This window comes from Anomaloglossus baeobatrachus, chromosome 5 (genome assembly GCF_048569485.1).
Source record: "Anomaloglossus baeobatrachus isolate aAnoBae1 chromosome 5, aAnoBae1.hap1, whole genome shotgun sequence".
NCBI classification, from domain to species: Eukaryota; Metazoa; Chordata; class Amphibia; order Anura; family Aromobatidae; genus Anomaloglossus; species Anomaloglossus baeobatrachus.
Window position 1 is genome coordinate 326,656,626 of NC_134357.1, and position 288,358 is coordinate 326,944,983.

At 48.3% G+C, this 288,358-nt stretch overlaps 2 protein-coding genes across 5 annotated transcripts; both read left to right on the forward strand.

Moving 5' to 3' along the window:
• The first annotated feature begins 17,239 nt into the window (after positions 1-17,239).
• LOC142311406 (uncharacterized) lies at positions 17,240-72,923 on the forward strand. The gene is made up of 9 exons (XM_075349795.1): positions 17,240-17,388; positions 19,170-19,205; positions 24,559-24,693; positions 35,382-35,518; positions 45,225-45,423; positions 47,036-47,167; positions 52,743-52,886; positions 56,342-56,475; positions 72,541-72,923. Exons 2-9 carry the CDS (start codon positions 19,181-19,183, stop codon positions 72,763-72,765), a joined length of 1,131 nt encoding a protein of 376 aa, XP_075205910.1. The 5' UTR covers positions 17,240-17,388; positions 19,170-19,180; the 3' UTR covers positions 72,766-72,923.
• Positions 72,924-94,336: 21,413 nt separating this feature from the next.
• CDK5RAP1 (CDK5RAP1 mitochondrial tRNA methylthiotransferase) lies at positions 94,337-242,099 on the forward strand. Of its 4 annotated transcripts, none has more exons than XM_075349796.1 (14): positions 94,337-94,398; positions 105,193-105,470; positions 105,719-105,822; positions 110,049-110,083; positions 129,173-129,273; positions 129,391-129,601; positions 137,903-138,023; positions 177,085-177,315; positions 186,608-186,705; positions 201,049-201,104; positions 232,551-232,681; positions 232,764-232,913; positions 241,476-241,613; positions 241,896-242,098. In XM_075349796.1, the coding sequence occupies exons 1-14, from the start codon at positions 94,343-94,345 to the stop codon at positions 241,974-241,976; spliced, it is 1,791 nt and encodes a 596-aa protein (XP_075205911.1). In that variant the 5' UTR covers positions 94,337-94,342; the 3' UTR covers positions 241,977-242,098. The 4 variants fall into 4 exon arrangements, with proteins under 4 accessions (XP_075205911.1, XP_075205914.1, XP_075205912.1 ...); XM_075349797.1 differs by having other exon boundaries at positions 94,366-94,444; positions 241,896-242,097; XM_075349798.1 differs by lacking the exon at positions 94,337-94,398 and adding an exon at positions 98,907-99,120 and having other exon boundaries at positions 241,896-242,097.
• The last annotated feature ends 46,259 nt before the right edge of the window (positions 242,100-288,358 follow it).

The window sequence follows — 288,358 nt, forward strand, 5'->3', positions numbered from 1 at the left end:
ACAGGGGTAGTAAATTCCTTGTGGATCCATGACTTGTTCATTTTGATGAACGTTAATCTGTCCATATTGTCACTGGACAGACGCGTGCGCTTATCTGTCAGCACACACCCAGCAGCACTGAAGACACGTTCAGAGACAACGCTGGCAGCTGGACACGACAAAATCTCCAAGGCGTAAGAGGAGAGCACTGGCGATTTTTCAAGATTTGAAGCCCAAAATGAGCAAGGCTCCATTTGCAAAGTCATGGCATCGATGTTCATTTGGAGATACTCCTGTATCATCCTCTCCAGCCGTTGACTATGTGTCAGACTTGTTGTCTCTGGTGGCCTTGCAAAGGAGGGTCTAAAAAAATTATGAAAAGATTCAATAAAATTGCTGTTACCAGCACCAGATACGGTCCTACTGGTACGGGTAGACTTTTGAAGATGACGAGACCGTCCCATGTTTGTCAAGTTACAACTGGGAGATTCACTCCCTGCACCTGCACGGTTGTTTGGTGGAAAAGCCGAGCTAAGATCGAGTAACAGCTTCTGCTGATACTCCTGCATACGTGCGTCCCTTTCTATGGCTGGAATTATGTCACAAAATTTGGACTTGTACCGGGGATCTAATAGTGTGGCAAGCCAGTAGTCATCATCACTTCTAATTTTGACAATACGAGGGTCATGTTGGAGGTAGTGCAGTAAGAAGGCGCTCATGTGTCTTGCGCAGCCATGCGGACCAAGTCCACGCTGTGTTTGTGGCATAAAGGTGCTAACCGTTCATTCTTCCTCTGACATCTCCCCCCAACCTCTTTCAACTGAAATTTGACCAAGGTCTCCCTCATCCGCTGAGTCTTCCATGTCCATGGACAGTTCGTCCTCCATTTCTTCATGTTCTCCTGTACCTTCCTCAACATTTCGCCTGCTACCATGCGCCCTTGTTGATCCCTGTCCCCCATGGTCCCATGCCTGCCGCGTTGGTGATGATGAACGTCTGGACCTTGGTGATGTTGTTGTGTCTTGCGCATATGAATCCTCCTGTAGTTCCTCCCCTTCCTGTTGTCTCACCCCCTGACTCCGAATAGTGTTTAGCGTGTGCTCCAGCAAGTAAATGACTGGAATTGTCATGCTGATAATGGCATTGTCAGCACTAAACATATTCGTCGCCATGTCGAAACTGTGCAGAAGGGTGCATAGGTCCTTGATCTGAAACCACTGTATCAGGGTGATCTGCCCCACCTATGCATCTCGTTGGCCCAGGCTATACGTCATGACGTATTGCACCAGGGCTCGGCGGTGCTGCCACAGTCGCTGTAACATGTGGAGAGTCGAATTCCAGCGTGTCGCCACATCGCATTTCAGGCAATGAACCGGCAGGCCGAAAGACTTCTGGAGCGATGCAAGTCGCTCAGCTGCGGCGGTTGAACGGAGGAAGTGAGCAGACAGTTTTCGTGCCCTGGTCAGAAGGCCATCTAGGCCGGGATAGTGTGTTAAAAATTGCTGGACAACAAGGTTCAACACGTGAGCCATACAAGGCACGTGTGTCACCTTGCCCAGGCGAAGGGCCGCACCCAGGTTTGCAGCATTGTCGCACACGGCCTTACCAGGCTGCAGGTTGAGTGGAGACAACCATTTATTAAACTCAGTCTCCAGAGCTGCCCACAACTCAGCCGCTGTGTGACTCTTATTTCCAAGACATGTCAAGCTAAAGACCGCCTGATGCCGTTGCTCTCTGGTGCCAGCATAGTAATGAGGGGTGCGTGATTGCTTCTGCGCAGTGAGAACGCTGGTGGCCTGACCAGGCAGGCTTGGGGCGGAGGTGGAGGACCCAGATGAGGTGGAGGAGGCAGAAGCAGTGGCGGAACTTGGACAGACAGAGAATTGACACACAAGTCGGTGGGACGGCAAGACTTGTGCAGCAGACCCTTCACCATCTATCACCATAGTTACCCAGTGCCCAGTCAGCGACATGTAACGTCCCTGTCCATGCTTACTGGTCCAAGTATCGGTGGTGAAATGCACCCATTGACACACAGAGTTTCTCAAGGAAGCGGTGATGTTGTGTGCGACATGCTGGTGTAGCGCGGGCACACCTTTCTTAGAGAAGTAGTGGCGACTGGGCATCTGGTACTGGGGCACAGCGACAGACATAAGGTCTCTAAAATCCTGTGTGTCCACCAGGCGGAAAGGCAGCATTTCGGTAGCCAAGAGCTTACAGAGGGATAAAGTCAACCTCTTAGCTTTGTCATGGGTCGCAGGAAATTGCCTTTTATTTGTCCACATCTGAGGGACAGAGATCTGGCTGCTGTGTGTAGATGGTGTTGAGTAGGGTGTCCCTGGAAAAATGCAGCTTTGTGAGGAAAGTGCAGGCGTAGACATAATGTTGCCTTCATCCAACGTTGGTGCTATCGATGTATGAGAGAGCTGTACACACGTACTTGTTTCCCCTTCCAAACCAACTGACGACCTACCAAGCAAACTGCCTGTTGCGGTTACAGTGGTGGAAGTTGTGCGTGGAAAACCAGGTGTGACAGCTGTCCCCACAGTCGTAGAAGATGAAAAGCGCGCGGATGCACTGGAAGGGGCAGGCGGTGGATGGTTCGCTCCGCTAGGCCGCATTGCAGCACGTTGAGCTTCCCACTGGGACATATGATATTTATTCATGTGACGATTCATGGAAGAAGTTGTCAAACTGCTGAGGTTTTGCCCTCTACTAACAGAATCACGACAAATTTTACAGATCACATAATTTGGACGATCTTTTGCTATGTCAGAAAAGGAGCAGGCTAGGCAAGGCTTAGAGGGCATACAACCTGCTGAGCCCCCCCGAATAGTGCTCAGAGGCAGAGTGGTGGCTGAGGATGCAGTTGTAGACGTGCTGCCAGTGCTCCGACTCTGTCCAGGAAGGCGCAAGGTAACTTCGTCGTCGGTTGCATCCTCCTCCACCGCCTCTGTTGACCTCCTCGAGTGCCTGACTGTGGGTTGACAGTAGGTGGGATCTAGAACTTCATCATCAATTGTTGTGTTTGCACTTCCCTCACCCTCAGACCGAGCCTCTTCTTGCCCTGACCGAATATTTAAGTTGTCATCCCAATCTGGTATCTGCGTCTCATCGTCATCAGTATGTTCCTCATTGTCTATAACAACAGGTGTTACAGTTTGTGAAAAAGGGTCAACATTATGCTCAGAAACTTGGCCCTCACGGCCTGAATCAGAGTCACAAAGGTTCTGGGCATCACTGTAGACCATTTCCTGGTCTGTACTCACTGTAGCTTGGGAGCAGACTTCTGATTCCCAGGCTATAGTGTGACTGAACAGCTCTGCAGACTCAGCCATCTAAGTTCCACCATACTGTGCAGGGCGGATGGAGACTTCAGAGCTGGGAGAAAGCAAGTGTGATTGGGCTGACAACTCAGAGGACTGGTGTTTTTTGGATGCGGTAGTTGAGGTGGCGGAGAGGGCACTTGTTGGACCACTTGAGATCCAAGGGAGCATTTTCCTTTTTTGGCCATCATCTACCTTTGTTCCAGTTGTTCGTGTCCGTAAAAAAAGGAGCACATCGGATTGTCCACGGTAAGTAGTAGACATTTTACTTTTGCTGGAAGATGGTCGATCTTCAGCAGATGTTAATGGAGCTTTGCCACATTCCCCACGGACAAACCCTTTTTTTCCTTTTCCAACACGCCTCTTCCCCTTTCCACCAGCATCTGTCATTTTGCCACTCATTTTGATTGCGACAAGATTGTGCACTTAAAATGTGGTAGTAAAAATTGAGAGGTGGTGTAGATTTCAGCGGTGGTCTAGCTTTATTAACAGCAGAATAAACAACAATAATTATCCCTGACAATGCAATTACGGCCCTTAAACTGGCAGCATAGTTTGCTAGTATAATGGCTTAGTAACAATGAGTTTGAGTGTGCAATGCAGGCAGACGTGCTGCAAATATCTTTGCACTACTGGGACAATACAGAAGTCCAACAGCCACTTTTAGGATGCCACTAAGTTTCCTCAGTGTTTGTGTGTTGCCCTGGGCAAGCCAGGGGACACAGGTCACAACACCACACACACCCCACATTCCCTGCAGGTACACCAGCTAACCCACAAATCCTTGTTGCCTTCCTCCAGAGGCTGATGATTCACACCAGGGGGTGGGCCAGGCGGTTGGCTCCGCCCACCGAGGAGTTCACAGCTCTGGAGGCGGGAAGAAACCAGGCAGTTTAGCCCAGGCAGGGCGTGAGTGAGGAGCTAAGTGGAGGAGCAAACAAGTGAAAGTAGAGAGAGTGAAGTGAAACATCAGTGGAAGTGAGAGAAAGCCTGAAGTGAGTCTGTGGCTGTGTGCCCAGACGGAGTCAGCAAGGTCAGCAGACGGTGGTATAGGTCTGCAGTGGGACTGTCTGGAGGTTGCTGGAAGGACTACGGAGGCTGTGTGCCCGGGGGTCTGGAGCAGTATACAAAGGGCAGTCAGCACCAGGGCAGGGGCTTTTCGGATCCCGGCAAGGCTTGGAGTCGCCGTAAGTTGCCAAATCCGTTAGTGAAGGGGACGTAGATCCCCCAACAAGCAAGTCCTGATTGACGGCAAAGGTCCAACCACAAAGGGGAAACACCGCCACCGCCAAGGCACCAGTTTCCCAGGGCCGGCGCCTGCGGGCAAAGTGTGGAGCTCCTCCGGCACAGATTGTAGTCGGGGAGCGGGTAACCGGTGACAATCCATCGCTACCAAACAGACATTTCAAAGGTGCAGGGAAGAGACCGTCACCGCTAACTGCAGGGAACCGCAGCACCGTGGACCGTCCGAGGGACCCGTCCAACCAGCCGTTTGTTTACCGAGAACTGTATCGTGTTTACTGGCTGAGTGAGTACCACAGTGCCGCAAGGCACAGCGCTGCCCCCGCGTCCCTGCACCCACCAGGCCCTGCATCTCCCAAACCATCACCGGGCCCCGGGATCACCAACCCCTACCCACGGAGGGGCAACACAACACCTGGCTGTTCCGCATCACCATCCCCGGGAACCCCGTATAGAGCAGCGGTGGTGAAATCACCACAACCGTGGGTGGCGTCACGGACAATAAACAATTCCCACACCCAACAATCCCCTTTCACTCACGGGCGAGGAGCGCCGCTCGAGAAACCCCCGGGATCCAGCCCACCGCTCGAGCCACCACTGAGCAGCAGCCGCCGGACCCGAGCAGAAGGGGTGAGCGTAGTGTGCTGACACCCTCCTCCCCGCCCGTGACAACTTGGCGTCACGAACAGGATCTTACCGCTCTGCCGTTTGGTAGAGGTGCGCCTTGTTACCGCCGGAGGTATCCGGCAGAAAAATTTCAGAAGCCGCCATCTTTGGCGTGAAAAGTTCCCGCTCGAGCGTCTTCTCGAGTAGTAGAGGCGCGAAGGCCAAAACCCCGCCCCGAAAGAGGAGGGGCCGGAAAGAGCTAAGGGGGACGCGATGGCGGCTGGACGCATGTAGCTGCAGCTATAAAAGCAGGAACGCCAGGACTCTGCAAACATACCGTTCCTGGAAGTAAAGCAGAAGCCATCATGTGGATGCCGTCCCGCAACACCGTAGCCCCCGCGCCTGGAGCCGCGGCGTGGGTGGAAATCCGAACCGCGCAGCTCTACCAAAGGCTGCAGGTCAGGATGCAGCTCCTCATGGAGGAGTGGGAGGCCGACATGGCGGACGTTATAGCCACCGTGCGGAGACGCGAGGAGGAAGCGGAGAAAGGGAGGGTGAGTGACCCACGTCCCGATGCCCTTGAAGGGCCGGTCATCGCGGCTGTGGGGCCCGGTCCAAGCCCTCTCCCCCCGTTGCCTCCCTCGCCACCCGTCCCGGAGGCCGTGACCCCGCCACTAGGCCTGCTACCACCGCAACCGGTAGCAGTACCCAGCGTCCCCGCCCAAGCAGGCCGACCTGTAGCCGGAGCCCGCGGCACACCGGAGGTGTTACCGTGGAAGATCCCGAAGGTTGAACCGGAGGCATCCCCTGAGAAGTTCCCCGAGCCGGAGCCGATGACCCGCTCCGAGCCGAAGGCCCAGCAGCGGAAAGCCCCTACGCCCATCCCCCACACCTCGGCTGAGGTAGCGCCGGGTTGTTGCTGCAAGGCAGCGCCCAAGGCCAAGACACCGCGGGACATGCCGCTCAGATTCCTGACAGTGGGCAACGTCCAGGATGTCCCGCGGGGCCCGACCCGTGCGCCGGCGCTGGCGGCAGCGCCGTATTGGGATAGGGAGCCGGTACCGCTGGGCCTGGAGATCGCCGAGAGGGAGCGGGAGAAGGCCGAGCTGGTGGCCCGAGCTATTAGAGAAAAAGAAAATCTCCGCCAGGCCACGTTCCGTGTCCGGGGACCGTTGTACGTAGGGCAGGTGAGGCGGTTTGATGTCCGCCGGGGCTACGGGTTCATTTACGAGCCGGGCCTGGAGTCCGAAGTGTTTATAGCCCGGCGGGATGTAAATGCCCACCTGCCTGAAGAGCATCCCGGCCGCAACCTGATGCCGGGCGACATTGTGCAATACACCCGGCACTTTGGGGAGCGGGGGTGGTTCGCGCTGGACGCTAAATTGAAGGGCAGCCCAGAGGCCCGAGCGAGCGCCGCGCCCCCTCCCTTGGAAGGCGCACTGGAGCCTGAAGGCCTGGAGTAGGGCAGCGGATGCCCGTTGCACCGTCCCCGTTGGGACCACCACTCTATTTGTTGTTTGAAAAGTTTTGAAAAGAATGATAAGAAATGATTACCGAGTACCTCACCTGATTTACCGTGATTTGCAACCGGCTGGAGCCGGCACCGTTGTCCCTGTGGGGACCGTTTGAAAGTTTAGCATGGGAACTATCCATGGACAAGCCCGTGAACTTGCAGGGCAACCACAAACGTTAAGTGGCTTGTAAATAAGTTGTTTGCCGTTACCGTTTTCCGCAATGCCGCCTCCGGAGAGGCAGGTTGGAGGGAGGGCCCTCAGCAGAGCAGGCTGGGGCCCAGCCACCAAAGGAACCGGTGGCTACCCTCTGGAGGAAAGGACAGATCCCGCTCGGGTAACTTGTGCTGGACTGTGGGTCAAGGGGTGCTGCCTGGGTTTTAGGGGCAGCATCAGGGCCAGGTTGCTTGGGTGGGAGAGAGCGGAAACCGTAGCCGCAAACCGTTTGCAACGTTTAAGAAAATGTGCCTCCCGTCTTGGGAAGAGTTATTATTAAAAATGTACATAATTTACCGTTTATCATGTTATACCCTTTTTACATTCACAGAACACAAAAAGGAAAATAAAACCGGTGTTGGACGGGTAGCCCGAGGACGGTCTGCGTTTTGCTAAGGGGGAATGTGTCGCCCTGGGCAAGCCAGGGGACACAGGTCACAACACCACACACACCCCACATTCCCTGCAGGTACACCAGCTAACCCACAAATCCTTGTTGCCTTCCTCCAGAGGCTGATGATTCACACCAGGGGGTGGGCCAGGCGGTTGGCTCCGCCCACCGAGGAGTTCACAGCTCTGGAGGCGGGAAGAAACCAGGCAGTTTAGCCCAGGCAGGGCGTGAGTGAGGAGCTAAGTGGAGGAGCAAACAAGTGAAAGTAGAGAGAGTGAAGTGAAACATCAGTGGAAGTGACAGAAAGCCTGAAGTGAGTCTGTGGCTGTGTGCCCAGACGGAGTCAGCAAGGTTAGCAGACGGTGGTAAAGGTCTGCAGTGGGACTGTCTGGAGGTTGCTGGAAGGACCACGGAGGCTGTGTGCCCGGTGGTCTGGAGCAGTATACAAAGGGCAGTCAGCACCAGGGCAGGGGCTTTTCGGATCCCGGCAAGGCTTGGAGTCGCCGTAAGTTGCCAAATCCGTTAGTGAAGGGGACGTAGATCCCCCAACAAGCAAGTCCTGATTGACGGCAAAGGTCCAACCACAAAGGGGAAACACCGCCACCGCCAAGGCACCAGTTTCCCAGGGCCGGCGCCTGCGGGCAAAGTGTGGAGCTCCTCCGGCACAGATTGTAGTCGGGGAGCGGGTAACCGGTGGGAATCCATCGCTACCAAACAGACATTTCAAAGGTGCAGGGAAGAGACCGTCACCGCTAACTGCAGGGAACCGCAGCACCGTGGACCGTCCGAGGGACCCGTCCAACCAGCCGTTTGTTTACCGAGAACTGTGTCGTGTTTACTGGCTGAGTGAGTACCACAGTGCCGCAAGGCACAGCGCTGCCCCCGCGTCCCTGCACCCACCAGGCCCTGCATCTCCCAAACCATCACCGGGCCCCGGGATCACCAACCCCTACCCACGGAGGGGCAGCACAACACCTGGCTGTTCCGCATCACCATCCCCGGGAACCCCGTATAGAGCAGCGGTGGTGAAATCACCACAACCGTGGGTGGCGTCACGGACAATAAACAATTCCCACACCCAACAATCCCCTTTCACTCACGGGCGAGGAGCGCCGCTCAAGAAACCCCCGGGATCCGGCCCACCGCTCGAGCCACCACTGAGCAGCAGCCGCCGGACCCGAGCAGAAGGGGTGAGTGTAGTGTGCTGACACCCTCCTCCCCGCCCGCGACATTTGCTAGTATAATGGCTTAGTAACAATGAGTTTGAGTGTGCAATGCAGGCAGACGTGCTGCAAATATTTTTGCATTAGTGGGACAATACCGAAGTCCAACAGCCACGTTTAGGATGCCACTAAGTTTCCTCAGTGTTTGCTAGGATAATGGCTTAGTAGCAATGAGTTTGAGTGTGCAATGCAGGCAGACGTGCTGCAAATATCTTTGCACTAGTGGGACAATACAGAAGTCCAACAGCCACTTTTAGGATGCCACTAAGTTTCCTCAGTGTTTGCTAGTATAATGGCTTAGTAGCAATGAGTTTGAGTGTGCAATGCAGGCAGACGTGCTGCAAATATCTTTGCACTAGTGGGACAATGCAGAAGTCCAACAGCCACTTTTAGGATGCCACTAAGTTCACTCAGTGTTTGCTAGTATAATGGCTTAGTAACAAATGAGTTTGAGTGTGCAATGCAGGCAGACGTGCTGCAAATATCTTTGCACTAGTGGGACAATAGAGAAGTCCAACAGCCACTTTTAGGATGCCTCTAAGTTTCCTCAGTGTTTGCTAGTATAATGGCTTAGTAACAATGAGTTTGAGTGTGCAATGCAGGCAGACGTGCTGCAAATATCTTTGCACTAGTGGGACAATACAGAAGTCCAACAGCCACTTTTAGGATGCCACTAAGTTTCCTCAGTGTTTGCTAGTATAATGGCTTAGTAACAAATGAGTTTGAGTGTGCAATGCAGGCAGACGTGCTGCAAATATCTTTGCACTAGTGGGACAATAGAGAAGTCCAACAGCCACTTTTAGGATGCCACTAAGTTTCCTCAGTGTTTGCTAGTATAATGGCTTAGTAACAATGAGTTTGAGTGTGCAAAGGGCAGGAGGGTACAGTGGCAGGGTTGTGGGTCTGGGTACAGGAAAGGAAGCCTCCCTTTCTATCCCTCCTAATGGGGAAATGCAGTGAGGAAATCCCTGACCTTAGCTACACAGACGCTGTCATCTTGTGTAGCTGTTAAAATCTGTTTTCACGGACCTGACTGTCATCTATGGCTCTGACCCTGCCGGTATTAGCCCTTAAAAGGACTTTTAGAAACTGCTATCCCTATTCTGTATAGCGCTGTGTATAGAGCGTACACAGCAGTATCGGAGACAGGAGCTACGCCAGCGGTGACTGACACCCAGACGCAGAAGAGATAATGGCATCCGGACAGGCAGATACTCGTTTTTATAATGCAGGGACATGTGACATGGACATCCTATCACACATGCCGTTGCTTCTCTGGCTAAAAGTCCACTTAGCTGTGTGTGTGTCTGGGATTGGCTGACATGCTGGCCCTCCCCACTACACGCGCGCGCTTAGGGAAGGAAGACAAGGAAAAAAAAAAATTGCGAACAGCCCCCAAAATCACTCGAGCCGCGAACTGGAGAACCTCGAACCCGCGAACCGCGCTCAACTCTAGTTACTACCGCAAATCCGGTGTGAAATTTGCCTGTTTCGTTGGCAAATCTGCTACCATCCACAAAAAGTTCAAAGTCTGGTTTGCAAGTAGTGTTGTTTGAATATTGTGCAGTGGCTTTGCCTCATGCTGGATGAGTTCTTGACAATCATGGTCAAATGGTGTGGTGGTACGTTTGTCACTCTTTTCCTCTGACCCCCCTTCTAAACTTGTGAATATCAAAAGATCAGCAAGGTTTAGACTTGTAACTCGAGCAAATGAGATGTTTGGGGGTAGCATCAGCGCACATTGAAGCCTGACTTGTCTTGCCATGGAGAGGTGTTTCAGCTGCACTTGATTGAGAACAGCATAGATGTCATGGCTGGTAAGGATGGGGGTCGGAAAATCAAGTGAGATTTCGGATGCTTTCTGCAGTATGTTTGAAACTGCTGTGACAGCACAGACACAGGTAGGTGCTGCTTGGTGACGTTGTCGAGTTGAGAGGAGTAGTACCCGATTATATGATGTTTTTCTGTCTTCTGGATGAGTACTCCTACGGCAAATCCTTTCAGCTCTGCTACGAACAGATAGAAGGTGAGATCATAGTTTGGTAGTGCCAAAGCCGGAGCATCGATCACTAGTTCCTTGAGGCGCTGGAAGCTTTGTAGAGCTTCTTCTGTAAGGAAGAATGGAACATTCTTGGTGCAATGATACAATGGTGTCATGAGTAGTGACGCATTAGGAATCCATTGTCTGCAGAATGAGATTAGTCCTAAAAATCCTCTGAGTTGCTTGAGGTTCCTAGGGACATTTGCTTTCCTGTGTAGCATCAAATTCTGGTCGATCTTCGATCATTTGGATAGTGCACAGGACTTCTTCGGGAATATCTTCCGGTATTCGTAGGACAGCGGTACCGTCTTCATTGTAGACAATCTGAGCTTGTAAACTTGATAGTACATCTGCTCCCATTAGGGCATCTCCACCCAGGGGGGACACTAAGAATTTGGACATGAATATGTGTGGTCCCAATTTTACTTTTAATGGATGTGTTATTGGGATTATCTGGGCTTGTCCAGCAAAACCGGATACTATAGTAGACTCGGATGAGATGGATCCTTCCGGTACCAGGTCCCTGGGGAGTACAGAGCGTGAGGCTCCTGAGTCCACCAGAGCCCTTATTTCCTTGTTGCCAATTTGAAGAGGGACGTGTATAAATGGACCTCTGGCATCCCTATCCCGTACTGTCGCAAGTCAGGCAGTCTTTTTTTCCTGACTGTCGGGTTGGTTTTGACCTTCCCTCTTTTTCTTTCTGCAGTCTCTGATCACGTGTCCTCTGATCCCACAATAGTAGCAGGTCGGTCCCTTTTTTCCTGTGACTTCTGGCTGACCGTCCACTGCCGCTATGATGACTTTCTTCGTCCTTTTATCCTTTGCGACGGTTTCTAAGCCACTTTCTTTGTTGACTAGAAGATTTATGTCTTCCATGTTTCTCCATTCGGGGCAGCACTCTTTCAACCTATCTGCCAGAGGTGCATGTATTTCATCCATGAAGGATCTTACCATCAGGCGACGTATTGCATCTGCTTGTAAGTCCAGCCCTTCATCTGCGAATAACTGCATCAATCTGTAGTAAAAGGACCTGACATTTTCCACAGGACCTTGATGCACTGGTCCCATTGTGCCCTTAGTTCTTTGCTCCTGGGCGCAGAAAAGATTGAGTGTTGTCATGAAGTCTTCGCCAGATGCCACAGTCCTGGTATCGTCTGGAACATGCCCTGTCAGATGGGCAGTAAGTTTGGCATACAGTTCAGGGGACATTTTGACTCTACATAAACCCTCCATGTCCACATGTCCAGCCAGGTGCTCCGGTAAGAGACCTGTATTTGGTCCAAGTAACGTGAAAAACTGACTGGGTTTCGAGTCGGTCAGGAGCATTTTGTAGGAAAGCCATCTGCTCAGCAGGAGTCAAGGGTACATACACCTCATACCCACGGGCGATCGGATCTCTGGGAGCATCTGGGTTTTGTGGATCAATAGGTGGTGTTATGAAGGCTCATCTTTCTACCACGGGATAGAGAGGCGCTGGTGCTGTGGCTTGTTTATATCATGGGGCTCCACAGGCCAGGCATGTTTCTCCCCAATCCGGGTTTTGTTGGCCACAGTTGGTGCAGGTCCATCCCTGGGCTCCTGCTGTTTGTGGGGACGGTACAGGAGTAGTTGACAAGTACGGGGGAGGTTCAGAATCCTTATTAAATCTCTTCTCAGTTTCTTCCCATGTGTCTGATTCTTCATGGTATATCCAACCTTGATCGTGGGCTGTCCTTGCCATGTCCGAAAGACTTATGAGCACTTCAGTCCATGATTTATCTGCTATCTCTCCTGCTCTGGTAGTTCTTATTTTGTCCCATTTGTTGGGGTCCAATTGGTCCTTCCCCTTCAATCCAAATGTCTTAGAAACTTCCTTGGACTGACTGGCGGTTCTTTTTCCATGGTAACACGTAATGAAGTGCTGCAAGGTGCATCCAGCTCTGTCCTTTGATATTCCTTGTCCCATTCTTCGTCTATTTTCTTCAGCTTTTAGACCCTTGAACGTCCCTTGGACTAGCCTCACCTATCCTGGAAGTACCTGGAGACTGACTCCTTATCTGTATTCCTACCTAAGGTGAGGTCTAGAACCACCTATCTTGGAAGTACCCGGAGACTGACTCCTTATCTGTATTCCTACTTTAAGGTGGTGTCCTAACTTTGTTCAGAGGGGGCTGAGTATGGAGAATGGTGGTGGGTTACCCTTCTTATACCAGAGGTATATTCTGTATCCAAGAAAAATCGCAAACAGGGCTATTCCCACTAACACTAGGGCAGTGAATATCACATCCATTTAGACAGGACAGAAGCACAGAGGCAAAACGCAGAAAAGCAGACACACAGACTGAACACAGAAAAACAGACACACAGAGACTGAGCACAGAAAAAACATCTACTGGCAAAAGTTCTTTCAGAGTTCAGTAGTGACCCGCCAATTACCTAGTATCTACTCACAGTGTCCCTCTTGCAGCGGGGAGGAAAAAGGAGGACAGAGATGGGGAGCAAAAGAGCAGAAGAAGGTTCAACTATTACCTGGCCAAGTGTTTTTGGTCCCCACGTCTGGTCCACTCCTCCTCAGATTGGCAAGATGGTCCACTGGGTCCTGGGTTAGACACGGGTACCTGTTTCGGGCGCCAGAAATGTTAAGTTGACCAATAGGTCACAACTGTTGCCAGCGATGACCAAATGCGGACGGAGTCCCGGGCCCCCCCTCAGCTTCCCTCGGCCCTAATGAGATTCAGACAGACGCTGATATCTGCACATAAGGTAAGAAGGAGTGTGTGCTCCAAAGACGACTGCTAATTTATTTTTACATACAGGGTTTATCAACCTAATAGGGGCGTAGCTATGTCGTGTACAAAGGCATATTAATTTCTGGATAAACGAAAGTCTTATTCCTCGGCAAAGCATAAATGAGTTTTGACTCTTGGTGTAAACGTAACTTTCCATTTCTCAGTGAAAACACAACCGTCATTGTCTTAGACTAGGCGCAGGTCTTATCTTTGTCCTTGGGTCTCAGCGTCTAGAGTCCTGGAATCCGCTCTCAGCGTCATAGTGCAGCTGGGTAAAGAGACAGACAGGGAAAGAGACAGAAAGACAGAGACAGACAGACAAAGACAGAGGCAGACAGTGAGAGAGACAGACAGGAAAAGAGACAGACAAGGAAAGATACAGACAGAGTAAGACAAACAGGGAAAGAGGCAAACAGTCAGGGAAAGAGGCAGACAGACATAAGCAGACAGGGAAAGAGACAGACAAACAGGGAAATAGACAGACAAAGACAGACAAACAGGGAGACAGACAGACAGAAAGAAAGAGGCAGACACAGAGAGACAGAAAAACAGAAAGAGACAGACAGGGAAAGAGACAGACAAGGAAAGATACAGACAGAAGCAGACAGGAAAAGAGACAGAGACAGACGGGAAAGAGACAGAAAGAGACAGACAAACGGAAAGAGAAAGACAGGCAGGGAAAGAGACAAAGACAGACAAACAGGGAGACAGACAAAGAGAAAGAGGCAGACACAGAGAGGCAGAGACAGAGAAACAGAGAAAGAGACAGACAGGGAAAGAGACAGACAAGGAAAGATACAGACAGATACAGACAGACAGGAAAAGAGACAGACAGAGACAGACAAACGGAAAGAGAAAGACAGACAGAAAGAGGCAGACAGAGACAGAAAAACAGGTATAGAGACAGACAGGGAAAGAGACAGACAGGGAAAGATAGATACAGACAAAGAGACAGATAGACAAAGAGACAAATTGACAGACATACATGGAAAGAGAAAGACAGAGAGAGACAGACAGAGAGATATACAAACAGAGACAGACAGAGAGAGAGTGAAATAGACAGACAGAGACAGACACAGTGACAGACAGCGAGAGACAGACAAAGAAAGACAGACAGGAAAAGAGACAGAAAGAGACAGACGAGGAAAGCGAAAAACAGACAGACAGAGAGAGACAAAGAAAGACAGACTGAGAGATAGAGAAATAGAGACAGACAGGGAAAGAGACAGAGAAACAGACAGACAAAAACACAAACACAGACACAGAGACAGACAGAGAGATAGAGAGGCAAATAGACAGAGATAGAGACAGATAGACAGACACAGATAGAGACAGAGACACAGACAGACAGACAGAGACAGACAAACAGACATACACACAGATAGACAGACAGAGAGAGAGACAGGCAGACAGAGAGATACAGACAGAGAGACAGATAGAGAGAGACAGACAGGTACAGAGAGCTAGAGAGACAGACAGGGAAAGAGACAGACAGAGAGAGACAGACAGGGACAGAGAGACAGATAGACAAATAGAGATGGACAGAGACAGACAGAGATAGAGATAGAGAGATAGACAGACAAACAGAGAGGGAGACAAAGACTGGGAGAGAGGGAGAGTGGGAGAGAGACAATTACTGTCCTGGGCAACGCTGGGTACTACAGCTAGTCAGTATATAATTCTGAAAAAAATAATCTGATACTAATTGTTTAAAAGGGGGCTAAAGTAGTCTAATTCAGAAATCTGTTAAAAAAAGGGGGATTCAACAAGGTATAAGTATAGATAATTATTTCAAATACCAAATAATAAACAATTTTTTTAGAAAAAGTGCTAGTGCATTAATATAAACAGATCTAATAAATATATTAACTGAATCAATATAATAGTACATATAAATAAATACTGGCCTGCCAATTTTTATCATTATTTATTTATTTTTTTAAATAGGGTATCCATTTATAAATAAATGTAATGGCTATATTCACAGTATTAAATGAATATATCAGTTACAAATCAAAAAGTAGGTGCTTGTGCAATAAATACCATTAATTAAATACCTAAGACCTAAATCTTGCTTAATTCACAAAGCACCTATGTGTACCAAAGCACAATCAAAATTAGTAGAACAAATTGACTAATACTGTCCCAGTCACAATTAGTAGAATACAATCACTAATACCATCCCAGTCACAGTTTGTAGAATACATTGCCTAATGCCATCCCAGTCACAATTTGGAGAACCCAGTGACTAATACCATCCCAGTCACAGTTTGTAGACGTCAATGACAGGTACCATCCCAGTAGAAAGTATATACACACAAGAATTAAACATGTGAAAGCTAAATGAGGAAACATGAAAAATGGACATACCAAAAGTAATACCTACTCTGACCCTTGGAGAGTCCCCTGACGCGCGTTTCGCGATTCCTTCTTCCTGCGAGGCATACCATGATTGAATGGATGCTGCTTTAAATAGCAGATCACTCATGTGTAGCTGTGTATTTGGCGCTGCCACCATTGCCTGGGCAGGTGGAAGTTCATGTCTCGGCATTACATGTCACACCTCCCCGCCTCTCCCCGGGTTGGAGATGGGAGGTGAGGATGCGTCGCAATGATGTTACTTTTGTATATACATTTTTCATATTTGCTCATTTATCTTTAGCATGTTTAGTTCTTGTGTGTACATACTTTTTTCTGGGATGGTATCTGTCATTGAGTTCTAGAAACTGTGACTGGGATGGTATTAGTCACTGGATTCTCCAAATTGTGACTGGGATTGTATTAGGCAATGTCTTCTACTAATTTTGACTGGGATGGTATTAGTCGTGTTCTACTAATTGTGACTGGGACGGTATTAGTCATTGTGTTCTATTAATTTTGATTGTGCTTTGGTACACATAGGTGCTATTTTGTGAATTAAGCAAGATTTAGGTCTGCTGTTATTTATTTATTGGTATTTATTGCACAAGCACGAACTTTTGGATTTCTAACTGATATATTTATTCAATACTGTGAATATATCCATTATATTTAGTTATAAACTGATACCCTATTTTTTTTTAAAGAAAAAGATTTTGTGGGACAGTATTTATTTATATGTAGTAATATATTGATTCAGTTAATATATTTATTAGATCTGTTCCTATTAATGCACCAGCACTTTTTCTAAAGAATTTGTGGTATTTTACAGTAAATAATGATCTATACTTATACCTTGTTGAATCCCCATTCTTTTTAACACATTTCTGTGTTAGGGCCGTTTCACACTTGCGTTGTTTTGACGGCAACGGAATCCGTCACACATACAGTACAGTTCATTTATTTACAGTGGAAGCGGGACACCATGCGGGTAGTGTGTTTCATGCAATACCTGCATGTGTCCACATGATGTCGCGCTTCCACTGTAAATAAATGAACTGTACTGTATGTGTGACGGATTCCGTTGCCGTCAAAATAACGCAAGTGTGAATGGGCCCTTAGACTATTTTAACCCCCTTTTGAACAATTATCAGTATCAGATTATTTTCTTCAGAATTATATACTGATTATAAGTATATGTATCACTTGCCTATCCATTGCGGCATTGTACTGTATTATCCAAATCCTTTCTTTTAATCTTATGTGATGAGTTTTTAGATTTATTCGATAAAATATTTTTTATTCTCCATAATTGTGTTTTTGGATTTTTCTTTTGACCATTTATAGTCAAGATTTTCCCAAGATATTATGTTTTCACTTTACGTATAAGTGACACAATCATGTTCACATACCAGCAGCTTCCATACTAACATATTCCCCGAGGCTTAGCAATTACCGTACTATTTTTTAAAAGATTGATGTGGGTGGAGATGTTCCCCATCATTGCTCAGTAAGAAAGAAGAAAATCAGGTTTAGGTGTCTCTCCAAAAATACAATGACATAATCACTGCGCAATGTAGGAAAGCCCATAGCTAGATGCAAAAGAAGGTGTCCATCCCACGGACTGATATAGCTCTGCGCAGGGAAGACGACTTTCCAGAAAGGGTCATCGCGAGCTGTAGAACAAGATCATCATTCCAGCTTCTCCGTTCAATCTACGCTTTAAGGTAAGAAAAGATCTATTAATATTATGAGATCAAACCACTATCAGAAGTGGATTACACCGGGCTATAATGCTGCCTGTTTAGGGTAGAAGGTGTTGGCCAGCATGTGAACAATTATTTCTTAAAGTGGACGAGTTAGAATCTGGAAAATTGGTTAAGGATAAATATCTGAGCAATTTTGACCAGGGCCAAATTGTGTAAGGGTCAGAACATTGCTATATTTAAGGATCTTCAGGAGTTCTTTTGGTATCCAGTGATTAGTACCTATGGTCCAATGAATGCAACCAGTGACAAGTCATTGGTCCCCAAAGCTTACAATATGGGGAGCAAATAAAATAAATCTTTAATAGATAGAGACAATTAAGTTTCATCCAGATATCTATGAGCAGCTTACTCTGGGGGAATGGATGGGCCATATTTTTGCTCTGGACAGGTGCCATCTGTACTTTGACTGTTATCTAATGTATATGTTTGTGCTTCTGATCCAACCAGTGTTCAATCCCTTTACATCAAATGAGTTTTCGTTTCGTTTTTCGTTACTTTAGTTCTTTGATTGATTCAACATTTTTATACCCTTCAAACCTGTGTGTCCCCTGACCCCAGTTCTGTATACCCTCAGAACTGTCTGCCCCCCACCATAGTACTGTACACCCCCAGAACTGTCTGCCCCCCCACCACAGTGCTGTATACCCCCAGAACTGTCTGTCCCCTGACCACAGTGCTGCTTCCCCCCAAAACTGCCCTCCACCACAGTGCTGTATACACCCCACAACTGTATATTCCCCCACCCCAGTACTGTATACCCTTCAGAGCTGTATGTCACTCCACCTCAGTGCTGTATACCTCCAGAGCTGTATCTGCCCCCACCCGAATGCGGTATACTCCCCCAAAGCTGTGTGTCCTCACAACCCAGTGCTGTATACTCCCCAAAGCTGTTTGTCCTCTAACTTCAATGCTCTATACCCCCTTCTAGAGCTATATGTCCCCCCACCCCAGTGCTGTACACCTCCCTCTGGAGCTATATGCCCCCCATCCCAGTGCTGTATACCCCCAGAGCTGTATGTCCCCACACCACAGTGCTCTATACCCCCTCTAGAGCTATATGTCCCCCCACCCCAATGCTGTATACCCACCAGAGCTGTATCTCCCCCCACCCCAGTGCTCTATACCCCCAGAGCTATATGTCCCCCCACCCCAGTACTGTATACCACCACAGAGCTGTATGACTCCTCCACCCCAGTGCTATATACCCCCCAGAGCTGAATGTCCCCCTGTAGAGCTTTTTGTCCCCCTTTTGCTTATACCTCAGCATTTCCTGTACTGTATATGCAGCAGTGTCTGTGTGCACCATTCGTGGCCTGTCTGTTAGTCATGGCCACCAATAATCGCAGCACAGCCACATGCCCGGGAGGAGCTGGATGGGTGACAAGCGGGGGAGGTGAGTGAGGCTGCTGCCGGCTTCCCCATTTTAATACCTCTAATGCATCTGTGTCTGTATGTATGATGTGTATCTATGTATGACTGTGTATAGATTTATGTCTGTTTATATGTATTTTTGTGAATTTGTCTTTAAACATGTATATGTATGCATGCCTGTATGTGTTTGCATCTGTGTATGTGTGTATCTACGTGCAGATGGGACCCACTGAGACTCTTTCGCCCGGGGCCTACAAAAAACTGGAGCCGGCCCTGGACTATGGTCTAATCTGTTTGTGAGTTTTACAAAAGTGAAATATCCTGTAGAGCAGACGGTAGCATCTAATTCATTCTGTTATCTCTTTTAGGCTTTTACAAGATGGCTGAATTTGAACTTATTGAAGGTAAGATGATGGGATAAATTATGTTTCTCAAAGTAAGGAAAGAGGTTAAAAAATATATCAATAAGTGGAGGTTGTCCATCCTTGAGGATATTTTCTTTATTTTCTTAAAGGGTTATTCCCATCTTCAAGATCCTATCCCAATATATAGTAAGTGTAATAATAATAATATTAGCAAATACCTCCAATTAGAAATGTAGTATAACTCTTCTGATATACCCATGTCTCTTACCTCATGTGCATGGCATTGCAGCTTAGGTATCCATGGTTATGGCCACGAGCAACTAACTAACTGACTATATTGAAACATGCAGGACACACAGGTAAATCACAAAATAATTCAAGCAACAACTCATGAATGATGAGAACAGAATAGACAGAGTCTTTAAATTTGCTTAATAAGAAAAGCCCATACAAGCCAAAGTTTAGAAAGATATTAAATATTTTATTAATGTGCTGTTGGGTACAAAAATGCATAAATATAGATAAGGACCAGAGGGAAAGGTGCTGAAGGGGAAAGAACCCCATGTGTCCCGGAAAATAGAAAGGGAGGATTATTCCTCAGCCGTGATCATAGAGAGATTATTATGGGCAATTGCACAAGGCCATAAGAAGAGCTGCATCATAACAGAATGAAAAGAAAAACCACATGGAGTAAAAAGGCCTTCCATGTGCCGTGTAGTAAAAGGCAGAGCTACTCACCTACTCAGATCACTAAATACCGGCATAGACACGCGGGGACCGGCGTCCCAACACGTGTTTCGCGTTCAGGTATGCTTCGTCGGGGGACGGATGACTATATACATAGTCGGAAACATTGATACCTAAGGTCCTGCAATGCCCTGAACATGAGGAAAGCGACATAGTGAATTAGAAAAACTATACTACATTTCTAATTGGAGGCATTTGCTATAATTATTATTACTCCTAATACATATTGGGATAGGATGTAGGAGATAGGAATAACTCTTTAAATGCATGTATTTAGACATAAAAAACTTTATTTTAAGTGGGTATTACTGAAAATGTATTGTTTCACTCTTACAGGCCCTAGTCATAAACCAGTTGAGAGGAGCTCAGAAATGAAAACCAGATAAGAGCTACAAACTCTCCCATAGAAACAAGCTCACGGACAGATTCTCAGTTAACTCATTCTGCAGTCAGCATTGCAATAGACAGCGGAGCACAGAGGCTATAGAAGGCAAATGACACCCAATTGAAAAAAATATTTTTAGCCCCAAATACATGCATTTAATTAAAAAAAATTGTCTTGAAAGGTGGACAACCCCTTTTAAATCTGGCAAATGAAAAAAACAAGACTAGTAAAATGCATGGCCCAAACAGACCTAAAGGCTGAATTCTAGGTCCCGAATGAACTAGGTCAACATTCAGTAAAGGAAATATTTAGTCTTATTCTCATAGTATTATTTTTGGATAGATTACAAGTGTCAGGAACTCAAACAGAAGCATTATTTTTTGAGTGTCCAGAATTCAATATTATTTTTCCCTGTTTCTCCACGTTTAGCTGTAATGTTTCCTCCCTCTTTCATTTCTCTGCTACCACTGAGATCGTTCTTCTCAAGTCACTGCATCCTCTTGTGTGGAACCTGATTTTGGGAGGGGGGAGATGCAGCTGCACACACCATAGTAGAGATTTGCCTTTGGAACCTGACCATACAAGAAAAAACAGTTTGAAGTCTTAAGGGGGTGTTACACGCAGCGATATTGCTTGCGATATCACTGGTAAAAGCACCCGCCCCCGTCGTTTGTGCGTCACAGGCAAATCGCTGCCCGTGGCGCACAAAATCGTTTGGAGCCGTCACACGTACTTACCTGTCTAGCGACGTCGCTGTTGCCGGTGAACTGCCTCCTTTCTAAGGGGGGCGGTTCGTGTGTGTGAGGGCCGGGGAGGACTGGTAGGCCCAGGAGGTGGATCCACTGGACCGAGCACCCCACCTGGAGGGCAGGGTACACGGTAGCTGGAGCACTAACGTGGCAGGAACGGGTGCAGGTATCAGGAAGCAAAGACAGGGCCAGGTCACTAAGGTCACAGTGTACTTTAAGGCAGTAATAGGAAACAGGAACAAAGACCTGAGCACCTAGCTCACAAGACAAAGCATAGAAACACAAGCGATGATCAGGCCCCGCCCACATGGAAAGGCCAGTCTTATATATCCAGCACAGCCTCAGGTCATTTCCTGGTAGTATACCGGACAGGTTCGTAGAGCGGTTTGCCGTCTACAGAGGCAAACCAGAGAGGCTTCTTCAGCGGAGTGACAGGGACCTGGTATTTGTCTACCGTGGCCTGGTGGATAAAGTTGCCTGCTGCCCCAGAATCGATGTGGGCCTCAGCTGAAAACCGGGTCCCCTCTGTCGTCACCTGAACCATCTGTTTAACTGGGACTGAAGGGATTCCGGTGGCAAGGGTGGCGGTTCCCACCATCCCTTGGACCTGGGGTCTACCTGGTTTCACCGGGCAAGAACGGAGCATATGGGAACCGTCTCCGCAGTAGAAGAACAGGCCCCGGACGAGCCGTTCTGCACGGCGTTGCTTGGCTTGGGTCAGACGGTCCACTTGCATGGGTTCCGGTGATAAGTCGCGGAAAGGCAGGGACGAGGGAGCGATAGATCTCTGTGGGGGCAAGATGTGGCGAGGTGGTCGCTTCTCCCGGACTACCTCCTGGGCACGCTCCTGAAAACGTAGGTCAATTCGAGTGACCAGGGAAATCAAAGCGTCCAAGGTGCGGGGAACGTCACGGCCGGCGAGTTCGTCTTTGATGCGTCCAGAGAGACCCTCCCAAAAGGCCGCCGTTAAGGCCTCATTGTTCCAGCCCAGCTCCAAAGCGAGCGTGCGGAACTGTATGGCATACTGGCCGACTGTTTGGGTCCCTTGGCATAGCCGGAGGAGCGTAGAGGTCACTGCGGTAGTTCGTCCGGGTTCGTCGAAGGTGCCCCTGAAGGCTTGCAGGAACTCCTGGATGTCGGTGATCATCGGGTCCTTATTTTCCCACAGGGGGTTAATCCAGGCCAGGGCTTCACCTTCCAGGTGTGACATAAGGAATGCCACCTTGGCCTGGTCTGAAGCGAACAAGTGCAGGAGCAACTGGAAGTGCAAGGAGCACTGGTTCAGGAAGCCTCGGCAGGACTTAGGATCCCCTGCGTAGCGAGGCGGAGCAGCAAGGCGAAGTTGCGAGGCTGTAGAGGAACCTGGTTCAGACTTGGAGACTGGTTGCTGCGTGGACGAGGCGGCGGTCTGCAGCGTATACAACCGGTGGTCCACGGACGCCAAGAATTTCAGCATCCGGTTCAGGGTTTCACGCTGTTGTGCCAGCTCCTGGCGCAGCTCAGCCAGCTCTGATTTCTGTGCTTCAGCGGGATCCATGGCCTGTGCTCCAGCGGGATCCATGGCCTGATCATACTGTGAGGGCCGGGGAGGACTGGTAGGCCCAGGAGGTGGATCCACTGGACCTAGCACCCCACCTGGAGGGCAGGGTACACGGTAGCTGGAGCACTAACGTGGCAGGAACGGGTGCAGGTATCAGGAAGCAAAGACAGGGCCAGGTCACTAAGGTCACAGCGTATTTTAAGGCAGTAATAGGAAACAGGAACAAAGACCTGAGCACCTAGCTCACAAGACAAGGCATAGAAACACAAGCGATGATCAGGCCCCGCCCACATGGAAAGGCCAGTCTTATATACCCAGCACAGCCTCAGGTCATTTCCTGTTGCAGCAGTGCTGGGCCTATAAGACCAGGTGAGTGGGCGCGGCCCGGTCCTATACAGAACATTAGTCAGAATCAGACTCCTGAGACCAGGAACAGGAATCTGGGGAGCATGAGCGGGAATGGCAGGCGTGACCGGTGGACGCATGGACTGGACCAGTGAGGAAGGAGCGGTGGTATGCTGGCGAGGCTGGATCAGTGGGTACAGAGCGGTGGCGTGACGCAGGTGTGACTGGCTCAGTGGTTAAAGAGCGGTGCCTGGATGGTGAGACCGGCTCAGTAGGTAAGGAGCGCTGCTGGGACACTGGGAGCGTGACAGTGTGGTGTCACTAAGCGGGCGCCCAATAGAAGTGGAGGGGCGGAGATGAGCGGGACGTAACATCCCGCCCACCTCCTTCCTTCTGCATTGCCAGCGGCCGCAGGTAAGCTGTAGCTTGTCGTTCCCGAGGTGTCACACGTAGCGATGTGTGCTGCCTCAGGAACGACGAACAACCTGCGACCTCTACAATCAACGATTTTGTTAAAAGGAACGACGTGTCAACGATGGACGATAAGGTGAGTATTTTCCATCGTTAACGGTAGTTCCTTGCTGTCACACGCAACGACATCGCTAACGATGCTGGATATGGCAATATATTGTTAGATCCGTTGTTGCGTGTAACGGAGCCTTTAGGCTATGTGCGCACATTGCGTCGTGTCCATGCTGAAAAATCTGCAGTGATTTGGCAGTGCATGTGCGCTTCAAATCGCTGCAGAAACACTGCATAATGGATGCAGTGTGTCTGCAGAATGGATGCCCATTTCATGCACTCGGGATGCTGCCTCTCCCGTAGACAGAGTCGGAGCTGCATCCAAAGCGCACAAAATAAGTGACATGTTACTTTTTTAAGCACAGCGATTTGGATCAAAATTTCAGCATGCATATCGCTGCGCTCTCAAACGCAACGTGCGGATGGATTATGCACAATCTACATAGATTGTGCAGGGGACGCAGGACGCATGCGTTTATGTTGCAGTGCAATACGCAGCGTAAATGCATGAAATTACGTAACGTGCGCACATAGCCTTACTCCTCTCCTTACCCATTAAAGTGCATACACTGGTAAAATTACAGTGTGTGCAGAAGTAAGAAGGGAAAATAGGACATTAAAATATACTACAACCTGGCAGATTTTCTCATCCACCTGCAGTGCAAAAACCCTGTAGAGCAAATTAGGAAACTGCACTATATTTTGCAGATTTTCACTATGGATCCCACTTGTATACAGTATATGCATGGGGTGAAAATTTGCAATTTTGAATTGTCAGAAAGAGAACATATCTTTGGAAAAACAAGGCCACTTTCTTTTAAAAATTTAGCATATTTGATTGGTGTTGTGTCAGCAATCTCCTGCGGCTGAGCTGCACTTCCACACTTCACCAGAAGACAGGTGTGGCGCTGATTTTAAAAAGTAATGGTCATCTTTTAACATCTATCATGAATAAGACTGGATCAGATGCTGCGATGGGCTTTGGAATCGACACCTAAATAGACAAGGGATATGGGGATTTCCTTCTAGTGATCAACTTCTCATCTTAAAGACACCATTGTAGTAAGCTATTTCTAATCAATATGTTTTGTTACCTCATTTCAGATCCTTTCACAGAGGAAGAAGGGTTTGTACAGATTGTGAAACTGCAAATGAACATCAAGAATTTCGAGTTCCGTTTTCTCGTCGCTGACCCAGAAACATCAAGCGCCACTTTTGTGCCTCATGCGAACGCTAAAGGTAAACTACAGGTGCCTGGTGCTTCCAAAAAATGGGAGAGAAAAATAAAAAGCCAAGCAAATTGCAAATAAAGTCAATTTTAACATTTGCATTTCAATAGGAAATAACTGGTAAAATCATTTGATTTCTTTTTGCGCTGTTTCGCTTCTTCGATCCTTGTGGCGCAGAGCGAGCTCCAAGCTGTCAGTGAAAGCTGTGACCCCTTAAGGGTAGACATAAGTGGTTTAGACTGTTTTCTCTCTTCTAGTGTACACGACACTTAAAGGGGTTGTCCACTGCTAGGACAATCCCTTCTGACTTGACATTTCTCTTAGGTAAAATAAAAAAACTATACTCGCCTCCTGTATTGGCAGCATTCCAGCGGTGTCTGGACTCGTTGTACCAGGGCTCATGTGATGTATCGCGAGTCCTGCATCCAATCAGTGCCGGCTTGTCTCCCTGCCTTCAGACCAAACAAGTTAATTAACAGGAAATGAGCCCTGCGGCTGAGCTCACTTCCTGTTGATTGAGAGTGTGGTCTGAAGGCAGGGAGACAAGCCGGCGCTGATTGGACTTTGGGCTCGCGTGACGTCATAACCCCACGTGAGCCGCAGCACAGCTTGAGCGGCGCCAATATGGGAGTATAGTATAGGCTTTATTATTTTACTTGGTGAAAAATAAATGTAGAGTTCAGCTCACCCTCTGCAAGATGTATCCAAAATCCTTCTACTTCTCGGACATTGAGGCGCAGCCACCTGATACTATTGAAGTGAAAAAGAAAAGAAGCTTGTCCAGCACTATGGATAAGGATTATTCAGCCATGTAAAGTTTCCAAGTTTTATTACCGCATGGTTTCCATTAAAAAAGGCATTATAGCCAGGTCAAACAAAACTCACAGTTTCACAGTTTTTTAAGGTTGAAGGGAGACTCTAAGTCTATCTAGTTCAACCTGTAGCCTAACATGTTGATCCAGAGGAAGGCAAAAAAACCCCAATGTGTCAAATAAGCTCCAATGGGGAAAAAAATTCCTTCCTGACTCCACATACGGCAATCAGACTAGTTCCCTGGATCAACACCCTGTCATAAAATCTAATATACATAACTGGTAATATTATATTTTTCAAGAAATGCGTTCAGGCTCTGCTTAAATTTTACTAGTGAATCCCTCATTACAACATCATACGGCAGAGAGCTCCATAGTCTCACTGCTCGTACAGTAAAGAATCCTCATCTGTGATTATGATTAAACATTCTTTCCTCAAGACTTAGCGGATGCCCCCTGTTCCAGTCGCAGGCCTAGGTGTAAAGAGATCTTTGGAAAGGTCTCTGTACTGTCCCCTCATATATTTATACATTGTGATTAGATCCCCCTAAGCCTTTGTTTTTCCTAACTAACTAACCCCAAGTTTAATAACCTGTCTTGGTATTGCAGCCCCCCCCATTCCTCTAATAATCTAGGTCGCTCTTCTATCTACCTGTAAGATTATGCTATTTATAACCTTCTATACTTTTGCTAACAAGAAATGCATCCATTCCTCTCTTAAATTCATTCAGTGAGTTGGCCATCACCACTTCCTCAGGAAGAGAGTTCCAGAGCCTCACTGCTCTTACCGTGAAGAACCCTCTTCTATGCTGATGTAGGAATTTTCTTTCCTCCAATCGAAAAGAATGCCCCCTTGTTCTTGTCATAGTCCTTGGTACAAACAGATCATGGGAGAGATCTCTATATGGCCCTCTGATATATTTGTACATATTTATTAGGTCTCCCCTAAGTCTTCTCTTTTCTAGAGTAAATAGACCTAATTTTGATAACCTTTCCGTGTATTGTAATGCACCCATTCCATTTATTATTTTAGTAGCCCGCCTCTGAACCCTTTCAAGTTCAGTAATGTCTTTCTTCAGCACCGGCGCCCAAAATTGCACACAATACTCCAAGTGTGGTCTGACTAGTGATTTGTACAGAGGGAGAATGATGTTTTCATCTCGTGCCCCCAGACCTCTTCTAATGCATCCCATCACCCTATTTGCTTTGGTGGCTGCTGCCTGACACTGGGCACTCCAATTTAGATTCTTATTCACTAAGATGCCTAAGTCTTTTTCCATGTCTGATGTCCCCAGCAGTTTCCCATTTAGTAAGTAATCGTAGCATCTGTTTCTCCTTCCCATGTGCATAACCTTACACTTATCTGTGTTAAACCTCATTTGCCATTTTTCAGCCCAATTCTCCAATTTACTCAAATCCATCTGTAGTTGCAAACTGTCCTCCTTTGTGTTAACTACCTTACATAGTTTTGTATCATCTGCAAATACTGATATTTTACTCTGTAAACCATCCACCAGATCATTAATAAATATATTAAATAGTAGGGGGCCCAATACAGACCCCTGTGGCACCCCACTAGTAACCCTGGCCCAATCTGAGTATGCACCATTAATAACCACTCTTTGTTTTCTACCACTAAGCCAGCTACCTACCCATCTACACACATTTTCCCCGAGCCCAAGCTTTCTCATTTTACTTAGCAGTCTTTTATGTGGGACAGTGTCAAATGCTTTACCGAAGTCGAGATAAATGACATCCAATGATTCTCCTCGGTCCATGTGAGAGCTTACATCCTCATAGAAGCTGATCAGGTTAGTTTGACAGGAGCGATCCTTCATAAATCCATGTTGATATGGAGTTAAACAGTTATTAACATTGAGACATTCCATAATAGTATCCCTTAAAAACCCTTCAAACATTTTACCCACAACAGATGTTAAGCTTACCGGCCTATAGTTTCCAGGTTCCCTTTTGCACCCTTTTTTGAATATTGGTACCACATTTGCTAGCCGCCAATCCAGTGGAACAGACCCAGTTTCTATAGAGTCTTTAAATAAAAGGAATAGAGGCCTGTCTATCACATTACTTAACTCCCTTAATACCCGAGGGTGAATGCCATCAGGGCCTGGTGATTTGTCAATTTTAATGTTACTAAGTCGGTTCTGCACTTCTTCCTGGGTTAGGCAGGTCATACTTAATGGGGCATTTACATGATCACTCTGCATTTCCCCTGGCATATGCTTTTCCTGTGTGAACACAGTTGAGAAAAAAGTATTTAAAACATTTGCTTTTCCCACATCGCTTTCTATGATTTTACCCTCATTATTCTTTAAAGGGCCAACACCATCAATTTTAATCTTTTTTCTGTTTATATAATTAAAGAATAGTTTGGGATTTGCTTTGCTTTCCTTAGCAATGAGTCTCTCAGTTTCTACTTTTGCTAAATGTATTTGTTTTTTACACATTTTATTTTTTTCTCTATATCTTTTTAATGCTTCTTCGCTGCCTTCTTGTTTTAGCTTTTTAAATGCCTTTTTCTTATTATTCATTGCCCCTTTTACATCCTATTTAGCCACATTGGTTTTCTCCTGTTCCTAGCCCTTTTATTTCTGTATGGTATGGCTCGCTCGCAGTGGGTGTTTAATACCGATTTAAAAATTTCCCACTTATTTTCTGTGCTCCCATTTTTGAGGACATTGTCCCAATCAATTTGGCGAAGGTCTTCTCTAAGCTGATCAAACTTTGCTTTGCTGAAATTCAGCGTTTTTGTAACCCCCCTCCAAGGCACCTTACTAAAGGACAAATGGAATTGTATTATATTGTGGTCACTATTCCCTAGGTGCCCATCCACTCGTACGTCTGTTATTCTATCTGGCCTGTTGCTTAAAATTAAGTCCAGAAGGGCTGCCCCTCTAGTTGGGCCCGGCACAAGTTGGGACAGATAATTATCCTTAGTTACTGACAGAAACCGGTTTCCTTTCTGAGATACGCAGGTTTCAGTTTCCCAGTCTATATCGGGGTAATTGAAGTCCCCCATAATAATCACCTCATTGTGATTTGCTGCTTTGTCTATTTGTTTCAATAATATATTTTCAGTAGTTTCTGTTATATTTGGTGGCTTATAACAAACCCCTATGAGGATTTTATTAGTTTTCCCTCCTTGTATCTCCACCCATAGAGACTCCACCTCTTCATTTCCCTCTTGAATATCTTCTCTTAGTCTGGGCTTTAAACTGGACTTTATATATAAACAGACTCCACCCCCTTTCCTTTTTTTACGATCCCTCCTAAACAATTCATATCCTTGCAGGTTAGCCGCCCAGTCATAACTATCATCTAACCATGTCTCAGTTATTCCTACTATGTCGTATTTCTCCTCATACATTACCAGCTCCAGTTCCTCCATCTTATTGGTCAGGCTTCTTGCATTGGTCAGCATGCAGGAAAGAAGTTTTGCTCCCCTTTTCTTAGCTTCCTTCTGATTACCCTGTCTTGGGTCCTCTTTACGGCATCTAGTATCCTTGATTAGTTTGTCCTTCTGTTGCATGTTCTTGTCTGCTGTTTTTTCTCCCATCCCCTCTTCTTCTAGTTTAAAGCCCTCCTGATGAGTGTGGCAAGCCTTCTGGCGAACGTGTGTTTCCCAGGTTTTGTGAGGTGTATCCCGTCTCTTGCGAGAAGTCCATCGTAGAGGTAATTCACTCCATGGTCCAAGAATCTAAATCCTTGCTGCCTGCACCACCGTCGTAGCCAGTTGTTCAAATCTAGTATCCTATTCCATCTTCTGACACCATGGCCATCGACTGGGAGGATTGATGAGAAAACAACCTGTACGTTCCGTTCCTTAATTTTCTTCCCCAGAATTTCAAAGTCTTCACAAATAGTTGGTAGATCATTTCTTGCCGTGTCGTTTGTTCCTACATGTATCAATAGGAACGGGTATTCGTCCTTGGATCCGAGGATAGTTGGTATCCTGTTGGCCACATCCTTGATTTTTGCTCCCGGTAGGCAGCATACTTCTCGTGCGGTTATGTCCGGCCTGCAGATAGTTGCCTCCGTGCCTCTTAGTAGTGAGTCGCCCATAACTACCACTCTTCTTTTCTTTCTGGATGCACTGCATTTTGCTCCTGAGTATTTTTGAGTGTCTTTTGTTTCTGCTTTTGTTGACAAAGTAACTTCTTTTGATGATACTGTGTCTTCTCCTGTAGAGACGGTATCATCCTGAGCTGTGCCATTTTCGTTCTCCAGCATGAGGGCTTCATATTGGTTGCTAAGCTGTGTGGGTGGTGCCGACCACTTTATCCGCTGGCTTCTTTTGGTCACATGTGTCCACTTTTCAGCCTCTGTATGTGTTCTGAAGCTTTTCTCACTTTCCATATCCTGAATTGTTGCTTCTGCCTCGTCCAAGAAGTCCTCATGTTCTTTAATTAGCTTCAAAGTTGCTATTCTTTCTTCCAGTCCCTGCACCTTTTCCTCTAAGAGGGCAACAAGTTTGCACTTTTGACAGGTGAAGTTGGATTTTTTGTGCGGCAGATCCGTAAACATGTAGCATGTGTTGCAGGTGACCATGTGGATTTTCTTCTCTTCCATAATGCTGATGTAGCGTATGACAGGCGATGTCCTCAAACAGCGAGACCCGGCAAGTCCCAGCAATCGATCAGCTTACGGCGACTCTTCTCTTCTTAAACAGCTACAGTTATCACCACTATGAGATTGTGTTAAAACTATGCCACACTTATCTTCAGTCGCCTCCCTTTACTTCAGTACCTCGCACTCTCAGCACCTTGCTTGCTCTGGCTGGTTTATATAGTTCTACAAGGACTACTAGAAGCTGCTAGAAGCTTCTAGAAACAGGTGTGGCTAATACTACTGACTAAATCACTAGACACACTTTTTTTTTTTTTTTTTTTTGCTTTTTCACAGTACCCCAGACAAACACAGACAACAAATCCCTAATGAAATTAAACAGTTACAGTTATCACCACTATGAGATTGTGTTAAAACTATGCCACACTTATCTTCAGTCGCCTCCCTTTACTTCAGTACCTCGCATTCTCCATGTGGAGAAATATGACAAAACGACGACGCGTTTCAGCTACTAAATGTAGCCTTTGTTAAGTAATGTTCTTTAACCCTCAACTGGTGAGGTGGAATTTTTGTCACGCAACTGGTGATGTGGGGCTTCCTATACCCGTGTTTAAAATATGTACCATATACAGGCTCATATTCATTAAAAATATATCAGTAAAAAAAAAACAAGAAAAACTTTATACATCATAAGATGTTTAAACCGTTGCATGTGAATGATTACATACAAAAATATATTTTTATGGCGGTTAATGATGTTTTAATATGATCTATCATAGTCCATCAAGTATAAAGTCATGTACCGTATAATAGTTTGTATAAATACTTTTCATTGTCCGAAATCCTATTCCACAATTAAGATATTGACCATCAAACAAACACCATCATAGAATGGAAAGCCTATGGCAAAGGATTTAATCAACAAGCTGATTAACAACTTCATTAAAGGCAGACATTCCCCAGTTATAAATTGGTTCATACATATTTTAGTTGATGTCTATATTTCATAAATTTTGGTGTCAGTGCCTGTATTTTACATACATATCACAAAGTTGCAAAATAATCACATAAAAATAGCGCTTGTATTTATATATAACTACTAGCTGTAGTACCCGGGCATTGCCCACAATAGTAACTGTCTCTCTGTCTCTCTCCCAGTCTCTCTCTGTCTGTATCTCTGTCTGTCTCTTTCCCTGTCTGTCTCTGTGTGTCTGTCTGTATCTATCTCTCTGTCTGTCTCTGTATCAGTCTCTCTTTCTCTCTCTCTGTGTCTGCCTCTCTCTATCTCTGTGTCTGACTCTTTCCCCGTCTGTGTCTTTCCAGGTGTGTGTCTTTCCAGGTGTGTATCTTTCCCAGTCTGTCTCTCTCCCCGTCTGTCTTTTTCCCCATCTGTCTCTTTCCCCATCTGTCTCTTTCCAGGTGTCTCTTTCCAGGTGTGTCTCTTTCCCCATCTGTCTTTTTCCCCGTCTGTCTCTTTCCTCGTCTTTCCCTGTCTGTCTTTGTCTGTCTCTTTCACTGTCTATCTCTTTCAAGGTCTGTCTCTTTCCAGGTCTGTCTTTTTCCAGGTGTGTCTCTTTCCCCGTCTGTCTCTTTCCCCATCTGTCTCTTTCCCCGTCTTTCCCTGTCTGTCTTTGTCTGTCTCTCTGTCTCTTTCCAGGTCTGTCTCTTTCCCCATCTGTCTCTTTCCAGGTGTGTCTCTTTCCAGGTGTGTATCTTTGCCAGTCTGTCTCTTTCTCCGTCTGTCTTTTTCCCCATCTGTCTCTGTCCCCATCTGTCTCTTTCCAAGTGTCTCTTTCTAGGTGTGTCTCTTTCCCCGACTGTCATTTTCCCCATCTGTCTCTTTCTCCGTCTTTCCCTGTCTGTCTTTGTCTGTCTCTTTCGCTGTCTGTCTCTTTCAAGGTCTGTCTCTTTCCAGGTCTGTCTCTTTCCAGGTCTGTCTCTTTCCAGGTCTGTCTTTTTACAGGTGTGTCTCTTTCCCTGTCTGTCTCTTTCCCCATCTGTCTCTTTCCCTGTCTTTCCCTGCCTGTCTTTGTCTGTCTCTCTGTCTGTCTCTTCTGCTGTCTGTCTCTTTCCAGGTCTGTCTCTTTCCCCATCTGTCTCTTTCCCCGTCTGTCTTTGTCTGTCTCTCTCTGTCTCTCTCCCTGTCTGCCTCTGTCTGTCTTTCCCCGTGTGTCTGTCTGTCTGTCTCTGTCTGTCTGGCTTTTTTTCTGATCTGTCTCTGTCTGTCTTTGTTTGTCTCTGTCTCTTTCCCTGTGTGCCTCTTTCTCTGTCTGTGCCTGTCTGTCTGTCTTTGTCTGTCTGTCTCAGTCTGTCTGTCTCTCCACCGATATCATATTACCTCACACATAAGCTTGTTATATATATGAATGTCCTTTGTTCCTATAGCAACCAATCACAGCTCTTATTAATAGCCTGTAGCTCGCAGCTCCATTCAGTTTAATGGAGGCAAATTTTTTGGAGAGTAACTGTAAAGTGATTTTGTGATTGTACATGCGACGGTACGGATTCCTTTAGCGGACATACACACACACACATACATGCACACATACACACACATACATACACACACACACACACACACACATACACACACACACACATACATACACACATACATACACACACACACACATACATACATACACACACACATACATACACACACACACATACATACACACACATATACACACACATACATACACACAGCATTATATATTAGATAGCGTTAATCTGTGTTGAAACATATACTGTAATATGAGATCCATATATGAGAATATACAAATCATGTTACTCTGTTGATGTCAGGAAAGTGTGTATTTATATTTCATAGCTAACCTTAAATGATTATTGGCAATAGCACACCTTGAAGACGTGAACAGAATACTGGTATAACATCCAATCTCAATATATAGATTAAGTACAACATTATGTGCTGGAATAAAAATTTGTATATGGACATTAATAGTTATCTATATAACATAGACATCGACACATCACTCAAAAATCCTTTTTTGAAAATGAGAGAAAAAAAGAAAAAAAAAGGCCAACAATAAGGACCTAGGCTCGCTAGCCAGTATAATATAGATTTTCCTAAAATGCAGATATACTATGGGGGTAGATCACTTCATCCTAGTTCTTTTAGACTTTCCATATTTGAATTATGCTTATATTGTGTTCAAAATTTATATTGCAATGAAAGTAATTGAGGTTATGTGTCACAATCCTTACTTAAATTACAATTAATAATACAATCACATGATGTGAACAGATCTTTCTGACTATATGCGATTATAATATATTTCCATGGTGGGACATAGAATACAATAAATGCAAGTTAGTAAGTCATGTAATCCAAACGTAGCAGTATAATACATTGTGTAAGAAGAAAAAAAGGAAAAAAAATCCACATGGAGTTTTGTTTGACCTGGCTATAATACCTTTTTTAATGGAAACCATGCGGTAATAAAACTTGGAAACTTTACCTGGCTGAATAATCCTTAGGCCTCTTTCTCAAGTCCATATCTCCGATACGTGTTTGGTCCGTTTCCTCCCGTACCGGAGACACGGGCACACGTAGACCCATTTAAATCAATGGGTCTGCGCTCACATGCGTATTCTGCCATGGACCGTGTGTACGTGTGGAGCATACGTGTGTCCGTGTGCTCCACACTTAGACATCTCCGTTTTTCTCCAGCATCACGGGTGTCACACGGAACGCAAACGGACCACATGGAGGTGTTACATGTGACACGCGCCGGAGAAAACACACGTGTCTGAGAAAATAAAAAAACATTACTCACCTTCTCCAGCCCTGCTGTCTCTGCTGCTGCTGTCACTTGCTTCCGACCGCCGCTCATTATGCTCATTGCAAATTCACTTCACTGCGGCCGGAAGCAGCAGCAGCGGGGAGTCAGCAGGATCGGAGACCGAAGATTAGCACCACGGACAGCGACGCCATGGACAGGTGAGCAGAAAGTTCCCGTTCTCTGTGTGTTATCACGGATAACACACGGAGAACACACGTGTGCCATAAACACGGCTCACGGACGGCAAAATGCACCTTTGACACGTCCGTGAAAAACGTGCGTGGTTTTTCACGGACGTGTGAAAGAGGCCTTATCCATAGCGCTGGATAAGCTTCTTTTCTTTTTCACTATTATTTTAAGGAGCCCTATATAGCAAAGACAAGGTGCGTTAAGGCTTCCGTTGGATCCAGCAATCACCTGATTGTTGGATGTCCTCTGGTCTTGCAAAGCGGCTTGAAATTAGCAGAAGCATATCGGCTCTAAGGGTAGAATCACTCTGGTGTATGACTCGCACGAGTGCAATGCAAAACAAATTCACATTACACTCGACCTCATTTAAGACAATGCGGCAGCTCAGATCTATAAGTTTTTCCTCAGCCCTAATCGGACTGAGGAAAAATACACAGCATGCTGCAATTTTCTGTGAGTCTCGCATCACTCGCACCCATACAAGTCTATCGGTGCGAGTGAAAGATCGGACTGCACTCGGAGGGCATCCAAGTGCAGTGCAATATACACGCAGGCTGGCAATGGAGCAGATGCTGAGAATAATCTTGCACTCACCTTCGCAGCTGTGATCTGATCGCAGGATCGGATCACAGTCGCATGACACTTGGCTCACACTCGCAGCAGAGCCTGAGCCGAGGGTCATTAGCATATCACATCCGATGCTCTCGCATCATATGCCATGTGCTAATGTGACCCCAGCCCTAACAGTGATTAGTGTCACCACAGGTGGCTTTTCTCCCTCTGGCTAGGTCTCTATTTAATGTTACAATGTAAAAAAATGAAAAATACAAAATACCCAAAAATGGTTCTATAAAGAAAAACTTTGTAAAAAAATATGTATTATGAAATGGGGCAATGGAAAAAAATATCAAACTAGGGTATAAAAGTCCATTTTCAGTTTTTTATGTTATTTCTCAGTGGACTTATATTGGCTTTATAGGTGGATCGTCACCGTACTTTGGGGCATATGACTTCTTGCACTGAGCAAGTCCATCAACAGTAATTTTGCTGCTATTTTGCTGTTTAGCAATTTTCCTATTTTTGCACTGTATTTCCTCCATATTAGACCACAAAGGCTGAAATGAAATGTTTATATCCTGATTTCAGCCTCTATTTACTTATATAATACTAATACAAATATTAATAATAGAAGATTTATCCATCTCCAAAACAACAGCAAGGCAACTTCTCAGATTTGTTCACCTATTTAGTCCCTGTGTTCATTATCTTGATCCTTTCTACCAATCATTTATCTTCTGTTTTAGATGAAAAAACAACATTTTACCTAGTCCTATACAAAATGCTTAGTGGCCAAGAGAGTGGACAACCAGTGGCCGTCGGCTGCACAGTGGACAACAATGATTACCTTCTGTCTGTAGAAAATAGCTCCGTTATTCTAAAGGTAAGATCCAACGTCAAATACAATTGTAACCTATACTAGATAGAGAAAAGTAGGTGCTCCCATATTCACCTCCAGGAGCTTTTTTGACCTCCGATTCTACATCCACAGACATTTCTGGAGAGGGACTAAAGGACGCTTTACACGCTGCGACATCGCTCAAGCGATCTCGTTAAGGGCACGGATTTTGTGACGCACATCTGGTCGCTTTAGCGATGTCTTTGCGTGTGACACCTATGAGCGATTTTAAATTGTCGCAAAAACTGTCAAAATCGCTCATCGGTGACATGCCCCCCTGTTCTCGAATATCGCTGCAGCTGGTGTACGATGTAGTTTGTCGCTCCTGCGGCAGGACACATCGCTATGTGTGACGCCGCAGGAACGAGGAACCTCACCTTACCTGCGGCCGCCGGCAATGCGGAAGTAAGGAGGTGGGCGGGATGTTACATCCCACTCATCTCCGCCCCTCCGCTTCTATTGGGCGGCAGTTCAGTGACGCTGCTGTGACCTCGCTGTGACGCTGAACGAACCGCCCCCTTAGAAAGGAGGCGGTTCGCTGGTCACAGCGACGTCGCAGAGCAGGTAAGTGCATGTGACATTGCCGTAGCGATAATGTTCGCTGCGGCAGCGATCAAACGATGTCGCATGTACGATGGAGGCGGGTGCTTTCGTGCTCGACATCGCTAGCAATTGCTAGCGATGTCGTAGCGTGTAAAGCGGCCTTTACTCAGAAAATAATAACAGCTCCCGCTCTTGATGGGTTTTTTACAAAATTTCAGAGATGTGTATGGGAACTCTTGCACCTTCATCCAGAAAAGCATTTGTGAGGTCAGCTATTGATGTTGAAGGAGAGGACTGAGCTCACAATCTACGATCTACTTCATCCCAAAGGTGTTGGATGGGGTTCATCAGATGCCAGATAGAGATATGCAATCCATCACCGCACAGAACACATTTCCTCTAGAGTCCAGTGATGGCAGCTTCACACTGCTCCATCCAACGCTCGACATTGTGCTTGGTGATATAAGGCTGAATGTAGCTGCTCGGCCACGAAGTTCCCGTCTGGGCACGGTGTGTTTGCTGATCGTAATACCAGAGGAGGTCCGGGCTCTGCAGTTATGGAGTCAGAAAGATTCACTAAAAGGAAAAAGAAATGATATGAGGTCTAATATGAGAGAAAAAAAATATATATATATTTTATTAATGCTAATACCCAAGTCAAGAAAGAATGCATGAACATGATGTGACATGTACAGGAATGAAGGTGAGGCACAAAATAAATATTCCACTGGGCAAATGTCCAAAAATGGCTGCAATAGGTACAATTTTATATCAATATGGATACATATAGTAGCAAATAAAAAAAGTATACTACTGCTGGCATGAAGGAAAAGCACACATGAAGTGACTGGAAAAAATAGCACAGCCAACAATATCAAACAAAAAAACAAAAATGTATGACAACATCATTGTGGTAGGTGTCCATTAAAGTGACAAATGCAGGGAAAAAACATAATGATCTGTCCAATAAAGTGGCAAAATACAGGGCAAAAACTAGTTCCTAATATACAGTATTCATCATAATGCGATAAGTGCAGAGCAGAAACATTATGGTAAGTGTCCAATAAAGTGACAAATGCAGGGCAGGAACAGATTCCTAATGTATAACAGCAATGATAGTATTCATCATAATAATACAATGCCAAGCAGCCATAGATTACATGGCGTATGTCCTTCAGACATGTGCATCACCTACCCCAACGCGCGTTTCGGACTCACCTTGATGAAGGCACGGAAATGGCTTTATTTATTTTACCTGGGGAAAACATATGGAATCAGAAGGGGTTGTCCTAGTAGTGGATGAACTCTTTAAGATACACTACACATTATTAGTATCAACAGATAGGACAGCGCTATCTACTAATACTGAAATGTAACTTTTCCGTAATTAGTCTGTAGGTTGTTGCATGTATTTTAACAGTGTTACCATTACTCTAATCAGTAGATTATGTCCCTACATACATTGATGCCATCAGTACTGACCAATTCATTATAATCAATCTTGACAATCCCTTTATTCAGAGGGTCATTTATTATTCAACCCCTCAAACCACAAGAATTCTGTTTGGTTCCCCTAAAGTATTAAGAAGTATTTCAGGCACAAAGAACAATGAGCTTCACATGTTTGGATTAATTATCTCTTTTTCCAGCCTTTTCTGACTAATTAAGACCCTCCCCAAACTTGTGAACAGCACTCATACTTGGTCAACATGGGAAAGACAAAGGTGCATTCCAAGGCCATCAGAGACAAGATCGTGGAGGGTCACAAGGCTGGCAAGGGGTACAAAACCCTTTCCAAGGAGTTGGGCCTACCTGTCTCCACTGTTGGGAGCATCATCCAGAAGTGGAAGGCTTATGGAACTACAGTTAGCCTTCCACGGCCTGGACAGCCTTTGAAAGTTTCCACCCGTGCTGAGGCCAGGCTTGTCCGAAGAGTCAAGGCTAACCTAAGGACAACAAGGAAGGAGCTCCGGGAAGATCTCATGGCAGTGGGGACATTGGTTTCAGTCAATACCATAAGTAACGTACTCCACCGCAATGGTCTCCGTTCCAGACGAGCCCGTGAGGTACCTTTACTTTCAAAGCGTCATGTCAAGGCTCGTCTACAGTTTGCTCATGATCACTTGGAGGACTCTGAGACAGACTGGTTCAAGGTTCTCTGGTCTGATGAGACCAAGATCGAGATCTTTGGTGCCAACCACACACGTGACGTTTGGAGACTGGATGGCACTGCATACGACCCCAAGAATACCATCCCTACAGTCAAGCATGGTGGTGGCAGCATCATGCTGTGGGGCTGTTTCTCAGCCAAGGGGCCTGGCCATCTGGTCTGCATCCATGGGAAGATGGATAGCACGGCCTACCTGGAGATTTTGGCCAAGAACCTCCGCTCCTCCATCAAGGATCTTAAGATTGGTCGTCATTTCATCTTCCAACAAGACAATGACCCAAAGCACACAGCCAAGAAAACCAAGGCCTGGTTCAAGAGGGAAAAAATCAAGGTGTTGCAGTGGCCTAGTCAGTCTCCTGACCTTAACCCAATTGAAAACTTGTGAAAGGAGCTCAAGATTAAAGTCCACATGAGACACCCAAAGAACCTAGATAACTTGGAGAAGATCTGCATGGAGGAGTGGGCCAAGATAACTCCAGAGACCTGTGCCGGCCTGATCAGGTGTTATAAAAGACGATTATTAGCTGTAATTGCAAACAAGGGTTATTCCACAAAATATTAAACCTAGGGGTTGAATAATAATTGACCCACACTTTTATGTTGAAAATTTATTAAAATTTAACTGAGCAACATAACTTGTTGGTTTGTAAGATTTATGCATCTGTTAATAAATCCTGCTCTTGTTTGAAGTTTGCAGGCTCTAACTTATTTGCATCTTATCAAACCTGCTAAATCTGCATGGGGTTGAATACTACTTGTAGGCACTGTATATATAAAAAAAAATATTAAATTTATATTCATTTGTCAAAACTACAATGTCTGTATAAGTAAAAAAAAAAAATGGTCTCCAATGTATATCAATACCTAAATAATGCTCTAAAATAACATTTCTTCGGCGCTCCATTGGGAGACCCAGACGATTGGGTGTATAGCACTGCCTCCGGAGGCCACACAAAGCAATTACACTAAAAAGTGTAAGGCCCCTCCCCTTCTGGCTATACACCCCCAGTGGGATCACTGGCTCACCAGTTTTCTGCTTTGTGCGAAGGAGGTCAGACATCCACGCATAGCTCCACTGTTTAGTCAGCAGTAGCTGCTGACTATATCGGATGGAAGAAAAGAGGGCCCATATGGGGCCCCCAGCATGCTCCCTTCTTACCCCACTTGTGGTTTGTAAGGTTGAGGTACCCATTGCGGGTACGGAGGCTGGAGCCCACATGCTGTTTTCCTTCCCCATCCCCCTGAGGGGCTCTGAGGAAGTGGGATCTTACCGGCCACCAAGCCCTGAGGCCGGGCTCCATCCACAGACCCATAGAACCTGCTGGATGTGGAGCGGGAGTGCCGTTCAGGGACAAGGCCCTGCAACTTTCAGGTACTCTGTGTCCCCGTATGACAGGCCACGCACACCCCAGACTTGCTGGGTGTGCTAGTGCGCCGGGGACTGTAGCGCTGTGCGCTGGGCTTATAGTCCCCGCAGATTACTGGGGGACTTTATGTGTGTGGATCGCCGCGCCGACCGCCCCTGGAGCGGCGGCGCAGCTGCGACTTGTAGTGCGCCGGGGACGCGCCGACCGCGCTTTTACGGCGGCGGCGCTTCTAACTTTAGTTCCCGGTTTTTCTGCGGCCTAGCTCCGCTTCGTTAACGCCCCCCACCCTGTCAATCAGGGTAGGGGAGAGACGTTGTTCAATCGGCAGCGCCGAGGGCTGGAGCACGATTTACATGCTCCAGCCCTCTCACTGAGCACAGTAGGACACAGGCTTCGCGCTTTTTCTCTGTGCACACCCTAGGCCCGCCCCCAGGCTTGCAGCTCCCCAGGACGCCGGCAGCCATTATACACATGCAGTCTGGCTGGAGAACGGACGCAGGCTCTGGGGGACCCAGGCTAGGGATTTCTGGCGACCACACACCCGCGCTAAGCGGGCGGTAAGCAGCACATACGTGCGGCCCCACTAGTGCCACAGTGTTATATTTGTGTACTGTTTTTCGCTGTACCAGATATATTTATATATATTTATATATACTGCACTGTTTGGTCGCTTCTTGGCTGTATACCCTATATTACTCTGGGGAGACAACAACATGTCATCCACAAAACGCAAGGGTGCCAAGGCAAGGGCTGCTTACACTGCTTGTACAGCATGTGGGGCTAATCTACCAGCAGGCTCCAAAGACTCTCATTGTGTGCAATGTACAGTCCCAGTGGCACTTCGTCAGCCAGAGCCTATGGTGGTGGTAGCCCAGGCAGAGTCGCCTGCGACCCCTGCCCCGGTGACGGGGTCAGAATTTGCAGTTTTTGCTGATAAAATGTCTGTGACTATGGCAAAAATCCTGGAAACCTTGCAGTCCAGGCCAGTTGCTCAGACCATGGACACCGCTGTGTCTATGTTCCCCGGCCCCCCTCAGCTGGAATTAATCCGTAAGTCAAGGGGGTCCCAGGCATCACAGGCTGAGGGCTCTGACTCCGATGACAGTCCCAGTCCGCCTAAGCGAGCTCGCTGGGAGAGACCCTCCACGTCATCACGCGGATCAGGGTCTCAGCGAGAAGGGTCTCTATATGATGACTTAGAGGTGGGTGATCAGGAGTCTTGTCCTGACGCCGCACTCAATTTGGATACGCCAGATGGTGACGCCATGGTAAATGACCTTATAGCGGCCATCAATAGGCTGTTGGATATTTCTCCCCCAGCCCCTTCTGCAGAGGAGGCAGCTGCATAGCAGGAGAAATTCCATTTCCTGTATCCCAAGCGTAAATTGAGTACTTTTCTGGACCACTCTGACTTCAGAGAATCCATCCAGAAACTTATCCGGACAAGCGTTTTTTTCTAAACGCCTTAAGGATACACGTTATCCTTTTCCCCCTGACGTGGTCAAACGCTGGACCCAGTGTCCAAAAGTGGACCCTCCAATATCCAGGCTGGCAGCTAGATCCATAGTTGCAGTGGAGGATGGGGCTTCACTTAAAGATGCCAATGACAGACAGATGGACCTTTGGTTGAAATCTGTCTATGAAGCTATCGGCGCGTCGTTTGCTCCAGCATTCGCCGCCGTGTGGGCGCTCCAAGCTATTTCAGCTGGTCTGGCACAGGTGGACTCTCTCATACGTCCAGCAGTGCCGCAAGTGGCGTCCCTAACTACACAAATGTCTGCGTTTGCGACCTACGCTATCAATGCGGTACTGGACTCTATGAGCCGTACCTCAATGGCATCCGCCAACTCTGTAGTTTTGCGCAGAGCCTTGTGGTTAAAAGAATGGAAAGCAGATTCTGCTTCTAAAAAATGTTTAACCAGCTTGCCATTATCTGGAGACAGACTGTTTGGTGAGCAATTGGCTGATATCATTAAACAGTCCAAAGGTAAGGACTCCTCCTTACCCCAGCCCAGATCAAGCAAACCTCCACAGAGGAAGTGGCAGTCAAAGTTTCGGTCCTTTTGAGGCTCGGGAAAGCCCCAATTCTCCTCGTCCAAAGGGACTCAGAAAGAGCAAAGAAGCTCTGATTCCTGGCGGGCTCACTCACGCCCCAAGAAAGCAACCGGAGGTACCGCTTCCAAGGCGGCTGCCTCATGACTTTCGGCCGCCTCCCTCCGCATCCTCGGTCGGTGGCAGGCTCTCCCGCTTTTGCGACATTTGGCTGCCACAGGTCAAAGACCGGTGGGTATCAGACATTTTGTCTCACGGGTACAGGATAGAGTTCAGTTCTCGTCCTCCGCCTCGGTTCTTCAGAACTTCCCCACATCCCGACCGAGCAGATGCCCTTCTGCAAGCGGTGAATTCTCTAAGAGCAGAAGGAGTGGTGGTCCCTGTTCCTCTTCAGGAACGAGGTCAAGGTTTTTACTCCAATCTCTTTGTGGTGCCAAAAAAGGACGGCTCATTCCGTCCTGTTCTGGACCTAAACCTGCTCAACAAGCATGTGAACGCCAGGCGGTTCCGGATGGAATCCCTCCGCTCAGTCATTGCCTCAATGTCTCAAGGAGATTTCCTAGCATCAATAGACATCAAAGATGCTTATCTCCACGTGCCGATTGCTACAGAGCACCAACGCTTTCTACGCTTCGTGATGGGAGACGACCATCTTCAGTTCGTAGCTCTGCCATTTGGTCTGGCGACAGCCCCACGGGTGTTCACCAAGATCATGGCGGCAGTGGTAGCAGTCTTGCACTCTCAGGGACACTCTGTGATCCCTTACTTGGACGATCTACTGGTCAAGGCACCCTCTCAAGAGGCATGCCAACTCAGCTTGACTGTTGCACTGGAGACTCTCCAGACGTTCGGGTGGATCATCAACTTCTCAAAGTCAAATCTGTCACCGACCCAATCACTAACGTATCTTGGCATGGAGTTTCATACTCTCTCAGCGATAGTGAAGCTTCCGCTGGACAAGCAGCGGTCTCTACAGACTGGGGTGCAGGCTCTCCTTCAAAGTCAGTCGCACTCCTTAAGACGCTTCATGCACTTCCTCGGGAAGATGGTGGCGGCAATAGAGGCGGTTCTGTTTGCGCAGTTTCATCTGCGCCCACTTCAATGGGACATTCTCCGCCAATGGGACGGGAAGTCAACATCCCTGGACAGGAAAGTCTCCCTTTCCCAGACGGCCAAGGACTCTCTGCAGTGGTGGCTTCTTCCCACCTCATTATCACAGGGAAGATCCTTCCTACCACCGTCTTGGGCGGTGGTCACGACAGACGCGAGTCTGTCAGGGTGGGGAGCAGTTTTTCTCCACCACAGGGCTCAGGGTACGTGGACTCAGCAGGAGTCCACCCTTCAGATCAATGTTCTGGAAATCAGAGCAGTGTATCTTGCCCTACTAGCCTTCCAGCAGTGGCTGGAAGGAAGGCAGATCCGAATTCAGTCGGACAACTCCACAGCGGTGGCATACATCAACCACCAAAGGGGGGACACGCAGTCGGCAAGCCTTCCAGGAAGTCCGGCGGATTCTGATGTGGGTGGAAGCCACGGCCTCCACCATATCCGCAGTTCACATCCCCGGCGTAGAAAACTGGGAAGCAGACTTCCTCAGTCGCCAGGGCATGGACGCAGGGGAATGGTCCCTTCACCCAGACGTGCTTCAGGAAATCTGTCGCCGATGGGGAAGGCCGGACGTCGACCTAATGGCGTCCCGGCACAACAACAAGGTCCCAGCCTTCATGGCACGGTCTCGCGATCAAAGAGCGCTGGCGGCAGACGCCCTAGTGCAAGATTGGTCGCAGTTCCGGCTCCCTTATGTGTTTCCACCTCTGGCACTCTTGCCCAGAGTGCTACGCAAGATCAGATCCGATTGCAGCCGCGTCATACTCGTCGCCCCAGACTGGCCGAGGAGGGCGTGGTATCCGGATCTGTGGCAGCTCACGGTCGGCCAACCGTGGGCACTACCAGACCGACCAGACTTACTGTCCCAAGGGCCGTTTTTCCATCGGAATTCTGCGGCCCTGAACCTGACTGTGTGGCCATTGAGTCCTGGATCCTAGCGTCTTCAGGATTATCCCAAGGGGTCGTTGCCACCATGAGACAGGCTAGGAAGCCCACGTCCGCTAAGATCTACCACAGAACGTGGAGGATATTCTTATCCTGGTGCTCTGCTCAGGGAGTGTCTCCCTGGCCATTTGCATTGCCTACCTTTCTTTCTTTCCTGCAATCTGGGTTAGAAAAAGGTTTGTCGCTCGGCTCCCTTAAAGGTCAGGTCTCGGCGCTATCCGTCTTTTTTTCAGAGGCGTTTGGCACGCCTTCCTAAGGTGCGCACGTTCCTACAGGGGGTTTGCCATATCGTACCCCCGTACAAGCGGCCGTTAGATCCATGGGATCTGAACAGGGTACTAGTTGCCCTCCAGAAGCCGCCCTTCGAGCCTCTGAGGGAGGTTTCACTTTCTAGACTATCACAGAAAGTGGTTTTTCTGGTAGCGATCACATCTCTTCGGAGAGTGTCTGAGCTGGCAGCGCTGTCATCCAAGGCTCCCTTCCTGGTCTTCCACCAGGACAAGGTAGTGCTGCGCCCCATTCAGGAGTTTCTCCCGAAGGTGGTATCCTCTTTTCATCTGAATCAGGATATCTCTTTGCCTTCGTTTTGTCCTCATGCAGTTCATCAGTATGGGAAGGATTTACATTTGTTAGATCTGGTGAGAGCACTCAGAATCTACATTTCCCGCACGGCGCCCTTGCGCCGTTCGGATGCACTCTTTGTCCTTGTCGCTGGTAAGCGCAAAGGGTCGCAGGCTTCTAAGGCCACCCTGGCTCGATGGATCAAAGAACCAATTCTTGAAGCCTACCGTTCTGCTGGGCTTCCGGTTCCATCAGGGCTGAAGGCCCATTCTACCAGAGCCGTGGGTGCGTCCTGGGCATTGCGACACCAGGCTACGGCTCACCAGGTGTGCCAGGCAGCTACCTGGTCGAGTCTGCACACTTTCACCAAACATTATCAGGTGCATACCTATGCTTCGGCGGACGCCAGCCTAGGTAGAAGAGTCCTGCAGGCGGCAGTTGCCTCCCTATAGGGGAGGGCTGTCTTGCAGCTCTAACATGAGGTATTCTTTACCCACCCAGGGACAGCTTTTGGACGTCCCAATCGTCTGGGTCTCCCAATGGAGCGCCGAAGAAGAAGGGAATTTTGTTACTTACCGTAAATTCCTTTTCTTCTAGCTCCTATTGGGAGACCCAGCCCCCGCCCTGTTGTCCTTCGGGATTTTTGGGTGTTTTTCGGGTACACATGTTGTTCATGTTGAACGGTTTTCAGTTCTCCGACGTTACTTCGGAGTGAATTTGTTTAAACCAGTTATTGGCTTTCCTCCTTCTTGCTTTTGCACTAAAACTGGTGAGCCAGTGATCCCACTGGGGGTGTATAGCCAGAAGGGGAGGGGCCTTACACTTTTTAGTGTAATTGCTTTGTGTGGCCTCCGGAGGCAGTGCTATACACCCAATCGTCTGGGTCTCCCAATAGGAGCTAGAAGAAAAGGAATTTACGGTAAGTAACAAAATTCCCTTCTTTTAGGAAAGTGAAGCGCCAGATGTAATCACATCGGAGGCCAGTGAATTCATCTTCTACCTAAGAGGTGCAGCTACATCATACATAAGTTTCGAGTCATCGGAGGAGCCCGGATTTTTCCTTGCATGCAGCGAAGAAGACTCCAGTCTGATATTAAAGCCCTACTCCAAAGAGGAACTGGAAGAAAGGGCAATATTTCTCCTAGGTAAGAAAAAAAACCATTAAGAAAATGTTTATTATTAGTTATGTGATGATGCAAAATTACAGCACAAATATAACATTTTTATAGAGAAGGGAGTGTAGGGAATTAGATCTGGTAGGCAATGGCAGGGACACAGTAGAGAGGCACACACAGGTTTTCAGTCCTTGTACAGGAGGTAGAGGTGAGCTGTAACATCACCTATTGTGAATGGTGGATCCTGTCTTATCTACTGTATATACAGGTGTTATCAGTCACTGCACAGGAGGTGGTGGAAGTGAGCTGTGAGATCATCTATTGTGGATGATGTATCCTGTGTTATCTACTGCATATACAGGAGTTATCAGTAATTGTACAGGAGGAGGTGGAGGTGAGTTGTGACATTACTTATTGTGAATGGTGAATCTTGTCTTATCTACTGTATACAGAGGTGTTATCAGTCATAGTACAGGAAGAGGCAGAGGTGACCTGTGACATCACCTATTTTTATGGTAGATTCTATGTTATCTACTGTATATAGTGGTGTTAGTCATTGTACAGGAGGAGGTGGAGGTGAGTTATGATATCACCTATTGTGTATGGCAGATCCTGTGTTATCTACTGTATATAGAGGAGTTATCAGTCATTGTACAGGAGAAGGCGAAGGTGAGCTGTGACATCACCTATTGTGTATGGTAGATTCTGTGTTATCTACTGTATATAGAGGTGTTATCAGTTATTTTACAGGAGATAGAGGAGGTGAGCTGTTTCATCACCTAATGTGTATGGTGCATCCTCTTTTATCAGTCATTGTACTGGAGGAAGCGGAAGTGAGCTGTGACATCACCTATTGTGTATGGTGGATCCTGTGTTATCTACTGTATATAGAGATGTTATCAGTGATTGTTGAGGAGGAGACAGAGGTGAGCTGTGACATCACCTATTGTGAATGGTGGATCCTATGTTATCTACTGTGTATAGAGGTGTTATCAGTCATCGTACAGGAGGAAGCGGAGGTGAGCTGAGACATCACCTATAGTGTATGCTGGATCCTGTGTTATCTACTTTATGTGGGGGTGTTATCAGTCATTGTACAGGAGAAGGCAGAGATGAGCTGTGACATCACCTATTTTGAATGATAGATTCTGTGTTATCTACTGTATATAGAGGTGTTATCAGTTATTGTACTGGTGGAGGCGGAGGTTAGCTGTGACATCACCTATAGTGTATGGTGGATCCTGTGTTTTCAGTCATTGTACAGGAGGAGGTAGAGGTGAGTTGTGACATCACATATTGTGAATGATGGATCCTATGTTTTCTACTGTATATAAATAATTAATTAACAATTAAAGGAGTACACAAAGTGATTTCTACAGAGGAGGTATCAGCCTAATATGAGTTTTTGCTGACAAAGTAAAAATGTCAGCATATTTTTTTAATACAGATTTCAATTTGTAAAACAAAAAAAAACAAGATCACCAATATTTAGAAAGGATTTATAAGAAAGATATCATTTAAAAACAATGTATCATTTTCTGATTACACAGTCATGTTATTACATATAGTAGTAGTGGAGGATATTGAGTTTTTAATATTAAATATATACTAATTCTGATCCGGTTTTATTTGTTTGTTACAGAATCTGTGAGGTATACAGAGACTGCTCCATCACAAAAAATTCAGAAAAAAATCCAATATAATTATTGGAATATCCATATAGACCTACATTCTCCCCCAGAGGGGCCAAGTTTCGAGTCAACTGAAAGTATAGGTAGATTTTATGATTTTCCTCTCTGTATTTGGTTTGTTTACAGTACTGTTCAGTTTTCCAAAATGTAGCATCTTTACTTGGTGCAGATCCATAGATATTTCAGATCTTTTGGCACTTTTTTGTTTTCCTCCTAAGGCTAGGTTCACATTTCCGTTAAAATGTATCAGTCACAATCCGCGGCTATGGTAAAAAACGCAATCCGTTTAGCGGATTCCGTTGTGTCCCATAGACTTGTATTAGTGGTGGATTGCGACTGATGACCTTGTGTTGCATCTGCTGCGCCGCGGTCAGTCATTTTTGGACTGACCACCGAGTGGGAGCAACGCAGAATGTAATGTTTTTCTGGCCGTCAAAATTAACGCGCCGCGCAGGAATCCGTCGCCATCCGTCACGCTTGTAATGTATGTCTATGGTGCTGAATTCCGTCGTAATCCGTCTTACGACGGAATCCAGCACTGGATCCCGTCATGCTGTACTGAGCATGCCCAGCATGTTTGGCACACCCACTAGGCTGTCCCAAACACAAACGGATCATGACTGATCCGTCAGAAAACGGACGCATAGTGGATGTAACGGACGCAACGGATCCGTTTTTTCACAGGATTCCTGTGAAAGCAATCCTGTGAAAACACTATTTGCCCGAAGGGCAACAAGAGGTACCCTAACTAAAGACCTAATCAAATAAACTTTATTAAATTATATAAATGGACAAAAGTTAAAATTGGCAAGTGGGAAGCCAATTCCATATAAGATAAGTGCGGCCGTGGACCGACACTACTCTGGATAAATTCCTAACGTAATATGGCTGTCTATCACCTACACTACCTGTTAAAAACTAACAGCTAATAGCCTCCCCGACATGTTTCACCATGAGTGGCTTCATCAGGGGTCTGAGGCTCAGGCAATCAGAGGTTAGTGTTTGTGTTAGGAATCCTGTGAAAAATACATCCGTTGTGTCAGTTGACATCTAAAAAATGACTGATCCGTTGCTGACGGACATGACGGATTTAAAACAACGGAAATGTGAACCTAGTCTTAGGCTATGTGCCCACGCTGCGGAAAATGCGCGGATTTTGCCGCGGATTTCTCGTGGAAAAGCCGCGGATTTCCCGAAAATCTGCAGCACAGCTACTCCCCAGCCATTTCTATGGCATTTTGGAAATGCTGTGTCCACGCTGCGGATTTTTCCGCAGCGGAAATCGTGCGGATTTTCAGCCGGAAAAATCTGCAACATGTCAATTATTGTTGCAGATTTTCATCCGGATTTTGGCTTTAAAATTGGGAAAAAAAAAATCCGCATCAAATCCGCGGCAATTCCGCGGTAAATCCGCACCTTTGAAAAGGTGCGGATTTTGCGGGAAAGCTGCGGATTTTGATGCAGAAAAATCCGCAGCTACATTCTCCCGTGGACACATAGCCTAAGGCTGACATTTTACCTGTATAGCCTACAGGGTACCCTGAGTGCAGTGGGGTCCTTGGCTTCTGTACTCCTTTACCTAATCTGACCAAGGTCCACACGTATTCCAATCACTGTAAGAGTCAGGCAGGGAATCTCTTGAGTGTCACGTACCATCATGACAATAGCTCCTCTGGCTGTTGTGATCTGTTGCCTCAATGGCTGTTATGACCTGGTGCACACGTGATACACAGCCAGACACCAATGTTTTGCAGCATTCCTGAAGAATATTCATCCATTCCTCGTGGGCATTGGCCTCCAGGCCATTAATGTTCTTGGATTTGCTACTTCAACTGTCATCTTCAAAACAAACCAAAAATGTTCTATATATACTGTACAGACCAAAAGTTTGGACACACCATCTCATTCAAAGAGTTTTCTTTATTTTCAGGACCCTGAAAATTGTAGATTCACATTGAAGGCTTCAACACTATGACTTAACACATGCGGAATGAAATACTTGACAAAAAATTGTGAAACAACTGAAAATATGTTTTATATTCTAGGCTCTTCAAAGTAGCCACCTTTTGCTTTGATTACTGCTTTGCACACTCTTAGCATTCTCTTGATGAACTTCAAGAGGTAGTTACCGGAAATCATTTTCACTTCACAGGTGTGCCCTGTCAGGTTTAATAAGTGGGATTTCTTGCCTTATAAATGGGGTTGGGACCATCAGTTGTGTTGTGCAGAAGTCTGGTGGATACACAGCTTATAGTCCTACTGAATAGACTTTTAGAATTTGTATTATGGCAAGAAAAAAGCAGCTAAGTAAAGAAAAATGAGTGGCCATCATTACTTTAAGAAATGAAGGTCAGTCAGTCTGAAAAATTGGGAAAACTTTGAAAGTGTCCCCAAGTGCAGTGGCAAAAACCATCAAACGCTACAAAGAAACTGGCTCACATGAGGACCGTCCCAGGAAAGGAAGACCAAGAGTCACCTCTGCTGCAGAGGATAAGTTTATCCGAGTCACCTGTCTCAGAAATCGCAGGTTAACAGCAGCTCAGATTAGAGACCAGGTCAATGCCACACAGAGTTCTAGCAGCAGACACATCTCTAGACTAAAGGGTGATTTACATGCTGCGACATCGCTAACGATATATCGTCGGGGTCACGTCATTAGTGCCGCACATCCGGCGCCGTTAGCGACATCGCAGCATGTGACACCAAGATGCGACGATCAAGGAGCAAAAAAACGTGAAAAATCGTTGCTCGTTGACACGTCGCTCCTTTTCCAAATATCGTTGCTGCTGTAGGTACGATGTTGTTTGTCGTTCCTGCGGCAGCACACATCGCTATGTGTGACACCACAGGAACAACGAACAGCTCCTTACCTGTGTCCACCGGCAATGAGGAAGGAAGGAGGTAGGCGGCATGTTCCGGCCGCTCATCTCCGCCCCTCCTCTGCTATGGAATGGCTGCCGTGTGACATTGCTGTGACGCCGCACAAACCGCCCCCTTAGAAAGGAGGCGGATCGCCGGCCAAAGCGACGTCGCAGGGAAGATAAGTCCATGTGAAGGGTGTTAGCGATGTTGTGCGTCATGGGCAGCGATTTGCCCGCGACACACAACTGACAGGGGTGGGTCCGCTCGCTTGCGATATCGGTACCGATATTTCAGCGTGTAAAGTACCCTTAACTGTTAAGAGGAGACTTTGTGCAGCAGGCCTTCATGGTAAAATAGCTAGGAAACACTGCTAAGGACAGGCAACAAGCAGAAGAGACTTGTTTTGCGCTAAAGAACACAAGGAATGGACATTAGACCAGTGGAAATCTGTGCTTTGGTCTGATGAGTCCAAATTTGAGATCTTTGGATCCAACCACCGTGTCTTTGTGCGACGCAGAAAAGGTGAACGGATGGATTCTACATGCCTGGTTCCCACCGTGAAGAATGGAGGAGGAGGTGTGATGGTGTGGGGGTGCTTTGCTGGTGACACTATTGGGAATTTATTCAAAATTGAAGGCATACTGAACCAGCATGGCCACCACAGCATCTTGCAGCGGCATGCTATTCCATCCGGTTTGCGTTTAGTTGGACCATCATTTATTTTTCAACAGGACCATGACCCCAAACACACCTCCAGGCTGTGTAAGGGCTATTTGACTAAGAAGGAGAGTGATGGGGTATTACGCCGGATGACCTGTCCTCAACAGTCACCAGACCTGAACCTAATCGAGATGGTTTGGAGTGAGCTGGCCCGCAGAGTGAATGCAAAAGGGCCAACAAGTGCTAAGCATCTCTGGGAACTCCTTCAAGTCTGTTGGAAAACAATTTCCGGTGACTACCTATTGAACGTCATCAAGAAAATGCCAAGAGTGTGTAAAGCAGTAAAAAAAGCAAAAGGTGGCTACTTTGAAGAACCTAGAATATAAGACATATTTTCAGTTGTTTCACACTTTTTTGTTAAGTATGTCATTCCACATGTGTTAATTCATAGTTTTGATGCCTTCAATGTGAATCTACAATTTTCAGAGTCATGAAAATAAAGAAAACTCTTTGAATGATGAGGTGTGTCCAAACTTTTGGTCTGTCCTGTATATTGTGAGGGCACTCTGAAATCAAGCCTTGATGGACTTTGAGTAGTAAAAGAATATGTCTGGCTCACTGTGTATAAACTAGGTGCCCAGAAAGAATGAGAGTCAATCAGAAAAAGAATGTTTCTGGCACACTAAGATGAATAAGAGCATGAAAAAAATGTTTTCTTGAATGCAGAATCAGTTTTATTAGTGCAAAAAACGATAAATTCATCCGACGTTTCGACTATCGTAGTCGTTATCAAGGATAGAATTATCTACCAAAGAAAATCATAAAAAATACATCATCATATGATATTACAAAAATTACATCATTACATGATATTACAAAGAATACAAAAGAGTACAAAAAGTACAAAGAGGATTTATCACAATAAGCATCATAAAGTGTCTGATGCCACGAACAAACCAATTATTTCAAGTAGCACATGATTCCTGGTGGTATATAATACAATTATTGCGACGTGTACATAACCTATTGGGTCAAAAAATGCACGGAATTAATCTTTTGAGTACAGCAAGCAAAAACCCACCTATGTCAAAAATGGGGGAACGTGAATTCAGTAGAAACTGGTCATCACCAGAAGGTGTAAGTGATCAGGAGGTTACGATCATATGTCTAAAAAGGAGAATACATGTTACGTGACACATCACAAGACTAGAAAACTAATACAACACACTCATTTCGCATATGTGGTGTACAGAGAGTTAGTGGACTAGACTGTATATGTACCTCCCACGCTGGCCTGGGGTAGCGAGCAAAACCAAGAAAGAGGTAATCTGTGGTTGTAGTTGTTACTAGATGGGAATTAACATGGATAAGAGTATCACTCAAGTATGCAGTATAGTGAACATACACGTTGGGACATATAGTATATATATAAGATAAAAATACTACCTGGGATACTGCGTAATGTCTGGTAGTAGATGAGAGGGAAATAAGGACCCCTCACTGAATGGTTCACTTGTTACTTTCACTATATGCATACGCTGAAACAACATGTACAAAAAGGAGGTTTCATATAAGGACGGGTAACACCAATATCAAATATATTTATGCGGGTCTCTACCTCATGTGTTGGTACGCGATAACCGAAAACCAGAGCTGAAGGCAACCTGTGTTATTGGATGTGTCTAAAAGAGGGCCAACATGAATATAAACATCACATAGGTGTACGTCAAGCAGCGTGACTGGGAGAATAACATACATGCAAGTATATAGAAAAGAAGTACTACCTGTAATACAGTGTGAGAATAGATGGCAGCACAATAAGACTCTCTCACTGACTGGTTCTCAGTTATCTCAAAGACATACATATGCTGAAAATGACATACATAGAAACAAGGGTTCATACATAGGCAGAATAACACCAGTATAAGGTACATATCTTCAGGATTGCATTGAGCTAATAGTATAAACTACCTTTAACAGGCTATCAGGGACTTTGAGACTTGCTTGGAATCATTGTCCCATTGGAAGATCTGATGGTGCCCAAGCTTTAGGTCCCTTTAAATGGTGGCACTGTCTAAACATACATTATCACAAGTTTATTTTTCTAGAACATTTACATTTTTTTTGCATTTACAGAAATTCCTGATCTACTCAACATGTTCAAGCCAAATATATCTGCCAAGAGCATCCCTTATCATATACACAATCACATGAAGGACTTCCTTGTTGCCGACCCCGAAAACGCGATTGTTACGTTTGAGTCAAATGGAAACGAAAAAGGTATTTTGTTGGTTTACACATTGATTACATTGAGAACTCTTGGAAGCAGGCCATACACTAGGTCATCAAAATCAGATTGGTGGGGGAGGGAGGCGACACCACTCAGCACCTGTGCACCCCAAGGCGGGAGTCATATGCAAACAGTAAATCAAAGGTCCCCAAGGGTTGTGAGCCACATCGAGCTCCCATCCCCTTCACAGTAATGACACCCAGAGACCTCATTACCAGTACAATAACAGCCAAATCTTTTCCGCAGAAATCACATAGGCAATATACCAATATCCAGGGGTTCCTTCCTTACCCCCATTCAGATCTGCTCTTCTGTGTGGGGCTACTTACAAAAGTCACCATCTGGAGACATGTTCTTCATAGCTGTTTGCTAGATCTGATGTTTATTCACCAAGCTGGAAGAAAGTCGCGAGCCACATATCATGGGCCCGCTAGCCACACATCACCGGCCCTCGAGCCACATGTGGATCCTGAGCCAAAGGTTGGGGAGCCCTACAGTAAGGGAAGGAGAACTCAATAAATTCATACACTGTGTAGGGGCCATTCTCAGTACTGCAGCATGTATTCACCTCAATAGGAAGCGAGCTATAGTACGACTTCCACACAGTGTATGAAGGTGTCCCATCTTTGTACATTTAACCCTAGGAGATGTTAAACAGCCGAGTGTAGCAGTGATGGGTTTTAAAACCCCTCTAATTAGATGTAAGTCATGAACAACCCATTTAGGAATTTCATGCAGTGTATTCTCTTAAAGGGAGCCTGTCACCAGATTTGGTGACTATAAGCTGCGGCCACCACCACTGAGCTCTTATATACAGCATTCCTGAATACTGTATATAAGAGCCCAGGCCGCGCTGTAGAACGTAAAAATCACTTTTATAATACTCACCTAGGGGGTTTCCTTGCGCCTGCGCATTACAGTACTTTGATCTGCCCTGAGCATGGCAGATCAAAGCACACCTACGTAGGACCGCAATGCCGGCTTGTGTGGATGACATAGGACATGTCATCCACTCTAGGTATAGTCAAAGGAGGACCATGATCACCTTAGAGAGAAGGTGGCGGGACCGGACAGAGGCGGCACCGGACTGGAGAGCAGCGACACCCATTGGACCGGACTGCCCCCTATATACAGTATTCTGGTGTTGGACACAGGTTATGTTCGCCAAATCAGGTGACAGGCTCCCTTTAAAACATCAAAGAAAGAAACAGCCATTACCAACACAAGACCAAATTACCAATGCACTAGTAGGATGCAGCAGCACCCCATGATAAAGGTGTGGGCAGCGCAGGTGCAAAATACCAGTGAAACAACGACTCACAATCTACCATTTCATTGATCGGGTGGTTACAGGTATTAAACATGCACACAGATAAGACTTGCTAAGGGTGCCAGTCACACAGGTACGTGTGATACATAGTGTCTGGCTTATTGATGACACCCATACTACCGTATTAGATCAGGAGGGCTGCCCAGCACTCCATAAGTGCACCCTACTTGATAGACACTCCAGTTCTCCCAACCAATATTATAAGTCCTGATTGCATCCTACCTAAAGATGGAAAAAATGTTTTTTTCCAATTAAAAAAAACAGCAGTCCTCAAATAGAGGGAGGCCACTTATATATAGTTATGTACAAAGCAAATAATAAGAGGCTAAAATGTAACTTTTAATCCTAATACTCATAAAAACCTAGATTAGGTAACACGTAACCAAAAACTCCTTAGTGTACTGACACATCAGACTATGCCATATGTTGTAGAAAACATTGGGACGAGGCTAGGAACGGTATAGGGGTTACAAGTGAGGGTTAGGTGTGGACTGCCCTTGTTAGGGCAGAAGTCTTTGGGGTAACAGGTAAAGGTAGTCTCTCTAGGGATGTGTAGGGTCAGTGACAACATGAAAATGGAAGGACCCACACAGAGGAAACCTTGATGTACCCCAATCTACATATTATGGGTTAGATTGTTCCTTTTATTCTCATCTAGAGTACTTCTACATATTGTAAGCTCCTCCTCTGAGGACCAATATATAGTACCTTGGTTGTTTATATTGCGTTTTTTTTATTATTTTTTAGTGCTTATCTTGTGGACCACTGTCCCTTTTGGCCAAATAATCACAATTTTTGCTTGTTTTTGTTTTCTTTTTTTGCTAATTTGGTTATGTACTCCTTGGCTCCTTGGTTACCTACCATATTCTACATCATATGGCATAGTCTGATGTGTCAGTACACTAAGGAGTTTTTGGTTACGTGTTACCTAATCTAGGTTTTTAAGAGTATTAGGAATAAAAGTTCCATTTTAACCTCTTATTATTTGCTTTCTACATTTTCCAATTAAAGGATGAAAATAGGGGCACTGTGAATATGGCTAACATAGGGGCACTGTGAATATGGCTAACATAGGGGCACTGTGAATATGGCTAACATAGGGGCACTGTGAATATGGCTAACATAGGGGCACTGTGAATATGGCTAACATAGGGGCACTGTGTATATGGCTAACATAGGGGCACTGTGTATATGAGTGACATAAGAGCACTGTGTATATGTCTGACATAGGGGCACTGTGTATATGAGTGACATAAGAGCACTGTGTATATGTCTGACATAGGGGCACTGTGTATATGGCTAACATAGGGGCACTGTGTATATGGCTAACATAGGGGCACTGTGTATATGGCTAACATAGGGGCACTGTGTATATGGCTAAGGCTGGAGTCACACTTGCAAGTGACTCGGTGAGTCTTGCATCGCCATCACTGACACGGCTGCACACTCTCTGGACAGGAGCATCTCAGTTACATAGAAATACATGCAGCCGACCTGCTCCTGTCAAGAGAGTGTGCGGCCATGCCGGGTGATGCGATGCAAGACTCGCCAAGTCACTTGCAAGTGTGAAGCCGGCTTAACATATGGGCACTGTGTATATTGCTGACATAGGGGCACTAAGTATATGCTTGACATATGGGCACTGTGTATATGACAGTTATAGGGGCTCTGTATATATGTCTGGCATAGGAGCACTGAGTATATGGCTGGCATAGGAGCATTGTGTATATGTCTGTTATGGGGGCATTGTGTCTATGGCTGTCATAGTGGCACTGTGTATATGGCTGACATAGGGACACTGTGTATGTGTCTAACATAGGGGCGCTGTGTACATGGCTGACCTAGGGCACTGTGGTGTTTAAGAGAAGTCCATTCATATGAAGAAGAGATTGGTTAATCCATGTGAGCTGGGAGGGGAGACGTCGGTAGGGACTGCCCCCTTGACTGTACCGCTACATACCTGACTCCTTGTTGAATTGTTTTCTCTGAGACACTGCAATGTAAAACATAAATGTCTGTAGTGAGGGATCCTGTCCCTGATTTATGCTGGCTGCCTGTAGAATCGAGCAAGATGTATCACCCAATAAAGGCTATTTTTTTTTTAATTTTAAATAGATGAACAAGCAACGTTTTATGTAAACAAGTACAGAACGAGCACCGTCAGTGATGGATTACCGGTGGCCCTCAGCTGTAAAGTCCATAATAACAATTACCTGTTATGTGCGGCCAGTGAGTCCATTATCCTTAAGGTAAGATACGCCCTACGGACTCTCCGTTTTAGCCCTTATCTCTGATCAGCGAGCTCTGATCTATTCCTTGTTCAGTGCATGTCTGAGAAGTCTTGGATGCTGTTCACACTCAGTGTATTGTAAGGGATCATGCCGGGCGAAGATGCAGCAGATTTTGTGTCCAGATTATTCATGCTGATATTGCAGAGATTATCCACAGTGTTTATTGACTCGGGCTCAGGAGATGAAATCCATATAAATTTACGCTGTGGTCACCCAAGATGTGTGTGTGGATTAACTCATGATTTACACAAGAAAATCTGCAGCAGCGAAATGCCCCATGTGTACAGACCTCAAAAGGGGTGTTCAAGTGTAAAGCTGAGTAGGTGGTCAGTCTTAGGTCAATGCGAGTCCCACTAGTAACCGTAATGGAGTATTTATGTTCCGCATTTGGGAATCAGTGGAGTTCAAAGCGATAGGTCCCACAATGATTCAAAACTTATCACCTATATAGTTAACAGGTGATCATTGGTGATATATAGTTAACAGGTGACCCCAAAGACTGCGGCATCCGGAGTAGGTATACACTCAGTGGCAGTGGCGTAACTAGAGTTTGATGGGCCCTGGTGCAAAATTTGGACCGGGGTCCCCCCTCCACGTACACCGACACTTAGGGTACGGGATAATGACACTGACACTCGGGGTACAGGATAATGATGCTGACACTTGTCTCTTACCCACAGAACCCAGGTTTCCCATGATCTGAAATCCCTCTATCAGCAGCCAGCTTTCCCATGTTCTGATATACATAATTCCCTCAGCACTCAGCTTTCCCATATCAGAGCATGGGAAAGCTGGGTGCTGAGGGAAAGAGCCTTTTTCCCTCAGCACAAAACATTCCCATCCCATGCTTGTATCTTTGTCCCCCCTTGTATAGAGTTCTCTAAATACAATAATGGCCCCAACATAGGCTTCCATATAGTATAAATAGTATAAATTGTCCCACATACCCTTCATATATTAGAATGCACCTCCATAGTCCTCTATGTATTATAATACATTTCCCATAGTCCTCCATGTATTATAATTCACCCCATAGTTCTCCATATATTATACTGCACCACAGTCCTCCATGTTTTATAACGCACCCCCATAGTCCTCCATGTATAAAGTAGCCTCCATAGTTCTCCATATATTATAACGTAGCCCCAATAGTCCTATATATATTACAATGCAGCCCCATAAACCTTCATATTGTATAAGGCAGCCCCATACTCCTCCATGTATAATGCACCCTTATGATCCATGTATAAGGTGTCCTTCATGTTTATTATGCATCCCCATAGACTCCATGTATAATGCAGCCCCATAGACCTCCATGTAGCATGCAGCCAGCCCCCCCCAGGGCCTCCATGTGTCATGCAGCCAGGCCCCCCCAAGGACTCCATGTGTCATGCAGCCAGCCCCCCCAGGGCCTCCATGTGTCATGCAGCCAGCCCTACCCTTAGGGCTTCCATGTGTCATGCAGCCAGCCCCCTCAGGGCCTCCATGTGTCATGCAGCCAGCCCCCAAGGGCCACCATGTGTCATGCAATCAGTCCCTCCAGGCATCCATGTGTCATGCAGCCAGCTCCCCCCAGGGCCTCCATGTGTCATGCAGCCAGCTCTCCCAGGGCCTCCATGTGTCATGCAACCAGCCCCCCCCCAAGGCCTCCATGTGTCTTGCAGCCAGGCCCCCCCCCAAGGACTCCATGTGTCCTGCAGCCAGCCTCCCTGTGTACTGATTTATAAAAAAAAACCAAAAAACAAGTACTCACCTCTCTTCTCCTTCCACTGCAGCTCTGTCCTCACCTCTACTTGTTTCACCGCTGCTCGTCCTCACTTCTGTCCTCATTCCCCGTGGCTCCGGTCGGCGTCCTCCTGCGCTCTGTGCTCTCACCACACACAGCAGTCACAGAGGAGTGACATCACCGCGTAGGCACGGGGGAAGACTGATGATGCATATGTCGTGGACGGGGGGTGCGCTGCTCGACCGCGCTTGCGGCTCAGGTCCGGCGGCTGCTGTTGCTGCTGCTTGGTGGCTCGAGCAATGGGCCGGGTCCGAGGACTCGAGCGGCGCTCCTCGCCCGCGAGTGAAAGGGGTGGTTTGGGTTTGGGGATGTAGTCCGTGACGCCACCCACGGTTTGTGGTGAGGTTGGAACACCACCGCTGCTCTGGACGGGGATCCCGGGAGCGATGACAGGGAGCAGCTGAGATGGTTCTCTCCCCTCCGTGGGTAGGGGGATTTGGTGGTCCCGTGGCCCGGTGATGTGGATTGGAAGGTGGACGGTGGGAGCTGGGGAGGTGCAGGGTCGCGGGGCAGCGCAGTGCCAGGCGGCACAGTGGTACTCACTCAGCCAGTAATGCACACGGAGTCTTTGGTGAAACAAACGGCTGGATAGACGGGTCCCACAGACGGCTGCAGCTATCACTCCCGGTAGGTTGGCGGTGACTGTCTCTCCCTGCACCTTGTTGTGTAGTTGGCCCCGATGGCTTCCCACTGGTAGCCCGCTCCCCAGCGGTGTATGTTACCGGAGGAGCCCCTTTGTGCCCGCAGGCGCTAGCCCTGGGAACTCTAGCTGTGGCGGTAGCTGTATTTCCCGTTCATGGTTGAGCGGTTGCCTTCTGTCGGGTCTTGGTTGCTGAGGAACCCCGAAGGTCCCCGTCGCTGACGGATTTGACCGGTTTTCCGGTGACTCCAAGCCTGGTCGGGGTCCGTAGGCCCTGCCGAATGGTGCTGGCTTTTCTTCGCTCCCCGATACGGTACCGGCGGGCCACCGCCCGACCCCGGTCCTCACGGTTGTGCGTCAATCGGCCTCCACTGTAGACGGTCACCACCGTCTGCCGACCTTGCTGTCAGTGCCCGGGCCACGTACCCGGACACGGTCAGTCAGTGGCTCCTTTACCACTCTCCTCTCTCAACTAAAACTGACTTCCTTTTTCCGCCTCCAGGACTGTGAATTCCTCGATGGGCGGGGCCAACCGCCTGGCTCCGCCCCACCTGGTGTGGACATCAGCCCCTGGAGGGAGGCAACAAGGATTTTCCTGTGTGACTGGTGTGCCTAACCGGGGTGTGGGGTGTGATGTTGCAGTACCTGTGACGTCCTGGCTTGTCCAGGGCGCCACATTCCCCCTTGGTTAAATGCAGACCGTCCGCGGGCTGCCCGTCCATCATCGGTTTTATTTTTCTTTTTGTAGAAACTGTAAAAAGGGTAAAACATATAAAACATAAGCATTCTTTATAAAACTTCCCTTACGGGAGGCACGGTTCTTTTAACGTTACAAACGGCATAACTTTTTTTTCAACGGTACGGCTTCCACTCTTCCCCCCGCCCAAACAACCTGGCCCTGATGCTGCCCCTAAGCAAATGGGCAGCACCCCTTGCCCCAGTCCCGAACCAAATTGCCCGAGCGGGTACGGTCTCTTTCAGGGGACCCACGTCCATGGGGAACCCCTGAACCCCCGGAGGATCGCCACCGGTTACGGTAGTGGCGGGCCTGGGCCATCACTTTCCTCCAGGCCCATCCTCCAAATCTGCCTCTCCGGAGGCGGTACGGTAAAGCCAACAAATTTTTATATACATTCCACTAAGTTTGTGGTTGCCCTGCAAGTTCTCGGGCTTGTCCGTAAGAAGTTCCTTACGCAACGGTTGCAGAAAGTCCCCTCGGGGACAACATGCCGGCAACGGCCGGGTCAATCACGGTGTTAATCTGGTCACAGTTCGGTTGATTCATTTTTCTTATCATTCATTCACATATGTACACAATCAATAACCTGCACCTCTAAATGTCGGTTTCCCTGTACCTAAGCGGGGGCCTGCCTAGGTTGGACCGTGTGGACCTACGGGGCCCAATGTCAGTGGTAACATGCGAGGGGACAGAGGAGACAACCAGTTCCTCTTCCCGTACATCGTGTGGGACAGGCGGCGGCATAGGGGAGCTGGGTATAGGTTCATCCTTGGGCACTGGTTCGCTAACGGCTACTTCCATCTCTTTCTCCTCCACAGGTTGTGGGAACAGTATCACTGGAAGAATCACGGCGCCGTTCTGCGTAGGCCAGTCTGCCGGGAAATCACCCATCATGGTGTGGATTGCTTCTTTTTCCTTCTCCTCCGTCGGTCTAGGATTTCAGTTGCCACCCTTAACGGTGGTGGGCACCTCTTCAGGTGGTCCCTGGAGACCGTTGCTAGAGTCTTCCCCTGGTCGCGGCTGATCTGGTAGGCCTTCCCATTCTCCCATTCAGTGGGTTGTATGACATACGGTGTCTTCTCCCATTGATCATCCAGCTTATGGGTTCTCCTCTTTCGATTCAGTACCACGTCACCAGGCTGGAAGGGACCAGCAGGGGCCTTCTTGTTGAAGTACTGCTCCTGCTGCCCTCGACTCCGGCACAAGTTCTTTTCTACGTATTCTTGAACCTGTCGGTACTGCGCCATTCGCCGACCGTCCCATCCAGCAGTCGAAGGGTCGGCTTCTGGGGCTTCCAGACCCATGTCCAGGTCCACTGGCAGCCGACCGGGCCGAGCTCTCATCAGGTACGCCGGTGTACATTTGGTGGAGCTGGAAGGGATGTTATTGTACATGTCGACCAGGTCGGGTAGCTTTTCAGGCCACAGGTTCGGCTCTTCCAGCGGTAATGTCTTGAGGAGACCCAGGACCAGATGGTTCATCTTCTCACACATGCCGTTGGTCTGGGCGTGGTAAGGTGTGGTCCGAATCTTCTTGCAGCCGTATAACTGGCAGAATTCTTGAAATACTTCTGCTTCAAAAGCCGGATCCGGTCGGTAAGCACCCTGTCCGTGTACCCGTGTGGCCGACAGAAATAGGCTTTGAATGCCCTGGCGGCAGTACGGCCGGTCAGATCCTTGACTGGAACAACCACCATGAATCTCGAATAGTGGTCGACAATGGTAAGGGCGTAGGTGTACCCACTTCGGCTGGGGGTATGCTTCACGTGGTCGAGGGCGACCAGCTCCAACGGCTCATGCGTAATGATGGGGCGCAGAGGGGCCTTCTGGCTGGCTTCGTCCCTCCTCAATGCACAGGGACCACACTCTCGACACCAGGCCTCCACAGACTCCCGCATTCCGCTCCAATAGAATCGCTCCCTCAACATCATCTCCAGCTTCTTCCATCCAAAGTGCCCGGCACCGTCATGGTACTCTTGCAGAACGGTAGGCACGTTAGCCTGGGGAATCACCAGCTGGCGGACCTTCTCGTGAGTTTTCGAGTTGATCAATTCTCGATACAGCTTCCCTTGGTTCAGATACAGCCGGCCACGTTCCTTCCACAGTCGTTGAGCCTCGGCTGGGGTGGCAGGGTCTATTCCCGTGGAGCCCTGTTCCACCAGAGTCTTGACCAGGCGGACAGCAGGTGCCTGATCTTGGGCTTCTTGCCACCCTTGGCTGGGCAGCGGATCAAAGTTCACTTGTTGTTGATAAACATGCACCGTTTTGGTTGGCAGCCGGTGGAACGCAGGCAACTCGATCTCTTCGAGGTCATCATCATCCGGTCCTTATCCCAACAAGTGGGGCATCCGGGAGAGTGCGTCTCCGTTAGCATTTGTACGGCCGGCTCGGTATTTGATGGTGAAATCATAGTTGACCAACCTTGCCACCCATCGCTGCTCCAAGGCACCCAGTTTAGCTGTATCCAGGAGGGTTAGCGGGTTGTTGTCCGTATACGCGGTGAACTTAGCCGCGGCCAGGTAATGGTGGAATCGCTCGGTGATAGCTCATACCAGCGCTAGGAGCTCAAGCTTGAAAGAGCTGTAGTTCTCAGGATTCCGTTCTGTAGGTCGGAGTTTCCTTCTAGCATAAGCGATCACCTTCTCTCTCCCGTCCTGGATCTGGGATAAGACCGTTCCCAAACCCACATTACTGGCATCGGTGTAGAGGATGAATGGGAGACTGTAGTCCGGGTACGCCAGGATCTCTTCCCCAGTCAAAGCCGACTTCAGCTGACAGAAGGACTCTTCATGCTTCTCTTCCCACATCAACGGGGTTCCAGGGGATCGGCCACCCTTGGTCAGGTCCCACGAGGAGGTCTTGCATAGGGGCAGCCATTTTCGTGTACCCTTTAATGAAGCGGCGATAGTAGCCCACCAGACCCAGGAACTGTCTCACCTCTCTCACTGTGGTCGGCCTCGGCCAGTCTTGAATGGCAGTGATCTTTTCGGGGTCTGGGGCAACGCCTTCCGCACCCAACACATGTCCGAGGTACTGCACCCTGGGCTTCAGTAGATGACACTTTGAGGGCTTCAATTTCATCCCATACTTGGCAAGGGACACGAACACCTCAGCGAGGTGTTCCAGGTGGGCTTCGTACGTCTGTGAGTACACAATCACATCGTCCAGGTACAACAAGACGGTTTCAAAATTCAGATGTCCCAGACAGCATTCCATCAGCCGTTGGAAGGTTCCAGGGGCGTTGCACAGCCCAAACGGCATACTGTTGAACTCACAGAGACCCATGGGGGTCGCGAAGTCGGTTTTCTCACGATCTTAGAGACCCATGGGGGTCGCGAAGTCGGTTTTCTCACGATCTTCAGGCGCCACGGCCACCTGCCAGTACCCACTGGTGAGGTCAAGGGTAGAGAAGTAGTTAGCGGTTCTCAGCGCGGCCAGGGACTCTTCAATTCGGGGCAGAGGGTAAGCATCCTTATGGGTTATCTGGTTAATCTTCCGGTAGTCCACACACATCCTCATGGTTCCATCCTTCTTCTTGACTAGCACCAAAAGGGCGGCCCAGGGACTACAGCTATCCCTAATAAACCCTGCCTCCTTCATGTTCCTCAACATGTCCTTGGCGCATTGGTACTGTGCAGGTGGTATAGGTCTATACCTCTCTTTAATGGGGGGATGTTCACCAGTGGGGATGTGCTGTTGGACCCCTTTAATACGCCCAAAATCTAATGAATGCTTGCTGAAAACTTGTTCATACTCCTGTACCACCCTGTATACCCCTTCTTTGTGATGTCTGGGAGTGTCATCAGTGCCCACGTGTAACTCTTGGCACCACTTGTCTAGCTGCTCCGGGGATGGGTGATGACTGGCAGTAGGCGGTGAGGGCGAGGGAACAGTCTCCTGGATGGAGTGGGGATCTAGAGTGAGCAACTTGGTGAGGGTAGCGTATCGGGGAAGCCTAACCTCTTCCTCCCCACAGTTTAACACCCTTACGGGCACTCTCCCTTTCTTAACGTCTACCACCCCTCGGGCGGCCATTACCGTGGGCCAGTGTTCGGAGGGCATGGGCTCTATCATGGCTGGGTAGTCCCGCCCCTGGGGACCTATCGCTGACCTGCACCAAATCATCATCTCACTCCGGGGAGGCACAATCAAGGGGGCTACATCCATCACTCTCACTCCTCCAATCTCCCCTCCTGTCGTGTTCACCTGCTGCCGATACATCAAGGCCCGGATCTCACGCTGCACAGCTCTGTCGGCTCCCCGTTGCGGTAGCGGCCAGCTGTCGCAGTAGGGTCAGCACCTCACTCATGCAGTGTTCCATTACATTAGTCCCTAGCACCACCTTCGGGTTATGATCACTGGGTTCATTCATTATCACAATCAGTCCATGGTGCTGCAGTTCGGCCTGCCCTACGGTCATGGCCACTTGTTTGTACCCCACTTGGGTTAAGGGGAGTCCATCAGCTGCGATCAGTGTCATGCTACCGTCTGGAGGGGCAAGGTCACCATTCCCCCAATACCGCTGATACAGTGTGTATGGTATCGTGGTTACCTGGGATCCAGTGTCCAGGAGTGCCATCAGTGGGATGCCGTCCACTGCCAGGGGGATGATGGGCCGGGCTCCGATGTACCGATCCCGCCAGTCTGGGGGGCCACTGGGTTCTACTCCTGAGGATTGGCCCGTGGCCCCAGGGGTTGCTCGTTTAACGGGCACCGTCGAGAGTAGTGGCCGGGCTTGCTGCACCTGTAACAAATTGGAGGCCCATACCGTGAGTCATTGGCCCTTCTCTGCTGCGTCCAGGGGACGTCCTCTGGGCTATCGGCGAGCTGCATCCTTCCCGGGGGCTTGGGCCTCGGCGGAGGCTGGAGTGCGGCGAGGATCTTGGCAAGGTCTCCATCCATGCGACGGACCTGGGCAGCCAGCTCTTCCATCATTTCCCCAGGGGCTGCAGACGCCGAAGGGGCTGCGGGGGAAGGGGCTACCACGATGGGAGCCGTCTCAGCCGGCCATGGGGCCGCTTCAGGGATGTCGGATGCTGGAGGCTGCAGAGCTTTGATGGCCCGCTCCTTCAGCACGGCAAAGTCCACATTGGGGTGTTCTAGGGCCCACAGCCGGAGCTGCTTGCGGTCTTCCGGGGACCCCATGCCCTGCACGAACTGCTCGACTAACATCTTATTGCTATCCGCATCACTAATGGTGTTCACCCGCTTCAGTGTACGGAGGGACTTTTGCCGGCGCAAGCCATAGTCTCTGATGCTGTCTGCTGGCTGTTGTCGACATTGATAGAACTGCATCCGTAGCTCGGCCTCGGTGCGGGTCTCGAAGGCAATCTGTAGTTTTTCAAAGATGGTGGCCACAGAGGACCGGTCCCCCCTCGGTCCAGGTCTCCGTCTCCTGCTCAGCCGCATCGGTTAGCTGCCCCAGCACTACTGCTGCACGCTGCTTATCGGTCAGGGGATACAATTCTAGGACCGGGTTAAGCTTCTTCCGGAAGCCCTGTAGGGCGTCTGGTTTCCCGTCGTACTGCGGTAGCCAGGTAGCTCCGGGCACATAGGGCAAGGAGAACGGCATCACCTGAGCAATGGCGGGGGCCGCGGCCTCCCCTGCTCGTGCAGCCGGAGCACGGGCTGGCCCATTTCCATCCACGGGTGCCACTGCGGCTGCGACCGCCGCATCTCCAGCGGCTCCGTCAGGTGCCGACATCTTGTTTTCGTCCCCCCTTGGTTTTCTCTGGGTACCTCCTCTTTAGGGGCGGGGCTTCGGCCTTCGCGCCTCCACTGCTCGGGAAGACGCTCGAGCGGGGACAATCTTCGCGCCCAAAATGGCGGCTTCTGAAATTTTTCGTCCGGGCGGGGGGTGCGCTGCTCGACCGCGCTTGCGGTTCGGGTCCGGCGGCTGCTGCTGCTGCTGCTGCTCGGTGGCTCGAGCGGTGGGCCGGATCCGAGGACTCGAGCGGCGCTCCTCGCCCGTGAGTGAAAGGGGTGTTTTGGGTTTGGGGATGTAGTCCGTGATGCCACCCACGGTTTGTGGTGAGGTTGGAACACCACCGCTGCTCTGGACGGGGATCCCGGGAGCGATGACAAGGAGCAGCTGAGATGTTTCTCTCCCCTCCGTGGGTAGGGGGATTTCGTGGTCCCGGGGCACGGGGATGTGGATTGGAAGGTGGACGGTGGGAGCTGGGGAGGTGCAGGGTCGCGGGGCAGCGCAGTGCCAGGTGGCACAGTGGTACTCACTCAGCCAGTAATGCACACGGAGTCTTTGGTGAAACAAACGGCTGGATGGACGGGTCCCACAGATGGCTGCGGCTATCACTCCCGGTAGGTTGGCGGTGACTGTCTCTCCCTGCACCTTGTTGTGTAGTTGGCCCCGATGGCTTCCCACCGGTAGCCCGCTCCCCAGCGGTGTATGCTGCCGGAGGAGCCCCTTTGTGCCCGCAGGCGCTGGCCCTGGGAACTCTAGCTGTGGCGGTAGCTGTATTTCCCGTTCACGGGTCTTGGTTGCAGAGGAACCTCGAAGGTCCCCATCACTGACGGATTTGACCAGTATTCCGGTGACTCCAAGCCTGGTCGGGGTCCGTAGGCCCTGCCGAATGGTGCTGGCTTTTCTTCGCTCCCCGATACGGTACCAGCGGGCCACCGTCCGACCCCGGTCCTCACGGTTGTGCGTCAATCGGCCTCAACTGTAGACGGTCACCACCGTCTGCCGACCTTGCTGTCAGTGCCCGGGCCATGTACCCGGACACGGTCAGTCAGTGGCTCCTTTACCACTCTCCTCTCTCAACTAAAACTGACTTCCTTTTTCCGCCTCCAGGACTGTGAACTCCTTGATGGGCAGGGCCAACCGCCTGGCTCCACCCCACCTGGTGTGGACATCAGCCCCTGGAGGGAGGCAACAAGGATTTTCCTGTGTGACTGGTGTGCCTAACCGGGGTGTGGGGTGTGATGTTGCAGTACCTGTGACGTCCTGGCTTGTCCAGGGCGCCACACATAGAGCGGCGCTGGCCGCTCTATGTACAATCAAAGCAGAGTGCGGTGACGGGAGCATGCTGACGGGAATGCGGGGACGCCACCGCTAACACCAGGCAGGGGGGCCCGGTGTCAGCGGCGGTGACCGGGTCATATAGCGGCCGCCACAGCGCGTGGTCTGCAGCAGAACAGCGCAGCTCCTCTCTCACAGAAAGGAGCTGGCTGCTGATCTGCCGGGGGGGCGCGGGCCTCTAATCTCCCGGGCCCGGTCGCAATGGCGACCGCTGCGATCGTGGTCGTTACGCCCCTGCTCAGTGGCCACAGTCTGGCCATCGAATCTGTCCACCAAAGACAGAACTACAAGTCAAAAGAAGGACACACTGTGCACACACTGTGACATGGATGATCAGACCCATTCCCTGATACATTCATACCTCCCAACTTTTCAAGAAAGGAAAGAGGGACAAAGTATGTGTCGCGCGCAGCGCGCCGCGGCAAATTTTGACCACGCCCCTAGCCACACCCATTTGGCAGTAAGGGTCATTCAGCAGATGCCCCGGACTGTTCATTCATATTTATAGCAGTCATAATTTTTTTATATTTCTATGTGTCACTATATGACATGTTGCTTATTTGTGCCTATCAATCCGTGTTCACACGTTGCATAAATTCTGTTTCTTTTTGTTTCTGTCTGCACCAAACTACACAATAACAATCTTCTCTGTTTTTTCCGTTTTTGCTGCATTTTTTCTGCCTTTTCTCCATTATTTAATGCGTTTTTGGTTCAGATGTGAATCTGCATTTTTAAGTGTTTTTATTGTACAGAGAAGCTTTTTCCTGCATTTTTTTAAGCTCCACATAGAAACCTCCAGAGAAACCCCCTCCCCCCGAAAACCGCAGAATTCAGTGGCGTCTTTTCATGGAATCACATCCACTTTACTTGGACAATTAAACACAGCAGAATAAATGTACAAAGAAACAGCAGAAAAAAAATGCAGCATTTACACTACATGTGAATATGGACTAATTGTCCAAGCAAAGTGGATGAGACGTCCTGAAATCTCCGCTCCTGGTGCGTCGAAAGACGCCGCTGAACTGTGCGGATTTGGTGTTTCTTTCTTTATAAGCTTCAGGATTCACATCAGCAACAAATATGTATCAAATAAGGGGGACAATGTATAAAAAATACCGCAAACACGCAATAATCAGAGAACATTGTTATTGCACTCGTGGCGCGGACACCTGCAGAAAAAATGCAGCATTTACGCTACGTGTGAACACGGCCTCAGTGATCCATTTTTATTACATTTTTTATGGGTTTTAATAAAAAAAATAATAAATTGCGCCTTTTTTTCCCCGCCATTTACTGATCCCCATAAATAATCTGATCGCTGTGTTGTTCAGGTCATTACGATTACAGGGACACCAAATATGTCCATGTTATTTGCTGATTTGTGATGTTTATTATTTTATAAAAAAGTGTAATAAAATTACATTATTCTATTTTTTTTTATTATTTTTAGTAACTTTATTAGAAGAAGAAAAAAATCCTCTTTTCCTCTCCCTCTAGAATACAGGACATAGACATGCTGCTCTGTACAATGTAGCTGTGTCCTGTGTAATCTGCTGTGTAAGAGGCTGCATTGTAGGTTCATTTATGTTAAATCCCCCCACTGACATCATCAATCCTAGTGGCTCAACAGCTAGAGCAGCTAGGAAAGCTAGGAGGCTGCTGGACACAAGTTTTGAACGTTGCTGGTTTGAATCCAAGGTGGTGAAGATAAAAAAAAAATTGTTTTTGTATTTTTTTCCTCATTTCTTTATAGTAGTTTTATGGGAACCAATGAATCTGACTCTTTTGCCTACATTGAGATACAGTATTTCTCTATCTATCTATCTATCTATCTATCTATATCTATCCCTCTATCTATCTATCTATCTATTTCTATCCCTCTATCTATCTATCTCTATCCCTCTATCTATCTATCTATCTATGATTCTATCTCTCTATCTATCTATCTATCTATGATTCTATCTATCTAACTATGATTCTATCTCTCTATCTATGATTCTATCTATCCATCTATCTATGATTCTATCTATCTATCTATGATTCTATCTATCTATGATTCTATCTATATATCTATCTATGATTCTATCTATGATTCTATCTATCTAACTATAATTCTATCTCTCTATCTATGATTCTATTTATCCATCTATCTATCTATGATTCTATCTATCTATCTATCTATGATTCTATCTATGATTCTATCTATCTATGATTCTATGTATCTATGATTCTATCTCTCTATGTATGATTCTATCTATGATTCTATCTCTATCTATCTATTATCTGTCGTGTATCTATATATCCCTCTATCATCCATCCCTCTATCATCCATCCATACCACTATCATCCATCCATCCCTCCCTCTATCCCTCCCTCTATCTCTCCATTCATCCCTCCATTCATCCCTCTATCCCTCCCTCTATCCCTCCATTCATCCCTCCATTCATCCATCCCTCCCTCTATCCCTCCATTCATCCCTCCATTCATCCCTCTATCATCCATCCATCCCTCCTTCTATCCCTCCATTCATCCCTCCATTCATCCCTCCCTCTATCCCTCCATTCATCCCTCCATTCATCCCTCTATCATCCATCCATCCCTCCCTCTATCTCTCCCTCTATCCCTCCATTCATCCCTCCATTCATCCCTCTATCATCCATCCATTCCTCCCTCTATCCCTCCATTCATCCCTCCATCATCCATCCCTCCCTCTATCCCTCCATTCATCCCTCTATCATCCATGCATCCATCCCTCCCTCTATCCCTCCATTCATCCCTCTATCATCCATCCCTCCCTCTATCCCTCCATTCATCCCTCCATTCATCCCTCTATCATCCATCCATCCCTCCCTCTATCTCTTCATTCATCCCTCCATTCATCCCTCTATCATCCATCCATCCCTCTATCCCTCCCTCTATCCCTCCATTTATCCCTCCATTCATCCATCCATCCCTCCCTCTATCCCTCCCTCTATCCCTCCATTCATCCCTCTATCCCTCCATTCATCCCTCCTTCTATCCCTCCATTCATCCCTCTATTATCTATCCATCCATCCATCCCTGCCTCTATCCCTCCATTCATCCCTCTATCCCTCCATTCATCCCTCCCTATATCCCTCCATTTATCCCTCCATTCATCCCTCCATTCATCCCTCTATCATCCATCCCTCCATTCATCCCTCCATTCATCCCTCTATCCCTCCATTCATCCCTCCATTCATCCCCCTATCCCTCCATTCATCCCTCCATCATCCATCCCTCTCTCTATCCCTCCATTCATCCCTCTATCATCCATGCATCCATCCCTCCCTCTATCCCTCCATTCATCCCTCTATCATCCATCCCTCCCTCTATCCCTCCATTCATCCCTCTATCATCCATCCCTCCCTCTATCCCTCCATTCATCCCTCCATTCATCCCTCTATCATCCATCCATCCCTCCATTCATCCCTCTATCCCTCCATTCATCCCTCTATCATCCATCCATCCATCCCTCTATCCCTCCCTCTATCCCTCCATTTATCCCTCCATTCATCCCTCTATCATCCATCCATCCCTCCCTCTATCCCTCCATTCATCCCTCTATCCCTCCATTCATCCCTCCTTCTATCTCTCCATTCATCCCTCTATTATCTATCCATCCATCCATCCCTGCCTCTATCCCTCCATTCATCCCTCTATCCCTCCATTCATCCCTCCCTCTATCCCTCCATTCATCCCTCCATTCATCCCTCCATTCATCCCTCTATCATCCATCCCTCCATTCATCCCTCCATTCATCCCTCTATCCCTCCATTCATCCCTCTATCCCTCCATTCATCCCTCCCTCTATCCCTCCATTCATCCCTCCATTCATCCCTCTATCCCTCCATTCATCCCTCTATCATCCATCCCTCCCTCTATCTCTTCATTCATCCCTCCATTCATCCCTCCATTCATCCCTCTATCCCTCCATTCATCCCTCTATCATCCATCCATCCCTCTATCCCTCCCTCTATCCCTCCATTTATCCCTCCATTCATCCCTCTATCATCCATCCATCCCTCCCTCTATCCCTCCCTCTATCCCTCCATTCATCCCTCTATCCCTCCATTCATCCCTCCTTCTATCCCTCCATTCATCCCTCTATTATCTATCCATCCATCCCTGCCTCTATCCCTCCATTCATCCCTCTATCCCTCCATTCATCCCTCCCTCTATCCCTCCATTCATCCCTCCATTCATCCCTCCATTCATCCCTCTATCATCCATCCTTCCATTCATCCCTCCATTCATCCCTCTATCCCTCCATTCATCCCTCCATTCATCCCTCTATCCCTCCATTCATCCCTCCCTCTATCCCTCCATTCATCCCTCTATCCCTCCATTCATCCCTCCCTCTATCCCTCCTTTCATCCCTCTATCCCTCCATTCATCCCTCCTTCTATCCCTCCATTCATCCCTCTATCATCCATCCATCCCTCCCTCTATCCCTCCATTCATACCTCCATTCATCCCTCTATCATCCATCCATCCCTGCCTCTATCCCTCCATTCATCCCTCTATCCCTCCATTCATCCCTCCCTCTATCCCTCCATTCATCCCTCTATCTCCATCCATCCCTCCCTCTATCCCTCCATTCATCCATCCATTCATCCATCCCTCCATCCATCTTTGCAGCTGAATAATCTGCTTCTGGTGTCTCACCTGCAGTATAGAGGTCAAGATAACAAAATCTTCCTATTGCTTTCAATACAGGCAGTAGCTCAGTGGTAAAGCTGCTGTCTTTGAAACAATGAACTCACAGTTCCACAAGTTTGAGTCCCGGCCGCCCTGAAAATCCAGAGCCGATGATAATTTAATTTAATTTATTCACTCCATTGAGGGGAGGAGCCGGGACATCAGCTGTGAGCCGCGGGAGTGCGGGACAGCCCTCTAAAATTGTGGCAGTCCCGCAGAATCCGGGACGGTTGGGAGGGATGTACATTACACCAAATACTCAGCAGTGAAGGGCGCTCACTTCTGAAGACTCTGATATCCTTCCTTACTTCAGCTACATGGTAATGAAAATGACATGCCATTGACTGTAGCCCCCCACCACCATCGTAGATGTGCCCCCTATCCCGCATCCAAAAAGTCTTTCCCCGAGTTTTCTACTTTGAACTTGCTTTGGCAATGCTAATCAATTTTTGTCGCGGTCAATGGCTCACTGATGGTTTTACTAAGTCATTCTGTAACCTGCCATGTACAGTGATACATAAAGGCTGTAGAAGGCAAAGGTTCCATATACTTGAACTTTGGAGTCCAGTGGGTGGTTCTATTTTGTGATTGATAACCTTTTGTGTACGAGCATGCTTACTGTCAATCATTAAATCAGACCTCCCACTGGACTTGTAAGCCCTAAATGAGCAGAGATTTTGATCAATAAGTTATCTTGCATTTTTCTATTCAAAGCTATAGAGCAATGTTCCTCCTGCTCCGGTTTTTCCATGGTGCGGGTCAATGATCCACTCCTTGCATTGCTCCCGATCCTGTGCTTGACACCTGAGTGAGGGGGCTCATCTCAATAGCTCAGCCAGCCCCCTTCTCTCATGCATACACACAGAAGTGGGATGTCTTGGGTACTGAAATAAGCAGTCAGCGAGCCCCATCACCCTCTGCTGTGATCATGTGGACAGGAGCGACAGGGCCTGGAGTAATCGGTGGAATAACGAGGCACCGGAACTAAAAAGACTATATTGTCAGTGACATCACTTACTGCTATCCGAACCTTCAGCCATCATTGTGAGGACAGACCACAACTGAATCCTTAATAAACTTTTCTTTTTTTTTTTTACACAGTTGAGTGAATTGCCGACAGAAATCCAAGGACAGAGCGATTTAATTTTCTACCTCAAAGAGTTTTCTGAGGGACATTCCTCCGCCCGCCTCGAGCCATTGTTAGATCGGAAACTTTCCATCGCATGCAACTTATCTGAAAAAAAGCTGATACTAAAGCAATATAAGAACGAGGAAATCGATGAAACCATGGAATTTATACTGGAAGACAAGACAAAAAGCACATAAGCCTGCAATATGGGGCAACTACGCCCATCATCCATGATACGGACATATCTAATTCCAAGGGGTTCATTTGGGGGATTTTTTTTATCTAATATTCCCACCACATCCTTTTTTTTTTTTTAGGGAAATATTTGGTTTTGACATTAAAAAAAAAAACATGACTGGAGCATTTTTTTTTAACAGTTGTGTTGTCCTCTGTTGGTCCTCCTGGAAATGTATAAATGGTCACCAATACTCTTGTTAAATACGTAAAGGGAATGCTCACCCCTAGTACTGATTCTACGCCGCCGCTGCAGCCAAACAGAGATCGAAGCAGTGGTGGAGACACAGTTCTAAAAAATAAAGGGGGGTAAAAATGAAATTGGAAAACTGGAGGATAGGAGCATAGTACTGGGGGTAGCGTGACTTGTCTTCTCCTTTAGCAGCGAAACTAAAAAAATGAAGGATTTCAGAATAAAGAGATGCAAAAATTATTTTTTTTTCATAAAAATGCTTTTTATTGAGTAAAAGCGGCAAAGCATAGAAAAAACTACATAAATGTGGTATCACTGTAATCGTTCTAATCCGAAGAATAAAGCTGCCTTATTAATTTTACTACACGGTGAATGGCATAAAAACAAAACAATCCTGAATAGTTTGCTTTCTGGCCAAAAATGATACAAAAAAATATTCGATTTGTCCAGCAAAAAAACAAGCCCCCACAAGACTCTGTTGACAGCAATGTAGAAAAATGATAGCTGTTAAAATATGGCACTGCAAAAACTTTTTTTTTTGTAAAAAGCTTTTCAGTGTGTTATAGAAGCAAAATCTAAAAAATATCTGTAGCGCCCCATGGGGCAGGTGTTTTGAAGCTACTTGTAGCCGTGCCAGGGGTGCAAATCCTCTGCGCTGTCACAGGGTGGCTTGGCCCGTTTCCATTGCCCCGAGGCGTACAGGAAGGTAAAAAAGGCGGTGGACGGGAGGCAGGAATGGAGGATGAGGGTGGTAGTCGGAGGTGGAGGATGGGGGTGAAGGTTAGGATAGTTTATTAGGATGATCATGACACCACCTGTGGTATACGGCCAGGTATGCGGCTGCCACTGCAGGGTCTCTAGCCGGGGCAGATGTTGGGGTGCAGCCGGGATGGTGTCGCTCCCCACAGGCGGATCTGCATTACCCCAGGGAGGATGATGGAGGATGGGGGTTGGTGGTAGTCTCTGTTGGCGCCTCAGCGCTGGCCGTTGGCGCCGGTTAAAGGAGAGGAAGAGGTAGGGGCTGCAATTCCAGGTCTTTTTACTCACAGGTTGTTCAGGCGCTGCCCCAGAGTACCGATCTCTGCCACGATGGGCTTCAACCGATCCCAGATAGTCCGTGGTCACTGCCGGTGCCCGTGAAAATCTTTTAGTGAAGTGTCCCCCGGTTGCTATCCAGAACCTGGGCCGAGCCTCCTGCTCCAAGCTTCGGGCCAACGAAGAGTTAGAAACACTAAAGGGTACTTTACACGCTGCGATATCGGTAACGATATATTGTCGGAGTCACGTCGTTAGTGACGCACATCCGGCGCCGTTACCGACATCGCAGCGTGTGACACAAGTGAGCGACGATCAATAAGAACAAAATCGTTCAAAAACGGTCATCGTTGACATGTCGCTCATTTCCTTAATATCGCTGCAGCCACCGGTACGATTTTGTTCGTCGTCCCTGCAGCAGCACACATTGCTATGTGTGACACCCCAGGAGCAATGAACATCTCCTTACCTGCCTCCACCGGCAATGCGGATGGAAGGAGGTGGACGGGATGTTAGGTTCCGCTCATCTCCGCCCCTCCGCTTCTATTGGCCGGCCGCTTAGTGACGCTGCAGTGACGTCGCTATGACGCCGAACGCACCTCCCCCTTGAGGGAGGGATTGTTCGGCCGTCACAGCGACGTCGCGGACAAGGTATGTGCGTGTGATGCTGCCGTAGTGATCAGCAAATGTCGCAATAGCGACGGGGGCGGGTGCTATCGCACTCGACATCGCTAGCAATCGCTAGCGATGTTGCAGTGTGTAAAGTACCCTTAACTCCAGTTGTCAGTGCTAGGTCTTGTCCCAAGCTGTGCCCAGCAAGGTTCTGCTCTAAGTGTGATGGTTGCGCCTACTTCTACCCCATGTGGTGCCCGCCCCCAGTGGTTGTCCTAGACACTGGGAAAATCCCATGCGTCGTGATAGCTAATTATGCTGTCTGCCCTAGTCCAACCCCCTGTGAGTCAGCACCTTACTGTTGTATGTGTGTTTTGTTAAGGCACCAACAGGTTAACCCCCTCCTGACCCGGGATAGATATTACCCCTGACAAGTGGTGTAATACCTTGTGGCACCTGAAGCCCAGGGGTGCCACATATATAAATCACTGTAATCGCACTGACCCAAACAATAAAGCCATCTAATCACTTATACTGCACGATGAATAGCATAAAAAATAAATAAAACCGATTCTTTACCTGCTGTTGATTTGTCCATTCTTCCTTACAAAGATCACAGCAAGGCCTCTTTCACACATCAGTGATTCTGTTACGTATGTGTTAGTTTTTAGGCCTGTTTCAGACGTCAGTGATTCTGGTACGTTTGTGCTTTTTTTATACGTACCAGAATCATGGACATACGCAGACCCATTATAATCAATGGGTCTGCTCACACATCAGTGATTTTTAACTGACCGTGCTCCATGTGGCATACACGTGTGTCCGTGTGATCTGCACGGAGACATGTCCGTTTTTCTCTGGCATCACTGATGTCCCACAGACCACACAATGGTGTGATCCGTGAAACACGTACCAGAAAAACAAAGGCATTGAAAATAAAAAAAACATTTTTAACTCACCTTCTCCAGCGCTGCTTGTCTCCGGCCTCTGCTGTCAGCTATCTCCTGGCCGGCTCGTTACTGCATGCATATTCATGTATGCAGCCACAGCCGACCCGGAAGTAGCTGCAGCGGGGGTGGAAACACAGCAGAGCTGAAGAGTTCAGCACCACAGACAGCAGGAGCAGGGACAGGTGAGTTTATCGCCTTGTGCAATCATGGATGATGGATAACGTCTCACGGATTGCACATGGACAACCCATAGAATTAAGGTCCTTAAGTGGATTTAATTGTTTGGTATCTGGCAGGAGAGGAGGCAAATAAATGTTAGATTTCTAAAGCCTGCTTTACACCTTATGATTTTGCATACCATATCGTATGCGATCGTACCCGCCCCCATCGTATGTACTTACCCTTCCATACGACCTCGATGTGGGAAGCGAAAATCCATTTCCTGGAGTGGGAGGGATGTTCAGCGTCACAGCGACGTCACGCGGCAGCCAGCCAATAGAAGCGGAGGGGCGGAGATGAGCGAGACGTAAACATCCCGCCCACCTCCTTCCTTTCGCATTGTCAGCCGGGAGCTGCAGGATGCAGGTAAGCTGCTGTTCATCGTTCCCGGGGTGTCACACACTGCGATGTGTGCTGCCTCGGGAACGTTGAACAACCTCACGTTCAATTTTTAGGAATTGAACGACGTGTATGCGAGCATCGTTTTAATGTTCAATCGCAATCGCACGTAGCTGTCACACGTTACAATATAACTTACGATGCCGGATGTGCGTCACTTATGACGTGACCCCACCGACACATTGTGAGATACTCGTATAGTAGCGTGTAAAGCCCGCTTAACTCTCATTAATTTCTGTTGTTGCTGTCTGTATTGGGAAGTCATAAAAAGTGCGCTAAGGCCTACAAAAGCTCTGCACAGTTCTAGGAATATCTCAAATAACTGTACAGAGAATAAAAAGTCTACACTGAGTGTTAAAGACATAGCCCTACCTGACATGACAGCGTTTAACCCACTGGTGGACACAGACAGAAAAGGGCTCATAATTCACAATTCCATCTTCTTTGGAGGTAAAATAGCCTCCCTTGCCTCTTGGGCCCCTGTGGCTGCACAGGTTGCACCAATGGTCACCCATGGTTTAACCCCTTAAGCACCGTGCAATTCTTTGTGTTTTATTTTCATGCATTCATGCTTCCCTCTCCTTTATCTAAGAACTTTTTTGGGACTAGTTGTACTTTTGAATGGCAGCATCCATTTTATCATACGAAAACCTATATGGACACTTAATTAGAGAATTGGCTCTAATCCAAATATAAGAACCTACACAAAAAAAAGTATTGAGCCAAAAAAGAATGAAAAAAAAATTGAATGCATAAAATACAACTTTATTGGAATTGAATAAAATAAAAAAGGGGAATTAAAGAAGAGACGTCACTCAAAACAGATCAGAATGGTTGTTCAAAATAGATAGTAATATATGCACAAAATTGCAATAAAGTTAATTGCAGAAATACATAAATGGCTTACAAAAAAAGATACAAAAAGGAAAGAGCTGTGCAAACCAATATGACATGCAATGCTGGAAAGGGTCCACAAGGTAGCAATCATGTACAAAAAAAGTTATTTAAGAATGAAGAAATACAAAAAATGCATGTAGATGTGAATAAATAAGATGGAATGTAATGTATGTACAGATATCAAGGATATGCTGACAAAATGTAGGAGGAAAATGAAATGGTAATGACCACAAAACATAGTATCCCCACATATTGAATGTTGTAGAAAAAATTAAGTACTGCATTGAAATGATAGTGATATATACAGGTGAACACTGAGGTGTAAAGAAATGAGTGAAGATAATGAAAGCAAAATTATCATCCATAGTGGATGTCAGTAAAGGAAGCCTCAAGATGATAGGAGGAACAACCTGGATCAGTAGGCCCCCCGACTCTCGTTTCGCACAGTGCTTCCTCCTGGGATTTTTGTTTTGTTTTATTTTTATTTTGCGCTTTCATCTCTCCCTCCCCTTTTTCTAAGAACCTGATTTTTGTGAGACTAGTTGTTCTTTTGAATGGCACCATCCTTTTTATCATACGGTATACTGTAAAATGTGGTAAAAAATCCAAAAGAAGTGACCGCAGCTCTGCTCACTGATGACGCTTAGTTTGACTATCCCACCATGAACTGGGATTCTTAAGCAAAGCATCATTAGAAGGGAAGTGAAAAAAAATAGTGTTGTGAGGGAATTTTTAATTCAAGTATACTATAAAATAGTTTAGATAATGGCATCAAAAAATAGGGATTTAGGATGAAAATTAACTTGGATTTCAGACCACTTCTTTAAAACAGTACTTTAGCATCTTTTTCCCGCAGGAGTAGAGCTTTAAATCCCCTAGCCCCCTTCATATACTCCAGTTGGTCTAAGGCAATTTGTGATCTGCAGCTCCAGTGTTTCATGCAACATGCCGAAGGTCACACCTCAATACAAGTCTATGGCTATGTGCGCACTTTCCGTTTTCACCTGCGTTTCAGGTGCATTTAGGGTCAGTTTTGAACTGCAGCGTTTTTGTGCCCAAATGCATGCGTTTTGGTTTTCTATTAAAGACAATGAGAATTCATGATTTCTTGTCCGCACTTTGCATTTCAAAACGCATCTCAAAATTTGCATAAGTTTGGTCAAAAACCATGCGTTCAGAAAAGGACCCTGTCAATTGTTTTTGCCATTTGTGGTGCATTTTGTTAACATTGAAGTCAATGAGAAGTAGCAAAAAGCAAGAAATATCCAAATTCCTGCGTTTTACCTGCTTTTTCATTGCAGAAAACATGCGTTTTGGACTACCAAAACGCATGCTTTTTGGACATCAAACTAATGATTTGATATGTCCCTTTACACACACATATAATCCGACAATTAAATTTAAGAATAATATGCATTTATTGCTATTTTACCGATAAAATGTATATTAACGCTATAATTTTATTAAATATATCTTTTTCGATTAGTTTTCCCATTAATATAGATTTGTCCCTTTTTTTTCCCACATTTTCATTCCGTTTGAATGTTTAAACTTTATTTACCAGTGTCTTAATGTTCAAAACGCATCTGTCAAAACGCAGGTGAAAAAGCATGCAAAAAGCGCTGAAAACGCATCTAAAACGCGGTAAATACGCATGCGTTTTCAGCGCTAAATTTCTGAAAAAGGCAACTTTGGCTAAATCAATTAAGGCTAAAACGTGCGTTTACAACTGCATGTAGGACGACGGAAAGTGCGCACATAGCCTAAGAGAGCATTGTTCTGGCTCTCATAGAGTTGCATTGAGCACTTGTGATGCAACTTTTGACTTCCAGCCAATCAAAAATTACAGGAAAAAGATGGCGCCGTGGGACCAGAGCGGCACCGAATTAGGATCAAAATGTTGTAGGGTGAGTATGTGACAGGGGGCTTAGATTTTTTTCCCATAACCCCCAGCCTGGTTTTCACCTTCATGACCCGGCCATTTTTTTCAATTCTGACGATTGTCACTTTACGATGTAATTATAACTCTGTAAGGCCCGTTTCACACGTTAGTGAAAAACAGTGACGTTTTTCACTGGCGTGTAAAACACGCACATGTCCCTGCGTGTGCCGTGATTCACGGCACACGTGGGTTGTCTAAGTGCAATCCCGGCTCCGTTCTCCGTGGCCCGTGATTGCACTTAGAAACAACTCACCTGTGCGCGCTCCCGCTGTCCATGGTGCTGATCGCTCCCGCGGTGCAGCATCCGGCCGGCGGTGACCCCCGCAACAGCTGCTTCCGGGTCGGCTGTGTTGCACATAATGAATATGCGCGACAATAATGAGCCGGCTCAGAAGCAGCAGGGAGAACGGGCTGCAGAGGACATCGCTGGTCGCCGGGTGAGTTAAAATGTTTTTTATTTTAAAAGCACGTTTTTTTCTGGCACGTGTTTCACGGACCACACCACTGCGTGGTCCGTGGGACATCAGTGATGCCAGAAAAAAATGGACATGTCTCCGTGCGGCAATCACGCACACGCGGGTACGCCGCACGGAGACACGTGCAGTGAACAATCACTGACGTGTGAGCAGACCCATTCATTATACTGACGTGTGAGCAGACCCATTCACTATAATGGGTCTGCGTATGTCAGTGATTCTGGTACGTTTTAAAAAAAGCACAAACGTCCCAGAATCACTGACGTGTGAAAGGGGCCTAACGCTTTGACGGATCCCAGTGATTCTGTGTGTGTTTTTTGTTTGTGACATATTATACTTCATGATAGTGGTAAATTTAGAATTACATTTTTGTATTTATTTGTAAAAGTATCAGAAATTTGCTCAAAATGTCACAATTTTCAAACTTTGAAAGTGCATTTTTATGCACTTAAACCAGAGAGTTATATCAAACAAAATAGTTAATAAATAACATTTCCCACTTGTCTACTTTACATTAGCGTAATTTTTGAAACATTATTTTTTCTTGTTCGGAAGGTAGAAGGGTTTAAAGTTCATCAGCAATTTCTCATTTTTCCAACAAAATTTACTTTGACCTAGGTGACAGAAAATACCCAAAAGTGACACCATTCTAAAACCTGCACCCCTCACACTGCTCAACACCCCATCCAAGAAGTTTATTAACCCTTTAAGTGCTTCACAGAAACTAAAGCAATGTGGAAAAAAAAAAAAAGGAAAATGTCTGTGATGAGCGGTGAAACTTCGCTCACAGCCCAGTGACTCACGGAGACTGGGCCCACCTCGGTGATGTCAGGTGAGCAGGAAGTTGACGTGACATCACCGGATCCCTGAGTTCACGGAGCCTGGGGGTCATGTGATGGGGAAGAGCGGACTGCGATAGCGCCGCTCACAGGCACGATGGGCAACACAAGGTATTTGAAAGAAACCTTGTTTCTCAAAATTATATCATTGTAGCCAGTAATAAATATGGGTGAACCACTTCTTTAAGCAGGCTCTACTCACTAGGATGCTCATTATGGTTTAGGTACTTTGTTGTCCTTAGGAGTGAGGGGGCATTTTGATTTTGGAGTGCAAATTTTGCTGGATTTTTTTTGAGGGGGGTTATAGCATTTTTCCAGAGTCTTTGTGTGGCCAGTAACATGGAAGCCCCCTATATTTTCATTAACAGATGAGGGACATTCGTGGAGACTTGTGTTTTTGTGGGTTGAGTTCAATGGTATTTGGTGGCGATTTGGGTACCAAACATTTTGGATCAGTCCACATTTATCCTGTGCTCTATTCTGAACACTTACACAGAGGTTTCCATCTATATCTCCTATTTATTTTTTTATGCTGTTCACTGCCAGTATAAATGATAAGGCGCCTTTATTTCTCTGGCCAGTACTTTTGCTCCCAAAAATTTGAGAGGAAAGTGAGGTGTGCGTCTTATAATCCGAATGTAGCTTGCTGGAGGGGGTGGAGAGGAGTAGCAGGAGGCAGGGGAAATGTTGCGTTAGCTGTGCAGGGACAGCTGGGTTGTGCACAGTCTGCGGCGGCTGTGCAGGGTCTGCGGCGGCTGAGGCTGTGGGCTGTGAGGGCTTCAAATAATGGCACCTGGAGTCGGAGCGTACGCAGTTGGATCTCTTGGCTCAAGAACTCATCTGTGCATGGACTTAAGGAAAATGGCGCCCGTAGGTGGCGCATGTGCAGATGAGATCTTGGCTTGTCATTGAGCCGAGATGTGAATTTTTGCATACACCGACTTCCGGTGCCATTATTTGAAGCTCTCACAGCCCCAGCCCCAGCACAGCTACCCCAGCACAACGGCCAGCGTCAACAGTTTCTGGGATAGTATCTGGGATGCCCACAGCAACGCCCGCAGCATCGCTCTGCTCCAACACCACTGCCACCCCCCTCTGGTAAGACACCACCGGATTATAAGACGGACCCTATTTTTTCACCCTTTTTTTCTCTAAATTTGGGGTGTGTCTTATAATCTGTTGCATCTTATAAACTAAAAAATATAGTATATAGGGGTTTTTTTTAGGTTTGGCCACTATCACACAAAAACGCTTTTTTACAAAATAAAGATTTTTTACATCACTGAATTTTGAAGGCTATAGTTTTTTTTATTTCTCTGCTGACAATCATCTGAGGCATCATTTTTTTGCAGGATGAGTTGGAGTTTTTATTGGTACCATTTTGAGCCACATAATATTTTTTCATCGCTTTCTGTTCTCCTTTTTGTTGGGCACAATCAAGAAGAAACAATAATCCATGAATTGTTTTTTCTTGTTTTATTTTTTTTCACGTCGTTCACCGTATTGTACAATTGATGAGATAGCTTTATTCTTCGGGTTAGTACGATTACAGTGATACCCCATTTATATTTTTTATGTTTTGCTTTTACACCATAAAAAACTATTTTATAAAAACAAAAACAGTTTTTCATTGCTGTATTCTGAGAGCTATAGCTTTTTTATTTTTTGTCTCATAGAGCTGTATGGTGGCTTGATTTTTCTGGGACAAGATGACGTTTTCAGAGGTACCATTTTTATTTCTACATGACTTTTTGATTGTGTTTTACTCCACTTTTATTCGGCTGAATAATGAAAGACAGTTCTTGCTACTTTTTTTTATTTTCTTTTACGGTGTTCACTAAAGGGGTTAAATACTATGACAGTTTTATAGATTGGTTTGGGGTTACAGATGCGGCGATACCAAATATGTATATTTTTTTACGTAAATATAAATATTTATTGTAATATTTATTTTTCGCCTCTTTATTTTCTGATTTTTTAAAAATATATTTTTACAATTTTTTTTTAACTTTTTTAAAACTTTTTTACTTTCCCTTTATAGGACATTACCTTTTACTGCTCTTATTGCCTCTGTACTCTATTGCAATGTGTACAATTAGTGTAATACAGTGTAATACGATTAGTGTAATACAGTATTTCCCTAGCTCACTGACCCGATCGCCATGACGACCTCTGTTCACCATGGCAACGATCAGGCCCTAGCGATCACATCGAGGGGGCACCGATTGGTGGAGAAAGGGAGCGAAATCCCTCTCCCAGACTCCTAAATGCTGCAATTGATATCGATCACAGCGAACAGAGGGTTAAACAGTCAGGGGCAGTGCTGGGACAGTCCCTGACTGTGAGAGCTGGGGCTCAGCTGTCGGGAAAGGCGAGTTCTCAGCAGCGATTGCATGATCACAATTTCTCTACCCCTGTAATCGCCAGGACGTACTGGTTACATCCAAAGATGGGAAGTCCCCGACAAGTAGGACATACCCAGTACGTCTAAGGTCAAGAAGGGGTTAAGAATGGTCAGGTCATTTCTTTTAGCAGCTTCACCACATAAGGCTACATTCCCACTTTGAGCTTTTGCTGAGTTTTAAATGTTTCAGAATATCTGCACCTTTTATGTAAATTAAGGTTCATGTGTATTTATCACATTTTTGACTGTTTTTTTTTCTCTTGTTGTTATGTCATATTTTAAACAAAATCTCCTTTTTTATATTTTCTAGTATTTGGCTTTAAGAAAACTTTATTGATACACTCATGTGTGGAGAACATGCGGTTTTGATGCATTTCCACAATGGAAACGGTCTAAAATGCATGTGCAAAATTTTTACATGCAGATTTTCCGCATCTAATGCAATTTTATGGGAGAAATTTGTACATAAACCCCAGTGTACTCACAAGAGAAATTGACATGTTGTGGATTTGAAATAGCGGCACACCACTGATCAGTTTACACTGAGTATAAAAGAAGCCCAGTGGGCAGTCGATTTTTATAAATGCCGTCCACTACGCTGGAACTCAAAGACGTTGCGTTCTTGATGCAGTGAAAATACACAGCTTCAAAAACTCACCAAAAGCTCATTGTGGGTACACAGCGCAAGGCCCCCTTCACATGTCAGTGTAAAACCATATGTGTTGCACGGTCCGTTTTGTACATCTGTTTGGTCATCTGTGTGCTGTGCATACGACCGATACTGGAAAAAACCCCGCATGATACTGAAATGAATGGGTTTTTATGTGTAAAAGATATGCCAACCAGAAAAATTATAGATAGGTGTTTCACCTCTATCTAGCATTTATCTATCTATTCTATCTTTTTACCTATCTAATATCCCTCCCCTATATATTCTAAGCTTGCATGCTTTTTTGCCTTTTATGTCAAACTAAAGGGTCTTTAGCCTTGTATTTAGCCCCCAAAAACATAATTAAAACAAAAAACGATGTGGGGTCCCCCTTTGGGTAGCCAGCTAAGGTAAAGCAGACAGCTGCAGTCTGCAGCTGACAGCTTTACCTTGGCTGGTAATCCAAAACAGAGGTCACTCCACGCTGTTTTTTAAAATGATTTATTTAAAATTAAATTATTTAAATAAGAAAAAAACGTGGGGTCGCCTTAAATTGGATCACAGCCAAGGTAAAGCAGACAGCTGGGGTCTGGTATTCTCAGAGTATAAAGGGCCATGTTTATTGGTCTCTTTCCAGCCTAAAAATAGCAGGCCGCACAGAAGTGGCACATCCATTAGATGTGCCAATCCTGGCGCTTCGCCTCGGCTCATACTGCTGCCCTGGTGTGGTGGCAAACGGGATAATATATGGAGTTGATGCCAGCTGTGAATTGACACTTGGCATCAAGCCTTGGTATTAGTAATGGGTGGGCGTCTAGCAGACACCTCCATTACTAATCCAGTAGTTGTAAACAGAAAAAAATAAATTTTATTTCAAAAAACACCCCCTCCGGCTAGAGCCCTTGGTCACCAATTTATTTAAAAAATAAATAATAATAATAATAAAGATAGGTCTGCTGTAATCCATATGGAGGTCCCATGACATTACACAAAAGCGAACCTGAAAGACATAAAAAGATATAATTAGTAAAGAAATAAAGACAATAGACGCCCTCATTCACCAATTTATTTCACAGCAAAATCCCAATCTGGTCTGCTGTAATCCATATGGAGGTCCCATGACATTCCCATACTCATTGTCCCAGCCTATAAAGAACAGAACGTTCCCCATTGGTTGGAAGAGAAGCCACTGCCAGGTCTTACACTGCAGTGTGAGAACCACTGCAGTGATCTGCAATGACCTTATGAGGTCATCAAAGGTCACAGCAGCAGGGTCACACAGTATCAAGTGAGCCACCTCAAGTAGTGATGAGCGGTGACATCATGAGTTCACAGCAGTTCACACAAAGTTACCTGAGAGCTGGCGCCTGTGATGTCATATTTGGACAGTGCAGGCTTCAAGTCCCCTAAGGGGACGAGTAAAATCAATAAATAAAAGTTCAAATCACCCCCCCCCTTTTGCCCCATTGAAAATAACACAATAATAAAAAAAATACACATATATGGTATTGCTGAGTTCAAACATGTCCAAGCTATCATAATATAAAATCAATTAAAGGGAACCTTTCACCAGTTTTTTGCCCTATAAGCTGAGGCCACCACCAGTGGGCTCTTATATACAGCATTCTAACTTGCTGTATATAAGAGCCCAGGCCGCTGTGTGCAACATAAAAAACACTTTATAATACTTACCTAAACCGGTCGCTGCGTTGGATGTGGATCAGATGGGTGTCTTCGTCCTCCGGTGTCGGCGCCTCCTTTTTCGGCCATCTTCGTCCTTCTTCTGAAGCCTGTTTGCATGACTCATCTACGTCATACACACTCGCTGGTCCTGCGCAGGCGCACTACAATACTTTGATCTGCCCTGCTCAGGACCTGAATACCGGCGAGTGTGGATGACATAGGATGTGTCATGCCCCGCGGCTTCAGAAGGACGACAGAGGTGGCGACAAAGATAGTCGAAAGAGGTGGTGCCGGCACTGGAGGACGAAGACGCCCATCTGAGCCACTTCCACCGCAGCGACCGGTTTTAGTTTTAGTAAGTATTATAAAGTGGGTTTTTTTATGTTTTACACAGCGTCTTGGGCTTTTATATACAGCATGTTAGAATGCTGTATATAAGAGCCCACTGGTGGTGGCCGCAGCTTATAGGGCAAAAAACTGGTAACAGGTTCCCTTTAACCTGATCAGTAGAAGGCGTACTGAGACAAAAAAAATCCAAAAGCCAGAATTGCCTTTGTTTCGTTGCCGCAAGATTGCAATAAAATGCAATAACAGGTGATCAGAACATCGCATCTACAGTAAAATGGTATAACAATGGCAGCGCAGGACACAATAACATTGGTCCTAGTGCGATTCCATGTTTCGTCAGATCATACTCGGAATAAAAATACAGTCATCTGCAGGAGCCCCAAGAGTCAGTTAGGCTATGTGCGCACGTTGCGTACTGTGAGTGCAGAAATTTCTGCAGCGATTTAAAGCACACACGTGCGCTTTAAATTGCTGCAGAAAGAGTCCGTAATGAAAAAAAAAAAGCCGATTTCATGCTCTCTGCCTGCAGCTCCTGCCATAGACAGAGCGGGGGCTGCAGGCAAAGCGCACGGAAGAAGTGACATGTCACTTCTTAGAACGCGCGCTTCGGGCAGCAGCCGAAGCGCTGCGCTCTAATACGCCACGTGCGCACGGCTCCTGCACAATCTCCATAGGTTGTGCAGGGGATGCAGGACACATGCAGTTACGCTGTGCTGCAGATTGCAGCGTAACTGCATGTAATTACGCAACGTGCGCACATAGCCTCAGGCTGCTTTCACACATCCGGTTTTTCCTGTGCGGCACAATCCGGCACTTTGCAGAAAAAACGCAATCGTTTTTTTTGCCGCCGGTTGCGTTTTTTTCATAGACTTACATTAGTGCCGTATTGTGCCGCATGGGCTTGCGTTCCGTCCGTTTTTTGTCGCATGTGACAGATTTAGCCGATGCGGCGGCCGGATGGAACGTTGCCTGGCACGTTTTTTTTGTCCGGCAAAAAAAATTGCATCGCAATGCATGATTATGGACACTGGATGCAGCACAATGCGGCAAAAAACGCATCCGGCCGCCGCATGCGTTTTTTTCCACTGCGCATGCTCAGTAGCCTGCCGCAAGCGGCAAAAACCAGACGGGCCGCATGTAAAAAACGTATGCAAAGGATGCGGTTTTGTGGCCGCATCCGTTGCATAGGTTTTAGAGCCGGATTGGCCGGCTCTACTAAAACCAGAGGTGTAATTTAGGTTTGGTGTGAATTGTTGCATTTTTAAGCTGCGCTTACATCAGCAATATTTTGCCTCAAAAACGGATCCGTCACAAATGCATTTCAGTTCCATTCACAATGGAATCGCGGCAAGATGCGGTCACATGCGGTTGTATACAGGTGAAAAGCATTCACATTTCACCTGTTAAGGCTACTTTCACACATCAGTTTTTTTCCATCAGGTACAATCCGGAAAAAAACGGGTTAAACGGATCCGGTACCGCATCCGTTTTATCCCCATAGATTTGCATTGTTACCGGATTGTACCTGATGGCTTTGCGTTGCATATGGTTTTTTCCGGATGCGGCAAAATTAATGAAAGCGGCGGCCGGAGGCAACGTGTTTTTGCAACTTTTTTGCTCCGGCAAAAAAAACGCATCGCGCCGCATCCGACCGCTGCGGCGCATTTTTCAATGCATGCCTATGGACGCCGGATGCGGCGCGATGCGGAAAAAAACGCATCCGGCCGCCGCATGCGGTTTCTTCCACTGCACATGCTCAGTAGCCTGCCGCAACCGGAAAAAAACGGACAGGCCGCATGCAAAAACGTATGCAAAGGATGCGGTGTTTTCGCTGCATCCGTTGCATAGGTTTCACAGCCGGATTGAGCCGCACTGCTCAAACCGGATGTGTGAAAGTAGTCTATGCAAAAAAACCGCAACCGGCGGCAAAAAAAAAAGGTTGCAGTTTTTTCTGCAAAGAGCCGGATTGTGCCGCACAGGAAAAACCAGATGTGTGAAAGCAGCCTTAGGCTACTTTCACACATCCGGTTTGAGCACTGCGTCTCAATCCGGCTGTGAAAACTATGCAACGGATGCGGCGAAAACACCGCATCCTTTGCATAAGTTTTTACATGCGGCCGGTCCGTTTTTTTCCGGTTGCGGCATGCTACTGAGCATGCGCAGTGGAAAAAAACGCATGCGGCGACCGGATGCGTTTTTTTCCGCATCGCGCCGCATCCGGCCTCCATAGGTATGCATTGAAAAATGCGCCGCAGCGGCCGGATGCGGCGTGATGCGGTGTTTTTTGCCGGAGCAAAAAACGTTGCAGGGAACGTTCGATCCGGCCGCGGCATCGGCTAAATCTGCCGCATGCGGCAAAAACCGGACCGAATGCAAGCCCCTGCGGCACAATACGGCACTAATGTAAGTCTATGCAAAAAAACCCGCAACCGGCGTTACAAAAGCGATTTTCCTGCAAAGTGCCGGATTGTGCCGCAGAAGAAAAACCGGAGGTGTGAAAGTACCCTTATGCAAAGGATCATCCGTTGCATAGGTTTCACAGCCGGATTGAGCGCACTTTCACACCTCCGGTTTTTCTTCTGCGGCACAATCCGGCACTTTGCAGGAAAATCGCAACCGTTTTTTTTTTGCTGCCGGTTGCAATTTTCCTGCATAGACTTTAATTAGTGCCGCATGGCCTTGCGTTCCATCCGGTTTTTGCCGCATGCGGCAGATTTAGGCTACTTTCACACATCCGGTTTGAGCCCTGCGGCTCAATCCGGCTGTGAAAACTATGCAACGGATGCGGTGAAAACACCGCATCCTTTGCATAAGTTTTTACATGCGGCCGGTCCGTTTTTTTCCGGTTGCGGCATGCTACTGAGTATGCGCAGTGGAAAATACCGCATGCGGCGACCGGATGCGTTTTTTTCCGCATCGCGCCGCATCCGGCCTCCATAGGGATGCATTGAAAAATGCGCCGCAGCGGCCGGATGCGGCGCAATGCGGTGTTTTTTGCCGGAGCAAAAAACGTTGCAGGGTACGTTCGATCCGGCCGCCGCATCGGCTAAATCTGCTGCATGCGGCAAAAACCGGACCGAACGCAAGCCCCTACGGCACAATGCGGCACTAATGTAAGTCAATGCAAAAAAAAACCGCAATCGGCGTTACAAAAGCCGGTTGCGGTTTTTCTGCAGAACGCCGTATTGTGCCGCAGAGCAAAAATCCGGATGTGTGAAAGTACCCTTAGCCGATGCGGCGGCCGGATGGAACGTTGCCTGGCACGTTTTTTCGTGCGGCAAAAAAAACCGCATCGCGCCGCATTCGGCCGATGTGGCGCATCTCTCAATGCATGCCTATGGCGGCCGGATGCGGCGCGATGCGGCAAATACCGCATTCGGCCGCCGCATGCGGTTTTTGCCACTGCGCATGCTCAGTAGCATGCCGCAAGCGGCAAAAACCGGGCGGGCCGCAAAGGAAAAACTTAGGCTACTTTCACACATCAGTTTTCTGCATTCAGGCACAATCCTTTTTTTTCCTGATGCAAAGGATCCGGCAAAAACGGATGCAAACTGTATCCACCGGATCCGGTTTTTAACGGATCCGTTATGCCGGATGCGTACAAAACCGGATCCGGTGGATACGGTTTGCATCCGTTTTTGCATCCGGTTTGTCCTTTTTTTTGAAGGATCAGCTTTTTTAATTAATTTGGTGCATGCGCAGTTTACGAAAACGGATCCGGTAGCCGCATCCATTTTTTACCGCATTGCGCCGGATCCGGCGTCCATAGGCTTTCATTGTAAAACACGCCGTATCGCGCCGGATCCGGCGCGATGCGGTTTTTTTGCCGGACAAAAAAACGTTGCAAGATACGTTGCCTCCGGCCGCCGCTTTGATAAATTTTGCCGCATCCGGAAAAAAACGGATGCACCGCAAAGCCATCCGGTACAATCCGGTACCAATGCAAGTCTATGGGGAAAAAACGGATGCGGTACCGGATCCGTTTTACCCGTTTTTTTCCGGATTGAACCTGATGGCAAAAAACTGATGTGTGAAAGTAGCCTTATGCAAAGGATGCGGTGTTTTCACCGCATCCGTTGCATAGCTTGCACAGCCGGATTGAGCCGCAGGGCTCAAGCCGGATGTGTGAAAGTAGCACATGCTAGCAAAAACCGCAGTGCAAAACTGCCATTTAGGCTACATGCGCACGCTGCTTTTTTTCCTGCTTTTTTGCTACTTTTTTGGCTGCAGTTTTGTCAGCAGAACTTTCTGACATTTGACTTCCCAGCAAAGTCTATGAGAAGTCAGATTTGTCATGCGCACACTGCAGTTTATTTGTCAGCGTTTTTTTTGTCAAAAGTTTGTGACAAAAAAAATGCAGCATGTTCATTCTTCCTGCGTTTTTGTCAACATTTGTCACCCATTGAAATCAATGAGGGCATCAAAAACGCAGGAAAAATGCATGCTAATCAAAAGTGGTGCATTTTACCTGCCTTTTACCTGCGTTTTTGCTAGCAAAAACGCAGGTGATTTGTCAGGAAGTGAGGTCAGGCAAGTGGTCCCGTCCCGTCCCGTCCTCCACGTGTTCCCCGAAGTACCGGTGTCCCCAGGGGAGATGATGTGGAGGACGGGACTATCAGCAGCGGCAGCAGAGAGAGGGATGGACATTGGCAGCTGAAAACATTGATTTTTCCCTCTTGCTGCTGCCGCCGCCGCTGGTAGTCCCGTCCTCCACGTGTTCCCCGAAGTACCACTGTCCCCAGCATGCACGCACAGGGGAGATGATGTGGAGGACGGGACTATCAGCGGCGGCAGCAGCGAGAGGGAAAAATCAATGTTTTCAGCTGCCAACGTCCATCCCCCTCTCGCTGCCGCCGCCGCTGATAGTCCCGTCCTCCCCGTGTTCCCCGAAGTACCGCGGTCCCCGCACAGGGGAGATGATATACCCCTCTCACCGCCGCCGCCGCCGCTGAAAGTACCGGGCTCCACGCTCCTGCCGGCTCCACGCTCCTGCCGCCGGCCGGCTCCACGCTCCTGCCGCCGGCCGGCTCCACGCTCCTGCCGCCGGCCGGCTCCACGCTCCTGCCGCCGGCCGGCTCCACGCTCCTGCCGCCGGTCGGCTCCACGCTCCTGCCGCCGGCTCCAGGCTCCTGCCGTCGGCTCCAAGCTGTAGCGCGATCAGCTGAGCTGTCAGAGGTTACTCGCGGCCACCGCTGGATTCGGCGGTGGCCGTGGGTAACCTCGGTGACAGCTCAGCTGATCGCGCGGCTGTCTTCATTAGCTGCATGGAGGTGACCGGAGCGGCGGTGTCTGCTGCTCCGGTCACCTCCATGCAGCACTGCTGGAAGCGACGCTGGAGCATGCTGGATTACGCCGGACATGGAGCGCTTTGTCGGGGTTAATAAATTGGTAATGAGGGAATGTGTTTGTGTTTTTTATTTCTAATAAATGATTTTTTCGGGTGTGTGTGTTTATTTACTGTAATTTACAGATTAATCATGGAGGGTGTCTCATAGACGCCTGACATGATTAATCTAGGACTTAGTGGCAGCTATGGGCTGCCAATAACTCCTTATTACCCCGATTTGCCAACGCACCAGGGTAAATCGGGAAGAGCCGGGTACAGCCCCAGAACTGTCGCATCTAATGTATGCGGCAATTCTGGGCGGCTGCTGACTGATATTGTTAGGCTGGGGGGCTCCCCATAACGTGGGGCTCCCCATCCTGAGAATACCAGCCTTCAGCCGTATGGCTTTATCTGGCTGGCATTAAAATAGGGGGGGGACCGCACGCCGTTTTTTTTAATTATTTATTTATTTCTAATTTTTTTTTTTTCCAATTCAACAAGCTTTATGGGCTTGTTTGAACTGAAAAATACATGAAACAATTGTTGACAAAACTGCAGCCAAAAACGCACCAAAAAAGCAGCAAAAATGCACCAAAAAAGCACCTACATTTTTTGTGACATTTCCAGGCTCTCTCTGACAAGGTGCAGTTTTGGCTGCAGTTTTGGCTGCAGTTTGTGAACACGAAAAAGAAGCAGCGTGCGCATGTAGCCTAAGGCTAAGTTCACATTTCCGCTAAAATCTATCAGTCACAATCCGCTGCTCTTGTAAACAGCGGAATCCGTTTAGCGGATTCCGCTGCTCCCATAGACTTGTATGAGCAGCGGATTGTGACTGATGATGCTGCGTTGCACCCTCCGCCCGACTGATCAGTCGTGGAACGACTGACCGCCGGGCGGGAGGAACGCAGCATGTAAGGGTACTTTCACACTTGCGTTATTTTCCTTCCGTTACAATCCGCCCTTTTGGGAAACAGCGGAATCCGTTAACGGATTCCGCTGTTTCCCATAGACTTGTATGGGTGACGGATTGTACCAAAAGGAGCTGCGTTGCTTCCGCTGGGCGACGCTCCGTTGCTTCCGCCCAGCGGGAGCAACGCAGCATGTAACGTTATTTTGAGCAGCGGAATCCTCTGGATTTCACTGCGCATGCTCTTTTTTTTTTTTTTTTTTTTTTTTAAATCAAACTTTATTTTGGCTCGCGGTGGCCGAACGTTCAGCTGAGCGCCCGGCTGCCGGCAAGCGACAGCGCTCAGCTGAATGACCGGCCACCAGCATGCCCGGCCGCCGGCAAGTCACAGCGCTCAGCTGAGCGCCCGCCCGCCGGCATGCCCGGGCGCCGGCAAGTGACAGCGATCAGCTGATCACCCGGCGGCCGGCTGCAGGGAGCGATCAGCTGATCACCCGGCGGCCGGCTGCAGGGAGCGATCAGCTGATCACCCGGCGGCCGGCTGCAGGGAGCGATCAGCTGATCACCCGGCGGCCGGGAGCGATCAGCTGATCACCCGGCGGCCGGCTACAGGGAGCGATCAGCTGATCACCCGGCAGCCGGGAGCGATCAGCTGATCACCCGGCGGCCGGCTACTGGGAGCAATCAGCTGATCACCCAGCGGCCGGCTGCAGGGAACGATCAGCTGATCGTTCACTATAGTCTGCCGCTGGTAAAACCGGGAAAAAAAAAAAAAAAAAATCAAAACGAATTGCGTTGTTTTGCAGCATCCGTTGCATCCGTTGTGTCACTATATGCAACACATCCGTTGCATCCGTTACACAACGCAATGCAACGGATACCGTTCAACGCAAGTGTGAAAGTAGCCTAACGTTTTTTGAGCAGCGCGATCCGTCGGATTTCGCTGCGCATGCTCTCTGGCTCCCTGCACACGTCACCAGCTTTGGTTGGTTACCCGATATTTACCCTGGTTACGGTGCAAGGAGCCAGCGCTAAGCGGTGTAGGCCCGTAACCAAGGTAAATATCGGGTAACCAAGGTAAACATCGGGTGCTTTGCTGTACCCGATATTTAGGCTGGTTACGTGTGCAGGGAGGCCGACACTTCCCCGCTCGGCCCCGCCCCCTCCCGCACTCCGCACATGTATGTACACACACACACACACCTGTCCCCAGCCATGCAGACAAGCACTGACACCCTCGTCTGGCCCCGCCCCCTGCTCGGCTCCGCCCCCTCCCGCACTTTGCATGTGCACACACACACATACATACATACATGCACATACACACTCACTCACACATACACTCACCTGTCCCCAGCCATGCAGACCGCAGCACTTCCACTGACATCCTCAGCGCCTGGCCCCGCCCCCCGCTCGGCTCCGCCCCCTCCCGCACTTTGCATGTGCACACACATACATACATACATACATACATACATGCACATACACACACTCACACATACACTCACCTGTCCCCAGCCATGCAGACCGCAGCACTTCTACTGACATCCTCAGCGCCTGGCCCCGCCCCCCGCTCGGCTCCGCCCCCTCCCGCACTTTGCATGTGCACACACACACATACATACATACATGCACATACACACACTCATTCACTCACACATACACTCACCTGTCCCCAGCCATGCAGACCGCAGCACTTCCACTGACATCCTCAGCGCCTGGCCCCGCCCCCCGCTCGGCTCCGCCCCCTCCCGCACTTTGCATGTGCACACACATACATACATACATACATACATGCACATACACACACTCATTCACTCACACATACACTCACCTGTCCCCAGCCATGCAGACCGCAGCACTTCCACTGACATCCTCAGCGCCTGGCCCCGCCCCCGCTTGGCTCCGCCCCCTCCCGCACTTTGCATGTGCACACACATACATACATACATACATACATGCACATACACACACTCACTCACTCACAGATACACTCACCTGTCCCCAGCCATGCAGACCGCAGCACTTCCACTGACATCCTCAGCGCCTGGCCCCGCCCCCGCTTGGCTCCGCCCCCTCCCGCACTTTGCATGTGCACACACATACATACATACATACATACATGCACATACACACACTCACTCACTCACAGATACACTCACCTGTCCCCAGCCATGCAGACCGCAGCACTTCCACTGACATCCTCAGCGCCTGGCCCCGCCCCCCGCTCGGCTCTGCCCCCGAACTCCGCCCCCCGCACACAACGGAATCCGACAAAGAATTCTGTTCTTTGTCATCCGTTGTACAGCGTTGAACAGCGCATCAGTCACATGCGTCAAGCGACGCATGTGACTGATACAAAACAACGGAAATGTGAACTTAGCCTAATCCGTAGTAAATGGTATAATGTGCCCAGAGACACGTGCATATAGCTCTATAGAGCTGTTCTATCGCTGCTGACGGCAGTGTACTATAGAACAGCACGCTTTCCGCTCGCTGCAGAACTTTCAGCCTATCTTCTGGACGAGGTAAATCTCACACTGTCACCCCGTGCACGGAGGACGTCATTACACATCGCGTGCACTCCTCCCCAGCACCTCCCCTTCTGTCTGCCGCGGGTCACGTGATTACGTCATACTTCCGCTGCACGCTGTCTGTAGTATGCGCATGTCAGTGCCGGAGTTTGTCATTGACTGTAGTTGCCGCCGCCGCTCAAGGTACCGTGCAGTGCCGTGTTCGGTAATAAAGGCAGCTCCGCTATGGGTAACTCTGGCCTTACAGGGGAACTCCATTTGGAGGGGTAGTGTTCTTGTAGTATAGTGCAGCGTTCTGTGAATGGTCTCCTGTTACTGCCAGATATTACAATAGACCGGGGGGGGGGGTACAAACTTGATGTGAGGACCCCATTGCGATAGATTAAATGAGTGGAAAGAGCAGAAATATGATAATGCAGTACTGTATTCCCAGCTGAGACATTTAGGGGATTTGGGGTCCCCTTCTCCCCACATTTATACTCCTACTAAAGGAAGTGCTTCTGTCACCATTGTCTGTGACTGGCTGAACCATCCGAGTGTTAAAGGGGATCTGTCCGTGAGATCGGCCTCCTGAGCCGCCTATACAGGCGTGTAGGGCATAGACAGGTGAATAGCGCGATACCCTGATAGTGGGGGTCTGATGGTTACGCCAGAGAAATCCACATTTTTCTAAATATGTAAATGAGCGGTTAGGATCTTTGGGCCAGACACAGATCTCCCTGAGAATCTGCCTCCAGAGCTTATATTAATCCTTTCACAACCAATGACGTACTATTATGTCATTAGTGGTGAGCCTGCGGTATTCCCCGCATATGTCTGCTGATCTGATCTGCAGACATGTTAGGCTAACAGGCCTGCGTAGGTGGATCAAAGATCCACACCCACCTGTTAACCCTTTAGATTGCGCTGTCAAACACTGAAAGCGCGATTTACCTAGCCACGGCAGGGATCACGATCGCGGGGCGCCAATGTGTTGCCATGGTAGTGCGGGGTCAGCTGATGTCCCTGACGCTGCCATGATTCACTTCTTGTGAGAGCCGATAGAGTGCTAGCATTCACAGGAGATGAGCATTTATGCTGATCTGATCAGCAGAAATGCACAGGTGATTGGACTGTGCAGTGATAAAGGCCCTTAGGCCCAGTGCCCACACTGTGTAGCTTTGATGTAGATTTTTTCAAATCTGCAGCAAAATCTGCATGTCCATTGTGAAGCCAGCAAAGTCTATGAGATTTCAGAAGTGTTGTGCACACGTTAAATATTTTTCCCTTGCGTATTTAGTGTAGAAAAAAAGAAATCTGCATAAAATACGCAAGGGAAAAATACTCAACACAGCGCTTCTGAATTCTCATAGACTTTGCTGGCATCACAATGGACATGGAGATTTTGCTGCAGATTTCTGAAAATCTGCATCAAAATACGCAGCGTTGGCACAGGGCCTAAGGGGACTAGTAAAATAAGTAAATGTAAAAAAATGTAAAAAAAGAAAAAAACACCTAAAAGTTAAAAGCACCCCCCTTTCGCTGAAAATAAAACTGTTAAAAAAGTAAAAAAATATACACATATTTGGTATTACCGCATTCAGAAATGCCCGATCTATCAAAATATAACCTCAATTAAACTGATCGGTACACGGCGTGGTGAGAAAAAAAAAATCCAAATGCTAAAATTATGTTTTTTGGTCGTTGCAATTTTTTTTCAAACTCGCGATCAAAACATTGCATCTGTACAAAAATGATATACCGGTAATAAAAAAACGTCATCTCGAGACACAAATAAGCCATCACTGAGCCCCAGATCCTGAAAAATGAGAACGCTAGGGGTCTTGGAAAATGGCAACAAAAGCGCTACTGTTTTTTTGGACGAACGTCTGAATTTTTTTCACCCCTTAGATAAAAACCTATACGTGTTTGGTGTCTATGAACTCTTACCAACGTGAGGCATTATATTGACAAGTCAGATTTACAATATAGTGAAGTTGGTGAATAGAAGACCCCAAAAACAATCGTGCAATTGCACTTTTTTTTTCTTTTCCAATTTCACCACAATTGGATTTTGTTTCCCGTTTTCTAGTACACTATATGGTAAAACTAATGGATTCACTCAAAAGAACAACTCGTCTCGCAAAAAACAAGCCCTCATATGGCAATATTTATGGGAAAATAAAAGTTATGGCTCTTGGAAGAAAGAGAGGAAAAAATGAAATAAACGGAAAATTGCCTGAGTGTGAAGGAGTTAAATGAAAGGGAAGTTACCAGTGTGAGACATGTACTCACTAGTGATGACTGAGCACTACCATGCTCGATATTACCGTAGTGGTGAGCGGGCACTACCATGCTCGGGTGCTCGTAACGAGCAATTGGACTCTCAGATGGCATCAAATTGATTAACCAAGTATGATGGACGTTAATGGGTAACTCGACCATTGTTTTGGAAAATCCTGTGGAAAAATGCTCAACTTCTCCATTGACTTCCATTATACTCTGGTACTTGAGTGACATCCATCAGAGCAGCCAACTGCCCGTAACGAGCACTGAGCATGGTAGTGCTCGCTCAGCACAAGTGATGACTGACAGTCTGCTCTCCTGATATACGTGCCTCACACTGGTAATGTGCCCTTTGATTTAAAATACAAATAGCTGGGTCCATAGACATGTTAAGGATTTGCAAATCATGAAAAATGGAAACAAGATGTTGAAAACTTCTCCTTATTCAGTATCTATTATGACTGCCATGCTCAGAAATATGCACATTTATACATCAGTTTACTTGGGTACGCAAATCATGAAGTTCTGTTGATGTGCCCGATAGGAGACAAGTCTGGAGATGGTGCAGGCCATGTTAGGCTGCTTTCACACTACGTTTTTTTAACATGTCATGAACTTTTTTTGCTGTAAAAGCGGATTCTGCTTTTACAGCAAAAAAACGCATGCAAACGCATGTGTTATTTTGCAGGATCCTGTCACTTGAAGTTTATTAGCGGGCATTGGAGTCATGTGATCGGGAGTGAGGGGAACTGAACGTGATAGACTGGGAGCCGGCATCTGACAGCTGCGGAGGCTTGTAACCAAGGTAAACATCGGGTAACTTGCTTGGATACCTGATATTTACCTTGGTTACAAGTGTCTGCACACGTAACCAACGTAAACAATGGGTAACTAAGCGAAGCGCTTTGCTTGGTTACCCGATATTTACCTGGTTACGAGTGTCCGCAGCTCTCAGGCGGGGGAGGGGGAGAGAGAGAGGGACTGGGAGAGAGACAGGGACTGGGAGAGAGACAGAGGGAGGGGGAGAGAGACTGATCACCCGAGGCTGGTTTCTGTGCATGCTCAGTAGAGCAAGCAGGATCCTGTCTATCAGCATGCCAGCGTTCACATGCGTTTGCGTGCAGTATAGTCAGGATCCAGCAATTTGCAGTATTTGGACGCAGCTCAAAAACGCTACAAGTAGCGCTTTTGAAAAATGTTAAACTGCAAGGCGCTGGATCCTCACTATAACGCACGCAAACGCATGTGAACGCATATTGACGCGAGTCCATTGCAAATACATTGAAATGAAAACGCATTTGCACTGGATCCGTTTTTGCATTAAAAAAAACGTTCAGGACGCATGTTAAAAAAACGTAGTGTGAAAGCAGCCTAAGCATGTTTAGACTAATCCGGCTCCTCACAGTAGCACAAGCAAAATGCAGCCTGGTATTGTGGAGTTGAAAAACTGCTTCTGGGACATTGGAGAAATGTCCGTACCACTGGTTCCACCACCAAATCAATGTGATGCTGAGCTGTTAGTGTAGCTGGAATAATGACTAGAATTGTCTATCGGCAATGCTGCCACCCCACACTGTAATGCCAGCATTTACACCAGTGAAGGCCTCCTCGTGGTGCTGGCCACGTGGTCTTCAGACCAATCTCTGGCTATGATTGCATTCCAGCCAACATTGCCATCTTTCTCTGCACTATGATAGCCTTTTAGGGGCACTTTGCACACTACAACATCGCAAGCCGATGCTGTGATGCCATGCGCAATAGTCCCTGACCCCGTCGCAGGTACGATATCCTTGTGATAGCTGCTGTAGCGAACATTATCACTAAGCCAGCTTCACATGCACTCACCTGCCCTGCTACGACGCTCTGGCCGGCGAGCCGCCTCCTTATTAAGGGGGCGGGTTGTGCGGCGTCATAGCGACATCACACGGCAGCGGCCAATAGAAGCGGAGGGGCGGAGATGAGCGGGACGTAAACATCCCACCCACCTCCTTCCTTCCGCATAGCCGGCGTGAGCCGCAGGACGCAGGTAGGAGATGTTCCTTGCTCCGACTTCACACACAGCGATGTGTGATGCCGCTGGAACGAGGAACAACATCGTAACATCGGTCATTTCCAAATTATGGAAATGACCGACGCTACCCCGATGATACGATTACGACAATTTTGCGCTCGTTAATCGTATCAAAAAGGCTTTACACACTACGATATCTCCTGTGACACCGGATGTGCGTCACTTTCAATTTGACCCCACCGACATCGCACCTGCGATGTCGTAGTGTGCAAAGTGCCCCTTAGAGTGGTGACATGAGGTGAATGAAGAGGCCTCTCTGAGGGAACATCACCCTGGTCCTACTCCCCGGCGTATTTCTGCGTGAAGCTTTTATACTCAATACTGAATAAATTGCAATGTTTTTACAATTTTGTGTCAATTTTTTCATCATTTGCGTATCAGTAACACATCTATCCATCCTGTGATTTACATATTGCCAAGACTTTAATTTCTTGATGTTATATCTTCCATGTTGGAGTGTAGAAAACAGTGACTGCTACAAATGGCTCCCGCAGATGCAGGACCCCTCATGGTGACCTCTCCATTTCCACTTTTGGGGCTGCCAGCGACTGATTAAACTTGCAAAAAGGGTGTGTTGGGGCATTCCGCTTTTTTGTGTAGATACTCTTGTATATTCCCTATCAGCAATACATAAAATTAAAAAGCTTCATAAAAATGTCATACATGGTGACATCAAAAGAATGCATTGGTAACATGTCTGACAGCACAGTAGAAATTATTCGCTTTCTGGTAACCAGCAGATTATACATTTACTAGAAGGTGTCCCGATTCTAACGTATCAGGTAGTCTAGAATGTGTATATAGGTTAGCAGATTGAATAATAAGGTGATGAATGGACTGGATGGGTTAGGTTTAATTTAGTATTCTTATAATTGTTTATTGGTTTTAAAATGACAAACAACAGAAGGAACAGTTTTAATTGATGAGTCTAATGTTTAATGATGTCCATGGCTTGTAATGAAAGAGGGCCATGAACAGTGTAAAGTTAAGTAAAAATATTTTTGTACACCAAATTTTGTGTGAAGACCTTTTCACTATCTGTAAGTAACTTTTCTTGTAAAGGGGAGTCTACAACTTGCACTTTGACATTGGAATAATGTATGTAGGTTACCCCATCGTGATGCAGTCACCATCCTACGGGGTAATATGTGCGGGGGGCGGAGTCCGGGGGGGTGGAGCCGAGTGGGGTCATGGCGCTGAGGACGTCAGTGCTGGGGACTGCATGGCTGGGGACAGGTGACTATTCGTGTGTGTTCAGTGTATACATGCAGAGGGCGGGGGGTGCGAAGCTGAGCGGGGTAATGTGTGCGGAGGGTGGAGTGTGGGGGGTGCGGAGCTGAGCCGGGTAATGTGTGCTGGGGGCAGAGCCGAGTGGGGCCATGGCGCTGAGGACGTCAGTGCTGAAGACTGCATGGCTGGAGACAGGTGACTATTCCTGTGTGTTCAGTGTATACATGCTGAGGGCGGGGGGTGTGGAGCCGAGCAGGGTAATGTGTGTGGAGTGCGGGGGGTGTAGAGCTGAGTGGGGTAATGTGTGCTGGGGGCAGAGTGCGGGGGGGGGGTGGAGCCGAGCAGGGCCATGGCACTGAGGACGTCAGTGCTGGGGATGGGTGACTATCCGTGTGTGTGTGTGTGTTCAGTGTATACATGCGGAGTGCAGGGGGGGTGGAGCCGAGTGCGGTAATGTGTGCGGGGGGGGCGGAGGCGAGTGGTGGGTATGTGTCGGCTGGGTAGCTGGTGTGGGCTCCCGGGGGTGCAGCACTCACCGGGGAGTCGGGGATCCGTGTGGGTGCGGGGAAAGTGTCGGGCGTCGTCCTGTCGGCCCGTAGTTCGGGCTGTTCAGTTAGCTAAGCCGTTGGTCGCAGGCTCTTTAGCGCGCACGGTGTGACAACGGTTGTCACTGTAATGAACAGTAATGAACTGAACCTGTCAAAAACTGAACTTCTGTTTCATCCCTCTCCTAACCTTCCGAAACCCAATATTACCATTTCTGTGTGTGGTTCTAGCATTACGCCCCAGCAGCACGCCCGCTGTCTTGGGGTTATATTTGACTCCGATCTCTCCTTCACTCCCCACATTCGTTCACTTGCTCGTTCTTGTCAATTCCACCTCAAAAACATTTCGAGAATTCGACCTTTTCTTACCGTTGACTCTGCAAAAACCCTTACTGTCGCTCTCATTCATTCTCACCTGGATTATTGTAACTCTTTACTAATTGGTCTCCCTGTTACTAAACTCTCCCCTCTCCAATCCATTCTGAATGCCGCAGCCAGGATCATTTTCCTCTGCAACCGCTTCACTGATGCCTCTGCTCTTTGCCAGTCATTGCACTAGTTGCCTATCTGCTACAGAATCCAACATAAACTTATCACTCTCACTCACAAAGCTCTCCACAGTTCCGCACCCACCTACATCTCCTCCCTCATCGCTGTCTATCACTAGTGTTGAGCGGACCCGAACTGTAAAAATCCGGATCTGTGCGGTTTCAGCGTCCGATCTGGGTCCGACCCGGACGCGGGAATCCGGATTCAGGAAATAATTCTCTCTGTCTATCTGTCTCTCTCTCTCTGGATTCCGCTCCCCATTGACATATATGGGGCCAGATATCGGATCCGGACTTCTTTGGCAACCCGCCGCGGATCCGCCGGACCCGGATTATTAGCAATGCGCTCAACTCTATCTATCACCCCTCCCGTGCCCTCCGCTCTGCTAATGACTTAAGACTGACATCCTCAACAATTCGAACCTCCCACTCCCGTCTTCAAGATTTCTCACGAGCTGCGCCTATGCTCTGGAACACACTGCCAAGAGCAATCCGATTAATTCCCAACATCCACACCTTTAAGCGGGCCCTAAAAACGCATTTCTTTAGACTAGCCTATCACCTCACTGCCCTGATCTAATCTAGTCTTTTTCTGCCCTTCCTAAAAAATTTACTTCCAATTCTTGAACCCTGTACCTGTATAAATTCTGGCCAATGACAGGTTCATGCAGCTGGTTTTTAATCCCCTATTAAATCAATGGCCGGACTATATATGACAAGCTTTTCTCCCCCCATTCACCTTTTGTGTCTCCCCTATTTCCTCATAGACTGTAAGCTTACGAGCAGGGCCCTCACTCCTCCTGGTATCTTAATTTTGTATTGTCTCATATTGTCTGTACATGTCCCCTCTGAATTGTAAAGTGCTGCGGAATATGTTGGCGCTATAGAAATAAAACTTATTATAAATAAAACTTATTAATGACAGAATAAGGTAATTATATATATATAGATTTTTACAGAAATATATTCATGAATTTAATAAAAAAAAATTGCAACCCAATTGTAGTTGTTGAGCTCCGAAATTACTGCATGTACAGTAGGAGGAGCGGTTTGCAGATTCTCAGGACCCTGGCATATCAGTAGTTGTGGGCAGCACCCTGGGAACCTTCTGCTTGCATCCCTGGTGTTTGTTATGTGTTGGAGGGTCCAGAACGTTATGTAATAGTGATGATATCTTGTCAGGCCTGCTGATTTGAATAGGCATCAGAATTACAGTTAGGATTGGGTTGTCTGGTCTCTGGTCTGGTGACCAAGTACTACTGATGCGGCTACTTGACCAGAGTCCTGAGAATCTTTTTCCCCAACTATGTTTTTTACCATAGAAGTTTATGATATAATGCTTAGATCAGTACCATAATTTCCTCAGCTATGGTGGTCCCACTACCAAGAATCCTATCGGGCACCTTCATAGTATTTCTCTGCATTTGGTCAATCTGCATAAAGAAAGCTACAAGCACCTCTATAATCTTTGTACTCCTTTAAAGGGAATCTCTCCGCAGGTATTTCCTATGTAAGCTGAAGTCGGCATACTGCATGGGTTAACAAAGAAAGTCAAGGCTGCCTGTTTTGTCACAGTCCATATGTTGTTTATTTATGTTTGTTTAAGCAGCATGACCCTTATCATTCCTGGGACCGCAAAGTCACTGTGGCAGTGTGGCATGCCCCCTCCTTTGATTGACACTTCACTGTCAATGTACAATCTCTTCTGAGAGCCTGGTGTGGGTGGGGACAGCTCTCTGGATTCTGCTAGATGAGTAAAGCTATGTGCCCACGTTGCATTCTGTCCCTGCAGAAATTTCTGCAGCGATTTGAACAGCACACGTGCGCTTCAAATCGCTGCAGAAACCAGTGCATACTGAAAAGCCGATTTCATGCGCTCTGGATGCAGCCCCTCCTATAGACAGAGCGGGGGCTGCATGCAGAGTGCATGAAAGACGTGACATGTCACTTCTTAGAATGTAGCCAAAGCGCTGCGTTCTAATACGCCACGTGGGCATGGATTAGGCACAATCTTCATAGATTGTGCTGGGGACGCAGGACGCATGCAGTTACGCTGCGGTGCAGAACGCAGCGTAACTGCATGAAAATACGCTACGTGGGCACATAGCCTAAGGCTGTGTGCGCACGTTGCATTTTTTTGATGCATTTACGCAGCATTTTCAACGTAAATGCATGTGTTGTGCGTCCCCAGCAAAGTCTATGACAATTAAGCAAATTCCATGCGCACGTTGTTTTTTAAAGGCAGCGTTTTGGATGCCAAATATTTGACAAAATCGATGTGTTTAAAAAAGCAACATGTCACTTCTTTTGTGCGTTTTGGTTGCATTTTCCACCCATTGAAATGAATGAGGCGTGCCAAAACGCAGCCAAAATGTTTAGCTGTGCGCTTGCACTGCATTTTTGTTGCGTTCTGCATTTTTTTTTTACAAACAAAACGCATATCTTTCGGTCTCTCTGTCAGTCTGTCTCTGTCGGTCTCCCTCTCTCTGTCGGTCTCCCTCTCTCTGTCGGTCTCCCTCTCTCTGTCAGTCTGTCTCTGTCGGTCTCCCTCTCTCTGTCGGTCTCCCTCTCTCTGTCGGTCTCCCTCTCTCTGTCGGTCTCCCTCTCTCTGTCGGTCTCCCTCTCTCTGTCGGTCTCCCTCTCTCTGTCGGTCTCCCTCTCTCTGTCGGTCTCCCTCTCTCTGTCGGTCTCCCTCTCTCTGTCGATCTCCCTCTCTCTGTCGGTCTCCCTCTCTCTGTCGGTCTCCCTCTCTCTGTCGGTCTCCCTCTCTCTGTCGGTCTCCCTCTCTCTGTCGGTCTCCCTCTCTCTGTCGGTCTCCCTCTCTCTGTCGGTCTCCCTCTCTCTGTCGGTCTCCCTCTCTCTGTCGGGGTCTCCCTCTCTCTGTCGGGGTCTCCCTCTCTCTGTCGGGGTCTCCCTCTCTCTGTCGGGGTCTCCCTCTCTCTGTCGGGGTCTCCCTCTCTCTGTCGGGGTCTCTCTCTCTCTGTCGGGGTCTCTCTCTCTCTGTCGGGGTCTCTCTCTCTCTGTCGGGGTCTCTCTCTCTCTGTCGGGGTCTCTCTCTCTCTGTCGGGGTCTCTCTCTCTCTGTCGGTCTCTCTCTCTCTCTGTCGGTCTCTCTCTCTCTCTGTCGGTCTCTCTCTCTCTCTGTCGGTCTCTCTCTCTCTCTGTCGGTCTCTCTCTCTCTCTGTCGGTCTCTCTCTCTCTCTGTCGGTCTCCCTCTCTCTGTCGGTTGGTCTCCCTCTCTCTCCCTCCTTCATACTCACCGATCACTGGCACAGTGCTGCACAGCTGTCACACTGCTCCGGTGGCTTCTCCTGCTTTTGAAAATGCCGGCCGCTCATTATTCCATCTCATATTCACTGCTTCCCCCGACGTCTATGATTGGTTGCATTCAGACACGCCCCCACGCTGAGTGAAAGCTGTCTTACTGCAACCAATCACAGCCGCCGGTGGGCGGGTCTATAGCGTACAGTAAAATAAATAAGCTGCGTGATCAGCGGTGCACTCACTCAGGAGATTTGCGGTCTCAGGTGGAGGACTCCAGCTGTCCATGGGTAACCTTAGTGACGGCACTGCTGATTGCGCAGCTCACTTCAGTCACTCAGGGGATTTGCGGTCACCGGTGACCGCAAATCAGGCCGCTGTACACAGACAGAGCCGCGCGATGACAATGAAGTCGGGTGAAGTTCGTCCGAGTTTATTCTCATCGCGCGGCTCTGTCTCTCAGCCAGCCATGCTCTATGGGGATGTAGCAGAGCCAAGTGGGACCACACTGTCAAAAATGCATTCAAAATGCGTCCAAAATGCAGTGTTTACAGTTGTCAAAACGCTACAGTTTATTTGTCAAGCAAGAACGCAGCGGGCACACATACCCTTAAGCTAAAAATGTAGATTTTGTCAGAACAGCTGCACCCAATAATCTAAGTGATACATCACTGGATTCAGGATCTTTTTGCCTACAACATGCTGCTCTCAGTTGAGATAGCGAAAACCTGCAGATAGATTCCCTTTAAGTGACTGCAGATAATTAAAGCCTGATCAGTAACGTCTGATCCCTGGGACCCCAGATAATACTGAGAACTTGTGGTCACTGATTGTTAGCGTGATGTCTCGTTTAAACCATAGAACGCGCAACCATAGAAATCTACCATAGAAAAAAGTAACCTAGCAGGCCTGCGAGGCCCCAGGTATGCGTTGTAGGGTTAATGATTGGAAACTACTGTGACAGCAGCTCCATGAATGTCTCTTACATCAGGTTACTAATATGGGTTCTGCTGAACAGTAAATATACATCTTTGTAATATTACTTTCTTTTATTAAAGGTTTAACTCCTCATCCTCCATGGAGCCTATCAAATTATCTCGCCTCCTGTATCGGGCCAACATTTGGTTTTGCTGCCGCAGTTTGAGTTCCAGCAGCTCGCGCATTCAGCGAGCCCCGGTGAGGAAGGACGAGTTCAGATCCAGGGTGGCCACAGGCCCGCAGCTTAAAGACTTTGTTAACCCCATCCCTGCAAGTTCTGTTACTTCATCTGTTGAAGAAGATGATGATGATGTTCCTCATTATATCACAGAAAGCCCCTCACCGACGTACAATAAAGGTTTGGATTGTGATCTCACACATCTTTCCTTCTTTGATATTACATTCTGCATAGTGGTTGTGCGGCAGCAAATCTGGGGAAAAATGCATGACTTGTCTGAGACCAGAAGTGACATGAACAAAGTGACCAGTGTGGAATATCCTCAACAGCATAAATGTCTTCAGTAGTTAACATTGGCATTCTAAATCATAATTAGTGTAATCCATACGTAGTAGAGTAATTAATTCCCTTTCACTTTTATGTTGTAGTTTATTTTGAGACCTATGGATGTCAGATGAACGTAAATGACACAGAAATTGCCTGGTCTATATTACAGAAGAATGGATATGTCAGGACAAATTCCGCTACGGAGGTAACATAACCATGAAATGATGAGCTTATTATGGAGAGTCCTTTTTTGCTGCATTCACACATTGCGCTCATGGTGCAATATTTGGCTGTAGTTTTAAAAAATCACAGCAAAAAGGCTGAGAACCTGTCACATCAGAAAACATTGTAGATATAGGGTTAATATGTAGATAAATAGCGGTATAATGTTGCCCAGACACCTTACTAAAAGTGCGGCGAAAGGGAGAAAAATAACTTACTTCCTCCTTGTGAGTCACAGCCTTTCTGTTATGTAGGTGGGCAAACAGCGGCTACAGTCATGACTCGTTATACTATTAGAGGTGGTTGGAAGTATGCCCTGGCACTTTGGCTGTCACTCAAAGTGCTGGGGTTTTCTTACACCTGCTGTTCATAGTATAGCGAGTCGTGACTGTAGCCTCTCTGTGCACGTCCCCATGATAGAAAGAAAAGCAATGACTCGCAAGGAGGAAATAAGTTAATTTTCTCCCACTAGCCGCACTTTTAGTAAGGCCTCTTTCACATATCAGTTTTTTGCCATCAGGCACAATCCGGCTTGTGCCTGATGCGACAGATCCGTCGCAGATTGTGGCAAAACTGATGCGACTGATCTAGCAAAAAAACAGATCCGTCTCATTTTTTCCCTTCAGGCCAGTTATTTGCTTTGGAGGACAGAGAGAGAGAACTTTTTTTGTGACCAGAAGTGAATTTACACAACATCTGGGCATGCCCAGAAACAAAAAACAGATCATCGCCTGATTCCGTCATTTGATGGATGACAACAGATCTGGCGCCCATAGGCCTCCATTGTAAAAAAATAGTAACTATAAAATGCATACAGCTGCACACTGAAAAGCCAAAAATGTATAAGGGAAAATATGGTACTACATTACTGCAAAAGACAGATATTTAGTTTATGTATTGGCCAATGCTTGTAAGCCCAGACACCAATGGCAAGGTAATCTCTGTAATCTGGGAACCTAATTTAAATGCCACTATCTAGGTTAAAAACATCCGTATCTGGGCAAAATGCCACTATTTGGACTACAAACCTCCATGTATGGGCAGCTAGGCCCTGCTATAAGGGCTATGAACACAGCCAGGTCTTAGGGCGGAGTGCTCAGTCAGAAAGAGACTCTCTACAAATATCCAAAAAACTGACCCGCACATCCAACAAATGTGAACAGGTGCTAGCTGAAAAAACACTGATTATAAAATGCCTACAGCTGCACACTGAAAAGCCAACAATGTATAAGGGAAAATATGGTACTGCATTACTGCAAAAGAGAGATATTTAGTTTGTTTTGGCCAATGCATGTAAAAACAGACATGGATGTTTTTAACCTAGATAGTGGCATTTAAGTTAGGTTCCTGGATTACAGAGATTACTTTGCCGTTGGTTCCGGGCTTACATGCTATATGCATTTTATAGTTACTATATTTTTTCGGCTAGCACCTGTTCACATTTGTTGGATGTGCGGGTCAGTTTTTTGGATATCCATTGTAAAAAAAGACGTACGGCGCTAAATCGCCTTCCGTTTTTTCGCCTTTCCCAAAAAAAGTTCCTTTGGACGTTGCTTCCGGCAGCCGCACAGGCAATTTCTCCCAGACCCGTTGTACGACGGATGAAACGTGAGGCCAGCGTCTCAATCCGGCGCTAATACAAGTCAATGAGAAAAAATCTGATCAGGTGCCGGATCCGTTTTTTCCAAATTCGCCGGATTGCGTCTGATGGCAAAAAACTGATGTGTGAAAGAGGCCTAAGGCGTCCAAGCAGCAATGTATCGTTATTTACCTGCATATTAACCCCATATCTGCAGGTAAAGAACATTTTCCGATGTTAGATTCTCAAACTATACCGTAAGTCAGTTTAAAGGGAACCTGCCACCTCAGAGAACCCTATTTAGCTGCATATGTGCGGTTAAGCTGCAAGTAAATAAAGTTTTCCGAGGTGACTTTTTCCTTTTTACTGAAGGAGACACTTTGCAAGACAAAAAAACTGGCTTTTAATGGATCAAATTTAAAAAACACAGCACAGACTAAACCATGTATTGAACAACAAATAAGACTTATGCCTTATTTATGGTTGTATCCAAATACTGTATAGAAATATTACTGTATAGTCTGAGAATCTAACATGTTAGCTGATTTGATATTTGGCTTACTTCCCCATACAAGACACAGCTTATAAAGTCATGCCCGAAAGTGCTGGCACCCTTGAAATTGTTCTAGAAAATTAAGCATTTCTCCCAAAAAATTACTGTAATTACACATGTTTATTTCCTTTGTGTAGTGGAAAAAAAAAAACTGAAAAAAAGGCAAATTGGACATAATTTCACACCAAACCTCCAAAATGGGCTGGACAAAATTGTTGGCACCTTTTACAAAATTGTAGGTAAAACACTTTGTTTCAAGCATGTGATGCTCGATCAAACTCCCCGGTGGCAAGTAACAGGTGTGGGCAAAATGAAAATCACACCTGAAACTAGATAAAAAGGGGAGAAGTTGACTCAATCTTTGCATTTTGTGTCTTTGTGGGAGAAATGATTTTTTTTTCTGGAACAATTTCAAGGGTGCCAACATTTTCAGCCATGACTGTATAAGCTGTGTCTTGTATGGAAAAGTAAGCCAAACATCAAATCAGCTAACATGTTAGATTCTCAGACAACAGTTAATTTAGTTTTAAAGGGAAAATGTCACTTTAGAAAATGGTATTTACCTGCAGCTTAACCCCACATATGCAGCTAAATAGCATTTTCTGAGGTAGCAAGTTCCCTTTAAACTGATTTATGGTAGAATTTGAGAATCTAACATAAAAAAATGCTATTTACCTGCAAATTTGGCGTTAATATGCAGGTCACTAAGGTTATAATGGTGCCTGGCTTCCTAATAGTAGGGGCGTCGTCAATAGGGTGCAAGCTAGACACTGTGCATCACACGTACCTGTATGACTGGCGCCCTTAGTAAGTCTTATCTGTGTGCATGTTTAATACCAGTAACCACCCGCTCCATGAAATGGTAGCTTGTGACTGGTTGTCTCATCGGTATTCTGCACCTGTGTTGCCGCCACCTTTATCATAGGGGGCCTGCTGCATCCTGCTAGTATATTTGCTATTTGACCCTTGTTGGCTCATGGCTGTTGTTTTTTTTTTGACAATTTTAAGGGTGCCAACACTTTCGGCCATGACTGTATCAGCTGTGCATCTGTGAGATGATCAGATTTCTAGGACTGATCCATTTCAGCTTCACTTTTCTGGGATATAATTGACAGGTCTCTCAATATTTGTGTATAGGGCCAGCCATTCCTAGGGGCCTGTCAATCTTAGTGACTGCACGCTGCAAGGAAACACATTTCCTCAAGTTCGGCACATAACACTAGCCAAAAAACAGTGTTTAAAAAGCTGACTCACTCCTTTTCATTAGCCACATCGATATTATGTTGAGAAACAAGGTTCTCTCAAACACCTTGTGTTGCCAATAGTGCCTGTGAGCTACGCTATTGCGTTCCACTCATCTCCTTCACGTGATCCTTGGGCTCCGTGACCTCTGATGTCCGGTGATGTCACGTCAACTGAGGCGGGCCCCAGTCTTCCTGGGTGACTGGGCTGTGGGCGGCTTTTCATGGCTGATCACAGCCCAGCGTCACGAAGGAGAGAGCAGGCGAGATGCTGGGCTGTGATGAGCGGTGAAACGGCGCCCACAGCCCATTCACTCAGGAAGACTGCGGCCCATCTCAGTTGATGTGGCATCACCAGACATCAGAGGTGACCTCTGAAGCCCGGTGGTCACGTGAAGGGGGTGAGCGGACCGTAATAGCGCCGCGCACAGGCATTATTGGCAACAGAAGGTGTTTGAGAGAAACCTTGTTTCTCAACATATTGATTTGGCTAGTAATGAAAAGGGGTGAACCACCCCTTTAAGGGGCTATCCATATTTTTAAAATTGATAGCTTATTCTTAAAACAAGCCATAAATATTATTAGTGGAAATTGGTCTTTCTGAAATTCATTAACTCTTTGAATTAAAACATAGGGTCCAATTTTTGAAAGCTTTTATGCCGGTGTTCTGGTGTAAACAGATTTAAAAAGTTGCATAATTTTCGCGCAACTTGATGTTGCGCTAAAATTTTGCGGTTTTGGTAAATCGGGCCCTTAGTCTGATATGATTGTAGGATAGTATAGTTGACTTTTCTGATTTCAGTTTCACTTGTTAATTGCATTTTGTTTTCTTTTAGGCAGATGTCATACTTTTGGTCACATGTTCTATCAGGTATTTTTATTCTCTATGTGCCTGTGTACACTGACATGCCAGATCAGTTGGCATCATCTGTATTAGTTAGTAGTTTAGCTGAGATGGGGGCTGACGACATGAGGAAGTGTAATGATGACATACTAATCTCTGCTATGTTTGAGCATGACCATGCATGAAGATGATGCACACACTTTTTTTTACAGCTGTTGGACCACTATATCACCATGTAGGGATTTTACCTCCATTGCACAATTTGGTTAGAAGAAATTAACTGAATTCATTGTGGACAGAGACGGGTCATAGAGAGTTGTAAATTGATGGTGATTGTTTCTGGCATTTGGGCTATGATGTTGCCGTAAGGGTACTTTCACACTTGCGTTATTTTCCTTCCGTTACAATCCGCCCTTTTGGGAAACAGCGGAATCCGTTAACGGATTCCGCTGTTTCCCATAGACTTGTATGGTTGACGGATTGTACCAAAAGGAGCTGCGTTGCTTCCGCTGGGCGACGCTCCGTTGCTTCCGCCCAGCGGGAGCAACGCAGCATGTAACGTTATTTTGAGCAGCGGAATCCTCTGGATTTCACTGCGCATGCTCTTTTTTTTTTTTTTTTTTTTTTTTTTTTTTTTAAATCAAACTTTATTTTGGCTCGCGGTGGCCGAACGTTCAGCTGAGCGCCCGGCTGCCGGCAAGCGACAGCGCTCAGCTGAATGACCGGCCACCAGCATGCCCGGCCGCCGGCAAGTCACAGCGCTCAGCTGAGCGCCCGCCCGCCGGCATGCCCGGGCGCCGGCAAGTGACAGCGATCAGCTGATCACCCGGCGGCCGGCTGCAGGGAGCGATCAGCTGATCACCCGGCGGCCGGGAGCGATCAGCTGATCACCCGGCAGCCGGCTGCAGGGAGCGATCAGCTGATCACCCGGCGGCCGGGAGCGATCAGCTGATCACCCGGCGGCCGGCTGCAGGGAGCGATCAGCTGATCACCCGGCGGCCGGCTGCAGGGAGCGATCAGCTGATCACCCGGCGGCCGGCTGCAGGGAGCGATCAGCTGATCACCCGGCGGCCGGGAGCGATCAGCTGATCACCCGGCGGCCGGCTGCAGGGAGCGATCAGCTGATCACCCGGCGGCCGGCTACTGGGAGCAATCAGCTGATCACCCAGCGGCCGGCTGCAGGGAACGATCAGCTGATCGTTCACTATAGTCTGCCGCTGGTAAAACCGGGAAAAAAAAAAAAAAAAAAATCAAAACGAATTGCGTTGTTTTGCAGCATCCGTTGCATCCGTTGTGTCACTATATGCAACACATCCGTTGCATCCGTTACACAACGCAATGCAACGGATACCGTTCAACGCAAGTCTGAAAGTAGCCTAACACACATGAATCTATTAATCCTTTAACAACATTTGATGTAATTGTACGTAATGATTGGGGTCCTACGAAATGCCATACAGTTACGTCATGGCAATCATGCAGGCACATAAGCTGTGCCCACACAATCATCGCTGGGAGCTCAGCTTAAGTGATAGCTGAGATCTGACTGTTACTGCCAGGGCCAGTGCCCGTGCTGCCCTCGGCTGTTAAGTCCAGTGTCGAATCCAATGGAAACACAAAGGTGCGAAACAGCTCTCCGGCGTTGTGACTCAGTCCTCACCCTCCCCCACCACCTGTACACCTTGGTATGAAATTTGAATAAATTCTTCATTTGGATGCCGCTGAGTGCTGCCTGATTTTGTCTCCTTCTGGATTTACACATGGTCTATGCTCTAGGATGTGCACCCGGCTCCTCTCCCATGCTCTCTAGGAACGAACAGCATTTTCTCTGGATTAGCGGTGCCCGGTTTTTCTCACTTTGGTATTCCAAAGTATGTTTGCCTGCCTCATAACAGTGAATAACTCTGGCGGGTGGTTCATCTAAATCATGTCATTTGTAGATTTAAATGTAAATTGCAGTGTAAGTGCTCAGCATTGAGCACAGGATAAATGTAATCCAAAATGTAAAATGTTCTCAATAAAACCTTGAACTCATTCAACAGAAATAAAAAAAGTTACAATACTATTAGCACAAAGACTATGGAAGATTGCAGTGGCTCCTTTTTGTTTAACACCCAAAAGAAATCCAGCCAAATCTGCACTCCCGCATCCAAAGTGCCCCACCTTCAATTTGGAGCCCCACAGTGTGCCTAAGGCTTTATTCACACATCACTATTTTTGATTAGCATTTCATCAGTATATGTATGCCAAACCCAGGAGTGTCTCCAAAACATAAAATATTGGGTCAATTGTTTAATTATAGTTTTTCTCTGTAAGTTCTACTCCTAATTTTGGCACACAAAAACAGATACAAAATGCTGACCAAATACTGACGTGTGAATTAGACTTAAAATTCAGTTAGCGTCAACGTGATTCTAAGTACAGTAGCGAGGAGAGAACACTTAATTACTGAGTGCGTGACTCCAGAAGCACAAGCTGGCCACAATTTACGGGAACTACAATGTACAGGCACTACAATGTATTGGGCAATACAATGGCTTATTTGCAATTTTCATTCTGCAGCATCGCCTTCTTGTTTCTGGAAATCAAACATGGAGTGAGAATTGTCATTAAAGGGAAGGTGTCGTCCAAAAAAAAAAAAAATCAATAACTGAAAAAATGTAAATTATTAATGTTTTAATGTTTTAAGTATTATTATTTGTTTTTAATTGAGCAAAATATATAAAAAATTTAAAAGTTTGATATTTTCCACTGTTAAACACTAGGGGGGCAGCTTCTGAAATCCTACAAAAATCCCACTTTAGAAGTAGCTCACATTACAGCTGCAGTAAAGTGGGCACAATCTGCTCTCCTGTGTGTGATGTCACCTCCCCCTCCCAATCTGAGTGTTTCCAAAAGGATGAGGGAAGATGAAGTTTAGGATCAAAGTGCAGAGCCATTTTGTTGGTGACCACAAATGTCTATAGTGTCACCAAGGACAGCAGGAGTATCACACAGGATAGGGTTAGATACACAACTCAGCAGGCATAGTGTAGAAAAATATCCAGCATCCAGATCAGTAGATTGGTTAAAAATCAAATTTCCTTTATTCCAAACTTCATAAAAACATAAAATTCTCCATCATGATGAAGAACGCATCACAAGGCGTGTGAGGTGGACGCGTTTCGGACAAAAAACTAGTCCTTAATCTAAGACAACACATAATACATCTGAACACATACTTATAAAAGGAACCACAGGAAGTCATGGAACAATCAAAGCTGAACAAGGCCACCTGATATGCTGAGTAATGAATCGCAGTAACCCTTACAAGACACTCAAAATTTCGTTTCTAACATTCATGCCTGTTGGAGTTCTACTTTGTAACATTAACATCCATTTTGCTTCACGGCGCAATAATAAATCATTTAAATCTCCACCTCCCCTCAGTGTCTGCACTTTCTCTATTGCATTAACTCTAAAGTGGCTCAAATCACCTCTATGTATATGCAAAAAATGACGGGAGGCGGCTGATAAACTGCGTGTGGTGGTGTGACCTACGTCATAAACGTGCTCCGATATGCGGCGTCTTAAAGTTCGTGAAGTATTCCCCACATACTGGATATTGCAATCCATACACGTTATGACATAGATCACACCAGCAGAACCGCAGTTCATCAGAGACTGAATTTTAAATTCCTTTTTTGTAACAGAGGAAACAGTTTTGTCTGTATTCCACATGAATCTGCACAGCCCACAGTTTTTCTGGCCGCATTTGAAAGACCCACAAGTGGGTAGCCAATTCCTTGCAGTTATTTTATTGCCCAGAGTGTTTTTATTTTTATTCTTTTTGGAGTGATCACTAGGGGACACCCAATTAGCGATAGTTTTATTCCTCCTAGACACGAATTTAACTCCGTTTTTTAATATGTTTTTTAACGTGTCATCTACATATAAGATCGGCAAGAATTTTTTAATGATATTAACAATCCGATAAAAATCGGTACTGTAGCTTGTTGAAAAAACAATAGGCATATGACCTTCAGCAAGAGCAAGGGTTTTTTTGGTATTATTTCTGCTTATTTTTAAATAATCCTCTCTAGTTTTCTCATCCGTTTTTTGTTTAGCTCTCTCTATATTTTTATTGGAATAGCCCCTCTTCTTAAAGCGCTCACCAATAATCTCACATTGTTTCTTATATATATGGGGTGCAGTACATGTTCTCTTCGCCCTTATAAACTCCCCCGTGGGGATGTTAACTATTACATGGCGCGGATGACAACTGGTTGCATGTAATAACGAATTCCCTGCTATTGTTTTCCTGAAAATATCACAGTCAATTTTCCCTTCCTCCAGGTTTGCTGTCAGTAGAATGTCCAAAAAGGGGATTGTTTGAACACTATACTGATATGTAAACCGTATATTGCATGGATTATTGTTTACATATTTTTTATTTTAAAAAAATTTTGGTTCAAACAAAACAAATTGTTCACACAGTAAAACTTAACAACAATTAGTCAAATTACAATCTAAAGTTAAATTAACATTCAATTTTTGAAATAGAAAAAGTGGAGCACGGGAAAGGGGGAAAACAAAAAAAAAAAGAGGGGGGGGGGGAAAGTGAAAGGTTATATGATTAAAGAAAAAAAAAAAAAAAAAAAAAAAAAAAAAAAAAAAAAAAAAAAGTAAACTAGAGTTATAGTAGAGTTTTGGCTGAAAATTTAAACTGAATCTCTTAACACATAAATTGCTAAACGTAACTATTAGAATAAAAAGACGGAGAATATAATTAAATCATTTTTACAGCTAGTAGCTACACTAACTCAAGGATTTAATATAATAAGATTGGGATTGAACTTCTTTGACCAAAGATTCCATCTCACCGAGTACTTATCATATAATCTATCTTTCAAAGCAAACTTAAATTCGTAAAGATTGTGAGAGGAAATTCTTTCTATTACTTCATGTATAGATGGAATATTAGTATTTCTCCAGTTGGCAGCGAGGAGATTTTTAATCACTTGTATGATATGACAGGTAATATGTCTATAATTTAAGTTAAGTTCATCTATCCCGATTGATAGCAGAACTAATTCCGCAGAGAGACTAATTTCAGATGAGGTTACATTATGGAGGAGAATTTCTGTATCTCTCCACAATTCCTTTAGTTTTGGACAACTCCAAAAAATATGACTGGTAGTACCTCTCTCTCCACATTCTCTCCAACACAAATCAGAATTTTGAGAAGAGAATCTATGTAGTTTTTGTGGGGTATAATACCACTCAACCAGAATCTTATAATAAGATTCTTGTATGGATATACAGGTAGACATCGAGTATGTATAGGTTAATGCAGATTTCCATTTGTTAGATTGAAATGTTGTATTCAATTGTTTTTCCCAAGATTCCATATATTTCAATTTCTTAAATGTATAGTCATCATTAAAAATTGAATATATGTTTCTGGTATTCCATAAACCTATGTTTAATGGGTTGTTTAGTAAGTCTATGATGATGGTGGGTAATTTTTTTGATAAAAGATGTGTTTCTTGCAGAAACTCCCATATACGAGTCCATTTATATTTCTCTGATATTGGTAGATTGTATTTTATAAGTAATATGTCAAAAGGAATAATATCTTTATTACTTACAATATCGTCAAGGAAAAGTATACCACATCTTTTCCAATTTAATAATTTAATTCTTGGTATCATCAGTTCCACAGTATCTATCGAGATGTTTTTTAAACTTGTCATCGAGACCTTTTGTGCTAATAAACAGTTTAGCAGAGTTCTCCAAGCTTTTATCTCTGCATTATTAGTTGGGTTTCTTGGCAATTTTTTATTTGTTCTAAGCAGATAAGCTAAGAGTAAGTCTTTTTTATTTTTATTCCAGGTGGTGGATTTTTCAAGAGACATCCAACTGTTGTCAAGGTTCTCTAATAGTGTAAACTGAGTTTGTTTTACTAGGTTGCTTAGGTAATAGGATTGTATATTAGGCACACCCAGGCCACCTTTCAGTTTGTGTTTAAATAGTATGGTTTTAGAGGTTCTAGGCTTTTTGCTTTGCCAGACAAACTTTTGTAATTGAGATTGAATTTTTCCTAACCACTTATTGGGGATATTAAGGGGTAAACATCTAAAGGTATATAGAATTTTTGGCAAAATAATACTTTTGTATGATGATATTTTCCCAAACCATGAGGTCTTTTCTATTTTTAAAGCTTTCAGGACATTGTCCAGAGCAGCAAGAAGGTGTTTCATGTTAGAGGGTATAATTTTATTTAAATTATCAGAAAGCAATATACCTAAATAAGGTACACTACCTTCCCCCCAGGAATAGTTAAATTCTTTATTGATAGCATCTTTTAGGCTGTCATCTAAATTGAAACTAAGAATTTGTGACTTAAGTTTATTAATTTTGTAGTAGGAGATATTATTAAATTCCTGTAAGGCCTTTTCAATATTTCTTAGAGATTCTAACGGATCTGTGATTGATAAAATAATATCATCCGCATAAAGGGTCAGTTTATACTGTTTCCAATTAGTATTAATTCCCTTAATTCTATTTTCCATTCTAATATACTCTGCTAGAGGCTCCATAAGTAAGGCGAACAGAAGTGGCGATAGTGGGCAGCCCTGTCTTGTACCATTAGTAATAGGAAATTTTCTCGAAATATAATTATTAACGTAAATTTGAGCTGAGGGTTTGGAGTAAAGAAGGGATATGAGATTTTTAATTTGCCCTATGAATCCAAATTTTTCCAAAGTTGCATCCAATCTAATCTATGTCGGACTCACCTCCCGTGAGCTCCGCATTAGGGTTAGGGAGCACGTGAGAGATATCCTTGCGGCAGCCTCAGTGGAGGACATCACTCTCCTGAAAACACTGCCCCGCCACTTCAGAGCTGTTCATAATTGCAGCCCGAAATCTCTACAGATCAGGGGCATTGATGTCATTCATGGGGGTGTTCGGGGCGGCAATCTACGCAAGATTCTCGCTCAGCGGGAGTCGAGGTGGATTGTCTCCCTGAACACCCTCGTGCCCTTTGGTTTAAATGAAGTGGTCAGCTATGCTCCATTTTTGTGAAGCTTCCCCTTTTCCTTACTTCCATCTCTGTTTATCTTAATTGATTGACTGTGAAGTGGAGTTTTTATACTCCACTCTCTTAGGATATACTTTCGGGTCATTGTGCCTCACAGTATGTGTGTGGCACTAGTTATATTGAATGAGTGGTGTAATGTGGGCTCCTTTATTTTAACGTGTTGTTTTTATCTGTTATTTAATCTTTCTGTATTATGTCTGTTTTTCTTTTTTAGGTCCCTTTCATGCTTCTTCTTTTTGGACAAGATTACCTTGCTATTAGATATTGTTTCCATTGCGTCACCGGTGGTCTTAATATATGCAATTCTGGTTCTATTTAATGCATTGTATACTCATATAGTGTCTGACCGCTAGTGTACGCCTTCTGTGATCACCTGTTGTGGTGTTGCGCGTCCCCCGGCGCGCTGACTGCGGGCGACGGTGGGGAGCGAGCCTGGCTGGTGCGCATGCCCGGGTACCATAGCGACGCGTCCTGTGGTCCCGCGCATGCGCCCTATACAGCGGGCTTCTTGTTCCCTGCCGCCCTCCGTACTCCGGCGCCGGCGCACGCGCAGTATGTACATCACAGTCAGTTTGATCACATACACCTGGTGGTTCCTAAATAAAATGGTGCAATACGTAGTATCCACACCTCCTTTCGATAAAGCCATAGGCGAAACAGCTGTCAAGGAGGCTTTTCATCCCCACAACCTGCCCTGCTACACTTCAGGTATCGTTCACGCTCCCTGTGTTGCTCTGATAGCTGGGTCACCCATGCTGGGACATATCCTTTTGCGTACACTTATGCTGGGATACTTATTCCCTTATGTCCTAGCCTGAGTGCCCCTGCGACGTGGTGCCATTACTGTTTGGATGTGCCTATATGGAGATAATATATCTTAACATTAGTCTTTTACACTCAAGACTTTAACACATAGCTCGCCACTGTATGCCTGCTATTGTTTTCTCTCCATGAGCCCGTCACTTTATTACTTTATCACCACGCCATATAACTGTGGAGTGTGACGCCCTCTTATATATCTACCCCTGTACAGCATATGGGCAGGCTGTGTGGCATTGATCTGCCCACTTATTTTTACCACTTTTTCCAATTGTTCCTCATCCTGGTATGACTTGTCTTTTTATATGTCTTTTGTACTAGTTGTCTTTACATGATCTTATCTAATAAAATTGAATTTTTTATGTGCACGTCGTTGCCCGATCTCCTTTGTCCTCCTATCTTGTATGCTATATGGAGTAGGCTCTTGCCCTAGGGGGTACCCATTTGTGGCCTCCATGGAGTTATAAGTATCATGGCGATATTGTTATATCTAGATAAGATGGAAGCAGAGAGATTCAAAACCGTAAACTCTTCAGTTGAATCTAGAAGTGTTTGTTCCGCGCCGATCTTCTGAATTCCCTTATTATGGGGGTGTTTTCTTCCTGATCTCCTTTGGCGTTTTTTCTTCCAGGACCGTTTTTTGAACGATTATTACTGTGGCAATTCTGTTGATCCACACCCTGTGCGTTATTATAGCTGGTGGAAGACAGATTCTCAGTATCAGAGCTGCAGAGAGATCCTGCTTTTTTTTCCGTGCACCGATCTAACAATTAGCCGTCTCCATTGGGTGAGCTGGACTTTCTCTATATACTGCACAACTCAGCAGGCAGTATTACACAGGAGAGGATTAAATACCCAGCTCAGGAGACAGTATCACACAGGAGAGGATTAGATACAGCTCAGCAGACAGTATCACACAGGAGAAGATTAGATACACAACTCAGCAGACAGTATCACACAGGAGAGGATTAGATACACAGCGGCAGGGGGAGGGGCGCCGGTACTCACGCACTGCTCTGCATGCACGCCCGCAGCGGCTGCAGCAAGGAGAGCGGGGGGGTGTCATTGGAGACTGTAGCAGCGGCGGTGGGGGTGGGGAGGCGCCGATACTCACATGCACTGCATGCACACAAACACACACACAGCTCTACTGCATGCACGCCGGCAGTGGGGTTGGGTAGAGCGGGGGAAAGGGGATGTCATTGGAGACGGTAACGGCGGGGGGCGGGCGCCCCGTACTCAAACATCCTGGCGGTTGACTAGTAAAGTGGAGAAAACAGCATACTCTGTGAAGTCCACAAACATGGCGCCGATCTCCTCCCTCTGCTGTGATCTGGACAGCCCAGGGGGCGCGTTCAGGTTACAGCAGACGCCTTGTTTATGTACAGTATAGAGTCTGAGCCCAACCACGGTCTTCTATGCCCTGGGCGCTGCCATAAAGGAGGTGTGTAACTGTCGTTACTCACAGCAAATCCAAGATGGCAGCGCCCAGGGCTTCAATAAAACTAGAATTAAATAAAAACTTAATAAAAAGTGAATTTAATTTTGTATTAAAAATACTTGATTTCATAATCACTAATATTAACCCCTTCACGACCATGGACGGATCTTTCCGTCATGGATCGTGTCCCGGTAATCCCCGCCCCCTGCCGCGGGCAGGCGGCGTGGATCGGCACACATATCAGCTGTTTTCAACAGCTGACATGTGTGCCTACATGTTCCGAGTGGAATCGCATTCCACCCGGAACATTAACCCCTTAGATCTCGCTGCCAAAGTCTGGCAGCGAGATCTATATGCGCGCGGCCATCTTTTTTTCTTACCGCCGCCCCCTCCGGACGTCACGTGAGTGATCACGTGACGTTCGGTGGTTGCCATCGTAGCACAGGGTCATGTGATGACGCCTGGTGCTAAGAAGTTTCACTTTCATTCTTCCTCGGCACGGAGCAGAGGAAGAAAGAAAGTGACTGAATCTGCTGATTACAGCGGTATAGCTGTGATCAGCAGATAGCGATCAGCAATCGGATTGCTGATCGCTATAGCCCCATAGGGGGACTAGTAAAATAAAATAAAAAAAGTAAAAAAAAAGTTTTAAAAAATTAAAAAAAAAACAAAAAACCTAAAAGTTCAAATCACCCCCCTTTCCCCCCATTGAAAATTAAAGGGTTAAAAAATAAATAAATATACACATATTTGGTATCGCCGCGTTCAGAAATGCCCGATCTATCAAAATATAAAATCAATTAATCTGATTGGTAAACGGCGTAGTGGCAAAAAAATTCCAAACGCCAAAATTACGTTTTTTGGTCGCCGCAAGTTTTACGCAAAATGCAATAACAGGCGATCAAAACGTAGCATCTGCGCAAAAATGCTACCATTAGAAACATCAGCTCGAGACGCAAAAAATAAGCCGTCACTGAGCCATAGATCCCAAAAAATAAGAACGCTACGTGTTTTGGAAAATGGCGCAAAACGTGCGCCACTTTTATTGGACAAACTTGTGAATTTTTTTTAACCCCTTAGATACAAGTAAACCTATACATGTTTGGTGTCTACAAACTCGCACCGACCTCAGGTATCATACCCACACATCAGTTTTACCATATAGTGAACACCGTGAATAAAACATCCCAAAAACTATTGTGCCATCACACTTTTTTTGCAATTTTTCCACACTTGGAATTTTTTTGCTGCTTTCCAGTACACCATATGGTAAAACTTAAGGTTTCATTTAAAAGTACAACTTGTCCCGCAAAAAACAAGCCCTCATATGGCAAGATTGACGGAAAAATAAAAAAGTTACGGCTCTCGGAAGAAGGGGAGCAAAAAACAAAAACGCAAAAACGGAAAGTGCCCCGGGGCTGAAGGGGTTAATAAAAAATAAAAAAATGCGACACCTTACGTTTAAATAGCGGTCCTTCCCACCCTAGCCATACCGTGTGACCAAACAGTACTATACATCGTGTGCAGAATTATTAGACAAATGAGTATTTTGATCACATGATACTTTTTATACACGTTGTCCTACTCCAAGCTGTATAAACTTGAGAGCCAACTACCAATTAAGTAAATCAGGTAATCTCTGTAATGAGGAGGGGTGTGGTGTAATGACATCAACACCCTATATAAGGTGTGCTTAATTATTAGGCAACTTCCTTTCCTTTGGCAAAATGGGTCAGAAGAGAGATTTGACGGGCTCTGAAAAGTCCAAAATTGTGAGACGCCTTGCAGACGGATGCAGCAGTCTTGAAATTGCCAAACTTTTGAAGCGTGATCACCGAATAATCAAGCGTTTAATGGCAAATAGCCAACAGGGTCGCAAGAAGTGTGTTGGGCAAAAAAGGCGCAAAATAACTGCCCATGAATTGAAATCAAGCGTGAAGCTGCCAAGATGCCATTTGCCACTAGTTTGGTCATATTTAAGAGCTGCAATGTTACTGGAGTATCAAAAAGCACAAGGTGTGCCATACTCGGGGACATGGCCAAGGGAAGGAAGGCTGAAAAACAACAACCTTTGAACAAGAAACATAAGAAAAAACGTCAAGACTGGGCCAAGAAATATCTTAAGACTGATTTTTCAAAGGTTTTATGGACTGATGAAATGAGAGTGACTCTTGATGGGCCAGATGGATGGGCCAGAGGCTGGATCAGTAAAGGGCAGAGAGCTCCACTCTGATTCAGACGCTAGCAAGGTGGAGGTAGGGTACTGGTATGGGCTGGTATCATCAAAGATGAACTTGTGGGACCTTTTTGGGTTGAGGATGGAGTGAAGCTCAACTCCCAGACCTACTGCCAGTTTTTGGAAGACAACTTCTTCAAGCAGTGGTACAGGAAGAAGTCGGTATCGTTCAAGAAAAACATGATTTTCATGCAGGACAATGCTCCATCACATGCATCCAACTACTCCACAGCGTGGCTGGCCAGTAAAGGTCTAAAAGATGAAAAAATAATGACATTGCCCCCTGTTCATCTGATCTGAACCCCATAGAGAACCTGTGGTCCTTCATAAAATGTGAGATTTACAGGGAGGGAAAACAGTATACCTCTCGGGACAGTGTCTGGGAGGCTGTGGTGGCTGCTGCACGCAATGTTGATCGTAAACAGATCAAGCAACTGAAGAGAATCTATGGATGGTAGGCTGCTGAGTGTCATCATAAAGAAAGGTGGCTATATTGGTCACTAATTGTTTTGGGTTTTGCTTTTGCATGTCAGAAATGTTTATTTCTAAATTTTGTGCAGTTATATTGGTTTACCTGGTGAAAATAAACAAGTGAGATGGGAATATATTTTGTTTTTATTAAGTTGAATAATAATTCTGCACAGTAATAGTTACCTGCACAAACAGATATCCTCCTAAGATAGCCAAATCTAAAAACACCCACTCCAACTTCCAAAAATATTAAGCTTTGATATTTGAGTCTTTTGGGTTGTTTGAGAACATAGTTGTTGATCAATAATAAAAAACAATCCTCTAAAATACAACTTGCCTAATAATTCTGTACACGGTGTAGTGTCACAAATGGGGTATTACCATATTGAGCAGAAACTGTAAAAAAAAAAAATGAATGCCATTTTTACGTATTGCCTCTTGTGAAAATGTAAAAACTGGGGTAAAACAAAATTTTAGCGGTAAAAATATAAATTTTTTTTTATAAAATTCGGTGAATCACCTGTGATGTTAATATCTTCACCAACCCTAGATCATTTAACCCCTTCACGACCGGCCGATTTTTCGCTTTCCGTTTTGTTCGCAATTCTTCCAAGAGACATAACTTTTTTATTTTTCTGTCAACATAGTCATGTGTGGGCTCGTTTTTTTGCAGAATGAGCTGTACTCTTAAATGAAACAATGAGTTTTACCATATAGTGTACTGAAAAACGGCAAAAAAATTCCAAATTCTGAAAAATTGCAAAAAAGTGTGATAACACTAATGCTTTTGAGATTTTATTCAGTGTTCACTGTATGGTAAAATTGATGTGTGGGTGTGATGCCTGGGGTCGTTGTGAGCTCGTAAACACCAAACATGTATATGTTTACTTTTATCTAAGGGGTTAAAAAAATTCTGAAGTTTTTCCGAAAAAAAGTGGCGTACGTTTTATGCCATTTTCCGTAACCCGTAGCGTTCTTAATTTTCGGGATCTATGGCTCGGTGATTGCTTAATTTTTGCGTCTCAAGCTGACATTTTTGGTACCATTTTTGCGCAGATGCTACGTGTTGAAAGCCTGTTATTGCATTTAGCGCAAAATTTGTGGCGACCAAAAAACGTAATTTTGGCGTTTGAATTTTTTTTTGCCGCTACGCTGTTTACCAATCAGAATAATTGATTCTATATTTTGATAGATCGGGCATTTCTGAATGCAGCGATACCAAATATATGTATATTTTTTATTTTTTTAACCCTTTAATTTTCAATGAGGCGAAAGGGGGGTGATTTGAACTTTAAGGTTTTTTTATATTTTTTTTAAAACTTTTTTTAAACTTCTTTTTTTTTATTTACTAGGTCCCCTAGGGGGCTATATGGATCAGCAGTCTGATCGCTCTTCCATATCTGCTGATCACAGAAACACAGCTGTGAACAGCAGATATACTCATTTCCTGACTCACCCAGCTCTGGGCCGGGTGAAACAGTAAGTGAGTCATGGGAGCTACAAGAGTCATCACATGACCCTGTGCTACCATGACAACCACAGGAAGTCACGTAATCACGTCACGTGACTTCCGGTTTCGGCGGTAGGTATACATTTACAGCGCTTGCGTTTATAATGGTTCTGTCATTTATTGACAGCGCCATTTAAGGGTTTAATCGGCACTGGCGTTTAAACCCTTAAATTCCGCTCGTTCCTAGCAGGCACACATCTCACCTGTATAAATCAGCTGCTGCCCGGAGATTAACCCTATGACCGCTAAGACAGAATTTTAACGCCCGCGGTCTTTAAGGGCTTAATTGAAAGGTTTACTTTGTAAAATAGGGTCACTTATTGGAGGATTTTGCTGTTCTGGCACCTCGGGGGCTCTGCCAATGCGACATGGCACATGAAAACCTTAACAGCAAAATATACACTATAATATGGCGCTCGTTCCCCTCTGAGCTTTGCACTCTGCCTAAAAAGTAGTTTCACCACATATGGGGTACTGGTGTACTCAGGACAAATTGCACAACAAAATTTGCAGTCCATGTTCTCCTGTTACCCCTGTGAAAATGAAAAAAATTGGCGCTAAAGCAACATTTTTGTGGGAAAAATTGACCCCCTTCATGACATGTGACGTCTCTTTACATTTTATGTTGTGTGTCTGCCTTTAATGTGGGCTCGAACCATTCCCTGCACATGATGGCTGATTTAATCAGCCGTCACGTGCCTCTAAAGGGGGCTTTAAACGTTGCGACATCGGTAACGATATATCTTCGGGGTCATGTCGTTATTGATGCACATCCGTCGACGTTACATACATCGCAGCGTGTAAACCCTAGGAGCGACGATCACTGATCGCAAAAACGTCAAAAATCGTTGGTCGATGACACGTCGCTCCTTTCCATAATATCGTTACTGCTGCAGGTACGATGTTGTTTGTCGTTCCTGTAGCACCACACATCGCTATGTGTGACACCACAGGAACGACAAACAACACCTTACCTGCGTCCACCGGCAATGCGGAAGGAACGAGGTGGGCGGGATGTTATGTCCCGCTCATCTCCGCCCCTCCACTTCTATTGGCCGGCCGCTTAGTGACATCGCGGTGACGTCGCTGTGACGCCGAACGCACCTCCCCCTTGAAGGAGGGATTGTTCGGCGGTCACAGCGACGTCGCCGACCAGGTATGTGCGTGTGAAGCTGCCGTAGCGATAATTTTCGCTATGGAAGCGATCACCAGATATCGCATGTACAACGGGGGCGGGTGCTATCGCACGCGACATCGCTGGCAATTGCTAGCGATGTCGCAGCGTGTAAAGCCCGCTTAACGGCCGCGGGTGGATTGAAGATCTGTCCATGGCTGTTAACCAGTTAAATACCACTGATAATCTCTGACAGTGGGATTTCATGCACATTGGCAGGATTGCGAGTCATTCCCCGCCACCATGGGTGCCCTGTCACATCATTGCAGGTGGTGATGAGTTGTCATCACAGCCAGGAGTCAAGTGATGACCCTGTGTGTGTTATCACAATTCTCCTGTGAACATTGGCTGGGAGCGACCAAAAAACCCTATAATTCTGGTGGGGTTTTTTTCCCTCACTACGCCGTGTTCCAATCAGATTAATTGATTTTATATTGATAGGGTATTTGAACGCAGCAATACCAAATATGTAGTGGTAGGTATTGCTTTATTTCAATGGGGCATAAAGGGGGTGATTTGAACTTTAAGGTTTCTTTTTTTTAATAGTTTTAAAAAAGTTTTTTTTGTTTTTATTGATTTTACTAGTTCCCTTAGAGGACTTTATGCCTGCACTGTTTGATCGCTTCTGCTGATCAGAGCGATGCTTCAGTACCACTCTGATCAGCAGAAATGCTGATGTCCTGTGAATGCCACTGTGAAGTGAGTCATGACAGCAACAGGAGTCATCATCTGACCCTGCGGTGTCATGGCAATGTCACGTGATCGCATGACAGGGCTGCTGGTGGCGCAGAGGAACAGCGCACCACCACCGGAGCCCGTGTCAGTTTGACAGTGCGATCTAAGGGGTTAACAGGCGCGGCTAGATCTCAGATCCACCAGCACCTGTTAGCTGCACATGCCGGCTGATTAGATCACCTGACATGTGCAGGGAGAGATGTAGGCTCACGTGAGCCCACATCAAAGGGAGGGGAGGTGACCTAGAACTATATATACACATCTTGGGTCGTTAAAAAAAAATAAAAAATATGAACTCTTCTTTTTTTGTTAGTTTGGCATTAACAGTTGCCTATTATGCCTTTCAGACGTGACCTATAATCCTGAATTAGGTTTAGTGAAACGCTTCCTAACTAAAGTCAGCCTGCCTACGTCTTTCAATAAGCTGCATATGGTGTTTCGGTCATTATGACGACATTCATCATTTTGTTCAGATGTTTCAGCTTTCCTTGATTCAGCCTGTCTCATCCAATTCTCCTGAAGACGACATTTCCGGTGCTCAGATGTTTCAGCCACCTTTGATTCAGCCTCTCTCATTTGTTTCCTTTCAAGGCGGGACTCGTGTTGTTCACTTGTCTCCGCTGTTTGAGATAATTTTGTTTTATTTTTTGCTTTTAGATTATCTTGCCCAATAAATGGTGTTTTTTTGGGCAGCACTTAACAGAACAGTCCTTAGTATTATGACCCTTAGTAATCCCCTCACACTGATCAGAAATGTAATAGGTGAATCTATATATACAGTGCTGGCCAAAAGTATTGGCACCCCTGCAATTCTGTCAGAGAATACTCAGTTGCTTCTTGAAAATGATTGCAATCACAAATTCTTTGGTATTATTATCTTCATTTATTTTGCTTGCAATGGAAAAACACAAAAGAGAATGAAACAAAAATCAAATCATTGATCATTTCACACAAAACTTCAAAAATGGGCCAGACAAAAGTATTGGCACCCTTAGCCTAATACTTGGTTGCACAACCTTTAGCCAAAATAACTGCGAACAACCACTTCCGGTAACATCAATGAGTTTCTTACAATGCTCTGCTGGAATTTTAGACCATTCTTCTTTGGCAAACTGCTGCAGGTCCCTGAGATTTGAAGGGTGCCTTCTCCAAACTACCATTTTGAGATCTTTCCACAGGTGTTCTATGGAATTCAGGTCTGGACTCATTGTTGGCCACTTTAGTAGTCTCCAGTGCTTTCTCTCAAACCATTTTATAGTGCTTTTTGAAGTGTGTTTTGGGTCATTGTCCTGCTGGAAGACCCATGACCTCTGAGGGAGACCCAGCTTTCTCACACTGGGCCCTACTTTATGTTGCAAAATTTGTTGGTAGTCTTCAGACTTCAGAATGCCATGTACACGGTCAAGCAGTCCAGTGTCAGAGGCAGCAAAGCAACCCCAAAACATCAGGGAACCTCCGCCATGTTTGACTGTACGGACCGTGTTCTTTTCTTTGAATGCCTCTTTTTTTTTTTTTTTCTGTAAACTCTATGTTGATGGCTTTTCCCATTCTTCCAAAACGTTTAAGGCTTTCTCAGGTAAGTTTTGGCAAACTCCAGCCTGGTTTTTTATGTCTCTGGGTAAGAAGTGGGGTCTTCCTGGGTATCCTACCATACAGTCCCTTTTCATTTAGACGCCGACGGATAGTATGGGTTGACACTGTTGTACCCTCGGCTGCAGGGCAACTTGAACTTGTTTGGATGTTAGTCAAGGTTCTTTATCCACCATCCGCACAATCTTGCGTTGAAATCTCTTGTCAATTTTTTTTTTCCTTCCACATCTACGGAGGTTAGCCACAGTGCCATGGGCTTTAAACTTCTTGGTGACACTGCGCACCGTAGACACAGGAACTTTCAGGTCTTTGGAGATGGACTTGTAGCCTTGAGATTGCTCATGCTTCCTCACAATTTGGATTCTCAAGTCCTCAGACAGTTCTTTGGTCGTCTTTCTTTTCTCCATGCTCAATGTGGTACACACAAGGACACAAGACAGAGGTTGAGTCAACTTTAATCCATGTCAACTGGCTGCAAGTGGGATTTAGTTATTGCCAACACCTGTTAGGTGCCACAGGTAAGTTACAGGTGCTGTTAATTACACAAATTAGAGAAGCATCACATGATTTTTCAAACAGTGCCAATACTTTTGTCCACCCCCTTTTTTATGTTTGGTGTGGAATTATATCCAATTTGGCTTTATGACAATTTTTTTTTTTTTTTCATTGAAGTCAAATTAAATGAAGATAATAATACCAAAGAATTTGTGATTGCAATCATTTTCAAGAAGAAACTGAGTATTCTCTGACAGAATTGCAGGGGTGCCAATACTTTTGGCCAGCACTGTATAAAGCAGAAAATGTGTGTCCTGAAGGATCTCACATCTCAGTTATGAAAACTGCCTCACTGTCAGATTTTTCTAGCTGTCCATGGCAGCCAATCAGAGCTCAGCTTTCACTTTACCTCAGCACCTTCAATGCTGAAAGCTGCAGTCTGGTTATTAAAGGCAACCAGAACGGTCGTGGTGTGAGGCAATTCTCATAAATGAGGCCACAGTTACTTCTGCACTGGTTGTTGACAGCAGTTGCTATAATTACAGACTTTAGAGCCAGTTATCAGGTTGCCCCACCACCTTAGCAACCATATGGTTGCTGCCCCTTGAAGAGCGACTCTGAGCTCCGTGGATTTAGTTCTTTAACATCCTCTGGGCAAAAACTGTGCCAGCAGCTTCAATGCTGAAAGCTGCACTCTAGTTTCTATAGGCAACCAGAATAATCTTACTGTGAGGCAATCTTCATAAATGAGGCCCCAATTACTTCTGCACTGGCTACAGGCACCCAGAACGATCTCACTGTGAGGAGAGGCTCAAAAATGAGGCCCCGGTTACGTGTGCACTTGTTATGTATAGTTACAGACATTAGGGCGAGATATTTGGTTGCCTCACCTAAGCGACTATATGGTTGCTGCCCCTTTAAGAGCGACTGTTTGGGACCCTCGGTTTAATTCTTTAAGACCCTTCGGGTAAAAACTGCAGCTTAGCATTCAACACACAGCACCCATTTTCTCCTTTATTTCTATAGAGCCTAAATATGGGTTGCAAATCTCGTAGGGGGGAAAGATTTCGAGTTTTAACACCTTTATGACCAAGGACGTACTGGTACCTCCTTACTCACCTCCCTCCGGTTACCGCGGGCTCCGGCGGAGAATCTGTGGTATTCCCCGCACATGTCTGCTCATCTGATCAGTAACATTTGGCATACTTGGGAAGGCTTCGGGGGTGAAGGATTAAGTACATCATTAATGTATGCAATTTGTATATGAAATCTGGTGACAGATGTGCTTTAAACACAAAATTAAATTTAGAATAGAGTTGATATGAATTGATTTGCAGGTCCTGGCCATCAGCCACGTCAGTCGTCTGTGAACTTCCTCCTACCTTCCAGCATCCGCAGCGCAGTGTCATGGATGCTGAGTAACGCATTTATGGTATCACACCAGACCAACTAATAATTCGGATGCTAGAAGGTAGGAGGCCAGTTCTCAGATCGGCCACAGATTATTGGCACCAAATCTAGTACTAGAATACATAAGTGAACAAACACTATTCAATTGCAGAGAGAAGGCAGAACAGACTATTTGGAACCGTCTAAAACAACTGGGGTCCATGAAGCGGAAGCGGTGCAAATCCCAAGGTCCATTGAGGATTGGCCTATTGGGTAGGTCATACTATACCATTGCTTAATAGACATTACAAGAGAGAAATGTTTATAATATGAATATATTAAGAGTAGAGCAAATAACACTTTTGTTTTCAATACTTTCCTTTCACAAAGGTTGTATGGCAGAGAGATTGAAAGAGGAGATCCTACAGAGGGAGAAGCTGGTGGATGTATTGGCCGGACCTGATGCATATCGGGATCTTCCAAGACTTCTTTCTGTAGCAGAGACTGGTCAACAAGCTGCTAACGTGCTTCTTTCCATAGACGAGACCTACGCTGATGTCATGCCAGTTCATACATCATCCAACAATGTTTCATCCTTTGTGTAAGTTTGTACTTCGGGGACTGAATCTCAGGAATAATATGGAGGAGTCAGCTACACTTCTGTTATCAATTGTGTTGGGGACATGAATTGGTGGTACTTATTAATATATAAGATTTCAGGTTCATCCACCTGCTTGTTAATGGAGCTGTCCTCATAGATTGTGCAGCTTTACTGTTCTCAAAATGACAGCAGATGGAGGAACATGTGAGCAGACCTGTCGATCAGTTGCCTCTAATTGAGCCCTCTGTGTATGGTTAAGCTGTTCTTTAATTAGAGAAGGCTAATGGACAGGTCTGGTCACATGCTCATTAAGTGTAAAATCAGTATTGAAGGAATAAGAGTAAAAAACACAAGGCGCTCCATAGGCAGAAATGTTGCATAAGGTTTAGGTAGCTGTCAGGCATAAACAGGTTCATAAAGTAGTATGCTCAGCTTTGAGATGTGTAACTACCACCCACAGCTGTGTTTTGGGGCATTGAATCTCAGCTATGGCTATACTCATACATAAAGATCAGGCAGGGCACCACTAATCTCCAACACTGTTTTTTTGTACACTATTATTGTAACTTGTATATGTATTTTGTATGTAACCCCCTTCTCATGTACAGCACCATGGAATCAATGGTGCTTTATAAATAAATATTAATAATAATAATATTATCAACATGGAGTGTATTCTCCATACACAGAAACAAAGGCAATCCACATCCATTAGTCTCATCAAAGTGCCCATTCAACATACAAAGGGCTATTCCCATTTCACACATTTATTAAGGAGTTGGACCAATGGCCATGGGGGGGCCTTACATCTCCACCATTCTATGATTCTATGATGCTTTATGAGCCCCACATAATATCCTATATACTTTGAGCCCCACGTAGCCTCCTATATACTCTGAGCCCTTATATAGCCTCCTATACCCAATATGAGCCATCATATAGTCTCCTATACACATTGTGAACCCCACATAGTCTCCCATATTCTTCATTAGCCCCACATAGCCTCCTATATACTTTGAGCCCTCATATAGCCTCCTATACTCATTATGAGCCATCATATAGCCTATACACATTATGAACCCCCACATAGTCTCCCATATTCTTCATGAGCCCCACATAGCATCCTATATAGTTTGTGCTTTCACTTAGCCTCCTATACATATAATAAACCCAACATAGCCTCCTATACACATTTTGAGCCCCATATAGCCTCCTATACACTTTATGAGGCTCACATAACCTCTTACATACTTTGATCCCTCACATAACCTCGTATACTATTATGAATATTATGAACCCCACACAGCATCCTGTATACATTATGAGCCCCACATCACCTCCCATATTCTTCATGAGCCCCACATAGCATCCTATTTAGTTTGTGCCTTCACTTAGCCTCCTATACACATAATAAGCCCAACATAGCATCCTATACACATTATGAGCCTCATATAGCCTCCTATATACTTTGAGCTTCATATAGCCTCCTATATACTTTGAGCCCTACATAGCCCTCTATATACAGTAAGCCATACACTTATGAAAAACCCCACCACATACTCACCTCGCTCCCATTCCCCCAGCGCTCTGCTGCACTGATCCTCTGTACAACAGACACTCTTATGTGATGTAGTCATGTCTGCTGCCTCACATGCTGATTGGTAGAAGGAGGAAAGGCGCCCCTTCTACACCAATGTATTCACTGCTCATCGGGCATCGGCAGGCATGATGTGTACCAGACTGGCACAACCAGAGGTCCGGATGTGCCTCGCGGGCTGCACTTTGCCCATCCCTGACTTAGGGGAAATCACTTTGTTGAACCTGTTACTATTGCTTAGGGTTGGTTCACATGAGTGTATAAAACAAAAAAATCATTCAGCGTTTCATCTAGAAAAGTGGGATTTTTCTTTCTTTGTCGCTCCATTGGGAGACCCAGACAATTGGGTGTATAGCTTCTGCCTCCGGAGGCCACACAAAGTATTACACTTTAAGAAGTGTAACCCCTCCCCTCTGCCTATACACCCTCCCGTGGATCACGGGCTCCTCAGTTTTATGCTTTGTGTGGAAGGAGGCACACATCCACTCATGCATTTTCATATTAGTTATGTCGGTTGGAAGAAAAGAGGGCCCCCACGGGGCCCCCGGCATGTTCCCTTCTCACCCCACTACGTCGGCGGTGTTGTTAAGGTTGAGGTACCCATTGCGGGTACAAAGGCCGGAGCCTCATGCCGTCTCCTTCACCATCCCTTAGCGGCTCTGGGAGAAGTGGGATCCTGAACAGTCAGCCATTTGCTGGGACCGTGCTCCCTCCGCAGCCCCTGTGGGAATCTGCCGGACCGGAGTCTATTCAACCTCAGGGACCGGGCCCTGCAACTCTAAGGTACTCTGTGTCCCCATTGGGGAATATGCAGGAGCGCACCTTCTTCCCGGACGCTGCGGCAGCTGCTGAATTGAGAAGGCCGGCGGACTTCCGCGCCGACCGTGCCTGCTTGTCGGGCGCGGTCTCAAATTTAGTCCCCGGCTTCATCGCGGCCTAGTCGCAAAAATCCCGCCCCCGGGCCTGCCTGTCAGGGGTAAGGGCGGGACTGCCGACCTGACGTCGGATGTGAGGGCTGGAGCATCCTGCATGTTTCCTCCCCCCTCACTGATCACTGTGGGGACCCCAGATTCCCGCACTTTCCTGGCGCCGCCCACGGCTCCACTCCTCCCCTGAGATCTCCGGCAGCCATTTTTTGGGCATTCTGCCGGTGGAGGATTCTCAGGAACAGCTCTACAGCTCCAGGGGACCTAAAGCTGGGAATCTGGAGGCACACACTCCGCTTGTTAGCGGTCGGTAAGCCACACCGGTCACCCGGTGCTGGTCCCCCTCCAGGGTGCCGGAATAGATACGTATTTATATATATATTTCTGTTCGGTCGGGCTGTATACCCTATTTTTTGCCCATATACCCTCAGTGATCATTCTCCTAGGAGACAACAGCATGTCGTCCACAAGGAGCAAAGCTGTTAAGGCACAGGGTTTTTTTCCGGCCTGTACCTCTTGTGGGGCTATGTTACCTGCGGGTTCCACCTACCCTCACTGTGAGCAATGCTCGGCCCCTGTTTCACTTGCTCAGCCGGAGCCTCGGTCACTAGTGGACCCCTCGGCTCATGTAGACCCCCCTGCTCCCCCTGTCCAGGCGCCAGGGACAGAGTTCTCCTCTTTTGCTGAGAAACTCTCTGAGTCACTTTCACAATCCATGGCTCAGTCTATGGACAAATGGTCTGCCAAGCTGCTAGAAGCTTTGCAGTCCAGACCGGTCCTTACACAGGCCCCGGCCCCTGTTGGATCATCACCTCCAGGCCCCTCTCGGTCTGAGCCGCAGCGCGCTCCCAGGTTGGGCCCTAGGTCCCACGTGGAGGACTCCTGCCAGGACCACAGTCCTAGACAGGCTAAGCGGGCTCGCTGGGAATCTTCCCCGACTTCTTCACGCTGCTCGGGTTCCCAGCTTGAGGACTCTCTGGAGGACGAGGCGGACGTCGCAGCTCAGGGTTCTGACCCTGACGTCGCCCTTAACCTTGATACACCTGAGGGGGACGCATTAGTGAATGATCTTATCTCGTCCATCAACCAGGTGTTGGATCTCTCTCCCCCGCCTCCTACTGTGGAGGAGTCGGCGTCTCAGCAGGAGAAACACCAGTTTCGGTTCCCCAAACGTACACGTAGTGCGTTCTTCGATCACTCTAACTTCAGAGACGCTGTCCAGAAGCCCAGAGCGGTTCCGGACAAGCGCTTTACTAAGCGCCTCACTGACACGCGTTACCCCTTCCCCGCTGAATTCGTTAAGGGGTGGGCTCAATGCCCCAAGGTGGATCCTCCAGTCTCTAGATTGGCGGCTAGATCTGTGGTATCAGTGGCAGATGGCTCATCGCTAAAGGATGCCACTGACAGGCAGATAGAGCTCCTGGTGAAGTCCATCTTTGAGGCCATGGGCGCGTCCTTTGCCCCGGCCTTTGCAGCCGTGTGGGCACTCCAAGCTATCTCGGCTTGTCTGACTGAGATTAATGCGGTCACATGTAATTCTGCTCCGCAAGTTGCGTCTTTGACTTCGCAAGCGTCAGCTTTTTCTTCCTACGCCATGAACGCAGTTCTAGACTTGGCTAGCCGTACAGCTGTGGCATCCGCTAACTCTGTGGCAGTCCGCAGGGCCATGTGGCTGCGCGAATGGAAGGCAGACTCGGCCTCCAAGAGGTTCTTAACCGGTTTGCCGTTTTCTGGCGAACGCTTGTTTGGCGAACGATTGGATGAGATTATTAAGGAATCCAAGGGAAAGGACTCCTCCTTACCCCAGTCCAGACCTCAGAGACCTCAACAACGGAAAATACAATCGAGGTTTCGGTCCTTTCGTCCCTCCGCCAAGCCCCAATCCTCTTCGTCCAGCAGGCAGGAGAAAGGCCAGAGGAACTCCTATGCGTGGCGGTCCAAGTCACGCCCCCAAGAGGCAGCAGGAGGCACTGCCTCCAAGGCGGCCTCCTCATGACTCTCGGCATCCCCTAACCGCATCCTCGGTCGGTGGCAGGCTCTCCCGCTTTGGCGACGCCTGGTGGCCACATGTTCAAGACCGATGGGTGAGAGACATTCTGTCTCACGGTTACAGAATAGAGTTCAGCTCCCATCCTGCGGCTCGTTTCTTCAGAACCTCTCCGCCCCCCGCTCAGGCCGACGCACTCTTTCAGGCGGTGGACGCTCTGAAGACACAAGGAGTTGTGACCCCCGTTCCACTTCAGGAACGTGGTCGCGGCTTTTACTCCAACTTGTTCGTGGTGCCAAAAAAGGACGGATCATTCCGTCCCGTTCTGGACCTCAAACTGCTCAACAGACACGTGAGAACCAGACGGTTTCGGATGGAATCTCTCCGCTCGGTCATCGCCTCGATGTCACAAGGAGACTTCCTAGCATCGATCGACATCAAAGATGCTTATCTCCACGTGCCGATCGCACCCGAACATCAACGCTTCTTGCGTTTCGCCATCAGGGACGAACACCTTCAGTTCGTGGCATTGCCTTTCGGCCTGGCGACAGCCCCACGAGTTTTCACCAAAGTCATGGCATCCGTCGTGGCGGTCCTACACTCTCAGGGCCACTCGGTGATTCCCTACCTAGACGATCTCCTAGTCAGGGCCCCTTCTCGGGTGGCGTGTCAACACAGCCTTACAGTCGCTCTGACGACTCTCCAGCAGTTCGGGTGGATCATCAACTTCCCAAAATCCAAGTTGACACCGACCCAATCACTGACTTACCTCGGGATGGAGTTTCATACACAGTCAGCGGTAGTCAAGCTACCGCGAGACAAACAGCTTTCTCTGCAGGCAGGGGTGCAATCACTTCTTCGGAGTCAGTCACACCCCTTAAGGCGCCTCATGCACTTCCTGGGGAAGATGGTGGCAGCAATGGAGGCAGTGCCGTTCGCGCAATTCCATCTACGGCAGCTCCAATGGGACATTCTCCGCAAATGGGACAGGAGGTCGGCTTCCCTCGACAGGAACGTCTCTCTTTCCCTTGCAACCAAGACGTCACTTCAGTGGTGGCTCCTTCCCAATTCTCTATCGCAGGGAAAATCCTTCCTACCCCCAACCTGGGCTGTGGTCACCACGTACGCGAGCCTGTCAGGGTGGGGAGCGGTTTTTCTCCACCACAGGGCTCAGGGAACCTGGACTCCGATAGAGTCTTCCCTTCAGATCAATGTTCTGGAAATAAGGGCAGTGTATCTAGCCCTATTGGCTTTTCAGCGGTGGCTGGAGGGCAGGCAGATCCATATCCAGTCGGACAACGCCACTGCCGTCGCTTACATCAACCACCAAGGCGGCACTCGCAGTCGTCAAGCCTTCCAGGAAGTCCGGCGGATTCTGCAGTGGGTGGAAGCCACAGCCTCCACCATCTCCGCAGTTCACATCCCGGGCGTAGAAAACTGGGAAGCAGATTTTCTCAGTCGTCAGGGCATGGATGCGGGGGAATGGTCTCTGCACCCAGAAGTGTTTCGAGAGATCTGTCGCCGCTGGGGAACGCCGGACGTCGATCTCATGGCGTCACGGCACAACAACAAAGTCCCGGCATTCATGGCACGGTCTCAGGATCACAGAGCTCTGGCGGCGGATGCGTTAGTTCAGGACTGGTCGCAGTTCCGACTCCCTTATGTGTTTCCTCCTCTGGCGATGCTGCCCAGAGTGTTACGCAAGATCAGGTCCGACTGCCGTCGCGCCATTCTCGTCGCTCCAGACTGGCCGAGGCGGTCGTGGTACCCGGATCTGTGGCATCTCACGGTGGGTCAGCCGTGGGCGCTTCCAGACCACCCAGACTTGCTGTCACAAGGACCATTTTTCCATCTGAATTCTGTGGCCCTCAACCTGACTGTGTGGCCATTGAGTCCTGGCTCCTAGCGTCTTCAGGGTTATCTCAGGATGTCATTGCCACCATGGGACAAGCCAGGAAGCCAACGTCCGCCAAGATCTATTACAGGTCTTGGCAAATCTTCTTATCCTGGTGCTCTGATAATGGTTTCTCTCCATGGCCGTTTGCCTTACCCACTTTTCTTTCATTCCTCCAATCCGGAATGGACAAGGGTTTGTCACTCGGCTCTCTCAAGGGCCAAGTATCGGCGCTCTCCGTATTTTTTCAAAAGCGTCTAGCCAGGCTTCCGCAGGTCCGAACGTTCCTGCAGGGAGTTTGCCACATAGTCCCACCTTACAAGCGTCCGCTGGAACCCTGGGATCTTAACAGGGTACTAACGGCTCTTCAGAAACCACCTTTCGAGCCGCTGCGGGACGTCTCTTTATCACGTCTTTCGCAAAAGGTGGCCTTTCTAGTGGCAATTACATCACTCCGGAGAGTGTCTGAGCTTGCAGCGCTATCATGCAAAGCCCCCTTCCTGGTGTTTCACCAGGATAAGGTGGTTCTGCGTCCGTTTCCGGAATTTCTCCCTAAGGTGGTATCTACTTTTCATCTCAATCAGGATATCTCCTTACCTTCATTTTGCCCTAATCCAATTCACCAATGTGAAAAGGATTTGCACTCTTTGGATCTGGTGAAAGCACTCCGGCTCTACGTGTCTCGCACGGCGCCCCTGCGTCGTTCAGATGCGCTCTTTGTCCTTGTCGCTGGCCAGCGTAAGGGTTCGCAGGCTTCCAAGTCAACCTTGGCTCGGTGGATCAAGGAACCGATTCTCGAAGCCTACCGTTCTTCTGGGCTTCCGCTTCCTTCGGGGCTGAAAGCCCATTCTACCAGAGCCGTGGGTGCGTCCTGGGCGTTGCGGCACCGGGCTACGGCTCAGCAGGTGTGTCAGTCAGCGACGTGGTCTAGTCTGCACACTTTCACGAAACACTATCAAGTGCATACCTATGCTTCGGCAGATGCCATTCTAGGTAGGCGAGTCCTTCAGGCGGCGGTTGCCCACCTGTAAGAAGAGGGCCGTTTCGGCTCTTTTTATTGAGGTATTCTTTTACCCACCCAGGGACTGCTTTTGGACGTCCCAATTGTCTGGGTCTCCCAATGGAGCGACAAAGAAGAAGGGAATTTTGTTTACTTACCGTAAATTCCTTTTCTTCTAGCTCCTATTGGGAGACCCAGCACCCGCCCCTGTTCCCTTCGGGCTGGTTGTTCTTTTGTGTACACATGTTGTTCATGTTGAATTGTTCTTTTGGTTCATGGTTCAGTTCTCCGAACATCCTTCGGATTGAATTTACCCTATACCAATTCATAAGTCTTCTCCTTCCTGCTTTTGCACCAAAACTGAGGAGCCCGTGATCCACGGGAGGGTGTATAGGCAGAGGGGAGGGGTTACACTTCTTAAAGTGTAATACTTTGTGTGGCCTCCGGAGGCAGAAGCTATACACCCAATTGTCTGGGTCTCCCAATAGGAGCTAGAAGAAAAGAAAGGAATTTACGGTAAGTAAACAAAATTCCCTTCTTTTCACTTGTCAGTGCAGTTTGTACGCAATCCGTTTTTTATAGCAGCAGCTTTTAATAATTCACAGGCCATTTACAGATACCTACAGAATATTACAGAATTGCAATGTATTCGTAAAAATCAGATACTTTATTATGTTTCCATATGGCATCCAATTCTTTTTCATACACCCGTAGACTTGAATAAGTGAGTCTCATACAGTTTACAAAATAATCTAGTGCATGCTGTGATTTTTTTCAAATGCAGATTGTTAGTCATTGAATAACATTGGTCTGAATCCAGTCCGTTTGTTTCACAAATAGCACTCGGACTGAAAATACGGTCATATGAATGAGTCCTTTGTGTGTTTCTTTTTCCAGCTCCATCATGCGTGGTTGTAATAATATGTGCACCTACTGCATTGTTCCCTTCACACGTGGTAGAGAGAGGAGTCGTCCAGTCCACTCCATTTTAGAAGAAGTTCTTATGCTCTCCAGCCAGGTATGAACAGTTCAGTAAGACCAAGCTACAAGCCGGGGATGTCTTTCATGCTAATATCCCCTACCCTCATGTCTCCCAAAACCATGATGATAAAAGTAAGCCATAGCTGACAGTAAGCAGCCATCTTTTCTGACGGGAGGCTGATAAACATTTTACTTGTAATTTTTTAACCGCATCAGACAGATGGCGGCGGATCCTATTTCTCTGATGCCTCATTGGGGGACACAGGACCATGGGTGTTATGCTGCCTATCCATAGGAGGACACTAAGTACATGCAAAAGCATAGCTCCTCCTCTGCAGTATACACCCCCTGGCCGGGCCAGGCAAGCTCAGTTTTAGCTTAGTGTCTGTAGGAGGCACTTCCTTTCAAGGTTTGTTATTTTTTGAGGGCGACGGTTTCCTTTTGGGACCGATCTCCCACTACCATCAACGGGCGGGAACGTGAAGCGTTGCCTACACGTACCCCCTCCCGCGATGCTGGATTCTGGGCTGGACGACGGGTTCCACAGACACCGATATTCCAAAGCCCAGGGTAGAGGCCTGTGCCCTATAGCCCAATTCCAAAGCCCCTCTCTGCCCCTCTCTGCAGGCTCTGAGATGAAGATGGCACTGATTCCTCAGCCCCTCTCTGCAGGCTCTGAGATGAAGATGGCACTAATTCCTCAGCCCCGCTCTGCAGGCTCTGAGTTGAATATGACACCGACACAGCAAGCTGGCTCGGCTATTTTCACTGCCTGGAAAGCAGTGTTTTAAGGTGAGATCCCCCCTGACTGGTTTCCCAGACAAAGGGAGAAAGGAGAAGGCTCCCAAGCCATTTACAGTATTTATTATGTGCAAGGAGCAAGGATCCTGCACACACAGTGTTAACTTTCTCTAGCTTGCTGGCTGGAGGAGAGGGAAGTTCTGCTGTTTGCAGAAAGTCTTGCAGATAATTTCCCGGTGGCAGGGGGAGGGCCAGGGCTCAGGGACTCATGCTGTGTATTATCTGCTCTGTTTATTTTCTCTAGCAAAAGCCGGCTGATAACCACTGCTGACAAGCTGTGTGCTGACTGTAGGGAGAGGGAGGAAAACTAAGAAGCTCCCTTCCCGCCGTTTTTTACTACCCACAGCAGGTGGGGGCACACTGACTCATCTTCCCGCTCTTTTAGCGCTAAGTCCCGCACCCCGCGGCCGCGATAAGCCCCCCCAGGGAAGCGTGCGAGATCTTCATAGAGCTTAATCCTTCCTGAGGACAGGGCCGAATCTAAGGGCACTAAGAGTACTAAGCCCCACGTAGTCTATTACTCAGCCTGCACTGCCTGCCACGCTGAGCTACCACGTAAACACACCTCTTCTCTCTGTGAGTCCTGTGCCCCTATAGCCCCCCAAAACCCCCCTGCCACCACCGGCCTAGCTCCTAGGGCCCCCAGCCCACCAGAATGGGCACAGTTTCTGTCCCAATCCATGGAAAAACTGTCACAGAACCTGGTTCTGGCTATGCAATGTCGTCCTCCACACCCTTCTGGGTCCCTGGACGGAACGCAGCCTGAGGATACCCCTATGGAGGATCCTTCTGAGGTAATCCGGGCACATGCTTCACCGGTTGCAGGGATCAGGAAAAGGGCACACGGCCGGGTGTCTCCAGCGGGCTCTCCCTCGGGAGCACACAGGGCAGGCTCTCCCACACGCTCCACGGCTTCTGAAGAGCTGGAGGAGGGAGAATGCTGTTTGTACCAGGAGGATTCCTTGGTTTCATCACCCCCAGATGATCAAACTGCAATAGACTCCCTTATAGCAGCAATCAACCAAACTCTGCATGTGGAGGATCCCCCATCCACTACTACTGACCATGCGGTCTCCTTTAAGAGGGCAAGGAAACCCCAAAAGGTTTTCGCTGATCACCCAGAGTTTCAGGATATCCTCACAAAGCAAAGGGAGAACCCTGACAGGCGCTTCAGTAACCGAAAACTCATGGAGTCCCGGTACCCTTTTGCCTCACCTGCCCCTAAGGGCTGGGCCGATCCGCCCTTGGTCGACCCCCCCCGGTCTCCTGCCTTACCACAAAGACGCTCCTGTCTTTACCCGATGGTTCTTCCATTAAGGACCCGACAGACTGACAGGTGGAGCACCTCGCCCGCTCTGCTTTTGAGGCTGCGGGTTCCTCCCTCTCACCCTCCTTTGCCTCTGTGTGGGTCGCAAAGGCGATCTCGGTCTGGGCAGAATCCCTTAACACTTCGCTTGAGGAATCCCAGTTCACTCAGACCTTCTCAGAGGTAACAGCTCAAATTGCCGCTGCGGCGGAGTACCTCATCCAGGCCTCCATGGACGCTGCTACCTGCGCAGCGTTTGCCGCCTCAAATACCATAGCCATCCGTAGAGCTCTCTGGCTCCGACAATGGCGAGCGGACTCTGCCTCCAAGAAGTCTCTCACGGGCCTTCCTTTTTTTCCAGACCGATTGTTTGGCGAACGTCTGGACAAGCTCATTTCTGATGCCACGGGAGGAAAGAGTACCTCCCTCCCCCAGCTGAAGTCCAGGACGTCCTTCACCAGACGTTCACGGTCCTCGTTCCGCTCCTTTAGGAACTCATTTGGTTGGTCGACATCCCGTGCTGTCCCCGCCACCAGCCGCGGACTACGCAGGGACCAACCTTCTCAGCTCTCCCCGAAACCCACTTCGTCATGGCAGCCTAGACCGAAACAGTCCAGGACTAGGGAGACTCGTCCACGACGTTTTCCCCCCTCATGACTCCTTCGGCGCCCCGGAAGACACACTCATTGTAGGAGGTCGACTGCGGCTCTTTCAACACATCTGGGCTGCCACCTCAGACGATAAATGGGTGCGAGACCTTGTGTCTTCCGGTTACCACATAGAATTTCGGACCCGACCCCCGAGTCGGTTCTTTCTCTCAAACCCCCCAAAGACTCGAAAACGACGCAAAGCTTTTTTCTCAGCAATCCACTGGCTCCAAACAGCAGGAGTGATAATACCTGTCCCAGACGACGAGAAGTTCGGGGTTTTTTATTCCAACCTCTTTGTGGTCCCCAAAAAGGATGGGTCAGTTCGACCCATCCTGGACCTCAAACACCTAAACAAACATGTGCACGTACGGAGATTCAGAATGGAGTCCCTAAGGTCCATTATTGCATCCATGGTCGAAGGGGAATTCCTCGCCTCCATGGACATCAAGGACGCATACCTGCACATACCCATCGCCCCAGATCACCAAAAGCTCCTCCGCTTCGCAATTCAGGACTCCTACTTTCAATTCGTAGCTCTACCCTTCGGCCTTGCCACCGCACCAAGGGTCTTCACCAAAGTAATGGCGGCCGCCATGAGTGTCCTTCACGCCAGGGGAGTAGTCGTTCTCCCTTACTTGGACGACCTCCTCATCAAGGCCCCCGCCTTCCGCGACTGCTCAACCAGCGTACAAATCACTGTGGACACCCTATCCCGCTTAGGGTGGCTAGTGAATCTGGACAAATCATCCCCGATCCCATCACGATCCATCACCTTCCTGGGCATGTCCCTGGACACCCATCGGGGCTTGATCTTTCTCTCTCAGGACAAGGCGTTCGCTCTTCAACGAGCGGTATGCTGCCTTCTACGTCCTCCGTCTCTCTCCATTCGATTCAGCATGAAAGTGCTCGGCAGGATGGTGGCGGCTATGGAAGCAGTACCCTTTGCTCAACTGCACCTCCGCCCACTGCAGCTAGCCCTTATAGCGGCCTGGGACAAGAGCCCCTTCTCCCTGGACAGACATCTTCACCTGACGCCTTCAGTCAGGTACGCACTCCGCAGGTGGCTTCGGTCCTCATCCCTATCGAAGGGGAGAACTTTTCTCCCAGTGAACTGGCTGGTCCTGACCACGGACGCCAGCCTCCTAGGCTGGGGAGCAGTGTACCGGCACCACACTGCTCAAGGACGTTGGACGCCCCAGGAGTCTTTTCTTCCCATCAACATCCTGGAACTCCGCGCGATCTTCCTCGTGCTCAGAGCGTTCAGCCCTCTGCTAGCGGGTCGTCAGATTCGAGTCCAATCGGACAATGCGACAGCTGCAGCCTATATCAATCGGCAGGGGGGCACCCGCAGAAAAGCGGCTTATCTCGAGGCCCACAAGATCCTCAGCTGGACCGAATCGACGGGATCAGTGATATCAGCGGTACACATACCGGGGGTAGAGAACTGGGCAGCAGACTTTCTGAGTCGCCAAGGCCTGGCTGCCGGAGAATGGTCCCTCCACCCAGATGTGTTTCTACACATCTGCACTCGCTGGGGCACACCAGACGTGGACCTAATGGCCTCAAGGTTGAATGCAAAGGTACCCGCGTTCATAGCCAAGTCACGCGACCCGCAGTCCATCGGCGCGGATGCTCTTGTCTGCTCCTGGCACCACTTCCGCCTGCCTTACATATTTCCACCTCTACCCCTGCTGCCGCGGGTAATCAGGAAGATCAAGGCAGAGGGAGTCCCGGTGATACTGATAGCACCGGACTGGCCCAGGCGCGCCTGGTACGCCGAATTAGTACAAATGCTCACAGACGCACCGTGGCGCCTTCCAGATATCCCAGACTTGCTGACCCAAGGGCCCATTTCCCATCAGAACTCCAGAGCCCTGAAGCTGATGGCATGGCCATTGAGACCTGGATATTAACAAGAGCGGGATTCTCCCCCGCGGTTATTGCCACCATGATCAGTGCCCGAAAGCCTGCTTCATCCCGCATTTACCACCGTACGTGGAAAATCTTCCTTTCATGGTGCAGGGAAACTAACGTCCAGTCTATGCCTCTGGCCATCCCCAGAATTCTCGATTTTCTACAGTCTGCCTTGCAAGCGGGGTTGGCTCTCAGTTCCCTTAAAGGGCAGGTCTCAGCGCTCTCAATCTTCTACCAATGCCGCCTGGCTCAAAAACCGCAAGTCAAGACCTTCCTCCAGGGTGTTTCCCATCTAGTTCCCCCGTAGAAACGGCCGCTGGAACCATGGGACCTCAACCTCGTTCTGGACGGTCTCCAGAGGTCTCCCTTTGAACCTCTCAAGGAATCCTCCCTTGCTCTTCTGTCCTGGAAGGTAACATTCTTAGTGGCAATTACGTCCATCAGACGGGTTTCGGAGCTGGCAGCACTCTCTTGCCGCAAGCCTTTTCTGATCTTTCACCAGGACAAGGTGGTTCTGCGCCCTCTCCCGGATTTCCTTCCAAAGGTTCTTACCCCGTTTCATTTGAACAAGGCCATTGTCCTGCCTTCCTTTTGTCCACACCCAGTTCATAGGGTGGAAAGGTCTCTGTATTCGTTAGACCTCGTTAGAGCTCTCAGATATTACATATCCAGGACAGCCCCCTTTAGGAAAACGGACTCTTTGTTCGTCATTCCTGAGGGGCCTAAGAAGGGACAGGCAGCTTCAGCGACGCTGGCTCGCTGGATTCGCTCTGCGATCCAGGAAGTCTACCGCTTGCAACTCAAGCCCATTCCTAGTGGGCTGCGTGCTCATTCCACGCGAGCAGTTGGCGCTTCGTGGGCCATTCGGCATCAGGCTTCAGTGGAACAGGTGTGTAAGGCTGCGACCTGGTCTAGCCTACACACGTTTTCAAAGCATTACAGAGTCCATACCCAGGCTTCAACTGAGGCACATCTGGGTAGGAAAATTCTGCAAACGGCAGTAGAGCACCTCTCTCAGTAGGTGCTCCAGGCTGTCCGGGACTGGTTCCTAGTCCTTGGGTTGTGTTGTCTTCTTTTATGTTTCCCACCCATGGACTGCTTTAGGACGTCCCATGGTCCTGTGTCCCCCAATGAGGCGTCAGAGAAAAACGGATTTTCTCCTTCGTTTCATTGGGGGACACAGGACCATGGGTTATGCTGCTGTCACTAGGAGGCTGACACTAAGTAAACAGAAAAAGTTAGCTCCTCCCCAGCAGTATAACCCCTGAGCCGGAGGCGGGCTCAATCAGTTTTTTGCTTAGTGTCGTAGGAGGCTGATGTGGGCCGACTGGGCCCCCTTCAGCCACTTGATTTTTTGCGTATTTTTTCATTTTTTCTCGGCGACTCTCATCTGTGGTACTTCTCTGTTTCTGCAGGTATCGTACTTCTCTTCCTCAGCTCTCGCAGCCCGGTGGGTACCACTCCCTAGGGTCGCAGTGGTTTGAGTCTTCGGGCCCTCGCCCCCGTCCATTCCCGCGGTACCAATCCCTGGTGTGTTCGTGTGGGGCAGAATCTTCCTGGGCACCCCCTATCCGCTCTGCGGTATCACCCCAAAGGGCGCAAGGGGCTCGGCAAATAGGGACTGGACCACAGCGCGTCTCGATCTAGGATGGGGCCCGCAGTGCTTCTACATTTAGGGGCTTCCCCCCACCAGCGTCCACCTCCCTGCCTTCTTCAGCCGGCTTCCTGGTGCCCGCAGCCATCCCCTCTGCGAGCGGAGCACACAGGAGCATGTGCAGAGTCCCAGCCTGCACTCCGGAGCGCGCCGCGGATCAGGTAGGACACCCTCTCCTACCTTCTCCCCTCGGGCGGCTGCAGAAATTTAGGCCCCGGTCTGGGCCTAGTCGCCGGCCACCCCCGCTACGTCCGCGGAGCTCCCTGCAGACGCCTAGGTCGGGCGGATTCGATTTGCGGCTGCGTCGCCGCCGCCTTGCGTCCGGGTCGCCGACGCTGCCTCTGCCAGCGCGGCAGCATCAAAATTTAACCCCCGGCTTCGGCCCGGTCCTCGGCGTCCCAGGCTGCGACGCCGCTGCCTTGCGACCGGGTCCGCTGGCACCGCCTTGCGGCCGGGTCCGCCGGCGCTGCCTCTGCCCACGCGACAGCGTTCAAATTTAGCCCCCGGCTTTCGGCCTGGTCCTCGGCGTCCCAGGCTGCGACGCCGCCGCCTTGCGGCCGGGTCCGCCGGCGCCGCCTTGCGGCCGGGTTCGCCGGCGATGCCTCTGCCCGCGCGGCAGCGTAAAGATTAGGCCCCGGCTTCGGCCTGGTCCTCGGCGTCCCAGGCTGCGACGACGCCGCCTTGCGGCCGGGTCCGCCGCCGCTGCCTCTGCCCACGCGGCAGCGTTCAAATTTAGCCCCCGGCTTCGGCCTGGTCCTCGGCGTCCCAGGCCCGCCTCCCTCGCAGCGTTATTGGCCGCCGGCCTCTCCTTCTCCGCCCTCCGCTCTGCCCCAGGCATCGCCAGGGGGGTGGGGGATATTTTTTCCCGCTCCCTCAGTGTTCATTTTATTAAAAAAAAAAAAAAAATTATGGCAGACTCCCGGTCTGCGGATTGCTGAGGCGGCAGCAACTTTTTTCGGGAAAAAAAACCAGAACTCACTCTTAATTGTAGTATATATTTTTTATATTGGGTCGATTTTTTATTAAAAATACGTGCATGATTTTTCATACATTGACTCCTACATTGCTTATGCGGGCACTTGGTTTTTTCTATCACGTTTTTTAGTACATAGCGTTTCCAGCTCGTCTCTTTTAGTGATTTTGGGCCGGTAAGCCCAAGACTCGGTCCCCTCTTTTGTGAGTTATTTTCTAGAACATGTCAGATTGCTGTTGACCCCTGCCGGCTGGTAACGCCCTGTCTCAGGCCATAACTCCCCTCGCTATGTCCCTCGGGTTCGTGCGCATGCGCCGCGTCTCCGGCCGATGCTCGGTCATACCATCCATAGGACTGGCGCAATCCTCTCAGGGAGGTGAGTCCCGTACCAGGGACCTTTTCTCCTATGCTGGAAGCGGACCCGCCAGGTCTCGTCCTTGTGGCCCCCCAGTTTCCACTTATCCCCCAGGTCCAGACTGTCCTTCCTCCGGCAGTCTTCCGACCTCTCGGGTGATGGCCCAGGCTTCCACCTCTGCTGGATTCCGAGCAGGACCTAGATGTCTTGGCGCATGACGAATAGCCTGCTACAAATGGTGAGTCAAGCCGTAAGGCTACGGACAGCCCTCTTCTCTCCATGCACGCAGGTCTCCCTTAAGACATTTGAAGCAGACCCTTATGTGCTCAGAGGACATCCAGAGCTCGCCGAGCTACCGCGGGCTCACAGACAACTACCAGACACGGAGTTGACCAGCAGTAAGTCTTGTCATTGTCTTTCTTCCCTTCTCCAAGGCAATTTCGAAGAGAAGGGGCATACTAAACTGGAGTCGCTGATGATCACAGACGGCAACCAGACACGGCGTTTACCAGCGGTAAGTCGTGTTATTGTTATTTTCATCCCCCCAAAGGGCTCTGGAGAGAGGGGGCATGCCTCTTTGCAGGGAACAAGGTGGGGGCCACTGCAGTTTTTTCAGTGGACATCCAGTTCGCACGGTGACTGCGTGATCATGGATAATCCCCGGATGCGATTTTTCTTAGTGGTAAGTCCGTTTATTTGTCTTGCCCCTTCTCGAAGGGGGCTCCGAAAGGAAGCGGCACGCTACCCTTTAGGCGACCCGCCTGGGTTCCTCCGGGCTTCTCGTCACTATCGTGCCGCTCCGCAGGGACTTCGCGGACACCATACGCAGCGGTCCACGTTCCACCTTTGCCGACCCAGGGCTGGGTATCTTCTTCAGTGAGTACCCTCTTTTCACAAACCTGATGTCTGCCCGCTACTCGGCCTGAACCTCTAGCATCAGTGTGCCCACCATCGAGACCTCTGACTCGGGATCAGGAACGCAGATTCGACATCTAGGAAGTCGCTGACTTTTTTTCCGACCTTCGGGAACGCCCCTTCGGAGATAGGCGAGTCTAGTTTATCCCTAGGCTACGTCAGGGTAGACTACTCTCTCCCCTAGGCTACGTAAGGGAAGGGTATATCCCTTTCCCGGCATCGGCCCTGATGCACCAGGATCGTTCCCTCACGCAGCCCCGTCCACGCCGCAACCCGTCTGGAAGCCTTTATTCCTACAACAGCCATCTCCGCCTTGCATGGCTGCGGACCGTTCCAGCCTTCTAAAAACGCTTGCAGGGATCACTGTCCCTACGCATCCTACTCTGCAGAGCTGCTAGGCTCTCTACGCCCAGAAACGACCGGGAGGCCCAGAGTCTCCTTTCAAGGACCCTCGCCTTGAGGTTTAGACCATCATCACCCTCTAGGAAGCTTCCCCTTCCTCGCTACTAGGGTAGCTGAGCTACCGGAAGGAGTCCTCCCAGACCCGGCCCGGTCCTGTCCATCATCCCTCAGGCACAGTATTCGAGCCGTTCAAGGGTGGCTACTCCTCACGCAGGAGTAGTTTCCCTCCTGGCACAGAGCCCCGCGTGCTCCTTGCCTCCCGCTCCCGTTTCTTCCCTTCGGTTTTTTGGCTATGCGAGTCCTCGACAGCCTGTGGCGGTGATAGCGACGGTGCACATACCAGATTTCATCCCGGACTCCCCAACGGAACACACTGAAGAACGGAGACAGGATGGTTCCGTCTTCGCGGGTGACCCGCCAATCTCCTCCTAGCGGACCAGTCTTCGCTACCATCTCTGAGAAGCTTCCCTTTCCTCCTCTGGAGATTATTATCAACCGTCACCAGCCTCCCGTGCTAGGGTATGCTATCCCACCATTCCTCGGCACGGTCCCGAGGGACACCCCTAGAGCGTCGTCTCTCCTTCAACATTCCGGACTTCAGAGCCAGTTGGTTAGCCCGGTTACAATTTCTTCTCTAGGTCGTGGTTACCCAGCCAGGTTCCAGTCGGACCATGCCACAGCGGTGATGTGCATCATCCACCAGGAAGACGCAGAGACTGTCATGACAAGGGAGAGGCCAAGAAGATCTTGCTCTGGGACGGGTCCCTTCACTCGCTAATCTCGGCAGCACATCCCTAGCGTGGACGTTTGGACGGCCGATTTCCGCTGTAGGATAGACCTCGCGTAGGTAAAGGGCTCTACACGGAAATCACCAGCCAGATCTCTGGCGAAGGAAGACCTCCGGTCGTGGACCTTTTTGGCCTTCCGATCCAAATCTCAGTCAATGGTGCTTCGAGTATGCACCTGCTCTGGACTGGAGGACGACGCCCTAGACCGGTCGTGTAGCCTGTTCAGGCTCTCGTGCATCTTCCCGCGGCTTCCTATGGTCTCGAGGGTTCTCAAGATGGACCAAGGCAAGCGATAGCTCGGGAGTGGCCCAAGCGAGCATAGTTCACATAAATTTACTCATCTCCTCGCAAATGCCCCGTGGCTCCTTCCAGACCGCAAAATTCTTCCGTGTCGGGGCCCCTCTACTCTACCAGGACTCAGAAGTCACAAGTTACATGGCCTCACCAGTGGATCCCGGGTGCTGGCTCGGTCAGGTCTGTGGACAAGATGATGGCAGACATTGCAGAGGGCCGGGAAGCCAGTTTCCTCGAAGATTTATTTCATCGTTCACTAGAAATGTGGGACCTTAATCCAGTGATGGGTTCGCTCAAGGTACCCCTTTTTTCCCTGCTCCCACCTGTTTTGATAGGTGGGCTCCTCATGGCCATCTGGTGGTTACAGACGGCATCAAGGCGGACAGCCCTCTTGTCGTTTTCTTTGTCACTCCATTGGGAGACCCAGACAATTGGGTGTATAGCTTCTGCCTCCGGAGGCCACACAAAGTATTACACTCAAAAGTGTAACCCCTCCCCTCATGCCCCCGGCATGCTCCCTTCTCACCCCACTGAGTCGGCGGTGCTGTTAAGGGTGAGGTACCCATTGCGGGTACGACGGCCGGAGCCTCATGCCGTGTTTCCTTCTCCATCCCTTAGGGCTCTGGTAGAAGTGGGATCCGAAGCGGTCATCCAGGTTCTGGGACCGTGCTCCCTCCGCAGCCCCTGAGGGAATCTGCTGGACAGGAGCTTATCTATCTTCAGGGACAGGGCCCTGCATCCACGAGGTACTGTGTCCCCATGGGGAATGTGTATGGAGCGCCTGGTTCCCGAACGCCGCAACTGGCTGCTGAATTGTGAAGACCGGGGACTACCGCGCCGACCGCGCCTGCTTGTCGGCCGCGGTATTAAATTTAGTCCCCGGCTTCATCGCGGCCTAGTGGCAAAACTCCCGCCCCCGGGCCTGTCTATCAGAGATAGGGGCGGGACAGCCGACCTGACGTCGGATGTGAGGGCCGGGGCATCCTGTATGCTTCCTCCCCCCTCACTGATCACTGTGGGGACCCCAGATTCCCGCACTTTCCTGGCGCCGCCCACGGCTCCACTCCTCCCCTGAGAGCTCCGGCAGCCATTTTTCGGACATTCTGCCGGTGGAGAATCACAGAGAACAGCTCTGCAGCTCTGGGAGACCAAGGCAGGGAATCTGGAGCTCACACACCCCGCTTTTTAGCGGTCGGTAAGCCGCACCGGTCACTCGGTGTTGGTCCCCCTGGGTGCCGGTATAGATACGTATATATATACTTATTTCTGTTCGGCCGGGCTGTATACCCTTTTTTCTATATACCCTCAGTGATCACGCTCCTAGGACACAACAGCATGTCGTCCACAAGGAGCAAGGGCACTAAAGCACAGGGTTTTTTTGCGACATGTACCTCTTGTAGGGCTATGTTACCTGCGGGTTCTACCTACCCTCACTTTGAGCAATGCTCGGCCCCTGTTACGCTTGCTCAGCCGGAGCCTCGGTCACTAGTGGGCCCCTCGGCTCAGGCAGACCCCCCTGCTTCCACTGTCCAGGTGGCAGCGACAGAGTTTAAAGTTTTTGCTGAAAAGCTCTCAGAGTCACTCTCACAATCCATGGCTCAATCTACGGACAAATGGTCTGCCAAGTTGCTGGAAGCCCTGCAGTCCGGACCGGTCCTTACACAGGCCCCGGACCCTGTTAGATCGGCGCCTCCAGGTCCCTCTCGGTCCACCCCGGCCGGGGTGGGCCCTAGGTCTCACGTGGAGGACTCCTCCACGGACCACAGTCCCAGACCAGCTAAGCGAGCTCGCTTGGAATCTTCCCCGTCTTCCTCACGCTGCTCGGGTTCCCAGCTTGAGGACTCTCTGGAGGACGAGGCGGACGTCGCAGCTCAGGGCTCTGACCCTGATGTTGCTCTCAATCTTGATACACCTGAAGGGGACGCCTTAGTAAATGATCTTATCTCGTCCATCAATCAGGTGTTAGATCTATCTCCCCCGCCTCCACCTATAGAGGAGTCGGCCTCTCAGCAGGAGAAACACCAGTTTCGGTTTCCCAAACGTACACGGAGTGCATTTTTTGATCACTCTAACTTCAGGGATGCCATCCAGAAGCCCAGAACGGTTCCGGACAAGCGCTTTACTAAGCGCCTTACTGACACACGTTACCCCTTCCCCGCTGACGTAGTTAAGGGTTGGGCTCAATGTCCCAAGGTGGATCCCCCAGTCTCCAGATTGGCGGCTAGATCTGTGGTTGCGGTTGCAGATGGCTCATCACTAAAAGATGCCACTGACAGGCAGATAGAACTCCTGATGAAATCCATCTATGACGCCACGGGAGCGTCTTTTGCCCCGGCTTTTGCAGCCGTGTGGGCACTCCAAGCTATCTCAGCTTGTCTGGCGGAGATTAATGCGGTCACACGTACGTCTGCCCCACAGGTTGCATCTTTAACCTCTCAGGCGTCGGCGTTTTCTTCCTACGCCATGAACGCAGTCCTAGACTCTACTAGCTGTACAGCGGTGGCATCCGCTAATTCTGTTGCAGTCCGCAGGGCCATGTGGCTGCGCAAATGGAAGGCAGACTCGGCTTCCAAGAGGTTCTTAACCGGTTTGCCGTTTTCTGGCGAGAGATTGTTTGGCGAACGATTGGATGAGATTATTAAGGAATCCAAGGGAAAGGACTCCTCCTTACCCCAGTCCAAGCCCAAGAGACCTCAGCAACGAAAAATACAATCGAGGTTTCGGTCCTTTAGTCCCTCCGCCAAGCCACAGTCCTCTTCGTCCAATAGACAGGACAAAGGCCAGAGAAACTCCTATGCGTGGCGGTCTAAGTCACGCCCCCAAAAGACCGCCGGAGGCACTGCCCCCAAGGCGGCTCCTCATGACTCACGGCATCCCCGAACCGCATCCTCGGTCGGTGGCAGGCTCTCCCGCTTTCGCGACGCCTCGTGGCCACATGTTCAAGACCGATGGGTGAGAGACATCCTGTCTCACGGTTACAGGATAGAGTTCAGCTCTCGTCCTCCGACTCGTTTCTTCAGAACCTCCCCGCCCCCCGCGCGGGCAGACGCCCTTTTTCAAGCAGTGGACGCTCTGAAAAAAGGAGGAGTTGTGACCCCCGTTCCCACTCAGGAACAGGGTCGCGGTTTTTACTCCAACTTATTCGTGGTGCCAAAGAAAGACGGATCATTCCGTCCCGTTCTGGACCTCAAATTGCTCAACAAACACGTGAGCACCAGACGATTCCGGATGGAATCTCTCCGCTCGGTCATCGCCTCGATGTCACAAGGAGACTTCCTCGCATCGATCGACATCAAGGATGCTTATCTCCATGTGCCGATCGCACCAGAACATCAACGTTTTTTGCGTTTCGCCATCGGGGACGAACACCTTCAGTTCGTGGCATTGCCCTTCGGCCTGGCGACAGCCCCACGGGTTTTCACCAAAGTCATGGCATCCGTTGTGGCGGTCCTGCATTCTCAGGGGCACTCGGTGATTCCCTACTTAGACGATCTCTTAGTCAGGGCACCTTCTCGGGCGGCGTGTCAACACAGCCTTACCGTCGCTCTGGAGACCCTCCAGCAGTTCGGGTGGCTCATCAACTTCCCAAAATCCAAGTTGACACCGACCCAATCTCTGACTTATCTAGGGATGGAGTTTCATACACAGTCAGCGGTAGTCAAGCTACCACTAGACAAACAGCTGTCACTGCAGGCAGGGGTGCAATCTCTGATTCAGACTCAGTCACACCCCTTGAGACGCCTCATGCACTTCCTGGGGAAGATGGTGGCAGCGATGGAAGCAGTGCCTTTCGCGCAATTCCATCTGCGCCCGCTCCAGTGGGACATTCTCCACAAATGGGACAGGAAGTCGAACTCTCTCGACAGGAACGTCTCTCTTTCCCTTGCAACAAAGACGTCTCTTCAGTGGTGGCTTCTTCCCACTTCTCTATCACAGGGAAAATCCTTCCTGCCCCCAACCTGGGCTGTGGTCACCACGGACGCGAGCCTGTCAGGATGGGGAGCGGTGTTCCTCCATCACAGGGCCCAGGGAACCTGGACTCCGATAGAGTCTTCCCTTCAGATCAATGTCCTGGAGATAAGGGCAGTGTATCTGGCCCTATTGGCTTTCCAGCAGTTGCTGGAGGGCAGGCAGATCCGTATCCAGTCGGACAACGCCACTGCCGTCGCATACATCAACCACCAAGGCGGCACACGGAGTCGTCAAGCCTTCCAGGAAGTCCGGCGGATTCTGCAGTGGGTGGAAGCCACAGCATCCACCATCTCCGCAGTTCACATACCGGGCGTAGAAAACTGGGAAGCAGATTTTCTCAGTCGTCAGGGAATGGATGCGGGGGAATGGTCCCTGCACCCAGAAGTGTTTCGAGAGATCTGTCGCCGCTGGGGAACGCCGGACGTCGATCTCATGGCGTCACGGCACAACAACAAGGTCCCGGCCTTCATGGCACGATCTCAGGATCACAGAGCTCTGGCGGTGGACGAATTAGTTCAGGATTGGTCGCAGTTTCGACTGCCTTATGTATTTCCTCCTCTGGCAATGCTGCCCAGAGTACTACACAAGATCAGGTCCGACTGCCGTCGCGCCATTCTCGTCGCTCCAGACTGGCCGAGGCGGTCATGGTACCCGGATCTATGGCATCTCACGGTGGGTCAGCCGTGGGCGCTGCCAGACCGCACAGACTTGCTGTCGCAAGGGCCGTTTTTCCATCTGAATTCTGCGGCCCTCAACCTGACTGTGTGGCCATTGAGTCCTGGCTCCTAGCGTCTTCAGGGTTGTCTCAGGATGTCATTGCCACTATGAGACAGGCCAGGAAACCGACGTCCGCCAAGATCTATTACAGGTCTTGGCGGATTTTCTTGTCCTGGTGTTCTGATAAAGGTTTTACTCCCTGGCCTTTTGCCTTACCCACTTTTTCTTTCCTTCCTTCAATCCGGAATGGATAAGGGGTTGTCACTTAGTTCTCTCAAAGGGCACTCTCAATATTCTTTCAAAAGCGCCTGGCCAAGCTTCCGCAGGTCCGCACGTTCCTGCAGGGAGTTTGCCACATAGTCCCACCTTACAAGCGCCCGCTTGAACCCTGGGACCTTAACAGGGTGCTAACGGCTCTTCAGAAACCGCCTTTTGAGCCGCTGCGGGATGTCTCCTTATCACGTCTTTCACAGAAAGTGGCATTTCTAGTAGCAGTTACTTCACTCCGTAGAGTGTCGGAGCTTGCAGCACTGTCATGCAAAGCCCCCTTCCTGGTTTTTCACCAGGATAAGGTGGTTCTCCGTCCTGTTCCGGAATTTCTCCCTAAGGTGGTATCGCCTTTTCATCTCAATCAGGATATCACCTTACCTTCATTTTGCCCTAATCCAATTCACCACTTTGAAAAGGATTTGCACTCATTAGATCTAGTGAGAGCACTCCGATTCTACGTGTCTCGCACAGCGCCCCTGCGCCATTCAGATGCGCTCATTGTCCTTGTGGCCGGTCAGCGTAAGGGTTCGCAAGCTTCCAGGTCAACCTTGGCTCGGTGGATCAAGGAACCGATTCTTGAAGCTTACTGTTCTTCGGGGCTGAAAGCCCATTCTACCAGAGCCGTGGGGGCGTCCTGGGCATTGCGGCACCAGGCAACGGCTCTACAAGTGTGCCAGGCAGCTACGTGGTCTAGTATGCACACTTTCACAAAGCACTATCAAGTGCATGCCTATGCTTCGGCAGATGCCAGTCTAGGTAGGCGAGTCCTTCAGGCGGCGGTGGCCCACCTGTAAGAGGGAGTCGTGTCGGCTCTTGTTATCGAGGTATTCTTTTACCCACCCAGGGACTGCTTTTGGACGTCCCAATTGTCTGGGTCTCCCAATGGAGCGACAAAGAAGAAGGGAATTTTGTTTACTTACCGTAAATTCCTTTTCTTCTAGCTCCTATTGGGAGATCCAGCACCCGCCCCTGTTCCCTTCGGGCTAGTTGTTCTTTTGTGTACACATGTTGTTCATGTTCAATTGTTTCATGGTTTTCAGTTCTCCGAACATCCTTCGGATTGAATTTACCTTAAACCAATTTATAAGTTTCCTCCTTCCTGCTTTTGCACCAAAACTGAGGAGCCCGTGATGCACGGGAGGGTGTATAGGCAGAGGGGAGGGGTTACACTTTTGAGTGTAATACTTTGTGTGGCCTCCGGAGGCAGAAGCTATACACCCAATTGTCTGGGTCTCCCAATAGGAGCTAGAAGAAAAGGAATTTACGGTAAGTAAACAAAATTCCCTTCTTTCCCCCCCTTTTCCGGCTCCGCCAGCAGGACAAGGGGGGGCTCCAGCCAGAACCTTTCGTTTCTGTCCAAGACACCTCGCTGTTCCTTCCAGCAGAGGACTTTAGGTTTCGGTTTTTCGGTTCTAGGCTCCTCTCTCAGCCTAAAAGGGGCATAGTTCGTTCCAGGGCTGGTACGAGCCCTCAGTCTTTCGTGTCTGCAGGACACCATTTTTCGGTTACACCGACAGTCAGTCCATCCTTCCACCCTTGCCCAAGAAGCGTATGCCGGCGCCAAGGGCCAGAATATCACATGGATCCTTTCCTCCATCTGTGAGGACTATCGCATGAAGGACGGACTTCCGCCGCGGTCTATCGAGCAAGGGGCACCCTTGAACGATTGGACTCCAATCGTCGATCGACCAGGTCCCCTGGTCCGCCACCCGCTCTAGTCGGCATACCTTGACTATTTTCTACCAAGTTCACACCCAAGCTTCGGCAGAGGCCAGTTTTGGCGTAAGGTTTGCGGGTGGCATTGGCACACCTGTAACAACGTAGGCGCTTGTAGGTCTGGGTCAAGCCCGGCAAGAGGAAGCGGCTTCCTTCCTATCTCCGGTGATGGTTTTCTTCCCACCCAGGGACTGCTTTTGGACGTCCCATGGTCCTGTGTCCCCCAATGAAACGATAGAGAAAGAAGGATTTTTGTGTACTCACCGTAAAATCTCTTTCTCTGAGTCTTCATTGGGGGACACAGCACCCACCCTGCTTGTGTTTTTTGTTATATATGACATGCCTGTTGCCCCAGTGCCTATATTCCCAGGTCACTGGTCACACGACTGTTCGTCATAGTTTCTTACCTTGTGTTTATCCAGGATTGTTTGGTTCTCCTCCTACTGCTTGTGCACTAAACTGATTGAGCCCGCCTCCGGCTCAGGGGTTATACTGCTGGGGAGGAGCTAACTTTTTCTGTTTACTTAGTGTCAGCCTCCTAGTGACAGCAGCATAACCCATGGTCCTGTGTCCCCCAATGAAAACTCAGAGAAAGAGATTTTACGGTGATTACACAAAAATCCTTCTTTTGTGTACTCACCGTAAAATCGTTTTCTCTTAGCCATCATTGGGGGACACAGCACCCACCCTGGCCCTGTTGGGCCTTGGTTCTCTCAGTACCTTATTTGGTTATGACTCATTTTCTCATGTTCCTCTGTTGAGGTAAGTTTTTACTGTTTTTTTTCTCCTACTGCTTGTGTACTAAAACTGAGCTTGCCTGGCCCGGCCAGGGGGTGTATACTGCAGAGGAGGAGATATGCTTTTGCATCTACTTAGTGTCCTCCTATGGATAGGCAGCATAACACCCATGGTCCTGTGTCCCCCAATGATGGCTAAGAGAAAACGATTTTACGGTGAGTACACAAAAATCCGTTTTTTTTCAGAGGTCCGGAGGTACATCCTACGTACTGCAAATTGCAGTCCAAGCAGGTAATTAAATATACAACAAAGGTGGAATTACAATTAATATCATTTTTAATGTTTTATGATTTCCCTGTTTTACCAGAACAAAAAGTATTACCTGGTATCACATGCTTGCAGCAGGTGCAAATATGATGTCCACAACGAAAAAATCCTTTGGTATGCAACCAAGTAAGTAGGATTTACCTCCGGACCTCTGAAAAATAGGATCCGCCGCCATCTGTCTAAGGCCAGTTTCACACATCCTTCTTTTTGCCGGTTTCGCGGATGCGGAGCGCTCCCGTACAGTGAATACAGTACAATGACAGCGCTGTAACTTCCGGGTCACATGCGCCGGTCACATGACACCATGTGACTGGCGCTTGTTGTGCTGTCATTGTATTGTATTCACTGTACGGGAGCGCGCCGGATCCGCGAAACCGGCAAAAAGAAGGATGTGGGAAACTGGCCTAATGCGGTTAGAAACTTGTAAAATGTTCATCAACCTCCCGTCATTTTGCTCTTGTACATAATGGTAATATTGAAGCATGTAAGGTGATCGGGATTGAAAAACATGTGTGTGCCCTCCAGAAGAGGATACCTGATGGATTGAATTGTAGGTATGATCTGATCTATCATTATGACTAATGAGGTGGATGGCTTTTTTTTGTGCTCTGTTGGGATTGGTTAAGCTTTTGGGAGTAACAGGATGTGAGATAAGATGTTAGGTGCATGTGCTTTTAGTATGCGATGTTTAAAGACTCCTTTGTCTGAAACATGTTTGCTTTTACCTGAGATATCAGTGTTTTTTACCATGTCAGTTTCCTTTTTCTACTTTTTTAAATGATTTTGGAATAAAAACTGTTCATTTTACATCGTTGGATGCTGAATTTTTTTCCACCTTTTAATTTTTTGGGGGGACGGAGTTGTTTTGTTGAATGACATCATCCATTTTATCATGTGAAGTATTGGAAAACAGAAAAAAAATTCCAAGTGTTTGATGCAGAATCGTATGCATCTTCTGTAGGAACCTTGATCGTGCGGTCTCCTGCGGAGGAGACGCGCGGCCCCGCAGGTCAGGACTCTCTGCGTTCAGAATGCAGAGAGTCCTGATCGTGGGTACATACCCTTATTTGCCGATGCTAATAAGAGTGCTGGAGTAACACTTGCCTCGTAATTAATTTAATTCACCTTTGGGTTGCTCCAGCGCCAAAAAAGTAAAATTTGCTTTTGCTATGACCTAATGTTTCTCTCTATACTTTACACCACTTTTAGGCTATGTGCGCACGTTGCGTACTAGCCCTGCAGAAATTTCTGCAGCGATCTGAAGAGCACACGTGCGCTTCAAATCGCTGCAGAAAATGTCCGTAGAGAAACAAAAAAAAGCCGATTCCATGCGCTCTGCCTGCAGCTCCTGCCATAGACAGAGCAGGAGCTGCCGGCAAAGCGCACGGAAGAAGTGACATGTCACTTCTTGAACGCAGCGCTTCGGGCAGCAGCCGAAGCGCTGCGCTCTAAGACGCCACGTGCGCACGGCCCCTGCACAATCTCCTTAGACTGTGCAGGGGACGCAGGACGCATGCAGTAACGCTGCGCTACAAAGCGCAGCATAACTGCATGTATTTACGCACATAGCCTAAAGCTGGTGTCACACACAGCGACAACGACGTCGCTGCTACGTCACCATTTTCTGTGACGTTGCAGCGACGTCCCGTCGCTGTCGCTGTGTTTGACATCCAGCAACGACCTGGCCCCTGCTGTGAGGTCGCCGGTCGTTGCCTAAATGTCCAGCTTCATTTTTTGGTCGGCACTCTTCCGCTGTGACACACACATCGCTGTGTGTGACAGCGAGAGAGCAACGAAATGAAGCGAGCAGGAGCCGGCACTGGCAGCTGCGGTAAGCTGTAACCAGCGTAAACATCGGGTAACCAAGGGAAGATCTTTCCCTGGTTACCCGATATTTACCTTCGTTACCAGCCTCCGCTCTTGCTGCCAGTGCCGGCTCCTGCTCTCTGAACATGTAGCACAGCGACCTTATGATCGCTGCTTCTGCTGTGTTTGACAGCTAAGCAGCGATCATAACAGCGACTTACAAGGTCGCTGTTACGTCACCGAAAATGGTGACGTAACAGCGACGTCGTTGTCGCTGTCGTTTAGTGTGACACCAGCTTTAGTGTCCAGTGTGTGTACAGAACAGATGACCCCTGACATGTTCATTTAACCCTGTAAGGTTTTCTTTCTGACATAAAAAAGAGAAAATCATTGATAATAAGCCATGTCTCCATTCCTTCAATGTTTAGTGGAAGCTGCTGTGTGTGTGTGTGTGTGTGTGTGTGTGTGTGTGTCTGTGCGCGTGTGTGTGTGTGTGTGTGTGTGTGAGAGTGTCTGTGCATGTGTGTGTGTGTGTGTTATTTTTTTTTTGTGACCACAATTGATATTTTTTTACTTGTTTGGTGACTACATACAACATATTCATTAGCCTCTATATGCATGTGTCTGTGGCGTTGTGGTGTCACAATTCTCGCAGTTAAGACTTTTTTTCTATTTCTGTTAACAAATCCTGGTATTTTTAGATGTAAATAGATCTGACATCTGCACACATCTATAAAACACTTTTTTTGTATCGCTTCCTAATTATCAGTGGCGTAACTAGAGTCTGGTGAGCCACAGTGTGAAATGTAGACCTGGGCACTCCCCCACCTGTCACACTCCGCGCGCACACATGTTGGTCAGATCATATGTATGGGCCCCGTGTATATATGTCCCTTATCCTGGTATATATGGTGTTCCCCTCCCACCACCATAGTCATCCAATTATTATAACGCATCCCCATATTCCTCCAGATATCACAATGTACCCTCATAGTCATTTATATATTATAATGCATCCCATAGTCCCCCATAGTCATCCAATTATAATAATGCACCCCCATTATCCTCCATATAGTATAATACTGCCTCACAGCCCTCCATATAGTATAATGCAGCCTCACAGCCTTCCCTATAGCATAATGCAGCCTCACAACTCGCCATAGACTATAATGCACCCCCCTCCTCCCCCATAATCCTCTGGCGAGCGTGTACTCATTAAAAAATAAATCTGTACTTACCTCTCCTGGTTTCCCCGCAGCTCCGTTCTTGCCAAAACTGAAACACAGGAGAAGGTAGTGACTGCTTGTGTTCCACTTTGGAACGCATAAAGCATGAAGTGCCACCTACTCCTATTGTGGAGAAGGCGGCACCAGCCTGCTGAATGCGATTCACCATGGAACGCAGGCAGTTACCACCGTGGTAAGAGGAGCGCGGGCCCTGTCCAGAAGAGCTGACAATCTGAGGAAGCGGAAACAATAATTCTAAAGACTGTTTTTACTGCTTCACTAGATACATACAAGGGTGTAGAATGAGGTTCCCAATGTACAGGGGAGGTTCTGTATCATCACAAGGTGTAGCAGAGGGTTTTTTTTAAAAAAAGAGCCGTTTTTTGAGCCGAAAGAGCCGATTCTTTTTGGTGAGCCGAGCCGAATGAGCCGGCTCATCAAAAAGAGCCGGACTGCCCATCACTAATCGGCACCACTCATTTTTTTTTAAGTCTGCAAAAACTTCACACACATTTAGGGTAAGTTCAAGCAGTGCGTTTTTCGCGGCGGTTTTGCGCGTTTTTCGGGTGCGTTTTTGCTCAGAAAACGCTGTGACATTGCTTCCCCAGCAAAGTCTATGAGTTTTCATTTTTGCTGTCTACACACAGCGTTTTTTTTTTTAGCTACGTTTTTGTGGTGCCCACAAAAACGCAGCATGTCAATTAGTTTTGCGTTTTTCACTGCGTTTTCCACCCATTGAGTTCAATGAGATGTTCAAAAATGCAATGAAAAACGCAAATTGCAAATATAGCTGCGTTTTAGTGCGTTTCTATGACTAAAAACGCAGCTATAAACGCAAGGGGTGGGTAGTAAAGTGACATGTACAGGAAGAGGATTCCTTCTGTCAGTAAACACAGAAACGTGAATCCTCCCGGTACCGTCACTGCTGCGTCCACCTCCCGTCCTGTGCATGTCTGCTCCCGTGCGGCGCCATGGCTGGGCGGAAGGTGGAGACAGCTGTGAAATCAAAACTGAACAGTAGAAAAAAAAATGTCATACTCACGTGTCTGCAGACTCCCGGCGCCATGTCCGCTCCCAGCTCCTCTCCTGGTACCGCCGCTCCGGCTGTGTGCAGTGTCCCCGGGCACGTCCGATGGCTGCAGGACCTGGCGATGGATCACCTGGTGCGGTCACCTGACGCGTCAGCTGATCGTAAGTCTCGCAGTGACGCCGGCGTCCGGCCGGTTTCACCTATCAGCTGATGTCGTCAGGAGACTTCATCACTGATTACCGGCAGCTCCTGCAGCGATCGGACGGGATCAGACTCCCCTCCAGGAGCTGCCGGTAATCAGCACATAAGTGAGTATTTTTTTTTTTTTGCACTGATGCTTCAGCTGATTGTATAAACGGCTTTCATACAATCAGCTGATGTGTCATGTGATTCACATCCTTGATCCTGACACATCATCTGATCGCTTTGCCTTCCAGCAAACCGATCAGATGATATTGGATCCAGATTGGACGGCGCAGGACCCTTGACCCAGGATTATTGCAGAGGGGAGTTCTTTATTTCAATAAAGATGGAGTCACTAATTGTGTTGTGTTTTATTTCTAATAAAAATATTTTTCTGTGTTTTTTTTAATCTTTACTAGAAATTAATGGTGGCCATGTCTAATATTGGCGTGACACCATGAATTTCGGGCTTAGGGCTAGCTGATAATATACAGCTAGCCCTAACCCCATTATTACCCAGCAAGCCACCCGTCACCAGGGCAGCTGGAAGAGTTGGATACAGCGCCAGAAGATGGCGCTTCTATGAAAGCGCAATTTTCTGGGGTGGCTGCGGACTGCAATTCGCAGCGGAGGTGCCCAGAAAGCATGGGCACCCTGCACTGCGGATTCCAATCCACAGCTGCCTAGTTGTACCTGGCTGGACTCAAAAATTGGGCGAAGCCCACGTCATTTTCTTTATCGTTCCTATGGGAGACCCAGACCATGGGGTGTATAGCTTCTGCCTCCGGAGGACACACAAAGTACTACACTCAAACGTGTAGCTCCTCCCTCCTAGCATATACACCCCCTGCTAGCCAGTCCTAGCCAGTTCAATGCTTTGTGTTTCAGGAGGTCACACACACATGCATTCTCTGATTTTTGATTTTTGATTTTTTTTTTTTGGATCAAAGATTTGGAAGAAAAGCGGGTCCAGTCTGGACTCCCGGCATGTCCCTTCTCACCCCACTGTGTCGGCGGTGCTGTTAAGGTTGATATTACAAGGCTGGAGCCTTCACATGCCGCGCTCCTTCACATCCTCTGAGAGGCTCTGGGTTGAAGTGGGAGCCAACACGGTTCTCACTGCTTTGCAGGAGACCGGTCTCCATCCGCAGCCCTGTTCAGGATTCTGCTGGACGGAGCGATCACCCCCCAGGGACCTGGCAACCTGCGTCTCACAAGCTAAGTACATGAGACGTTATTACCACAAAAGTGGTCTTTCCAGGGGTCCTTTATACTTTATTTTCGGGGGAGAGTGTGTTTTATGTTTGTGTTCACATTTCCGGCCGGTTCTCCAGTTTTCACTGGAGAACCGTGCCGATGGTGCCTGCACGCCGGCCGCATGTTTAAATCTAGGCCCCGGCTTCGCCTGAGGCCTAGTTTCGGTTTCCACTGCCCCTGCATGTCAGTCATGCAGAGGGACAGCGTGGCTCCGCCCAGTGGCTGTGCAGTACAGGGAAGGGACACTCCTCACTGAGGAAGGATTCCCTCCCCTGTATGCCTCATTTGCCGCTCTCAGAGTAGGCCCCGCCCCCTCTCCTCGCTCCGGTCGCCATTTTCTCAGCGTTCTCTGTGCCTGCATAGGCACAGAGATTCCACATTGTGACAAGTGGGGGCCTGGGCTGAGGGACTGGAGGGCACAGAAATGTATGTTAAACGGTTTGGCAGCCACAACCTCCGGTTTGTGCAGCTGCTTATTTGGTCTGTTTATATACTCTGCTGGGGGCCATTCCTATAGAGCCCCCACCTCTGCAGCATGTCTCACATCAGAGCAAGGCTGCAGGGTTGTTTTTAATTTACACTGTATGAAGACTCGTACGGCCTGTACCGAGCACATATACACAGTGGTCACTCAGCCTGGAGGCTCATCAGTGGTCCCTCCAGCTGCTCCGGCTTCGGTGGCTGAACCCCCGGTTTGGGCAGAATCCGCTCTTTCCAGGGGACGTCTGTCCCGAACTCTGCTGAGCAGGCATTAGCCCCCTTCTCAGGGTGTTTCTGCTGCTACTCGCTCAGCAAAGCTCACAGAGGACTCTCCTCTGGTCTCACACCCCGTCCTCCTAAAATGGAGACGCAGGGTCCCCTGTCCTTCCCCGTCCCGCAGCTCTGATTCACGAGCTGACTCACTAGACGAGGAGGATGTCTCTACCAGGGGCTCGGACGCTACTTTGTGTACCATGATCTGTCCGAAGGTGACGCAGATGCTAATGATTGGATTGCGTCCATTATACTTGTACTGGACCTCCATCCGCCTGTATCAGGGTAGCGTTCCCCGCTGGCAGAAAGGCATCAGTATACCTTAAACAGAACAAGGAGTGTGTTCCTTAACCACTCTAGTTTTCAGCCCACTGTCTCCAGGCCCACAGCCTGTCCTGTCAGACCCCAAAGCGGAGTTCTGATGACTGTTTCTCCCTCCCACCAGAGGTGGTCAAGGAGTGGGCTAATTCGCCAAGGGTGGTCCCTCCGGTGTCTAGCCTTTCAGCCCGGATAGTTGTATCAGTGGCTGACGGCACCTCTATAAGGATCCCACTGTACATTAATTTTGTACTGGACCTTAATCCGCCGGAGTTACCTTGCCTAAGAGAACACTGAGTGCGTTCCTTAACCACTCCAGTTTTCAGGCCTCTGTGACCAAGCCCAGAGTCTGCTCTCACAGACGCTTCCCGTGAAGCGTGGTTCTGATGACTGTTTTCCCTTTCCACCAGTGGTGGTCAAGGAGTGGGCTCATTCACCAAGGGTGGCTCAGCCTGGACCGTTATATCAGTGGCTGATGGCTCCTCACTTATAGTTTTGCTGTCCACCAGGTTGTCCTTCTGGCCAAATCTGTATAAGGGCGGCAGGAGCTTCGTTCTCCTCAGCTTTCCAGCAGTGCGGGCTTTCGTAGCCTTCTCTGCTTCTCTAGAGGAGATGCATTCCCTCACAGGGACTCTATGCCCGAGATGGTTGTCTGAACTTCCAGACTTCAGTCTTTTCATCCTATGCCATGTCTGCCATGCTGGAGACTCTCACCGCACCGCGGTGGCCTCGGCTAATTTCCTCGCTATCCGCAGGCTCCTGTGGCTTCGGAAGTGGAAGGCAGATGCTTCTATAGAAGTTCCTTGCTGGGCTCCCTCTTGGGACCAGTCTTTCGAAAACAACTGGATGAAATTGTTAAGGAAGCTTTTGGCGGGAAGAGTTCTTCCATGCCACAATCCTAAACCAGGAAACCTGTCCAGGGCAGGAATCAGTGGAGGTTTTCGTTCTTGCGTTCCTCCATCTGATCGTTCTCTACGCCCTCGGCCTCGTCCACTAGTTCGGCCAAGGATCGTAAACCCAAATGGCGCTCGAAGCCGCGTCTTCAGAAACCGCAGGAGATGCTGCCACTAAGTCAGCTTTCTCCGGACTATTTGGCCACGCCAGCAACGTCCTTGGTCGGTGGCAGGCTCTCCCACTTTGGCGACGTATCATTTTAACACGTCTCCGATCAGTGGGTGCGGGATTACATCTCCATGGCTACAGGATAGAATTCTATCCACCCGCCAAACAGATTTTTTCTGTCAACTCCCCCCTGCTCCAAGGCCGCCGCCTTCTCTCAGGCCGTGGCATTCCTGCAGGCCAATGGAGTAATTGTACCGGTCCCTAACTGGGAACGGTTCTGAGATTTCTGCTTAAATCTTCTCCTAGTCCCCGTAGAGGGCGGGTACTTCCGACCTGGATCTCAAGCTTTTCAAGCATGTTCAGGTGCGGCGTTTTCACATGGAGTCTCGGTCTTGTTCCGTGTGTTTTTTCACCGGATCAATTGATAACCCAAGGACATTCCTTAGCATCCATCGACATCTGAGATGTCTATCTGCATGTGCCAATCGCAGTTTCTCCAGCGTTGGCTACGTTTTTGCAATCGGAGTGGTCCAATTCGTGGCTCTTCCCTTGGGGTTAGCCACGGCCCCTCGAGTATTCTCAAGGTTGGGGCAGCTGTGATTAGGGTCCTGCACCTCTAGAGGTTGACAGTGATCTTTTGCCCTGAACGGCCTTCTTGTCGGGGCTTCATCCAGTGCAGACTCTTAGCAGAGTGCCTCGCTCACTCTCGCCACGCTAACCAATTCGGGTTGCTTGTCATTCTGTCCAAGACCACTCTGACTTCGAACCAGAAGTTCACGTACCCAGGGACGCAACTCGAGACTCTGGCGGCACTTGTGAAGCTGCTCTTAGTCAAACAGTAGTCCCTCTGCGGGTGGTCGACGTCGTTCCATCAGGGAATACAGGTTCTGGATCATATGGTGGCGTCAATGGAAGCGATTCCCTTGCCCAGTTTCTAATGCGTCTCGGAGGCTGGATATTTTCCGCTGTTGGAACAAGCGAACTTCTTCCTTCCACGGGGTGGTGGCTTCGCCACAGAACAGGGGCTCGTTTCAGTGGTGGCTTCGGCCACTCTGTCTCCGGGACGCTCCTTCCTGGCCCCGTCCCGGGTGATCCTCACCAGGATGCTAGTCTATCCGACTGGGGAGCAGTATTTCTCCACCATGGAGCGCAGGGCGCTTGGACTCTGTCCGAATCAGCCCTCTGGATCAATGTGCTGGAAATCAGAGCTATGTTTCTAGCTCTCTTAGCCTTTCACCATCTGTTGGCGGCTGGGCACATTCGAGTCCAGTCAGACGACGTGACAGCGTTTATCTACATCAACTTCCAGGGCGGCACATTCAGCCGCCTGGCAATGTTGGAGGCTCAACGCATTCTTCAGTGGACGAAGGACTCCTAGTCCACCATATCCGCAGCCCACATCCCAGACGTGAAGACTGCGAGGCAGATTATCTCAGCTGTCCATCCGCGGTCCACGATCCTCAGGTTTTTGCGGCAGACGCACTGGTGCATGTTGGTCCCAGCTTCGTCTGTCTTACGTGTTTCACCCTCTAGCTCTTGCCCAGAATCCTGCGCAAGATCAGTAAGGAGGGCCGTCGGGTCATTCTCATACTCTAGACTGACCCAGGCAAGCTTGGTACCCTGACCTGCTCCATCTGTCCGTAGTGTTGCCATGGCATCTTCCGGACCGTCCAGACCTTCTCTCAAAAGGTCCGTTTTTTCCGCCAGAATTCTGGATTCTCAGATTGACGGCGTGGCTCTTGAGTCCTCGGTCTTGACGACTTCTGGTATCCCTCCTGAAGTCATCTCCACTATGACTCGAGCTCCGAAGTGTCCTTTGGCCGTTTGGCCTTGCCGACTCTCCTGTCCCTTCTACAGTCCGGTCTACAGCTTAGGACTATTCCTCTTTAAGGGACAGGTCTTGGCTCTGTCAGTGTGTGCCAGCGGCGTGTCGTCCGGCTGGCTCAGGTGCGCTCCTTCAAGGGCGCATCTCACATTATTCCGCCTTACCGGCGGCCTATGGAGCCCTGGGACCTTAATCTGGTCCTCACGGTTTCCGGAAACCCCCCTTTGAGCCTCTTAGGGAGGTTTCTTTGTTTCGTTTTTCACAGAAAGTGGTCTTTCTAGTGGCCATAATTTCCCTCAAGAGAGTCTCTGTTTTGGCTGCACTCTCTTCGGAGTCACCCCCTTTTTTGGTTTTTCATCCAGACAAGGTGGTTTCCGTCCGACTCCGGACTTTCTCCCTAAGGTGGTTGCTGCTTCCACCTTAACCGGGGCATTTTACCTGCCTGCCTTTTGTCCGGCTCCTGTTCATCGCTTTGAAAAAGCGTTGCATATCCTGGATCTGGTGCGGGCGCTCCGGATCTATGTGTCTCGCACCGCTGTTATTAGACGGTGCGCCTCTCTCTCTGGTGCTGACCACTAGTCAGCGTAGCGGTCTCTCGGCATCTAAGCCGACCCTGGTTCGTTGGCTTAGGTTGGCCATTTCCGATGCCTACCAGTGTACTCAATTGCCTTCCCCGCCGGGGATCAGGGCACACTTGACCAGAGCTGTCGGTGTCTCTTGGGCTTTCAGGCACCAGGCTACGGCTCACCAGGTCTGTCAGACTGCCACTTGGATTAGTCTGCATACCTTTTCGAAGCACTACTCAATGCAGGCTCATGCTTCGGCAGACGCGGGCTTGGGCAGACGCATCTTTCAGGCGGCTGTCGCCCATTTGTGAAGTTAGGTTTCGCCTACTTCTCAGTTTGTCTGTTTATTCCCACCCATGGACTGCTTTAGAACGTCCCATGGTCTGGGTCTCCCATAGGAACGATAAAGAAAAAGAGAATTTTGTTACTTACCGTAAATTCTTTTTCTTATAGTTCCGTCATGGGAGACCCAGCACCCTCCCTATTGCCTGTTGGCAGGTTTCTTGTTCCGTGTGTCTTCACCGGCTGTTGTTGTTGCAGACAGAGGTTCCGGTGGTTCCGGGTTTTACTCTGTCTCTACTTGTGGGTGGATGTCCTCCTTCAGCTTTTGCACTAAACTGGCTAGGACTGGCTAGCAGGGGGTGTATATGCTAGGAGGGAGGAGCTACACGTTTGAGTGTAGTACTTTGTGTGTCCTACGGAGGCAGAAGCTATACACCCCATGGTCTGGGTCTCCCATGACGGAACTATAAGAAAAAGAATTTACGGTAAGTAACAAAATTCTCTTTTTTTTTTAATTATTTCATGAAATTCATGAAATAATTTAAAAAAAAAAGGGCTTCCCTATATTTTTGGTTCCCAGCTGGGTACAAATAGGCAGCTGGGGGTTGGGGGCAGCCCATACCTGGCTAGCATACAAAAATATGGCGAAGCCCATGTCATTTTTTTGGGGGGTAAAAAACTCCATACAGTCCTGGATGGAGGATGCTGAGCCTTGTAGCTCTGCAGCTGCTGTCTGATCTCCTGCATACACTATTGGATGGAGGATGCTGAGCCTTGTAGTTCTGCTCGCCCTGCCTCTCCCTCCAGCATACAGTCCTGGATGGAGCATGCTGAGCCTTGTAGTTCTGCAGCTGTCTGCTCTCCTGCATACCCTAGTGGAGAATGAAGAACATATTGAAGAAGGAAATGACATCAGACTTTTTTTTTCTTTTTTTTTCTTCAACAATCTTTAATGCCATTGTTCACTGATAAAAAAAACCGCATAAAACCGCAGTGAGCAAAAACGCAGCAAAGAAACGCACCAAATTGCGGTAAAAACGCACTCGCGTTTTTTTGCTGCGGGTGCGTTTTTGTGCGTTTTTGCCCGCAAAAACGCACAAAAACGCAGCGTAAAAAAACCGCAGTGTGTGAACCTAGCCTTAAAGAAGAGCTAGTCACAAAAATTATGCAGATTGGGTTTAGGTGCTCAATAGAAGGTAGCAGTGTATTAAGTTAAAAAAAAAAAAAAAAAAAAGGTATTAGGCTATGTTCACACACTGCGTTTTTTACTCGCGTTTTTGCTCAGGATATTTTTTGAGAAAATGATTGTACATTTCTGCAGAGACATTCCCCAGCAAAACCTATGGCAAAAAAAATTAGCTGTGCACACACTGCGTTTTTTCCTTAAGAAAATTCTTTCAGTAGATTTTCTTAAGAAAAAGAATGAGCATGTCACTTCTTTTCTGCAGCTAACTGCGTTATTCACTCCATTGACTGTACTGTATTGCAGAGAGTAAACACACACATATGACACTCAGACACAAACATATAGAATACACATAGAAATCAAATGTACTTATTAAAAATAAAAAAACAAATAAAAAAGCGTGTGCTCCGCCGTATTTTTACATTCCAGCCAGGTAAACACACAGCAGAGGGCCGGTATTCTCAGGCTGGGGAGGTTGAGGGCCAGGGTTAATGCCCCCCCCCCTCCCGCAGCCGAGATTATCAGCTCGCCGCTGCCCCGAGAATATCGCATCCATTATGCGACAGTTCCGGAGTGTCACTGGCTCTTCCTGTTGCTGTGATGCGGTGGTAATCAGGGTAATAATGAGTTAACGGCAACCAATAGCTGCCGCTAAGTCCAAGATTAGTAATCGCAGTGTGTATGACACGCCATCACTAATCTGTAAGTGACAGTAAAAACACACACCCCGAAAAATTCCTTTATTTGGATTAAAAGACAAAAAGCCCTCTCTTTCTCCACTTTATTAAGGCCCCGAACACAGCTCCGACGTAATCCACAACGATGTCCCGCGGCGCTTGCAGCCCTGCTCCAGCCGCGACTGACAGTTCTCCACGCAGCCTCGTTCAGTGAGCGAGTGCTAAATGCGGCTCCCTGAGCGAGGCTGCGAGTAACTCCAGGTCATTTCTCACGGCCGGTAATGTGAAGACATTACCGTCCGCGAGAATTGCAGTACGTCCACAAACATCATAAATAAAGCTGGAATATATATCCCTCTATTATCTATCTATGTATCTATTATCTATGTATCTATCTATGTATCTATCTATGTATCTATTATCTATGTATCTATCTATGTATCTATCTATGTATCTATTATCTATGTATCACTCGATTATCTCTCTATTATCTCTATCTCTCTATTACCTATTATCTAGCTATTATCTCTCTATCTATATATTATCTGTTAAAAAACGCAGGAACCAACCTGCAAAAAAACGCACCAAAAACGCACCAATAACTCAGGGGTATTTATCATGTTTTTTAAGTAAAACTACTGTACCACAGTTGTGAAAAAGTATACAGTTTTTATTATTACAAAAAGTGCAAATATCAAAAATCACATGTGATGACAGTTAGTAGTTAGACATACATAGTTAAAATCCAATTAGATGAGACAGGGAGAGAAAAAGGTCCCAATCGAGTGCTGGCTATCGGAGGGATACGCTCGCTCAGCTGAGTCCAGACACAGCGGTGATTACCACAGCGAGTCCCCGCGACTTGCCTCTATTTATACACCGCCGGCACACTGCTGGCCATGGTCTCCCATTGAAGGACATGCGAAACACGTGTCAGGACCGGGTCCACATGTGAGGCTGCCAGACTCCCTTTTTGGGTGCTATACATACCACAGGTAGGTCCTTCAGGTGCCAATTTCCCCACCACTGTATGATTTTTTTTTTTTCTCTCTGAGATTATTCTGGTGGTGTTACATACTGGTGTACTCAGGCCCTGATTTGGACCTTATCCTGTTGGCTACTGTTTAATGTATGGACATTCCATCACTCCACTAGCCCAGGGGATATACTATTGATATCTTTTGGTTACTTATATGCCCCCCCGGGATATAGTAATACTTCTTTCTTACCAGTTTTATTTAAGGGGTAGTCTGTCTCCCTCCCTGGGACCTTTTTCTCTCTCTGTCTCATCTAATTGGATTTTAACTATGTATGTCTAACTACTAACTGTCATCACATGTGATTTTTGATATTTGCACTTTTTGTAATAAAAACTGTATACTTTTTCACAACTGTGGTACAGTAGTTTTACTTAAAAAACATGATAAATACCCCTGCGTTATTGGTGCGTTTTTGGTGCGTTTTTTTGCAGGTTTTGCAGATAAATACCCCTTCTTGTTCACAAGTTTTTGTAAGTATTCTAACCATCCTTCACCCCCTGTCCAGCGAACGCAGGATGCTGAAAGGTTGCGTTGGCAGCCAAGAGTCTGCTGAAGACCCCCGTGCCTGTCATGATACTTTTATGAAAGCCAGCCTATGTATGGTGTTTATAGGAGACTATGATTTTTGATATACATAGCAATACTGTCCAATTTCTCAAAACATAAAATTAAAGGGGTTATCCGGCTTATTTTACTTAATTTTTGTTATTGCACTATTGCGCTACATTGATAGCAACTTCTTACCCACCCTGCTGTCAGCCCCTCTCCCCCAGCTCAGAGAAGTCATGCGACCGCCCCTGCCATGGTTTTGCTGCTTCCTTTGATGTCATGACGAAAGGGGCAGGGGCTTGTTGACAGGCATCACAGCTGACATCATGTTGCCAAACTTGTGCCGACCAGGTATAGCGCGATGCAGCCTCTGCCCCCCTTTCATCCTCCCCCTCCCCTTCCCACACTCTGTACTCTCTCCCGCTCTTTGTGTGCTGCTATCTGTGACCTGTATGTGCCCGGGTCGTGCACAAACAGGGTTGCCCTCTCTGTGGAGGACACCGCCAGTGCTGTTTGCCCGACGGTGTCCTCAGCTCATTATGATGTATGGGGCCCGGGTAACTGTGTCCCCCCCTCCCCCGTGCGCTGTATCTCTGCATTCTGTAATGAATGCAACCTGCGGCGCTCAGGGACCGGGAACGTCACCTGAAACCAGCGGTCAGCAGCACTGAGCTCTGCATCACTTAGCTGTAAGCAGGCTGCTCTCATCACAGCACGGAGGAGAAGAAGAGAGAGCATGGGTGAGAGAGCGCGGGGGGGGTGGCATAGAAGAGAGTGTGTGGTGAGAGACAGAGTGAGGGGGGCAGAGAAGAGAGTGCAGGAGGAGAGTACAGAGCGCATGGGTGAGATACAGAGCAGGGGGGCAGAGGAGACAGCGCAGGGGGGAGAGAAAAGAGTGCATAAGGGGGATTATATAATATATAACTAGGTGTGTGTGGGTTGGTGTATGTGTGTCTAAGTATATGTGTATATCTACTATAGACTCACATTGAGGGCAATATATAGTCTTCATTACATAGTATTCATTTATCTATCAGATGCTGTGGCAGAATACTGACAGCCAATGAGTGGGCAGAGGGCGGGGCTGGAAACTGAAGCTGGGCCTTGCCACCTGTTACTGTGAAGTTCGGTAGTCAAACGTCATGTTTGGTTGAGCTGCAGGTAAATAAAGTGGCTGCAGAGAATAAAGGGATAATTCAAGAGGAACAAAAGTTAGAGACAAAAAAAAAGAAGATAGGGATGTTTTATATGACAATACATCACAGATTAGCTTAAAGAAAAAAAAATATTTCTTTATCGTTCCTATGGGAGACCCAGACATTGGGTGTATAGCTTCTGCCTCCGGAGGACACACAAAGTACTACACTCAAAAGTGTAGCTCCTCCCTCTGAGCTTATACACCCCCTGGAGAGCCAGATCTAACCAGTTTATCGCTTTGTGTTCAGGAGGTCACAGCCACACATGCATTCTCATCTGATTTTTCATTTTTGGAAAGAGTTTGAAGAAAAGCGGGTCCAAGCCTGGACCCCCGGCATGTCCCTTCTCACCCCACTGTGTCGGCGGTGCTGTTAAGGTTGATTCCCAGGCTGGAGCCTTACATGCCGTGCTCCTTTACCATCCCTCCGGGGCTCTGGCTTGAAGTGGGAGCCAGCACGGTTCTCCATGCTTGGCATGAGACCGGTCTCCATCCGCAGCCCTTCAGGATCCTGCTGGACCGGAGCACTCATCCCCCAGGGACTTGGAACCCTGCGTCTCAGCAAGCTAAGTACCTGAGACTTTTATATATGGGGGTCCCTTGTACTTTATTGTTGTGGGAGAGTGTGCTGAGTGATTTTTATGACATTTCCGGCGGGTTCTCTGGCTGTCGCCTGAGAACCGCGCCGATGGTGCCTGCGCGCCGGCCGCACCGCTGTAATTTAGGCCCCGGCTTCGCCGGAGGCCTACTTTCGGTTTCACTGCCCTCGCATGTCATTCATGCAGAGGGACAGCGCGGCTCCGCCCAGCGGCCGTTCTACATAGGGGAGAGACACTCCTCACTGAGTACATGTCTCCTCCCCTGTGAATCTCATTGGCCCTCCAGATCCCGCTCTCAGAGTGAGTCACGCCCCCTCTCTTCACTCCGGTGGCCATTTTCTCAGCGTTTTTCCCTGCGATCACCACTGGTCTGCAGCATCCCTGCTGAGGTGCTTGGGAGTCCGGGCTTCGGGATCTGGAGGGCACACAAACCGCTCCAGCGGTCTGGTAAGCCACAACCTCTGGTTGTGGACCTTCTGTATATACTCTCTGGGGGTCATTCTGGCAGAGCCCTCACTCCAGCAGCATGTCTCACACGAGGAGCAAGGCTCCAAAGCTGTTTTCAGTATGCACTGCATGTAGGCTCCTACTGCCGGAACCGAGCACCTATCCACATTGTGATGCCTGCTCTAACCTGACGTTGCCTCAGCCTGAAATCGCACCCCCATGGGTCTCTCAGGCTGCTCCAGCTCCTGTGGCTGAACCCCCGGCTTGGGTAGAATCCTTAACCAGGTCTATCTCCCAGTCTTTTGCTGACTCCATGGGACATCTGTCCAGGACTTTGCTGAGCATGCATCAGCCCCCTTCATAGGGTACCTCTGCTGCTAGGTCTCTCTCAGGACCGGAGCTCACAGAGGATTTATCCTCTGGTCCCAGGCCCCGTCCTTCTAAAAAGAGACGCAGGGCTCCCTCTCCTTCGTCCCGCGGCTCGGTTTCAGAAGCTGACTCGCAGGATGGAGGATGCCTTTACTGGGGGCTCGGAGACTACCTCCATGTGCCCCTTTGGTCCGTCCGAAAGTGACTCAGATGTTGGTGATTTGATTGCGTCCATTAATTCTGTACTGGATCTCAATCCGCCAGTATCAGAGGAGCAACCCTCTCTGGCAGAAAAGCACCAGTTTACCTCGCCTAAGAGGACAAAGAGTGTGTTCTTTAACCACTCCAGTTTTCAGGCCGCTGTGACCAAGCCCAGTGCCTGCCCTGACAAACGCTTCCCCAAGCGTGGTTCTGATGACCGTTTTCCCTTTCCACCTGAGGTGGTCAAGGAGTGGGCTCATTCACCAAAGGTAGACCCCCCGGTGTCTAGACTCTCAGCCCGGACCGTTGTATCAGTGGCTGATGGCACCTCGCTCAAGGATTCCACAGACCGCCAGGTTGACCTTCTGGCCAAATCTGTATATGAAGCGGCAGGGGCCCCGTTCGCCCTGACTTTTGCAGCAGTGTGGGCTCTCAAAGCCATCTCTGCTTCTCTGGAGGAGATGCATTCCCTCACTAAGGAATCTATGCCTGAGATGGTTGCCTTAACTTCCCAAGCTTCGGCTTTTTCATCCTATGCCATGTCTGCCATGCTGGAGGCTTCTCATCGCACTGCGGTAGCTTCGGCTAATTCCCTCGCTATCCGCAGGATCTTGTGGCTTCGAGAGTGGAAGGCAGATGCTTCTTCTAAGAAGTACCTTGCGGGGCTCCCTTTTGCTGGGTCCCGGCTGTTCGGTGAACAGCTGGATGAAATTATTAAGGAAATTATTAAGGAAGCTACTGGCGGGAAGAGTACTTCCATGCCACAAACCAAAACCAGGAAACCTGTCCAGGGTAGGAATCAGTCGAGGTTTCGTTCCTTTCGTTCCTCCAACTGGTCGTCCCCTAAGCCCTCGGCGTCGTCCACTAACACTGCCAAGGACCAAAAATCCAGCTGGCGCACAAAAGCGCGTCCACAGAAGACCGCAGGTGCTGCTGCCACTAAGGCAGCCTCCTCTTGACTATCTGTCCGCGCCAGCAACGTCCTTAGTCGGTGGCAGGCTCTCCCACTTTGGCGACGTGTGGTTTCAACACGTCTCCGATCAGTGGGTGCGGGATATCATCTCCCACGGCTACAGGATAAAATTCTCTTCCAGCCCGCCAAACAGATTTTTTCTGTCAACTCCCCCCTGCTCCAAGGCCGCCGCCTTCTCTCAGGCCGTGGCATCCCTGCAGGCCAACGGAGTAATTGTACCGGTTCCCGCCCGGGAACGGTTCAGAGGTTTCTACTCAAATCTCTTCCTAGTCCCCAAAAAGGACGGTTCCTTCCGGCCCATCCTGGATCTCAAGCTTCTCAACAAGCATGTTCAGGTGCGGCATTTTCGCATGGAGTCTCTGCGGTCAGTCATTGCCTCAATGACCCAAGGGGATTTCCTGGCATCCATCGACATCAGAGATGCCTATCTGCATGTGCCAATTGCAGTTTCACACCAGCGTTGGCTACGTTTTGCAATCGGAGAGGAACATTTCCAATTCGAGGCTCTCCCCTTCGGGTTAGCCACGGTCCCTCGAGTATTCACCAAGGTCATGACAGCAGTGGTTGCGGTTCTGCACCTACAGGGGTTGGTAGTGATTCCTTACCTGGACGACCTTCTAGTCAAGGCTTCATCCAGCGCAGACTGTCAGCGGAGTGTCTCGCTCACTCTTGCCACTCTAGCCCGATTCGGGTGGATTGTCAATCTTCCCAAATCCACTCTGTCTCCGACCCAGAGTCTCACGTACCTAGGGATGCAGTTCGAGACTCTGCCGGCACTTGTGAAGTTGCCCTTAGTCAAACAGCAGTCCCTCCAACTGGCGGTCCGCGCTCTGCTGAGGCACCGCCGTTATTCCATCAGGCACCTGATGCAGGTGCTGGGTCAGATGGTGGCGTCAATGGAGGCTGTTCCCTTTGCCCAGTTCCATCTGCGTCCTCTGCAGCTGGACATTCTCCGCTGTTGGGACAAGCGGCCTTCCTCCTTGCACAGGTTAGTGGCTCTGTCGCCACAGACCAGGAGCTCTCTTCAGTGGTGGCTTCGGCCCCTCTCTCTGTCTCAGGGGCGCTCCTTCCTGACCCCGTCCTGGGTGATTCTCACCACGGATGCCAGTCTGTCCGGCTGGGGAAGCGGTATGTCTCCACCACCGAGCGCAGGGCACTTGGACTCCGTCCGAGTCAGCCCTCTCGATCAATGTGCTGGAAACCAGAGCTGTGCTTCTAGCTCTCCTAGCCTTTCACCACCTGTTGGCGGGCAAGCACATCCGAGTCCAGTCAGACAACGCGACAGCAGTTGCCTACATCAATCACCAAGGCGGGACTCGCAGCCGCCTGGCAATGTTGGAGGTACAACGCATCCTTCAATGGACGGAGGACTCCAAGTCCACCATATCCGCAGTCCATATCCCAGGCGTGGAAAACTGGGAAGCAGATTATCTCAGCCGTCAAACCGTGGACAGTGGCGAGTGGTCCCTGCATCCGGCAGTGTTTCAGTCAATCTGCCGCAAGTGGGGTACTCCGGATGTGGACCTAATGGCGTCCCGTCACAACAACAAGGTTCCGGTTTACGTGGCTCGCTCCCACGTTCCTCAGGCCTTCGCCGCGGACGCTCTGGTTCAAGACTGGTCCCAGTTTCGTCTGTCCTACGTGTTTCCTCCTCTAGCTCTCTTGCCCAGAGTTCTGCGCAAGATCAGAATGGAGGGCCGTCGAGTCATTCTCATTGCTCCGGACTGGCCCAGGCGAGCTTGGTACCCAGACCTGCTCCATCTGTCCGTAGAGGTGCCGTGGCATCTTCTGGACCGTCCAGACCTTCTCTCATAAGGTCCGTTTTTCCGCCAGAATTCTGCGGCTCTCAGATTGACGGCGTGGCTCTTGAGTCCTGGATCTTGACGGCTTCTGGTATCCCTCCTGAATTCATCTCCACTATGACTCGGGCCCGTAAGTCTTCCTCTGCCAAGATCTATCACAGGACTTGGAAGATTTTCCTGTCCTGGTGTCGCTCTTCCGGCCATTCTCCTTGGCCTTTTTCCTTGCCGACCCTTCTGTCTTTTCTACAGTCCGGTCTGCAGCTAGGATTGTCTCTCAACTCTCTCAAGGGACAAGTCTCGGCTTTGTCAGTGCTGTTCCAGCGGCGTCTCGCCCGGCTGGCTCAGGTCCGCACCTTCATGCAAGGTGCGTCTCACATCATTCCGCCTTACCGGCGGCCCTTGGATCCCTGGGACCTCAATTTGGTTCTCACGGCTTTTCAGAAGCCCCCCTTTGAACCTCTTAGGGAGGTTTCTTTGTTTCGTCTTTCACAGAAAGTGGTCTTTCTAGTGGCCATAACTTCCCTCAGGAGAGTCTCTGATTTAGGTGCGCTCTCTTCGGAGTCACCTTTTTTGGTTTTTCATCAAGACAAGGTGGTTCTCCGTCCGACTCCGGACTTTCTCCCTAAGGTGGTTTCTCCTTTCCACCTTAACCAGGACATTACCCTACCTTCCTTTTATCCGGCTCCTGTTCATCGCTTTGAAAAAGCATTGCATACTCTGGATCTGGTGCGGGCGCTCCGGATCTATGTGTCTCGCACCGCTGCTCTTAGGCGGTGCACCTCTCTTTTTGTGCTAACCACAGGTCGGCATAAGTGCCTCTCTGCTTCTAAGCCGACCTTAGCCCGTTGGATCAGGTCCACCATTTCGGAGGCCTACCTGTGTTCTCTGGTGCCTCCCCCGCCGGGGATCAAGGCACACTCGACCAGAGCTGTCGGTGCCTCTTGTTTACTAATAATTTTGTTTACTACTTAAAAAAAAAAAACTTTGTATGTTTGATATGGAGAATCATATTGCCGGGTTAGTTTTACCGTATAATGAACGTTAAAATACATAACCCAAACAACAATTGCGGATTAGTGCTTTTTTTTCACAACTTCACCACACTTTTTCTTCGAATTTTACAGTACATCACATGACAAAATTGTATGGTGTCATTCAAAAGTACATCTTATCACGCAGAACACAAGCCCTCATACGGCTATAGTGACAGAAAAGTAAAAAAGTTATGGCTCTTGGAAACTGGAGAGGAAAAATGAACACGCAGAGAAATGGAAAATCGCTCTGCCAGAGAGGGGTTAAGACATGAAAATTCCAATGCAAAATTGTCTTTTTTTTTTTTTTTTTTGTGGGAGGGATGGTGAACCCCAGTATGTGTTTCATTCACGTGACTACAGTGCCTAGTTTGTATTATGAGTTGTTGAATGCATCGATTACATGCATTTCCATTGCCACATCACTACAGCAAAGACTGGAGGGAACCATTGGAGTAGCAGGGAAGTTAACAGGTGACAGTTATTTTATCCTATTTTTAATTTTTTGTTGTCAGGCTATTTTTTTTAAAAACCCCAAACAACCCGTTTAAGGCTCAAAATTGATTTTAAGCCTCTAAGGGCCGTTTCACATAACCGGCACTTCGCCGGATTACCGGATCCTTTCACACTCCAGTACACTGTTAATACTGTACAATGGCATCGCGGCAAGCTCCGGTCACATGCTCCAATCACATGACTGCATGTTACCGGAGGTTGCCACGATGCCATTGTACAGTATTAACACTGTACTGGAGTGTGCCAGATCCGGTAATCTGGCGAAGTGCCGGATGTGTGAAACGGCCCTAAATTAAAAGTTTAATTTTTAGATTTCATTTCTAATATCAGGACATATTTGTATGGCTGAATGTTGGTATCGCAAAAATGTAATTTCTAAGTTGTTATTTTTCCATCTTCTGATTTTTTTATAGGGCATTAAGGAGGTGACGTTACTTGGTCAGAATGTCAATAGTTATTGTGACACATCTTCAGTTCAGTTTTCTACTTCTGGTACCTCTCACCTTAGTCGCAGCTTCAGTACAGTCTACAAGCCGAAACAAGGGGGACTCCGGTTTGTGGACCTTCTGGATCAGGTTTCCAGAATAGACCCAGAAATGAGAATACGCTTTACATCTCCACATCCTAAGGATTTTCCTGATGAGGTTAGTTATGGAGTGTGGAGGGAGCTTAATAGCTCAACTTTCTCCACACTTGCTATATGCTAGTTGTGTTGCAAAACGGACATCTGTCTCTTACAACAGTGACTGTAGCTAAGCTCCAAGTTTCTGCTGTTAAAGGGAACCTGTCAGGTGTAATGTGCACCCAGAACCACGAGCAGTTCTGGGTGCATTTTGCTAGTTCCTGCCTAACCGTCCCTGTATACACTAGAATAGATAAAGAGATCTTTAGAAAAAGTATTTCTAAAGATCTTTTATCTTATGCTAATGAGCGCAGGGACTGGTCACAAGGGTGTTAGTTCCCTCTCTTATTCCGCCCTCCAAGCATGTTAGCACGCCCACAGGGCACTTCTGGTCATGCACACTAGGCCTCTCTGAAGCTGGGACTCGTGCATCCGGCTTCATACTGCGCATGACTGGAACTGCCACGCATTCATATCAGCGGTGACAGTGGACACAGGTATGCTCGTCACCGCTGGTGACGCTGCATTGAATAGCATGTTAGCACGCCTCTGTTGCCGTGCTAACATGCTAAGAGGGCGGAATGAGCGCAGGAACTAACACCGTTGCAACTAGGCCCTGCGCTCATTAGCATATCATAAAAGATCTTTAGAAACACTCTTTCTAAAGATCTCATTATGTATGCTGCTAAATGCAGGGACTGTTTAGGCATGGATTAGCAATATGCATCCAGAACTGCCCGTGGTTCTGGGTGCATATTGCACCTGACAGGTTCACTTTAACCATTTAGATGCCCCTGTCAATTTATGATGGTGACATTTAAATGGATTGCTTGTACCATCACGCCCCAGGGTGCTGTTATTTGCCTTGTGGCTGTCATATTGGTACTCATGTGAAGCTCAGCCACAGGCTGAGATTCATAGGAGTGCGTGACTTAAAGGTAAGGCCTCGTGTTTTTTTGTTTTTTTATTTTTGTATTAATAGTGATTATAAAATCAAGTATTTTTAATACAAAGTTAAATTCACTGTTTGTTTAGTTTTTATTTAATTTTAGTTTTACTGAAGCACTGGGGGATGCCATCATGGATTTGGTGTTTGTAATGACAGTTACTCACCTCCTTTATGGCAGCCCCCTGGGCAAACAGGAAAGTGGTCGGGCTCCAATCCTATACTCAATACAGGACAGCTCCCTGCTGTGACATGGACGCGCCCCCTGGGCTGTCCAGATCACAGCAGAGGGAGGAGATCAGCACCATCTTTGTGCAGCACACATCATATGCTGTGTGCTGCACTTTCCCCCTGTCACCCGCCAGGATGGATGGGATGAGTACTGGCGCCGGGCACTGGTGATTGCACCGTAACTGATCCTGGCACGCTATTCCCCACTCTGCCGTTAACCCCTCCCCCCGCACTCCACCGCGGACCCCCCTCACTCTACCTTGTAATCCCCCTCCCCCTGCACTCTGCCGCGGATCCCCCCCCCCCCCCCCGCTCCCTGTGTGTGCTAACCTCGGGCCTCCGCTGCTCGTACTGTGATCGCTATCAGGACAGGCTGCTGGGGTTGCAGGTCTGAGGTGAGTGCATGCGGCATTGGGATACGGTCAGCGAGGCATTGGGAAACAGTCAGTAGAAAGTGTGGGGGCATTGGGGAACAGTCAGTAAGCAGTGTGGGGGCATTGGGAAAGTCAGTAGGCAGTGTGGGGGCATTGGGAAAGTCAGTAGGCAGTGTGGGGGCATTGGGAAAGTCAGTAGGCAGTGCGGGGGCATTGGGAAACAGTTAATAGACAGTGTGGGTCATTGGGAAAATCAGTAGGTAGTGTGGGGCATTGGCATAATACAGTGGCGCACTATGCAGCTGGCGTTAGTGACACTTAAGACATATTAGGATCTCTTTGCGGCCACCAACAAAATGGCTCCGCACTGTGATCCTAAACTTCATTCTCTCTTAAGGCCCCGTCACACACACAGATAAATCTTTGGCAGATCTGTGGTTGCAGTGAAATCATGGACATATTGTCCCATTTGTACACAGCCACAAACCTGTCACTGATTGTCCACAATTTCACTGCAACCACAGATCTGCCACAGATTTATCTCTGTGTGTGACAGGGCCTTTATACTTGTGGAAACCCCCAGATTGGAAGGGGGAGGTGACATCACACACAGGAGAGCAGAATCCACCCACTTTTACTGCAGCTGTAATGTGAGATATTTCTACAGTAGTTCTACAGCAGGATTTCAGCAGCTGCTCCCCCTAGTGTTTAAGAATGGAAAATATCAAACTTTAAATTTTGTTTTTATATTTTTCTCAATTAAAAACAAATCATTTCATTTAAACATAACATTAACACATTAATACTTTATATTTTTTTAGTTATTGATTTTTTTTTTTTTTGACACCTTCCCTTTAAGCTACATACTGTATTTCTGTAGTATTGCAGTACATAGAAAAAAATGATTAGACAATTACAGGTTCAACTTCACTAGGGGACTAAAAAATAAAGTATACGATAAATAAAGATTTGAATGTTTGTTTCTTTGTCGCTCCATTGGGAGACCCAGACAATTAGGGTGTATAGCTTCTGCCTCCGGAGGCCACACAAAGTTATTACACTTTAAAAAGTGTAACCCCTCCCCTCTGCTATACACCCTCCCGTGCATCACGGGCCCATCAGTTTTATGCTTTGTGTTGAAGGAGGCACACATGCACGCAAGCTCCACAAGTTAGTCGGCAGCAGCTGCTGACTATATCGGATGGAAGAAAAGAGGGCCCATTACAGGGCTCCCGGCATGCTCCCTTCTCACCCCACTCTGAGTCGGCGGTGTTGTTAAGGTTGAGGTACCCATTGCGGGTACACAGGCAGGAGCCACATGCCGTTTTCCTTCCCCATCCCTTAGGGGCTCTGGGGAAGTGGGATCCTAAACGGTCACCAGGCACTGGGACCGCACTCCCTCCGCAGCCCCTGGGGGAATCTGCTGGACAGGAGCCCGGGTATCGTCAGGGACAGGCCCTGCTACTCTGAGGTACTCTGTGTCCCCTTGGGGACGGCGCATAGAGCGCCTGTTTGATACACGCTGCAGCAGCTGCTGGTTGTGTTGGTGCGCCGGGACTACCGCGCTGACCGCGCTTGTTTGCCGGCCGCGCTTATAACTCGAGTCCCCGGCTTTTGCGGCCTAGTACCGCATATTCCCGCCCCCGGGCCTGCCAGTCAGGGGTAAGGGCGGGACGCTGCACGGAACGTCAGCGCTGAGGGCTGGAGCATACTTTGTATCCTCCTCCCCCCTCACTGTGCACCGTGGGGCACCAGATTCCCGCACTTTTTAGTGCACGCCCACGGCTCCCTAGAACGCTAGCAGCCATTACTAGCAGCACTTCTGACGCTGGAGATCTTCAGAGACGAGCTCCACAGCTCTGGGAGCCCAGGCAGGGAATCTGGTGGTCACACAAACGCTGAGGGCGGGCGGTAAGCAGCACCTGTTGCTAGGTGCTTACCCCCCTGGGTGCAGAAGTGTATATTTATATCCTTATATTGTATACAGTTACTCTGTACGGCCGCACTATTGCTTTGGCTATATACCCTCTCTGATTGCTCTAAGGAGACAACAGCATGTCGTCCGCAAAAAGCAATGGTGCCAAGGCACAGACTTACTTTGCAGCCTGTACCTCATGTGCGGCTATGTTACCTGCAGGTTCCACCTACCCTCATTGTGTGCATTGCTCGGTCCCTGTAACACTCACTCGGCCGGAGCCTCTGCCACTAGTGGGACCCTCGGCCCCGGTGGAACCACCTGCTGCCACTGTCCAGGTGACAGGGACAGAGTTTGCAGTATTCGCTGACAAACTTTCTGAGTCTATGGATAAATGGTCTGCTAAGATACTAGAAGCTTTGCAGTCCAGACCTGTAACGCAGACCCCGGGCACTGTTGCACCTCTTCACTCAGACCCCCCTCGGTCGGCGCAGCAAACTGCTCCTGGGGCGACTCATAGGTCCCACGGTGCGGACTCTGACACGGACCGCAGTCCCAGGCCAGCTAAGCGGGCTCGCCGGGAGCTTCCCTCGACTTCATCACAGTGTTCAGGGTCTCAGCATGAGGACTCTCTGGAAGATGAAGCGGAGGTGGCAGATCAGGGCTCTGATTCTGACGCCGCTCTCAACCTTGATACACCTGAAGGGGACGCCATAGTAAACGACCTTATAGCGTCCATCAATCAGGTGTTGGATCTTTCTCCTCCAACTCCTCAGATTGAGGAGTCAGCTTCTCAGCAGGAGAAATTCCATTTTAGGTTTCCTAAACGGGCACGGAGTGCGTTTCTTGATCACTCCGACTTCAGAGATACAGTCCAGAAACATCGAGCTTTTCCAGATAAGCGCTTTACTAAGCGCCTTAATGACACACGTTATCCCTTCCCCCCTGACGTAGTCAAGGGTTGGGCTCAGTGTCCCAAGGTGGATCCTCCAGTCTCCAGACTGGCGGCTAGATCCATAGTTGCAGTGGCAGATGGTGCATCACTCAAGGATGCCACTGACAGGCAGATAGAGCTCCTGATGAAATCCATCTATGAAGCTATAGGCGCGTCTTTTGCTCCGGCATTTGCAGCCGTATGGGCACTCCAAGCTATCTCAGCTTGTCACTCTGAGATTAATGCAGTTACACGTGCCTCTACTCCGCAGGTTGTGTCCTTAACCTCTCAGGCGTCGGCGTTTGCGTCCTACGCCATGAATGCTGTCCTGGACTCTGCGAGCCGCACAGCGGTAGCATCCGCCAATTCGGTGGCAGTCCGCAGGGCTATGTGGCTACGTGAATAGAAGGCAGACTCTGCTTCCAAAAAGTTCTTAACCGGTTTGCCATTTTCTGGCGACCGCCTGTTTGGCGAGCAATTGGATGAAATCATTAAACAATCCAAGGGAAAGGAATCGTCCTTGCCCCAGTCCAAACCCAACAGACCTCCACAACGGAGGGTACAGTCGAGGTTTCGGTCCTTTCGGACCTCAGCCAAGTCTCAATTCTCCTCGTCCAACAGGCCACAGAAGGGTCAGAGGAGCTCTGATTCATGGCGGTCTAAGTCACGTCCTAAAAAGACCGCCGGAGGAACCGCTCCCAAAGCGGCCTCGTCATGACTTTCGGCCTCCCCAAACCGCATCCTCGGTCGGTGGCAGGCTTTCCCGCTTTTGCGACGCCTGGTTGCCACATGTCCAAGACCGATGGGTGAGAGACATTCTGTCTCACGGTTACAGGATAGAGTTCCGCTCTCGTCCTCCGACTCGTTTCTTCAGAACATCTCCGCCCCCCGAGCGAGCCGATGCTCTTCTTCAGGCGGTGAGCACTCTGAAATCAGAAGGAGTGGTGATCCCTGTTCCCCTTCAGCAATGGGGTCACGGTTTTTACTCCAACTTGTTTGTGGTGCCAAAAAAGGACGGATCTTTCCGTCCCGTTCTGGATCTCAAACTGCTCAACAAACATGTGAAAACCAGGCGGTTCCGGATGGAATCCCTCCGCTCCGTCATCGCCTCGATGTCCCAAGGAGACTTCCTAGCATCAATCGACATCAGAGATGCTTATCTCCACGTGCCGATTGCACCAGAGCATCAACGCTTCCTGCGTTTTGCCATCGGGGACGAACACCTTCAGTTCGTGGCGCTGCCTTTCGGCCTGGCGACAGCCCCTCGGGTCTTCACCAAGGTCATGGCAACAGTGGTAGCAGTCCTACACTCTCAGGGACACTCGGTGATCACTTACTTAGATGATCTCCTTGTCAAGGCCCCCTCTCAGGTGGCATGCCAACACAGCCTGAACATTGCTCTGGAGACTCTCCAGAGATTCGGGTGGATCATCAATTTCCCAAAGTCAAAATTGACTCCGACCCAATCGCTGACATATCTCGGGATGGAGTTTCACACTCTCTCAGCGATAGTGAAACTTCCGCTGGACAAACAGCGTTCACTACGGACAGGGGTGCAATCTTTCCTTCGAGCCCAGTCGCACCCCTTGAGACGCCTCATGCACTTCCTAGGGAAGATGGTGGCAGCAATGGAGGCAGTTCCATTTGCGCAGTTTCATCTGCGTCCGCTTCAATGGGACATTCTCCGCAAATGGGACAGGAGGTCGACGTCCCTCGACAGGAACGTCTCTCTTTCACGGGAAGCCAAGGCCTCTCTTCAGTGGTGGCTTCTTCCCACTTCTTTGTCGAAAGGGAAATCATTCCTACCCCCATCCTGGGCGGTGGTCACGACGGATGCGAGTCTGTCAGGGTGGGGAGCGGTCTTCCTCCACCACAGGGCTCAGGGTACCTGGACTCAGCCAGAGTCCTCCCTGCAGATCAATGTTCTGGAGATAAGGGCAGTGTATCTAGCCCTAAAGGCGTTCCAGCCGTGGCTGGAAGGCAAGCAGATCCGAATTCAGTCGGACAACGCCACGGCAGTGGCATACATCAACCACCAAGGCGGCACACGCAGTCGGCAAGCCTTCCAGGAAGTTCGGCGGATCCTGCTGTGGGTGAAAGCCACAGCCTCCACCATGTCCGCAGTTCACATCCCGGGCGTAGAAAACTGGGAAGCAGACTTTCTCAGTCGCCAGGGCATGGACGCAGGGGAATGGTCTCTTCACCCAGAAGTGTTTCAAGAGATCTGTTGCCGCTGGGGGAAGCCGGACGTCGACCTGATGGCGTCCCGGCACAACAACAAGGTCCCGGCATTCATGGCACGATCTCAAGATCACAAAGCTCTGGCAGCAGACGCGCTAGTTCAGGATTGGTCGCAGTTTCGACTGCCTTATGTATTTCCTCCTCTGGCATTACTGCCCAGAGTATTACGCAAGATCAGGTCCGACTGCCGCCGCGCCATCCTCATCGCCCCAGACTGGCCGAGGAGGTCGTGGTACCCGGATCTGTGGCATCTCACAGTGGGTCAACCGTGGGCACTACCAGACCGTCCAGACTTACTGTCTCAAGGGCCATTTTTCCATCTGAATTCTGCGGCCCTCAACCTGACTGTGTGGCCATTGAGTCCTGGATCCTAGCGTCTTCAGGGTTATCTCAAGAGGTCATTGCCACTATGAGACAGGCCAGGAAACCAACGTCCGCCAAGATCTACCACAGGACGTGGAGGATCTTCTTATCCTGGTGCTCTGATCAGGGTTTTTCTCCCTGGCCATTTGCCTTGCCCACTTTTCTGTCCTTCCTTCAATCCGGACTGGAAAAGGGTTTGTCTCTCGGCTCCCTTAAAGGACAAGTATCGGCGCTCTCTGTGTTTTTTCAAAAGCGTCTAGCCAGGCTTCCGCAGGTCCGCACGTTCCTGCAGGGAGTTTGCCACATAGTCCTTCCTTACAAGCGTCCGCTAGAACCTTGGGATCTGAACAGGGTGCTAACGGCTCTTCAGAAACCACCTTTCGAGCCAATGAGAGAGATTTCTCTTTCACGCCTTTCACAGAAGGTGGTCTTCCTAGTGGCAGTCACATCACTTCGGAGAGTGTCTGAGCTAGCTGCACTGTCATGCAAAGCCCCCTTCCTGGTGTTCCACCAGGACAAGGTGGTTCTGCGTCCGGTTCCGGAATTTCTCCCTAAGGTGGTATCCCCTTTTCATCTTAATCAGGATATCTCCTTACCTTCTTTTTGCCCTCATCCAGTTCACCAATGTGAAAAGGATTTGCACTTGTTAGATCTCGTGAGAGCACTCAGGCTCTACATTTCACGCACGGCGCCCCTGCGCCGTTCTGATGCGCTCTTTGTCCTTGTCGCTGGCCAGCGTAAGGGTTCGCAGGCTTCCAAGTCAACCTTGGCTAGGTGGATCAAGGAACCGATTCTTGAAGCCTACCGTTCCTCTGGGCTTCCGATTCCTTCAGGGCTGAAAGCCCATTCTACCAGAGCCGTAGGTGCGTCCTGGGCATTGCGGCACCAGGCTACGGCTCAGCAGGTGTGTCAGGCGGCTACCTGGTCGAGTCTGCACACTTTTACAAAACACTATCAGGTGCATACCTATGCTTCGGCAGATGCCAGCCTAGGTAGGCGAGTCCTTCAGGCGGCAGTTGCACACCTGTAAGAAGGGGCCGTTTTTTCGGCTCTTTTTATCGAGGTATTCTTTTACCCACCCAGGGATTGCTTTTGGACATCCCAATTGTCTGGGTCTCCCAATGGAGCGACAAAGAAGAAGGGAATTTTGTTTACTTACCGTAAATTCCTTTTCTTCTAGCTCCTATTGGGAGACCCAGCTCCCGCCCCTGTTCCCTTCGGGCTGTTGTTTTTTTGTGTACACATGTTGTTCATGTTCATTTGTTCTTTGGATTCATGGTTCAGTTCTCCGAACATCCTTCGGATTGAATTTACCTTAGACCAATTTATAAGTTTCCTCCTTCCTGCTTTGGCACCAAAACTGATGGGCCCATGATGCACGGGAGGGTGTATAGCAGAGGGGAGGGGTTACACTTTTTAAAGTGTAATAACTTTGTGTGGCCTCCGGAGGCAGAAGCTATACACCCTAATTGTCTGGGTCTCCCAATAGGAGCTAGAAGAAAAGGAATTTACGGTAAGTAAACAAAATTCCCTTCTTCCCTGCTATTGAAAATAAAGAAAGAAAAAATAAGCATATCTGGTATGAGCATGCTTGGACTGGTCTGTCAATATCAAATTAATTGACCTGTATAGTAAATGTAAACAGAAAATAAATCAAGACGCCTTAATAGCATTTTTTCACTTATCACATCTAAAAATACAGTAAAAAGCTATTAAAAATCTTATGTACCTCAAAATGCTATAAATAAAAAAGTTTTCTCTCCATGGAAGAAACAAACCTCACCAACAGAAGTAAACAAAAATGGTATAGGTCTCCGAAAATGGCTGGGCAAACCAACATCAATTTTTTTTTTTTTTTTTATTTCCTCTGAATTATTTTTTACCACTTGAAAAAGTAAAAATACTATACAAGTTTGGTTTTGCCATAATTGTACTAATCTCTACTGCCAGAATATTTTTTTCTATACAATGAACATCATGAAAAGAAAAGCAAAAAAACAACAATGGCTGAGTTGCATTTTTGTCACCATTTTATCCTATTTGTGTCCCTATTTTTCAGTACATTGTATGGTGAAATTAATGGTGTCATTGAAAACCAAAACTCACCTTGCAAAAAAAACACGGACATCCAGAAGTTTGAATTAACGTTCATGGCCCACATACACCATCTCATCATTTGTAAGCTCCATCTCAAAGCGGGGTGGAGGGTGCAGTCATTGCTTTTTACCCCCAACAGTCCAACAGAAAAGGGAAGGATACTCTATGATACTTTGCATTAGTATAATATTTTTGTGTTTCCTGCTTTTTAAGGTTCTGCATTTAATCCGAGATCGTCATAACATCTGCAAACAAATTCACATTCCAGCTCAAAGTGGAAGTAACAGAGTTCTAGAACTCATGCGCCGTGGGTAAGCCTACCATCCAGTGTGTTTTCTTTTGTTTTCTATTAGTAAATGATATCAGACAAACCATTTTTACAAGAACCCACTGGAACTTTCCTTTGTATTATCTTGTTTTCATTTTCACAGTCAATATTTTTTTTTAACTCCTACGGGTTAAAGGCCCCGTCACACACAACGAGATCGCTAATGAGATCGTTGCTGAGTCACAGTTTCTGTGACGTAGCAAGGATATCGCCAGCGATCTCATTATGTGTGAAACCTACCAGCGATCAGGCCCCTACTGTGAGATCGCCAGTCATTGCCGAATAGTCCGAACCATTTCCTTCAAAGGCGTTGTCCTGCTGGGCAGGACACATCACTGTGTTAGATGCCTGCCAACGACCTCCTAACACGGTCCCAACGCCCACCGAGATCGTTATACAGGTCGCTGATCGTTCCTGCATCGTTGGTAAGGTCTGACTGTGTGACATCTCACCAGCGTCCTCCGAGCGACTTACCAGTGATCCTTATCAGGTCGTATTGTTGTCGGGATTGCTGGTAAGTCATTGTGTGTGACTGGGCCTTAACTCCTTTGTGACTATCTACCTTTTGGATAGATACATAGGTAACAAAAGATATAAAGAAACAGCACAATGATTTAAAAATAATGGGTCCAAGATCTCCCAAACAACAATCCTGTTGTAATAATATAAAAGAAGAAAAAGAAAGACAGCACCCCAAAAAAGTGCAAAAGAAAAAGTGGACTTGCATGTACAATGTTTCAGTTCACAGAACCTTTCTCAAGCAGTGCAAGAGTCTAACAAGTAAGTATATAAAGCAGTGTTCGTTCATTGTACAGTTATTCTCATTTACATTATTACTAGTGTTGAGCGGACCCAGATCCGCAAAATCCGGATCTGCGCGGTTTGAGCGGCGGATCCGAGTCCGACCCGGGATTCCGGGTGCACGATCCAAATCCTTTTTTTTTTTTGTTTGTTTTTCCTCTCTCTCTCTCTCTCTCTCTCTCTCGAAGTCCGCTCAACTCTCTAATTATTACAAAGATATAAAAGAATTATTAAGTACAGTGCAGTAATACAATATAACACATAATGTGCATAGAATACATTGATATCTGAGCAAATCGATGGCTGGACCATATATGACAAGCTTTTCTCCCCCCCCCATTCACCTTTTGTGCCTCCCCTATTTCCTCATAGACTGTAAGCTTACGAGCAGGGCCCTCTTGGTATCTTAATTTTGTTATTTTGTATTGTCTCATTGTCTGTCTCTCTCAGAATTGTAAAGCACTGCGGAATATGTTGGCGCTATTGAAATAAAACATTATTATTATTATTATTCACAAATAACAAAGTGCTTAGTGCCTTAATGTGTAACTAAACATATGTGTTTATGTAGATTAGTTCGATGGCTCCCCCCTAAATCAAAAGAATTAAGATGAATTACTTTGATACAAGCGTGATTGAAATGCTCTGGGTCCAGTAAGAATCATTGGGCATGTCTATGCACGTCATGGCAAATAGAGAAGTAAAATGACATTAGGAATATAAATAGCGCATGCGCATTGATCACTTGGGAGTTATGGGTGCCATCTTTAATGTGGAAAAAATTGCCAAATATTTAGCTTTATATGCTATAAATATAAGGGGAAAAGCGCAGACAAATTTCCAAAATAATAAAAGACCACTGAAAAATGCTATGAAATTGCTTATCCAATATTCCTAAGTTAAAAATCATCTTTCTCTGACACCTCATTGGGGGACACAGCACCATGGGTGTTATGCTGCCTATCTATAGGAGGACACTAAGTAGATGCAAAAGCATAGCTCCTCCTCTGCAGTATACACCCCCTGGCCGGGCCAGGCAACCTCAGTTTTAGCTTAGTGTCTGTAGGAGGCACATCTTTCAAGGTTTTGTTATTTTTTGAGGGCGACGGTTTCCTTTTGGGACCGATCTCCCAATACCATCAACGGACGGGAACGCGGAGTGCTGCCTCCACGTACCCCTTCCTGCGACGCTGGATCCTGGCCTGCTTTTTACTGGACGACGGGTCCCACAGACACCGATTTTCCAGAGCCAAGAGCAGAGGCACAATTCCTCAGCCCCTCTTTGCAGGCTCTGAGTTGAACAATGGCACCTGTGTGGCCGGACACAGGGAGAAAAACTGTCACAGCAAGCTGACTCTGCTATTTACACTGCCTGGACTGAAGCAGTGATAAGCTGAGATCCCCCCTGACTAGTTTCCCAGACAAAGGGAGAAAACACAGTATTTTATTATGAGAAAGTCCCTTGCTGATTGCAAGGAGAAGAGCCCCAGGGATCCTGAACACACAGTGTTAATTTTTTCTCTAGCGTGCTGGCTGGAGGAGGGGGAAGTCCCTCGATGTTTGCAGACAATCCTGCACAGATAATTTACCGGTGGCGGGTGGAGGGCCCAGAGCTCAGGAACTCACACTGTTTGTTTGCTTTGTTTATTTGCTCTAGCTGCGTGCTCTGATAGTAAAGCCGGCAGAGATAATCCACGGTTACAAGATGTGTGCTGACTGGAGGGAGGGGGAGAAAAACTGTCACAGAAGCTCCCTTCCCGCCGTTTTTTGCTACCGACAACAGGGGGGCACACTGACTTCTTTTTGGCGCTCTTTTAGCGCTAAGCCCCGCCCCCGCCAGCCGCGATAAACCCCGCCCCCCAGGAAAGCGTGCGAAGATCTCCACAGAACTTACTCCTTCCTGAGGACGCAGGGCCATCGGCTGATTCTGGTGAGGTACTTGCTTCACTTGTAGCTCTGCTGACCATTGCTCCCCCCTCCTGGCATACTCTTATTAGGAACATGCAGAATTCTAAGGGCACTAAGAGCGCTAAGGCTCACGTAGTCTATTACTCAGCCTGCACTGCCTGCCACGCTGAGCTACCACGTAAACACACCTCTTCTCTCTGTGAGTTCTGTGCCCCTATAGCCCCCAAGACCCCCCCGCCACCACCGCCGCAACCGTCAGCCCAGAGCCTAGGGCTCCCAGCCCACCGGAATGGGCACAGTTTCTGTCCCAATCCATGGAAAAACTGTCACAGAACCTGGTTCTGGCTATGCAATGGCGTCCTCCACACCCTTCTGGGCCCCTGGACGGAACGCAGCCTGAGGATACCCCTCCTTCTGAGGTAATCCGGGCACATGCTCCACCGGTTGCAGGGATCAGGAAAAGAGCACGCGGCCGGGTGTCTGCAGCACTCTCTCATGGGCTCTCCCTCGGGAGCACACAGGGCAGGCTCTCTCACACGCTCCACGGCTTCTGAAGAGCTGGAGAAGGGAGAATGCTGTTTGTACCTGGAGGATTCCTTGGTTTCATCACCCCCAGATGATCAAACTGCAATAGAATCCCTTATAGCAGCAATCAACCAAACTCTGCATGTGGAGGATCCCCCATCCACTACCACTGACCATGCGGTCTCCTTTAAGAGGGCAAGGAAACCCCAAAAGGTTTTCGCTGATCACCCAGAGTTTCAGGATATCCTCACAAAGCAAAGGGAGAAGCCTGACAGGCGCTTCGGTAACCGTAAACTCCTGCCCCTAAGGGCTGGGTCGACCCACCCGGTCTCCCGCCTTGCCACAAAGATGCTCCTGTCTTTACCTGATGGTTCCTCCATCAAGGACCCGACAGAGAGGTGGAGCACCTCGCCCGCTCTGCCTTTGAGGCTGCGGATTCCTCCCTCTCGCCCTCCTTTGCCTCTGTGTGGGTCGCAAAGGCGATCTCGGTCTGGGCAGAATCCCTTAGCTTGAGGAATCCCAGTTCACTCATACCTTCACAGAGGTAACAGCTCAAATTGCCGCTGCGGCGGAGTACCTCATGCAGGCCTCCATTGACGCTGCTACCTGCGCAGCTTTTGCCGCCTCAAATATCATAGCCATCCGTAGAGCTCTCTGGCTCCGACAATGGCGAGCGGACTCTGCCTCCAAGAAGTTTCTCACAGGCCTTCCTTTTTTTCCAGACCGATTGTTTGGCGAACGTCTGGACAAGCTCATTTCTGACGCCACAGGAGGAAAGAGTACCTCCCTCCCCCAGCTGAAGTCCAGGACGACCTTCACCAGACGTCCACAGTCCTTGTTCCGCTCCTTTCGGAACTCATTTGGTTGGTCGACATCCCGTGCTGTCCCCGACACCAGCCAAGGACTACGCAGGGACCGACCTTCTCAGCTCTCCCCGAAACCCACAGGGACCGACCTTCTCAGCTCTCCCCGAAACCCACTTCGTCATGGCAGCCTAGACCAAAACTGTCCAGGACTAGGGAGACTCGTCCACGACGTTTTCCCCCCTCATGACTCCTTCGGCGCCCCGGAAGACACACTCATTGTAGGAGGTCAACTGCGGCTCTTTCAACACATCTGGGCTGCCGCCTCAGACGACAAATGGGTGCGAGACCTTGTGTCTTCCGGTTACCACATAGAATTTCGGACCCGACCCCCGAGTCGGTTCTTTCTCTCAAACCCCCCAAAGACTCAAAAACGACGCCAAGCTTTTTTCTCAGCAATCCACTGGCTCCAAACAGCAGGAGTGATAATACCTGTCCCGGACGACGAGAAGTTCTGGGGTTTTTATTCCAACCTCATTGTGGTCCCCAAAAAGGACGGGTCAGTTCGACCCATCCTGGACCTCAAACACCTGAACAAACGTGCACGTACGGAGATTCAGAATGGAGTCCCTAAGGTCCATTATTGCATCCATGGTCGAAGGGGAATTCCTCGCTTCCATAGACATCAAGGACGCGTACCTGCACATACCCATCGCCCCAGATCACCAAAAGTTCCTCCGCTTCGCAGTTCAAGACTCCCACTTTCAATTCGTAGCTCTACCCTTCGGCCTTGCCACTGCACCAAGGGTCTTCACCAAAGTCATGGCGGCCGCCATGAGCGTCCTTCACGCCAGGGGAGTAGTCGTTTTTCCCTTACTTGGACGACCTCATCAAGGCCCCCTCCTTCCGCGACTGCTCAACCAGCGTACAGATCACTGTGGACACCCTATCCCGCTTGGGGTGGCTAGTGAATCTATACAAATCATCCCCGATCCATCACCTTCCTGGGCATGTCCCTAGACACCCGTCGGGGCTTGATCTATCTCCCCCTGGACAAGGTGATCGCTCTTCAACGAGCGGTACGCTGCCTTCTACGTCCTCCGTCTCGCTCCATTCGATTTGGCGTGAAGGTGCTGGGCAGGATGGTGGCGGCTATGGAAGCAGTACCCTTTGCTCAACTGCACCTCCGCCCACTGCAGCTAGCCCTTCTAGTGGCCTGGGACAAGAGTCCCTTCTCCCTGGACAAACATCTTCACCTGACGCCTTCAGTCAGGTATGCACTCTGCTGGTGGCTTCGATCCTCATCTTTATTGAAGGGGAGATCTTTCCTCCCAATGAACTGGCTGGTCCTGACCACGGATGACAGCCTCCTAGGCTGGGGAGCAGTGTACCGGCACCACACTGCTCAAGGACGTTGGACGTCCCAGGAGTCTTCCCTACCCATAAACATCCTGGAAATCCGCGCGATCTTCCTCGCGCTCAGGGCGTTCTGTCCTCTGCTAGCGGGTCGTCAGATTCGAGTCCAATCGGACAATGCAACAGCTGTAGCCTATATCAATCGGCAGGGGGGCACCCGCAGCAAAGCGGCTTATCTCGAGGCCCACAAGATCCTCAGCTGGGCCGAATCGACGGGGTCAGTGATATCAGCGGTACACATACTGGGGGTAGAGAACTGGGCAGCAGACTTTCTAAGTCGCCAAGGCCTGGCCGCCGGAGAATGGTCACTCCACCCAGAAGTGTTCCTACACATCTGCACTCGCTGGGGCACACCAGACGTGGATCTAATGCCCTCAAGGTTGAACGCAAAGGTACCCGCGTACATAGCCAGGTCACGCGACCCGCAGTCCATCGGCGCGGATGCTCTAGTCTGCTCCTGGCACCAATTCCGCCTGCCTTACATATTTCCACCTCTACCCCTGCTGCCGCGGGTAATCAGGAAGATCAAGGCAGAGGGAGTCCCGGTGATACTGATAGCACCGGACTGGCCCAGGCGCACCTGGTACGCCGAATTACTACAAATGCTCGCAGATGTACTGTGGCGCCTTCCAGACATCCCAGACTTGCTCACCCAAGGGCCCATTTCCCATCAGAACTCCAGAGCCCTGAAGCTGACGGCATGGCCATTGAGACCTGGGTATTAACAAGAGCGGGATTCTCCCCCGTGGTTATTTCCACCATAATCAGCGCCCGAAAGCCTGCTTCATCCCGCATTTACCACCGTACGTGGAAAATCTTCCTTTCTTTATCGTTCCCATGGGAGACCCAGACCATGGGTGTTTAGCTTCTGCCTCCGGAGGACACACAAAGTACTACACTTAAAAATGTAGCTCCTCCCTCTGAGCTTATACACCCCCTGGAGAACCAGATCTAGCCAGTTTATCGCTTTGTGTTCAGGAGGCATACATCCACACATGCATTCTCATCTGATTTCTTTGATTTTTGGAAAGAGTTTGAAGAAAAGCGGGTCCATGTCTGGACTCCCGGCATGTCCCTTCTCACCCCACTGTGTCGGCGGTGTTGTAAGGTTGATTCCTAGGCTGGAGCCTTACATGCCGTGCTCCTTCACCATCCCTCCTGGGCTCTGGCTTGAAGTGGGAGCCAGCACGGTCTCCATGCTTGGCAGGAGACCGGTCTCCATCCGCAGCCCTTCAGGACCCTGCTGGACTGGAGCACTCATCCCCAGGGACTTGGCCCTGCGTCTTAGCAAGCTAAGTACCTGAGACGTTTACTTTTCGGGGTCCCTGTACTTTATTGTTGTGGGAGAGTGTGCTTATTGTGTTTTCTGATATTTCCGGCGGGTTCTCTAGCTGTTGCCTGAGAACCGCGCCGATGGTGCCTGCTCGCCGGCCGCGCCGCTCAAATTTAGGCCCCGGCTTCGCCGGAGGCCTAGTTTCGGTTTCACTGCCCTCGCATGTCACTCATGCAGAGGGACAGGCTCGGCTCCGCCCGGCGGCTGTTCTGCACAGGGGAGGGACACTCTGCAGTGTGTGTCCCCTCCCTTGTAGGTCTCTATGGCCCTCCAGATCCCGCTCCTCAAACAAGTCCCGCCCCCTCTCTTCGCTCCGGCGGCCATTTTATCAGCGTTCTCTCTGCGATCAGTCATTGCAGCGCTGGTCTGCAGCATCTCTGCTGAGGTGCTGTGCTTGGGGTCCGGGGTTCGGGATCTGGAGGGCACACAACACCACTCCAGCGGTCCGGTAAGCCACAACCGGTCTCCGGTTGTGGACCTCTGTTTATACTCTCTGAGGTTCATTCTCTGGCAGAGCCCCCACTCCAGCAGCATGTCTCACACGAGGAGCAAGGCTCCAAAGCTGTATTCAGTATGCACTGCATGTAAGCCCCTGCTGCCTGAACTGAGCATATTCCCACATTGTGATGCCTGCTCTAACCTGGCGGTGCCTCAGCCTGGAGTCTCACCCCCAGTGGTCTCTCAGGCTGCTCCTGCTCCTGTGGCTGAACCCCTGGCTTGGGTAGAATCCTTTTCTAGGTCTATCTCCCAGTCTTTTGCTGACTCCATGGGACTTCTGTCCAGGACTTTGCTGAACATGCATCAGCCCCCTTCACAGGGTGCCTCTGCTGCTAGGGGTCTCTCAGGACCGGAGCTCACAGAGGATTCATCATCTGGTCCCAGACCCCGTCCTCCTAAGAAGAGACGCAGGGTTCCCTCTCCTTCCTCGTCCCGCGGCTCTGATTCAGGAGCTGACTCGCAGGATGAGGAGGATGCCTTTACAGGGGGCTCGGAGGCTATCTCCATGTACCCCATTGATCTGTCCGAAAGTGACTCAGATGTTAGTGACTTAATTGCCTCCATTAATTCTGTACTGGATCTCAATCCGCCAGTATCAGAGGAGCAACCCTCTCTGGCAGAAAAGCACCAGTTTACCTCGCCTAAGAGAGCAAAGAGTGTGTTCTTTAACCACTCCAGTTTTCAGGCCGCTGTGACCAAGCCCAGGGCCTGTCCTTACAAACGCTTCCCAAAGCGTGGTTCTGATGACCGCTTCCCCTTTCCACCTGAGGTGGTCAAGGAGTGGGCTCATTCCCCAAAGGTAGACCCTCCGGTGTCTAGGCTCTCAGCCCGGACCGTTGTGTCGGTGGCTGATGGCACCTCCCTTAAGGATTCCACTGACCGCCAGATTGACCTTCTGGCCAAATCCGTATATGAAGCGGCGGGGGCCTCGTTTTCCCCGACTTTTGCAGCAATGTGGGCTCTCAAAGCCATCTCTGCTTCTCTAGAGGAGATGCATTCCCTCGCCAGGGAATCTATGCCCGAATTGGTTGCCTTAACTTCCCAAGCTTCAGCTTTTTCATCCTATGCCATGTCTGCCATGCTGGAGGCTTCTCACCGCACTGCGGTGGCTTCGGCTAATTCCCTCGCTATCCGCAGGATCTTGTGGCTTCGAGAGTGGAAGGCAGATGCTTCTTCTAAGAAGTACCTTGCGGGGCTCCCTTTTGCTGGGTCCCGGCTGTTCGGAGAACAGCTGGATGAAATTATTAAGGAAGCTACTGGCGGGAAGAGTACTTCCATGCCACAAACCAAAACCAGGAAACCTGTCCAGGGTAGGAATCAGTCGAGGTTTCGTTCCTTTCGTTCCTCCAACTGGTCGTCCTCTAAGCCCTCGGCCTCATCCACTAGCTCAGCCAAGGACCAGAAATCCAACTGGCACCCAAAAGCGCGTCCACAGAAGACCGCAGGAGGTGCTGCCGCTAAGGCAGCCTCCTCGTGACTATCTGGCTGCGCCAGCAACGTCCTTAGTCGGTGGCAGGCTCTCCCACTTTGGCGACGCGTGGTTTCAACACGTCTCCGATCAGTGGGTAAGGGATGTCATCTCCCACGGCTACAGGATAGAATTCTCTTCCAGCCCCCCGCAAAACAGATTTTTTTCTCTCAACTCCCCCCTGCTCCAAGGCCGCCGCCTTCTCACAGGTCGTGGCATCTTTGCAGGCCAACGGAGTAATTGTACCGGTTCCCGCACGGGAACGGTTCAGAGGTTTCTACTCAAATCTCTTCCTAGTTCCCAAAAAGGACGGTTCCTCTTGGCCCTTCCTGGATCTCAAGCTTCTCAACAAGCATGTTCAGGTGCGGCACTTTCGCATGGAGTCTCTGCGATCAGTCATTGCCTCAATGACCCAAGGAGATTTCCTGGCGTCCATCGACATCAGAGATGCCTATCTGCATGTGCCAATTGCAGTTTCACACCAGCGTTGGCTACGTTTTGCAATCGGAGAAGATCATTTCCAATTCGTGGCTCTTCCTTTCGGGTTGGCCACAGCTCCTCGGGTATTCACCAAGGTCATGGCAGCAGTGATTGCGGTCCTGCACCTACAGGGGTTGGCAGTGATTCCTTACCTGGACGACCTTCTAGTCAAGGCGTCATCCAGCGTGGACTGTCAGCGGAGTGTCTCGCTCACTCTCGCCACTCTAGCCCAGTTCGGGTGGCTTGTCAATCTTCCCAAATCCACTCTGTCTCCGACCCAGAGTCTCACTTACCTAGGGATGCAGTTCGAGACTTTGCCGGCACTTGTGAAGTTGGCATTAGTCAAACAGCAGTCCCTCCAACTGGCGGTGCGCTCTCTACTGAGACCCCGCCGTTATTCCCTCAGGCGCCTGATGCAGGTGCTGGGTCAAATGGTGGCGTTAATGGAGGCTGTTCCCTTTGCCCAGTTCCATCTGCGTCCCCTGCAGCTGGACATTCTCCGCTGTTGGGACAAGCGGCCTTCCTCCTTGCACAGGTTGGTGGCTCTGTCACCACAGACCAGGAGCTCTCTTCAGTGGTGGCTTCGGCCCCTCTCTCTGTCGCAGGGGCGCTCCTTCCTGGCCCCGTCCTGGGTGATTCTCACTACGGATGCCAGCCTATCCGGCTGGGGAGCGGTATGTCTCCACCACAGAGCACAGGGCACTTGGACTCCGTCCGAGTCAGCCCTTTCAATCAATGTGCTGGAAACCAGAGCTGTGCTTCTAGCTCTCCTAGCCTTTCACCACCTGTTGGCGGGCAGGCACATTCGAGTCCAGTCAGACAACGCGACAGCGGTTGCCTACATCAATCACCAAGGCGGGACACGCAGCCGCCTGGCAATGTTGGAGGTCCAACGCATTCTTCAATGGGCGGAGGACTCCAAGTCCACCATATCCGCAGTCCACATCCCAGGCGTAGAAAACTGGGAGGCAGATTATCTCAGCCGTCAAACCGTGGACGGTGGCGAGTGGTCCCTGCACCCGGCAGTGTTTCAGTCAATCTGCTGCAAGTGGGGCACTGCGGACGTGGATCTAATGGCATCCCGTCACAACAACAAGGTTCCGGTTTACGTGGCTCGCTCCCACGATCCTCAGGCCTTCGCCGCGGACGCTCTGGTTTAAGACTGGTCCCAGTTTCGTCTGTCCTATGTGTTTCCCCCTCTAGCTCTCTTCCCCAGAGTCCTGCGCAAGATCAGAATGGAGGGCCGTCGAGTCATCCTCATTGCACTGGACTGGCCCAGGCGCGCTTGGTACCCAGTCCTGCTCCATCTGTCCGTAGAGGTGCCGTGGCATCTCCCGGACCGTCCAGACCTTCTCTCGCAAGGTCCGTTTTTCCACCTGAATTTTGCGGCTCTCAAATTGACGGCGTGGCTCTTGAGTCCTGGATCTTGACGGCTTCTGGTATTCCTCCTGAAGTCATCTCCACTATGACTTGGGCCCGTAAGTCTTCCTCCGCCAAGATCTATCACAGGACTTGGAAAATTTTCCTGTCCTGGTGTCGCTCTTCCGGCCATCCTCCTTGGCCATTCTCCTTGCTGACCCTTCTGTCCTTTCTACAGTCCGGTCTGCAGCTAGGACTGTCCCTCAACTCTCTCAAGGGACAAGTCTCAGCTCTGTCAGTGCTGTTCCAGCGGCGTCTCGCTCGGCTGGCTCAGGTCCGCACCTTCATGCAGGGCGCGTCTCACATCATTCCGCCTTACCGGCGGCCCTTAGATCCCTGGGACCTTAATTTGGTTCTCACGGTTTTGCAGAAACCCTCCTTTGAGCCCCTTAGGGAGGTTTCTTTGTTTCGTCTTTCACAGAAAGTGGCCTTTCTGGTGGCCATAACTTCCCTCAGGAGAGTCTCTGATTTGGCTGCGCTCTCTTCGGAGTCACCTTTTTTGGTTTTTCATCAAGACAAGGTGGTTCTCCGTCCAACTCCGGACTTTCTTCCTAAGGTGGACTCTCCTTTCCACCTTAACCAGGACATTACCCTACCTTCCTTTTGTCCGGCTCCTGTTCATCGCCTTGAAAAAGCGTTGCATACTCTGGATCTGGTGCGTGCTCTCCGGATCTATGTGTCTCGCACCGCTGCTCTTAAGCGGTGCACTTCTCTTTTGGTGCTAACCACAGGCCGGCGCAAGGGCCTCTCTGCTTCTAAGCCGACCTTAGCCCGTTGGATTAGGTCGACCATTTCGGACGCCTACCAGTGTACTCAGGTGCCTCCCCCGCCGGGGATCAAGGCACATTCGACCAGAGCTGTCGGTGCCTGTTGGGCTTTCAGGCACCAGGCTACGGCTCAACAAGTCTGTCAGGCTGCCACTTGGACTAGCCTGCATACCTTCTCGAAGCACTACCAAGTGCATGCTCATGCTTCGGCAGATGCGAGCTTGGGCAGACGCATCCTTCAGGCGGCTGTCGCCCATTTGTGAAGTTAGGCTCTGCCTACTTCTTAGTTTTTCTGTTTATTTCCCACCCATGGACTGCTTTGAGACGTCCCATGGTCTGGGTCTCCCATAGGAACGATAAAGAAAAAGAGAATTTTGTTTACTTACCGTAAATTCTTTTTCTTATAGTTCCGTATTGGGAGACCCAGCTCCCTCCCTGTTGCCTGTTGGCAATTTCTTGTTCCGCGTGTTATCACCGGCTGTTGTCGTGGACAGAGTCTCCGGTTGTTCCGGTTCTTGCTCTGTTTTACTTGTGGGTGGCTATTCTCCTTCAGCTTTTGCACTAAACTGGCTAGATCTGGTTCTCCAGGGGGTGTATAAGCTCAGAGGGAGGAGCTACACTTTTAAGTGTAGTACTTTGTGTGTCCTCCGGAGGCAGAAGCTAAACACCCATGGTCTGGGTCTCCCAATACGGAACTATAAGAAAAAGAATTTACGGTAAGTAAACGAAATTCTCTTTTTCATGGTGCAGAGAAATTAACGTCCAGCCTCTGCCTCTGGCCATCCCCAGAATTCTCGACTTTCTACAGTCTGGCTTGCAAGCGGGGTTGGCTCTCAGCTCCCTTAAAGGGCAGGTCTCAGCGCTCTCAATCTTCTACCAATGCCGCCTGGCTCAAAAACCGCAAGTGAACACCTTCCTCCAGGGCGTTTCCCATCTAGTTCCCCCGTACAAACGGCCGCTGGACCCATGGGACCTCAATTTCGTTCTGGACGGTCTCCAGAGGTCTCCCTTTGAACCTCTCAAGGAATCCTCCCTTGCTCTTCTGTCCTGGAAGGTAATATTCCTGGTGGCAATTACGTCCATCAGACGGGTTTCGGAGCTGGGAGCACTCTCTTGCCGCGAGCCTTTTCTGATCTTTCACCAGGACAAGTTGGTTCTGCGCCCCCTTCCAGATTTTCTTCCAAAGGTTCCTACCCCGTTTCATTTGAACGAGGACATTGTTCTGCCTTTCTTTTGTCCACACCCAGTTCATAGGGTGGAAAGGTCTCTGCATTCGTTAGACCTCGTCAGAGCTCTCAGATATTACATATCAAGGACAGCCCCCTTTAGGAAAACAGATTCTTTGTTCGTCATTCCTGAGAGGCCTAAGAAGGGACAGGCAGCTTCAAAGGCGACTCTGGCTCGCTGGATTCGCTCTGCAATCCAGGAAGTCTACCGCTTGCAGCTCAAGCCCATTCCTAGTGGGCTGTGGGCTCATTCCACGCGAGCAGTTGGCGCTCCGTGGGCCATTTGGCATCAGGCTTCAGTGGAACAGGTGTGTAAGGCTGCGACCTGGTCTAGCCTACACACGTTTTCAAAGCATTACAGAGTCCATACCCAGGTTTCAGCTGAGGCAAATCTGGGAAGGAAAATTCTGCAAACGGCAGTAGAGCACCTCTCTCAGTAGGTGCTCCAGGCTGTCTGGGACTGGTTCCTAGTCCTTGGGTTGCGTTGTCTTGTTTTTATTTTTCCCACTCATGGACTGCTTTAGGGCGTCCCATGGTCCTGTGTCCCCCAATGAGGCGTTAGAGAAAAACGGATTTTTGTGTACTCACCATAAAATTGTTTTCTCTTAGCCATCATTGGGGAACACAGCACCCACCCTGTTGCCCTGTTGGGCCTTGGTTCTCTCAGTACCTTATTTGGTTATGACTCTTTTTTTTCTCATGTTCCTCTGTTGAGAAGTTTTTACTGGTTTTTTTTCTCCTACTGCTTGTGTACTAAAACTGAGGTTGCCTGGCCCGGCCAGGGGGTGTATACTGCAGAGGAGGAGCTATGCTTTTGCATCTACTTAGTGTCCTCCTATGGATAGGCAGCATAACACCCATGGTCCTGTGTCCCCCAATGATGGCTAAGAGAAAACAATTTTATGGTGAGTACACAAAAATCCGTTTTTTATGCTTCTATAGAAAGAATAAGAACGTAGGGGACTGAGTCATACGTTCAGATTTTTGCTCATTTAAAACATCTAAACAGACATATCACTTCTTCTATAAAGCACCATCCCTGACATCTATATAGTCTCCAGATGGATAAATCTCCTCACTTTATGTAATATGCACTGTGTATCTCTTATTCTGTACTTAGATATATGACAGTTCATAGTAGATGTGACTACAGTGGTTTGGAGACTAACCATTTCTTATGTTTACATTGACTCCATGCAGGCAGTTGGGGAGAAATGAGATCTGTACTTGACTTATCTGTGGAGTTGGGCTTCTGTAGCTTCAGCTCACCGTCCCTCCTTGTACAGATCCCCAGTCAATCACAACTTGTGGATGATCACTGACAATGACCCCATAATATCACCATTTAGAGCACACTCCTCTGACAGCTGAAGACTGAGCCTCGCTTTCTGCATGCAGGGCTGTGCATGACTGACCAGATATGTTATGTTCAAAGCACAGACAGAAAATCTCTGCATTCTGTGCTTTGAACAGAGGAAGTAAGGCGCTGGGTACAGTGTTACCACCAAGTACATTTCATCATTTCAGTGGTTTAATAATGTGTGCTCACTATACAAATTTGATATCACCATAATTGTACTTAGTCATGTTCCCAGATGACTTTTACCCTACATTAACCAACATAATTCTTGATGAGATATGAAAACGCATTAAAATATCTTTTTTCTTGGTTTGTTTCACAGTTACACAAGAGAAGCTTACCTAGATCTAGTGCAAAATATCCGAGAGCACATCCCAGGTTTGTTATCTTTTCCTCTTGTAACTTCATGTCTTCTATGTAATCCATTTACTCCAACTCCAGTGATCTCCGTATGGTGGAATGGCTGCCTGTATATCAGAAGGTCCTCCATATATGAACACCAAGTTCCCTGTTTAACCCCTTCATGCCATCGCCATTTCTCTGACGCCTCATTGGGGGGACACAGGACCATGGGTGTTATGCTGCCTATCCATAGGAGGACACTAAGTAGATGCAAAAGACATTAGCTCCTCTTCTGCAGTATACACCCCCTGGCCGGGCCAGGCAACCTCAGTTTTAGCTTAGTGTCTGTAGGAGGCACATCCTTTCAAGGTTTTGTTATTTTTTGAGGGCGACTGTTTCCCCTAGGGACCGATCTCCCAATGCCATCAACGGGCGGGAACGCGGAGTGTCGCCTCCACATACCCCCTCCTGCAACGCTGGATCCTGGGCTGCATCTTACTGGACGACGGGTCCCACAGACACCGATTTTCCAGAGCCCAGGGCAGAGGCACAATTCCTCAGCTCCTTTTTGCAGGCTCTGAGTTGATACATTGCACCTGTGTGACCAGGCACAGCAAGCTGAGTCTGCTATTTCCACTGCCTGGACTGAGGCAGTGTTAAGGTGAGATCCCCCCTGACTGGTTTCCCAGACAAAAGGAGAAAGACGGTGCAGGGAAGGCTCCCAGGACTGCTGAATTTACAGTCTTTATTCCCACCATAGCTGCCTGCTGGCTGGAGGAGGGGAAAGTCCCTTGCTGATTGCAGGGAATCCTGCAGAGATAATCTACCGGTGGCGGGGTGGGGGGGGGGGGGGGGGGCTCCCAGGGCTGATGAACTCACAGTGTTTATTCCCTCTAGCTGGCTGGGGGAGGGGGAGTCCCTTGCTGATTGCAGGGAATCCTGCAGAGAGAAAAACTGTCACAGAAGCTCCCTTTCCGCCGTTTTTTACTACCGACAGCAGGGGGGCACACTGACTTCTTCTTGGCGCTCTTTTAGAGCTAAGCCCCCCCTTCCCCCCCCCCCAGGAAAGCGCGCGAAGATCTCCACAGAGCGGGCTTACTCCTTCCTGAGGACGCAGGGCCATTGGCTGATTCTGGTGAGGTACACCGAAGCAAATACAATCCTTGCTTCCACTGCTTCACATGTAACTCTGCAGATCATTGCTCCCCCTCCTGGCATACTCTTATTAGGAACATGCAGAATTCTAAGGGTACTAAGAGTGCTAAGGCTCACATAGTCTATTATTCAGCCTGCACTGCCTGCCACACTGAGCTACCACATAAACACACCTCTTCTCTCTGTGAGTCCTATGCGTCTATAGCCCCCCAAGACCCCCCGCCGCAACAGTCAGCCCAGAGCCTAGGGCTCCCAGCCCACCGGAATGGGCACAGTTTCTGTCCCTATCCATGGAAAAACTGTCACAGAACCTGGTACAGGAAATGCAATGTCGTCCTCCACACCCTTCTGGGCCCCTGGACGGAACACAGCCTGAGGATACCCCTATGGAGGGTCCTTATGAGGTAATCCGGGCCCATACTTCACCGGTTGCAGGGATCAGGAAAAGAGCACACGGCCGGGTGTCTCCAGCACTCTCTCATGGCCCCCATGGCTCTCCCTCGGGAGCACACAGGGCAGGCTCCCCCACACGCTCCACGGCTTCTGAAGAGCTGGAGGAGGGAGAATGCTGTTTGTACCAGGATGATACCTTGGTTTCAACCTCCCCAGATGATCAAACTGCAATAGACTCCCTTATAGCAGCAATCAACCAAACTCTGCATGTGGAGGATCCCCCATCCACTACCACTGACCATGCGATCTCCGTTAAGAGGGCAAGGAAACCCCAAAAGGTTTTCGCTGATCACCCAGAGTTTCAGGATATCCTCACAAAGCAAAGGGAGAAGCCTGACAGGCGCTTCGGTAACCGTAAACTCATGGAGTCCCGGTACCCTTTTGCCTCACCTGCCCCTAAGGGATGGGCCGATCCGCCCTCGGTCGACCCCCCGGTCTACCGCCTTGCCACAAAGACGCTCCTGTCTTTACCCGATGGTTCCTCCATCAAGGACCCGACAGACAGACAGGTGGAACGCCTCGCCCGCTCTGCCTTTGAGGCTGCGGGTTCCTCCCTCTCGCCCTCCTTTGCCTCTGTGTGGGTCGCAAAGGCGATCCCGGTCTGGGCAGAATCCCTTAGCTTGAGGAATCCCAGTTCACTCATACCTTCACAAAGGTAACAGCTCAAATTGCCGCTGCTGCGGAGTACCTCATGCAGGCCTCCATTGACGCTGCTACCTGCGCAGCTTTCTTTATCGTTCCTTTGGGAGACCCAGACCTTGGTGTTTAGCTTCTGCCTCCGGAGGACACACAAAGTACTACACCTAAAAGTGTAGCTCCTCCCTCTGAGCCTATACACCCCCTGGTGAGCCAGTCACAGCCAGTTTATCGCTTTGTGTTCAGGAGGATACATCCACACATGCATTCTCATATGATTTTTTTGTTTTTTATTTTTTGGAAAAAGATTGAAGAAGCGGGGTCCACGTCTGGACTCCCGGCATATCCCTTCTCACCCCACTGTGTCGGTGGTGTTGTAAGGTTGGTTTCCAAGGCTGGAGCCTTACATGCCGTGTTCCTTCACCATCCCTCCTGGGCTCTGGATTGAAGTGGGAGCCAGCACGGTCTCCATGCCTGGCAGGAGACCGGTCTCCGTCCACAGCCCCTTGAGGACCCTGCTGGACCGGAGCACTCATCCCCAGGGACCTGGCCCTGCATCTCAGCAGCTAAGTACCTGAGACGTTCATATGTTGGGGGTCACTGTCTTTTATTGTGTGGGAAGAGTGTGTTTGCTGTATTTGTTTTGGCATTTCCGGCGGGTCCTCTGGCTTTTCGCCCGAGAACCGCGCCGATGGTGCCTGCTCGTCGGTCTCGCTGCTCAAATTTAGGCTTCGGCTTCGCCGGAGGCCTAGTTTCTGTTACCTGCCCTCGCATGTCACTCATGCAGAGGGACAGGCACGGCTCCTCCCGGCGGCCGTCCTGCACAGGGGAGGGACACTCCCCACTGCTTGTGCGTGACTCCCCTGCAGGCCTCTATGTCCCTCCAGATCCCGCTTTCCTACAGGGACGCCCCCAAGTCCTGCCCCCTCTCTTCGCTCCGGCGGCCATTTTCTTGGACAGGGTTCACTCTGCGCTGGGCCATCCTGCACTCTGCATCCCTGCTGAGGTGCTGTGCATAGGGGGTCCGGGCTTCGGGATTTGGAGGGCACACAACACCGCTTCCAGCGGTCTGGTAAGCCACAGCCGGTCTCTGGTTGTGGACCTCTGAATATACTCTCTGGGGTTCATTCTCTTTATAGAAGCTGTTTTCCCCACTCCAGCAGCATGTCTCACATGAGGAGCAAGGCTCCAAAGCTTTATACTACATGCGCTGCATGTAAGCTCCTGCTGCCTGAACCGAGCACCTATCCACATTGTGATGTCTGCTCTAACTTGGAGGTGCCACAGCCTGGAGACTCACCCCCAGTGGTCTCTCAGGCTGCTTCTGCACCTGTGGCTGAACCCCCGGCCTGGGTAGAGTCCTTCTCTAGGTCTATCTCCCAGTCATTTGCTGAGTCCATGGGACTTCTGTCCAGGACTTTGATGAATATGCATCAACCCCCTTCACAGGGTGCCTCTAATGCTCTTGCTAAGGGTCCTTTAGGATCCCTATCCTCTGACCTCCGTCCACTGGAGCTCACAGAGGATTCATCATCAGGGCACAGACCCCGTCCTCCTAAGAGGCGTCGCAGGGTTTCCTCTCCCTCCTCTTCCCGCGGCTCTGATTCAAGGGCTGACTCGCAGGATGAGGAGGATGCCTTTACAGGGGGCTCGGAGGCTAACTCCATGTGCCCCATTGAGCTTTCCGAGGGTGACTCAGAACTTAGTGACTTGATTGCTTCCATTAATTCTGTACTGGATCGCAATCCGCCAGTAGCAGAGGAGCAACGCTCTCTGGCAGAAAAGCACCAGTTTACCTCGCCTACGAGAGTAAAAAGTGTGTTCTTTAACCACTCCAGTTTTCAGACCGCTGTGACCAAACCCAGGGCCTGTCCTGACAAACGCTTCCCAAAGCGTGGTTCTGATAACCGTTTTCCCTTTCCACCTGAGGTGGTCAAGGAGTGGGCTCACTCCCCAAAGGTAGACCCGCCGGTGTCTAGGCTCGGCCCGTTGTGTCGGTGGCTGATGGCACTTCCCTTAGGGATGCCACTGACCGTCAGATTGACCTTCTGGCCAAATCCGTGTATGAAGCGGCGGGGGCCGCGTTTTCCCCCACTTTTGCAGCAGTATGGGCCCTCAAAGCCATTTCTGCTTCTCTAGAGGAGATACATTCCCTCACCAGGGAATCTATGCCCGAGATAGTTACCTTAACTTCTCAAGCTTCAGCTTTTTCTTCTTATGCCATGTCTGCCATGCTAGAGGCTTCTCACCGCACTGCGGTGGCTTCGGCTAATTCCCTCGTTATCCGCAGGATCTTGTGGCTTCGAGAGTGGAAGGCAGATGCTTCTTCAAAGAAGTACCTTGCTGGGCTCCCTTTTGCTGGTTCCCGGCTGTTCGGTGAACAGCTGGATGAAATTATTAAAGAGGCTACTGGCGGGAAGAGTACTTCCATGCCACAAACCAAGACCAGGAAACTTGCCCAGGGTAGGATTCAGTCGAGATTTCGCTCCTTTCATTCCTCCATCTGGTCGTCCTCTAAGCCCTCCGCCTCGTCCGCTAACTCATCTAAGGACCAGAAATCCAACTGGCGCTCAAGAGCGCGTCCACAGAAGACCGCAGGAGGTACTGCCACTAAGGCAGCCTCCTCGTGACTCTCTGCCCGCTCCAGCAACGTCCTTAGTCGGTGGCAGGCTCTCCCACTTTGGCGACGCTTGGTTTCAACAAGTCTCCGATCAGTGGGGGAGAGATATCATCTCTCACGGCTACAGGATAGAATTCTCTTCCAGACCGCCAAACAGATTTTTTCTCTCAACTCCCCCCTGCTCCAAGGCCGCCGCCTTCTCACAGGCCGTGGCAGCCTTGCTGGCCAACGGGGTAATTGTACCTGTTTCCGCCCGGGAACGGTTCAGAGGTTTTTACTCAAACCTCTTCCTAGTTCCCAAAAAGGACGGTACCTTCCGGCCCATCCTAGATCTCAAGCTTCTCAACAAGCATGTTCGGGTGCGGCACTTTCGCATGGAGTCTCTGCGATCAGTCATTGCCTCAATGACCCAAGGGGATTTCCTGGCGTCCATCGACATCAGAGATGCCTATCTACATGTGCCAATTGCAGTTTCACACCAGCGTTGGCTAAGCTTTGCAATAGAAGATCATTTCCAATTCGTGGCTCTCCCCTTCGGGTTAGCCACGGCCCCTCGGGTTTTCACCAAGGTCATGGCAGCAGTGATTGCGGTTCTGCACCTCCAGTGGTTGGCAGTGCTCCCTTACCTGGACGACCTTCTAGTCAAGGCTCCATCCAGCGCAGACTGTCAGCAGAGTGTCTCGCTCACTCTCTCCACTCTAGCCCAATTCGGGTGGCTTGTCAATTTTCCCAAATCCACTCTGATTCCGACCCAGAGTCTCACGTACCTAGGAATGCAGTTCGAGACTCTGCCGGCACTTGTGAAGTTGCCCTTAGACAAACAGCTGTCACTCCAGTGGGCGGTGCGCTCTCTCCTGAGGCCCCGCCGTTATACCCTCAGGCGTCTGATGCAGGTGCTGGGTCAAATGGTGGCTTCCATGGAGGCTGTTTCCTTTGCCCAGTTCCATCTGCGCCCCCTGCAGCTGGACATTCTCCGCTGTTGGGACAAGCGGCCTTCCTCCTTACACAAGTCAGTGGCTCTGTCGCCACGGACCAAGAGCTCTCTTCAGTGGTGGCTTCGGCCCCTCTCCCTGTCCCAAGGGCGCTCCTTCCTGGCCCCGTCCTGGGTGATTCTCACCACGGATGCCAGTCTATCCGGCTGGGGAGCGGTATGTCTCCACCACAGAGCACAGGGCACCTGGACTCCGTCCGAGTCAGCCCTTTCAATCAATGTGCTGGAAACCAGAGCCGTGCTTCTAGCTCTCCTAGCATTTCACCACCTGCTGGCGGGCAGGCACATTCGAGTCCAGTCAGACAACGCGACAGCGGTTGCCTACATCAACCATCAAGGCGGAACACGCAGCCGCCTGGCAATGATGGAGGTACAACGCATTTGTCAATGGGCGGAGGACTCCAGGTCCACCATATCCGCAGTCCACATCCCAGGCGTAGAAAACTGGGAGGCAGATTATCTCAGCCGTCAAAACGTGGACGGTGGCGAGTGGTCCCTGCACCCGGCAGTATTTCAGTCGATCTGCCGCAAATGGGGCACTCCGGACGTGGACCTAATGGCATCCCGTCACAACAACAAAGTTCCTGTTTACGTGGCTCGCTCCCACGATCCTCAGGCCTTCGACGCGGACGCTCTGGTTCAGGACTGGTCCCAGTTTCGTCTGTCCTACGTGTTTCCCCCTCTAGCTCTCTTGCCCAGAGTTCTGCGCAAGATCAGAATGGAGGGTCGTCGAGTCATCCTCATTGCACTGGACTGGCCCAGGCGAGCTTGGTATCCGGACCTGCTCCAACTGTCCGTAGAGATGCTGTGGCATCTCCCGGACCGTTCAGGCCTACTCTCGCAAGGTCCGTTTTTCCGCTCGAATTCTGCGGCCCTCAAATTGACGGCGTGGCTCTTGAGTCCTGAATTTTGACGGCTTCTGGTATTCCCCCTGAAGTCATCTCCACTATGACTCGGGCCCGTAAGTCTTCCTCCGCTAAGATCTATCACAGGTCTTGGAAAATTTTCCTGTCCTGGTGTCGCTCTACCGGCCATCCTCCTTGGCCGTTCTCCTTGCCGACCCGTCTGTCTTTTCTACAGTCCGGTCTGCAGCTAGGACTGTTCCTCAACTCTCTCAAGGGACAAGTTTCGTCTCTGTCAGTTCTGTTCCAGCGGCGTGTCGCTCGGCTGGCTCAGGTCCGCACCTTCATGCAGGGCGCGTCTCACATCATTCTGCCTTACCGGCTGCCCTTGGACCCCTGGGACCTTAACTTGGTTCTCACGGTCTTGTAGAAACCCCCCTTTGAGCCTCTTAGGGAGGTTTCTTTGTACCGTCTTTCACAGAAAGTGGCCTTTCTGGTTGCCATTACTTCTCTCAGGAGAGTCTCTGATTTGACTGCGCTCTCCTCGGAGTCACCTTTTTTAGTCTTTCATCAAGACAAGGTGGTTCTCCGTCCGACTCCGGATTTTCTTCCTAAGGTGATCTCTCCCTTCCACCTTAACCAGGACATTACCTTACCTTCCTTTTGTCCGGCCCCTGTTCATCGCTTTGAAAAAGCTCTACATACTCTAGATCTGGTGCGTGCTCTCCGGATCTGTGTGTCTCGCACCGCTGCGCTTAGGCGGTGCACCGCTCTTTTTGTGCTAACCACAGGTCGGCGCAAGGGCCTCCCTGCTTCTAAGCCGACCTTAGCCCGTTGGATTAGGTCGACCATTTCGGACGCCTACCAGAGTACGCAGGCGCCTCCCCCGCCGGGGATCAAAGCACACTCGACCAGAGCTGTCAGTGCCTCATGGGCTTTTAGGCACCAGGCTACGGCTCAACAAGTCTGTCAGGCTGCCACTTGGGCTAGCCTGCATACCTTCTCGAAGCACTACCAAGTGCATGCTCATGCTTCGGCAGATGCGAGCTTGGGCAGGCGCATCCTTCAGGCAGCGGTCGCCCATTTGTGAAGTTAGGTTCTGCCTACTTCTTAGTTTTTCTGTTTATTTCCCACCCAGGGACTGCTTTGGAACGTCCCAAGATCTGGGTCTCCCAAAGGAACGATAAAGAAAAAGAGAATTTTGGTTACTTACCGTAAATTCTTTTTCTTATAGTTCCGTCTTGGGAGACCCAGCACCCTCCTTGTTGCCTGTTGGCAATTTCCTTGTTCCGCGTGTTTTCACCGGCTGTTGTCGTGGACAGAGTCTCCGGTTGTTCCGGCTCTTGCTCTGTTCTACTTGTGGGTGGCTATTCTCCTTCAGCTTTTGCACTAAACTGGCTGTGACTGGCTCACCAGGGGTGTATAGGCTCAGAAGGAGGAGCTACACTTTTAGGTGTAGTACTTTGTGTGTCCTCCGGAGGCAGAAGCTAAACACCAAGGTCTGGGTCTCCCAAGACGGAACTATAAGAAAAAGAATTTACGGTAAGTAAACAAAATTCTCTTTTTTGCCGCCTCAAATATCATAGCCATCCGTAGAGCTCTCTGGCTCCGACAATGGCAAGCGGACTCTGCCTCCAAGAAGTCTCTCACGGGCCTTCCTTTTTTTCCAGACCGATTGTTTGGCGAACGTCTGGACAAGCTCATTTCTGACGCCACGGGAGGAAAGAGTACCTCCCTCCCCCAGCTGAAGTCCAGGACGTCCTTCACCAGACGTCCACAGTCCTCGTTCCGCTCCTTTCGGAACTCATTTGGTTGGTCGACATCCCGCTCTGCCCCCGCCACTAGCCGCGGACTACGCAGGGACCGACCTTCTCAGCCCTCCCCGAAACCCACTTCGTCATGGCAGCCTAGACCAAAACTGTCCAGGACTAGGGAGACTCGTCCACAACGTTTTCCCCCCTTATGACTCCTTCGGCGCCCCGGAAGACACACTCATTGTAGGAGGTCGACTGCGGCTCTTTCAACACATCTGGGCTGCCGCCTCAGACGACAATTAGGTGCGAGACCTTGTGTCTTCCGGTTACCACATAGAATTTCGGACCCGACCCCCGAGTCGGTTCTTTCTCTCAAACCCCCCAAAGACTCGAAAACGACGCAAGGCTTTTTTCTCAGCAATCCACTGGCTCCAAACAGCAGGAGTGATAATACCTGTCCCGGACGACGAGAAGTTCAGGGGTTATTATTCCAACCTCTTTGTGGTCCCCAAAAAGGATGGGTCAGTTCGACCCATCCTGGACCTCAAACACCTGAACAAACATGTGCACGTACGGAGATTCAGAATGGAGTCCCTAAGGTCCATTATTGCATCCATGGTCGAAGGGGAATTCCTAGCCTCCATAGATATCAAGGACGCGTACCTGCACATACCCATCGCCCCAGATCACCAAAAGTTCCTCCGCTTCACGGTTCAGGACTCCCATTTTCAATTCGTAGCCCTACCCTTCGGCTTTGCCACCACACCAAGGGTCTTCACCAAAGTCATGGCGGCCGCCATGAGCGTCCTTCACGCCAGGGGAGTAGTCGTTCTCCCTTACTTGGACGACCTCCTCATCAAGGCCCCCTCCTTCCGCGACTGCTCAACCAGCGTACAGATCACCATGGACACCCTATTCCGCTTAGGGTGGCTACTGAATCTAGACAAATCATCCCCGGTCCCATCACTATCCATCACCTTCCTGGGCATGTCCCTGGACACCCGTCGGGGCTTGATCTATCTCCCTCAGGACAAGGCGATCGCTCTTCGACAAGCGGTATGCTGCCTTCTACGTCCTCCGTCTCGCTCCATTCGATTCAGCATGAAGGTGCTCGGCAGGATGGTGGCGGCTATGGAGGCAGTACCCTTTCCTCAACTGCACCTCCGCCCACTGCAGCTAGCCCTTCTAGTGGCCTGGGACAAGAGTCCCTTCTCCCTGGACAAACATCTTCACCTGACGCCTTCAGTCAGGTATGCACTCCGCTGGTGGCTTCGGTCCTCATCCCTATCGAAGGGGAGATCTTTTCTCCCAATGAACTGGCTGGTCCTGACCACGGACGCCAGCCTCCTAGGCTGGGGAGCAGTGTACCGGCACCACACTGCTCAAGGGCGTTGGACGCCCCAGGAGTCTTCCCTACCCATAAACATTCTGGAAATCCACGCGATCTTCCTCGCGCTCAGGGTGTTCTTTCCTCTGCTAGCGGGTCGTCAGATTCGAGTCCAATCGGACAATGCAACAGCTGTAGCCTATGTCAATCGGCAGGGGGGCACCCGCAGCAAAGCGGCTTATCTCGAGGCCCACAAGATCCTCAGCTGGGCCGAATCAACGGGGTCATTGATATCAGCGGTACACATACCGGGAGTAGAGAACTGGGCAGCAGACTTTCTAAGTCGCCAAGGCCTGGCCGCCGGAGAGTGGTCCCCTCCACCCAGAAGTGTTCCTACACATCTGCACTCGCTGGGGTACACCAGACGTGGATCTAATGGCCTCAAGGTTGAACGCAAAGGTTCCCGCGTTCATAGCCAGGTCACGCGACCCGCAGTCCATCGGCGCGGATGCTCTAGTCTGCTCCTGGCACCACTTCCGCCTGCCTTACATATTTCCACCTCTACCCCTACTGCCGCGGGTAATCAGGAAGATCAAAGCAGAGGGAGTCCCGATGATACTGATAGCACTGGACTGGCCCAGGCGCGCCTGGTACACCGAATGAGTACAAATGCTCGCAGACGTAGGCGCCTTCCAGACATCCCAGACTTTCTGACCCAAGGGCCCATTTCCCATCAGAACTCCAGAGCCCTGAAGCTGACGGCATAGCCATTGAGACCTGGGTATTAACAAGAGCAGGATTCTCCCCCGCGGTTATCTCCACCATGATCAGCGCCCGAAAGCCTGCTTCATCCCGCATTTACCACCGTACGTGGAAAATCTTCCTTTCATGATGCAGGGAAACTAACGTCCAGCCTATGCCTCTGGCCATCCCCAGAATTCTCAACTTTCTGCAGTCTGGCTTGCAAGCAGGGTTGGCTCTCAGTTCCCTTCAAGGGCAGGTCTCAGCGGTCTCAATCTTCTACCAATGCCGCCTGGCTCAAGAACCGCAAGTCAAGACCTTCCTCCAGGGCGTTTCTCATCTAGTTCCCCCGTACAAACGGCCGCTGTACCCATGGGACCTCAATCTCGTTCTGGACGGTCTCCAGAGGTCCCCCTTTGAACCTCTCAAGGAATCCTCCCTTGCTCTTCTGTCCTGGAAGGTAACATTCCTGGTGGCAATTACGTCCATCAGACGGGTTTCGGAGCTGGCAGCACTCTCTTGCCACGAGCCTTTTCTGATCTTTCACCAGGACAAGTTGGTTCTGCGCCCCCTTCCGGATTTTCTTTTAAAGGTTCCTACCCCGTTTCATTTGAACGAGGACATTGTTCTGCCTTCCTTTTGTCCACACCCAGTTCATAGGGTGGAAAGGTCTCTGCATTCGTTAGACCTCGTCAGAGCTCTCAGATATTACATATCCAGGACAGCCCCCTTTAGGAAAACGGACTCTTTGTTTGTCATTCCTGAGGGGCCTAAGAAGGCACAGGCAGCTTCAAAGACAACTCTGGCTCGCTGGATTTGCTCTGCGATCCAGGAAGTCTACCTCTCTCAACTCAAGCCCATTCCTAGTGGGCTGCGGGCTCATTCCACACGAGCAGTTGGCACTTCGTGGGCCATTTGGCATCAGGCTTCAGTGGAACAGGTGTGTAAGGCTGCGACCTGGTCTAGCCTACATACTTTTTCAAAGCATTACAGAGTCCATACCCAGGTTTCAGCTGAGGCAAATCTGGATAGGAAAATTCTGCAAACGGCAGTAGAGCACCTCTCTCAGGCGCTCGAGGCTGTCTGGGACTGGTTCCTCGTCCTTGGGTTGTGTTGTCCTTTCTTTTATTTTTCCCACCCATGGACTGCTTTAGGACGTCCCATGGTCCTGTGTCCCCCAATGAGGCGTCAGAGAAAAACAGATTTTTTGTGTACTCACCGTAAAATCGTTTTCTCTTAGCCATCATTGGGGAACACAGCACCCACCCTGTTGCCCTGTTGGGCCTTGGTTCTCTCAGTACCTTTTTTGGTTATGACTCTTTTTTCTCATGTTCCTTCGTTGAGATAAGTTCTTACTATTTTTTTCTCCTACTGCTTGTGTACTAAAACTGAGGCTGCCTGGCCCGGCCAGGGGGTGTATACTGCAGTGGAGGAGCTAATGTCTTTTGCATCTACTTAGTGTCCTCCTATGGATAGGCAGCATAACAATAATAATGATGGCTAAGAGAAAACGATTTTACGGTGAGTACACAAAAATCCGTTTTTTTACATTGTTACGCTTTAATTTTTTTCTCCCCTTTTAACAAGAGCCATAACTTTTTTTAAGTTTTCTGTCAATAGGGCCGTATGATTGCTTGTTTTTTTGCGGGACAAGTTGTACTTTTGAAAGACTGCATTGATTTTATAGTGTATATGCAAACGGGAAAAAAAAAAGTTGGAAACAAAGTGCAATTCCTCAATTGTTTTTTTGTTTACCATATTCACTGTATGATGCACTGCTATAAAGAGCATTGCATCAGCACTACTCTGTGTAGCTGAAATCATGATCTCTTATGAACACTGGCTCGTAGCCAGTGTGGACAGGGGGATCGTTGTGACAGTAGTCATCAGATAAACCGCTGGCAGTCAGGACAGCCCATTTGCCCTCCGAGATCACATCACAGTTGCAGCTATGGGAGCTGTGAATAACTCAGAGATTGACAGTGGGATTTACCCGGTTAACAGCAGCGGGCGGATCTCAAATCTACCTGCAGCTGTTAGAGACACAAGACGGCTGATCAGATTAGCCATCGTGTGCATGGAAAGATGTGGCCTGAGTGTGTAAGCCAGCATCAAAGGCAGGGACACTACATATGACATAAATATGTCATATGTCGTGAGGGGGTTTATTATGAAAACAAGAAAAAATACTTGTATGGATCCTAAAATGGTACCATTAACTCCTTACTGCCAAGGCTGTTTTTCACCTTCCTGACCAGGCCAAATTTTACAATTCTGACCAATGTCACTTTATGGGGTAATAACTCTGGGACACTTCAATGAATGCCAGTGATAATGAAATTATTTTTTTTTGTGACAGATAATACTTCTTAGTAGTGGTAAATTTTGGTCAATATAATTTGCGTTTATAACAATATCAAGAATTTTACCAGAAACGTGATAATCGTGCAATTTCCAAACTGCACATTTTGATGCCCTTACACTATAGAGTTATGTCACACAGAATCATTAATAAATAACATTTACCACTTGTCTACTTTACATTAGCACAATTTTTGAAGCATCATTTTTTTTGGGGGGGGGGGGGGGGGGGTTAGGAAGTTAGAAAGGTTCAAAGTTTATCAGCAATTTTTCATTTTTCCAACAAAATTTACAAAGCCATTTTTTTAGGGCCCACATGACATTTAAAGTGACTCTGAGAGGCCTAGGTGGCAGAAAATACCCAAAAGTGACACCATTCTAAATACTGCTCCTCTCACACCGCTCAAAACCAAATTGAACAAATTTATCAACCTTTTAGGTGCTTCCAGGATTTAAAGAAATGTGGAAGGGAAAAATGAAAATTTTTCTTTTTGCTACAAAAATATTGCTTTATCCCTAATTTTTCTTCGGCGCTCTATTGGGAGACCCAGACGATTGGGTGTATAGCACTGCCTCCGGAGGCCACACAAAGCAATTACACTAAAAAGTGTAAGGCCCCTCCCCTTCTGGCTATACACCCCCAGTGGGATCACTGGCTCACCAGTTTTCGGCTTTGTGCGAAGGAGGTCAGACATCCACGCATAGCTCCACTGTTTGTAGTCAGCAGTAGCTGCTGGCTCTATCGGATGGAAGAAAAGAGGGCCCATATAGGGCCCCCAGCATGCTCCCTTCTCACCCGCGGTTGGTGCTTGTAAGGTTGAGGTACCTATTGCTGGTACAGAGGCTGGAGCCCACATGCTGTTTTCCTTCCACATCCCCCTGAGGGGCTCTGTGGAAGTGGGATCTTGCCGGCCCCCAAGCCCTGGGGCCGGGCTCCATCCACAGACCCATAGAACCTGCTGGATTGGGAGCGGGAGTGCCGTTCAGGGACAAGGCCCTGCAACTTTCAGGTACTCTGTGTCCCCGGCAGGCACGGACACTCTCAGGGCTTGCTGAGCGTTGTAGTGCGCCGGGGACAGTGACGCTGTACGCTGGGGGTTAGGTCACTGCAGCTTTGCTGAGTGACGTTGTGTGTTGGGAACTACTGCGCCGACCGCTCCTGGAGCGGCGGCGCAGCTGCGACTTGTGGTGCGTCGGGGGCTTGGCGCCGACCGCGCTTTTACGGCGGCGGCGTTTTTAACTTTAGCCCCCGGCTTCTGCGGCCTAGCGCCGCTTCGTTCCCGCCCCCACCCTGTCAATCAGGGTAGGGGAGAGACGCTGCTCAATGGCAGCGCCGAGGGCTGGAGCTTTATTTACATGCTCCAGCCCTCTCACTAGGCACAAGGGGAAGCAGGCTTCCCGCTCTTCGTCGGTGTACGCCCAGGGCCCGCCCCCCCTCTCCACAAGGACGCCGGCAGCCATTACACATGCGATCTGGCTGGGGAGAGGCAGCAGGCTCTGGGAGACCCAGACTAGAGGGATTTCTGGCGACCACACACCGCTCCTAAGCGGGCGGTAAGCTGCACAGTAGTGCAGGCCCCACTAGTGCCTCAGTGATATATTAGTGTACTTCTTTATTGGTACCATATATATATATACATATTTATATAGTGCACTGTAAGGTCGCTTCTGGCTGGACACCCTGTGCTGCTCTGAGGACGCAGCAACATGTCATCCGCAAAACGCAAGGCTGCCAAGGCACGGGCTGTGTACACTGTTTGTACTGCATGTGGGGCTGATCTACCGGCAGGCTCCAATGATTCACATTGTGTGCAATGTTCAGTACCAGTGGCACTTCGCCAGCCAGAGCCTATTGTGGTGGTAGCCCAGGCAGAGACGCCTGTGAACCCTGCCCCGGTAACGGGGACAGACTTTGCAGTGTTTGCTGATAAAATGTCTGAGACTATGACAAAGATCCTGGAGACCTTGCAGGCCAGGCCAGTTCCTCAGCCCATGGACACTGCTGTGGCTATGCTCTCTGGTCCCCCTCAGTTGGAACTAATCCGTACTTCAAGGGGGTCTCAAGCATCACAAGCTGAAGTCTCTGACTCAGATGACAGTCCCAGGCAGCCTAAGCGAGCTCGCTGGGAAAGACCCTCGACGTCATCACACTGCTCAGGGTCTCAGCGAGAAGAATCTCTCTGTGATGAGACTGAGGACGGTGATCAGGATTCTAATCCTGAGGCCCCTCTCAATCTGGATGCCCCTGATGGTGACGCCATGGTTAATGACCTTATATCGGCGATTAATAGGCTGTTGGATATTTCTCCCCCAGCCCCTTCTGCAGAGGAGGCAGCTGCACAGCAGGAGAAATTCCATTTCCTGTATCCCAAGCGTAAATTAAGTGCTTTTTTGGACCACTCTGACTTCAGAGAATCAATCCAGAAGCACGACGCTCATCCAGACAAGCGTTTCTCTAAGCGTTCTAAGGATACCCGTTATCCTTTTCCCGCTGAAGTGGCCAAACGCTGGACCCAGTGCCCAAAGGTGGATCCCCCAATTTCCAAGCTTGCGGCTAGATCCATAGTCGCAGTAGAGGATGGTGCTTCACTTAAAGATGCCAACGACAGACAGATGGACCTTTGGTTGAAATCTGTCTATGAAGCTATCGGCGCGTCGTTTGCTCCAGCATTCGCGGCCGTGTGGGCACTACAAGCTATTTCAGCTGGTTTAGCACAGGTGGATGCTATCATGCATCCAGCAGTGCCACAGGTGGCGTCCCTAACCTCGCAAATGTCTGCGTTTGCGACCTATGCTATCAATGCGGTCCTAGAATCTACGAGCCGTACCTCTATGGCGGCTGCCAATTCTGTGGTTTTGCGCAGAGCCTTATGGTTAAAGGACTGGAAAGCAGATGCTGGTTCCAAAAAATGCTTAACCAGCTTGCCATTATCTAGAGACAGACTGTTTGGTGAGCCATTGGCTGAAATCATAAAACAGTCCAAGGGTAAGGACTCTTCCTTGCCACAGCCCAGAGCAAGTAAACCTCAACAGAAAAAGTGGCAGTCGAGGTTTCGGTCCTTTCGAGGCTCGGGAAAGCCCCAGTTCTCCTCGTCCAAAGGGACTCAGAAAGGACAAGGGAACTCAGATTCCTGGCGGGCTCACTCACGCCCCAGGAAAGCAAATGGAGGAACCGCTTCCAAGGCGGCTACCTTATGACTTTCGGCCTCCTCCCTCCGCATCCTCGGTCGGTGGCAGGCTCTCCCGCTTTTGCGACATTTGGCTGTCACAGGTCAAAGACCGGTGGGTAACAGACATTTTGTCTCGCGGGCACAGAATCGAGTTCAGTTCTCGGCCTCCACTTCGGTTCTTCAGAACCTCCCCACACCCCAACCGAGCAGATGCCCTGCTGCAGGCGGTGGACTCTCTAAGAGCAGAAGGAGTCGTGATCCCTGTTCCCCCTCTGGAACGGGGGCGAGGATTTTACTCCAATCTCTTTGTGGTTCCAAAAAAGGACGGCTCCTTCCGTCCTGTTCTGGACCTAAAACTGCTCAACAAGCATGTGAACGCCAGGCGGTTCCGGATGGAATCCCTCCGCTCAGTCATTGCCTCAATGTCTCAAGGAGATTTCCTAGCATCAATAGACATCAAAGATGCTTATCTCCACGTGCCGATTGCTACAGAGCACCAACGCTTTCTACGCTTCATGATAGGAGACGACCATCTTCAGTTCGTAGCTCTGCCATTTGGTCTGGCGACAGCCCCCCGGGTGTTCACCAAGATCATGGCAGCAGTGGTAGCAGTCTTGCACTCTCACGGACACTCTGTGATCCCTTACTTGGACGATCTACTGGTCAAGGCACCCTCTCAGGAGGCATGCCAACTCAGTCTGAATTTTGCACTGGAGACTCTCCAGGCGTTCGGGTGGATCATCAACTTCCCAAAGTCAAATCTGTCACCGACCCAATCACTAACGTATCTTGGCATGGAGTTTCATACTCTCTCAGCGATAGTGAAGCTTCCGCTGAGCAAGCAGCGGTCACTACAGACAGGGGTGCAGGCTCTCCTTCAAGGTCAGTCGCACTCCTTAAGACGCCTCATGCACTTCCTCGGGAAGATGGTGGCGGCAATAGAGGCGGCTCCGTTTGCGCAGTTTCATCTGCGTCCACTTCAATGGGACATTCTCCGCCAATGGGACGGGAAGTCGACATCCCTGGACAGGAAAGTCTCCCTTTCCCAGACGGCCAAGGACTCTCTGCAATGGTGGCTTCTTCCCACCTCATTATCACAGGGAAGATCCTTCCTACCACCGTCCTGGGCGGTGGTCACGACAGACGCGAGTCTGTCAGGGTGGGGAGCAGTGTTTCTCCACCACAGGGCTCAGGGTACGTGGACTCAGCAGGAGTCCAGCCTTCAGATCAATGTTCTGGAAATCAGAGCAGTGTTTCTTGCCCTACTAGCCTTCCAGCAGTGGCTGGAAGGGAAGCAGATCCGAATTCAATCGGACAACTCCACAGCGGTGGCATACATCAATCACCAAGGAGGGACTCGCAGTCGGCAAGCCTTCCAGGAAGTCCGGCGCATTATGATGTGGGTGGAAGCCACGGCCTCCACCATATCCGCAGTTCACATCCCCGGCGTAGAAAACTGGGAAGCAGACTTCCTCAGTCGCCAGGGCATGGACGCAGGGGAATGGTCCCTTCACCCGGACGTGTTTCAGGAAATCTGTCGCCGATGGGGAAGGCCGGACGTCGACCTAATGGCGTCCCGGCACAACAACAAGGTCCCAACATTCATGGCACGGTCTCGCGATCAAAGAGCTCTAGCAGCAGACGCCCTAGTGCAAGATTGGTCGCAGTTCCGGCTCCCTTATGTGTTTCCACCTCTGGCACTCTTGCCCAGAGTGCTACGCAAGATCAGATCCGACTGCAGCCGCGTCATACTCGTCGCTCCAGACTGGCCGAGGAGGGCGTGGTATCCGGATCTGTGGCATCTCACGGTCGGCCAACCGTGGGCACTACCAGACCGACCAGACTTACTGTCCCAAGGGCCGTTTTTCCATCGGAATTCTGCGGCCCTCAACCTGACTGCGTGGCCATTGAGTCCTGGATCCTAGCGTCTTCAGGCTTATCCCAAGGGGTCGTTGCCACCATGAGACAGGCTAGGAAGCCCACGTCTGCTAAGATCTACCACAGAACGTGGAGGATATTCTTATCCTGGTGCTCTGCTCAGAGAGTGTCTCCCTGGCCATTTGCATTACCTACCCTTCTTTCTTTCCTCCAATCTGGGTTAGAAAAAGGTTTGTCGCTCGGCTCCCTTAAAGGGCAAGTCTCGGCGCTATCCGTCTTTTTTCAGAAGCGTCTAGCACGACTTTCTAAGGTGCGCACGTTCCTACAGGGGGTTTGCCATATAGTCCCCCCGTACAAGCGGCCGTTAGATCCATGGGATCTGAACAGGGTACTAGTTGCCCTCCAGAAGCCGCCCTTCGAGCCTCTGAAGGAGGTTTCACTGTCTAGACTATCACAGAAAGTGGCTTTTCTGGTAGCGATCACATCTCTTCGGAGAGTGTCTGAGCTAGCAGCGTTGTCTTCCAAGGCTCCCTTCCTGGTCTTCCACCAGGACAAGGTAGTGCTGCGCCCCATTCAGGAGTTTCTCCCGAAGGTGGTATCCTCTTTTCATCTTAATCAGGATATCTTTTTGCCTTCGTTTTGTCCTCATGCAGTTCATCGGTATGAGAAGGATTTACATTTGTTAGATCTGGTGAGAGCACTCAGAATCTACATTTCCCGCACAGCGCCCCTGCGCCGTTCGGATGCACTCTTTGTCCTTGTCGCTGGTAAGCGCAAGGGGTCGCAGGCTTCTAAGGCCACCCTGGCTCGATGGATCAAAGAACCAATTCTTGAAGCCTACCGTTCTGCGGGGCTTCAGGTTCCATCAGGGCTAAAGGCCCATTCAACCAGAGCCGTGGGTGCGTCCTGGGCATTGCGACACCAGGCTACGGCTCAACAGGTGTGCCAGGCAGCTACCTGGTCGAGTCTGCACACTTTCACCAAACATTATCAGGTGCATACCTATGCTTCGGCGGACGCCAGCCTAGGTAGAAGAGTCCTGCAGGCGGCAGTTGCCTCCCCGTAGGGGAGGGCTGTCTTGCAGCTCTAACATGAGGTATTTCTTTACCCACCCAGGGACAGCTTTTGGACGTCCCAATCGTCTGGGTCTCCCAATAGAGCGCCGAAGAAGAAGGGAATTTTGTTACTTACCGTAAATTCCTTTTCTTCTAGCTCTTATTGGGAGACCCAGCACCCGCCCTGTTGTCCTTCGGGATTTTTGGTTTGTTTGCGGGTACACATGTTGTTCATGTTGAACGGTTTTCAGTTCTCCGATGTTTCTCGGAGTGAATTTGTTTAAACCAGTTATTGGCTTTCCTCCTTCTTGCTTTTGCACTAAAACTGGTGAGCCAGTGATCCCACTGGGGGTGTATAGCCAGAAGGGGAGGGGCCTTACACTTTTTAGTGTAATTGCTTTGTGTGGCCTCCGGAGGCAGTGCTATACACCCAATCGTCTGGGTCTCCCAATAAGAGCTAGAAGAAAAGGAATTTACGGTAAGTAACAAAATTCCCTTCTTTTCATTTCACATGAATAACAGTAAAAAAAGGACAATGCAATTTGTTGCGAAATTTCTTCTGAGTATGATACCCCTTATCTTGGGGAAAACTACTGTTTGGTTGTATAGCAGGGCTCAGAAGGGAAGGAGCACCATTTGAATTTTGGAGTGTATAAGTTCCTGGAATAGATAGTGGACGCCATGACACGTTTGCAGAGCCCCTGTAGTGCATAAATAGTGGAAACCTCACACAAGTCACCCCATTTTGGAAATTACACCATCAAGGTATTTATCTAGGTGTGTGGTGAGCACCTTGAGCCCAAAGGTGCTTCTCACATTTTTTAACGTTGAGCTGTAAAAATGAAAAAATATATAATTTTACCTCAAAAATGATTGTGGAGACACGGGGCTCAGTGGGTGCTCTCGTCCACTAAAACCCGCCGCCTTTAGAAAGACAGCGTGGCTCAGGGCTCATCCCAACTGAACGCCGGCCTCCTTAACCGTGGGCGTAACACTACTTAGACAACACAGGGTGAGGGAACCACAATAATTAGACTTTATTGGATCCCCAAACAATTAACGGCACATAACACATAACCAGCAAAACACAAATGTAACAGGCAACAGAGTCTCACCCTTCCGCTGGCTCACCAGGGATTTAGAATGTCCATGCCTCAGAGCTTCCAGGGCTACTTACTCCAATCCAGCAGCACCCCGCTTTTGGCAGGCACCCCACCGAGAAAGGAATAGCGCCAGATTTAGGAAGCTGTGTGAGGTCTGCAAAGTCTGTACCAGGTGACTGAACTGTCCCAACCTGAGTGTCCTCCTTAGGTAGTCCTGGTATGATGTTACAATCCTGGCAGCCGGAGTCGAAATCCCTAGGCTGTGGATATGGTCTCCAACCGGAACCGGAGTCCCTAGATTGAAGCCATAAGATATCCTGATCCTCTAGTCAACTCCTGAGAGCTTAGACTGGATCCATCAGCATCCATTAACCACCTGGTGGCTTAAAGAAGTCCCTTTTATAGCCACAGCCTTCCCCTTAGATACACTGCGTCCTCATCGATTGGTTGGACAAGAGCGCCTCTCCCATTGAATGAATCTCAAGCTGCATGGACAATGTTCATCCAAATGATGTCTACAGAAAGACTGAGGGTATACATGTAGTCTGGGAGTCACCGACTAGACAATGGCTACTAAGATAATCACATTAGCAATACACAACTACAATACAATGATTACTGGAAAAGTCTGGAGAAACAATACGTCTGGATTTCAGTGGCCAACACAATTACATGAGTCCAAAAGAGTCTTGTAAAAACAATGAGGGACTTATCCCCCGTCTATAAACAATCTATCATCCTGTCTGGCTGAATGTTAAGAAACTTTAACCCATGAGAGTCCATGTCGTCACAATGATGCTTTAGCCCACAATTTTTTTCATTTCACAAATTTAACAGGAGAAAATGGACCATGGAATTTGTTGTGAAGTTTCTCCTGAATAAAGGGATACCCGGTATGTGGTGGAAAAATACTGCTTGGGCTCAGAAGGGAGGCACTATTTTAATTTTGGAATGCAATTTTGGCTAGAGTAAGGCTGCTTTCACACTACGTTTTTTTAACATGCGTCATGAACGTTTTTTTGCTGCAAAAGCGGATCCTGCTTTTACAGCAAAAAACGCATGCAAACGCATCTGTTATTTTGCAGGATCCTGTCACTGGATGTTTAGGGGTGGGCATTGGAGTCATGTGATCGGGAGTGAGGGTACTAAATGTGCCAGACTGGGAGCCGGCTTCTCACAGCTGCAGACGCTCGTAACCAAGGTAAACATCGGGTAACTTGCTTGGATACCCGATATTTATCTTGGTTACGAGCGTCTGCAGCTGCTAGGAGCGGGCTCCCTGCACACGTAACCAACGTAAACATCGGGTAACTAAGAGAAGTGGTTACCCGATATTTACCTTGCTTACGAGTGTCCACAGCTCTCAGGTGGGAGAGAGAGAGGAGAGGGAGGGGGAAAGACAGAGATAGAGAGACAGAGAGAGGGAGGGAGGAGGAGAGAGAGACAGATCACTCGAGGCTGGTTTCTGGGCATGCTCAGTAGAGCAAGCAGGATCCTGTCTATCAGCATGTCAGCGTTCACATGCGTTTGCATGCTGTTTAGTCAGGATCCAGCAATTTGCAGTATTTGGATGCAGCTCAAAAACGCTACAAGTAGCGTTTTTGAAAGATGTTAAAAAACTGCAAGTCGCTGGATCCTCACTATAACGCACGCAAACGCAGGTGAACGCATGTTAACGCGAGTCCATTGCAAATGCATTGAAATGAAAACGCATTTGCACTGGATCCGTTTTTGCGTTAAAAAAACGTTCAGGACGCATGTTAAAAAAACGTAGTGTGAAAGCAGCCTAACTTGTAGATGCCATGTGCCATGTAGATTCCCTGACATGTCAAAACAGCAGGGACCCCCTACAATTGAATCCATTCTGGAGACTACACATCTCGAAGAATTCATCTAGGGGTATAGTGAGGAGTCTTATCCCTCACGTGATTCACAGAATTTTATAACTTTGGCCTGTAAAAATCAGAAATTACCATATTGCACTATTTTGCCAGAATGGTTTGGGGGTGCCATTTCACACTGGCAGAGCCCTCGACATGCCAGAAAAGATGTGCAGTGAGGGTATTGATACCACAGGTGTGCCATAGAATTTTATAACATTGGCCGGTGAAAAAAGAATAATCTTTTTTTTTTCAACTAAAATGTTGTTTTTAGCCCCAAGTTTTTAATTTTAGGGCTAATAAGAAAAAAAGTGTGCCATATGTTTGTTATGTAATTTCCCCTGAATGCACTAATACCCTACATGTAATGGGGACCTACATTTGTGGTACAGCACAAAGCTCAGAAAGGAAGGAGAGCTTTATTGGACTTGAGAATCTGCTGGAGTGGTTTGCGGGAACCATGTCACTTTGGCAAAGCTTCTGAGGTGCCAGGACAACAGAAATCCACCACAAGTGACCCCATTTTGCAAACTGCACCTCTCAATGAATTTATCCAAGAGTGCAGTGAGCATATTGACACCACAGGTGTGTCACAAAATTTTATGCTATTGGGCAGTGAAGAAAAAATAAGTACGATTTTATCACTAAAATGTTTTAGCCTCAGATTTCCAATTTTTAAAAGGGGAAATAGGTTAAAAAAAAGACCCCATAATGTGTTCCACAATTTCTTCTGAACGTGGTTATACCCGACATGTAAGTGTACAGCACTATTTGGTCACACAGCAGGGCTCAGGAGAGAAGGGGCACTATTGGACTTTTGGAGCACCGATTTTTCCTAAAATAGTTTGTGGACTCCATCTGTAGAGCCCCCATGTGCCAGAACAGTACAAATCCCCTCAAGTGACTCCATTTTGGAAATTACACCCTTCTGGGAATTTATCAAGGTTTAGTGACAATTTTGTCTCTGGGAAAAACTCATGCAGTCAAACGCAGTGAATGTTACAAAAATTTGGAAATAAGCCCTTGTACTGCCAGTGCAATGTAGTACATTGTGCCCAGCTCGTGATTCTGGAGACACACACCCTGTAAAATTGGGCGGGCTTTCACTTACTTTGTAATTTACGTGTAAATGTCTGAAATAGATGATTCAGACAAAAACCCCTATGAAACATTCTCTATAATGAGGCAGAATGAGCCACTTTGGACAGTGTCTGGCCTAGGATCCGGTGGTGTCTGTCTTCTAAGCGTTCACAAAAGCACAGCCAACCAGTTTTGTGCTCTTCTGAAAGATGGACAAAGCCGAACAGAGATTAGAGTCCAAAGTATCTCTGCCTGCCTCATAATGAATAGATCCCTTGGGGGTTTCATCTGAATCACATCATTGGGAGAGTTAGATGTAAACCCCGATGTAAGTTCTTAGTGTAGCGCACGGGATAAATGTAATCAGAAGTGTCATGTAAAAGGTTCCCAGTAAAAACTTCAACTCATTCCACATGCGAAAACAAGTCTCCACTCAGGTCTGTCATCTGTCAATGGATATATGGGTGGGATTGCACAATACTTGTAAAATTTGAGAGGTAAATGTGGTGTCAACATGCTCACTGCACGCCTAAATGAATTCAGTGAGGGGTTGTAGTTTATGAAGTGGGTCACTTATGGGGGTTCTGCTTTTCTGGCACTTCAGGGGCTCTGAAAATGTTGCATGGCACCCTCAAATCATTCCAGTAAAATCTGCAATCCAATATGGCTCTCATTTCTTTCTGAGCTTTGAACTGTGCTTCAAAAATAGTTTTCAACCAGATTTGAGGTATTGGAGTACTCAGGAGAAATTGATTAACAAATCCTACCTTTCATTTTCTCCTATTACCTTTTTAAAAATTAAAAACTTTGGGCACATTTTCAACATTTTTGTAGGAAAAAGTAAAATTTTCCTTTTCCCATCCATATAGCTTTATGTACTGTTAAGCATTAAAAGGGTTAATAAACTTCTTGGATGTGGTTTTGAGCAGTGTGAGGGGTGCAGTTTTTAGAATAGGGTCACATTTTTGATATTTTCTTCCATATGGGCCCCTCGGAGTCACTTCAAATGTGATGTGGTCCCTAAAAAAATTGGTTTTATACATTCTGTTGTAAAAATGAGAAATTGCTGAAAACATTTTAATCCTTCTAACTTCCTAACAAAAAAATGTTTCAAAATGATGCTGATATAAAGTAGACATGTAGGTTAATGTTAAATTATTTTGTGTGAACGCTCTGATATAAGCACATAACAATTAAAGGTTTGAAAGCTGCAACATTTTTAAAATCTTCACCAAACTTAAAAATATTTTTACAAATGTAAAAATTTTGGCTTAAATTTACCACTAAAATGAAGAACAATCTGTCACGAAAAAACATTCTCAAAATCACTGGGATCTGTTGAAGCGTTTCACAGCATGTACCACTTGTAAAATTTGGCCTTGTCAGGAAGATGAAAACAGGCTTGGGGGCGAAGGGGTTAATGGTACCATATTAGAGTCCATACAACACCTTTTTTTTTATGTTTTTTTTATAACATTTCGGGGTGTTGTTGAAGTGACCCAAAAAATGGCAATTTTAGGATTTCAAGTCTTTTTCTTTCCAACGCTTATCTTAGTTTTCCTTTGACATAATGGCATGGCCGAAAGTTTTGGAACCCTTCAAGTTATTCCAGAAAATGTTATTTTCCCAGAAAATTATTGCAATTAGAGATGTTTTGTTATTACACGTTTATTTCCATCATGTGTATTTGAACAACAATAAAAAATATAGGGGAAAAAAAGCAAATTTACAAAATTTCACACACAACCCCAAAAATGGGCCGGACAAAATTGTTAGCACCCTCAGCTTAATATTTGGTTGCACACCTTTTGAAATAAATAACTGCAATCAATCGCTTCCTATAATGATTAGCAAGCTTCTTACACCTCTCAACTGGAAATTTGAACCACTCTTCTTTTTCAAACTGCTCCAGGTCTCTATTATTTGAAGGCACCTTTACCCAACAGAAATTTTAAGATCTATCCACAGATGTTCAATGGGATTTAGATCCATGGTCATTCCTGCCACTTCAGAACTCTCAAGTGCTTTGTTTCCATCCATTTCTGGGTGCTTTGGAAGTATGTTTGTAGTTATTGTTCTTGTTACGGGGGTACCGGCAGATTAGGACCAGGGGGTATATATCCTAATCGTCAGTCGGGGCCCACCGTGCTCCAGATGACAAAGGAGCTGCTGGCACTTGAGAGTTAGGCAGAGACTATAGAGCTGGATGGTTCTCAGATAACCCAGGGAATCTGGGAACCGGTCACGTGTGTAGGGACACGTCAGACCGGACGACAACCTGGTTAGTGTTTTGGTGCACCTGGCGCTACACCAACCATGTGTGCAGGGAACACGTCAGGCCGGGTGGTGACCAGGTAGCGTTGACCAGAAGACCGCCACGAAAGTGCCCTGTCGGCCACGTGTGTAGGACACATCAGGCCAAGCGGTCCTCCGATTAGCCTTTTTGGTCACCTCTAGACTGGCCACGTGTGTGAGGACCACGTCAGGCTAAGAAATCACACCAGTAGCGTTGACTGGGATGCCAAGGAAGATACACACCTAATCCAGGAACACCCTGTTAACTCTACAGGGGTCCTGGGGTACGCTGTCCGTGCGCGTAGGGGGCACAATCGGACAGGTGGCGCAGCAGGTTCGTTGTCCGTGTGCGTAGGGGGCACAACCGGACAGGAGGCACATCAGCCGCAGCCCAGTTAACTCCACTGGGCTGCACAAGCAGAACTGGACGGCAGGAGGTGGAAGCCCAGCGCCTGACCCTAACGTGCTGAGCCACGGGTGTCTTGGTGTGACAAGCACCGGACGCCTAACCCTACCTACTGCTTCCAAACACAGGCTTATGCCGCAATAAGGCTCTAACATAGAGGTGTGCTCTGTCTGAGCAAATGTGAAGACTTCGCACCTCCATGTTGTCTCCAGCCCATTTTATAACCTGGGACCGCCCCAAACCCAGGGTGAAACCACCAAGGTCCAATAGCAGGGTGCCATGTCATCAGTGACGTCACCAGCGGCCTATCCGGAACCGTCATGTCATTGATGACCTCATGGCAGCCACGCCCCAAACACTTCACCAGTCATCGTCTGACGACCAATGGTGAGGTGCCAGATCATAGGGGCGGGCCTCTGCGAGCCAGTTTGGAGTGATTTCTTAGCCTGACGTGTCCTCTACACACGTGGCCATTCGCATAGTGACCAGAAACGCTAATCGGAAGACCGCTCGGCCTGTCGTGTCTAACACACGTGGCCGACAGGGCGCTATCGCAGCGGTCTTCTCGGTCAAAGCTAACTGGTCACCATCCGGCCTGACGTGTTCCCTGCACACGTGGTTGGGGTTGCGCCAATTCCACCGAAATGCTAACTGGGTTGTCGTCCGGTCTGACGTGTCCCTACACACGTGACTGGTTTCCTGGGTTATCTCAGAGCCATTACGCTCTATAGTCTCTGTTTAACCCACAGGGTGCCAGCAGCTCCATTACCATCTGGAGCACGGTGGGCCCCGACTGGCGATTGGGATATATACCCCCTGGTCCTAATCTGCCGGTCCCTCCGTAACAGTTCTGCTGGAAGACACATAACCTAGGATGCAAACCCAACATTTCTGACACTGGGCACGACATTGTGACCCAAAATCCTTTGGTAATCTTAAGATATCATAGTACCTTGCTCAGTCAAGGCACCCAGTGCCAGAGGCAGCAAAGCAACCCCAAAACATCTTAGAACCTCCACTGTATTTGACTGTAGGGACTATGTTGTCTTCTTTTGTAGGCTTTATTCCATTTTCGGTAAACAGTAGAATGATGTGCTTTACCAACAAGCTCTATCTTGGTCTCATATTTCCACAAGTTGAATTTCCAGAATGATTTTTGCTTTCTCACATACATTTTGTCAAACTGCAGTCTAGTTTTTTTATGTTTGTGTCAGCAGTGGGGTCCTCCTGGGTCACTTGCCATAGCATTTCATTTCATTCAAATGTCGATGCATAGTTCACAGTGACACTGATGCACCCTGAGCCTGCAGGAAAGCTTGAATTTCTTTCAAATTTGTTTGGGGCTGCTTTCCACCATCCGGAATACCTGCATTGCAACCTTTAATCAATTTTTCTCTGCCGTCCACGTTCAGGGAGATTTGCTACTATGTCATGGGTTGAAAACTTGATTATGTTGCACACCATGGACAAAGGAGCATCAAGATATCTGAAGATGTAATCTTGAGATTGTTGTTATTTTTCAACAATTTGGGTTCTCAAGTTTTCAGGCAGTTCTCTTTTCTTTCTGCTCAGCATGCACACTATTCAGAGATTTAGTCAACTTCTTCCCTTTTTATCTGGTTTCAGATGTGATTTTCAAATTGCCCACTCCTGTTACTTGCTACAGGTGAATTTGAGCGAGCACCATATGCTTGCAACAAAGTTGTTTACTCACAATTTTGGAGAGGTGCCAACAATTTTGTCTGGTCCTTTTTGGTGGGTTTGTGTGAAATTATGTCAAGTTTTCTCTGTATTTTTTGTGTTGTTCCAATGCACACAAAGGAAAAAAAACATGTATGACAATTGCAATAATTTTCTGGGAGAAATACTTCATTTTCTGGAACAATTTCAAAGGTCAACATTTTCAGCCATAACTGTACCTGTTTGAGAGTTCTTTTGTTTGGGGGGAGGGTGATTTTTTTGTAGTTTATAACAACTTCATTCAAAAATTCCAAGTGAAATGAAATGAAAAAAAAAAAAATGCAATTCTTGTTTGGTATTCATTTTTATTGCATTAAGTGAGCTGTAATCGTGACCTAGCAATAAAATACTGAGTACCTATGGTGTTTTTTTGCATTCACTGCTGTGGTTTTTAGTGGTACAATTTTGGGAAACATACTGTATATAGTAACACTTGATTTTTTTATGACTTTTTGGGAGGAGTTGAAGTGACCAAAATATGTCAATTTTAGCATTTAATTTTTTTTCTTTGCAACGTTTGCAAGTGAAATAAATGTATTTTTTGATAAATCTTTCTTTTGTGGATGTTACAATGCTGAATATGCTTGTTTGTATTCTTTATTTTCAAATGGGGAAAAGGGATGATTCAGACTTTTGCGTTTTTATACTTTTGATTTTGATAGAAAATTAAAAAAAGATAAAAAAGCGTTTAGCATAACCTGATTTAAATAATATAGCAACACACTCTGAGTTGCACATTCTGAGCTCTACGGGTGCTTCCAGTTATCCATACTCTCGTTTCCTTCCTTGTTTCAAGCCTTTAACCCAATAGATTGCAACTTAGGACAGGATTTTAGCTACACAGAATTAGAAAACACTACAATACAGTGTTCACACATGATAAAATGAATGTAATAGCAGATTTGAGTCATGTGGCTGGAATTATTTTTTACTTGATCACTTTATAGCTTGTAATGCAAACTTACCTGAACAATATGGGGTAAGTGTATTAAAATTTAAACGAGTTTTCTCACCTTAAGTGCGTACAATTGCAAAGTGCATGTAAATATGAGCCCCTCTTATTAACTATTGCCTCCTATTAAAAATCTTCTGTTCTTAAGACTGAATCGATTTTCAATTTCATGGTTTACTGCTTATTACCTAGGTTACCGGCCACCTCTTTACTCTATGTACCTACCTAAGCAAAGAGCAATACAGTTATTTGCAGTTATAAGGCTGCTTTCACATCAGCGTTTTTTTTGCCAGTCGGCAAAAAAATGCATACGACCGGATCCTGTGGATTGAATATGCAACCACAATTGTTATTTTACCGGATCCTTCTGCAGCGGGACACAGAATTTATCGTCCGGCACTGGAGTCAGCTGATCTGGAATCAGCTGAACTCATGATCTCACAGACCGCACACACTGTAATGGATGCAGGTTAACAGCAGTCACTGCCTGCTGCCGATCACGTGTGACCGTGTGCTGGCTGTGTGGTCTGGAGTTCAGCTGAGTTCAGATCATCTGACTCCAGTGTCTGCCAATTACTTGTTCTGTGTCCCACTGCATCCATCGCAGCGTGTGAGGTCAGCTGAGTTCGGCCGTCACCGGAGTAAGCTGATCTGAACTCAACTGAACTCAGCCAGCAGAACAAGTAATCAGATCAGCTGCTTCAAGTGTCGGCCCTTAACTTGTTCTGTCTCCCCTGCATCCATCGCAGCAGGTGCAGGCTGTGAGGTCAGCTGAGTTCAGATCAGGTGACTCCAGTGACGGCCGAACTCAGCTGACCTCACACCCCGCACACGCGATTGATGCAGGGGGACAGAGAACAAGTAATCGGCCAACACTGGAGTCAGCTGATCTGATTACTTGTTCTGCTGGCTGTGTGGTTAGGCGTAGGGATGAGTGAGAAGTAAAATGCTCTTTGGGCGAAGCCCATTTCTATTTTTTTTTTAATTATTATCATCAATTAAAATTAATTATTATTATTAATTAAAAAAAAAAAAGGCCTCTTTACACTCTGCAATCTCACTAGCGTGCGTACCCGCCCCCATCGTTTGTGCGTCACGGGCAAATCGCTGTCCGTGGCGCACAAAATCGCGCGTACCCATCACACGTACTTACCTGCCTAGCGACGTCGCTGTGACCGGCGAACCGCCTTCTTTCTAAGGGGGCGGTTCGTTCGTCGTCACAGCGACGTCACTAAGCGGCCACCCAATAGAAGCGGAGGGGCGGAGATGAGCGGGACGTAACATCCCGCCCACCTCCTTCTTTTCTCATTGCCGGCGGCTGCAGGTAAAGTTGAGCTTCCTCGTTCCTGCGGTGTCACACATAGCGATGTGTGCTACCGCAGGAACGAGGAACAACATCGTATCTGCTGCGGCAACGATAATTGGGAAGGGACCCCCATGTCAGCGATTAGCGATTTTGAACGTTTTTGCGACGATTCAAAATTGCTAACGCGTCCGGATGTGCGTCACAAATTCCGTGACCCCAACGACATCACTTTAGCGATGTCATGGCGTGTAAAGCGGCCTTTATGGGTAAAAAAAATAAATTGTGGGCTCCCGCTGCATTTTCTATTGCTAAGGGTAACACAAGCAGCTGCTGGCAACCCCCACTGCTTGGTGTTACCTTCACTGGCAATGGAAAATCCAGGAAAGCCCTTTTTATTTATTTTTTTTTTAATTTTTTGCCCAAAAACTAAAAGAAAAAAAGCAAATGACATGGGCTTCGCCATATTTTTTCTATGCTAGCCTGGTATAGCAGGCAGGTACGGGCTGCCTCCAACCCCCAGCTGCCTATTTGTACCCAGCTGGGAACCAAAAATATAGGGAAGCCCTTTTTTTTAATTATTTCATAAATTTAATGAAATAATGAAAAAAAAATAATGACGTGGGCTTTGCTTAATTTTTGTGGCCAGGTACAGCTAGGCAGCTGGGGACTGGAATCTTAGCCCAAGCTTTCACCCCCCCCCCCCCCTCCACTGCGAATTGCAGTCCGCAGCAACCCCATAAAATGGCGTTTTAATAGAATCTCCATCTTCTGGCGCTGTATCCAACTCTTCCAGCGGCCCGGGTGGCACGCTGGGTAATAAGGGGTTAATACCAGCTTTGTTTGACCAGCTGATATAAAGCCCCAGATTCTAAATGTCAGGCCAAGTTTGACCCAGCCATTAAGAATTTCTAATAAAGGGTTAAAAAGGCATCACACATAGAAAAAATATTTTATTAGAAATAAATACACAGACACACTTAGGGACTCCATCTTTATTACTCCCTCTCACCCCTCCACGATCCTGGTCTTCTTTCTTCTTTCTTCAACTGATGCAGCTCCACTAGAAAGCATGGGGAGAAACTGCTTTCTGGGCATGCTCAGCACTGAAAACAGGATCCTGCCTATCAGAAACGGTGACTTCCGATAGAGCAGGATCTGGCTCATCGAAAAGCATTGCAGGCACTGCCGCAATATGAAGGATCCGGTGAGTTGCAGTATTTTGCTGGAGGTCAAAAATGCTACAAGTAGCGTTTTTGAAAAAAGATAAAATACTGCATCTTACCGGATCCAGTGTGTGCAACACGCAATTGCAAGTGAACGCATATTGCTGCGATTCCATTGCAAATGCATTGAAATGACAACACATTTGTAAAGGATCCGGTCATATGCGGTTTGCATTTTTTTGCTGACCGGCAAAAAAAAGCTGATGTGAAAGCAGACTAAGCTTACAGTTTGCAAACCTGAAAGCTCAGCTTTGATTTTGGCCAGATTACAAGATCCACCCAACTTCAGTGCTAGTGTGCTCCTTTGATGTTGCAGAGCAGCATTGGAAATCCCAAAGTTTGGTCCAGAGATGCAACCTCTGGTCTAAACTGTCAGTCATCATGAGTGCACCACCCCCAGCAAACAGTAAGCTGGAAGATAGGGGAGTTGTGTGGTCTCGGAAGATCAAAGATTAGACAATCCCTTTAATACTTTAAGTGTAAGTCTAATAATGACATCTTTTGCCACTCATAGATGTCAGTCTGAGCAGTGATTTTATTACCGGCTTTTGTCAAGAAACCGAGGAAGACCACCTCCAAACGTTGTCAATGTTACATGAAGTATCCTACAATGCAGCTTTCCTGTTTGCCTACAGTATGCGGAAGGTGACTTGGTGCATTTTTTACAGCGTTTTGTGTTTATTTTTTAACAATTAAAAAACTAACACCGCACCCCCTTCTGCATCAGAAAACCCGAGCCTTTCATCGGCTGAATGACGATGTCCCACCTGAAGTGAAGAAAAGACGACTTGAGGAATTAATAGCAGTCTTCCGGGAAGAGGCAGAAAAAGTCAGTCAAAAAGCATTGGGAAGTACACAGCTAGTGCTTGTGGAAGGAGTGAGTATTTGTCTTATTGCCTTGGATTGCATAGAAAATGGTATTGTATTGTAAAATATGTGTATACTGGTAAGTCATAAACAAGGTTCAATAACCCTGTAAACAGTGATCCCAAGACAGTTTTTTCAGTAGGCATTAAAGAGATTGCAACAAGCTTATAATTTAGTCCCTATCTGTTGGATGTGGATAGCTTATTGATCACCACTGGAGATCCAACCGCTGGGACTCCCATTGATTCTGATAACAAGGCTCTACAGACCAGTGTGATTGGAGTTGAGGTCGAGCATGCACACCTCCCCTCCATTCCTCCTCTATGGGACGGCCAGTGGTAGCTGAGTACAGCAGTGAGCAGGATGAAGTGATGTAGATATTATATGGAGCAACATGTGCATAGCCATTCAAGGAGAGAGGAAACTCACCGACACTTGCAAATGAATAAATCAATACTGTTTTTCATATCAGTAGAGATCAAGCAGCTAAATCAGTAGTGTAGCAGGGCGCGAAACTCCAATCTTAATTATTAATGTCGACCTCGATTTCTTCATCATTCCTTATAGGAGACCCAGACCATGGGTGTATAGCTTCTGCCTCCGGAGGACACACAAAGTACTACACTAAAAAGTGTAGCTCCTCCCTCCTAGCATATACACCCCCTGGATAACCAAATACAGCCAGTTCAATGCTTTGTGTTCAGGTGGCACACATCACAGCATTCTCATCTGATTTTTGAATTTAAAGAGTTGGAAGAAAAGCGGGTCCAAGTTGGACCCCCGGCATGTCCCTTCTCACCCCACTGTGTCGGCGGTGCTGTTAAGGTTGATTTTAAGGCTGGAGCCTTTACATGCCGCGCTCCTTCACCATCCCTCGGGCTCTGGCTTGAAGTGGGAGCCAACACGGTTCTCACTGCTTTGCAGGAGACCGGTCTCCATCCGCAGCCCTCTCAGGACCCTGCCGGACGGAGCACTCACCCCTCAGGGACCTGGCCCTGCGTCTCTCAAGCTAAGTATTTGAGACGTTATTGTGGGTCCCTTGCCTTTTTTATTGTTGGGGAGAGTGTGTTAGTTATTTTGGTGACATTTCCGGCCGGTTCTCTGGTTTTCCCCTGAGAACCGCGCCGAGGGTGCCTGCTCGCCGGCCGCATTGTAAAATTTAGTCCCCGGCTTCAGCTGCGGCCTACTTTCGGTTTCACTGCCCCTGCATGTCAGTCATGCAGAGGGACAGTGCGGCGCCGCCTACCGGCCGTTCAGCAGTGGGGAGGACACTCCTCTCTGAGGAGATGTTTCCCTCCCCTGTATATCCCCTTGGCCCTCCGATTCCCGCTCTTGGACTAGGCCCCGCCCCCCCTCCTCCTCACTCCGGCGCCATTTTATCAGCGTTCTCACACTGATCGGCACTGGCTGCTGCATCTCTGCAACCTGACTGGGGGTCTGAGCTGTGGGATCCGGAGGGCACACAAATCGGTCTGGTAAGCCACAACCTCTGGTTGTGGACTTTATTATACACTCTCTGGGGGTCATTCTGAAGGAGTGTGTTTTTACTGCAGAGCACCCACCTCAGCAGCATGTCTCACACTAGGAGCAAGGCTGCAAGGCTGTACTCAATATGCACTGCATGTAAGCTCGTACTGCCTGAACCGAGCACATATCCTCATTGTGATGCCTGCTCTAACATGGTGGTGCCTCAGCCTGGAGTCTCCCCAGTGGTCCCTCAGGCTGCTCTGGCCCCGGTGGCTGAACCCCCGGCTTGGGTAGAATTGTTTACTAAGTCTATCTCCCAGTCCTTCGCTGACTCCATGGGAGAGCTGTCCCGGACTCTGCTGAGCATGCATCAGCCCCCTTCACAGGGTGCCCCTGCTGCTTCAGCTCGCTCTCCAGAGCTCACAGAGGATTCTTCATCTGCTCCCAGACCCCGTCCTCCTAAAAGGAAACGCAGGGACCCCTCTCCTTCCTCGTCCCGCGGCTCCGATTCACGAGCCGATTCGCAGGACGAGGAGGATGTCTTTACTGGGGGCTCGGACGCTACCTCTATGTGCCCCATTGACCTGACTGAGGGGGATGCAGATGTTAGTGATTTGATTCCGTCCATTAATACTGTACTGGACCTCAATCCGCCAGTATCAGTGGAGCAACCCTCTCTGGCAGAAAAGCACCAGTTCACTTTGCCTAAGAGACCAAGGAGTGTGTTTTTTAACCACTCCAGTTTTCAGGCCACTGTGTCCAAGCCCAGAGCCTGTCCTGACAAACGCTTTCCTAAGCGTGGTTCTGATGACCGTTTTCCTTTTCCACCAGAGGTGGTCAAGGAGTGGGCTCTCTCACCAAAGGTGGACCCTCCGGTGTCTAGACTCTCAGCCCGGACAGTTGTATCTGTGGCTGATGGCACCTCACTCAAGGATCCCACTGACCGCCAGGTTGACCTCCTGGCCAAGTCTGTCTATGAGGCGACAGGGGCCTCGTTCTCCCCATCTTTTGCAGCAGTGTGGGCTCTCAAAGCCATCTCTGCTTCCCTGGAGGAGATGCATACCCTCACTAGGGACTCTATGCCTGAATTGGTTGCTTTAACTTCCCAGGCTTCAGCCTTTTCAGCCTACACCATGTCTGCCATGCTGGAAGCCTCTCACCGCACTGCGGTGGCCTCCGCCAATTCCCTCGCTATCCGCAGGATCTTGTGGCTTCGTGAGTGGAAGGCAGATGCTTCCTCAAAGAAGTACCTTGCTGGGTCCAGGCTGTTCGGCGAACAGCTGGATGAAATTATTAAGGAGGCTACTGGCGGGAAGAGTACTTCCTTGCCACAGACTAAAGCCAGGAAACCTGACCAGGGCAGGAACCAGTCGAGGTTTCGTTCCTTTCGTTCCTCCAACTGGTCGTCCTCTAAGCCCTCGGCCTCGTCCACTAACTCAGCCAAGGACCAGAAGCCCTCCTGGCGCAAGAAGCTGCGTCCACAAGGGTCTGCAGGAGCTGCTGCCACCAAGGCAGCCTCCTCTTGACTATCTGGTCGAGCCAGCGACGTCCTTGGTCGGTGGCAGGCTCTCCCACTTTGGCGACGTGTGGTTCCAACACGTCTCCGACCAGTGGGTGCGGGATATCATCTCCCACGGCTACAGGATAGAGTTCTCTTCCAGCCCGCCAAACAGATTTTTTCTGTCAACTCCCCCCTGTTCCAAGGCCGCCGCCTTCTCTCAGGCCGTGGCATCCTTGCAGGCCAACGGAGTAATTGTACCGGTTCCCGCCAGGGAACGGTTCAGAGGTTTCTATTCAAATCTCTTCCTAGTCCCCAAAAAGGACGGTTCCTTCCGGCCCATCCTGGATCTCAAGCTTCTCAACCAGCATGTTCAGGTGCGGCATTTTCGCATGGAGTCTCTGCGATCAGTCATTGCCTCAATGACCCAAGGAGATTTCCTGGCATCCATCGACATCAGAGATGCCTATCTGCATGTGCCAATTGCAGTTTCGCACCAGCGTTGGCTACGTTTTGCAATCGGAGAGGAACATTTCCAATTCGTGGCTCTCCCCTTCGGGTTAGCCACGGCCCCTCGAGTATTCACCAAGGTCATGGCAGCAGTGGTTGCGGTTCTGCACCTCCAAGGGTTGGCAGTAATTCCTTACCTGGACTACCTTCTTGTCAAGGCTTCATCCAGTGCAGACTGTCAGCGGAGTGTCTCGCTCACTCTCGCCACTCTTGTTCAATTCTGGTGGCTTGTCAATCTGCCCAAGTCCACTCTGACCCCGACCCAAAAACTCACGTACCTAGGGATGCAATTCGAAGCTCTGCCGGCACTTGTCAAGCTGCCCTTAGTCAAACAGCAGTCCCTCCATCCGGCGGTGCGCTCTCTGTTGAGGCCCCGCCGTCATTCCATCAGGCACCTGATGCAGGTGCTGGGTCAGATGGTGGCGTCAATGGAAGCGGTTCCCTTTGCCCAGTTCCATCTGCGTCCTCTGCAGCTGGACATTCTCCGCTGTTGGGACAAGCGGATCTCTTCCTTGCACAGGTTGGTGGCTCTGTCGCCACAAGCCAGGAGCTCTCTTCAGTGGTGGCTTCGGCCTCTCTCTCTGTCTCAGGGATGCTCCTTCCTGACCCCGTCCTGGGTGATCCTCACCACGGATGCCAGTCTATCCGGCTGGGGAGCAGTATTTCTCCACCACCGAGCACAGGGCACTTGGACTCCGTCCGAATCAGTCCTCTCGATCAATGTGCTGGAAATCAGAGCTGTGCTCCTAGCTCTCGTAGCCTTTCACCACCTGTTGGCGGGCAAGCACATTCGAGTCCAGTCAGACAACGCGACAGCAGTTGCCTACATCAATCACCAGGGCGGGACTCGCAGCCGCCTGGCAATGATGGCATCACGGCACAACAACAAGGTCCCGGTTTACGTGGCTCGCTCCCACGATCCTCAGGCCTTTGCAGCGGACGCGCTGGTTCAGGATTGGTCCCAGTTTCATCTGGCTTACGTGTTTCCCCCTCTAGCTCTCTTGCCCAGAGTCCTGCGCAAGATCAGAATGGAGGGCCGTCGGGTCATACTCATCGCTCCAGACTGGCCCAGGCGAGCTTGGTACCCAGACATGCTCCGTCTGTCCGTAGAGGTGCCGTGGCATCTCCCGGACCGCCTAGACCTTCTCTCTCAAGGTCCGTTTTTCCGCCAGAATTCTGTGGCTCTCAGATTGACGACGTGGCTCTTGAGTCCTGGATCCTGACGGCTTCCGGCATTCCTCCCGAAGTCATCTCCACTATGACTCAGGCTCGGAAGTCTTCCTCGGCAAAAATTTACCACAGGACTTGGAGAATTTTCCTGTACTGGTGTCGTTCTTCCGGCCATGCCCCTTGGCCTTTTTCCCTGCCAACCATCCTGTCCTTTCTTCAGTCCGGTCTGCAGCTAGGACTATCCCTCAATTCCCTTAAGGGACAAGTCTCGGCTCTGTCAGTGTTCTTTCAGCGGCGTATCGCCCGACTGGCTCAGGTGCGCACCTTCATGCAGGGCGCATCTCACATCATTCCACCTTACCGGCGGCCTTTGGATCCCTGGGACCTTAATCTGGTCCTCACGGCCTTACAGAAACCCCCCTTTGAGCCTCTTAGGGAAGTTTCTTTGTTTCGGCTTTCACAAAAAGTCGTTTTTCTGGTGGCCATAACCTCTCTCAGGAGAGTCTCTGATTTGGCCGCGCTCTCTTCGGAGTCACCTTTTTTGGTTTTTCATCAAGACAAGGTAGTTCTCCGTCCAACTCCGGACTTTCTTCCTAAGGTGGTCTCTCCTTTCCACCTTAACCAGGACATTTCATTGCCTTCCCTTTGTCCGGCCCCTGTTCATCGCTTTGAGAAAGCGTTGCATACTTTAGATCTGGTGCGGGCGCTCCGGATCTATGTGTCACGCACCGCTGCTCTAAGGCGGTGCACCTCTCTTTTTGGGCTGACCACAGGTCAGCGCAAGGGTCTCTCGGCTTCTAAACCGACCTTAGCTCGTTGGATTAGGTCGGCCATATCCGACGCCTACCAGAGTACTCAGGTGCCTCCCCCGCCGGGGATCAAGGCACACTCGACCAGAGCTGTCGGTGCCTCTTGGGCTTTTAGGCACCAGGCTACGGCTCAGCAGGTCTGTCAGGCTGCCACTTGGTCTAGTCTGCACACCTTTTCAAAGCACTACCAAGTGCATGCTCATGCTTCGGCAGATGCGAACTTGGGCAGACGCATCCTTCAGGCGGCTGTCGCCCATTTGTGAAGTTAGGTTTTGCCTACTTCTCAGTTTTCAGTTTATTCCCACCCATGGACTGCTTTGGGACGTCCCATGGTCTGGGTCTCCCATAAGGAACGATGAAGAAAAAGAGAATTTTGTTTACTTACCGTAAATTCTTTTTCTTATAGTTCCGACATGGGAGACCCAGCACCCTCCCTGTTGCCTGTTGGCAGTTTTCTTGTTCCGTGTGTTTTCACCGGCTGTTGTTGTAGACAGAGGTTCCGGTTGTTCCGGGTTTTCCTCTATCTCTACTTGTGGGTGGATGTCCTCCTTCAGCTTTTGCACTAAACTGGCTGTATTTGGTTATCCAGGGGGTGTATATGCTAGGAGGGAGGAGCTACACTTTTTAGTGTAGTACTTTGTGTGTCCTCCGGAGGCAGAAGCTATACACCCATGGTCTGGGTCTCCCATGTCGGAACTATAAGAAAAAGAATTTACGGTAAGTAAACAAAATTCTCTTTTTTATTATTATTTCAATAAATACAATAATTTACACTGGCTGGATCACCATTATGTTAAAGGGAACTTGCTAATGTTAAAGGGGATCTTCTCCGCTAACTGTTGCAGGTGAGTTCTGCATAATAACACAGGTCTACATAAAAAATATTTTTTTTAATCATCGCAAGTGACTTTCTTCTTTTCTGAATCATCTTTTTGTCCTGATTTCAAAAATGTATATAGTTTTTCTGTAGCACGTGTAGTTTCCATGGATCAGCATCATTATTAGAAGGTATAGGAAATATACTAGCGACATTAAGAAAACAGTAATCTACATATTAGAAAAAAATTCTTCACCATACAAAACAGTTTTTATTGAACCAAAATAATTTCACATGCAAAATAGAAACCAAAATATGAGCAGAAATTAAAAGTGCTTGACATTAGACCGTCGTTGATACGATTTTTCAGGGTTGTCCCTATATAACATCCAACAGTAATCTGACATCATTGAGTCATTCCAAAAACTCTGGTAGCCGTGTCCCATTCCTTTAATGTCCTGGTGAAACCGCTCGCCTTGTTCATCATTTACATCTCCAAGATTTTGAGGGAAGAAATCTAAATGTGAATGCAAAAAGTGCATTTTCAGAGACATGCGACATCCAAGACACTGGTATGCATTTAGCAGTTCCTCAACACCTTCAACATATTCTGGAGATTTATTTTTTCCTAAGAAGTTTACACAGATCCACTTGAAGCTTGTCCAAGATCTCAATTTCTTATCATTTAGAGTTTCTTGAAACACATCATCTCTCATAAGCTCTCTGATCTGAGGACCAACAAATACCCCTTCCTTCAGTTTTGCTGGTGAAATGCTGGAGAATTTCTTTGAAATGTACTGGAACCCTTGTGAATTTGTCTTTGCCATGGCTTTCACAAAGTTTTTAATCACAACTTTATATGTAGTGGGGGAAAAAAGATTTTTGTTGGAGCAACTAAAGGATTATGCTGAACATTGTCTCTATCTGGAGCATAGATGTCTCTCTGTCCCCAATCACGACGAACATAATACTCTACTGTATTTCTACTGTCCCATAAACACAAGAAGCAACACTATTTTGTGAAAACTCCTTGTATTGCCATTAGCAGACTAATCCCTTTCTACTGATATCCCTTTGATGATGCTTATATTGTATAGCATCCAAAACAACTGACTAATTTTCATAAATTTCCTTTAGATGACATAAGTGAACAATAGGGATTGATGGTTTCATATTTTCATTGTGAAGCAACACTGCTTTCAAACGACTCTGGGATGAGTCAATATACAATCGCCCATCTGCAACAAAATACTCTTGATTCAGTTCTTCAAAGAGGCCATACACATTGTTACAGTACACCATTGGTCCATCAACTGTGAAAATTTGTGTTAAAGTGTCACTTCTGTTTCGGTAATAATACACTTTGACATCATCATGAAGAAGATTCTTCTGTTTCAAGCTACATGCAAGAAGTTCAGCTTTATTTTTTAACAATGAAATGTCTCTTATTAATTTAATTCACGTTGAGTAAAGCGTTCTGGCTGCTCCATCAGGTACATACTCCTCTTGCGCGTAGTTGAATAAAGTCTGCAGTCTATTGCATTTTTCCTCGCCCACTGAAAAGGACTCCTCTGCCCACCCATTGTGGAAAAACTGTTTTTTAACAGCTCTCCCCTTCCTTTGTCTACCTTTGCCTTCGCCCCAGCAGACATTTGGTGTTCGCACCTGTGGAAATGGAGCTTCTGACAGACAGAGAGATAATATATATATATTATTATATACATGTGTCTATACACATACTGTATATACTGTGTACAAAAGTAGCTCATGTAATTTTATGGTAACATGAAGAACAGAAAAATAATTTTAAATCAAAGTGTTTGCTTACACACCATGTTATGATTAGGATTGTTATAAACTTGAAGCCCACAAACATACTTCTGAACAGCCTTTGTGTATCATCCAGTTTTCAATAAGGATGATATAAGAATTGGGATTTTTTTTTTATACCAATAGAGGTATTGATCTATGATACATTCAGATCATTCTCTGGATTCCTAGGGGTCTCAGTGGTCAAAACCCAATGATTAATAAGTTATGTTTTATCCAATGAATAAACATGGTAAAATCTCTTTAACCTACCTACATCCATATAAGAACGGTTTGTAGCTAGCTTGAAGAGTATAGGGCACTTCTTAGTAGTATATTAATTATATGAGTTATTATATCAGAGATAGACATTGAATTAGTCGGTCCTGGCAGTTGGTAGCTGAATACTCAGCACCAGAAAGCTGTTCATGTACTTTAATAGTGTAAAATTAGTACTATTTACCATTTTCTCTTTTCTTGTCTTTTCTTCAGATTAGTAAACGTTCATCCTCAGAGCTGTGTGGTAGGAATGATGGAAACACTAAAGTGGTCTTCCCTGATATTCCCATAAGTAATTCATTACTAGAGAATGATCTCCGAGCCAGACCAGGGGACTATGTCTTAGTAGAGGTAAATTATTTGTACTACATACTTGAGATTCTGAAAATGTCTTCATCTTTTTCACTAAAGCAGATTTTTGAGCTTTATATTCTGCCCTTTGTAAGGGTAGCGAATTACAGCTACCGGTCTGTGTTCATAGTTGACAAAACGGTACAAAAAATGACATTGTTTTGCCTGTTAGCTGTTCTGATATATACACCCAACATACAGTCTTCTGTATTCAATAGGAGATTGCTCCTTCTGCCGACCTACATTTTGCATGATGTAACACCTGTATTTTTATTTTTTCAGATCACTTCTTCTAGTTCACAAAGCTTAAAGGGAAGACTACTTGGTTTAGCTGATATCCAGTCATCACCAGCCTACTCCTAAGTGTAAAGCTCTTATTCCATAGCAAAGTTCATCAGTTTGCCATTTTCTCAAAATTTTCATAGTATTCTTGTCTATCACATATTAAAATTGTTATACATCCTTTGTACAATTATGTGTCCTTTTTTAAAGGGAATCTGTCACCAAGTTTTTGCTTATCCAGCTGAGAGCAGCCTGATCTGGGGGCAAGAGATCTTGATTGTAGTGATATATGACTGGAAATTCTAGGCCTATACGTATAACCTCTACTGGGGATAACATCCTTGAGGGTTTCCTAAGAGATGCTAGAAATATCAAAAAACTGACCCGCACATCCAACAAATGTGAACAGGTGCTAACTGAAAAAACATAGTAACTGTAAATGCATACAGTTGCACACTGAAAAATCCAGAAATGTATAAGGGAAAATATGGCACTGCATTACTGCAAAAGACAGATATTTAGTTTATGTATTGGCCAATGCATGCAAGCCCGGACACCAACGGCAAGGTGTATATCTCTATAATCCGGGAACCTAACTTAAATGCCACTCTCTAGGTTAAAAGCATCTGTATCTGGGCAAAATGCCACTATTTGGACTACAAACCTCCATGTATGGGCAGCTAGGCTCCTGCTACAATGGTTATGAACACAGCCAGGTCTTAGGGCGGAGTGCTCAGTCAGAAAAAGACTCACTAGAAATATCAAAAAACTGACCCGCACATCCAACAAATGTGAACAGGTGCTAACTGAAAAAACTTAGTAACTATAAATGCATACAGTTGCACACTGAAAAAGCCAAATATGTACAAGGGAAAATATGGCACTGCATTACTGCAAAAGAGAGATATTTAGTTTATGTATTGGCCAATGCAACTAAGCCCGGACACCAACGGCAAGGTATATCTCTGTATTCAATAAGAGATTGCTCCTTCTGCCGACCTGCATTTTGCATAATGTAACACCTGTATTTTTATTTTTTCAGATCACTTCTTCTAGTTCACAAAGCTTAAAGGGAAGGCTACTTGGTTTAGCTGATCTCCAGTCATCACCAGCCTACTCCTAAGTGTAAAGCTCTTATTCCATAGCAAAGTTCATCAGTTTGCCATTTTCTCAAAATTTTCATAGTATTCTTGTCCATCACATATTAAAATTGTTATACATCCTTTGTATAATTATGTGTCCGTTTTTAAAGGGAATCTGTCACCAAGTTTTTGCTTATCCACCTGAGAGCAGCCTGATCTGGGGGCAAGAGATCTTGATTGTAGCGATATATGACTGGAAATTCTAGGCCAATACGTATAACTTCTACTGGGGATAAAATCATTGAGGGTTTCCTAGGAGACGCTATCCTGGAGTGACTCAATAAGACCAGCCTCATGACCCCGTATCAACATGTGTTTATGAGGGATAGGTCCCGTCATACTAATCTAGTCAACTCGTATGAGGAGCCAAGTTCCAGACTGGAACAGGAAAAGGCAGTGGATGTTATCTATATGGACTTTGCAAAGGCGTTTGATACTGTGCCACACAAAAGTTTGATACATAAAATGATAGTAATGGAACTAGGGGAAAATACGTTTAACTGGATTAAAACCTGGCACAGTGATTGGAATAAAAGGGTGACTATTAACCCCTTAATGAACACAGGCAGTATTTTTACGTCATAGCGGTCATATTTTGAATCACTGCGGGCTGCTTCAAGCAGCCTGCGGCGATCAGAACACATATCAGCTGATTTATACAGCTAACGTGTGCTTGCCAGGCACAAGCGGAATCGCTATCCGCCCGTGCCTTTTAAGTCCTTAAATGGCACTGTCAATATGTGACAACGCCATGTTAATGGCGATCCGTACTTACAGGCCATAGCGGAAGTCATGTGACGTGATCACGTGGATCTGGTGGTTGTCATGGTAGCACAGGGTTATGTGATGACTCCTGTGCTCACATGACTAAGGTCCTGTAAGAACCAACTGAGTGCTGCCTGTTACAAGAGATGAGAATTTCTTTAGATCTGATCAGTAGAAATCAGGAGAAATAATGAGCGGTCAGACTGCTGATCCATATAGCCCCCTAAGGGGTCTAGAAAACTTAAAAAAAAAGTTGAAAAGAAAACCAAAAACCTAAAAGTTTAAATATCCCCCATCTGCCCCATTGCAAATTAAATGGTTAAAAAAAACCACACTTAGTATCGCTGCATTCCGAAACGCCCGATCTATCAAAATATAAAATCAATTAATCTGATCAGAAAGCGGCATAGCGGCAAAAAAAAGTCCAAACACCAAAATTATGTTTTTTGGTCACCAGAAAGCTTGCGCAAAATGCAAACACAGGCGATCAAAACATAGCATCTACGCAGAAATAGTACGGTTAAAACCGTCAGCTGAAGACACAAAAAATAAGCTGTCACTGAGCCACAGATCTCGAAAAATGAGAAAGCTACGGGTCATGGGAAATGGTGCAAAATATATGCAATTTTTTTTTTTGGACAAAATTCTGACCTGTTTTTTAACTCGTTAGATAAAAGTAAACCTATTCATATTTGGTGTCTACGAATGCGCACCAACCTCACACCGTTACATCAGTTTTACTATATAGTGAACAAAGTGAATAAAATATCTCAAAAACAAAAGTGCAATCGCACTTTCTTCAGCGCTCTATTGGGAGACCCAGACGATTGGGGTATAGCTACTGCCCTCCGGAGGCCACACAAAGCACTACACTAAAAAGTGCAAGGCCCCTCCCCTTCTGGCTATACCCCCCCGTGGTATCACGGGTTCTCCAGTTTTCAAGCTTTGTGCGAAGGAGGTCAGACATCCACGCATAGCTCCACAGATTTTAGTCAGCAGTAGCTGCTGACTATTTCGGATGGAAGAAAAGAGGGCCCATATAGGGCCCCCAGCATGCTCCCTTCTCACCCGTGGATGGTGTTGTAAGGTTGAGGTACCTATTGCTGGTACAGGGGCTGGAGCCCCACATGCTGTTTTCCTTCCACATCCCCTTGTAGGGCTCTGTGGAAGTGGGATCCTGCCGGCCTCTAAGCTCTGACGCCGGGCTCCATCCACAGACCCATAGCACCTGATGGATACGGAGCAGGAGTACAATCAGGGACAAGGCCCTGCATCATACAGGTACTCTGTGTCCCCGGCAGGCACAGACACACTCCGGGCTGGCTGGGTGTTGTAGTGCGCCGGGGACCGTAACGATTGAGTTGGTGTTCCTGCAGTTTACTGGGGGACTTTTGTGTTGTGGGAACGCAGCGCCGACCCCCACTGGACCGGCGGCGCTGCTGTGACTTGTAGTGCGCCGGGGACACGCCGACCGCGCTTTTACGGCGGCGGCGTTTATAAATCCAGTCCCCGGCTTTTGCGGCCTAGCTCCGCTTCGTTCCCGCCCCCACCCTGTCAATCAGGGTAGGGGAGAGACGCTGTTTCACAGCAGCGACGAGGGCTGGAGCCTGATTTACATGCTCCAGCCCTCTCACTAGGCACAGAGGGAAGCAGGCTTCCCGCTCTTAGTCAGGAACGCCCAGGGCCCGCCCCCCTCCTCTCCCAGGACGCCGGCAGCCATTACATGCAGTCTGGCTGGAGGAAGGACGCAAGGCTCTGGGAGACCTGGACTAGGGGGCTTTTGGAGACCACACACCCGCTCTTAAGCGGGCGGTAAGCGGCATTTCAGCTGGCCCCTCTAGTGCCTCAGTGTGTATTGGTGTACTGTGTCACCAGATATATATATTTATTTATTTCTTGCACTGTGAGTCGCTTCCTGGCTGGATACCCCAGATCGCTCTGAGGAGGCAGCAACATGTCATCCACAAAACGCAAGGCTGCCAAGGCTAGGGCTGTGTACACTGCGTGTGCTGCATGTGGGGCTGCTCTACCAGCAGGTTCCAAAGACCCCCATTGTGTGCAATGCTCAGATCCGGTGCTGCTTCGCCAGCCGGAGTCCGGAGAGGTAGTGACCCAGGCTGAGACGCTTGTAAGTCCTGCCCCGGTGTCAGGGACAGACTTTGCAGTTTTTGCTGATGGAATGTCTGTGACTATGGCAAAAATCCTTGAAACTTTGCAATCCATGACTGGGGCTCAGTCTATGGACACGGCGAGGTCTCTGTCCTCTAATCCCCCTCAGTTGGAATTAATCCAGACTGCAAGGGGGTCCCCGGCTTCCCAGGCTGAGTATTATGACTCAGATGATAGCCCCAGCCACCCTAAGCGAGCTCGCTGGGAAAGACCCTCAACGTCATCACACTGCTCAGGGTCTCAGCGCAATCAGTCGCCCTGTGATGCGTCTGAAGAGAGTGATCAGGAGTCTTATCCTGGAACCCCTCTCAATCTGGATACCCCGGATGGGGACGCCATGGTAAACGATCTTATCTCAGCCATCAATAGACTGTTGGATATTTCTCCCACAGCTCCTTCTGCAGAGGAGGCAGCTGCAGAGCAGGAGAAGTTTCGTTTCCTCTATCCCAGGCGTAAATTAAGTGCTTTCTTGGATCACTCTGACTTCAGAGAGTCAATCCAGAAACACGACGCTCATCCAGAAAGGCGTTTCTCTAAACGTTCTAAGGATACACGTTTTCCTTTCCCCCCTGATGTGGTCAAGCGCTGGACCCAGTGTCCAAAAGTAGACCCCCCGATTTCCAAACTTGCAGCTAGATCCATAGTTGCAGTGGAGGATGGCGCTTCACTTAAGGATGCCAATGACAGACAGATGGACCTTTGGTTAAAATCTGTCTATGAAGCTATCGGCGCGTCGTTTGCTCCAGCATTCGCAGCCGTATGGGCACTCCAAGCTATTTCAGCTGGTTTAGCAAAAGTGGATGCTATCATACATCCAGCGGTGCCGCAAGTGGCGTCCCTTACCTCGCAGATGTCTGCGTTTGCGTCTTACGCTATCAATGCGGTCCTAGAATCTACCAGCCGCACCTCAATGGCGTCCGCCAATTCGGTAGTTTTGCGCAGAGCCTTGTGGTTAAAGGACTGGAAAGCAGATGCTGGTTCCAAAAAATGTTTAACCAGCTTGCCTTTATCTAGAGATAGACTGTTTGGCGAGCCATTGGCTGACATCATTAAACAGTCCAAGGGTAAAGACTCTTCCTTACCCCAGCCCAGATCAAGCAAACCTCAGCAGAAAAAATGGCAGCAGAAGTTTCAGTCCTTTCGAGGTTCGGGCAAGACACAATTCTCCTCGTCCAAAGGGACTCAGAGGACGCAAAGAGTCTCAGATTCCTGGCGGGCTCACGCACGCCCCAAGAAAGCAAATGGAGGAACCGCTTCCAAAGCGGCTACCTCATGACTTCCAGCCCCCCCCCTCCGCATCTCCGGTCGGGGGCAGGCTCTCCCGCTTTTCCGACATTTGGATGTCACAGGTCAAAGACCGGTGGGTGACAAACATTTTGTCTCGCGGGTACAGAATCGAGTTCAGTTCTCGTCCTCCAGCTCGGTTCTTCAGAACCTCCCCACATCCAGACCGAGCAGATGCCCTGCTGCAGGCGGTGGACTCCCTAAGAGCGGAAGGAGTAGTGGTTCCTGTACCGCCTCAGGAACAAGGGCGAGGGTTTTACTCCAATCTCTTTGTGGTTCCAAAAAAGGACGGCTCGTTCCGTCCTGTTCTGGATCTAAAGCTGCTCAACAAACATGTGCACGCCAGACGGTTCCGGATGGAAACCCTCCGCTCTGTCGTTGCCTCAATGTCTCAAGGAGACTTCCTTGCCTCAATAGACATCAAAGATGCTTATCTCCACGTGCCAATTGCTACAGAACATCAACGTTTTCTACGTTTTGTGATAGGAAACGACCATCTTCAGTTCGTAGCTCTGCCATTCGGTCTGGCGACAGCCCCCCGGGTCTTCACCAAGGTCATGGCGGCGGTGGTAGCAGTCTTGCACTCTCAGGGACACTCGGTGATCCCTTACCTAGACGATCTACTTGTCAAGGCACCCTCTCAAGAGGCATGCCAACTCAGTCTACATGCTACGCTGGAGACTCTACAGACGTTCGGATGGATCATCAACTTTCCAAAGTCGAATCTGTCTCCGTCACAGTCGCTAACGTATCTTGGCATGGAGTTTCATACTCGAGCAGCGAGAGTGAAGCTTCCGCTGAACAAGCAGCGGTCCCTACAGACAGGGGTGCAATCCCTCCTTCAAGGCCAGTCGCACCCCTTACGGCGCCTCATGCACTTCCTCGGGAAGATGGTGGCAGCCATGGAAGCAGTTCCCTTTGCGCAGTTTCATCTGCGCCCACTTCAATGGGACATTCTCCGCCAATGGGACGGGAAGTCAACGTCCCTGGACAGGAAAGTCTCTCTTTCCCAGACGGCCAAGGACTCTCTACAATGGTGGCTCCTTCCCACCTCATTGTCTCAGGGAAGATCCTTCCTGCCCCCATCCTGGGCAGTGGTCACGACAGATGCGAGTCTGTCAGGGTGGGGAGCAGTGTTTCTCCACCACAGGGCCCAGGGGACGTGGACTCCGCAGGAGTCCACCCTTCAGATCAATGTTCTGGAAATCAGGGCAGTGTATCTTGCCCTACTGGCCTTCCAACAGTGGCTGGAAGGAAAGCAGATCCGAATCCAGTCGGACAACTCCACAGCGGTGGCATACATCAACCACCAAGGAGGGACGCGCAGTCGGCAAGCATTCCAAGAAGTCCGGCGCATTCTAATGTGGGTGGAGGACACAGCATCCACCATATCCGCGGTTCACATCCCAGGCGTAGAAAATTGGGAAGCAGACTTCCTCAGTCGCCAGGGCATGGACGCAGGGGAATGGTCCCTTCACCCGGACGTGTTTCAGGAAATCTGTCGCCGATGGGGAGTGCCGGACGTCGACCTAATGGCGTCCCGGCACAACAACAAGGTCCCGGCATTCATGGCAAGGTCGCGCGATCAAAGAGCTCTGGCGGCAGACGCATTAGTTCAAGATTGGTCGCAGTTCCGGCTCCCATACGTCTTCCCACCTCTGGCACTCTTGCCCAGAGTGTTACGCAAGATCAGATCCGATTGCAGCCGCGTCATACTCGTCGCCCCAGACTGGCCGAGGAGATCGTGGTATCCGGATCTGTGGCTCTCACGGTCGGTCGACCGTGGTCACTGCCAGACCGACCAGACTTACTGTCCCAAGGGCCGTTTTTCCATCAGAATTCTGCGGCCCTGAACCTGACTGTGTGGCCATTGAGTCCTGGATCCTAGCGTCCGCAGGATTATCTCAAGGAGTCGCAGCCACAACGAGACAAGCTAGGAAGTCAACGTCTGCTAAGATCTACCACAGAACGTGGAAGATTTTCTTATCCTGGTGCTCTGCACAGAGAGTATCCCCTTGGCCATTTGCATTGCCCACCTTTCTTTCCTTCCTGCAATCGGGGTTGGAAAAGGGCTTGTCGCTCAGCTCCCTTAAAGGGCAAGTCTCGGCACTATCTGTGTTTTTTCAGAAGCGTCTAGCACGTCTTCCTAAGGTGCGCACGTTCCTACAGGGGGTCTGTCATATTGTGCCCCCGTACAAGCGGCCGTTAGATCCATGGGATCTGAACAGAGTACTAGTTGCTCTGCAAAAGCCGCCCTTCGAGCCTCTAAAGGATGTTTCCTTTTCTCGCCTGTCACAGAAAGTGGCGTTTCTTGTTGCGATCACATCGCTTCGGCGAGTGTCTGAGCTGGCAGCTCTGTCATCCAAGGCTCCCTTCCTGGTGTTCCACCAGGACAAGGTAGTGCTGCGCCCCATTCCGGAGTTTCTCCCTAAGGTCGTATCCTCGTTTCATCTTAATCAGGATATATCCTTGCCTTCCTTTTGTCCTCAGCCGGTTCACCGGTATGAGAAAGACTTACGTTTGCTAGATCTGGTGAGAGCACTCAGAATCTATATTTCTCGCACGGCGCCTATCCGCCGTTCAGATGCACTTTTTGTCCTTGTCGCTGGCCAGCGCAAGGGGTCGCAGGCTTCTAAAGCCACCCTGGCTCGATGGATCAAAGAACCAATTCTGGAAGCCTACCGTTCTGCTGGGCTTCCGGTTCCTTCAGGGCTGAAAGCCCACTCAACCAGAGCTGTGGGTGCGTCCTGGGCTTTGCGACACCAGGCTTCGGCTCAACAGGTGTGCCAGGCAGCTACCTGGTCGAGTCTGCACACTTTCACCAAACATTATCAGGTGCATACCTATGCTTCGGCGGATGCCAGCTTAGGTAGAAGAGTCCTGCAGGCGGCAGTGACATCCCCGTAGGGGAGGGCTGTTTTGCAGCTCTAACATGAGGTATCTCTTTACCCACCCAGGGACAGCTTTTGGACGTCCCAATCGTCTGGGTCTCCCAATAGAGCGCTGAAGAAGAAGGGAATTTTGTTACTTACCGTAAATTCCTTTTCTTCTAGCTCTTATTGGGAGACCCAGCACCCGCCCTGTTGTCCTTCGGGATTTTTTTGTTGTTTGCGGGTACACATGTTGTTCATGTTGAACGGTTTTTCAGTTCTCCGACGTTATTCGGAGTTAATTTGTTTAAACCAGTTATTGGCTTCCTCCTTCTTGCTTTGGCACTAAAACTGGAGAACCCGTGATACCACGGGGGGGTATAGCCAGAAGGGGAGGGGCCTTGCACTTTTTAGTGTAGTGCTTTGTGTGGCCTCCGGAGGGCAGTAGCTATACCCCAATCGTCTGGGTCTCCCAATAAGAGCTAGAAGAAAAGGAATTTACGGTAAGTAACAAAATTCCCTTCTTTTTGCAATTTTTCTGCATTTGGATTTTTTTTGCCGTTTTCCAGCACACTATATGGTAAAACTCATGGTTTTATTTAAAGGTACAGCTCGTTCCGCAAAAATCGAGCCCTCACATAAGCATATTGACTGAAAAATAAAAAAGTTACGTCTCTCAGAAGAAGAATGGCACCCCCCCCCCCCCGAAAGCATAAAATCGTCCGGTCGTGAAGGGGTTAATGGAACAGGAAACACTGGGGTACCAAAGGGGTCAGTATTGGGCCGTCTTCTTTCTAACATTTATTTTTGATCTTGGAGTGAACTTGAAGTGTACAATTTCAATAGTTGCAGATGATACTAAACTGTGAAGAGTAATCAACACATCAACACATAGGAAGATATAGTTAATATTACAGAAAAAGTTATATAAGTTTGAGTCTTGGGCTGAGAGTTGGCAAATGACGTTTAATGTAGATAACTGTAAGGTTATGCACTTGGGCAGAGGAAATAAAATTGCAAAATTCTCACTGAAAACAACTGGTGTTTATGGGTAGACGGCTACTTTAGTGCCCAGTGTCTGACAGCTGATGCCATGGCTAATAAAATAATGGGTTTAATTAAAAGTGGCATAGATGCTCATGAGCAGAACATAGTTTTGCCTCAATACATGTCACTAGTGTGGCCATACTTACAAAATGGTGTACAGATATTCTCTCCTTTGTTTAAGGAGGACATATCTAAACTAGAGCAGGTATTGCAAAGAGAAACCAAGGTTACTAAGGGATTGGGTGGAGGGTAGTACCAAGCTAGGGTAGTAAAAAACAAAGGCTTAGGGGCAATCTTATTATGTTGTATAAATTTCTGAGGGGTCAGTACAACTATATTTTTAATGATCATTTTACACCTAGGCCTGCAACAGGGACAAAGGGGCATCCTCTGTCTAGAGGAAATAAGTTTTCTTCATAATCACAGACACAATTTCTTTACTGTAAGAGCAGCGAGACTATTGAACTCCTTGTCACTTGTTATATTGGTTGAGTCACTACTAAAATTCAAGAAAGGCTTGGATTCTTTTCTTGAAAAATATAATATTATGGGTTCTGGGATGAGGCGATGATCAAGGGAACTAGTCTGCTTGCTATATGTGAAGACAGGAAGGAATTTTTTCCCTGTTATGTTGCTACTAGAAGGTGGCCCAATTCTAACGCATCGGGTATTCTAGAATTTACGTATTGTGTAGTTAATGTATGATTTTTGTTTTATATACAGTGCCTACAAGTAGTATTCAACCCCCTGCAGATTTAGCAGGTTTGATAAGATGCAAATAAGTTAGAGCCTGCAAATTTCAAACAAGAGCAGGATTTATTAACAGATGCATAAATCTTACAAACCAACAAGTTATGTTGCTCAGTTAAATTTTAATAAATTTTCAACATAAAAGTGTGGGTCAATTATTATTCAACCCCTAGGTTTAATATTTTGTGGAATAACCCTTGTTTGCAATTACAGCTAATAATAGTCTTTTATAAGACCTGATCAGGCCGGCACAGGTCAATGGAGTTATCTTGGCCCACTCCTCCATGCAGATCTTCTCCAAGTTATCTAGGTTCTTTGGGTGTCTCATGTGGACTTTTATCTTGAGCTCCTTCCACAAGTTTTCAATTGGGTTAAGGTCAGGAGACTGACTAGGCCACTGCAACACCTTGATTTTTTCCCTCTTGAACCAGGCCTTGGTTTTCTTGGCTGTGTGCTTTGGGTCATTGTCTTGTTGGAAGATGAAATGACGACCCATCTTAAGATCCTTGATGGAGGAGCGGAGGTTCTTGGCCAAAATCTCCAGGTAGGCTGTGCTATCCATCTTCCCATGGATGCGGACCAGATGGCCAGGCCCCTTGGCTGAGAAACAGCCCCACAGCATGATGCTGCCACCACCATGCTTGACTCTAGGGATGGTGTTCTTGGGGTCGTATGTAGTGCCATCCAGTCTCCAAACGTCACGTGTGTGGTTGGCACCAAAGATCTCGATCGTGGTCTCATCAGACCAGAGAACCTTGAACCAGTCTGTCTCAGAGTCCTCCAAGTGATCATGAGCAAACTGTAGACGAGCCTTGACATGACGCTTTGAAAGTAAAGGTACCTTACGGGCTCATCTGGAACGGAGACCATTGCGGTGGAGTACGTTACTTATGGTATTGACTGAAACCAATGTCCCCACTGCCATGAGATCTTCCCGGAGCTCCTTCCTTGTTGTCCTTGGGTTAGCCTTGACTCTTCGGACAAGCCTGGCCTTGGCACGGGTGGAAACTTTCAAAAGCTGTCCAGGCCGTGGAAGACTAACAGTAGTTCCATAAGCCTTCCACTTCCGGATGATGCTCCCAACAGTGGAGACAGGAAGGCCCAACTCCTTGGAAAGGGTTTTGTACCCCTTGCCAACCTTGTGACCCTCCACAATCTTGTCTCTGATGGCCTTGGAATGCTCCTTTGTCTTTCCCATGTTGACCAAGTATGAGTGCTGTTCACAAGTTTGGGGAGGGTCTTAATTAGTCAGAAAAGGCTGGAAAAAGAGATAATTAATCCAAACATGTGAAGCTCATTGTTCTTTGTGCCTGAAATACTTCTTAATACTTTAGGGGAACCATTCAGAATTCTGGTGGTTTGAGGGGTTTAATAATAAATGACCCTCTGAATAAACTTTTCACAATTAAAAAAAAAAAAGAAATCACATTCTTTCTCTATCGTTTCATTGGGGGACACAGGACCATGGGTTATGCTGCTGTCACTAGGAGGCTGACACTAAGTAAACAAAAAGTTAGCTCCTCCCTAGCAGTATACACCCCGAGCCAGAGGCGGGCTCAGATCAGTTTTTAGCTTAGTGTCGTAGGAGGCTGATGTGGGCCATCTCGGCCCCCCTCAGCCATGTATGTTTTTGCGCTTTTTTCTTTTATTTCGGCGCCGCTCATCACTCTCATACCTGTCGTCTTTTTCTCTGCAGGTATTCGCTTCACTCATCCTCCGCAGCCCTGTGGGTACCACTCCCCAGGGTCGCAGGGGCTTGAGATTTCGGGCCCTCTCCCCCGTCCATCCCCGTGGTACCGCTCCCAGGGGTGCGCGTGTGGGCAGGTTGTTTTGTGGGCACCCCTGATTCGCCCTGCGGTATCACCCCAAAGGGCGTACAGGGGAGTACAGCAGGGATGGAACCTCCGCAGCGTGTGTAATCGATGGGGCCCTGTCACGCTGCCTTCTGCAAGGGGGCTGCTACCCCCATCATGATGTCCACTACCCTGCCTCAGCACGCTCTCCCCCGGAGTCTTCCTGGACGAGTAGCGCTGTACACAGGCAGGGGCAGGGAGCCCTGCCTGCACCGCATCCGTCGCTGGGCCGGCGCCGCCGATAACAGGTAGGACCGACCTCTCCTGCACTTTCCCCCGGCCCTCTCCATAAATTTAGCCCCCGGTCTCGGCCTAGTCGCTCCTGCGTCCTAGCCACGCCCCCGCTGCAGCGCTATTGGCCGCCGGTCGTCTCCCTCTGTATCCTCCCACTGCTCTGCCTCCTGGCTGATGGTGGGGCTGTGGATCCTCCGGTTTTCGCGCCGGAATGCTGCTCCTCCCCCAGCCTCCTCCAGCGTCCCCTCGCCATTTTAGCCTGTCTCTGGTCCCCTGAGGCTGCAGCGCGCCGGCGTTCTGACCCTTCTGGCCAGCTCACTCCTGGACTCCCTCTTCTGGACTGGTGGGCAGCATGCAGGACCTGGGTAAGCTCTGCTCCTAAGGAGTAGCCCTCACTAGGTAGCGTTCTCTGAGTTTAGGGACGAGTTAACCCTCTCCTGTCTCCTTCCTAGCAGCCACCAGGGAGAGTACTTGCTTTCACCATGCCTAAGGCTAAGCCCACCCAATCCAAGCAGGCCCCCTTTGCACTATTTTTTGCATGCTCCTCCTGCAAGTCCAAATTTTCCCAGGGTCAGGACGCCCCACTATGCTCCGTCTGTTCTACAGACGCGCAGCCTCCGCAGGATTCCGCGGCCGACGTTTCTGATACCGCAGACGCCACAGCGCCATATGCTGCAGGGCCCTGCGTCCCGCCCCCCCCCCCGACTGGCTAGCGTCCCTGTCCCAGTCCGTAGATTCCCTCTCTGAGGCTTCTCGGACCATCGCGCAAGCACTGCGCCTGCTGCCGTCGCTCGCCCAGATTTCCGCAGATCCGGCGCACTCGCCTCCGGAGCAGGTGAGCCCCGTTGCAGGGACCTCCTCTGCTGCTCAGAAACTGACCCGCCAGGTCTCGTCCTCAGACTCTTCCCAGGTTTCACCTTCATCCCCAGGTCCAGACCGTCAGTCCTCCAGGGAGGCTTCTGACTGCTCCGATGATGGTTCCGATGCGGCACCCCTGCAGGACTCAGAGCAGGCGGCTGATATTCGGCGCATGGTGAATAGCCTGATAGAAGCAGTAAACCAGACCTTGAAGGTACAGGTGGACCCCGTCTCCTCCAAGAGCACCCAGGTCTCGTTTAAGCGGGTGAAGCGGGCCCAGAACACATTCAGCGGACATCCAGAATTCGCTGAGTTACTGCGCAGCCACAGGCAACAGCCGGACAGGGTATTTACCAGCGGTAAGTCCATCGATTTGCATTATCCCTTTCCTGAGGGTCTTCGAAAGGATTGGGCAGGCTCCCCTGTGGTCGACCCCCCCAATCTCCCGCCTGTCTTCTCACACAGTCCTTCCACTCACTAACGGTACGTCTCTTAAGGACCCTACGGACCGTACTATTGACAGGTTGGCCCGTTCCGCCTTCGAGGCAGCGGGCACATCCCTCTCTCTGGCCTTTGCCTCGGTTTGGGTTGCGAAGGCCCTGATGTCCTGGGCGGACACGCTACGCTGCGGTCTCCGCGCCATTCCTGCCAATCCGGACCTGGTTCCCATCGCCTCGCAGATTTCCCTCGCGGGTGAGTACCTGCTTAATGCAGCCCTGGCGTCTGCAAGTTGCGCGGCCCAGGCTGCCAGCAACAATGTGGCCATCCGTCGAGCCCTCTGGCTCCGGTCCTGGAACGCGGATGCGGCCTCTAAGAAGTCACTAACTTCCCTGCCCTTCCTAGGGGAACGTCTCTTCGGAGATAAGCTGGACCAGTTGATCTCCGATGCAACGGGAGGAAAGAGTACATCTCTCCCCCAATTGCGCCCCAAGCGCTTCCAGAATCGGTGCCCCACCGCTCGTTTCCGGCCCTTTCGCAGCTTCAACTCCACTCCCCAGCCGCGGAAAAGCCGCTCTCCGAGAGACAGGAAGACCCCGTCATTCAAGACCAATCCCGCCTGGCGTTCACGTCCCCGCCAGTCCACGAGATCCTCTTCTGGTTACCGCCGACGTTCCTCCAAGTGACTCGCGGTCGGCGCGCAACAGCGCCAGACTTGTGGGAGGGCGTCTGTCTCGTTTTCAGCATGTGTGGATCCCCCTGACCGCCGATGCCTGGGTCAGAGAGATCATCACATCAGGCTACAAAATAGAATTCGAAGCAAAGCCACCGAGACGTTTTTTCCTATCTCGCCCTCCCGAGTCTCCCGCGCGGGCTCGCGCGTTCTTTCACTCCATAGACTCCCTCCTCCGAGCCGGAGTCGTGGTACCAGTCCCTTCCGCAGAGCGTTTCAAGGGGTTCTATTCCAACCTTTTCGTGGTCCCCAAAAAGGACAGCTCTGTCCGTCCCATCCTCGACCTAAAGCTTCTAAACAGGTCGGTGAGGCCTCGGCCGTTTCGAATGGAGTCACTCCGGTCAGTCATCGCGTCCATGGATATAGGCGAATTCCTGGCATCGCTGAATATTCAAGACGCCTATCTTCACGTCCCGATAGCCACCTCTCACCAACAGTTTCTCCGCTTTGTGATAGCGGAAGATCACTTCCAATTCATGGCTCTTCCCTTCGGCCTCGCATCCGCACCCAGGGTCTTTACGAAGATCATGGCTGCTGCCATGTCCGTCCTACATTCCAGGGGTGTTATGGTCATCCCGTACTTGGACGATATGTTGATAAAGGGCTCTTCCTTCGAGGACTGTCGTCTTGGGGTTCAGGTCACGATCGACAACCTTTCACGGTTAGGGTGGCTGATAAATCGGAAGAAGTCCTCTCTGACCCCGGCCCGTCGGATCACCTTTTTAGGCATGGTATTCGATACCATCCAAGGGCGAGTTTTCCTCACACAGGAGAAAATGTCCTCCCTGCAACGAGGACTCCGCACTCTCCGGCGTCAGCGCCAAGTTTCCATCAGGTTCGGCATGCGAGTCCTCGGTCGTATGGTGGCGGCGATGGAAGCGGTACCCTTTGCACAGTTCCACCTCCGCCCCCTCCAGCTGGCCTTGCTGAAGAAGTGGGACAGATCTCCCTTTTCTCTGGACCGCAGGTTTCATCTTTCGCCGGAGACCCGCCACTCCCTCCGTTGGTGGCTCAATCAACGCAACCTCGCATCAGGAAGGTCTTTCCTCCCGCTCCACTGGAAGATAGTGACCACCGACGCCAGTCTCCAGGGCTGGGGAGCAGTGTTTCGGCATCACACAGCGCAGGGCCGATGGTCACCGAGGGAGAGTTGTCTCCAGATCAACATTTTGGAGATAAGAGCCATCCGGCTAGCCTTGCAGCAGTTTCGGCACCTAGTACAGGGTTGCCCGGTCAGGATCCAGTCGGACAATGTGACGGCGGTGGCGTACATCAACCACCAAGGCGGCACAAGAAGTGTCGGGGCGATGCGAGAAGTCAAGAAGATTTTGCACTGGGCCGAGTGTCATCACTCCCTGATCTCAGCGGTACACATCCCAGGCGTGGACAATTGGGCGGCGGACTTCCTCAGCAGGGAAGGCCTCGCCTCCGGAGAATGGTCCCTCAACCGGGAAGTCTTCAACCAGATCTGCGACAGATGGGGAGTTCCGGATGTGGACCTAATGGCCTCCCGGTTCAACCGTCAGGTTCCGCAATTTGTAGCGCGGTGCCGTGACCGCTTGGCTTTAGGAGTCGACGCCCTCACCCTGTCATGGAGCCAGTTCAGTCTCCCGTACATCTTCCCTCCGCTCCCTCTGATCCCGAGGGTCCTCAAGAAGATCAAGGCGGAAGGAATACCGGTCATCCTACATGGCGAGCATGGTTCGCGGAACTAACTCAGCTCCTCGCAGACGCTCCGTGGCGCCTTCCAGACCATCCAGATCTCCGGCAGCAGGGACCTCTTTTCCATCAGAACTCACAGGTCCTAAATTTGACGGCCTGGCCATTGAATCCTGGGTTCTAGCTAAGGCTGGTTTTTCTTCAAGAGTGATTCAGACAATGATTAGGGCCAGGAAGCCATCTTCATCAAGAATATACTACCGCACGTGGAAGGTTTTCTTCAGGTGGTGTGAAGAGCATAATATTTCTTCTCCTCTCGCCTTCTCCCTTCCTTCCCTATTGGCATTCTTGCAGTCAGGCCTAGATGCGGGACTCTCGCACGCAACACTAAAGGGCCAGGTATCGGCTTTATCAATCCTGTTTCAGAAGCCACTGGCCGCTCGTTCACAGGTTAAGACCTTCATCCAGGGAGTGGCCCACCTGGCCCCGCCGTACCGTCGGCCTCTAGAACCTTGGGACCTTAATCTAGTCCTAGGGTCGCTTCAGGGCCCCCCATTCGAGCCCTTGCGAGATTCTTCCCTTTCTCACCTGTCTTGGAAGGTGGTGTTTCTCGTTGCCATCACTTCTATTCGCAGGACGTCAGAGCTGGCAGCTCTCTCTTGTCGTTCCCCCTTTTTGATTTTTCACCAGGACAAAGCGGTTCTCCGGCCAGATCCCGCCTTTCTCCCAAAGGTGGTCTCCCCGTTCCATCTTAACGAAGAAATCGTTCTTCCGTCCTTCTGTCCTGGCCCCTCTCACAGCTTGGAGAGGTCCTTGCACACCCTGGACCTAGTGCGCGCACTTAGAATTTATGTCTCCAGAACCACGCCGTTCCGTAAGTCAGACGGTCTGTTTGTCCTCCCTTCTGGTCCCAAGAGGGGTGAATCGGCATCCAAGGCCACAATTGCCAGATGGATCCGTTCCGCCATATCAGAGGCCTATCGGGTTCGGGACAAGTCTCCGCCGCGGGGGGTAAGGGCGCACTCTACCCGTGCAATGGGAGCCTCTTGGGCGATTAGGCATCAGGCGTCGGCCGACCAGGTCTGCAAGGCCGCCACCTGGTCTAGCCTGCACACCTTTACTAGGTTCTACCAGGTTCACACCCAAGCATCGGCTGATGCTAGTTTCGGGAGAAAGGTCTTGCAGGCAGCAGTTGCACACCTGTAATAGGGTGGCAGTGTTCAATTATAGTGCAAGCCCGCCGAGGGAGGTTGTTGTTTCTTCCTATCTGCGGGTTTCGGTATTCCCACCCAGGGACTGCTTTTGGACGTCCCATGGTCCTGTGTCCCCCAATGAAACGATAGAGAAAGTAGGATTTTTGTGTACTCACCGTAAAATCTCTTTCTCTGAGTCTTCATTGGGGGACACAGCACCCACCCTGCTTGGTTTTTTGGTTGTTTAATTGCATTTGCCTGCTATTTTCAGCGGTCTTATATTCATAGACCCCTTGTTCGCACGGCTGCATTGTTTTAGTTACAACTTGTTTTTATGTATGGTGATTCTTGTACTCCTCCTACTGCTTGTGCACCAAACTGATCTGAGCCCGCCTCCGGCTCGGGGTGTATACTGCTAGGGAGGAGCTAACTTTTTATGTTTACTTAGTGTCAGCCTCCTAGTGACAGCAGCATAACCCATGGTCCTGTGTCCCCCAATGAAGACTCAGAGAAAGAGATTTTACGGTGAGTACACAAAAATCCTACTTTTTTGCTGCAGTGCATTTCACACTTCCAGGCTGATCTACAGTCCAAATGTCACAATGCCAAGTTAATTCCGAATGTGTAAACCTGCTAAATCTGCAGGGGGTTGAATACTACTTGTGGGCACTGTATATATATATATATATATATATATATAGATGTTGTTGTGTGTTGTTGCCAAGTGTTTGTGTAGGGCGCTGTAAATGTTCTGGGTGTGGGGGTGTGTGAGAGCGGTGTTGTTTGTGTGTTGTGTTGCGTTGTTTGTGGAGCGCTGTGTGTCTGCAGCATTGTGTGTGTGTGGTGCTGTGTGTGTTGCGCGGTTTGTGTGGCTGTGGGGTGCGTGTGTGTGTTTTGGGGAGGTATGTTTTGTGCAATGTGTGTGTGTGCTGCGCGGTATGTGCGTATATTTGTGTATGCCACGGTGTTTGTGTGTTGGGTGTTGTGTGTGTGCGGCATTGTCTGTGTGTGTGTGGGTGTCTGTGTAGGGCGGTGTTTGTGGTTCCCAGTGTGTGTGTGGTGTGTTGTGCGGTGTGTGTGTGTGTTTTGGGGGGATGTGTGCACCCCCATCGTGCTCCATCCCCCATGCGGCGCACCCTCCATCGTGCTCCTTCCCCCATGCTGCGCCCCCCATCGTGCTCCATCCCCCATGCTGCGCACCCCCATCATGTTCCATCCCCCATGCTGCACACCCCCATCGTGCTCCATCCCCCATGCTGCGTACCCCCATCGTGCTCCATCCCCCATGCTGCGCACCCCCATCGTGCTCCATCCCCCATGCTGCGCACCCCCATCGTGCTCCATCCCCCATGCTGCGCACCCACCATCGTGCTCCATCCCCCATGCTGTGCACCCCCCATCGTGCTCCATCCCCTATGCTGCACACCCCCCATCGTGCTCCATCCTCCATGCTGCACACCCCCCATCGTGCTCCATCCTCCATGCTGCACCCCCCCATCGTGCTCCATCTCCCATGCTGCACACCCCCCATCGTGCTCCATCCTCCATGCTGCGCACCCCCCATTGTGCTCCATCCCCCATGCTGCGCACCCCCCATTGTGCTCCATCCCCCATGCTGCGCACCCCCCATCGTGCTCCATCTCCCATGCTGCACACCCCCCATCGTGCTCCATCTCCCATGCTGCGCACCCCCCATCGTGCTCCATCCTCCATGCTGCACACCCCCCATCGTGCTCCATCCCCCATGCTAGGGCCGCCGGGGGCAGGGCCGAGCGTGCCAACGTGTGCCGGGGGCGGGGCCGAGCAGGCGAGGCGTCATCGTATGCCGGCTCCCTGCACATGTGTACCGTGAGCCGGTGTACGCTGGTAACCATGATACACATCGGGTAACTATGGGAAGCGCGTCCTATAGTTACCCGATGTGTATCATGGTTACCAGCATACACCGGCTCCATCACGATCCCAGCATCGCAAGGTTATGTCCGCTGGGGGCGGGGCCGAGTGTGCCAACGTGTGCCGGGGGGGAGGTGCCGAGCGGGCGAGGCGTCAGCGTATGCCGGCTCCCTGCACATTTGTACCGGGAGCCGGTGTCCGCTGGAGCGGGCGATGCGTGCAGAGGGCCGGGGCGAGCGGCCAATCCATGCGGGGGGCAGGGCCAGGCCGAGGCGAGCTGCTAATATGTGGGGGGGCGGGGCCAGGCTGAGCCCAGCGGCCAATCAGACAGTTGTCACTGTAACGACACTGTCACTGTAACGACACAATTTTGGAGCAAGACAGACAGACAGAATAAGGCAATTCTATATATAGATTAGTGTCTGCCCCATGGAATTTTTTCTCTGGATCGACATGTTAGGCTATAGTTTGAACTTGATGGACTTAAGTCTACCTTCAACCTTGAAACTATGAAACTTACTGGGCTGCTTGCTGCAGTTTTGATAAAAATTACGGTTTTCTCTGTGACAACTCTACCAGTTTTCTGAATTCTGACCTCTGTATCCACAGTAAATAACTGCTGTACCATCATGTGGCCGACAGTTTTCTCCCCCCGACTCCTCCATACACAGGAATGCTCATTCTGCTGCTTATCACAATGAGCTCAAAAAACATCAAACATGCCAAATCCTTATCTCTCCCAACATCGACTGTTCGGAGAGAGTGGAGAAGCTCCCGTATACATTTGACTGTTGACCAAGTCTGCTTATATCGGTGAACATTAGTGTACTTTATATGGAAGATTTAAGGGTAAGTGCGCACGTTGCTTTTTACCTGCTTTTTACCTGCTTTTTTGCTGCTTTTTCTTCTGCGCTGTTTAATGCCAAAATTGATGTGTTCTTCTATTCAAGCAAAGTCTATGGGAATTTGGGTTTCTTGTTCACACTATTGTTGTTCAAAATGCTGCCTTTTTGAGGCAGAACTTTGGTCAAAAACTCAGCTTTTCAAAGAAGCAACATGTCAATTGTTTTTGCCATTTGGGTTTTGCACTGCAAAGCTGAGTTTTTGACCAAAGTTCGGCCACAAAAAGGCAGCATTTTGAACAACATAGTGTGAACAAGAAACCCAAATTCCCATAGACTTTGCTTGAATAGAAGAACACATCCATTTTGGCATTAAACAGCGCAGAAGAAAAAGCAGCAAAAAAGCAGGTAAAAAGCAGGTAAAAAGCAACGTGCGCACATACCCTTAGTCCTGTTCTTGTGCCTGGATTTTTATGGAATTATGGGGAGGTCTGAGACCAGGGAATGTCATTCCCTTCTTCATATGGTTTTCCCTATATCTTTCTGTCAGTCCAGGTGTGGGCAGAGCTTCAACAAGGCTTAGGGTAGGTTCACATGTCCCTGTAAGGATCCGTTTGTAACTGATATGATTGATGTCTAAAAACTGACCCGTTAACAGATTGTACAAACCGATCACTTTTTTAACCACTCCAATAACATATCATTATAGTCAATGGATCTGTTAACGGATTCATTATCATTTTATAGAGATAGAGCTAGATAGAGAGATTGATAGCATAGAAAGAAAGAATTGATAGAAAGCCAGATAAAATACATAGAGAGATCTTGTACAGCTTTTTAGTAAAATTTAAAAATAATTTTAGATTAAAAAAATGACGTGAGTTCCCCTCCAATTTTCATATCCAGCACAGGCACAAATGCAGCTGTGGGCTGCAACCCTCAGCTGTCAGCTGCACCTTGATTGGATTTTTAAAAATGGGGGGGACCTCATGTCATTTTTTGTCTTAAATATTTTTTAAATTCTGCTAAATAGCTGTACAAGCTATCTAGCGATCTATTCATCGATCTATTCTATCTATCTATTTATCCTCTCTATTCATTTCATCCTATCTCTTACTATCCTAGCCTGTTCTATCCTATCTAGCATTTATAGGCAACGGTCCATTCAAGCAAAATGGGAGTCTATGGGCAATGAATCCATTCACTGCTAGGTGAACGGATGCCTTCCTAAAGGAACCATGTCCCATAGACTCCCATTGTGCTTGAATGGATCCATATTTGGATCCGCACAAGAAAAGTTCATCTGTCCAAAACAATGGATGGCTGACAGATTGGCACCTAACGAATGACAATTTTTTACCTATCCGTCATCATCATAGTAATTGGAGCCCTTAACGGATCCGTTTTTTTAAAAAAATTGCATTTTCCAAATGCAGAAATGTAAATGATTACAGGACATGTGAATATAGCCATATAATGATCTTCACTTTAGATGGAGGGCATCGAAAAAGACCGAATGTGTTTGTCTAAAGTCAAATTCAGATATCTGTGTATCACAATCTTAGGATAGACCGTAATGCATGCACTGGCTGCTGGATTCCTAACTAGGTATGAGCGAAACCGTGGAAGTTTGGTTCAGCCAGACTTTAGATACAGTTCAGTTTGGGACAAAGACTTGACCTGAACTCTAATGGAAGTTTCTAATTGGATAGTTCGAGTCCCACATACAGCCAGCCTTAAACAGATCACTTCCATTGGTGGTATTTTTCAATTTTTTTGTTTGTTGCACACTACAGCAGATCATGCTGTTACCCCCAGTGCAAACCGGTCAAACACTGCAAGCGGCTCAAACTGGCCTGAGTAATGAGCAAGCCTGAGCACAGCAATGCTTGCACAAGTGGTTTGCAGGTGAGGTCACTCATTTTACCTGTGATTGCAGGTGGAGGACCTTGGGAATCTGCAGCTGTGACCGTAAATAACCTGAGTGATGTCACCGCTCATCGCTGCGGCTCATTCTCTACCTGAAGCTCACAGCGGGCGGTTATTTTCTATGCCTGCACGCTGTCACTTCAGATGTAGCGAAGCTGGAATCATCATGGGACCTCGGGTGAATTACATCGAACGTGGGTGTTTTGGGTGTTACAAAAGGGGTGAAGGATGGGTGTGTTATTTTCTATTTTATTTCAAATAAAGGAGTATTTTGGTATCTGTTTGTTTTTCACTTACAGATTAGTAATGGGGTGCTTATGGCAGCTGTGAGCTGTTAACCCCTTATTACCCCGATTGCCACTGCACCAGGGCAATTAGGATGAGCCAAGTAAACTGCCGTAATTGTCACATCTAACGGATGCAATAATCCTGGGTGGCTGCAGGCTGCTATATTTAGGCTGGGGAAGACAGTCTGAGAATACAAACTCCCAGCTGCTGGCTTTATCATGGCTGGGTTTCAAAATTGGGGAGGACCGAATGCAGCACTTTTAAAAAAGTTACATTCGGTCCCTCTTATTTTGATACACAGCCAAGATAAGCGCACGACTGGGGGCTTCAGCCTGTAGCCATATACTTTAGCTGTGGTGGGTGTCATAATATGGAGGGACCCTATGCTTATTTTTTATTTATTTGTATAGCAATAGAGATTCACACACACAGTCAGACATGCTGTCACACAGGGTGGGGGCGCATCTGACCGCAACCAATCAGACGCGGGGACTGCTGGAGGGTGAGGGAAGCAGTGCATATGTATGAGGTAAATGAGCAGCCCCGGAAGTAGTGCGAGAGCTGCGAGGGAGACTCGGTAACTAAAATGTTCTTGCTCCAATCCCCTGATACCTTCTACCACAATTTTTAAGCTTCTGATTCAGGTCCCCATAAAATTATATGGAGACCAACATTACGGGCCCGAACCAGGTTTTCTTTTTTTTAAAACCCAATTGGATCCACTGATCCTGGGTATCTGCTTGTTCGCCCATCACTGGAAGAAACTGATCGACACTACAGTCCCTTCCTCTGAGTTGATCTTATTTTGCCTACTGCTAGGGAGCTAATTGAAGTGATTGTCCACTAACCTAAGCCAGTTACTGGTTTTGCTAGAAATGTTAGAGAATAATGTTCTTGGAAATTTAATGTTTTATGCCTTTCTGCTTCACGTCTTGTGTCCTGGCAGCACCTCTTGCCCATCCGGTAGGCGTTGCATGATACAGGCTCCTCCTACCATCAGGTATGTGTCACCATATTACCATTCCTATCTGCCTGCAAGGTCACTTGCCTTCTCCTTGTACCTATCTTGATCAGTGTTGTACTTCCTACTGTAAATTTCTCTACCTTATTACTCATTGAACACTGATCTTTATGTTCTACTATTATTATAATGCATTCATTACACCTGTGACTGTTTCACAACATGCAGCATGTTACACTATTACTAATCCACTAGCATATTCCATTAAACTAATACCTCTTTGCTGAGCATGTATTGTATTTACACTGTTTTATACCATCTTACTATCTTAACATGTTTTGTGAGCCACTCACAACCCATTAGTGTAATATGCCCCCTTTCTCTGCTGTAGGTTCACCATGTACTCTCCTTTTATCTACTTTTTCTAATAACATAATGTTGTATCTAGATTTATCCATGACTTCATGTCATTTTTTCAGTGGCTCGCCCCCTCATAAGAAAGTGGATAGCAAACTTTGGGGTTTACTTTTTGGTTCTACCTCTTGAAAATGTGAGATATTTGGGGCTGAAGCAACATCATTGTGAAAAAATGAATATTTTCAATATGACGACCTAATGTTATAAAACTCTGTGAAGTATCTTTAAGTTCAAAATGCTCACTATACCCCTGGATAAGTCTTGAGGTGTGTAGATTCCAAAATGGGGGTCACTTGTGGGGGGTTTCTGCTGTTTAATCACATCGTGGGCCCTACAAATATGACATGGTTCACCCAATCTATTTCAGCCAAATTTGTCTGCAAAAATTCAAACATTGCTCCTTCCCTTCCCAGCCTGGCCATGTAAACAAATAACACTTTTTGACTATGTGTGGGGTATTAGCATGCTCAGAAGAAAGTGGGTGACAAATTTTGGTGACCATTTTCTCATGCTGTCCTATGTAAAAGTGAATACATTGGGGCTAAAGTAACATTTTAGAGTAAACATTATTATTTTTTAATTTTTCATTGTACTTTACATTAATTCCTGTGTAGTACCTGAAGGGTTAACAAATTTACATCAGTTGTAAAGTATTTGAGGGGTGCGGTTCTGAAATAGTATCACTTTTTGGGAGTTTCCATTATTTAGGCTCTAAACAAATTCCATTTAAATCTGAATAGGTCCCTAAAGAAACAAATTATGTAAATTTTTTGAAAAAAATGAGAAATTGCTGCTAAAATGTTAACCCTTCTAACATCCTAACAAAATAAAATGACGTTCAAAAATGATGCAGATGTAAAGTAGACATATGGGAAATATAATGTATTAGTTTGTATGGCATGACAAACTAATTTATAGATATGCAAATTTAAAGTTTGTAAATTGCAAAATTGTCTAAATTGTAACCAATATTCTGTTATTTTCACAAAAATATTGACCTAATTTACCACTAATATAAAGTATAATGTATCACGAAAAATACAGTCCAGAATCACTGGGATCGTTCCAGCGTTATAACCTCATAAAGGGTCAGATATCTAAAATATGGCCTGGTCATTAAGGGGTTAGGGATCGATCGTTATTGATGTGTAGGATGGCTACTTCCAATAGGTGGCACTAGAGTTCCCGTCCTCCCCCTCTCTGAAGAGGCCATTTGCATAGTAAAGATTAAGACTCTTATGAATGATGGCCGCTAATATAGTGCGTGTTGCTGGGTATTGAAGACGACTTGTCTGCAGCAAACGCTATAAACGAGGACTTAAGTGTTCATCAGCTGCTATGTGTATGAACAAGTAAAGCGGAACCGCTCTACAATTTGGTGCTCTTGTTTTATAATTATTATTTTATTGAACAACTTGAGCACTTAATATACATGATTTACTAAAAAATTAGAAAATCTCCTATGTTGTATGTATGTTGTATAAACTTACTTCCTCAGTAATGCATAAATATGTTTCTTTTGGAAGCAGTTGAATGTTCTTTATCTATATTTTTAATTGTTATTTACTGTTAAAGGGAATCCAGGTTTTTGGTCCCCCATTTGAGAGCAGCATAATTTAGAATCAGAGACCTTTATTTAACCCCTTACCGACATCCGGCTTGCATCTATGGCACAAGTCGTTGCGGTTGTATGGAGTTGGCTCACAAGGACCATAATAGGCAAGTAATGAATGGCTCTAACAACTGTGGAGTGTCACAAAGCAGCATTTACTAATGTCAATTTATTAAATACCGCTGTTAAACTCTGACAGCGGCATTAACATTGCGCCAATGGGACATGATTGTGGGTTACTATGATAGCTGAGGGTTTGTTGAAGACATTTGTGCCTGTCATTAGGGAGCTCTTTGATACCCTGTCTGTGGCCAGGCTTCAAAGGAGACCATGATTTTTACTCTACGTAGAAATGATGTTGTACTGATGTATATAGCACAAGCGATCTAACGATCAAAGGTTCAATTTCAGTGTACTTGGAATACATTTGAATCAGAAGCTTTATCTCGACATTATGCTGCTTAGGTAAAAAAAAATGGTGACAGATTCCCTTTAACTCTTTTGAATAGACCTGCATAGAATTTTGTCACATGTATTTGGTTTTTTTTTTCTTGGAAGAGAAAAAACATTGGACACGGTTATATGCTTTGCAGTGGTTTATTAAAGATATGTAGAATAGATTGATAAGCAGCGTGTACAAGCCTTATGATTAGTTACTTAGTAATGTCATATGCAAGCATGAAAGAAGGACAGTTTGGAAAGTGATTGAAATGACATTTGGAATCTGTTGAGCTGGGTTATCCTTGTATGTTGGTCTTGACAGATTAGTCCTAACATGCACATCTGTAGTAACCCTGTAAAATGAAAAAGCAGAAAATAAGATTACAAAGTGTGTGTGGTTATTGTCAAACCAGCAGATTTTACGCATTAAGCAAGTATGTCGTGATCTGCCATCACCCATCTTTTCTGTTTTAAAAGTGGAGCTGAAGCTCATGTTGATCCCTGCAGGTTTATGGTGGAGTTGTTGGAAATAGCTGGCAGACTGCAGTTTTGTATATGGCCAGCTTAAGCTGTTTTTCCTTCTTGTTGGGGTGAGGAGTGCTATTGCCTACTGGGAAGTGTGCATGATCAACCGGCAGTCGTGCACCTGTGAACAGTACATCATGTCTGATACCTACTGGGAAGTGTGTGTGATCATCCGGCAATCGTGCACCTGTGAACAGTACATCATGTCTGATACCTACTGGGAAGTGTGTGTGATCAGCCGGCAATCGTGCACCTGTGAACAGTACATCACGTCTGATACCTACTGGGAAGTGTGTGTGATCAGCCGGCAGTCGTGCACCTGTGAACAGTACATCATGTCTGATACCTACTGGGAAGTGTGCATGATCAACTGGCAGTCATGCACCTGTGAACAGGACATCACATCTGATACCTACTGGGAAGTGTGCATGATCAGCAGTCAATCATCCACCTGTGAACAGGACATCATGTTTGATATCTACAGGGAAGTGTGCGTAATCAGCCGGGAATTGTGCACCTGTGAACAGGACATCACGTCTGATACCTACTGGGAAGTGTGTGTGATCAGAAGGAAATCGTCCACACGTCCAGACACAGCTATTACACAGGACATAGCAGGGGCACATGTATAAGATCATCTCAGCACATGGACATTTTTTAACACATCCAATTGTGGGACTTATTTTTCTTACAAGATCTATTAATTAGACTGGACTTTGTTTGCAGGAAACCCCTGCAAATTAATTTCCGTTTTAGGTCAACTGACCAACATTTAGATCAGTTTCCTAAAGTTGAAATATGTACAGTATTACTAAAAGTGATCTAATTTCTGCTACTGCTCATTCTGATGTCTCTCAACAGTTCTATAATACATTTGCCAGATCTTCTAGTGTAGGTTCACAATATGTTTAGGTTATTCTGTTTATTAGCATGTGTTTTTATGAAACATATAGTTGAAATGATAGCTTTGAACTTGAATTATAGGTATAGAGAATTTAGAACTTACAGAGTAAGGTGTACAGGATGCTGTATTTCCGGATGATCCACCAATTAATGGCAATGGTGCAAGTACTTGAACACGAACTGCAATAAATAACATGTTAATGAATTAGCCACAGTAAAGTTTATTATATCAAATCTAGAGGTATTATTATTAGGATCATAAGGTTTTTTATTACATGAAGCCTGCAAAACTGCTGTCAGTACATGAATCCTGCAAAATAAGTGACCTGGAGACCTATCTAGTATTGTCAGCAGTTAGCATGGTCCATGCAAGACTAAGTAAGAGAACATGAGTAAATCACATGACCACTATCATCTTGGGAGTTGTTTCTAGTCTTTACACATGATAGCTATGGGCAGCTAAGGAGCGTCAATATGTATTTTATACTAAGAAGGATGTTTCATATGACTTTACTAGTGATGACTGATGAGTTCGCGTGCTCACCATTGCTTGATAATTGATCAATCATAGGGGTTGGGAATGCTCTTTACTCTGCTGAGTATTGCAGGTGCTCGAGAATCATTCTTGAGTCCCCGCCCCTCATGTTTCATAGCTCTGAGGCTAATTCTGGGGCGGATGCAGGCTGATATTTTTAAGCTAGGAAGGGCACAATAATCATGGACCTTCCCATCCTGATAATACCAGCCTAGAGCTGTCTGCCTTACATTGACTAATTATTAAAAATAGGGTGGACCTCACATCGTTTCTTTTATTTAGTAGGTTAAACAAGGCTAAAAATACCATTTAGGTACTAATTCTGCAACACTTGCAGGCTGGTATTTTTAGGCTGGAAAAGGCCAAATAACCATGCACCTTCCCAGCTTAATAATACCAGCGCCCAACTGTCTGCTTTACCTTGGGAGGTTAGCATAAATGGGGAGGACCCCACATCATTTTTTTTTAAATTCTTTATTTAGTTCCCAACGGCGACCTGGGACTCAGAGATGCATCCAGGTGTCTTCCACATGCTTTTCCCATTCCAATTCAGTGATTTTCCTGCTCCCCAGCCCTCTTGGGGTTTTCTGGAAAAATACTCATACTCCCCATTGACTTCTGTTATACTTACTACTCGAATTACGCCCATCCCAGCACCTGACCTGCTCGATTCAAGTAATAAGCACCAGATCATTTTAGTGCTAATTCATCACTACTTGTTGCACTACATATATTTGACTAGTCACAAACACTTCAAAAATTCCTTATTCTATACTCTCATTAGCAAAAACTATCATACTCACCGTTTAGCCCAGCTTGTATGGTCCCAGCATTACTGGTAATAACATTAATCAAGTTTTGCAATACCTGGAAATTAAAAGAAAAAGAACTAGAAAGGTGTTGAGCAAGACACCATTCATTTTTTTCAACTATATTTTTGATGCTTAATAATATTATATTTAAACCTCCTCTTTCTAATTGTAAGCAAAAAAATAAAAAGAAGGATTGCTACAACAGTATACTGTAAAGGGCCAATTCATTAACACTGGCGTTGCACATGCCAGCCTTAATGAATGGGGCAGCTGGGGTATGATGGGCCTAATTATTTAGTAGGTGCAGACCACTTAATGAATTAGAAGCTTCTCTCAGCTAGCATTGCACCTCCGCCACAAATGTACTCTAGGCACTAAAGTGGTATCACTTTTCATGAATTTGATGGGCAAGGGCAGCAATGCCCAGTTCCAACCATGCTATGCCCAATATTGCTGTAGACTGGCATGTAAATGCCAAAAGTGAAACATTTTTGCACAGTTAGGAAGTTGTGCGACATTATCGTGCATTATTAAGAGGCTTTTACACCAGAATTCTGCCGTAAACACTTTATTGAATTGAGCCCTAAATATGTGAACAGAGCCTGACATTACTCATTGCATAACTCAAGGGCTGAATATTGGGCATGACGAGGATCCCTAAAAATTCTGTCTACCTAAAATGATATTACTGTGTACAGGGTCTCAATAGACGTGCAGGTAGAGTAAAATGCTTCCATTCAGATCAGCTTTTACATGAGACAACTTGTCAATCACGAATGATCAGGCTACTCATGGCCAGCAGGGAAGGTAAAGAGGCAAAGGGATTTTCAGGGCTTTTTAATATTAGGCCAAGAATGCAGAATTTTTGTAAATGAATGAAATAAGCATTGCTTGCCTATCACACCCATTATCTTTCCACCAGGTATGTGAGCCCTGAGGCCACGGTTTTTCTGTAGCAATCCAGTGACTACTGGGCATGACATGAGGAGGGGAATTCAAGGAATAAGAGTTTTTCATTTTTTTCAGAACGTTCCCGACTTTTTGCTTATTTTTAAAGAGTAACTAAACATAGACAAATAAATAAATATATTTTTGTCCATGAAACTTTTGCATATCACTTTATTTCTGTAAAAAAAATTGCAAGAAAGTGTTTTTCAAACCTTGTTTTTCTCCAAACTTATTTAGAGTTCAGATGATGGCAGTGAAAGGGTCACCACTAGTGAGGTGCAAACATGCTCGGCACTGCTAAGTAATTAATCGAGCATTGCTCAGATGTGTCGTCCGTGAAATAATGGATACAAAGCGCCGACTCCCCCAACTGCTTAATGTGTGCAGACACCTCAGGGAGAGCCATTTGCAGTCTCTGAATGGCTTTCACTGGGGGTTAAAACATTTTTGGATATAGTGTGACCTCCCAAAAACAACACCCTGCCCTCCCTTCCCCTGGAAATGCTCTGTATATGGCTGGCTTTATGGAGGTGGAGAGCTGAACTGCCCAATCATTGACATTCCATAATGCTCGTTACTCAAGTTGAGAGCGTGTGACTTGCTCGACTCCAATAATGAGTGCTCGAGGATGTTACTGCTCGCCCTTCACTAGTCACCACTTGTGTCCTCCTCACAAGAGCAATCTGCTGCCCCAGATCACTCTCATGCCATCATGTATACTCCACATGTGTATGTTCAGCAAATAGACTGTTTCCCCAATGGCTTTGAAAGCCGCTTTCATGCAATATTTACTGGAATGAAGACAAATTACCTAATGAAGTGATTTGCATAGTTTCATATTTTTTTTATATTTAAATAAATTACGGTATATTAAAAAGGACTTTTAGCTTCTAAAAAAAAATGAAAAAAAAAAAAAAACGAAATAGTCATTACTACTAGAAATGATGCTGTCATGCCCAGCAGTCACCTGATCAGGACCCGCATAGGGGATGTAATAGGAGGGCTTATGTCGTTATTTTAGAACATAATTGATTAGTATGAACATTCCCTAGGTAGCCATCTCTGGCTGGAAATTAGCACCTAAGGGAACAAAGGTCCTCTCACAATGCCAGACTCTTCTCTTACTTCTGCCATTAGTTTACTGTCAGGTGACCCACCCCAGTGTCTGCTGATGGGCTGCAGCACTATTTCACTTCTCTGGCTTCTGTAAAGCTAGAACTATAAATCAAGGAAGGTAGTGGAGATACAAATAAAGCTTAGTCAGGTGGCTTTGCTTGGTTTGAACAGTCATTCTGTGCTGGCAGTCTTCAGGCCTGTTCCCACTGTCTGGCGATACTGTCCTAGACGCCGTGTCAGCCCTCCTGCGGAGATGTGAGTGTTCTCCATGGGAGAAGGCAGCGGCCCATGCACACAATCAGGGTTTGGGGCGTCGCTGAGAACACTCGCATCTCCTCAAGCATAAATTGACATGCTGCGGCTCGGGAAGCTGCACCGGATGTCAGTTTACTCTGCGAAGAAAAGACCACTTTGCGGAAATACGCTGCATTCACAACGCTGCTAATCATGATCATTTAAACCAGGCCTTAAATGGAATCTATCAGCACAGAATGACTGTTCAAGCCAAACAGGCGCTTGGTGCATCATGGTGTGACCAAGCATTTAAATTCACCTACCCACCTGCTTGTTTTCCATTGTTCCCCGCCCTTCTGTGGTTCTGTGAAACCGGAGATGTCCATCACAGAAGAGGGTGGAGATAGAGGTAACACAAGCAGGTGGGAAGGTGTAGTTAAATGTTTGGCCCCGCCATGATGGAACAGTCATCCTGTGCTGACAGAATCCCTTCTGATTTTCCCATTCATCAGCTGTAGAGACTTGCAAGGAAAAATAAAATCTCCACATAAACAATCACCCATGGGATGGGAAGAAGCTTGTATACTTACTGTAGTAAGGCAGCCACATCCTGGAATCACAGTAGTCACTTGTACATTACTAGCAGCAATGCTGGAAAGAGAGAAAAGTATACATTCTAGTGTAGTCACATATATATTGTGCACATATCATAAGACAGATTCAGTGCCTGTTTATCACCTTAACCCCTTAAGAACCGAGTCATGTTTTGTTTTTGTGCTTTTGTTTTTCCTCCCCCTTATTCTAAGAGCCATAACTTTTTTTCTGTTTACATTGATATAGCCATTTGAGGGTTCGTTTTTTGCGTTTGACTGACCCCATCCATTTTATCATATGGTGTAATGGGTAAGCGGCAAAAAAATTCCCAGTGTAGTGAAATGGCAAAAAAAGTGAAATTTTGCAATTGATTTTTTTTTTATTTACAGCGTTCATTTTAGCATCAATCTGACCTGGCAGTGTGATTCTCCAGGCCAGTACAATAACGTAGATATAGAACATGTATAGTTCTTGTTTTATTAAAGTGGTGAGATAAGTTCAGAAATTTATGAAAAAAAAAATCTTGTTTGTGACTTTCCGAGAGTCGTCACATTTACAGGTTTTGGGATATGGAGCTCTATGGGGGCTTGCAGTTGATGTTTTCATTGATATTATTATGGGGTATGTACAATGTTTTGAGCGACTGTTATTACATTAATTTCTGCCGAAAAACTGCAATTTTGGGGTTTTGATTTTTTCTTTTTAAAAGGCTGTTTACCGATCGGACTAATCTATTTTATATTTTAATATATTGGACTTTTATGAGCACATTGATACCAAATGTGTATTTTTTAATTTCTTAGTTTTTAATGTGGTAAAAGGGGGGTGATTTAAACTTTGATATATTTTAAAACTTTTTTTTCTACTTTTTACTGTATGTAATAGTCCCCTTATGGACTATTGAATAGTCTGATCACTTGCACTTGTTGATCACTTGTATATATATATATATATAGGAAATCACACTCTCCTATGAACAATGGCCACAAACTGGTGTTCATAGGAGAACTGTGATGACAGACACAGGGGTTATCAGCAGCGACGCTCCACCAAGGCTATTAGAGACAAATGTCGGCTGATTAAATCAGCCAACATGTGTAGGAAAAGATGTGTGCTTGGCCCACATCACAAGCAGGGAGATGACGGACATAGTACATTATGGAATCTGAGAGCCGCATGCTGTATGGGCAGAGACCACGATTCCAGCTATGTGTCATCTTGTGTTCTCTGTTTTTAGCATAACTCCACCCACACCACTGACTGGCTTCTTCCTGTATACACTGGAAAGATGATCTGTTTTTGAATTAAGATTAGCTTTCAAAAACCTTGTGACAAATACCTTTTAAGTGAATGGAAGTTGAGACACAGTAACTAAGAATAACCACTACACAGTGTACGGAGCTCTGGTAGTCAAGCTCAATACCCTGTGTGCCTCTGGCGGTTTTGGGACCTGAATATAATTAATCAGTATGGGCCTCATGATCTCACCAATTGAATATTGATTGCAGTGTAGCAGTAGTGGCTGAACATGCACCGTTCTTATAAGCTCTTTTCTATTTAGTTTGTAAGCTTTGCACTGAAGCTGGTAGGTCTCACTGGAGTCGAGTGTTGATATCCGGCCATCTTAAGTGCTACTACACTCCTCCAGTTCTGCAGAGGAAAAACTTCGTGCCCCACCATCAGTGAACACACCACTCGTCAGCCTCTTGGGTTCCCGCTTGATGGCAGGTGCATCTGCTTGATTGACAGCTCAAACTAATGACATTGTACTGCTACAGGCTTGAACTGTTAGCAGGAGTGCCTGTGCCAGGAAGCTGGAGGGAGACTGAGGAGTGATGCGTGCCTGACACGCAATATCAGACCAACCCATTAAAGAGAGGCCATCAATATCTTGGTCATGATAAACTCTACTAAGGGAAAAAATAAGTTTCAGGAGGTGATAGGGGTCTTGTGGTGCTAAAATATTGGCCATGTATTTTTTTGTGTTGCTTTTTTCACATGACATATTTAGTTTTGCTTTACTGCTAAAAATCACATGATCTTACTTTGCACCGATGGCCAAACCGATTGATCCAGCATTAACATTCACCTGTGCGCTTAATATTAAACTCTGTGTGGAAACAAAAATATTGGAGTGTTATTTTCACGTCATATTACTATTAAAAATTTCTTTTTTCTATAATTATTGTTTTTTTTCTTGAAAACTTCAGAGGGATCAAGAGAAGAAACTTGATCTTGTCTTTTGTTTGATGTAATCTGATCTGCCTTAGAGACTTATTCTCATGTGTGAATTACATTATTTTTTGGACTATATGACGTACCTAGGTTTTAGAGGGGGAGGAATAGGAAGAAACAATTTGGTCATGGCGCACTGTTATAGGGTTGGATCTGCTGCTGACCCTGATATGACCCAAAATTCTATACTAATGTCCTCCATCCTTGGCCCCTTCCAGATATGTATGTCTCCCATTCTGGTGTATATGTCTTCCATCCTGGTATGTATGTTCCCCGTTTTTTTCCCATCCTGGTATATATGATGCCCATCCTGGGTCTATTCTGGTGTAAATTGCCTCATCCTGGTCCCATCCTGGTATATATGAACCCCATCCTGGTATATATGTTTCCCATTCTGGGCTCATTCTGGTATAAATATCCCTCAACTCTGTATACTGTGTATCTTCCCCATTCTGGTATATATGCTCCCTATCCTGGTATATATGTCCCCCATCATGGGCCCATCCTGGTGTATATACCTCCCATCATGCTGCACATATAAATAAACAATTCTACTCACCTTCCATCTCCTCTCCCGTGCGCGGTGTCATCTTCCGATGGTGGCAACTGACTTCAGAGTGAAAGCCGCACAGCGCATGGCGTCAGTGCCATGTGCACCAATACACATGCTGAAATCAGCTACCAGAATATTTACTGCTCCTCATGCCTGAAATTATGAGCACTGGGACAAGTGAATATTCATTCTCATTTACAACGTACACATGTGATCGCCAAGCAGCTCCAGTTAGCCGGCGGCTGGGTGAACATATGTGCCCGCTATTAGAGAGAATGAATATTCACTGTTCCTCACACCCATAATCTAGCCCATGTCTCATTGCATGTCTTCAGTGCAGAGATGAAGGCTATATTAAGGGAGTGAGGAGCAGTGATTGTTCATTTTTTTAATAGCAGCCACACTATTAGCCCCAGTGCCAGCTCCTGCCTCTTGTGAACCTGTTCCTGCCTCCTATGACCTGCTACACTGCATCACTCCCCTCTACATCCACAGCCAGATACATCTGGACTATAAGAGGCACCCCACACTTTATTTCAAAATTTAGAGGAAAGACGTGAGTCTTATAGTCTAAAAAATATGGTACATCTCCATGTCAATATAGTACACTTAGCACCTAAAATGTAATTGGACTCTTTCGCAAGGATAGAGAAATTGTGTCTCGATTTAATACATTTTGAAAAAATCTACCTGAATTTAAATAGCGTAAAATTTGTGGTTTTTATGCCAATTGTAGTGTGTGCATTTCTGAACTCTAAATATGATGCTCTCCAGTATTCTCTGGGTAATGGGATGAACGTTGTATGTGAAAAAAGACACTCAGCGATATAGACTTAAGCTACTGAGATTCCGACTACTCATATAACGTATAGCCACAATGGATTCTGCACAGGTCCATCTGTTGACTCTTGTCTTTTTTTACTTAACTGATAAAATAAACTGAACGTGAAAAATTAACACTTTGACAGCAATAATTCAAGTGTTGGCCATCAAAAAATTATTCACATAGTTCATCCATATGCTGACAGAGGGGCTTCTACTTGGGCAATGTTTGTTGTAATATACAATAAGGGGACAACTTTGGGGGATAAAATATGGGAGATCTTTCTATTTGACACTACTAATGATGATCAACCTGGATGTTTAATCCTCGGGATGTCTGCCATTCAGAGGCCGGTGACAGCGTGTTGTAAAACTTTAATTGCTAGATGTCGCCTTACTTCCGATATATTTTTTTTCATGGGGTCTGAGCATATCATGATACTCAAACTTATGTACAAATTTTAAAAACAAAAAGTGGTTACGGTTTTTTTTTTTTCATTGCAAAGTTTTATTAGTTTGCTTTCTTGTTTTGTACTTACAGCTGAACCTTGGGCATACACAGTGCCACTTGCTTGTGCTTGGATAGAAAAGGTTACTGCCGCTGTTACATAGACTCCACCACTTGAAATTTCACAGCTTGTCAGTGCTCCAAGGTTCACGTAAAGGTAAAGGACATTGTTCACACCTAACTGTAGAAAAGCAAATTAAAATATAGTTCACTAATCAGTAATTAAAAAGCAAAACCATTGATGTCGGGTTCAAATCCCACCAAGTAAAACGTCTGTAAGGAATCTGTATGTTCTCCCTGAGGTTCCATAGGTTCTACAGCAGCGCAGAGACCATGTTTTTCTTCCCTTTAACTTGTCATTATTGGGTTTTCTGCAGCAGTTGTCTTTACAATACGTGTTCTGTGTTGTGACTACCATAATCAAAGAAGGTGAGCAAGATATCTCTGCATATCATCACAGTTATCTGGAGAAGACCCTAGTGCCCTCTTTGTTTCCTATAACTCATTGTCTCATATCCAGAGTCCACTGCATACATAAGGATGCACTACAATGGGTTGCAACCTTAACCCTGCTGTTCTGTTCGGGTCAATATGACCCGAAATGATTTTTGAGACCCTGCAGATTTTTTTTAATGAGGATTTGAAACTAGTGGTTCCTTGACTTTTCCTCATTTGTGGAGCTCTACATTTTTTTTTGTTTTTGTTTTTTTTTTTTGTTTACTTTTTGCTACACGCTGATTGTTACACTTGTACTGTTCGGGTCAATATGACTCGATAGCATTTTATACTGTTCTACAGGTCTCTGATTATTTCTAGAGTACTGCGGTTTGATTCTAAAACAGATAGAATGGAAAGAAGAGCTAAAGATAAACTAGCCCCTATTATAAATGTTTGGAATCAATGGGTAGAGATTCTACCAAAATTGTATAACAGTGGTGAAAATGTAACTGTTGATGAGCAACTGGTGGCATTCTGAGGTAGGTGCCCATTCAGACAATATATACCAAGTAAGCCAGCAAAATATGGCATCAAGATCTGGACACTTTGCGACAGCAAAAGTTCATATGCTCTAAATGTTCAAGTGTATACAGGAAAAACCCCTGATGAAAGACCTGAAAAAAACAGGGTATGGGTGTTGTTCTAGATTTGACTCATGGACTAAAAGGACAAAATGTCACATGTGACAACTTTTTTACATCCTATCAACTAGGCCAGATGTTGAAGAAAAAACAACTTACCATGCTGGGTGCTATGAGAAAAAACAAACCTGAACTACCGCAAGGTATCCTTAGCAAGAGAGAGGTGTACAGTTCTACTTTTTATTTTTCTGGAAATACAACTGTTGTTCCTTATGTTCCAAAAAAACCCAAACAGGTAATTGTAATGAGCACAATGCACCATGACAATGCCGTAAATTATAGAGAAGACAGAAAGCCTGACATTATTTTGGATTATAATGCCACAAAGGGAGCAGTTGATACTTTAGACCAGGGGTGGGGAACCTCCGGCCCGCGGGCCGTATGCGGCCCGCGATGACATTTAATGTGGCCCCCGGGCACATTCCAGGCTACCCCAGTGCTTGAGCGGCACTCGTGCTTTTGCCAGCCGCCGGCCCTTTAAAATCTCAGTGCGTTCTGGGTAGATGCTAGAATGTACGGGGTATTTCCAGATCCTGATTGCAGCCCGTACTAGAATGTACGGGCTCTTTTCGGGACCTGACTACAGCCCATACATTCTAGACTGAACCCGGGACTGTGCTCGAGTGCTGAGGGTTTACCTTGAGGGCGGGGTAAACAGCGCGCTGTGCTCCAGTCACAGCAGAAGAGGCATACCTCCCAACTTTTAAAGAAGGAAAAGAGGGATAAAGTTTGCGGCGCGCGTAGCGCGCCGCGGCAAATTTTTAGGCCACGCCCCCTAACCACACCCATTTCACAGTCACGCCCATATCCACTCCCCATCCACACCCATTCAGCACAAACACGCAGGCAGCCGGCGGGCCTCCAGCACGGACACGCAGGCAGCCGGCGGGCCTCCAGCACGGACACGCAGGCAGCCGGCGGGCCTCCAGCACGGACACGCAGGCAGCCGGCGGGCCTCCAGCACGGACACGCAGGCAGCCGGCGGGCCTCCAGCACGGACACGCAGGCAGCCGGCGGGCCTCCAGCACGGACACGCAGGCAGCCGGCGGGCCTCCAGCACGGACACGCAGGCAGCCGGCGGGCCTCCAGCACGGACACGCAGGCAGCCGGCGGGCCTCCAGCACGGACACGCAGGCAGCCGGCGGGCCTCCAGCACGGACACGCAGGCAGCCACAGTGAGGCGGCCGGTCGCCTTCACAGACAGGCGGCCGGCCGCCTTCACAGACAGGCGGCGGGCCGCCCGCACAGAGAGGCGGCCAGCCGCCCGCAGAGAGAGGCGGCCGGCCGCCCGCACAATGAGGCGGCGGGCCGCCCGCACAGACAGGCGGCGGGGGGCGCCCGCACAGACAGGCGGCAGGGGGGCGCCCGCACAGACAGGTGGCGGGCCGACCGCACAGACAGGCGGCCGGCCGACCGCACAGACAGGCTCCGGCCGGGGGTGAGGGGAGAGGGAGGGAAATCAGCGCTGGGGAGATTAGTTTACTGTACCAGCAGCAGCACAGGCAGCGCTCCTCTCTATGCCACGTCTACTAGGATGGTAGGAGGGAAAAGCAGGGAGGCGGAGAGAGAGTGGGTGGGCGGAGCCCGGGAGCCGGCCGTCCCGCCCGTGGCAACGGGACAAACAACGTAAAGCGTGAAAGTCCCGCTGTATCCGGGACGGTTGGGAGGTATGCAGCATGTTAGAATGTGTACATAAGATCCCGCTGGTGGTGGCCGCAGCTTATAGGCCCCAAATCTGGTGACAGGTTCCCTTTAAAGTGAACCTGTCAGGTGCAATATGCACTCAGAGCCAGGAGCAGTTCTGGGTGTATATTGCTAATCCCTGCCTAACCGTCCCTGTATACACTAGCATAGATAAAGAGATCAAGAACAAATATTTTTAAAGATCTTATATCTTATGCTAATGAGCGCGGGGACTAGTCACAAGGGCGTTACTTCACTTGGCTAGTCGGCTCGCATAGCATGTTAGCATGTTATTACGCCCCTGTGTGAGTACTAACACGCTATGTGAGCCGACTAGCCAAGTGAAGTAACGCCCTTGGGACTAGTCCCCGCGCTAATTAGCATAAGATATAAGCTCTTTAAAAATACTTTTTCTATAGATGCCTTTATCTATGCTAGTGTATACAGGGACAGTTAGGGAGGGATTAGCAATATACACCCAGAACTGCTCCTGGCTCTGAGTGCAGATTGCACCTGATAGGTTCCCTTTAAAGGGAAACTGTCACCAGAAATTTAGCAAAAAAAATAAAAGATTCCCCTCTGCAGCTCCTGGGCTGCATTCTGGAAAGGTTCCTGTTGCTATTGTGCCCCCTTTGAGACCTAAAATAATACTTTATGAAGTCTTACCTTTTTGTATGCAAATCTGTTTTTATGGTCACGGGGGCGGGCTGCCTGGCGTCCGTTATTCCCCCTCCTGCCGTTGTACGCCGTCCCCCATTGCTCATTTCCATACATGAGGACGCCTTCCTCATGTAACTGTCCTCCTGAAGTTTTGTGCATGCCCAGTGCCACTCTCGCGGGAGTGAGCACTGTGCAAAGTGTGAACGCTTTTGAGGTGATTGCGCAGGCGCGAGATTATGGGCGGCGCTGTGATTGTCATCAGCAGCGTCATCCAAGTACCCGCCCATAATCTCGTGCCCGCGCTTCTCACTCTGCCTCCACCGTTATGCGCAAGCACTGGCCATATGAACCACGTTACCTATTACCATGGGCACGAGATTATGGGCGGCGCTGTGATTGTCATCAGCAAAGTCATCCAAGTACCCGCCCATAATCTCGTGCCCGCGCTTCTCACTCTGCCTCCACCGTTATGCGCAAGCACTGGCCATATGAACCACGTTACCTATTACCATGGGCGCGAGATTATGGGCGGCGCTGTGATTGTCATCAGCAAAGTCATCCAAGTACCCGCCCATAATCTCGTGCAAGCAGTAATAGGTAACATGGTTCATATGGCCAGCACTTGCGCATAACGGTGGAGTCAGAGGGAAAAGTGCGGGCACGAGATTATGGGCGGGTACTTGGTTAACGCTGCTGATGACAATCACAGCGCCGCCCATAATCTCGCGCCTGCGCAATCACCTGAAAAAGCGTTCACATGCGCAAAACTTCGGGAGGACAGTTACATGAGGAAGACGTCCTTGTGTATGTAAATGAGCAATGGGGGACTGCGTAAAGCGGCAGGAGGGGGAATAACGGACGCCAGACAGCCCGCCCCCGTGACCATAAAAACACATTTGCATACAAAAAGGTAAGACTTCATAAAGTATTTTTGTAGGTCTCAAAGGGGGCACAATAACAACAGGAACCTTTCTAGAAGCAGCCCAGGAGCTGCAGAGGGGAATCTTTTACTTTTATTGTGAGATTTCTGCTGACATGTTCCCTTTAACTGGTAGGGGAGCCAGGATAAAGCAGAGCTGAAGCTGTTGGGAAGCTAGGACCCAGCAGCTCCACAGGCAGGAGACCACTGATCGGTAAGCTAATAGAAGCCTGCAGATGTCACTCTGCATAGGTTATTGTCAGTGCTATCTGCAGGAGATAAGTGCTGATTGCACGGTCTCCTCAGCTTCCTGATTCCCCGTGTATCTGCAGCAGTGAGAAGCCGCACACGGGGAGTCAGAGAACAGCTGCAGAGAAACGCAGGCTCCGGGACTGGGGGGGTCGGCTCTGGTGCAGGGGGGGGCGGCTCTGCTGCAGGGGGGGGGGTCGCTCTGCTGCAGGGGGGTCGCTCTGCTGCAGGGGGTGATTCATACCTCAGCAGCAGTCACAGGAGTAGGTGCGCGCTCGGCTCTGTAATGAATAGTAGAAGGGAGAAACAGCGAGGCGGGGCCTACAGTGGGTGGGTGGAGCCGGGACAAACAGCCTCACGGGCGGGACCCGGGATCAAAGGCTCAGAAGAGGGACTGTCCCGCTGTATCCGGGACGGTTGGGAAGTATGGAAGAGGTGCAGCAGATGCCTCCCTGCTGTACATGCCTCCCGGACCTGTGCTGTGTGACTCTTCCTCCCCTTGTACTGTGAGTATGCAACCCATCACTGCGCCCCCATCCAGTACTGTGTACCCCCTAGTACTGTGTGTAACCCCTCAGTGCTGTGTAATCTGTGCAGCCTCCTAGTGCTGTCAGTGCTGCCACATAGTGACAGCACTAGAAGGCAGCATGGAGAGCACTGTCAGTGCTCTTTGTGCTGCCACCTAGTGCATTTTGTGCTGCCACCTAGTGCTTTTTGTGCTGCAACCTAGTGCTTTTTGTGCTGCAACCTAGTGCTCTTTGTGCTGCCACCTAGTGCTCTTTGTGCTGCCACCTAGTGCTTTTGTGCTGCCACCTAGTGCTCTTTGTGCTGCCACCTAGTGCTCTTTGTGCTGCCACCTAGTGCTCTTTGTGCTGCCACCTAGTGCTCTTTGTGCTGCCACCTAGTGCTCTTTGTGCTGCCACCTAGTGCTCTTTGTGCTGCCACCTAGTGCTCTTTGTGCTGCCACCTAGTGCTCTTTGTGCTGCCACCTAGTGCTCTTTGTGCTGCCACCTGGTAATCTCTGTGCTGCCAACTGGTAATCTCTGTGCTGCCAACTGGTGATCTCTGTGCGGCCACCTAGTGCTGTCCGTTGTGCCGGCCACCTAGTGCTGTCCGTTGTGCCGGCCACCTAGTGCTGTCAGTTGTGCCGGCCACCTAGTGCTGTCAGTTGTGCCGGCCACCTAGTGCTGTCAGTTGTGCCGGCCACATAGTGCTGTCCGTTGTGCCGGCCACATAGTGCTGTCCGTTGTGCCGGCCACCTAGTGCTGTCCGTTGTGCCGGCCACCTAGTGCTGTCCGTTGTGCCGGCCACCTAGTGCTGTCCGTTGTGCCGGCCACCTAGTGCTGTCCGTTGTGCCGGCCACCTAGTGCTGTCCATGCTCAGCATCTCCAGACCAAGACAAACCTGGAAAAGCAGTTGTGGGAAACAAAATGATCAATATCACCGAACATCACAGCCGCTCCGGCCACCACATTAGAGGTGAGTTAATTAATTGTTTGACCAAATATAGCCTGGTCGTTTTCAAGTTGATAACTTGGTGCGGCCCCCGAAGGTTGGTAGAAAATTCCAAATGGCCCCCGGCAGTAAAAAAGGTTCCCCACCCCTGCTTTAGACCAAGCAATATCAACATATACATGCAAACGCAAAACCAATCGGTGGCCAATGATTTTATTTTATAACATACTGGACGTTTCTGCATACAATGCATTTGTCTTATGGAGAGAAATCGACCCCGATTGGAACCGGAATTAGCTGCATAAAAGATTATTTCTTGAGGAATTGGGAAAATCCCTGGTGAGGCCATATATTGAGAGCAGAAAAGTGACCCCCAGAAGTGATGGAGCAACAGCCATTGTAAAAAGTGTCCAGCATGCTCAAGAAAGAGACTCCACATCCACGGCCTCCACCAGCACAGCTACCAGCAAAAAAAGGAAGAGATGTAGCTTCTGTCCATCTTCCTGTGACAATAAGACTAATCTGACATGTGCTGGATGTTCAAAATATCTGTGTAAAGGACGTGTCTTATTATTGTGTTCAGTGTAAAAACGCATGAACATGTTCAGTTTATTCTTTTTTCTTTCTAAAAAGGTTGAAGTTTTTATGATTTTTCATTTGTTGATTTATAAAATTTGTTTTCAAAAAGTTAAATTTCATGTTTTAGTAATAGTAATGTAAAGCTTCTTTATTTGTGTGCAGAATGTCAATTGCAAAAAGCCTGTGTAACCTTTTTATGAAAAAAAATAAATGAAGTTTGAATTTAAATTTTTCATTTGTTTATGATCAACCATGTTCACATACAGTATTTCAATGAAAAAAGTATTCAAATAAAACAATTAGAGTAGCTAAAAATCAAGAATTAATAGGTCGGGTCATATTGACCCGGGAACAGTACAAGTGTATAGCAAATGCGAACAGAACAGCAGGGTTAAGAAATGCTGCTGGAAACATGTCGCTCAAACTTTCAGGCTGGAGAGTAGCATCATAAATAAGTATAACGTATCGGCTCAGTCAGCCTGATTTACAAACGGATATGGACCACGAAAGAAAAAAATCAGCTCAGTTAGCCTCTCTACTCTTCTATATACAGATACAGCAGAGCAGGATCGCTGCAGTGCAGGTTTTCTCCCTCCAACTGCTTATCTCATTGTGTAGCTTTTTCAGGCTTAAGCCCCATTCTATTGCGTGCCTAGATTGGGTTGCAGCCTGGAGTAGGTGACAGTGGCCAACCTGGAGTATTCCTCAGAGAGCCTCTTTAAATGTCGTCTGGTAAGAGAAGAGCTGAATTTGTCATCTGTTCTTTTTGCAAGACTTGTTATGTCCACTTTAGCCTAAAGAGTTATTCTCGTGCTAATAAACTGTAATAGTATAGAAATAAGTAAGTTTGCAGCAGACTTGCTTTTTTTTATCTGCAGTGATTTTCCCGATAAGAGAGCTCTTGTGTTAAACTGTTTACAGTACAGCTCATTGTCAAGGAGATAGACCACCAAAGCCTGGCCAGTATTCCTAGTGCTCTGATCTCTATACAGTAGTAAGGAGCTGCTTACCTGACCCTCCCTGACAGCTCCTGGTGATCCACAGATGCTGGTGTCAGTCCTGCAAAATCACCAGCCCCCCATCTTTTCCAGTGCCCACCCACCGACTGCTTTCAGAGCACTTCTCCTAATCACTGTGTGATCAACCAATGTCTTTAAAGCGAGCTTTACAAGCTACAATATATCTAACGATGTGTCGGCGGGGTCACGTCGTAAGTGACGCACATCCGGCATCGTTAGTGATATTGTAGCCTGTGAAACCTACGTTTGATTGCGATTGAATGAAAAAACGTTGATCGCATACACGTCGTTCAACTACTAAAAATTGAACGTCCGGTTGTTCAATGTTCCCGAGGCAGCACACATCGCTGTGTGTGAAACCGCGGGAACGATGAACACAGCTTACCTGTGTCCCGCCGGCAATGCTGAAGGAAGGAGGTGGGCGGGATGTTTACGTCCCGCTCATCCCCGCCCCTCCGCTTCAATTGGCCGGCCGCTTTGTGATGTCGCTGTGACGCCGAACGTCTCTCCCACTCCAGGAAGTGGATGCTCGCCGCCCACATCGAGGTCGTATGGAAGGTAAGTACGTGTGACGGGATTTAATCGTTTGTACGACACGGGCAACAAATTGAACGTGCCGCACATACGATGGGGGCGTGTCACATCGCATACGATATTGTATGTGTAATTGTAACTAGAGATGAGCGAACCGGTCCCGGTTCGGCTCGAGGTCGGTTCGCCGAACGGAGGTCCCGTTCGAGATCGGCTCGTCGAACGTTCGACGAACCGAACTCGAACTGCATAGGAAACAATGGCAGGCAATCACAAACACATAAAAACACCTAGAAAACACCCTCAAAGGTGTCCAAAAGGTGACAAACAACTCACAACACAACACAAACACACGGGAAAGTGACAAGGACATATACTCATGCGAAAACAAAACAGCTGGACAAGGAAAAAGAGGAGGACACACAGATATAGGCATGGCACGCCCTTCTAAAATCATGTAAAACACCGCAAGGTGACTCCAAGCGTAGTCTCCCTTTTTTTCCAAAAATTGGGCCCCAACACACCCACCCATTCAGTGGCAGCACGTGTGCCCTAGTTGTACACTTCACAGCTAGATTTGCATCAAGCACATTCAAAAATGCACCATACTTAACCGTCCCCAGGATGACTCCGGGGTAGGTAGTAAAGTCTTTGCTGAACCATGACTTGTTCATCTTGGCTCCTTTTAAAAAACACAGCAAGCAAGGGTTACTCCAAGCGGAGTCTCCCTTTTTTTCCAAAAATTGTGCCCCACACACACCCACCCATTCAGTGGCAGCACTTGTGCCCTAGTTGTACACTTTACAGCTAGAGTTGCATCAAGCACATTCAAAAATACGCTATTCTTAACCGTCCCCAGGATGACACCGGGGTAGGTAGCAAAGTCTTTCCTGATCCCAGCTCTGTTCATCTTGGCTTCTTTTAAAAACAATGTAAGCAAGGGTTACTCCAAGCAGAGTATCCCTTTTTTCCAAAAATTGGGCCACACACACACCCACCCATTCAGTGGCAGCACTTGTGCCCTAGTTGTACACTTCACAGCTAGATTTGCATCAAGCACATTCCAAATCCACAAGCATTTACTCTCCCCAGGATGACACAGGGGTAGTAAATTCCTTCTGGATCCATGACTTGTTCATTTTGATGAACGTCAGTCTGTCCACATTGTCATTGGACAAACGCGTGCGCTTATCTGTCAGCACACACCCAGCAGCACTGAAGACACGTTCAGAGACAACGCTGGCAGCTGGACACGACAAAATCTCCAAGGCGTAACTGGATAGCTCTGGCTATTTTTCTAGATTTGAAGCCCAAAAGGAGCAAGGCTCCATTTGCAAAGTCATGGCATCGATGTTCATTTGGAGATACTCCTGTATCATCCTCTCCAGCCATTGACTATGTGTCAGACTTGTTGTCTCTGGTGGCCTTGCAAAGGAGGGTCTAAAAAAATTATGAAAATATTCCATAAAATTGCTGTTACCAGCACCAGATACGGTCCTACTGGTACGGGTAGACTGTTGAAGATGACGAGACCGTCCCATGTTTGTCAAGTTACAACTGGGAGATTCACTCCCTGCACCTGCACGGTTGTTTGGTGGAAAAGCCGATCTAAGATCGAGTAACAGCTTCTGCTGATACTCCTGCATACGTGCGTCCCTTTCTATGGCTGGAATTATGTCACAAAATTTGGACTTGTACCGGGGATCTAATAGTGTGGCAAGCCAGTAGTCATCATCACTTCTAATTTTGACAATACGAGGGTCATGTTGGAGGTAGTGCAACAAGAAGGCACTCATGTGTCTTGCGCAGCCATGCGGACCAAGTCCACGCTGTGTTTGTGGCATAGAGGTGCTAACCGTTCTTTCTTCCTCTGACATCTCCCCCCAACCTCTTTCAACTGAAATTTGACCAAGGTCTCCCTCATCTGCTGAGTCTTCCATGTCCATGGACAGTTCGTCCTCCATTTCTTCATGTTCTCCTGCACCTTCCTCAACATCTCGACTGCTACCATGCGCCCTTGTTGATCCCTGTCCCCCATGGTCCCATGCCTGGCGCCTTGGTGATGATGAACGTCTGGACCTTGGTGATGTTGTTGTGTCTTGCACATATGAATCCTCCTGTAGTTCATCCCCTTCCTGTTGTCCCACCCCCTGACTCCGAATAGTGTTTAGCGTGTGCTCCAGCATGTAAATGACTGGAATCGTCATGCTGATAATGGCATTGTCAGCGCTAAACATATTCGTCGCCATGTCGAAACTGTGCAGAAGGGTGCATAGGTCCTTGATCTGAGACCACTCCATCAGGGTGATCTGCCCCACCTCTGCATCTCGTTGGCCCAGGCTATACGTCATGATGTATTGCACCAGGGCTCGGCGGTGCTGCCACAGTCGCTGTAACATATGGAGAGTTGAATTCCAGCGTGTCGCCACTTTGCATTTCAGGCGATGAACCGGCAGGCCGAAAGACTTCTGGAGCGATGCAAGTCGCTCAGCTGCGGCGCTTGAACGGCGGAAGTGAGCAGACAGTTTTCGTGCCCTGTTCAGAAGGCCATCTAGGCCGGGATAGTGTGTTAAAAATTGCTGGACGACAAGGTTCAACACGTGAGCCATACAAGGTACGTGTGTCACCTTGCCCAGGCGAAGGGCCGCACCCAGGTTTGCAGCATTGTCGCACATGGCCTTACCAGGCTGCAGGTTGAGTGGAGACAACCATTTATTAAACTCGGATGGCAGAGCTGACCACAACTCCTCAGCTGTGTGACTCCTATTCCCAAGACATGTCAAGCTAAAGACCGCCTGATGCCGTTGCGCTCTGCTGCCAGCATAGTACTGAGGGGTGCGTGATTCCTTCTGCGCAGTGAGAACGCTGGTGGCCTGACCAGGCAGGCTTGGGGCGGAGGTGGAGGAGCCAGATGAGGTGGAGGATGCAGAAGCAGTGGCGGAACTTGGACAGACAGAGGATTGACACACAAGTCGTGGGGACGGCAAGACTTGTGCAGCAGACCCTTCACCATCTATCACCATAGTTACCCAGTGCCCAGTCAGCGACATGTAACGTCCCTGTCCA

What these genes read in the sequence shown, in the direction of transcription:
- LOC142311406 (XM_075349795.1), top strand. Translation starts at nt 19,181, where the DNA reads ATGGCTGAATTTGAACTTATTGAAG. An exon ending in ATAGCTCCGTTATTCTAAAG is followed by an intron (nt 35,519 to 45,224) that starts GTAAGATCCAAC and finishes CCCTTCTTTTAG; the next exon opens with GAAAGTGAAGCGCCAGATGT. An exon ending in GTCAAATGGAAACGAAAAAG is followed by an intron (nt 52,887 to 56,341) that starts GTATTTTGTTGG and finishes AATTTTAAATAG; the next exon opens with ATGAACAAGCAACGTTTTAT.
- CDK5RAP1 (XM_075349796.1), top strand. Translation starts at nt 94,343, where the DNA reads ATGCGCATGTCAGTGCCGGAGTTTGTCATTGACTGTAGTTGCCGCCGC. An exon ending in TTCTTATGCTCTCCAGCCAG is followed by an intron (nt 138,024 to 177,084) that starts GTATGAACAGTT and finishes ATTTTTTTATAG; the next exon opens with GGCATTAAGGAGGTGACGTT. An exon ending in GGGACTATGTCTTAGTAGAG is followed by an intron (nt 241,614 to 241,895) that starts GTAAATTATTTG and finishes TTATTTTTTCAG; the next exon opens with ATCACTTCTTCTAGTTCACA.